This window comes from Pseudopodoces humilis, chromosome 16, assembly GCF_049639895.1.
Source record: "Pseudopodoces humilis isolate 2021_Gansu_Grassland_sample_001 chromosome 16, ASM4963989v1, whole genome shotgun sequence".
NCBI lineage: Eukaryota > Metazoa > Chordata > Aves > Passeriformes > Paridae > Pseudopodoces > Pseudopodoces humilis.
The window spans coordinates 2343561-2609136 of record NC_142215.1 but is presented as its reverse complement, the minus strand read 5'-3'; the positions used below and the strand labels follow the sequence as shown (position 1 = coordinate 2609136).

Below are 265576 nucleotides of genomic sequence, written 5' to 3'. Positions count from 1 at the left end.
TTGGAGCAATCTGGTCTGGTGGAAGGTGTCCCTGCCCACGGCAAGGGTGTTGCAATGAGATGATCTTTATGGTACCTTCCAGCCCAGGCTATTCTACCATTCTATGATCTTTGGGATTGAAGATTTGTTCTGTTGCAATTAATCCTTTGAATCCCATCTCACATGCAGAGTTTCCCTGTGAAATATCACCCAGCAGACGTGTGCTCCCCAGAGATGTTTCACTGCTCAGCCTCAACCTGGCAGCAACTGGATGGGAGCTCAGAAACGCATCCCCCAGGAAACAAGAGCTGCTGCCTGCTGCTGGAGGCATGTCCATCCAGGACATCCCACAACATGGTAAATCGTGCTGTCTTTCCCTCTCAATTCCAGCTGGATCTTTTTAGAAGTACTACCACAGTGGGAAACACTTTTCTAGCATCTTTGTGAGCTTTTCGTTGCTAGGGAAAGGGTGCACATGGACAGAACAGTGAGTGGTCTCACAATCAAACCCTCTGGCCTTGGGAATGCACGAAGAAGACACTTGGCCCCTGCAGAACAACCTCTGAGTAGAGGGATGGAGACACTGGCCATGGTGAAGAGGTGACTGTAACATACGGATGGTGACTGCAAAACCCCAGAAGGTTCCTTTTCGCCTCAATTTTCTACATGGCTTGATGTATATATCTAGGGTCAGCATGCAGGTAGGTGGCTGAGATATGTTTAGGACTCAGATGATGTACACACAAATAAAACCAGTTCTCCACTGGTTAGAGTTGGCTCTTGTGCCCAGTAATCCTCACCTTTTCCAGAGAACGACAAAAGCGTTCCTCTCCAGCCAGGGTGTGAGTATGTGATTCTGTGTCTCCCCTGACAACCCTGGCACTGGTTAATGGGAGATATCTTTTTACTTCTTGGAGACACTTTCAGCATCTTTGGCCAGGAAGCAAAGTGGAGATAAGATCTGATTTGTGTTCTGTTTCCTCCTCAGATTTGTCTTCACTACTCTTGGGAAGAATTTGTCTGACCTTGGTGTTTTAATTTTGCTTATCTTTTTTGATCCCTTCAGTGTCTTTGACCTGAAATGCCTGGTTACAGAATAACTAAACATTCAGGGTTGTGTTTTTTTTTTTTCCATGTACAAAAGCAGAGTTCAAATGCAGCAGGAAAGACAGATTTTTTTATTTTATTTTTGTGAAACAATGAGATAGTTGCTTTCATTCTGAAAAAATTTATATCAAAATAATCTTTGGTTAAAATTCACAAACACTGTGTCAAAGACATAATAGTGAATAACAGCCATAATGTGTTTGAAATGTGCTGTCATAGCAGAGCCAGGGATGAATTACGTGGGAGCAAGTGTACTGGAGGGTATTTAAGTCCACTTCAAAAACTCACTGCAAATTAAACTTTAATTAGTTTGTGCATAAGCCTGGCAAAATCTCAGCATGGAGTTACAGCATTCCCAGGAGCCTTAACTACAGCCAGAAGTGAGAATCCATCTCAGGGCTTAAGTCCTGGAGGAACAGCAGGTGAAACTCAACACACAGTGACATGTTCAGTGCCTGGATCTAATACCTGGAAATTAACGCTGAGCAGCAGCTGGATTCTGGGTTCAAACTCGCAACTTTTGAGCAATCCAGACACACACATACATCCCTGGCCTTTCTGAAGTGTTTGTGATAAATCCAGAGCTTCACCCAAGACCTCAGAGAACTAGTATTTGCTGTCACCACACAGGACATCTCCTTCCAGCCTTTCTTCCAGCAATTGCCCTCACTGCCTCTGGAAACTATGAATATTTTTCAGCATCTGAGATATTATGAGGTCAAATTTTTCACCATCTGAGATAAGGCCTGAAATTACACTCTGTGCTGAACAGTGCTCCTCTCGTTTGGGGCCTGACAGCCATGAGTGGCTGTAATCACTTAGTTATTGTGCAATGACGAATTGTTCCCTGTTTATGATAAGTCAGACTGTTTGCCTTCCCTTCTTTCCAATCTACCTTCCAACCACGCTGGGAGCTTTAATCTCTTCTCTAACATAAGCCATTGCTTCATCCTTGCTATCCTCTTGTTTATATTTTTATTTATTTTTACTATAACCTTTAATGTACACACTGAGATAAGGTGACCAGAGTTAAGTGTCCTGCCTGTGAATAAACCAAGTATTTTCACAGGACTCCCCAGGTAATAGAGAATTTTAAGTTTTTTGCATATTTGATTTTTACATACTGATTAGGAAATTACCTCAGTGTTTGGCAGCATATTCTCATTTTCTCAGGGTGCAGGAATGTAAGCACCCTTGTTAGGATTGCCTGACTTTTTTTTAACCTGTAATAGCAATTTTTCATTCTTCTTATTACCATCACAGGAGACAATGACATCTTCAGTGTCTTAGAGAAGAAAACCCTAATGGTGAGCAAACAGACATGAAAAAGGGAAGGAATATACACAGCACTGCATAGTACAATGTAATATTTCACTTTTTTTATTGATCCTTCCCTCATGTATCTGCCATAAAAATCTGCCACCCATTTTCCAAGTAATTTACATATTTTCACAGGCATATAGGATATTTACAGATTCTCACAGTCCTTGTTGCAGAAATTCCTAGTGTCAAAGATTGTAGGATAGACAGTGATTTAAATGTGCAGAGAATCTGTGTATGTGATTTACATTAAAAGCTACACAAATAAACCATCTTCCCATGGGGTGAAAGAATGTACTTAGCAGAATGATAAAATATTTTCATACTTACGTTATGGGAGGAGACAGTTCTTTAAGTGGTGATTCTGACCCCATCGTTTACAAGAAAACATTCCTTGAGTTACTGTCACTGTTAAAACGAAGCTGCCCATGGAGTGAGAAACTGAAATCTGTTTTTCAAATGCTGTCAGAACCAGATCAGTGGCTGTGGGGTCAACACCCCTTTCAGTCCCTGACATTTTCCACATTATCTTCACACCGAGGCAGCGCGGATAATTCCTCATCAGGGTTGAGGGGCCTTGGGTGACACCACTCATGAGCATGGACTCTCTGGGGCTGGAGCCTCAGGGCAGCACAGACCCTGAGGGCCACCCTGATGGCTTCCACCACCCCACACCAAGATCACAGAACTGTTAAGAGTTGGAAAGGACCTCTGGAGATCACCCAGTCCGAGCCCCTACCAAGGCAGGCTCATGTGGACCAAGTGACACAGGTGAACGTGTCCAAGTGGGTTTGGAAGGTCTCCAGAGAAGGAGACTCCACACCCTCTCTGGGCAGCTGTCCCAGTGCCCTGCCACCCTCAATATAAACAAGTTCTTCCTCACGTTGAGATAGAACTTGTATTTTAATTTATGGACACTGCTCCTCATCCTGTTGCTGAGCACCTCCCAAAAGACCCTTGCACTGCCATCTCAGGAGATATTTTTATGCATTAACAAGATCCCCTGTCAGTCTTCTTCAGGATAACTACAATATGAAGGTATTATGCTCTTAGAGAGTGTCCAAAGGAGGCCACGAGGACAGGGAAGGGTGTGGAAGGGAAGATGTTATGAGCTCTATGAGGGCGCTTGTTGGGTCCAGCCTGGAAGAGACTGGGAGACCTCATTGTGGTCTTCAAGATCCTCCCAAAGGACACCAGAGGGGCAGACACTGCTCTCTCCACTCTCGTGACCACTGACAGCACCCCAGGGAACGGCACAAAGATGAGTCAGGGGACATTTAGGTTGGATGTCAGGAAAAGGCTTTCAGAAGGTGGTCGGGCACTGGAAAGGCTCCCCAGGGAATGGTCACGGCCCCAAGGCTGCAGAGCTCAAGAAGCGTTCGTACAACGCTCTCAGGCACAGGGTGGGATTATTGGGGTGTCTTGCGCAGGGGTACGGGTTGGACCCGATGATTCTTGTGGGTTCCTTCCAGCTCAAGTTCGCCCAAAACCCTGATTTTATGACAATGGCGGCACCGCCTCAGTGCTGAGGGCAGCCCCTCCGCGGGGCGGGTCCCGCTGCGTCATCGCCGCGCGCGGCGGGAGCCCCGCGATGCGGGCCCGGGTGCTGCGCGCCTGGCGCCAGGGCGTGAGGGCGGCGGGGCCGCCATGGCGGGTCCTGTTCTTCGGCACCGACCGCTTCGCCGTGACCGCCCTGCGAGCCCTGCGGGCCGCCGGGTACCGCCCGGGCACGGGGGAGAGGAGTCCGAGGGGAGACGGGGCCCCCAGAGAGGGGCAGAGGGGAACACGGGAGACGGGGAGGGAGGGAGGGAGGAGCCTGAGGGTGGACGGGGACGTGAGGAGCGCGGAGCCTGAGGGGACACGGAAGGGGCTGGGGCGGGTGAGAGAGGGCTGGGCACCGAGTGATGGGAGATGAGGGCTCGTGATGAGGCTCAGAGGTTATTGAGGGATGGGGTGGAGTCGCGCGGGAGGAAGCGTGGGTTGGGCAGGGAGGATGGCAGAAAAGTGGGGGGAAGGAGCCTGGGCGTGTGACAGGGTCCAGGGTCACAGATTCTCTGGGGATTGGCACAGGGGCACAGCGAGGGGTGGAGGTGCCCCAGCCTTCACCTCAGTCTCCCTGCATGACGCCTTCAACACCTTGTTCCCCCTCAGGGAGCCCAGCGAGGACTCGCTCGTGTCCCGGCTGGAGGTGGTGACCCTGCCCTCCCGCCTGCCCGGGAACCTGCCCGTGAGGAGCTGTGCCAGGGAGCTCCAGCTGCCTGTGCACGAGTGGCCACACACGGGACCCGTGGGACAGTTTGATGTGGGTGTGGTGGCATCTTTCGGACGCCTTCTAAGCGAGGACCTCATTCTGCAGTTCCCATAGTAAGTGTGTGGACTGCTTCGTTAGCAAAGCTGCACTCTCGTTTTAAGGCAGCATCTGTGATTTGCAGTAGGTGAGGTCAGCTTCCCTGTGTTCATGTGCTTAGCCTGAGCCCTATTGCTGTCATTGTGAAGTTCAGTGTTCTTTGACACATGGGTGTAAATTTATGCAAATATTCAGCAGAATATGTTTGCCTTTATTCCTCATGTCTCTCTGTGTTCACTGAGAAACTGAAGTTTATATAGTGTGACTTTTCCTGCAAGTGCATATTTAAGCCAATAACACATGAGAAGATATGAGCTGATTGTAGTTTCACTGTTAATATATGTTACACTCCATTTGCATATGTTTCAGGTCCCATTCATATACTAACTTGTGAATATTTCATTCCAGTGGTGTGCTGAATGTCCATCCCAGCTGTCTCCCACGATGGCGTGGTCCTGCACCCATAGTCCACACAGTGCTTCACGGTGATAAGGTGACTGGGGTGACAATTATGGAAATAAGACCAAAAAGGTAGGTTTGGTGTGCTTTGCATATGACTCACTGTTACTGTTGCCTCTCAGGACTTTAAATAATCACTGCTGAAGTCATCATTTAACTCATTCTACATAACCACCACAATTTTTTTTTTTAGTGTATGTGATTAATTTTAAAGTTCGAAACACTTCAAAATGTTCATCTCACTATGGGAGATTTGCCACAGTTACAGTATTTTAATAAGTGTGTAATTTGCACTCCAGGGCTTTTCTTTAACTCTTAACATTATCTCAGGGAACAGACAGAGAGCAGTCACACAGCTTTATCAATAGCCTTGGTATGACAGGACAGAAAAGATCTGGTTTTCAGACTTCAGAGTCACCTGTAACATCCTGTAAGTGAACAGAAGACAAGAAATTGCCTGTCTAGACATGAAAGAGATTAAATGTTTTAGTTTCAGCCCAAACTCTGGCTTAAAAGGCTTGTGAAAATACATTATTTTAGTTACCTTTTTTTTCTTAGATGCTTGTCTAATAATAAATCCTGGGAAAGTGAAACAGATTTCCTCTGAGTATTTCAGGTTGTTTCTTCTGAGATCTCATGTTCTAAACTGTAAATGGTGTGTTCATATCAGTCTCAGCTTGCTGAGGAGAATCTTGCTGCCAAGAGAGATCTGGCATTCTCTTGTGTTGTCTTATGAACCATTTGATAATGTGAAATGACATCTGAAAAATAGTTTTAGAGGGGATAAAAAAGGGTAATTAGTAACTGAGCTAATGTACCGAATGCAAACTTTTGAACTGCTAATTAAGCTTCAGCTTCTCCAGTAAGGTTGTATGTTTTCTACCTTGCAGGTTTGATGTAGGTCCAATTATTAAGCAAGAAGAGATTGCTGTTCCTCCCCACTGTACAGCACAGGAGCTGGAAGGGATGTTGGCAAAGATGGGTGCAAACATGGTAAAGTCCTGCCAGCTGTGTAATTTCTGGCTGGTACTTTGCTTTTAACATGTACAAACAGAATTCTTACTAATCTTGTTCTGAGCTGGCTTCAAGTTTAGGAGGAGGATGATGTGAAACTTGGTGTTTGTGAGCATTTTGCCTTGCTGAGAGGAGAGCTCAGTGGTCTGTGATCAGGTGTCAGTATCAGTCCTGTGTTTTGCTGTTGTGTTTCTATTCAGTGAAGAACCCAAATCCTGTCTGTGGAGACAGTACAGGTTCTTTCATTTAAATGAATATCTGCTTTTTTATTTTAATAGTCAGCTTTTGTCCTGTTCTGGGATTAGTATCAGAGAAGAGATCATCCATAAAAAAATACTTGTGTTTTTTAATTGTGATTCAGTGTGAAGGATGTCTTTACTGTGTCTGTGTGTAGGATACACATTGTCTGAATATACTGAGCCAATTTTCTAAAAGCTTGCAGTTTCACTGCTGAAAAATTAAGTTTTACTTTGTTTATTATCTCTTGAACGTAGCTTGACTAATACTCTGTACAAAATTTAATTTTGCAGCTGTTAGCAGTTTTGAAGAAGTTACCTGAAAGTTTGAAAAATAAAAAAGAGCAGCCAAAAGAAGGAGTAACATTTGGTAGGTACACATGGTTCTTAATGCGACTTTGTCATTTCAGTTTTTTCCTTTATCAGCTGGAAAACTAAAATTTCCTGCCATGCTGGGTTGTATTTTTTTTAAATTCATTTCTCAATATGCTCTCTTCACTGCCTTCACTGGCTTAAAAAGTCACACAGGAGAAAAATGCTTCAGAATTCTTCAGACTTACTACATTAATGTTTTTTTTTCCAGTTCCTTGTACAATATCAAAATCACTATTGATGTCACAAAATCTGCGTTTGTTGTTCTTCATGGTTGTAATGCAGACAGGGTTACAGGTGTGCTTGTAAGCATGATACAGGTTTGCAGTGCATAAGGTAAATAAAGGGAACAATTGAGAATAAAAAATCATCCAAATTGAGGTATTTACAAAGCCTTTTCTCCAGTTCTTGTCTGAGATATCTTGGCTGGATGGCAACTATTGATCACTATTGGTCTGGAAAAACTGAGGTTAAAATAGAATAAAGTAGTATAGCTGTTTACTAAAACATGCAAAGCAAAGTAAGAAATCTTCTAATTTATCTTTTCTCTCTAGCTCCTAAAATCTCTATATCAAAGAGTTGTATAAAATGGGAAGAGCAAACAGCTGCACAAGTAATTCGACTGCATCGTGCAATAGGAAGTATGGTGAGACTGGATTTTTTGGAACCCTTTACTGTCCTATAGCATGGCTGAGTTTGGTGTAGATATTTTAATTAATCACTAAACATCAGTTTTAGTTATTTCAGCCTCTGTAAACCTTGCATGTGTTCTAAAATCCTGGTAGTTTATCATTAGAGGTAGAATTAATGTGCAGGAGAATTTTCATGGACTTGATTCCAAGTGTGAAATCAGCTCAAAAATTTTATTTTGTTTCCTTAGCTCTGAGATTTTCCCTGATGTATTTGAGAAAGTCTGGAATGCTAGAGTGACATTTCTGCATGGCAGTAAACAGTGCAAACAGCCACAGTGAAGAGCTGTTGTAGCTAATTGCTTAACTCATTTCTGCATAGGTTAGTGGTTTGAGTTGAGGAAGGGTAAGGAAAACTAAGTCTGATAAGGAAAATCTGTCTAGACATACAGCTAAATTTTCCCTTAATGTTATTATCACAGGTATTTTGCCTAAGGAAAAAATTGCCTGGAAATGTGAAAATATTCTCAATATATCATCTGTTTCTGTTTCCAGTTTCCTTTGCAGACACTCTGGAAGGGTACTACCGTTAAACTCTTGGATTTTGTGGAAGTGGACAATATCCCTGGTTTTCCTGGTATTTACTCTTAAATTATTAAATTTTTAAACCATTTTCTTTAGGAATCTGAGTGCCATGTGGGCCAAGGTGTATGACTGATCAGGCCTTAGTGAGTGTTCATGGATCAGATATGAAGTAGTGCCAGAGAATGACTGTTCTGATTGTTTGTGTTCATTTGGTTATAAAAAAAAACACAGAATAAAATAAAATGTTTTTCAGCAAAATAGTGACTCAAGATGGTTACCTTCCTTCAAAGGAACAGAAGTGGTTCAAACATTTTCTGTAGTTATTGGCATAAAAATGCAGGATGATCTTTCTTTGCTTTTAGATCAAATACTAAATGAATGTGGAGTTGTTCCTGGTTCAGTACTGTTCCATAAAATGTCCCAAACATTGATAGCTCGCTGCAAGGTAGGCTTTTTCCATTTGTTTTATATTCACTGCCCTAAAGATGAAGTTTTAGTATTTGTGTGGTGCATAACTTTTGTCTTAATTGTCCATTGTTAGTCTTTGTACTAGTTTAGATCAGTACCAGATGTTTTAATACCTTAAACTTTTAATTTCTATTAACTGGCTTTGCACATTTGCAAACAAGAATTTGACTTGTAGGCCTGATGACACTGAATAAAATGTATTCTGTAAGCCAGCCTATGGGAGCTAAAGATAGCTTTAAACATGGAAGAAGCTCACTGCTTTTTTTTGTTTGTTTTTATTTTTAGGAAGGCTGGGTTGGAATCAAAACAGTCGTTTTAAAGAAGAAGCTTACAGCAGTTGACTTCTACAATGGATATATGCACTCTTGGTTCCAGCAGAATCCAAGAACAGTTCATCAGGAATGCAGATTTCAAACACTCAAACTTAGCACGGCAAAAAAGACTCTGAAAGAGAGGGGAATATTGGCAAAGGATATAAAGCAATGAATGTATTTTTTAATGTCTGTAAGTTAATAGTAATATAAAATATTTCAAAGCCCACCTATAACATGAAACTTAATTAAGGGATTTCTTCCCACAGTGTTTGATCTTACTGTCATGCACATGTTTTCTTGGTGGGTTCCTGAAGATACTTCTTCTCTTTCCCCATTAAGGAAGAGAATCTCCATGAGCGCTGTAGATATTGAATAAATCCCTGTTTCCACTGTTGAGAAATAAATTTATTTTTATACAACATTTTCAGGGTTTTTTTGAGGACATTACTTTCATCTGGAAATACTAAAATCCAGTGAGCTTTTCTAATGCTCACTGAGCCTTAGACTGTCTAGTTTGATATTCTTGTGGATCCTAAAATTGTCTTTGTATCCCTACATTGAGGTGAATAACTTAGCTGAGAACATAAGAGAATCTTTTCCTGTCCATGATGATTTTCTTCCTTCCCCTTTCTGTTTTCCTATCCTGGGATATGTCCCGCTTAAAATTTTTGTGCCCTCCATCCAGAAAATACGTTCTACTATTTCACTTTCTGATGGAAGAGGTTTTTACCTGATGAGGAGTTGTTAATCTAATCCAAGATTTTCCTCAATCTGTCTTTGCTTAATGGCATATAGAAGGTATATATATGTATATATATTTATATTTTCTTTCATGTCAAGAACCCCAAGACTTGTGATTCTTACACTTTCTTGTCTTAAAAGAAGTAATGTTGCACTGAGCATAACAGCAGAGCAAAGAGTGGCTGTATCTTAGGAGCTTTTCTAATATTTGCTAACTTTTTCCTGCTTTTTCTGGGTTCTACTGAAGTAAAAGCAAAAAAATGTAGAAAAATGTGTCATACCACAAGGATTAAAATGTTTCTAAAGAAGCATCTGTTAAAGCAGCTGCTGCAGTATTTTTCTTCTATTGCCATTAGTCCATCAATTAACTGCCTCTGACAGGTTTTCCAAAACACACGGTCCTCCAAGAAATCCAAGCCTATGAATCAGAATCAAAAGCTGGGAACAACAGCAAGGTGGAAGGAAGTCAGGCTCCTGTGGAGAATTCCTGTTGTTCCTGACCACAGACTTGCTGCAGTTTGTGCTGCAGAAATTCTAAATCCGGCAAGTTTGCTTCCAAGAAAATGATGTATTTTTGTGTTTTGCTCCCTGCTACTTTTTGTAAGTGAAAGTTGTGGAGTCACTTTTTTTTTTCCTCTGTCCAGATTAGTCTGTAAACGTTAGTAACCACATTATGCCAGTAGAAGGGTGGGTGGGTCAGTGAGTTTTTTGTGTGTTTGTGAAGATGGTGGATGTTTTGGAGTGTTTTCTGGGGCTTGCTACCTCACTGTATGGCAAAACCCCACCACCACAATTTAGAGATAATTTTAAGCACTAATGATAAAGAGTTTTGAACTTAAGAGAAGTGTTTTACTTAACTGGAACTCAACAATTTCAATGCTTCAGGATCCAACTTTTCAGATGTTCCAGATCCCTAGGCACTGGAAAATTAGTGCTTGTTCATTATAACCTGAGCAAAATGAACAGCAAGGCATGACTCCCGCAGAAAGAATACAGTGTCAAAAGTTCAGGCAAGAGTCCCAGTTAAAAGCTTTTAAGATATCCAAACTGTTAAATCAGCAGCTTCTTCCTAGCAGTGACTTGAGGAAAATTCTTTTAACTCCTTTGTGTTTCTTTCATCCTCAGTTTTAGGTCATGCCCGGTGTGAAACCTATTGCTGGCAGACAATAATTATCTGGTTTTCACTAAAGCATAAAGCAACAGGAAAAGTTTCCCTGTGTTTTTGGGAAGTTCGAGGTGGTGTGTGCCCAGAATCCCTGTAGATGGAGCTCGCTGCATCCCTTTTGGGTGAAAACCAAGGACAGCTGGACAGAAGATGGTGAAAATCCGGTACAGAACACCTTCAGTTAGTTGTTTTATAGTGAATAATGTCTAAACCATATTGCAGCCAGGATCCCATGTACTTGTAACTCAATCTTTTGATCTGTGCAGGGTTTGCTTTAAGAATTATTTTGCTTTCTGTGTGAGAGGTTATAAAAGGTTAGACCGTTCTGTGTTGTTTAACTGTGTTGATGTCCTACTCTGAATATGCACAGCTTTACCCAAGTCATTTTATGGAGCAAAAGAAGGTAAGATTAATTTAATTTTTTATGAAAAAGGTCTTTGGCATGCTATTTTTGGCATGGTAGAGAAGTTTTAAATGGAGTTGGTGTTCCCCAGGCAGCTGTTAGCTAGAATGTCTCTTTGGAAACTTTGCTTTCACCTGGCTCTGCAGGGATTTAACTCAGTAAGTAATGAAAATCTGATTATTTTTGCAGAAGAGACAAAACAAAAATGGGGCATTCATTGATGAGGTGTGGAATAGCATGTCAGGGTTGACTCTGGAACACAGACAGTGATTTGATTCCCAGTACTGCTGATGAGGTTGAGTACAGCTACCCTGGCCACTAGAACAGAATCTTAGCAAAATAAAACAGCTGTCCTCCTCTTAGAGGAGAGAGGGAAAGCAGCAGGTATTCACAGACCCAACATCCACTATGGCTTGATTTAACGTCACTGGGACCAAATTACTGGCAGAACTGCAAAATATTTGGGCACCAGAAGGGCTCTGGTGTTGCATAGGCATGATTTCATCATGGATTTCAAATAGTAGAGGGAGTGATATTTCCTAGGATGCTGGTGACTCATTTAGATGCATCTGTTTCATGTTCCACAACCTTAAAACTCCCCCTGCTTCCTAGGAAACCTCTTTATTCCTGTTTTCTGAATACATTACAAATAAACAAAAAGAATAAGTGACTAATGGGAGAAGTACTTGAGCCTTTTTATAAAGTTTTTTGCAAAATTCCCCAATAATTTGCTGGTCAAGGCCAGACAAGAATGTCTCCTTTTGTTTATCCTATCTGCTAGCATCCTGATAGCTTCTGGGAAGCAGTAGTTTCCTTTAAAAACAGGAGGGATAGGTTACTGGATTTAAATGTGGATTGGAAACTAAGTGACCTTAATGGGAGATGCTTTGCCATTAGCCACAAACCTGCTGATGTTTAGGAGCCAGGTCTCCTTCTTCAGCCTGTTCCTCAAGGTTGGTGGTCCAAAGGCTAAGGGGCCAAGGGAGGAGCTGAGTCCCAGCCTTCCTGCATTCCTACAGCTGATGCTCTCGGATATGTGGGAGTGTGGGCTAGGTTTCAGGCTGCAGAAAGGACACTGCCATGCACTGACCATAAACACAAGCTGAAGGAATCAGAACTGACATTGAACTGTAGTGTAAAATTTGTGTGAGTAGCAGTTGTCAGGACCTTGCTGTAGCTTTGCTCCTATATAAACTTAATGTATTTGGGATAGTGACTCATCAGTAATGGTGAAGTGTTAGCACTGAGCAGTGGCTGTGTCAAGGTTGTTTTCTGTTGGTAGTGCTTAAAGACTCGTGTTTGAGACCTCTGTCTTGCTCTGTGTCCAACACAGTCTGCCAGCAGCCTCCTGGGAGAGCTCAGGGACTCGGTGAGTGCACAGATTAGTTTGTTCCTCTAAGTCAGCGCTAAGCTGCAGAGGGGGACAGTTTGGGGAAACTTGGACAGCTCCTGGTTGTTCCAGGCTGTAGGGCCGTGACCATTTCAGTGTTGTTAAATACACATCTCTCCCCAGAACGAAGAGCCCTGCACTCTGTTGTGTGTGACTGGCAAGCCCACATGCAGCGCAGGGATCATCAGATCCTGAGCCTGCTTTCATGCATTTCTTGGGTTAGTCTGTAGAAGTCATTTGTGTTACTTCACTCTCAAAGTGATGAAACTAAGTTTGGGATTTGGCTGTCTGTCTGCAGAAGAGGAGGGGAGCAGAGGGAAGAGACATTTCTCTGCACAAGCCAAGAGCTCTGTGGGAAGATCCAAGCTAATGCTCCCCACTGGCCGCCTTGGCTCCAGCTCCTGCCAAGCCCTTGCAGCAGACTAGACACAAAAGAAAACACACAAAGTCTAAATTCATTGGTATGAAAAGGATGTGCCAGAGTATTCCACAGCTCTTCCTTTTCTGCTTTTCTTTAATAACTGTCAATTTGCATAAAAAAGTGGATTACTAAGGGGTGTTTTTATGTGTTGAAGCATAATTCAGCCTGCCCTGTGTCAGACCTGAGAAACTGTTCTGAAGCTTGTTAAACACTGTTGAAAGATTCCCTATGCTCTTGACGGGCTGTAGGCATGGTAGCACAGGCATAGAACTGGTTTCATATCCATAGGATTAGATTGGGTAGGAGAGGGAAATTCATGCTGGAGCAAGTGTTTGAATTCCAGTTTGCATTCAATAGCACTGTCCACCTTTTTATGATCTTTCTTGGTGGTAATTTTGGTGTCAGAGACTTGCTGGCTTGTCTGCACCCCAAAAGTTCATTGGCAGTGTTTGCCTGTAAACATAAGATACCTCTGTGCTGTGAGGTCCTTGATTTCACTCTAGAAAGGGTGTGGGGTTGAAAGGACAATTTAATAGATCACTTGGAGAGGGATCACTGACCCCTTCTGTGGTCAGCTGTACCTCCAGCTAAGAGCAACTTCTTGTCAGCTCTTTACGCTTGCTGCTGCTGAGTGTGGACAGAATCCCATCTTCTCCCTATCTCCACCCAGCACTGCTCTACATTGCCTGGTTTCCTATCATCCTTAAAGCATGAATTCCCAGCCCTCCTTTCCCTCCATCTTGTGCCACCCCTTAAGTCATCCCTACCCAGACCTGCTGCTCTGATTCTCCCAGATCCATTGCTGACTCTACACATGTCAGCCTGGGGAGAGATTACCTGACTGCAGCATGCCGTGGCCAAACCCTGGAGCTGCAGGAGAGTCAGGCACTCACAAAACCCCTCGCCCATATCCAGGATCAGTCTCACACTGATAAAGTTGTGAGCTGTCTATGAACAGAAAGATGAAATCCTGCAGGTTATCCTTTGCTCAGCTCTGCGTGTGGTTTATTTACTTGGGCATTTCAAACACAAAAGTGACACACGTCGAAGTTACAAAATTACTTTTTTTATTAACCTACCCTATCGTAGAGCGTGGATTTTCTTGTTAAATAATGCAAGAAGCAAGAGAAAACTCTAGCTGTATCTACGTGGAATCTACAAATCCACATGGCTTCTCTGTGCTATTGAGCATATGAGTTCTTAGAAATGCAGCTGCCAGTAGTTTAGCTTGAATACAGTCATTCTAAAACAAGCTAGAAATAAATAAAATACTTACATTTCAAGTACAAAACCTTGCAGTTGAATTCAGTATGAGGAAATCAGTTTATTCCTTTTCATGTTACCAACTACTGTACAGGTACTTGGGCTGGCAAAGTCTGCAGATGCAGAACAGAAGAATGTTTTATGTACATGACTTTATTGAATCATGTGTTTAGTCTTCCCTTTAGGCTATCATGTGAAGCTGTTTAATGTCAGGCAGAAAGAAGAATTTTATGGATGCATTTAATAAGACACAAACTCACTACCTCTGCTGGCCACCTATTGTCACCTTATGTCTTTCCTTTCTGGTGGGGAAAAAAAAATGGCACCTTAATTATGTCTCATAAACAATGACACCTACCAGCTTTCAGTAACATTATTTAGCGGGTTGGTGTTACTTTCAAATGATATTTAATTGAGCATGAGTGACTTTACCAGTGCTCCTATACAGCTCTAGTAGGTGGGACGTTGACCTATCATCGGGATCTTGGCTTGGTTGTTTCGGCGGCTTGCTGGTGGCCTCCGGTATGCAGGGCTCTGCCCTGGCAGAACCAGAATGGTCTGCTGGCCTGAGTCCCTTGGAGTCTGCTGGCCCGAGTCCCTCAGAGACTGCTGGCCTGGGTCCCTCGGAGATTGCTGGCCTGGGTCCCTCGGAGACTGCTGGCCCAAGTTCCTCTGAGACTGGAAGATGCTTTGCTCTGTTGCGCTCCTCTCTGAACAGGTGAACGTCAACCCAACACCAACGTCGCTCTTCATGGTTCTGGACGTGCCATCAGATGTGCCATCAAAACATCTGCCCAGGGCGATTTCTTTGGCAATCCTTGGGTCTTGGTCAGTGACTGTGTAGATGCCATAGTTGTGTCCCAGTGGGTCAAGAGGTGCTAGCATTGTGTACTCGCTGGTGTCATTGTTGGTGGCCATGGGGAGGTGGTTCACCAGGTACTCGTGGAGCATGCTGTTTACGCTCACTCGACGGCAGTTGCCTTGCGGGACCACTTTGACGAGTGTGCGGTCCACACGGTCCTGGTCAAAGAGCATTCCACTGCACTTGAACTCCAGGCAGGCTGTCGACACGTCCCGCCTCTGGGGGTCACGGATGCTGCGCACATCCCTGATGCCATAGAGCTTGCCGATAGTGCGTGGGTGCGTCCCACCCATGTTACGAGATCTTACGTTCACTTCCTGAGGTCCATTTATTTTTACTTTAATGTAGCAGGCTCTAAATTCCATGGGCTTGGGCCACCATGCCAGGTAGTCATCGGTCCAGCTCATGAGGTCATCTTCACTGAAGGGAACAGTGTTATAGTCATATCGGTCTCCTTCTATCCTGTAAAACCTGAAGTGAGCGGCACTGTGTGGAGCTTCCTCACATTCACTGAGGTTTTCATAGGCATAAATAGGGCCATTGTTCTCTTCTGGGGAATTAGGGCTCGGCTTGGCCATGTTAATGCTAAATGCTGTTTTCTTGATGTTGGAGTCCTCGTGGTCTGTCCTCCTGTAGTTGAGCTTGTTGAGGTATGGCTGTGGGACCCCAATAGCAGCAGGGTTGAGTTTGGGAGCAGAGGGCACAGCTTCGAGCTCTTCACCCCCCATGCTTGCCAAGATATAAGCTCCGTAGGCTTCAGGGTTTTGTTCATCACAGAAGGCAGGCACACAGGCACCGTTGGGACCAGTGACTACGCTGTCAAAACGGCCCCATGCTCTGGGGTTGGAGGAGAACCCTGGTTCTGGCTCCATGTTTATAATAGAAATCACAACCCCTTGGATCTGCTCACTTTGCAAAAATCTCTCACTTCTGTAGGCTCGGACTTTGACGTAGCACCGTCTGCTCTCGGGGACATCCAGGTTAAAAAGACGCCTCTCTTTGATCTCCATGTTCCCAACCAAAAAGGTTCTCTCCTCCCTTTTGCGCCTTGTACTTTTCTCAATGTTGAAGTCCCCTTCTTCCTCCCATAAGCCTGTCTCTGGGTTCAGGGACCAAAGCTTCATCTCTTGCACATGCTCTGGCATCTTGACCTGAGCAGCATCCAAATGAACCTTCACCTTTTCTGCATTGAGGGACTCGGTGCCCTGTTCATCTGTGAAGTCCACTGAAAACATGCCGTATGTGCGGAGCGGAAATACATCTCCTTCCTCATCTACAAAGTTCAGGTCACTTTGTGTCACAGGGGCTGTGGAGATGTTTCTTGGGTCCAGAAATGTCACACTGGCTTTCACTTTGCCACTGTAAACCTCTCCATTTTTCCTATAAAATGCATTGGGAGGAATTTCTAATTCAGCAATTGGATCATCTTCCTCCATTTCCCCCAAAGAAATCATGTTAGTTTCGGTGGATTCCAGTGTAACAGGGGCTTTCTTTCTTAGTAGCTTGATCTCATGAAATACAGCACCTCCATTTTCCTTGAAGGGCAGAACCTTTGTTGTGTTCACAAACTTCTGCAGCCGGTCCACAAAAGTTAGAACCAGTCTCTCCATATCTGCTGGGACGTGGATGGAGAAGGTTCCCTTGTAGCCAGTCATACTCACTCTCTTGTTGCCCATGTAGATGTGGCCAAACCTCAGTGGCTCACCATTATCTGCTGCTGTGGCTCTGCCTCGAACCATTATTTTGGTCTCGGTGCATACTTTGCAACCGCATTCAACAATGACTTTAGTGGGGAGCGTGTAGCCATCGCAGGAGATATCCCTGGTTTCCATCTTGGATACCCCACAGCAGTAGGAGACATTGTCCTTACACCGAAGTCCCTTATCCAGCTTCCCCACACAGGTCTTTGCTGGGCACTTGCCCACATCATAATAGAAGGAGTTTGTTGCTTTTTGGAAGCAATCGTGAGGAAGTCGGATGAGGTGGCTTTGAGGTTGGGAGTCACAGGCTGCCTCTTTTGTTCCTGTTGAATAGGATTTCTTAATGAGCAGCATGAAATAATTGTACAGTCATTGCTATGTTGTCTGAAACCTCAGAGCTCCTAAACATTGCTCCTAAAAGCAGTGGGGTTTTTTCAGGATTTTGGTGAGCTGATTAACTCATTTCAGTGAAGCAAGTAGATCAGCTTTAGCTTTAGGACCCTGATTAAGAGCTGTTTGCAGGATCCTCTCTGCTCCTGCTTATCCACTATGGTTATCCTGCTCACCCTCAGCTAGATGCTCTGCTGCTGCTTGGTTTTTTGACTATGGCAAGACTAGAATATATCCCAAGACTTTAAAAACAGCCCTAAACAAGCAGAAATATTCCCCTGTCAGGCAGCAAGTACAGTGAAAAATCTGACAGCAGCAGGTTGAGGTTGATAGGCCACCTGCAATCCAGAGCTCTGGGTTGTAGGGAGCGTCTGGTTCATAACCAGCTCACTCAAGCTTATCTGCAAACAGATGAATGATATAAACCTCAAGTATTTTTCCTGTGACGTTTCTTTACCAGATGTACCACAGTTTCTGGTTCCTGCACACCAACACCTCCCCAGCTGCTTGGAGAACATCAGGCACATTTTCTCTTACCTATGACAGCCAGCTTGGCAACTTGAGACTTTGCCGACCCTCCAGCACTGCTGGCCTTGCAGAAATACTCTCCTGACTGTTCTCTCTTCAGGTTCTTTAGAATAAGGTTGTTTTTATATTTGTACAAGGAGGGATCCAGCACTGAGCCATTGTGGTACCTGCCAGGAACAGAGAGGGGACAGAGATTGACCATCTGTCTGGAGCACAGCAGTGGCTTAATCCTGCGTCCTACTATGTGGATTTTGCCAGATTTCCTGCCTCAGTTTCCCTGAGGTTTTAGTATGTCTAGGAGGCATCACCTAAAAATATTTCCCCTAGTCCTGGCAGTGATGTGTCTGCTGGACAGCTGGCAGGCAGGCAGAGCTGCCAGTTGTGTCTGATGAGGTTTTTAAACTCTCTTTGTGTGTTTTTCCAGTGAATCCCTCAGCAGATGACATTGCTGTGCCATCATGAGGAAGCCATCACTTGCAGCCATCAGTTCTCAGCACATTTAACTGTTTTATAGCTAAACCTCCCCATTTATGGAGATGGTAAGGAGATAAAACTGGCATCCATGGGACAGCTAAGATTTCTGGCAGATCAAATTCAAGCTCCTTACCAGAGGTAGCGGTCGGGAGCTGGGCTCCCTCGAGCGTCACAGCAGAGTGACACACTCTGTCCCACTCTCCTGGCTTTGTCCTCAGGGCTCCTGAAAACGTAGGGCTTTCCTGCAGGGGAAGGAAAAGGCCATCTCATTACTTTTCCTCTCATAAGACCACAAGTCTCATAAGTTTATTTGTGATGCCTGCATGAAGCTTCCTGCATTCCCTCTCTTTGGGGCTACCTGATCGATGCAGCTGCACTTGGATTGCCAGGTTTCTTCGGTTGCTCTCGGGCACGGTGACAGTTGCTGTTGCATATTTGGCTTTCTTTATTTTAAGGGTGTTTTTCCCATCAGGACAAATCCCCGGGATCCTAAACATGCCTCTGTTATCAGCCATTGTCAACAGCTTGAGTTTCTTGGCTTGCAGGTAGACCCGGGCATCAGCAGCAGGTGACCCATCCTCGAGAGACACCTTCCCATGCAGGGTGGCATCCTCACACATGCAGGTGTCACAGTCAGCGTTGACATGGCCCATGGGGCAGGTGATGTTGCAGGCTGGAGGAGAAGCAGATAGGTCAAAAACCAGCCCCAATTCCCCACAACACTCACAGCACGTTCTTGCATCTGCTTTTAATTTAGATGCAATAAGGCATATAGTGCATAAGGAGTAAATTGTATCCAAAACATTTTTCATGATTATCCACAGCTGTGCATTAGAAAGGCAGGGACAATGTCATTTTGAACCTGACAATTAGTAGAAATCAGCCACATGGATATAATTACAGCTAGGAACTGTTATTTACCTTCCCCAAAGGGCTGAATTTCAGGGAAATTTGAATCCAGATCAGCATGTGAGCTCTTAGCTCAACCCTGGCAAAACTACAAATTCAATGTCATAAACTTTCTAGGTTTCTGTTACTAGTGCATACCCAGAAGTTGTGATTTTGGTCTATCCCAAAAGCTGTCTGCCCTTATTCAATGGTATCCTGGCTTGGGCAAGATGTGAGGTAATTGCCAAGTGAGCATTACCTGATGGGTTTAAAATTTGTGCTCACAAATATGATTCTGTTCTCATTTAGCTGTGATTAATCCTAAACAATAATCTATCTTTTCCCAAGGCTCAGGTAATTCCTTTTACAATCACCAAGCATTCCTGTACAGGAGCTGTGTGATATTTCAAAGACAGAAATAAATGTAAGAAATCAGGGAAAACCTGAAACAACTTTTCTGCACAAAACATGCTTTCAGAATTTTTTCAGAATTATTTGGTTAAAAGGGGATTATAAGAATAACGTAATTAATTACAAGCCCCTTTAGCAGGGACTATGGCAATTTGATATTCCCAAATCATCTCTTTCCTGGAGGTTGCATGGACACAGCTGTCTGGAGTCACTGACTCCACCTTGAGAGCTGCTGTTATAACAAGATTAATGAGATTTTTTTTCTATATCCCCAGGCTATTGTGAATCCCTGTTATCTTTGTGTTTGGCTATAAACTCTCCCTGCTCTGCTCTTTGTATTCTCCATCCCTGCTCAGGAATCACCAAATCCTGTCAAAGAAGAGAAAGATGGTAAAATGACAGCAGAGTACAACACCTGAACAGTGGTGAGACAGCAACATCCTCCCCTACCCATAAGTGAGTTTATAGGAGCACCTGAGCAAACATGTCCAATGCAGAGCCGCCCTTCCTCAGTTGCTTCATTACAGTGCACGCCCCAGAGGCGCTCAGCTAGGCAGGATCTGGTACGCTTCTGCACCCCGGTTTGGCCACACTTTGCTGAGCACTCGCTCCATTTCGACCATGGAGACAAAAACCTTTTTGAATCTTGCACCAGTGGACCTTGAATAACATCAGTGGTGCGTTACTGAGAGGCACATTACACAGACAGCTGCCCAAAAACAGGCAGTTGGGTTTTAGCAGCTTCTATAGAGCTCAGACTATACATTTGGATATTACACACCACGTGGATTAAACAAACTCAAAGCATGCTTAGGGAGCTGGGAATTAAAGCATGAGAAGGTGTCTGAAGGCTTCTGACTTAATTCCCCATAGGTTCCCAAATTCAGGATGATTAAGATAAGCCCAAGGGGATCAAAGTGCAGGCAGCTCATGCTTCGTGTTGAATAACTTTGGCTTAAGGAAATCAAACACACATTCTGATTTAAATGTTGTTTGAGCGGCAACACTTGTCTGTTTCAGATGTCATTAAATAGTTTAAAAAAAAAGTAAAATGGTTAAATAGTTACAAAAAAGGGGTAAAATTGTTGGTATGATCATGTTGAATGTCTTTAACCAAATTTCAACATATGTTTTCTATAGGGGTAGCATGTGTCCTATTGTGAACACCGCTTTTACTGAGTGCAAACCAGAAGCTTGAGATGCTACCGAGCAGGGTGAGCATGTCAGGAGCCAGCTGATGGGTAAAACAGAGAAAATTTGCAAAACACATTGAGAGTTTAATATGAGGTTAGATTTTGAAAGGATTTTCTTTAACCAGGCTACTAGATGTTATTAATTTAAGCTACTTTAAATGGATGAGATTCACTCCAAGTCTGTGGTTTGGGCTTTTTTTGAAATGAGAGTGTTCTAATAATGTTTATGAGGATCCGCTAGTGACTAAAGTTTCTAAAAATGAAGTTTCTTGGAGATGTGTGCTATGTCATGTCCTGTACCTATTCTTCCACCCAATTTGTAATAGAGCAGGTTAATTTTTTTCCTAGAAAGGCAGAGAGACACAGGGCCGGATTGTTCAAATTGTGAATGGGTGGTTGAAAACAATCCTGGCTTATAAAAGCAGGTGGGTGGGAAAGTCCATTTTAATCAGAACACATATGAGAGCTTCATGTTTGGCTTGAAGTAAGTGCTTGGCTTAGATGGGCAAGGTTTTAATCTGTTGGCACGACATCTCTAGTTCAGCATCCCAAGTAGTGGGATCCATGGCTTACTAGTTAGCAATTTGAGGCTTGCAGGAAGAGGTGGGCTTGGGGATGTGGTCACATCCTGTGGATAAATTCCTATTTTTGCTTGCTCCAAGTAAAAATTTAATGTGCAACAGATTAAAGTGGGATCTCAGCAAGATCCTAAGCTTCTTTGGGATCAGCTGCTTTAATCTACAAGGCTGGTAATGATAGGAAATGAGCAGGAGAATCCTGTGGAGGAAAATGGCGTTATATAGCTCTGGGTAGCATTTTGACAGGAGGAAAAGCAGAAATTGGAGGATGAGGTAGAAGCTGAAGGGTCAAGCATTGGTGGGGACATGGGAAAGGACAGGACTGGCCCAGGGCACTGGCCAGCAGGAACGTACTGCGTCTGACGTAGGTGAAGGTTGGGTCTCCACGGCGAGAGCTGCTCCTCGTACCTGTGGGCAGAGGGATGATTCAGGCAGGGTTTGCCAGCCAGGGAACCAGCCCCAGCATCACTGCCTTGTGCTATCCACTTTGAGGGGAAAACTATTTTACTGTTAGTTTTCAAAAAAATACCTCTCAGCAAGTGGAGGGGACCTCTCAGTGTCTGTGGGTTTGGTGCTTTGATTCTTCCCAGTGGCTAAGAGAGCTGCTGGGAGCTCGGCAAAAGACTGGGAAAATCCCCAAGTCCTTTGGCATGGCCAGCCCTTTCAGTGCCTGCTGCAATTTAAATTGTGAACCCTGGACATTAAAGATGAGAGGTCAGGGCATCTCCCCAGGATTAATGAGCAGAGTGGGCTCTGCAGGTAATTAATCCCCCACAGGCTTTGATACTAAAGGAATGGTGTCACAAACTGCCCAGGGTGTGGGGACAGGCTGGGCGGGGTAAAGGCAGGTCAGAGCATGTGCTGGCCCACCCCTGGGCTCTTCTCACCCCCCCAGCCTGCGCGTGCCTCCCACAGGAGCTGGGGCTGTGGTCACACGTTGACCTTCCCTTTTCCAGGAGAGGAGCCAACAGTGTGTGTCAACGATAGCCAAAACCCTACAGGAGGTTGTGAATGATTAACATTTATTCCATTGCCTAAATCATAGAATGATTCTAACCCTAAATGTCCTCTTCTACTCAAATAATACTGATTAGTTGTAATTTGTTGGGAAAATTGTCCAGCAAGGAAAATCCACCCAAGGTGGGAATTAACTTACTCTCCAAGCTGAGCATTACCAGCGGGCTGAAGGTTCTCTGTCCTATCTGGACCCTGCTGAGGGCTGGTTTCAGAATCCTTTGTCCTAAGGGTCAAAAAGAATAAATTAGATTCAAGGAATTGTGCATCCTTAGGCTCAATATTACAGCTTTCCCATTGGACTGTGGCTGGTTAGAGCTCCTGTAGGATGCAGCACAGGAGATGCCAAGAGAAGGACATAATGGAGATGTCCCACAGCATCTCTGCAGCTCAGGTATGATACAAATTTTCTATTTCCCTTAGCACAGAAGAAAAACTTTTTTTGTACTTGTTGTTTCTAAGGGACAAGAACTGTTTTCTGAACTTGTTTCACCTGAGTGCTCGATAGGAGCTGATGGCCATGGCTGGTTCTTAGTGTGCTTGCTGGGACTGGTCCCATACAAACTGGGCAGCTGAGCCCCAGCACCAGCTCTCCCCTGTGGGTGCAGACTGGACACTATGGAGTCTCATGGGACAGCAGGCAGGGATAGTCCCAGCATGGTCCATGAGCTGGGGAGCTCACCACTGGTCAACCAGAGGCTCACTGTCTCACAGACTGGCTTTGCTCATCTGGCTGGATGGGAGCCAGTGCTTGTGTGGAAGTTGTCTGGCTGGGCAAACACTGCAGTGACCCAGACCAGCACCCAGCATCAGTGTCGGGCTGTGTCTGCTGGCTCAGCGGCTGCCGACAGACGTGCCTGCACTGGCATGGGCAGGGGACAGCACAGTGACTGGAATAGAGATGTTTAACCTTCACCTAAAACAGATGTGGCTCCCAAGAGGAGGAGGAGGAGGATCCAGCCTTTCATGGTGACCATCGTTGTCTCCAGAGGTGACCAGGGGCTTCCTGGAGTTTCCGCAGCTGTCCCACGCCTTCCCCAGTCCTGCAGAGACAAACCTGACCTTGTCGAAGCTCACCCAGGTCCTGCTTCTCTTCTTTGGGGAGCTTCTCCCAGGCTGAACCACTCCAAAACATGTCACAGGGCCACTTATATCCCCTGCTCACCCACCCCCAGCAGCTCTTCATTTACTCCCACAGTGAGGAGCAGCAGGGGCTCCACATCTGTGCTCACATCCCCCCTGCTTCTCACCGTCACATCTGAGCCCAAATCTATTCTGCAGAGCACTGCTTTGTAACAGCATCTCCTTAACATGCCTTGGAACAGCCTGAATACTTTTGCAGGGAGCTCTCACAGCCCACACAGGTCTGCAGACTCCCTGGCACCCAGCTCTGCTCCCCACAGGAGCAGGGACAGCCCCATGCCTCCATCCTTCTGCCTGCAAACTGGGCATAGTGTGAGGATAGCATCTTATCCCAGTACATCCCAGAGAGTGAGGAGAGGGAAGGCTCTTGAGCACCTCTGAAAGCAGAAAACCCCATTCACAAGCCAAGTCTTTACTGCAAATGTAGCAAGAAGCTCAGTATTTTCCTTTTCCCACAGGCACAGATGTGGGACTGAGGTTTTGTGTCAGTATTCACCAGCTCAGCCACTTCAGATTTTGTTTTCAGTGAGTCTCTTTGCCCTAGAGCCTCAAGCATTTGAGTATTTAATTTCTGAACGTACCTGTGGAGCTGGTGTTATCCCTAATGCCTACAGCTGGAATTCCAGGTGCTTTATTTTATGGACCCAAAATTAATGAACTGGGAGGAGGGGAGAATATTGCCCCAACCATTTGGTACCTCAGTTTACCCATAAAATGGGGCTGACAAAGAGCAGCCAGTGGTGAGAACACTGTTATTTGTAAGTGGTACTAACCATCCCCTCTGAGACTGGGGAATGTGGGACTAGGAAATACTTTGATTATGGCTCAACAAATCCCAGTCAAGCAAAAATAACAAGCAACACATGAGCGGTGTTTTGTGGGCTTATGGTGGGGTTGTGAACTCGCAGTCAGACAATAACCAGGAAAAAATTATTCCTGTTTCCCACTTGGTGACTATTTTTGGAGCTGACTGCAACTTGTTCAGCACTGGGTTTGGGATTGCGATATATCCCTCTGTACCCAGACACACGGTGCTAGAAAAGGGGGGTTCAAGCAGCCAGATCTTGGCAGCAGGGAAGGTTTGGAGCTGCTTGTGTCCCCTGTCTGGCATGAGGCTGGGGAAGCCACTGCAGGAGATGAAACAGTCCCACGTAAGCAAAGCCCCCCAAAACCCCGCTCCAGCTCTCCCAGTAACCCTTTCCCAAGCCCATTAGCTGGGATGAGGAAAGGAGGAGCGGGACGCAGGGAACTGCATCCCCATCGGCGTTTTTCAGCCTCTGTGCCGTTATCTGCCCGTTAATTAATTTCCACCTCACCTTCAGTCGCAGCCGCTCTTAATTACACCTCCTTAGCACAACAGAATTCTATAACCACTATCTACCACAGAGGGAAAAACAGCATGATTGGGTTTTTTTTTCTCTTACCTAAAAAGCCATAAAAACCCCACTTAAGGAGAGTCCCGTCTTCTCACCATGGAGCCGCCAACCGAGCTGAGATCCGCGGGCGAGACTAGGGCTTGTCAGCTGCGGGTTCAGGGATTTGCTGCCGGTTGGGAAGGAGAGAGAGCTGCAGCTTACCGAAACCTCCCCTGCGCCGAGCGGAGCCGGGCTGTGTGCGAGCCTCCCGCCGCCGAGGCGGCGAGGTCGCTTATATAGCCCGGCGTGTAGCTTAGGGGATGGCAGCGAGCCACCGGCCGCAAGCACAAACAGATCGGACGCGCGAGGAAACCGCAGCCTGAATAATCCCTTAATGAGATGATGGTAAACAGAAACCTGTGGCGATGCCATGGCGTGGCGGCTGCTGCTGCTGCTGCTGGGACAGGGCACGGTGTGGGTACCACGTCCTGGTGTGGGCACTGCATCCCAGCACAGCACCGTCACTGTTTGGGGTTTACCCGGGGTCTGGATCTGAAATAGACGCTGCTGAGTGTTGAAGGTGGAGATAGAGTGAACAGGCAGTGAGTTTTGGGGATGCTTTTTTGGCTTTACCTGGTCTGGGACAAATGTGGTGCCTACCCAGCAGTGCACGTGGATTTGCCCCATTTTGCAGATGTGGGGTATGGCTCAGCTGGGCACTGTTCCCTGCACTGCCTGCCCACCTTTGCCCCTGTGCTGGCTCTGGCAGGGGTCAAATGAGGATGCTCTGGGAATGTGAGGATGTGGGACAAAGCCAGTGGGATTGAACAACTGAGGTAGCACAGAGCTGCAGAGGCAGGACCTTGTAAATAAATGTGACTGCATCTCAAGCCATGGGGCGATCTAGCAATGACTCCTAACCAGAGTTGCCTGCTTGCCCCAGTCTGGCTTCAGCCTTACAGGCTTTTTCTCCCTTTGCAGCCACATTTTTCTCATGTAACTTGTGCAGCTGATCTGTGGACACAGGGTTCCTGGGTGTTTACAAAGCATGTGGCCTTGTGTGAGTGACTGCTACCCATGCATGCAGCCCTGGAGCCACTGGACTGTACAGATGGTTGCTGCAGGAATGTGGTGTGAGAGCACATGCTTTATGTGTCTGGAGCAACCCCCAAAAGAAAGGGATGGGTGTTGGGATAGCCAGTGGGGACCTGTGGTGTCCCAGACTGCCTTCAGGTAATCCTTGTCAGCCCTGCTGCTGGAGGGAGTGATGCAGGAGGAACACAGATCAAGATGTCACATAAAAATAATCAGCGGTGAGCTACACCGGCTCCTGTTTATGTTTACGAGGGAAAAGGAAAAAACACCTGAGATGTGCCAAAAAATGTCAGAATGTTTATCTGGTGGGCAAGGAGTGCCCAGTGAGCTGGAAGCTCCAGACGTCTGACATAAACATGGATATCATCTCTGTTTCCCCTCTGTGATGAAGATGAGATGTGGGAAAGGTGCTGAGGCAGAGAGCAAGGAATTCATCTTCCCACCATGGCTGACCCACACTAAGCACAGCACTGATTCCTTGGCAAGACATCTCCAGTCCCACCAGCTGCTTGCCCACGTCCTGGCATCAATTTCTATGGGTTGCACTACTTGGTAAAGAAACTGTTTTATTCCTTTTACTGTTCTGCAAAAGGAATAAAATGTTATTCCTTATGTTATGGAAATGGGATGACAGCTCTAACCCAGTGCGGGTGCAGGCATTTCTGCAGGGGATTTTGCAACCTCCTTAGTACGGCTGTTGTCTCTCTAGCATGTCTCCTTCAAGACAGGCTCTGGAGACATGTGTGTGGCTTCAGGAGCAGGTTTGGGACGTGTGAGTTCATGCAAACCCCAGTTCTCTAGAAAAGTTCATTTGCACAGTCTCTCTTGGCTTGACCATCCCTTGATGCAGCTCTGACATGTGGCTGACTTTGGAGGGAACATCATGAGAAGAGCCCCAGATGTTCCCAGTGCTGAGCACCACCAGCTCTGGGAGAGGCTTTCCATCTGCCTGGAGGTGAACGATGCCCCAGCCCATAGGGTGGAGAGGACAAGTCAGGGATTGCCCCATGACTGGGGTAGTCTGCAGGGCTGTAGTACCTGTGGCCAGTGACAAGGATGCATCCCAGACCAAACTGCTCCTTTCTGCCCATCACCTGTGGCTTCAGCTGCCTAAGGCTGCTGCTTCCCATCAGAAAGCAGCAGATCCACAGTCTCTTGGACTCATTGCCCTCCTGGATTAATGCTGGGGAGCCTACCCAAATCTCATGGTTTTTTTCCATGGTTTCATCACTGATGTGTAATTACAAAGCCATAAGGTATTTATGTGAATGCTGCCATGCTTAGTGCTCCCTCTGACCAGTGCTGAGGCTGGGGCAGTATCAGAGGAGTGTGACAGCAGATGGTGCCAGCAGCATCTCCCTCCCCACACATAATTTTTCTTGCATTCATCTAATAAATCCAGGGGAAAACTGGCTAGTAATGCTCATCCAGGTTCTTCATGTCTCCCACCATTTCAAGTACAGCATGGGCTGAGTGACCATCTCCAAAACCCAACTGCACCATGCCAGGAGGATAACAGGGTTGGAGGGGCTGCTCTCAGGCTGTGGGGTCTGTGAAATGCTCTGTGGGGCTCATAAATCCCCTTTTGGGCCAAGGCCCTGCCTAATTCCCTGCCTGCTGCCCTTGTCCTCCCTCCCTGCACCCTCTCCACTCCGCCAAATGGAGCTGACGGTTATTTTCCCCTGCTGCATGTTTCTGGGCTTGCTTCTGTTTACGGAGATGGGAGTTAAAATAACTGATTGATGACTTTGTTCCATCCCAAACACTTTGGGGAAGTTTGTGTGGTTTAGAAGGGAGAGTTGGGAGCTGGGATTTCATTAAGCACTTGGCTCCCAGCACTTCTCCAGCCATGCTCCAGGGGTGGCTAATGTTGTTTTTTAAATCCTGTTTTGCTATCCCAGGAGCCAGAGTGGCGATTTCCATGGTTTGTAGGAGAACTTGGAGATGTGGCAGGTCCCTGAGGTTCCCTTTGAGTTCTGAAACCAGCAAACCTTGTAGCCACTGCAATATTGTTTCACTTAAGCCCTCCTCCACCGCTTCATCAGCACAAAATCGCACTCCAGCTGCCTAAAATCTTTGGAAAAGAGCCAAAAAATTACTAGAGTTTGTTTTCATTGTGTGGATGAGGATTTACAGGCTGTGACTGGGAGTAAAGGAGTGAGTGGACCTTTTTCCCCTCTGGAAGGATTTGCTTGGGAGCTAAAACTTCTACAGGGGCTCAGTAGTGCTCAGCTCCATAAACATCATTTACGGAACAGATACAAAAGGCAGCACAACGTGGGGATACCAGGACAGCCAGGATCCAGGGAAAGACTGATTTTAGCTCTGGAGTTCAGGAAGCCTTTTTCTGCAGTGGTGAAAGAGCCAGGAGTGAGGAGACAGTGTCTGTGCTAGTTGCGGCGTCTGTTCCACAGGGTAGGCCCCCAAATGTTTGCTGGCACCAACACAACACAACTGACTCCTGACATGAAAAAGAGGGTGCCCTCTATTCCATGATTCAATCTGTAAAGGAAAAGGGCTTTTTCTAGTGCTTTTGCAGGGCGTGTTTGCTACTGGAGTGCCCAGGGACTGTCACCTTCCAACCTGCTTCATACATGTAGACCCACGTACCCTGGGGAGGGATTCACTGGGATATCCTGGATTGCAGAAGGGTCCCACTGGTATTTCCCTCTTAGGTGCCATGGTCATATATCTGCTGTCTCTCCTTCCCTGTCAGAGCTTGGAGGGGCAGAAACCATGACGCTGTGAGAGCACCAGAAGTGTCTCAATAACGAATCACTTTTTAATTATGTGTCTGAGCTCGGGAAATTAAGATAAGAATTCTGACTCATTTAGAAACTCTCTTCAAGATGGAGAAGGCCATTATTTTCAAGCCCTCCATGAATAATGCATATCCCAGCCTTTTCCTGGAGCATTAACTGCTCAGGGACACTTGCAGGGCAGCATCATGGTGTGGGGAACATCCTGCCCACAGATGTGGCAGGGCCTGAGCTATTGCACAACCTCTGATCAGTGATGTAAAAGCGGTCGCAGGATGGGAACAGGCGTGATGGGAATGTGGCCAGGTCCAAGCCAGGACAGCACCTCAATGGGGACATTTACACTGCAAAGGAAGGGCAGGAGCAGAGCTCCAGCCCACAGTCCAGTGGCTGTTTGCTTTAGCTCTGGACAGGGTTGGATGGACAAAGACCATCCTGTGTCAAAGTCCATGTTGATTTGGGTAATTAATCACTCCTGAAGAAATCCTTGATTTATTGCTCCTGTTTATGGGTATTGGCTTTGGGCTGGGTTGCACTCCAGGCTGTGCACCCGTGCTGGCACAGGGAGCAGCCTCCCACACATGGGACGGCAATCCCTGGTCTCATCTGTGCCTTTTCTTCCATATTCTTGCTATAAACCAAGTTGAAGTGGGTGGGTTTGCAGCAATTTACACCAGCAAAACATCAGCCAGTTTTTCCTAAAAAACAGCAAAATCCTGCCTGATCCATGAGTGTGCAGGGGAGGGCTTGGTTCTTCCAGTTTGTCTTTCTCCTGTTCCGCAGGAATTGCACTGGCAGCACATTGGAGAGGTGTAGTGTAAGTCAGACCAGAGGCAACAGTGATGGCAGTGAAAGTGAAGCTTTGAGTTAAAAAATGTTTTTTAGTGTTCAGACAAGCCTATATGTGGAATGGACAGAAAGGTGAAAGAGGAGGAGCTGTGAGGGTGATGGGCACTCCTTGTTGAACCATGTTGAATTCCATGTGGGAATTTCTGTCGGGTTAATTATTGCACTGAGCAATGTGGAGCTGTGCTTGAGCTGGGGTAATCAGGGTTGATCCACCCCCAGGTTTCAGCTCCGAAAGCATTTGCTAGCGTCCCCACTGGCAAAAGAGAGCATGGAAATGCTTTCCCTTCCTGGAGTGCCTGTGGTCATGGGGGCGACCGGAGATGTAAAATATCTCACGACCTCATGCACTATGCCAAGGACATGCTTGGAAAAGCCAATCTCTGCCGAGCTAATTCCAGCACTGCTGGGATTCCCCCTGGAATACGTGGCCAGATCAGCTTTCACTGGAGGATAAATGTGTGTTTGCTGGGAGCACACCAGAGGGTTTGGTGGGGCCAAGGGTTGCTGAAGAAAGGCCTGGCAGCTCCTGGTGTGAGCACCTTTTCCCATCCGAGACAAAAACTGCTGAGAGCAGATTGCAAAGGCAGCGTGGGAGATGAGCACTTCTGCAGAGAAACAGCAGGAGCAAATTGAATGCTGGCTCCCAGAAACACCTCCCTGGGAGGCCAACTCTGGATGGGGGAGATGTCAGCACTGATGCTCATCCTTAGGGATAGTCACTGCGTTCCTACATGCAGTCCCATAGCTTGGCTCAGAGCAGATTTCTTGTGGGAGGGTAAAAGCAGAGCTGGGGAGCAGAAATTATATCCCTCTGGCTCATTAAACTCAGCACTGATGATATCTAACCCCACCAAGACACTGATCCTTTCCTAAAAGCATAGAGAAGGATCCTGTGCCTGCATAAAGTTCACCCAGGAGTATCTTTAAGCTTTGAAAACTGCTTGGAGATATGAAGCTCGTGGGAAAGAGGTGTCAGGGGAGCTGTTCCCTGCTTTTTGCTCCTGCAAGCCCTGTGTAACTCTGCCAAGGGTCCCACAAGGATGTCAGCTTTCCCCACATCTCACTTCTCCCCGAGTGCTGTAAAGGAGAGCAGCCCTTGACTCTGGCCAATGTTTAGGAAGGAGCATCCAGAGGGAGCACTGAAATATGGCCTTGGGACACACAATCCTATGTGAGAGCTTGGAGGCAGGAGGATATTTGGAGCAACACGATGGACAGGTCCCAGAGGGAATAAAAAAAGCAGAGGATAAAAGAGGGCACAGAAGGCAGAGGCAAGGAGAGCAACTAAACCCTGTCCAAAAACAAGGGCAAAATTGTTCACTTCCATGGTTAGTCACAACGAAAACATTGGCATTTCATAATTTCTTCCAGCTTGAGAAAAATACCCCATTAGGGCAGTGAGAGCCCTGACTGGGCCAGTGCGTGCTGAAACTGAAGGGGACCCATGACCCCTCTGCTGACCCTGTGGGTTATTTTCTTCCTTTACTGGTGACTGGGGTGCCAGGTGAAAGTTCCCAAATAATTTCCTCCCCAAATAAATTCCAGCCTGGGCAGGAAAGCAAAGCTGCTGTGGGGAAGCTGAGCGGAGTGGAGCAGTGATGCACACACCACCAGATTTTATCACTTGGTGGTGGGCAGATGGGGCTCAGCACCAGATCCCACCATGTTTCTTGGGGTTTGACCTCAGGATCTGATCTGGGGTGATAAATTCCCTCCTCTTTCTTTTCCAGTTTAGAGATGAGGAGGGGATGTTGCTTTAGTTAACTTGTCCTGGTGAGAGACAGGGGAGAGACCCTGAGAGCTGCTGCTCTGCATGGGAAGATGTAAATCTGGGGAACCCCTCGTAATGATGCTCTGGACATCTGAGCTCAGCAGCATCAGGGGCACCAGCCTGGGGTATTAAAAGGTGGGAATTGTAGCAGGTTTAAGCATATTTTTCCCACTACCCCTGTTCGATGGTGTGATACCCCCTAGAGAGGGTTTTTATCAGTGAGGTTTTGATATACAAAGCTGAATCAGAAACAGAGCATTGTCTCGCCGAGAAATGGTCTAAAGGCACAGTTTACCAAGTAATTGAGCCCGGAAGGCAGGACAGATCCCTCCCTCTGCTTTAAACAGGGTTTTTAGGAGGGGGATGGGGTGATCCAGATTATCCCCAGGAGGGGCAGCAATTACCATCCCTCCTTGGCAGGTTCAGCAGAGCGGCCAGGGCCGGCTGAGCAGGCAGAATGGGGTGCTGGTTTATCCCCGGTGATCACTGAGCTTTGTGTCTCTGTCTTTTGCTGCAGAGATTTTTGAGAATTTTGGGTGATGCCCTGTTTCAGACCTGTTTGTAACTTACAGCACAGTGGCACCGTGCTAATTTTTATGATGCTGTTATTTAATGAAAAGGCTGAAAACTGGGAGCTTCCCAATCGCTTGACTTGTGAACTTTGGGTAAGAAGAGAAGCTGTTCCAGAGGTGAGCTCATTTCTAACCCCGGGAAATGACTTCATTGATGCTGGTATTTACTCACAAAAACATTGCATGTCAGATGTCCCTGACTAGACTTTCTGTTTCGAGTCCAGTATGAGACAAAAATTTCCTTGGATGAGCTGCTCCTAAGACAATTCAAGGTTTGGAGAAGGAGGAGAAGAATTGCAGGGGGGGTGGATGTGGGGAAAGAATCAGCATTAAAAACATTCTGAAATCACGAGGTTTTTCTGAATAAAGGGAAGTTTTTGGGCATCCAGTCTGGCTGAAGCACCTGCCTGGGGGGAGGGTGCAGATGATGAGTCCAGCAGAGAAATCACCTATCCTTACCTCCCACAATAACCAGCAGCTGGAGTTTCTCTCAAAAAGCAAAATACAAGTTTTTCTCTTTGGGAAGCCAAGCCCCCAGCAGTGATTTATCAGGACAAACAGCAGGAGGTTCTCTGCCCCATGTTTGCAATAGGTTAATGGAAATTATATCCCACACTGCTCTCCCTGGATGAGATCCCACTATATACAGGGTGTCCGATGGAAAAACACAGCACTTGCATTTTTACTCGAGGTCTGCTCGTGCACAAATTGTCACTGGGATTGTATTACCCAGTGTGGTTCCCAGCTTCTGTTTTCTCCAGCATCCTGGGATGATCCACATGGATTTGGAGAGATCAGTCCTATCTGGGGACACTGGGGGATGCTCTGTCCCCTCATGACCCAGCACTGGACTGCAGCTCTGGGGATGTACTGGGGCAGCATCCCAAGAGGAGGAGATTTCGGGAAGAGCCAAGCTGGGATGTATGGAAACAAGCCCTGCCTGCCAGCACTGTTTCCTAATCCTGGACACCAAAACCCTCTGATCGTTAAACCAGTGTTCAGAGATTCGGCTGAAGGCTGCCATGCAGACAACATCCAAACTGACCTTTGAGGAGATGAGCAAAAAAAAAAAAAAAAAGAGAGAGAAAACACAAGGGGGTTACTGTGTAAACGCCGGAGAAAACCAGTAATTTCAACAAGGGACCCCACCCTTAAAATAAGACTTATTGCTAATGCATGCCCAGGACATTTCTGTGTGATGGTATGCTAAAAAAATCCTCTCTGAAGAGGGACTAAAGGCTTTGTTGTGACATGAGCAAGGCTTACAGTTCCCAAGAAAAATCCTGTCCCTCTCTTGCATCATATGGCCAGGGATGGAGAGGACATTTCTAGACAAAAAGGCCATCAGCCAGGACAAAGGACAAACAGGGAATACATTCCTGACTTGCTATTTAATTGCTTTTGTGCAGGTGCAAAGGGCTAAATGAAAAGAAAAATAAGGATGAGTGTGTGGGGCTGAATTAATCTCAGCTTTAAGCAGGAACCTAATGTCAGGAGGAGGTGGGTGCTGGAACAAACAGGCTTCCACCCAACTTCTATGCAGATTTTGTGCTATTTTTCCCCCAAGGGCTAGGCTCATTCCTAAGGCACTGGTGGGTGATACCCCTGTCAGGTAAGGAGGTGATGGGGACAATCCCATCCTATGTGGCAGGATTGGCTGGTGCTCACTGGCAGTACCAGCTGAGTCTGCTTTCCTCTTTTCCCCTGTATGAAAAACACTTTGGATGCAGGACTTGCCCTCTGTGGCTCTGAGCAGGGAATTTCCATCCTGATCCCTTTTGGCAGCCCTATACAGAAGTGATGGAGAGTTTAGGGGATTCTAGAGCAAACATGGTCCACTACCTGCAGCATCTCCTGGGTGTCAGGAGCTGGTCACTCTGCCACACCATATGACTCAAACCCACAGAGGTTTAAGAGTCAAATTGGAAAAAGGAAAAATATCTGTTCTGCTTGTGCCCAGGAGGACTCCTGCCAGCATAGCAGCCTCAGAGATGGTGCAACCACCCTCAGAGCTCAGGCATTTCCTCCTGAAATAAGTGGGAGTAGTTTCGATAATGGAAAATCTATTCCAGAAAGGGAATCTCCTCCTCTTGGGGAACATTGCAGAGCCACCACTGCCAGCCTGGGATCTGCAGGGACCTGTATATCACATACTCTTTAATTTAATAACCTGGAAAATGTGAAGGTCTATCTGCATGTCATTAAAGTCCCAGTGAAGCCCCTGGAAGTGTGTTTGCCAGTGCTGGCCCCAGCACAGCTTGGGGCTGTCCCTCTTTCACCCCCACAGCTCCTTTGCTGGCCAGAAGAGCAGGATGCCCTCAGTTTCCCTCCCTGTCCTTGCATTGCACATCATATTTTTTAAGCTCTTGTGAGCTCTTTGTCCCTCCCAAGGTCCTTCCCTCTCACTATGTTATGCTGTAAGAAATACAGAAAGAACAAGATGGGAACTGATAGACTGCAGGAAAAAAAGCATATTCATTAAAATAGCAAAATGAACCACGGTTCCCCTTATTAATTCTCTCCTTACAGTATTTCCAGTCCAGGCATGTACCTGTGATGCACCCATGGACACATGTGGTCCAGGAGCATCTCCGAGGTGTGTGTGCGCGTGTCTGAGAGTCTCTCGGTTGTCTGAGCAACGGGACGTTCATCACTAACTCCCAGGATAATTAACTCATTTTCCTGTATTTATAGCACACCAGTACAGGGAGTGTTGGCACTTATCCCTGATGGAGCCACATTTGGCCACAACATTTTGAATTTTGGCAATTTCTTGCATTACGGTGGCTGCCTGAGCCAGGCTGCCCATGGGTGCCCGCCTCGGTGTGCCCCGCTCCTGGTTTGCCAGTGCAGGGGGTGTTTGCAGCAGCATTCCCGTCTCCAGATGCCTGCATATGCCTGTGCTAACAGCAGCGTCGCTCCTGGCTTGGCCGCTGGCAAGGGGAAATTTTACTGCTTCAAGGTTTGTTGCAGGGATCTGATGCAAGGAAACATTGGAGCATCCTGACTCAGCACCGCAGCGGTAGGGGACCCGTGGGAAAGACACACAGCATCTTCTCTCAGCATCAGGGCATGCGTATGCCAGGTATGTTCCCATCAGCTGCGATAAATCCTGACCTGGACACAGATTTCTTGTTTCTTCCAGACAAGCAATTTGGTACTTATTAGCTGTTTGTTCTCTTTGCTGTTTGTTTGTTGGGTTGGTCTTTGGGGAGGGAGGGGTGAAGGCAGTGAGGGGAAGGGGGCTCGGGGTGTGGGTGGTGGGGCTGGAGGAGGGCGCATTGCTGCAAGGTGTCGGCATCTCCATCCCGCAGTGCTGGGGAGACAGATTTGATCTCTGCTGCTTCTGTTATTTGTACAAATGTAAGGAATGTTTTATTTTGGAATCAGCAAACAGGAAGGTGCTTGAAACAGTAGGGGATATGCTGTACCTGCAGCTGGGGCTGTAAACAGCTCATGGCCACAGTATTTGCCCTTAAAAAGTGAGTTCTGCTCAGATAAAAGGGCAATGAAATCAAGTGTGGGGGACAACCACACTGCTCATCACTCCCCAGCCACCCCCAGCTTAGAGGGTGTTCTACCTTCCTCTCCTCCTCCTGCTTTGCCTCCAGAAGGGAAAGGGACAGAGGTGTAATGCTGGTGCTGCTTGGGTCCTGGGACGGGACATCCAGGCTCCTAAATGTCACTGTGATCCTCTCCCAGGAGCCACTGTCAGACTCTGAACAGTGTGGGATGCCTTTTCTCCCTGCCTGGTCACCCTCAGCTGCTCCTGCCCCTGACCCCAGATCTGGCATTGAAGATGGAGGTGGATCATTAAGGTTTAACACTGATGGGAAGGGCTGTGGGGTTTCTAAAAAGCTGAGCCCTGCTTATAAACCCCCCTTGAAAGGACGAGTCCTTGAACCAAGCACAGCTGTCCCAGCACAAGCTCAGCCAGCTCTGGTATGACCCATTCCCAGCAGGATGCTGGCAGACAGTGAGTGGTTCCGTGGTCCTAGCCACCACTCCTGCTTTCCCAGCTGCTCAGCCACCTTGCAAGCAGCTAAAAATATATGTCTGTGTGACCAGTCACTGTAGCAAGGGTGAGCCAGAGAGGGCAGCCAGGCTGGGTCATCGTGGTGGGGAGACACGGTGGCTTCACAAAATGGGTAACACAGGACGGGACAAGACAGGATGGGACAGACTGCTGCTGGTACCTCCAGTGCAGATCCCACCATCTCCCCACTTGTCCATTTGTTGAAGCTGCAGCACTCTACACAGCCCCTAAGAAGGGATTCACTTTGCTGCTTGCATTTCAGCAGGGGATGAGTGAGGAGCAGCTCCCTGCATCTCCCCACTGCCCCACCGTGCAGGAGGACACCAATGTCTCGGCCTCTGCATACCCCCAGTACTGGGTAGAGCCCCAGTTCACGCAAGCAGCGAAGGTCCGTGTGATCATCACAGCCGTCTTCTTCCTGCTAGCAGCGGGCAGCAACACGGCAGTGCTGGGCAGCCTGCTGAGGAAGAGGAGGAAATCCCACGTGCAGCCGCTGATCCTCAGCCTGGCGCTGGCTGACCTGCTAGTGACAGTGATGGTGATGCCCCTGGATGCGGCATGGAATGTGACAGTGCAGTGGTATGGAGGGGACATCTCCTGCAAGATCCTCAACTTTCTCAAGCTCTTTGCTATGTATGCAGCTGCCCTGGTACTGGTGGTCATCAGCCTGGACCGGCACGCAGCCATCCTCCATCCCTTCTCCCGTGCTCACCACCGCAATGGGATGCTGCTCCGTGCTGCCTGGGCTGGCAGTGTGCTCCTGGCTTTGCCCCAGGTAAAGTTCAGTGCCCTCCCCACAGTTTGCCTAAGCTGGGGTGGTTTTGGAGAAGGGCTTCTCCAGCCCAACATCTCCAACCAGTCCATCCCAATCCATGGACTCCACCAGAATAAGCCATAAGTTAGGTGCCCAGAGTCCATTTTCCAGTCCAATGGCAGCAGGGAGGCACTCTCCATGCACAGCCAGCAGCATCTCCAGGATGTGATGCTCTATTCCAAATCCTCTCTGAGTTATTCTTTGTTCCTCCATTTCAGCTTTTCCTCTTCCACCTGAACACAGTCCCAGGAAGGAATTTCACCCAGTGTGTTACTCATGGAAGCTTCCGAGCACACTGGGAGGAAACAGTCTACAACATGTTCACCTTCACCACTCTCTACATCACCCCTCTGAGCGTCATGATTATTTGCTACATCCGGATCCTTTGGGAGATCAGTAAGCAGCTAAAGGTCAATAAAGGTAAGTAGATCCCGGCCCTTTAATGTCCTCCATGACTGAATTTCTCTACCCTTGAATTGTTGTTGGGTCTGTAACAACATGTTTTGAAAGCTAAGAAGTTTTGCACAAACTTATTGACCCCAGTCATTGCTGTCTTCTGCTTCCTGTGGGACATGGACCATATTATGAGATGGTCTTCCCTCTCTGGCAGAAGTAGAGTCATGGATGGTTATGTTGTCTTGGTTTTCCCCTATCTTCAACTATCCTTTTGACTCTCCTTGGCAGGTTTGACAAGAAATCAAAATGACCACATCTCCAAGGCACGAATGAAGACTCTCAAGATGACCATAGTGATTGTTGCCACCTTCATCATCTGCTGGACCCCTTACTATCTCCTGGGCTTGTGGTACTGGTTCCAGCCAACCATGATCCAGAAGATGCCGGAGTATGTCAACCACAGCTTCTTCCTCTTTGGCTTGCTGCACACCTGCACTGACCCTATCATTTATGGGCTGTACACTCCTTCCTTTCGGGAGGACGTGCAGCTGTGTCTCAGGGGCATTGAAACAGCCATCACCAGGCAAAAGAGACACAAACCCATCTTGGCCTCAGAGAGGAACATCAAGGATGGTGCTGCAAATGGTGGGGTGGCATCAGGAGGCTCCAATGGCACAACTGTCAGCATGGTATGATGAAGAGATGTACCCACAAGGGGATGGCAGGTGCAGCTTTGGGACTGTTCTGTCCTGTAGGACCATTTTGGAGACTGTCATGATGAGGTTCCCTACTCAGCTTTGGTGGGTGAGGGTCTCTGGCCAGTAACTGAGGATGTGTCTCCTGCCTGTACTCAGGGTGAAAAATATCTGGGGGTATTTATGGTCATTCTGCTGTATTCTGGCAGTTCCATGACAGCTAGAAAGAAAAACATCCTTTTTGTACCTGGCACATGCTCCAGCCCTGATTCTGGGATCAAGCTTCTCCACACTTCCAACATCAACCCCTGGGAGGAGATTTACCATCTCTTCGGTGGTCCAGGATCATGTCTCTGAAGTGGCTGGTCTTCAAGTGTCCTTTGCACTCACACCCAGCTGTAGAGCTGCATGGATGGTGTCACCCTGAGCCTGCAAAGGTGTGATCACAGGCTTTTATTCTGTTTTCTTCACCCATTGTAGGAAAAGCCCCCTGGAAATTTCAGATCTCCTGGCTCAGAACCTGCCTGTTTCTCCCATGGCTGTGTGACAAGCCCGGGGAAAGGTCTACATATTTGGAGATTGACTAATGCAGGGGCATTCATGCCCATGGTGAGCAGGTAGGAAGTGCTGTGAGGATGGGGGGGCTCAGGTAAGACCAGTGCAAAGAACCACAGTGGGGGAGGTAGGTGAGGTTTCTTCTCTCTTTTGAAGAGAGCCAGAAGGGAAAACAGTCCCTGCTACTGTTTTTTGGTGTGAAGGGTACAGACAGACACATCATTACACAGCAGCTCTGTGGGATACAGGGCAAACCACGAAAGAGGGTATTTGGGGTAATGAGAACCAGACCTGACACTGCCCAGCCCCCCTAGACCTTTCTGTCCCCGTGTCCCAAAGCACAAGCTAGCAGGTTACAGGCCGCACGCTGGACACATTCGCTTTGCCCTAAGCAACACCAGCCCCTCGGTTCTGCCCCAGCAGAGCAGGTGCAGCCACACCACAGGTGTTGTCTGAGGTGTCCCAATGATGGAAGTGATGGGAAGCAGCTGGTAGGTGGAGGGGGCCATCAGCACCTTTAGTGCCAGATGGAGGCAAATGAGGGCTTCTGGAGGGATCAGCTGAGCTGTGGTGAGTAACATGAGTTGTTTGCTTTCTACCATTGTGCTAAAATTTGCTTGTGAAGGCAGAGGTTTCCTCTCTGGGTGTGGGTTGAAGAGATGAGTTTATTCAACTGTGCTGTCCTTTCCAGGTAATTAGAAATAGTGGATTATTTCTTTTTTTTCATTCTCTGATGTTTGTTACTAAATGTGGGGTTTGCTTTTGAAGAGAAATTTAGTTTTAAGCCAGGTGGGTTGTTGTTTTCTTACTTTAATTAAACCTTTGGACAGCTCAGGAGCTCTGGACTTGGCAGGAGGCAGTTCCTTAGCTATTTTTGTGGCTATTGCAGCTTTTGATGAGCATCTGGACTTTATCAGGATGAAAGAGCTTTGTTTTAAAAACAACTCTTTTCTTGCTGTGGTTGTGCGTGTAGGGAGCTGGGAGATGTCTTCCCCTCAAGAAAATAAATCTCATTTGGGCGCTGAGGGGGCTTTTTCTCAACCTGTTTCCAAGAGATGTTGGCTCCCCATCAGCCAGCAAGGATCTGCACTGGTCTCCCAGTACCCCAGCTAACAAATTATTGAAATTGGAGGGGTGGCAAGTGGTCCTTGCAGACTGGCTGAGGCTGGGCAATGAGGACGCAGGAAGCCACAATACTCAGGGTGATGCTAAGCTGCACACCCTGGGTATTCAGCCCTTGCCTTTCTGGTACTAATTATTATTTATGCTAAACATGTAGCCCAAGGAGAAAAAAAAAATCAATTAGAACTGCAGGAGCCTAGACCAACTGGTGGGGATTAGCATGAGGCATTTCCAAACTCCAATGAGATGCGTAATCGCAGTTTGGCTTTCCTGGGCTCGTTCTGCTCAATGTTAATTACCCAATGCTAACGGAGTGGGGGTTGGCTGATGCCAGGCTGGCAAAAAAGGGCTTCTTGTAAGGTGATGGGAATGGCTTGCAGTAGGGGAAGCTAATTTATTCATCAGGCACTGCTTTGGTCTTTTTGTTTATACTGCTGATGGGAGGCAGACCTTGAAGGTGTGTTGGTTTTCTGGCAAGCCTTGAATAAGCAGGAAAGTGTCTTTAATCTACTAAAAACTGTCTCCATCTACTTTTTGCTGAGTGGGAGAGAACAGATCCAACATTGCTCATGCACATGTCTCCTCTTGCCCAGCAACAGAAGAGCTTAGAGGTCTTCTCTGAGGAGCAAGAAACACTTTTTTCCTTGTGGGAAGGATTCACCACCTTTACACCCCATGGGTACAGTAAAAAGATAAAAGCAGGTTTAGCTTTAGGGGGACTCAGTGATCTTGCAATAATTTAGGTTGGAAAAGATTTCTATGAAGAGTAGGAAAATGGGGATTCTGGCAAGCAGATGTACCTTAGTCCTTAGGGGAAGCATGGCACATTCCTTGGGATTCTTGCAGGCACTCCAGTGCTGCTCCTTTTGCCCACCTCTTTCATGCCTTCCCTCCTGTTGCTGACGTTCGAAGTGAAATCTTGTGGAGCCTGGAGTGTGGGCAAGGTGCCCAAAGTGACAGCTTTCATGAGAGAAGGAAAATGTCACCGGAAGCGTGTGCTGCTGTGCCATGTGCCCACTGCATGCAGGAAGGGGGAGCAAGCAGGTGGGCAGCACCTCCTTGGGGAAACTGGGATCAGTCTGGGTTGTGCCAGAGGTGGACCGAAGTCTAGGCCTGGTTTGAATATTCCTACATTTCTGATTCTGCTTTTCTTATATTTGCTCACACTTTAGAGAGCACAAGATTTTTGCATCAGTTATTGGGAGCGTGAATCCCAAAGTCTTGCTTTGCACCCCCCACCCAGGGGTGGTCCTACTCTCTGTGGTGCTTCCCTTTTTCTCCCTACATTGTCTCAAACCCTTTGTCTCCATCAGCACCTGCCCTTCTCATCAGCTGGCTCCTCAGCTCTCCATATATAAATATCTATAAAATAGAGAAAAAATAGTTTTTATGTATATTATCTATTTCTGCTTGTTGGAGGAAAATTCTCCCACTTCCTCAAAACCTGCTCATTCCCACCAAGGAAACACCAGTTACCACACTGCTTGCAGTCTCAGCCAGGATCAGATTTGTCTGATTCAGTAACAATTCCTTAATATTCACCACAGCAATGTAATGAACATATTAATAAGAGCAGGTTGCTCTGTATTTTACAACTCCTCGACCTCACCCTGGGCTGCCTGCTTCAAACACAGCGGCCCTTTGTTCGGGAGGAAATTCTGATTCATTCCCTGTTAGTGTTTTTATAGCACTGTGCATGTTCAAAGAGCCACGCAAGTGGCTTAAGAGGCTAACACAAACCTTGGGTTAATTCATAATACTGTTAGTTACTCAGCACAATACCCGTATTAATCCAGCTGACTGCACCTCGCCACGTTGGGAAACACATGCTGAAATCAGCAGGGAGCTCAGAAAACAAGCGTGGGAGTAGGATATTAAGTATTCTGCCAGGCTGCTAGGTAGGATCTGAGCACCTTAAATGTATTTAAAATATTTTCCCATTGCTGTTGCCTCACTCCACAGCTGTGGAGCTGAAGCAAAAGGCTGTGCCCAGAATCCCTGCAGGCCTGAGCATGAGGGATGGGGCTACAAGCTCTCCAAGGGATACTCCAGACACATCCATCAGGACTCAGCCCCCACCTGCAACCACCTCCTTTTTTTTTTTTTTTTTTTGAGTCTATTCAAACTGATCAAAGCGGAAAAAGCTGATTTTTTTTTTTCCTTTGATACCTGCTGATTTCATTGCAGAGCTGGACTGTGCATGTCTGCCATGAGCCCCCACAATGCTTTCTCTCTCTGGGGACATAGCCTGGAACTATTATTACTACTTCTGCTTACTCTCAGAAATTTTCCTATGCAAAGAAACCCTAAGAAAAGAGCTTTAAATCCCTGCTGTGTTCTTTTCATCTGGCTCAGGAGCTCTCAGGTTTGTGCATTTCCCTGCAGGGCCAGCAGCCAGCCATCCCACAACTGCTGCCTCTTCCTTTTCCAAAGGGCCCCAAATAGCCCATCTGTTCCAAAAGATGGGGTATTTTTTCAGACAAACCAGGCTTTGAACAAAGCAGTACCCTTTAGACAGCATCAAGTACCTCCAGGTTTTTTGGCTGGCACATTACGTCTCCTAAACTTGTATATTTACATGGCACAACCTTTACTGTAACATGCTGAGAAAGACCAAGAATGGGCAAATATTCCCAGGACCCCCATGCACATCTAAATCCTCAAGTTTCTGCACTGAAATATCAAGGTGTAAGCTATAAAGTAGTTGAACCTGTTGCACAATAAATTATTTGTTTATGTATATTTTAATTGCAAATCTCTGCTACAATTAGCACAGACACTTCTTGAGCTGAGGTGCTGCAGTGTGCTTTGACAGTAAGCATTATTAACGGGCTGTAAAAGGCAATGGGGAATTGGATTATAATGTTCTTGTTTTGCAAGCTGTATGGTGAATAAATAAATTTGTTCTGGCAGCAAAATTAACTGGGATAAATGTGTCTAGCTCCAGTCACCAAGAAGAGGGTTGTTGTAAATGAACTTGTTCTCAGCCTTGAATTAAAAAACCTGATTACCAGGACATTATTTCTGGCAATTAGGTACCAGAACAACATCAGAAAGAGAAGAGATTTTCTTTGAAATATTTAATGAGTAAGATAGTAATCACAGACTCCTTTGCTGGAAATATGTGATGAGTTGGGTTTTTTGTGGTTAGGGTTCATTGTGCAATGAAAATCTGTGTTTATCAACTAAAGGCTGGACTGAGAGACTGAACTGTGGCACATATCTGACTTTTCCTTGCCTAGAATCTCTGGGTCTTCATGGTTATCCCATGCCCAGTCACTAATCAGGGGACAGTGCTTTGCTCCTTTTTCTGTTTCAGGCAGTTGTAGGTTGCTTTGTGACAACAGCAAACACAAACGACAGGAGGGAGAGGAGAGAGCATTGCCCTGTGTATGTTGCATTATTAACTTGCACATGGTATATTCTCTAACAAACCCCCAGTTTGGTAAGAACAATCCTTATTCAGTATTGATGCTGAAAACCCTGAGTTTGTCTAATCTGCACAGAAAGCTAGGATAAGATAGACCACGGCTGAGACCACAAGCCATGTAGATGTTTGTGCTGTTTTTGCCCAGGATAGAATGAATTTTCCTCATAGCAGTGTAGTAACTATGTTTTGGATTTGTAGTTAGTTGCCAACTGGGATTAAAACACAATAATGTTCTACAAAGGGGAAAAAACACACTAGAAACTGTTTGAGTTCTTCCATTTGGCAGTTGTTTTATTTCTTGTTGTTTTTTTTTCCTTACAATCATTATGCTCAAATATAAAAATTCCTGGCCAAAGTTAGTTTTAGAAGTTTAAAAGTAATTCCATCTGCACTGATACATGCCACAAACATCACTAGATTCAGTTTCTGAAAACATACTGATAAGACTCCCAACAGGTTGCTTTGCCTGATATTCAGAAAAACCCTCCTTTCCAACTTGTGCAAACATATTTCACCTTGACAGAAATTAAGTTACACCTGAGTGTTTCCATTAATCTTAAATAACCTTTTTTCCATGGACCCTTAACGATTGGCTCATGCTAAGCTGCACCACTGTGATCCTTTTCAGCTGTACTAGGCATCCTCATGAATCCTAGGAACACAGAAATAAGAATAAATGCAGAGATACAATGAGGATTAATATATTGGTGACACAACTGGAAAGCTCCAGGCACCTTTATTTCCAGAGCTCTGGAATAGATGCAGTGTGCTGCAGATCAGCTATTCTTAAGGCATGTGGTGAAATTAACAGTTTATCATCTTGGGTGGTTCATCTCTCTGAGTCAAACATTCTGTGCCAGTAGTAGATGAAGGTTGGCGAGTTGCTGGCCCCTATCACTATCAGCAAGAGCAGGTACAACATCATCATTACGGCAAAACGGTGGGTGTAGAACCAGGAAGATTCATTAGAAGGCCTGAAAAGGGAAAAAGGCATGAATTCTGCCAGAGATGCACAAATACCTTGGCAAAAAATATCTCAGGTTTCATTACTTTAAGCCAATCTAATGAGAACAGAACATTGTTCCACAATCCCTGTAACTAATGAAGCCTGATTTTCACCACATCCCTTTTCCTTAAGTCTCCATGCACAATCCTGTCTTTTCTCCCCATGTTCACACCTCTCCCTGTGGTCGAGCTGTAGCTGCCTGGCCTGTAGACATGTGTTGAATAGCTGAGTGAACACTGCCATGTAGGATAGATAAGGGCAGAGTTAAAACTGAGGTAGTTTTAAGAGATGCACTCACCAGACATCGACTCTTGGTTTCTTGCCACAAACAGATAATTAGACCTCTCAAAGACTCTAAGTGCTTACAGGTCTGGTAAAAAAGCAAATTTAGCTGAGCCTGGGAATGTCCAAGAGCAAGACAGAGGCAACATGATGGTGTAAGACTTATTTCCATAGGAAATGGGCTACAAACAAATTCTGGAAGTGCAGTATATCTTTCTTCTTTGTTTTTCAACAATGAGATACGTTTACCTGGCTGTTGTAGCAGCTCATCCCTCTAGACAGCTGAACTCTTACCTCCTATGCTGCTTCTGTGAATACACTAGCAAATATTTAACTCGTAAAAGCTGGTTGTTTGTAACAACAAAGTATTTCTGTGGTACGTCTCCCCCTTCACTGTTTTTCACTCTTGCTCTTTTTCTGTCTATTTCTTCTGAATCTGAATTGGGAAAGAAAAAAAAAAAGCAGAACTTCAAGTAACTGTAAAAAAAGTAAACAACCAACACCCCCATACACACCCCCCAGAAGAATGGGAACGAGATAACCAAAGATCTAGTCTTGGTATTCCCCTGAAGCCCTCAGCATCCAAGAATAGAGTGAGAAGTTTGCTTGAGGCTATACCACTCCTAGTCATCCTTGGTATGGATGACATTATGGCCTAGACCAGGGTGACGAGGAGGTAAGTCTCCCATCCAGTGCTCGAGGAGCCACTGATATTAAGAGGGAAAGAAAAACAACATGAAGGACAGATGTAACTACTACACAGTTATTACTGTAATAGACTCACCTTTCTTCTTCACCTGACACTTTACATCTGGGTGGTCAATGATCTCACAAACAGCCACACAGCTGAGGATAGAGCCCAGTGCACTTCGCTGCCAGCCAAGACCATGAGGGCTGTACAGCAGAGCCAGGCTCAGGTCACTGGTCAGATAGGTGCCTTCACCAAACAGGGATGTCTGAAACAGAGCAGAAGTCTACCCTAAAATCATGTACTGCAAACCTCAAACAACATACAAGTGTTCTTTCCTTTTAGACTGGCAGTTCTTCTCCTGAAGGTAAATTACGAAAGGCCTTTCTGACCCGTGTTGGGCCTGGTCCATGCACTGTTTTTGTCCTGGCACAACTTCCTTGGGGTGGGGTTGCTACCCTCTCACATCCCTCAAATTAGCTGCTTGGCAGAGCATTTTGTGTGGACAGATTCATGCTTTCCCGGATTTGGAGTTAGTTTGCCAGCATAAGTATCTTACATCAACATGACAGCACTGCTCTTAAAAGGCATTTCATCGATTTATTGAGACTGTCATCATTCAAGTAATCCAAACAAGGCAAGGCTTTGCTTCATTTAAATCCATGCTTTACTAGAAAAGAGGAAAGTACTTTTCAATTTGCCACACTGGCTAAAATTATTACTCCAGTAAGTCCATTGTACCCGGTAAACCATTACTCATCGAGAATGTGGGTAAAAAACATAGTCCAGGTTGACTGGAATGTCAAGCAGGTGCTGTGTCAAAGCTGCCTCACAGCTGACACAAAAAGCCCTTCCACTGAAATCAGAAGAGGTGTAAATCCTATGGGATGTCTCTAAACCAGACCATTTTAAGAAAGCTCCACTGGCAAGTAGCACCTGAAACTTTGCTGATCTAAACACAAGGCCAGGCAGAAAATCTCCACTATCCTCCTCCTCCGTAGACAGGCACTTCCCAGCTGCAGGCTGTCAGGCCAGGATTTTCAGAGGAATTACACATCCTTATAAAGAAGCAAAGGACAGTCACAATTTGTCATGCTGGTGAAAAGGGTTTCATGCCACTTCCAGTTTTTACCCTCAAGCTGCACTAGAAAAATCCAACATAGCCATCCACAAAGGCCTACACTGAAATGAAGACAGCAGTACAAGATCATCAGCACATATTTTTAAAAAAGTGTCTGCAGCTGCAAGTGAGCAAGGGAAGATGGTGTCAATGGCAGGAGCCTCACCCTATTCAAGTGGCAGTGCAGGCCATGGTGCAGGATGGAATGGAAGTTCTCCAGGCGGCTCCCATGGAAGGCGTAGATAAGGTCTCGTTCTCCCTTGGTCTCAGCAAATTTGATGTTCATTTGATCACAGTACACAATCTCAAAGAGGTAGTCAGGAGCAGGAACTGCAGCTCCAGACATCCCTGTGAGTTCCTGGATCTTCTCGTACTTAAAACCAGGAAGGAATATCAGTGTTGGTTTATATAGTTAGATTACTCACTGGAAATTCTGCTTCCTGTCCCTTCATACTGTTTAATGCATTCTGATTATGCTTTTCTGAGTTAGAATTCAACACTCTCACAATTCAGGAGTAAGTGCACAGTAAAAATCCTGCCAGTTTCTTGCTATAGACATTAAATCCTAAATCTTCTCTCCAGAAAAAAATCCAAACCTGAATTGTAACTATGAATTAATTTATGATGCAAGGACAATATCACAATTCTACTTTGGTTACTAAGACAATATATTCATCAGCTGATCCTGCAAGAGAAAAAATGATGGAAACAGAAGTTGTTTTCATCTTGCTGCTAATCTCTACAACTATTTTGATCCCTGTTATAGAAGTGCCTCAGTGGCACTAAACCTTTCCCTTTTTGGGGCAGAAGACAAGAATTGTCTTTCTCAGTGACAAGCAGGACCCAGCTCCAAGACATCCAGATTGGACTCTCTCAGACTAAACCATGTTATGTTAACTGCAGTAACCAACTACAATCACTGCCCATCATCAAGTACTGACAGTGGTAACTATTTCTTCCAACCAGTGTTCCTGAAAATTTTACTTAAAAACACCCCTCTCTATAAACAGAGAAGAATAGATTTATGTTCAACTGTCAAGCTCTCACAATAACCAACTTAATTCTGGCTGCAGGAAATATTCTCTGAAGTGCAAGCTTGCCTTAAAAAACAAATTCTAATTAAGATTTTCAGAATTCAGAACTTACCTCCTGTTTCTTATTACTTTGTATCATGAAGACCTTAGATGATAGAATCCAACTAAACAGGTCCCAGGTCCTTTTATCTGTATTTGGAACAGACTCCAGAAGCTCTTTTAGGCTTGGTAGAGCCTTGGTATCTGCAAGCTAACAACAGAGGCATTTAGCACAAGCTCCTTAGTGCCACTGCGATTAAACAGGGACCTCTAGTGAAAAGAAACCAATATTTCAACCCAACAAACTGAAAAACAGGTTCTGTTCTTAGATATAGACACTTGTATCCACTTTGTGGGGAAGTTTGTCAATTGCTCTGAATGCAAAGAGCAGGCAAGTTATAAACAGTGATACTTACCAACAGTATCTGGAGGGTTTGTACAGGAACAATCAGACACACTCCTGAGAAAAAACAAGCTGTCACAGGACACTATGTGCAGTGGCCCTGACATGGGGGTGTTCAGGCCATGTAACATGCAAATCCTTCAATATGAATTTGAATCGAACGTTGGCAAGCTCTCATAACACTTCACAAAACATCAGGAACATTAAGGCTGGAAAATATGTCTGAGATTATTGAGTCCAACCATTAATCTAACTTTGCCCAGCCCACCGCTAAACCATGACCCCAAGTACCACATCTACATGTTTTCTGAACACCTCCAGGGATAGTAATTCTACCACTTCCCTGGGCAGCCTATATTAATGCCTAACCACCCTTTCAGGGTAGAAATGTTCCAGAACACTCAATCTTGAGCAGCTTGAGGCCGTCTCTTCTCGTCCTGTCGGTTCACTACCTGTTATCTATCGCTTCTTACTTCACGTGCCCACACCGGATCTGGGCGTTTCCCAGTGTGGGTTTATCGGTCAGAATCCCAAATACTCTTTTAAACCTGGATTTCTTGACTGGATAAACCCTTCATCCTGCTTTATCCGTGACTCTGCGGCGCCGCTGCCCTCACCTCTGCGGGCAGCCCGTGCTCCCCATGGGCGCCGCGGGCAGTTCCCCCGGGCCGGCCCCGGGCACTCACCAGCCCCTCGAAGTCCTTGGTGTCGCCGCTGGCGTAGCGGCCCGGGAAGGGCCTCAGCGCTGAGTCGCGCTTGTAGCTCTGCAGCGCGGCGGCGAACAGGCTGCACCGCAGGTCGGCGGCCAGCGGGTCCCGCCGCGCCGCCTCCCTGGCGCCCGGGGCCGCCTCGCCGGGGCCGGGGCCCGGCGCTGACATGCCCGGCGAGGGCAGCCGAGCGCCGGCCGCTCCGACAAGGCGGCAGCGCCCGCCCCGCCGGCGTCGCCCCCTCCGCCGCCGGGCCGCGGCGTGGCCCCGCCGCCCCGCCCCGCAGCCGCCTCCGCCCGCCCCGCCCCGCGCTGGTGCTGTCGGGCCCTGAGGCGCCGGGAGCGGGGGCGGCCGGCGGTTGTACCCGTTATGTGGGGACGGGGAGGAGGGATGGAGGTCTGGGGGAATGACACCTTCGCCTCGGGTAGAGACCGGAGTCGGTTACAGAGGGCAGTGACATCTTCCCTTCAGGCAGAGACCAGGAGAGGGGTTCAGGTGGCAGCAGTGGCATCTTCCCCTTAGGCAGAGACCGGGAGAAGGTTCGTGAGGAATAGCGCCTTCCCCTCAGGCAGAGATCGGAAGAGGGGCACAAAAGGAAATGGCATCTTTGCCTCAGGTAATGACCTGATAAAGAGTATGAGGAGAGCATGGTGCTTTCCCCTCAGGATGAGACTGTGAGAGAGGTGCAGTGGGGAAATGGCACCATCCCCTCAGGTGTTGATCAAGAGAACAGTAGAGCGGGCCATGGCATCTTCCCCTCAGAGGGAGACCAGGAGAGGGGTATGGACAGGAATGGCACCTTGTCCTCAGGTAGAGATTGGGAAGAGGGGTACAGGGGGAAATGGAAGTTCCTTCAAAGGTAGAGACTGGGAGAGGGATATGGGGGAATGGTGCTTTCATTTCAATGGTGGAAACTGCGAGGCCTACAAGGTCCAACAGCATCTTCTCAGGTTGTGACCTGGAGGGGGTAAAGGGAACAATTGCATCTTCCTCTCAGAGACTGGAAGGGGTTATGGGTCATGGGAAAAATGTCACCTTCACCTCAGGTATAGACCCAGTCAGGCCCATGGGGCAGGGAGGACAAGGAGAGGGACACAGACAGTGTGCTGGGGTGTTAGTTGCACTGTGGCCATGTCAGATGGCTTGTGCCCCATCCTCTGCACAGCATCAGGAGGGTCCCAGGCCCCTGCCCTCAGCTGCTGGGGCATGGCAGATGCAAACTCCCATCTTGGGCATTGCACTTGTGTGAGACAGCAGATTAACCAGAAGGGTCATCCAAGGTCATGACCAAAGTTATCCAAGGAGATTGCTTTTTGTGTCAAATTTAGTTTTCTGTAGCTATAATTTTAACAGACTTACTGAAGTAAAAAATGTATAGATGTCATTGCTCCTCAACAATTCCTTTTATCATCCAAATGTATAGTCTTGAGGAAGAATCCAGGTTTGTTTGAGTCATCTCTGCAGGCTGGCATTGCAGGATCAAGGGAGAGGAATTTACTTTTTAGTTGAACCTCTTCATCAGGTTTCATTCCCTATGTTGCTTGAGATTGAGGCTCACTGTTCCTCCCTGGAATGCTGGTATGGTGTCAGTGCTGTGAAGCGTCTTTCCAGTCCCAAAGTGTCTTAGAAATCCCCATCATCAGGGTGGAAGCCTCCGCAACCCAAATGGTGTTGGTGTCCTGAGTAAAATTTTGGAAATGTATAGCAATATTGGATGTCTTTTAACATCTTTCTTGGTTTCTTCATTCAGGAGGGATATTGCACATATCCATGAAGTGACTGATACAAGCACTGCACAGATGCTCAGAAAAATGGTAAGGTCAGTTTTGAATACCTGTTACTGGGCTTTCGTCTCATAGCTGGATCTCCAGAGATAGCTGGAGCTGCAATTTGCAGCCTTCCTGAAAAGGAACACCAGCTGTATTACATCCTGTCTAAGGGCAAACTGGTATCAAAGCACAAAAAATGGGAACTTAACTCCAAAGTGCAGAATTCCTATTCTTACTCATCCACTTGAATGGCTTGAAGTTTTTAATAATTCTGATTACATTTAATAATGATGAGGTTTCCAAATTTTGGATAGAACCTGATAGATCATAGCCTAGTTTGCATTAAATTGTAAGATATTTCACAATGATACAGATAGTTGAATTGAGTTGTAGCTTTGTTTACTTGCTTTTTACTAGTTTATCCAAAAAAAGCATCTTTCCATAACAGCTGCATCAAAAAGGCTGTGATAGGAAACCTCTAGGACAGCAAATACTTGCTTGGGTCTGACGTATTTAATAGCAACATGGAAACAAAATTATTTTAAAAGTGCCTTTCATTTATGTTACCAGATTTAGTGTACAAAATTGTACAAAAAACCTGTACATGTTTTTATCTTTAAAACATTGCCCAGTCTGTGAGATCTGTGCTATTTTTCAACTCGCTTGCTCCAGAGGGTCTCCCACATTCCAGCAGCGTGGATGGGTGCCTTAAGAAGAGAACTAGCACCACACAAAGCCTTTTCTCAGGAGTTATGGAAATTACCTAGACTTGAAATGCAGCTGGAGTGATTCCTTTCCATATTTCTATATCCTTGAGAGGATGTATTTTACTTTATCTGATGTGGTGCCTTATTCTGCTGTAAATATCTGATATCTCTGACAGGCTGTTAGCGACATCATTCAGTGATCCAGCTCAGGACATGTTTATTATCTCCCATGATATTAAATTGTTCTGTGTGGTCCTTGAAAAATCAGTCCTTGGCTGTCTAATTGGCTGATTTCATTCACTAATAAATCATTAGATGTAATATTTCTTGGTGCCTGTTAAAGAAGATTAGAAAACGGTAGAGATGTCTCTTTCAATGTGTTTGGGTGGAATTTTACATTGTTATTTTGAGCTTTTGTACTGATATAATTCCAGTGCCCTCATTTAAGATACCAGTTACTGTGTTAGAGGAAAGAGAGGGAGTATTGCTCTTGATGTCTGTGGGACAGGTAATGACACTCCACGTAGCCAAAGGTGTTTCTCTTGCTCGGGAATTTCTGCATGTTGTATCTTTCACCTTACAACATGCCCAGGGCTGTGGTTTTGGGACAGAGCAGGACTGCCAGCTGGGGCCCTGCTGTTGGAAGTGGAGTGTCCTGGCATGTGATTAAGGAGTGGGAGTAGGCAGTAGTCCCTGAGGAGAAGCTGGAAGAGAAAGACAATGTGGTGAAAAGGGAATAGAGAGCTGGAGGGAAAAGGTTTTCCATGGAACCACATAGGTTCTGGGGATGCTGGGCTTCCCGAGGCACCACGTTTTATGTTACTCCAAGAGAGTCAAAATGCAGTGAAGGACCTTCTGTGGCCTTGCTATGGTTTAAAGAAATTAACCCAAAATAGATCTAAAACATCTGGCACTGTAATAGTTAATGGAGATTCTGAAAGCATTGATCCAAAACTGATGCCTACCTTTGGGATTCCAAATGGATGGTGCTTCCATTACGGCAAGCTCAGCTGCGTTCGGCAATGACAGATACTGATGAGATAACAAGTTTGCTGTATTGATGCTGCCTGAGAGTGCTGCCTGCTCTAACTCGTTTAACATTGGGCTAAACCCTGTTTTACAAAGCTGCCCCTAAGCCAGAGATGAAGTGCTGAAAGCTTTTGGGGCTGCTTTAGGGGAGGTGCCCCTTGGTGTGCTGGTGATGCTGAACATCAACCACTGTAGACTCAGGCCTGCAAAACTGGGGAGGATAAGCTTGGATAATGTCATCATTCCTTTGGAGGGCAAGCACAATTCCCCTCAGGGTTGGCTACAGTAGATAAAGTTTTCCAGCTTGTGCCTTGCAGAAACCCTGATCCCAAACAAAAGTTTCTACTCATCCCTCTCCTGACAGCTCCAAGAGGCACTGTGTTGGCAAGGCTCTGCAGTCAGGAGCAATGTGGAACAATTTCTGGTTTAGCTTTGGCATTGCTGTTTTTTAATTAAGTGCTGTGAGTGTGTGCTGTGGGCTGGAGGCTGAAATTCAAAAGCATCTTTCCAGTCCTCTGGAAAACAATCTGATGAGCAATGCTCAAGCAATGTGTTGTGCACCTCAGCATTTCTTAGTGACTACATCTCACATCCCAAGCCTTCTCCCATACCTTTGTACCCCTGCTTGGTGTGCTTTGATACCTACAGGCAGGCAAGACTGGCTGGGGCACTGGCAAGGAGATCTCCTTCGGTTTTTTGAGAAGGGCCCTTCAAATGTGTTTCTCTTTTCCACTTTATTTTCCTGGATAGAAAAGCTATCCTTAGTGATTTGCTGTGATTCAGTGCAGAGATGGCTTTGTAAAAGATACTGAAAGGGTCATTGCCAGTGCAGGAGTTTGAATAACATAGCTGTGTGGCTTCTTATGAAATTGAAGATCTGATTATTAAACATAGACTGTAATAAAAATAGTTTCTGGTGTTGGTGGATGCATTTCAGCAAAGAAATGTGGCTTAAATGTCATCATTTAATTCCAGTGTGTTTAAAATTGATCTCGTGGACCGGAAAAGAGGTTTTTTTTCCCCTTAACTAGGGTCTGTGAAGGAAATTAATACAGGGAAGGGAAAATAGAAATACAATACCACACTCAGTGAAACAAATGCTTATGACTGAGGGCTTCATTCCTTGCTAGCACCACTGGAACAGCCAGCTGTATAAGGTATGTTTTATTATGGAATTAACCTTGACCTAAGGTTCAAAGAGAAAGGTTAGTTTGAAATAAATCAGTAGTATGGTCAGGTCACTTCAAAGAGTCTGAAGCTGAGCTTGAAGATTGCATGCTGTTTATGTGTATCCAGTTGGAATAGAACATATGGTAAAGATAATAGGAGTAAACTATTTATCTCTTCCACCCGCCCCCACTTTGGATTTAACGCCTTTTTGTCCTTTGCACAGATATGCTGCAGGGGATTTTTTTTATCCTGGGATGTTTATTGAAAACAGAAATGTGGAATGAAACAATCTTTTTAAGTCAGCTGGGTAAAGCAGTTTTGCCTTTAACGTTTTTCCAATTGCTCAGACTAAAGTAAACCATTTTGGAAGTAGTCATGAATGTGGTGAATCATATTTCTTTGTCACTTGTCTCAGTGAATTCAGACAGTTTTAGGAAAATCAAAACAAAATGTGCTCAGTTCTGAATTACTGTTGTTCTGATCTAAAAGCAGGATCACATTTAATTGTTACATGTGAATAACATGGATTTAAGAGCTTCCCAAATACCAGATAATTCATGAGACATCCTAGTAAACTGGGTACAAGTATCCCAGCTAGCACAGGGAATGGGAACTGAAGGTTCCCACTGGTTATGCAATGTGTCCAAAGCCGCTTGTAAACTGTTGCAAAAATCAGATTTGTCCTCATGGCTGCTTTAGATCCCAACCCTTTTTGATGGGTAGGACCAGAATCCCACCTGGAAATTCCTGAATGACAGTCTGCAGCTTTATCCAGAAGACCAACCTGTATTCTTTTGCTCCATGTGCAATAAGGGAGTACCAGGGCTTGAAAGGCAGTGTATCCATCAGTCACTTGAGTCTAGGTTCAGCTTTGTGTAGGTCACTGTATAAGGGAAGTAAAAGAACTTTTCACTTCTTCCAAACACATTGGATGCAACCTGGTCTATTGGAAGGTGTTCCTGTCCATGTCAGTGGGGTGGAACAGGATGATATTTAAGGTTCCTTCCAACCCAAACCATTCTTGGATGGAATGAAAGACAAGGCAGATGCAGTGAGGGACAGGCTGTTGTCTTAGATGCAGAAGTTCTCCTTGATTGCAGCACTGAATTTCTGTAGTGTGAGCCCAACGCTGTAGTTTTGCAGTGCTTACAGGGTAGCAGTGGGAAGAGCAGTGCTGCTGGATGCTGGGAAGCAGAGGAGATCCTCTGCTGAAATTAAAACCAGCTGCTGAGCCAAGGCATGGTCACTCAGTAATATTTTGCTCCACAGATTGGTTTTTCCATAATGTGATACATGCTGTTTGCAGATCGTAGCACATTTCAAGATTTATGATTGCCTGACTTTTCCCATTAATAGGGAAATCTGATAATTGTCCATTTTAAAGTGATTGCTGAACAATAGGAAGGAGTATGCTTGTTGAAAGTAAACATAAAAGCGAGCTAGATCTATGTAAGGATGCTGAGCCTTTGATAGACTTTTCCCCTTACAGCAGTCTTTGATCTGCCACACCAGAAAATAAACTCAGTGGGAAACTGGATATGGGATATGGAGCAGTTCACCTCTAGGTCATGGACTCCAATCCAAGCCAGGTCAGGAGTGAAGCTCTGGGTCAGTTCTGGCAGGAGCTGGGGGTGGCAACACCCCTGATGTCTGCACTGCATCTGTGTCATGGCACTGGGGGTCTGTGGGTCTGCAGGGACACCCCTGCAGCAAAGGGGGACCTACTGCTTCTTCCCCACTTCCCAAGTAAGAGCTTTGAAGCTTCAACAAGGAGATAAATGACACGGGAATACCCAGGGCAGAGCAGGGACTGCATCAGGATTTGGCTCTCAGGAATGTTCTTGCTGGAGAAAGCTGAGTGTTCTGGCATGGGTTGTGTGCAGGTTGTGCCCAGTTTTCAACACCAATCTCTGTGTTCTCTATCTTCTCAAAAAATGCAACAGCTGTCCCTATTATTAACAGTTAATCTAAACAGAAGGGAAGTCTGCAAAGTGGTCATATCAGCCTTGTAGTAAGAGATCTGTTGGTGTGCAGCAGTTGTCCTGGAGGCAGCAACATCCCCTTGCAAATAAAGGGCTGTTACCTGAGAAAAATTTGAGCCTTTTATCTCTCTACCTTTGAAGGGCTAATTTCAAAGGAAGAGTCATGCAGCTTTATTTTGGAAGGAACTGGATGCAAATGACTCCATGTAGGAAGCACAGCACATATAACAGGTCACAAATAAACTGATACAGTGGAGTAGCATAGGGTTTTGTGGCTATGGAATGTGAATTTCTGGCTATGAACATTGATCTAAGCTGAAGGAGCATGGGTAAGTTTAAACACCAAAACTGAAATATCTCACTGTCTGGGAAGTCACTTGAGTTTCTTTCTGATGGTTCCAAAAAGAGCAGAAACAGGGATTTTATTCCACTTCAGCTGTGTCAGATGTGGGGAGCTGGTTCTGTTTTATCTTGTACAAGAGACAGCTGCCAAGATTTATCTTTGCAGGAAGGGAAGCAGAAGTGAAAAAGGTCTGGAATCTCATGTAGCTCTGGCCAGAATCATGTTATCTGAAATAACTGGTTATCTGAAATTTGGCCAAACCTCACTCCGCTCAAGAGTCTCGACACGAGACTAGAGCTGTAGGGATAAATAGCAAGACCCAGGCTGTCTGCAAGGGGGCTAGACCCTGAAGCTCTGGTCGAAATTCAGCACTGTGTGAACAGTATATAGGGAGCTGCCAGAGTGATCCAACTTCTGCTGAGCTCCAAAATACTCAGCCTGGGACACAAGTGAGGCTTGTCCTTAAGCTTCTGTAACTCTCATCTCTGTAGTGTTGGAGAGGATAAAGCAGCATTTAAAGGCAGATTTTGCCTGGAGAGGTCCAGCCTTCCCCTGTGTCTGAGCATCCCATCTGCTGCGTTGCTCTTTTTTGAGCCCAAGGATGCCTCTTCTCAGTGAAAAGAGCCAAGGAGGGGCTTGGTTTAAGCGGTGTGTGTTGTGTCTGCTTTAGCTCTCATCCCAGGGAGAGGCCCTGTGCTGGATTCCAGTTGCCGGCTGATGGCAGCAGCGGATCTGCAGAGAGGCATCTCTGCCTCCTCACCTGCCTCTGCCCTCCACTGCTCTGACCACATTACCCCAAACGTTGCAATTTTGGGTTATTCCCACTGCCCTGCTGCAAACCAGCCATTGCTTCTGATCAAGCAAGTCATACACAGGAGAGTGGTGTGGAAATAATTCTGCTGCTTCCATGGGGAAAAACTGCCAGAAACTTTCTTTGTCTGCACACCCACCTGCTGCTGTATCCCTTCACACACAGAACTGAATCATCTCCCAAAACTCAGGCACTGAGTTGTTCCTTTTCTAAAGACAGGACTGATATTTCCTTGGGAGCTAGGAGACAACAGGGCAATTCCCATTCCCTTGGAGGCACTGTGGGGTTTGCCTCACTGCTATCCTGCTTTTCCCTAGGATATGTCAGTGCATGGCGTTACACTGAAAGGGAAAGATTCCCCACTTGCCTTCTTAAACACAATGATTTTAGGGAAAGAAAGGGGACAATACAGTGTTGTTACACTGTTCTCTACCTCATACTCACACTGAAATATTTAAGGTCCCCCATGAATAATGCAGCCTCAGCCCCAAGCCTGTTTTGCACTTCACACTAAGCGGGCCCATAAAACACCGGGATTGCTCCTGGCATACATTATGCTGTATAGAACATCTCCTACTGAGCAGAGCTTTGTCTTCACTGCCACAAAGGCTGTTGGGATGTTTTCCACTGTCTCCAAGAGAGATAACAAGCACAAGATCTCTTGTTTTAAAATGTTGGTGGGAACAAGTGACCTGTGGTGTTTTACCTGCTGCTAACTAGCTGTGGTCCACATGGCATCTCCCGCTTATGCTGATCCCATGCAATTCCTTTTTAATCCAGTGGCTTATAGCAGGACAGCTATACAACACTAAATCTGTGGGAAAATATATTATATTTAGCTGTCAGGGAGGAGACAAACTGATACATTAGGCGTCAGGATTGCTCCATAACCCAAACCAGGAATTCTTTCTTTCTTGACTAGGAATTATGTACCTGAAATGCATCAAGGAGCAGGAGCAGCATGTTGTAATGGCCTGAGGTTCATAGCACACTCTGTCACATACAGCATCTCCCTTCCCAGGTCCTTGTAAACTTCAAGAGAGATTTTTATAGCATTTTAATGATGCTGTTATTGAGAACAGGACCCCTTTAGTGTCAGTTTTAGTCACTTCCAGCCATGCTGTGCAAAGGAAAACTGAAGCAAGAGGAACAAAAAATGTGTGCCCCCCCCTTCCAATGAAGATACCTTTGCACTCACCCTAAACTACAAAGGTGAGGCTCTTGATGAATTTTGGATTAAAAGGAGCATTATGTCTCCCTGGACATCTGGTTTGTCATCAATAATGACATTAGGATCTGTCACATAGGAATTGCCATCTGTGATCCGGTCAGAGGCCTTTCAAAGGGAAGGAAATGGGAGGATGGAAATCAAGGAATGCTTTGCTCCAGGGAAGAGTGACTTAGAAGCCCCAGAGGTGACCATGCCCTTCCCTCAGCTCAACAAATCACACCATTCCTCCATCAGTTCCAGGACAAAGGTATAAAAATCTTGGAAAGCATTTGCTGAAGGGAGGAGATGAAGCAGGAAAAGGTAGGATTGTATGCAAGGCAGTTTGAAACAAAAGAGGACCATAGAATTATAGAATGGTTTGGGCTAATTTTAATGATCACCTGGTTCTAACTCCCCTGCCATGGGCAGGGACACTTGCCTCTAGACCGGGTTGCTCAGATCTCCATCCAGCTTGGCCTTAAACACTTCCAGGGATGGGGCATTCACAACTTCCCTGGGCAGTCTATGCTGATGCCTTCCCACCCTCACAGGGTAAAATCTCTTTCTAATATCTAATCTAAGCCTACTCCTACTGAGTGCACAGGTTCATTGAGAGGTTTTCCAGCTGCTTTCTTATATTGTCTATACCATCTTCTAACTTGCTCCCAAACCAGTGCTGTTTGGAAAGGTGAACATCTCTGGAAACCCACCTGCAGGCGCAGTAATAACATGAAAACCCCCCAGGGATCCAGTGATGCTATTTTCTACAATTTTGTTGATATCTTTATTAGCCAGGTATGAACTTTGCCCATTGATACCTAAGATTAATCTGATCACCAGCCTATCAGCTGTTTATTTAGAGGTAAGTCCTTATCCTGTACTTTGGCTATCAATCTCCATTAGTTTCTCTATATGGGTGATTGAATAGTCCATTGGCTGTACTAATAAGCACCCATTAGTTGTCCCACAGAGCTTTAGCTTTATTAGAAACAACTCATGTCAGCCTAGGCCAGAAGAAAGGCTTTTAGCTGATTTGTTCTGATTGCATTACTTGGAAGGGTGGCTTTTGAGCACCTGGAGGGTTAGAGAGGTGCTGCATCCAACAGGGGTGCTTTTGTTGGAGAAATGCAGATGATACAGCTGTGAGCAAGATGAGGATTTGCTGCAAGGGCACACAAAATGCATTTAAATCTGCAGAAATGATTCTTTGGTTTGCCCTGTTTGGGTCAGTCTAGAAAGAATCTCCAAGAACTCAAAGTGAATGTTTCCAACACCTGTCTGGCTTTGGGCTATGGAATGCCAGTGGATCTCAAAACTGCCATTGGTGTTTCTCTTCCTTTTTCATTCATCCTCTTCATTCCTCACACCACCAGCCCAGAAATTTCCCTTTTTGCAGCATTTCAGGCTGCAGTAAGCTGGTTACAAGCAATTTGGCTTGCTGCTCTGCAGGAAAAAAAGTGTGGAAGGCAAGAGGAATTGCTGCAAATCGCTATTCAGCTGCTCTTCATCACACTGGCTCTGGCTTCCATCTACTCGACAGCCCCGCTAAAAGGATAATAATGCTTTAAAAATTAGAGTCAGCCGAACAACTACTTCATAAATTCATGGCCTTGCCCTGATCCTTTCCAGAAGTTTTTCTTTCAGATTGAGTCCACGTCAGACCTTGGATTCCTTCCCTTTGGAAATGCTGCTGCTTTTCTGCTTTGGGAGAGCTCTCTGGGTCACCCAGCTATGCAAAGGGGGTTACTAATTATCTCTCATTACCACAACAGAAACAAGCCTCATTTCAGGATAATCTTGTACTTTCTCCTTCAGAGAACACAGGATAATCTCTCAGTGATGTTGTCTCATTGTGGGATTTTGTCCTTGATAGATAAACTGGTCCTGAAAGCCTATTAAGAGATATTCTGCCTCCCCTTAAAACAGACAAACTCACAGAAGAGACATACTTCTGTGGAACATGGAAGAGACCTTTGGCTTTGCCTACCTGATGGGAAACAGCTCTGGTTTGCAGCAGCTGTTTCCATCTGTAGTGCTTCTGAAAGCAGTTGGAGATGTAAAATAGCCCTGGGTTTTATATGGCACTGATGGTCCCTCTCAGCTGCTCAAATCCACCTCAAGTTACCAGCAGAAACGACAGCAAATGGACTGGGGACTTGCTTGAGATGTGGTGGGAAGGAAGCACTGGTTGAATGGGTGGTACAGCGTCTTTTCAATCCATGACATGTCCTACCAGTAGCAAGGGATGAACTGTCTTGTTGGCTTTTCCACCTACTCCAAAGGTGTAGAGTGCTAGATAGGATAGGTCCTATCCATCTATCCTAATGCTGGATAGGAGAGGTCCCACCATTGCCACATGGAGGTGAGACTCAGCATTACTGAGTTCTGTTACTGTTCTGCTTCATAATTTGAAACTCAGCAGGAAGAGTACCTGACTGGCAGCTTCCAGGATTTTCAGCCTGGTCCCCTAAGGAAGACAACCTCTTTGTGTGTTCTCCCAAAATAACTCTGACCTCAGTGTCTCCCTTTATCTGTGTGAAGACAGAGACAAGATTGTCATCCATGAAGATATTAAAAGGCTCTGCAAACATTAAATCCTGTCAAATTTAGGGTCTTTATGTCATTGAGGAAGTTTAGACAATAAAAGAAAACCATATTCGTCAGTTTTGAGGGAAGTTTGAAAATGTCTTGTAAAAGGAAATTAGATTTCATAAAAAAATTTAATGAACTGTAAAAATAAAATCTCTTACTTTACATATCTGACAACTTCAGCAAAGTCAAGTTGCTTCTCAAGGGATGCTGATGGGAAGAGAGAACCTACCCAAGTCTGGACTTCATAAAAACAGAAAGAAAGTAGTTGATATTGTGTTAGATTTTTTTTGTTTTTTAAAATTTACTCAGAGCTGTTCAGCTGTGGAGGACTGAAGTTCCTGCTCTTTATCTATAGGCTTTGTTGTGCATAGGACCAGTGTCTCCTGTAGCTGTTTTTGTGACTGAATATAGTGACAGTGATTTATTCTCTTGGGTTCTTTTCTTCTTGGCATTTTTCTTGTGGCCTTCTCTGAGCTTTGAGAGTCAGGGAGCTGCTTCACCCATGAGCCAGGAAGCACATCTGCTTTTGAGATGTTCAAGTAGGGATCGCCACTTCTCCATTTTTGGGGGGAAAATGTATGAATGTATTTTTTTGAAAGTATGAATATATCTGATATGATAAGGACCATTCCCTTTCAGTGGTCTGTTTCCATGTTCTCCCAGTTCTACACTGCCCAACCCTTTCTAGTGCCCATCAATAATTTCTTCTGGTGCAAACAATAAATTTGACCGTGGAGATTAATTTTGGTGGAGCTGCAGCAGAGTCTAGGTCTGGCACATCTCCTCATAAAGAGAAGCTCTCTCCTCCTCTCTGCAGAAGCTGCTGGGGCTGTAATCTGTCTCCTGTGCCGCATCCTCGCCTGAGGACTGGCAAGCCTGAGCCCAGTCTTCAAAAATAAATCCATCACAGCAGCAGGGAGCGGATGAAGCCTCTGCAGATATAAAGGTCAAACGATAAAGGCCATGTTAAAATATGCTCATAGGAAATGGCAGCTTATAAGTACTCTGTGATCTAATTACTTATGTCAGGCAGATAAGCCTGGACAGCAATTATTTTTAACCTAAATCACGCAAACAACTACTGTAGGAGCTTTGCCAGTTCTCAGCATTTCTTTCAATTATTTTTGGGGCAAAATGTGGAGCTCTACAGGACAAACAGCTGTCTTAAAGGATTGGTTTTCAGTTTCCTGAAGGTGAGAAGCTGCTTTAGTTATCTATGGTTATCTTTTTTTTCCTGTTCTGAGAAAAGGAAACCTTACATCTTGTATGTAGTCCATGGGCAGCCCTGGTTTGCAGTGCACATGGAGCAGGTCTGGGGTTTATTTTCTTGCTGGCATGGCTGGATATGGGCAGAGGGGAAAGCTGTAGCTGAAGACAGCAGTTCATCATGTGGGAGGATGTCAGCTCCTGGGATCTGCTGGGCTGGTGAGATGCACAGTGATTTGGAGAGGGAAAGAGTTGATCCTTACCCTGCCACAGGTAATGGCTTTAGGGACTGAGCAAAGGATTGCACCTGAGGGAGGAGCCACACAAGAATACAACTCTTGGTCTCTGTGAAGAGTGGAGGTCCCAGCTTGTGACTCCATATTAACTCTATACAGAGATGCTGTGAATTAACCCTGAGCCCAGAGCAAGAGGACAGATTAGGAACCACATTGCTCTTTTGCAGGCAGCTGTCACAGCCTTCTGCTCCAGCCTGGCGCACAAAATCCAGGCCTGCTTGGTCCAGCATCATCTTCCAGCCTCTGCATGACTTAAAATTTCCCTTCATGGTTCTGGAAAAGCTTTTTAGCCAAAAACGTTTCTCTGTGCCTTACAGAGAGATTTTGGGAACATTTATCATCTTACATGATGCTTCAGTCTTGGCTCTTTGACCTGTTCCTGAGGGAGCTGCCCCTGTTCTCTCAAGGTCATTTGGATATCAGCAGAGACGTTCATCATCCTGGGGCCTCAAGGAAGGTATTGATCACCTATGATGGATTGGCACATGTGTTGTGCAGGAGGAATGATCAGTTAATGGATGAAAGATGTGCGAGCTTGTGCTTTCATCCAAGTCACTGCTTCTTTCTCCTCCTTGACACAAGGGTCCTCCTGCCCCAGTGGGAGATGCAGAGGAGAGAGAGAGAGAATTGCTACAATGGATGTTGGTGGCACCTTCTCCTGGGACACAATCTGGGTGTTCCTCCTCCAACTTGGCCTTACTGACCATCCCTGAGCAGTGGATTTGCAGCAGTGCTCCAGCCATAAATGGTCCATAGGGAACACAAGCATCTGAGGCACCAGTGTGTAGTGGGATCATTTTGGAGATCCATAGCTTTGGAGTGAGGAAGAGGAGATGCTGTGTGCCTCTCAGCCATGCTGCTCTCCCAGCCTGCAGGAATTACTGCAAATGGTGATTTATGACATCTTTGTAAACTAGTGTGGTATCGCATGTCCCCACTGAGAACTCTTCTGCACGAGGTGTTATTCCAAAGGGCTGTTTCTGATTGATTTTTTTCACCTCTGATTTTTTTCCTGTGTGAATGTTTTGGAAGAAAAGCGCATTATTCCAAATGTGATTAAGTCATTTGGAAGAGGATTATGGTGTTTTGGAATAACACCCTCTTATTCCAGAATGAGATCAGTCACACAGGGAGTTAATCGGAAACAGCTATTTTGCTCCTCTGGGAAGCCTCCTCCAGCATGACAAGTGGTCAGAGCTGCTCCTACCCCTGCTGCCCACTGGTGCTTTGGTCCTGGTGGGGTCTAAGGCCAGATGCTGCATTATGGCTCAATTGTTTAGAGATATAATTTAATTGCTTCTGGCCTTGAACCTGGGATTTCTGTAGTAGTGAAACCTGAGTCCTCTGTAGAAGTCACAACAAATATAGGCATTTAGTGGCTGAAGATCAAGATGATGTGTAAAGGAGGTGGTATCTTCAAGAGCTGTTTGCTTCCCCAAAGCCTCTGCATGTGTTAAAGTGTTTGACTGAGCTGCACCAGCTGCATTCACCCCTCTGCACTGCTCTTCCTGTCAGCTGTGGTGAGCTGCATCACTTGGCCATTGGCATGAAGACATTGGTGTGACCTGTGGTCTAGAGCAGCCTGGTGTAGTGGAAGATGTCCCTGCCCATTGCAGGTGGAACCAGCTGGTCTTTAGGTCCCTCCCAACCCAAACCATTCTAGGATTCTACGATGCTGTGATCACGCTGCATCCTCTACATGCACACATAGCTCTGCTGTTGCACTTCATGATGCAACAACCCAGAAACTTGTGGCTTCCATATGCCACAAATTATGTTTTTTTCATCCTCTGATATGTATTTATTATTGAAAATTAAAGGGTTTCCTAAATTTTTATTTCTGAGCTGGGCCAAACACAGCTTAGGCAGTAAGCAATGCATATTCATTTCCAGCTCATGAAGGAAAAATATAACATCTTTCCTTGTGTTTCTATAATTTCTTTTCTGTGCATATGCAAATTGCTGGTTTATTTGTGCAAGATTTATGCAACTAAATGATGGGGAATTATAGAGGCAATTCAGTGCTTAAAAAGAAGAGACACAATTGCTGCAATTTGCTTGTGCCATGCACTGATTCCTTCAGAAAATGCTTTTGCTCATTTATTTGCACCGAGCACCGATTTCTGCACCCCTAAGCAAGCTTGGGAAATGTTCTCTGGGCTCAATAGACTGCAAATGGTTTATATTTCTTTCTGCCTGTGCCATTGCCTCCCCATAATACTTTATAGCAATTAGTAACAATAATGAAATATAGCCGTGATTTCTCAGCACTGGAGAAACGCAGCCAGCGCTTGTGAATCAAGCACATTTTCTGGTCAAATTGGCCATTTAAACATGCTGCTCAGGAAGCTTTAAATCCACCTCGATGGATCACTCTGTGCTAAGCTCCATGGGGGGGCAAAAACACTGCTGGAAGCAGATTTTTTTTCCTTTCCAAAGCTGAACCTGCTCTGTGAGGTGATGTTCACAGGTTTGGGAGAACCTCTCTCACCCAGGCATGAACTGATGCATTGTGCTTGCTGCCAAGCAGCATCCTCACTGCTGCATGGAGACAAAGAGACTGGCAGCAAGAGATGAGGCAGCTCCAAAGTTTTTCTCCACATACCTCCTTGATGAGGCCAAATAGGAAAATCCTATGGGGCTGGGATCATAATATCATGGAATCACTTAGGTTGGAAAAGATCATTAAGATCATTGAGGCCAGTTGATCCTCCTTTTCTCCAGACTGAGCCCTCCACAGATCCCTCAGCTGGTCCTGGTGCTCCAGGCCCTTCCCCAGCTCTGTTCCCTTCTCTGGACAGGCTCCAGGCCCTCGCTGTCTGTCTTTGGTTGAGGGCCCCAAAACTGACCCCAGGATTGGAGGTCCCTCAGCAGTCAGTGCCCAGTACAGGGAGACAGTCACTGCCCTGGTCCTGCTGGCCACATTATAGCTGATATGGGCCAGGTACCATTGGCCTTCTTGCCCACTGGGCACACTCTGGCTCATGTTTGCTGTCTATCAGCACCCCCAGGTCCTTTCCCAACAAGCAACATTCCAACCACTCTTCCCAGGCCTGTCATGTCATGTGGAGTTGTTGTGACCCAAGTGCAGGACCCAGCACTTCACATAATGCCTTAGTTCCGATGCCTGGATGCAGGATGCAGACAGGACACAGGGATGAAGGTCCAGGGCTCCAGGAACTAACCTGGAGGTCCTGCAAAAGGACTTGTCGTTAAATGTCACAAGACAGCTGGTGCCCAGCACTTAGGAGAAAGGGAAGTGATTTAGTTTTGGTCATTATCAGAAAAACATGTGTGGAGGATGGGCAATGAGAAGAGCAGCCGTTTTCTATTAGGATAAGAGTAGGTCAGGTGTAGTTAAAACTGGGTAAATGGAGCAGGAAATGTGGCTGTATATTACTCACCCAAGATATATTGCACACATTAGCCTTGTTTGATCGGGTTATTCGGAGATTCGGTGCTCCAAGTGGCGTTTTAGGGTGGCCAAATCCAGGCTTTGTACTCTATTAAAATAAATATATTGCTCGTGTTTAATAAAGTCTCTGAGTTTCCATGTAACTGAAAGTCTGCAAGTGGTCTTTGCTGGGGTCTTAATGAGTCCCTGCCTGCAATAGGCTTTTGAAGGTGGAAGGTGTGATATTAACATTGTTTATGTAGCAAAATAATTTATGAATATTCATTCAGTGATGTTGCCAGCTTCCAATGTGTTTCTGCTCTTGGGAGCTCTAATGGTTTTTCTCTCCTGGCAGAGAGCTGCCTCATGGAAGCGCCAGAGGCTTTGCTGCAAGGGCTTGTGGGCTGCCCTGTGCTGTGGAAATACATCAGACTGGTGGACCAAGGATAGTCAGAGAACTGCAGAGCTGCTCTCAAATTTGGCTGTGAAAACTACCCTAGTTTTGCAGAAGGATTAGGAAAAGTTGTTTTTCCTCTGTTAAAAAACCCCATGCAATGCAGAAGGCTTTATTAGCACTGGATAAGACAAAATTTATTGAGTTGGGTGCTTGTTTTTTTTTGGTGTGTCTGAAGCTTTTGAGTCTTAATGAAGTGTGTTCTCTCAAAAGAAATTGAGAAGGAGGTGCTAAGGTGGACATTTATTATATGCTTAATTTATTTTTATTAGATGATATTCTAGGAAATAATACCTTTTATCTCAACTGTATCCTTTGCAGAATATTTGCATTTAACTTTGGTGGTCTTTGACCACCCTTGGTGCATGGACAGACTCTATCATGTCCCTATAGCTCCTCCCTAACCTTTTGGATAAATTTGATGGATAAATACATGCTCCTGGTGTGGCAGCATCCTGCTTTCCTTTCAAGGATGGAGGACTGAGGTCCAGGTCCCTCTGAGATGCCTGAGTCCACATGAGCAGGCTCCTCCTGTGGTTGGGTGATGTAGAAGGCAGAGCAAACCTCCCTGGGGGCAAACCCTGTTCTGCTGCTCCGCTCAGCTCTGCAAGGTCTGGAATTAGACATCCCAACAGGAGGGGGAATGAGTCCAAGCAGGGAACCTCAGCCAAGCACTGGACCTACCTGAGACTTCCCAAATCCTGGTCACCGGAGAGCAGCCTTTGCTGCAGCTAAAGATGATGCTGCACATACAAATCAAAAACCAAACCAAGTGTGGGGACACTTTCCCAGCTCTCTTTTCCCTGGCTGCCCCGGGGCGATGCTCAGTGCATCATTCACAGCCACCATCCCATCTGTGGACAGTAAATCCTGCGGCAGCAGTCAGGGCTGACCGTGTCTTCGTTCCCCCTTTGCCTCCGACAAAGCTGTATTGTTTTGGCGTGACCTGCTTTTAGGAGCCCCCTGAGGTCCAGCCGTATATCTGTCCTTGCCAGATCCTGCAGGGTGGCTGGGACCCCGGTGGGGTCAGCGAAAGGGTACGTCACGGCTGGACGGCAATTATCCTCTGGGCTGGGAAAAGCCAGGGCCGAGGCTGTGCCATGACCTGGGGTCTCTTAAAAAACCTTTGAAAGGTTCCAGGCTAGCGAAGGTTTGGTTGCTTTGCCTCAGTGCATCCTCTGCATCCTCCCCCAGGCATCCTCTGCTAAAAGATTCCACTTGTTCTGCTTAACGGTTACTTTATGAGGACATCACGTAGCAAACACATCCCACTTTGCCCTGCTCTGGCACCCCTGGGCTGGAGGGAATGTCCTTTGACCCTTTCTTATGAAATCCTGCAGGACCGAAGTGCTGTGCTTCAAATCATTAGTTCCTTAGTTTTCCATTCTCTAGCTCTGAGCACCATCTGCCTGGCAGAGCCACTAAATGGGGTTAAACCCAAAAGTAAAAGCAAATTGTGAGTGTGCCAACTACTCAGCTTGTGTTAAACAGGAGACAGAAGCAGAGTCTGGATAGATGAGCTAAAACCAGAACATTGGTATCCAGGACAGCTCAGAAGGGGAGGTGTCAATATCCCCCTGCCATGGACTGGAGACGAGGCAGCCGCTCTGGAGGGAAGCGCTGTGTGCCACCTCCCGATGCTCAGCATCACTTTATTTGTTTCATTTCCCCCAAGCAAAAGCAGCCCAGTTCCCTCTCTAAGCAAGCTCCATGAGTCAGTGGCAGAGCTGGCCAGCCCCTTCCCATGGCTCCATTAGTCCATCAATCCACTAAAATAAAAAAACTATGGGCAGAAGGTGTTAGTTTTGGGGGAAGGATACTGTCGCCCCGGGGAGATGGCAGTGTGTCCTGTATGCATTAATGAAACACTTTCTTTCCAGTTAGGACTTGAAGGATGCTCATTGAAAATCAGGCTGCCATGGAAACCAAAGGTGTTTAGTCTTTTGGGAATGCTGTTGGACAGAGGCAGGGAGAGGTGTGGGAGGGGGGAGAACAGTCTCTGAAGAAGAGGCGTTTTAGCAAAACCCTTAATCCACCATCAATCCGTGCTTGTCTGTTGCTTGCGGCTTCTAATTGTGGCAGGGAAGGGTTCGTCCCTGTACTGGATGCTCTTCCTGGCTCCGGGCTTGCCCTCGGTGTGTCCCTGGATGGATGGGGCGTGTGAACCCTCCCGCCTGCAGGGACGGGGATTTGCTGTGGCAGCGGCTCAGGGTGCGAGCAGGATCTGCAGCCGCGGAGCACCGAGCGCCCGAGCTGCTGTCGGCACCAGGTCCCGACAGGACACAGCAGGTCAGGGACCTTCGGCTGCTCAGGGACCCCGGTCCCCTGCCCCCTGCTCCCCCTCCCCTGCTCCTCGACATGAAACACAGGAAGGTGCAAGCATGGAGAAATAATGGAATTATTGCTCTGTCATGTACCATTTATTTTAATTAACGCAGAACGTCGGCGCTGTGACAGCAGTGTTAACGAAGGTTGGGAGATTACTGCGAAACAATGTCGTCTTCCTACACCTTGTCACTTCCCAGCTCTGTCCCCGGACCAAACCCCGTCTTCTTTCCCCTGTTCAATCCACTTTCCATCCTCCTCCTTGCTGGGAGCCCGTGGCCGCAGGCAGGAGCTGGGGGCTGCTCCCATTCCCCCTCGGCCCCACACAGCCCCTCGCCATCAGAAGTACCTATTAACGCATGTTTTAATTAGAATAATCAATGAGTTACGTTGGGAAAAGGACGGGAGCAGGTCCCTGTTGCACGCACAGAGCAGCTCTTCGTCGTGGTTCATACAGCACCCTGAACTAATGCTGCTGGAGGTTCAGTCATTAAGGCTAATTAATTGCAAATATACCCAGTGCTTTCTGTTGGGCACCTTTGGATTAGGGGCTGCTCAAAGCAGCGGGGGCAAACCCGCAATGGCTCACCCTGAGCTTGAAGGCAAAATGCAAAGAAATAGATTAAAAGAGCTAACAGCCACCCTTCTTCCCATCAAATATTCCTGAGATCAGCACGTTCCTGCAGAAAACCTCAGCGCACTGGAAAATCCTCAGCGCTGAAGGCCGGGGCTGTCAGTGCCGGCTGCCTGAGGATCGATTCACCCGTGATTTGGATTTCTCCTTTCGCAGCAGTTAATGCTCTGCCAGTGTTTTGCCACCATATCCCACTCGGTAATTACAGTGACTGCACGGATCAATTAGCGCCGCTTAAAGCCATTAGCAGCCCAGCCCCTTCGCCCAGAGCTCATCGCCAGCAGCCCCGTGTGTGGGGAAGCCGTGGAGGGACCCATTTGCACAGTACTGCAGTGGGTAAACCCTCGCTTCTTTTAAATTCAATTTTATTCTGGTTTTCCACTTTTTAACAATCTAGTGATGGCCTCAGCAGGAACGCTGGGACACGCTTTGTCTGGCTGAGAATATTTCATTTCTCTGGGATTTCCATGTTACCTTTTGGAATTGCCCAAAAGGTAACAATTCTGTTTTGTGATGTGGTTTGTTACCAGAAATGTGTCTTTGTTCAGTGCCAAATCCAAAGCCTCTGAAGGTCTGGGACTGTCTTGAAGCATCCATTTGCAAGGGAATGGCAAAAACCTTTCCCAATGCCTCGTCCAGGGGAATGAGGGAAACGGGGTGAGAAGCAGAGGAGGGATGAAAGCAAACACATTTTCATATCTGAGAAGGGGAAGACAGATATTCTCTCTGTGCCTCAGTTTCTCTGTTAGAAATGCAAACTCTGCCTCTACAGCCCACATCACCTGCAGACTCAGCACCCCATAATCTTGGTTAAATGATTTATCAACTGCAGGAAAACCAGCAGCCAGCCAGCATCAGTGGGATGGCTCAGTTAAAGGATGGAGATGAGGCTCCAGGCTCTTCACAAACTCATCCTACAATATATTAGTGAGCACAAACACCTCAAACACCAGGTTTCCATTTTCCACTCATTTTTTTCTTATACCAGAAATGAAAAACACCCAAAATTTTCAAAAAAATAGCTTTCCTACTAAGGTCTCTTCTAAAAACACAGGTTAAAAAAAGTCCTACCAGAAGCCATGGCTGTTAACCAAATCTTGTAACATTAACACTTCCCATGAAGAGACTTTTTCTCTCTTTTCCTTCTTTTGATGAAAGGCTTTTACTGGGTTTAATGCTGACATGTCCCATCCTGTGTGGCCTGGCTGTCCCTGGGCAGAGCTGCTGTCCCCAGCAGGGAGGATTTCTCTGCATTTAAAAAATACAATAGTATAAAAAATATAATAATATTAAAAAAATAGCTCCAAGGTGCTTTAATTTTTTTTCTGATTTCTCATAATTTTATTATATAACAAAAAAAAAATAAAGTGGATGTAAACCCCATGTTTTCAACAGGACTGAGGGACCGTGTGTTCTGGAGACCCCATTGGGAATATGCTGGTCCATGAGGCAGCTTGGTGGTCCCTGGGAGAAGCTGGGGGGGTGCTGATTTCCCAGCCCCAAATCATAAATCATGCATATAAAAAGTCACTCAGGGCACTCTAGCCCAGCATGAGGCAACTGTAAATATTTTTGATCTAAGGGATTATTTTCTCTTTGGGCAGTGTCTTACTCTGTGTATGACATCTCATTCCTAGATCGATGTTTTATAGGCACGTGGGCCCTTGTATCTGCTCATGGTTAGTCGATAATGCCAAAACATATGGGCTGTCGTGTACTTTTCCATGTATTCCTGTTACATAGGCTCCAAAAATAACTTGAGGGTTAAAAAATAAATAAATCTCGAGGATGGTATTGTTCGTGCTAGATAAAATCCTGTGAACAAAGCAATTGGCATCATTTCACTTGCAAATTGAGCAGCGAAGCAAAATACCATTTATGAAACTGTAATTTATTCTTGGAAAATCAAGCACTTACAATGTCGGCTTGTCGCAGGTTAAGTTACAGAATAGGGAAAAAATAGATTAATGATGAACGTGACAACATTTCAGGGGAAATCATCACAGTGAAAGCCTTTGAAAAGCCTGTTTGCTCCCTGCACAAATGGGATTTTTATTTTTTTTTCTCCCAAGAATATTAAACCAGGGATTGCTTTGGGTCTCAGTGGTGCCGGGTGCAGCCGAGCAGGCAGTGGCAAGGTCTGAGGAGGTCCTTGCACCCCCTTTACCCCCATCCTGCTGGATCCTGTGCTGGGGAGCCCTCACTGCTTTTGGAAGACAAAAAGCAAAGTCTGGCTCATTATTTTTTTCCTTGCCTGCAATTAGTCCAACCCTTAAAGATCCTGTTTCTTCAGATGTTCTTATTATAGTCACAGAATCACAGACTAGTTTGGGTTGGAAGGGACCTCAAAGACCATCCAGTTCAAACCCCCTGCTGTGGGCAGGGACACCTTCCACTAGACCAGGCTGCTCCAACCTGGCCTTGAGGACTTCCAGAGTTGGGATGTTCTTATGTTTTGGTTCTGTACAACTAACACCAGTCAACGTGAACAAGCAGCTCTCCAGTGGGGACATCACCAGTGCCACCAGTGGGGCATCAAACCCCATGATCAATTCCTCCATATGATCTACAGATGTTCCTTGACAAAGGTCTCCCAAGGTCTCTCCTTTGCCCTGGCTTTTATTCCTTGTCCTTCTTAACCCTTTTTCTTCTGGCCAGGAGACCATTCTCCACTGACAGACACCCCTTGAGAGCTGGCAGACACCATGGAGTTGTTGCAATGGGGATGGGAAGAAAATGAATATATTCTGCACAAGAAGAGGACAGAGTTCATCAGAGTAAGTCCATAGGGGATGAGGAGGCATAGCCTTGTCTCCTGACATGTGGGAGTTTCTGGAGCAGTTGGAGACATGAATTGCAGCTGCACTCTGGATCTGCATCTTATATCTTTATTTAGGGAAATATCAGTAAATAGTCCTAATCCCCACAATTTCTGCACCAGCATCTTTAAGGTCTCACTGTTAAGTCACAATCACTGCAATGACAAGGTATTTGGGGCAGGAATGAGTATTTCCTGATTCTGGTCGAGGCATTGCTCGTCCCCCTCAGCGCTCGCTGAAGGTGACGGTAAAACGGAGTTCACAACCCGAGGAGCGATTGCCGGCTGTAATAGTGTGTCACGTATTAAGGGAGCATGTTTGAAACCACGTTATATTATTAAAATTCATGGGAGTGATTTATAGGGGTTTTTAAAAACAGCAGCTTGCCAATATAAATTGGCTTAGGAAAGTCAACTGTAATCCACCCAGGTCCAAATAATGACATTTCCTCCAATACATCCAAAAAGCTGAAAAGCAGAAAATAATATCCAGGCTCCAGAGATAAGGCGAGCACCCAAGGGAAAAAGGACTCTGAAATATTCATGCAGCCGTAGATTGGATGGTGGAAATGGCCATTCCCAACGGCTGCGTTTAGGGACTGATGAATTTAGTTACTGTACCTTTATATTTATCGCTCAATAAACAAGACAAGCTCCTTTACGAGGCAGAGCAAGACTAATTTAGCTATTTTAGCACTAAGGAAATGGCTTTCTGGGCAAGGCGAGGGGTTAGTAATTTTGTATGAAATTAGGAGACTTTTAATTTAGCCAAGGCAGCGAGCACTGGTGGGGTCTGAAGGTGCTGGGAATAACAGGGCTGGAGATGAGATCTGAGGATTAAATCCCCCCTGGAACTGTGGGATTAGGGTGCTCACCCTGGGTTTTGGGGGACCCCACACTGAGAGAGAGCAGAGCCTTTCCAAACCACCTGCACCTGCTGATGAAGATGTTCCAGCTCTTGATTTTTAAGATGGTTTTTGGAGGCTTTAGGCCATTGCTGTAAAGGTTTTACAGCAGTCGTGCTGGAATCAAGCGTGGCTCTGTAAAAGTGTCAGCAAATGAAGCGGTGATGCCCGAGTGGTATTAACGCCAAAATGACCTTTCCAATAGTTAGGACTTTATGGGATATTATAAATTCTCCCTGTCTCGGCAGGGTTATAACTAGGACATTAGCAGTAACATCTTCTCCAGTGAAATCTGAGGCAGGAATGAGGTGTTTGGAGCTGGAAACACCCAACTGAATTTTTCTTAGTGTTTCTGTAGCTGAGGAGTTGATTTGAGATGTTTCCAGCAGAAGTTTGAATGCACATGGTCAAAAGGAGATTGCTTCTATTAAAGACAAGTTTTGAGCACTCAAGTAGGGTTTTTTTGAGGGCTCTTAATATTTCCAACAGCCCAAAATCAAAGTGATTTAAACGTATTGCTTGGGGTTTTTTATTTCCTTAGTTTCTAAGACTTCAGATTAATATTGTCAGACCTTTTTTTTATTGCCATGAAGGCAGGGAAAGTCCTTTTTAATGAAAGCCACAAGCTCTATACAATACCTTGGCTCTGCAGCTGCTATCTGCAGTACCAGATTTCACTGAACTTACATGAAAATCCCCCAAGTGAGCCCACTCTGATCTTTTTTTCACCTCTTGCATTGCCACTGGGAAATAAAATCAGTTTTTATGCTGGTATTTATTATGAAGTATATATTTGGACAATCCATGCTGCAATTTAGCAGTTCCAAGAGCTTCGGGGAATTGTTTGAAGTGACTTTTCACTCACCTGCTTATTGAAACCCCTTTAGAATGTGATGCTGGGCTCGATCTCGCTCATTTATTCCCCACAGCCTCTACTTTGCCTGTCTTTTGGCACTGAGGGCTGCAACAGCAGCAGCACATGGGACAGTGGCAGGGGGGTGGCCCATGGTTCACAGCGCATTTTGGGGCAAGGATACACCTTCGAATCCCAGAATGGTTTGGATTGGAAGGGACCTTAACAATCATTCTCTTCCCACCCCCTGCCATGGGCAGGGACACCTTCCACTATCCCAGAATGCTCCAAGCCCCATCCAGGCTGGCCTTGGACACTTCAGGGATGGGGAAGCAGGAAAAGCAGCTGCAGCAATAGCTGAGCAAGAGCCAAGACTTCACCCAGCTCCCAAAGAGCCCCCACGCTCCAGCAGGGCTCTGCTGATGGCTTGGCTGGAGTTTCATGAGCAAAGCATCAAAATAAAAACCCCTCAGCCCTTAAATGCTGAATTTTGGAAGCCGCTCTTTGAGAGGAGCCAGATTCATCGCCATCCATTTGAAGTGGTGATGCCCAAGTTGCCCTGAACAATCCCCACAAACACAGCCCTGTATGTGAAAAGAAAAGCCCCACACTGGCTCATTTATTCTAGTTTTATTTTTCTTGTACAAGTAGCCACAGGCTAAAATCTAAACAGAGCAAACTACAAAAACCTGGGTTTTATTTTATTATTATTTTTTTAATACAGAGCTAACAATCGTGGGATCAGTGGGATTTCAATATCAAGACAATTCAAAGTAAGAAAGGTAGAAAATAAACAGTAGAAAAGTGCTTTGCAATTTGGGTTTTTAGTATTACTCCTAACAGTTGATTCCCAAAAAGAACTGGGACAAAGGTTTCGCATTGGTTTTATTACGACTTTCTTAGAAACATAAAGATATTGCAAGTTTGAATTATGGAAATAGGATCAAAGTACAAATCCCTCTTTGCTTTGTAAGTCAGACCCTGATCCAAAGCCCCATGAAATCAGGCTTGTCCCCGACTCTCTGGGCTTCACACCGGCCCCGTCCCCTCTTCCCACATGATGCCAAAGCCCAGGCTCTGCCCTCGGAGTAAACCTGGAGCCATTTCCCTGATTCCCAGTGTACCAGGGGGTTTCAGTGAAATGGCCCTGTGCCAGCAGTGCTTTCAGCTGGGGGTGCTGGTGCTTCACTCATCCTCATCTCCCCACCTGCAGCTTCAGCCCAGGCACCTTCCTTTTCCTTTCCCTTTTTTTAATTTGGCGGGTGAGGGGAATAAATGAGCCGGCATCAAGTTGCTCGATGGGATCTGTAACCTGCCTGCTCCGGCATGCACAGGGAGGGATAGATTTCCTCACACTGTTTGCACAGATGAAGCGAGGAGCTCCCCCCATTTGTTTTCATAAGCTTTTAATTTCCTTTTTTTTAACCAATTTTCCCAGACCTAAGTGGTGTCAGAGGGGGCTCAGACACTGCACTGAGCCCCCCCTGAAATGCCATGGGATGGTTATCCCAGAGGAACACCCCCACAGGCAGCAAAACTCCTCCCTTCACTATCCAGAGGCAACAGCACTTCGGAGCTTCTCTCCTCTTTTATTGCCAACTTAAAACCTACAGTCCCTTGGTATAATTTTGGATGGAAGCTTTAAAATTCCCAAACTGGTCCAGCACTTAAATATATCAGCACCTTTACAAAACAAGGAAGAAGAAAGATAATGGTTGACAAATAAATACCTGAATCCAACAGTGTGTAAATACCCTGTCACAGTACAAAACTATTCCCTGTTCAACTAAAGATAATGTGGATACTATCCCTGAGGAAGCAGCCATCTCTGGTTAATTTGAGATCTCCAAGAGTAGGTTGTGCCCATTATGGGTTACCAAAAATTAAAAAAAAAAAAAAAAAAAAAAAAATAAAAAAAAAAAAATCAGCTTTTGGATATTTATTCCTTCCTATAATTTCATCTCGCCACTGCCAGAAAATAAGAGGGTTTTTGGGATCAGCTGAGAAAAGGCAACGGGTTGAATTAGTGTAATTATTTGAAAAATACTATAGGATGAGATTCCTACCCCAAACATGGGCAGTTTCCAGCGGTTTGCACTGGATCCAACACCAGCCCATCATCCAGTGGTTTTATCTCTGGGTAGAACTCATTCCTCCCATCAGGAAAATGTGGGGGGAAAAAAGGGAGTAAGAAATCCGGCAAGCTGTTTCTTAAATGTTTTGGTGTGTAAAGGAGTGTGAAGGGAGTGCTGTCCTTGGCTGGCAGGCGGGCGCTAACGGTGAAAGGCCTGGGAACCACCCTGGGACTGTCTGGCTGCCTCAGCCTCTGGTCTGGGGCCATCAAATGATGCCTCAACCCCTTTCCTGTGGCACAGCCCACATCTGCAACACATGGAGACCTGCTGTCCCATATCCACCCAAATACAACATGTCATCCAAGGACAACTTGTCTACTTGAGTACAATTGTGCCCCAAACACAGAATAAAATTCCATCAGTTTATTTCAAAACCAGGGCAGCAGTTTGGATGAATGTACAGACTGTCCCACAGGCTGAAACCAAACACAAGCTCTTTTTAAATTCTTTTTTCCTTCTCATTTCACAGATTAAGGGCCAGATACATGCTAGGTGATGTTTTCCCAAGTTTTGGGTTGGGACAGCTTTGCCTCCAGCCCCGTTCAAGCACTGCAGTACAGCGAGTGCTGCTGTTATGTGTTGCTTTTCCTGCAACAGAGTGGGTTTTTTTGCCCAGTTTGGTGGACTTAGATAATTTAGGGAAGACCATGGATCCTCGTGGATCTCCAGACTTCAGCCTCATCCCTTCAGGGACTGAGCTGTCACAACCATCTGTGTTAGGTCCCAATGGTACAAATTAACAAGAGCAGAAAAGAAACCCCAAAAAAACAGGAAAAGCTAAACATCTAAAAAATAGTCTTTAAAGATTTACATCCATCTTCAACCATCTCAAACCAACACAGAATCTGCATTGGTTTGAGCCACCATGATTCTGCATAATTAAAAAACAACAAAAGAAAAAACTCTACTTGGACATACTATTGTATTTCAACTAGTCAAATGGCACAGCATTTCCCTTTAATAAAAGGAAGTAGTGACAAATATTTGTTACTATTACAATATCACAATAATATGATATTAAATTAATAGCATGTTCACAGCTCCAAGAAGTCTGAGCTGAACACTACTCTAGGTTCTGTGTTCACTTTGGCAACGGTACTTATTCAATGTGAACGGCGGCGTTACACACACAAAAAAACAATAAAAATAAAAACTAGGCTTGAGTGGGAGTGGGATGGCAGGAGAGGATCATGTTTTTGATATGAGGTTATAACTTGAGCTGTTTGGTGTCTTCTCCTCCCTCCTGCCTTCCCCTAACCCCAGCATCCTCTGGCTCCTGCGATGGGGTGGGCTGTGCTATTGGTCTCACACTGTGGTGTCCCCCCACAGTCCCTTCCCAGGCTGTCTCCAGGTCCAGGATCACAGGTGTGAGCAGGGATCGTCTGACAACCCACTTATCCTCTTTGGTGGGGTAGGGAAAGGCTGTTTGGGGGTGTTAATGCCAAAATTTAACTCTTGGAATATTTTCTGTTCTGCATCATGTCTATAGGAGGAGGAATTTTAATGGAAGAGGGCTAGGAACACTGAGTCTCTACAGCTTCTTGCTCTTGAGGTTGGTGCCACTGCATCTGCTTGGGCCAAGTTGAATGAGGTGACATGGAAGGACAGAGTCCTGCTCCCAGGTAACCCTGCCCAACACCAGGACTCAGCTCAGGGAAGAGGCATTTGCTCAGCCTCCTGTATATTGTACTATTTACACAGCCATTGGTTGCATCCCATTGCCAGCTGGACAGGTGATGGGGGTGTTTTTGACACAAGGGACTCTCCCACTGGTACCATTTAAAAAAATACAATTAATACTTTTTTTAAACTCATTTCCTTTCCTGATTCCTTTCACTGTCCTTCCAAATACAGCAACATTTGATTTACAACCACATACACAAAGAGATCAAACCTCCACATTTGCCTGGATTTAACCACCTCACACAGCAGGGAAAGGGCTCCCCACTGGCACCAGCTGGCACCTGGTGTCCCTGTCCCCTGTGTGTGCCCCCATCTCGCCCATGGACAATGCCAGTCACACACTGACTCACAAGGCTGCACCACGCCAGGACAACCCAACCTCCACAGTGTCAGGTTGGTGGTTGATCTCTGGAGGGGGCAAACCCTCTCTTTGGTGTCAGCAGCTCCTCTGCCCACCCTAGGCACAGGGAAGGGGCAGTTCTGGCAGCCCCCAGCTCCTCCTTGCCTTGTCCCCCCCAGGGAACTGAGCCCTCTTTGGCTCCACTCATCCTTTGGACGTTCTCCTGTGGCTGGAAAGGCTCTGGAGGAGCTGGGGGCAGCTCAGTAGTGTCTCAAGGGGCTCTGGAAGTGCTCTATTGGGGTTTCCCCAAGGGTGCTCCTGATAGCAGGGTGGGATTTGGGACAAGCCAGTGATGTCCAGGTTCCCACCTCCCAAGGGTGTTTTGCTGCTCATGCCAGCACACGCCATAGATCATCCTGCTGGAAATCGGCCTTGGGGAGCAGCACACTCACAGGGCAGAAGGGTGCCCTGGCCTGAGCACTGGCATCTGAGCACCCCAACCCTTCAAACCCAGGATGGACCAGTGCCCAAATCAGCCCTGGAAAGGCAGTGGTGCCAGGGAGCCACAGGGCACTGCTTGTCTGTGACAGCCCCAACAATTTAAAGTAAAAAACCACAACACGAATCTCCGCCACACAAAATCACACCGGAGCCCCCAAAAGTAAAGCTCATAACACCAGTGAAGCACCGTGCTTCATGTGGGGCTGGGTGGGAGAGGCAGGAATTGGGGGAGAGGGGAGGACACACACACACTCACACACACACTCACACACACACACACACACACACACACTCACACACGAGTTTCTCTCACGCTTGAGGTAGAACATTGCTTTCAAAGGTTTGGAAGTGCTTTACATGGGAACGACGACAAGGAAGCCACCGAGGTGGCAGGTACAGAGCGTGACTGCTGAGGTAGGACCATGCTTGTACTGACCAAGTGCTATGCTACTTGTTTGTTTGAACGTGAAGGAAGACGCAGGTATTTCTGCTTCCCAGAAGACATTCATTCCGGTTGAGGTAGGTTCTGAGTTCACTCGGGTTGTCTGTCCAAGTCTTTCAGTAGCCCTCAGGCATCCTTTGACACACACACACATTTTTTTTTTCGTTTTTTTTCATATTGTTTAGAGTCAATCAGCAAAAAAAGTATCCTGAGAAATAGCGAAAGTGTACAAAATCATCAAATCCATGGAGAGACAGCCTTCCTGGGCCTCGATTTTTGGAGTCAAGTTAGAAGGATTTTTCCAAATCCAGTCTTCTGGAAATAAAAAGAGATCCAAAAAGTAGTCCTAAAGCTGCTGATCAGGAAAAAGTCTGGGATGCCAAGAGAAGGGGGCTTCACCATATCCCCAGTCTGTCAGAGACTGGAGAGTTTGCCAAACTCTGCCAAGGAGTCTGTTACATAGCAGCTGTGGGGAAAATCCATCGTGACCAGTCTCCAGAGAGCCGTCATCAGAAGAAACAGTATTGAGAGGCTCTAGAGAGGTCAGAAAGATAAACTTCACAGAGTTTCCAAAAGGCTGTATACATACATATATATATATATATATATATATATTTATATATATATATAAAAATAAAGCAAAACAAAAAAATAACAATCAGACCATAGAAATCTTCAATTGACCTGAGATTGACAACTCGTAAAGACATCACCAGCTGCGGGTTTGGTTTCTGGTAACTCCTACAAGAGGCTTTGAGTCTTGGCAGTTTTATCCTTCATTGGCAGGACCGTGGTCGGGAGCCGGAGCAGCAGGACTGCTGCCATGGGGGTTTTCTGGGAGGGGGTCTGGCTGCTCCTCAATGATGCTGAACTCATCCAGAGGGAGTGTGGAGATCTGGGTTTCATCGTGGGGGGCCGACAGGCTGTGAGCCGACTGGAGAGAGAATGGGACAATGCAGTGACAGTGACAGCTCCCCATGCACAGCCAGATGTGCTCCCATTCTGCTGGACTTACCATTATTCCCTTCTCCTGCTGCTCCTGGGATGGGGATGCTGGGAATAACCTCTCCAGCTCGTTCATATCCAGCTGCTTTCCATTCAAGTCCCGGTCATCCCTGTCCCTGCGAGTGGCCCCGTTCAGGACAAGGCCTGTGGCACTCCGCTGGCTCCGGGGAATCTGAGGGGTTGACAGCTGCTCCTGCACATTTTTGCACATCAGCAGTCTGAAAAATAAAGAGATGAAGCCTGAGAGTGAGAGAGGTGGTTCATCCTCCTTCCCCCAAGCTACCATCTGCCTTATCCCTGTACTACATTGCTTCATCCTTTAATCCATCCTATAAAGTCGAACATTGCACTGGGAATGTGAGACTCAGGTGGGCACATCCACAGTACGAGGGACCATGACCCCTTGTGAGCAGTGGCATGAGCATCCTTACCTTCCTCGGTACCCAAACATAAGGAACAGGATGCAGAATATGATGCACGTGACACCAATGTGGATCCCGATGATGATGCCAGTCGTGGAGGTTTTATTGTTCTGCTCGTCCTTCATGCAGTCACAGGGAGGATTCAACACTGCCAGGGAAAGGAGGAGAGGTCAGTGGTACCACTCTTCTATTGCTCCTCCAGCTTTTGGGGAGCCCAGAGCCAAAGTCAGAGCCTTGGGCAGTGCTGGGAGCTGTGTATGGGAAGAAGAGAACCACATGGGACGCAGGGGTTCACTGTCTGCCTATGTACCTCCCTTGCTCCCAGCACTCCAGCAAGCACAGGACTAGAATATCTGTAGTGAGCCAGCCCTATTATCTGGCTACTGTCATTAGATACAATTAATGAAAAAAACCCCCTCTGATGTTAATTTTTGCAATACCCCATGTAAAGTGGGAGCTAAGAGGCAGCCACCACATCAGAGCAGGCTGAAACGTGATGGAGTAGACAGATGCCAGTGAGATTAGTATTTACTCCAGCACAGACAGAAGAGTAATAACTATCTCTTGAAGGTATTCCCACTGGAGGCTTAAAAGGCTTCCAAGAGCAGCAGGATGTTTTTTACACATAGATGAATATGAAAGGTGTGATCAGTTAAGAGATTCCCTCTAGAGGTTTCTCCTTTGCTGCCACTTAATACAGGGCTCACGCTCTGCAGCCATTTCCCTTTCCAAAGCCACACATCCTCTCCCTTTTCACCAGTGAAGGTCAAAATATCCAGGAGAGCTGCAGGAGAACAGAGATGCTCAGTACACTACGTCTCATCTGAGGATGGCAGCTGGTACCTTATGCATGGGGGGTTGTTCATGTTCATAGCCTCACTTCTGTCTCAAGCTTAGGGGGCAAACCTGGCATGTGCAAAACATTTGGTTTGTCTTCTCCCCATTGGTAAAAAAGCCATCCAGGTGCTCCCAGCCCTGCAGAGTTTTGCCTCAGCATTATTTGTGATGCTGAAAATAAATGAGTGGCTGAAGATGAGATGAGAGTAATGGGGCACACAGGATGTGTTTGGCTTCACCACCTTCCTGCAGAGCTGTTTCCCAAGTCAGCACCAAGACCCAGGTGCCACCTCACCTGTCCTCTCCACAGTTTCCCTCAGGGACACAAAGCGGACAGTGGAGTTTCCATCCCCGTGCTGGTTGTAGGCGAGGAGCTTGACTTCGTACACCACCGACGCGTCTGCCCCAGGGGACACAAGAGGGACAGTTCAGGTGTAACTATGAGCCTCATCTCCCCACTGATGTTTATTTGGGAAAAGAACATCTTAGTAAACATACACAAGGTACTGCAAACAAGTACCTGTTGCTGGGAATGCACCCACAAAACCTGGGTGAGAGATGCAGCATTTAGGGGTTGGGCTACACATTGGAGCTCTATCCTGCTAATCACAACTGGGGGTGAGGGGACATGGATCAAGGTGTCACCATACTCACCCAGGTGGGTAATGTTGTAGGCTGTGACGTTGCTGGCCAGGAGCACTGGACCTGTGTACTGGGAGAGGTGGACTTTGCGGTAATACAGCTTGAAGCCTTCGTGCTGGCCCAGTTTGATGGAAGGCTCCCACGTTGCCTGCACGGTGGTGCTGTTAATGACTTTAATAAAGAGGGATGGCATGGCTGGGACTGAAACAGAGAGAGAAAGACAGTGTGTTGCATGTACTTCTGCAGTCTGCATGATGAGAAATGCCCCAGCAGCCTTTCCCTGCAGTCACTGCACCAAGGAATGTGCCAAATGAGACTGAGAAAAATCTGAGCAGACCAGAATCTGGTTTAACAGCTTTGAACTTCTTCAGGAAGCTGCAGGAGTTTGCAAGGGTTCCCTCTGCTCAGATCAGCAAGCCGAAGCTACTTTCAGCTGCAATATGATGCTCAGTCTGGCCGGGTCAGGGTAGGAATGCAGCAACTTTGTCAATGTGTTCTCAAATTCCAATTCTTTGCCCTCACCCTGAGGCACAGACCTTTCAGTGTGATTAATCCCCCTGGGAGGAAGGAACCAGAAGGGATGGAGCTGGAGACATCCATCTTAGAAGTGTGCTAGGTACCAGTACTAGCTTGCAGGGGGCTTGCTCTCCTCATCAGCTTTAGGAGGGAGGTTTGTGACTGTGCTGGGGACTCAGGAGAGAACCAGAGCATCTTCATCGACAGCCCTAAACAGCTGAACAGCCCAAGATCTCTGCACAGCCCTGGCTGGCATGTTTTGGGAGGCAGGCACTTACCTGGCCTGAGGGGTACACAGGGGATTAGCTGGGGAGATGTCCCTGCTGCTGACTCAAAGTTCATCAGGAAGAACATGCTCCAGTCAATGCCCCAAAACCCTGCCCTTATTCTCGGGGTGTGCTGCAGAGGGGGTCAGACCATTCCCTCTCCAGGTCCCTGAAAAGCTGCCTGGCTCCATCCTGCCCCAGTGGTCTGGCTTGAGAGGCAAAGACCTGCAAGTTAAAGCCAATTTTTTGGCGATACCTGGGTTTTCCAAAGCTGACTGCCCCAAGCCCAGCCTCATGCCCTGGAAAGCACTGGGGCACACAGCCCATGTTTCTGCCTCCCTCCCTTTCTCCTACACTGACCACACCAATACCAGATCTGTCTCAGCAGGACATTTCACTGATGATTTTTTTCTCATTTCCACAAAACACCCCCAGGCTAAACTCTTCCATCAGTTCCCCAACCTTTGGAACCATCCAGAAGGTGCAAATCATGAGGCGCTGCAGACTCTTGCCCTGCCCAGGGCTCTGCTCCAGCACCAGTACCAGGAGGGAGAAGAGTTTTTGGGCACCAGGCACCAAGTTCAGCTCACCCCACAGCAAAATCACCCAGCAGAACAGCTCTACTTCTCCAGCAGCCTCCAGGCTTTAAGAGAGAGCCATTTTTCCAATCCCACATGATTACAAGCTCAGCAGTTCCCACATATAAGGCTTGCTGGGCTTGCACTGGACCAAAGCTGCTTTCTGGTTTGTTTCTCCCCAAATGGTCTCTAAGGATGAGCAGTGCAAACCTGGCCTTTGGCAGAGAGTTCAGCACAACCATTAGTGAGCGATGGGGAAAAGCAGATGAAACGTGGCCATGTCAGTCTAAGACTGATGAGAGCTAAAAAGGGCATTTCCTCAATTTAACAGTAAAACTGCACAGCACAACCATTTGCCTTTTCCTGGGTATTGAGAGCTCAAGCTTTCCCACAAGGAGATTTAGAGGAAGGGAGGATGGATGCCTCCCCAGCTGAGCAGGAGGGTCTGGGCAATCCTGTCTCTTCCCAAAGTGATGCCCTCCTTCAGGCTGCATGGGCTTTGCTTGATGTCCTCTGAATAAGCCCATGGAGACGAACAAGTCCCTGCTGACTGCCATATGTCTCCACGTGGATTCAGGAGGAAAGACCCAGTGTTCTGGGTCACATTAATGAGTTCTCATCTTGCCCAAGAAAAAAAACGGGCTGAAGTATTCCTCTTTGACAGGATTTATTCTGGTGTGGATTTCATCGCTGGGAAGGCTGAACTTAACAGTTCCTGGGTGCAAAACACAGAGTAAATTCTATTTATATCAGAATGTGCCATTCTTCCCAAGGCTGTGTATTTCTGCAATCCAATTAAATACTTTTTCTTATTCTCCCAATTCCCTCCAGGGCAAAATCCCCACTCTGAGAAGTTGGACCCTTGCTTAAAGCATCACTTTTCCAGCCACAGGTGAAAACACCACAGAGAGGGAAATTACCACATTATCCCATGACAAAGAAACACTGATGTGGGCCATCCTGATTGTGAAGAGTTGGCTTTATTTTATGGTTGCAGAGCCTTACATTTAATAAAAACCACAAGAATATCTCTCCTTCAAAATATGGAATATACGGTATTTATTCAAACTTTGAGTGTGTATATATATATATATATATATATATGTATAGTACCGATTATAGGTATATGCACTTGCAGAATGCATGTGCTGTTTATAATGTGATTACACAAATAAGTGTATACAATGGAATATATCTGTCTGTGTGTAAATATATATATATACACACACCAGCAGATAGGTGCTTCACAGAAGTATATATTAGACATAATATGGAGCTAATATAAGTGAGGCATCTCCCTCATGCTAAGGGCTGGGATACTTGTTTTCCTCTTCTGTGCTGTTTGGAATTTTCCCCAGGTCATTTCAACTTTCTTCTTGAAGGCGTCTTTAGCCGAAGATGACTAAAGGAACAGTCTTCATCCTAGAGGAATGTCAAAAAGTCCTGGAGAAAACCCTAAAAAGCATTAAAAGACAAGAACAAGGAGTGTGTACTGCTTAATGAAGCAGAGAGCGTTTGAGATTTAAAATACCACGGCATTTGTGAAATGGTGTAAAGGAGAATGACAGGGAGGAGGCAGGAGGGCCTTCCCAGAGAGTGAGGTTTATGGAGGAGGACAAGGTTCACTCAAGTACCTTTTCTACAGAGTCTTCCCTTCTACTTTCCATCCAAAATCAGCACAAAGGAAGGAGCACCTTGTCTCTAGAAAGCGTCAGAGGCTTCAGCCAAGTGCACGTATTGCCAAGCGTATTGCCGGCCCTGAGAAGCTGATGGCCCCGAGCCAAAAGCAAGCCTGCTCCTCTGTTTTCTGAGGAGTATTTCATATTCCTGCTCCAAACAATACCAACATAACATGGTCACTCCAACCAGCTGGCAACATCTCTGCTGCCCTGGTTCCACTCAGCTGTCCCTGGCTGCTGGATATGGCACCTTGGAAAACCCATCCTTTTCTGAGGCTGTTACCACAGATCCAGAGGCTCCCCGAGCTCAGGGGGGATGCAGCTCTCCTGTGCATGTTGGGAGGGCACAGGGTGAAACAGCTTGGCCATGAGAAGAGGTAGATCTGCAGTGAAACCTGAATTTGGTGACAAAAGCCACCGGGCCCAGCTCTCTCCTCTATGAGCAGAAGGCAACAGGCACCCGAGTGAAGCAAAGCAAACAAATGAAGCCAGAACTGAGGCTTTTAAATATCTTTTTACCTTCCTACAAGGCAAACACAGGCTGGGGTTGAGTGATCTGAACCATGCCAGCTTGTCCATCCAGGACAGGGAGCTAATTCCTGAAGCTTCATTACACAGGACAAGCTTTTTTTAAAAGCTAGCAGGACAGAGATACCTTAAAACTTCAGAGAGCCAGGAAATTTATGATCCCATTACCAGATTCTTAACTATTCCTGTCATCATTGAAGGTAATAATGACAAAAAGTCCTCTCTCACTTGACCTGGTCTTCTGCAGAGTCACCAAGCTCTATAGAGCATGGCTGGCTTGTAGCTCCTGGGGCTGAACCCAGAGCATCGGGTCAAGGAGTTTCAAGCTTTGCCTTAGCCCATCCTTCTGCCTCTAAATTGGAAGAAAAAACAAACTCCAAGGGTGACTGATTCCCTGCAGAGTACCAAGGAAAATAAACTTGCAGAGCAACAACCCAGCAGGTGAGGATTTACTGGTGTTTTTGCTTAAATTCTGTAATAAATATCTGCAAGGGCTGAGAACAGAATGAGAACTGGATCCCCCACCTGGAAGTCAGCACACTTCCATTCGATCCTAAATAACATCCTCACACCCAAGGCCCTCTCAGCTGGAAATTCATAATTACTGAATGTTCATGAGAATGATTCCTAAGAAATTAGTCTCCATATCTGAGACAACCGAGGTTTCAGAAATAGATGAGTCTCTAGGAAAACATTCTTCCAGTTCTGACTGACATATCAGTGGGGCTGTGGTTTCCACCTGGTACTTGTGTGCAAGGGTCCTGTATTAAAACACCCACTATCTTACTGGGGAAGCTAACTGGTGGCCAAGTCAGGGAAAAAAAGCCTTAGAGATCACCCTAACTTCCCACTAAAATAGAAAGCTGCTCCAGGGCAGGGATTTGTAGGTCAGGACAGCTCAGCCCTAGTGTGATTTGTCCTGGACAGAGCAGAAAATAATAAAATCTTTAAAAGTCAGGCACTTATCAAGTAAGAGCTGTGAGTACCAGAGCTGCTGGAAGATGATGAGATGCTGCTTGAGCAGGAAGTCTGCATTTAGCAAGGAGTTTAGGAACAGCCCAGAGCAGCTGCAATGCATGAGGCCAGGCAAGTTTGCACTCACCCCCTGCTACAACATCAGCTGGGAGAGGCGATGATGCTGTGTTTAATCAGTCAACCCCCCTGCAACGATACAAGTGAGTTTTTTTACACAATATCCCAGAGCAGGAGGAGCAGCAGGAACAAGGAGCAGCAGCACCACAGGCTACAGTGCTGCAGCACTGCGGGGCAGTGTCGGGGTGAATGGCGCGGCTGCTACGCACAGCGGGCGTCAGCATCTGAGGGTTCCTGTGCAAAGTGTTCCTTACCTTCCCCCAGCGTGCTCACCACCGTGACTTCTGAGGCCTTGCTGGCACCCCGGGAGGTGTAAGCCTTTATATAAAAGCTGTAGCTGGTTGAGGGCTCCAGATCAGTCACTAGCTGCTGGAAGGTGCTCTTGCTAACAGCCTCCTGGTACTCCATCTCTACGGGATCTGAAATGCAAAGGGACAGAGAACTGAGCGATTCTTCTTTGCAAGAGGTAAAGAGAATAAATAGATGTTGCAAGCAGTAATTTTGGTCCCTGGGGTGGATATGTACCTGCTCACACACATTTCTGCATACATTTCAAGGCTGTTGAAATTGGTAATGTAGGGACAGGGCTCTGAGCAACCTGGTCTAGTGGAAGATGTTCCTGCCTGTGGCAGGGGTTAGAACTGGATGATCCTTAAGGCCTCTTCCAACCCAAACTGTTCTGTGATTCTCTGATTCTGTCATTTCTGCATGCTTTGCCAGAGAGCTACATGGGCAGCAAGATTTGACTATGTGGCTTTATCCACCCCACCCTAAATATACCTATAATGGTATATTCAGTATTTGCAGGTATTTACAACCTCATCTCTGCACCTTCAGAAACTGGGAGGTGACAGAAAACACTGATGGCAGCATGGACCACTACAGTGCAGGCCTGGTTTTACCTAGTGGGCCGTGTTGCTAAATTACAGGAAGGCTGAGGGGGCTCTGGGCAGTGGGTGTAGCACCATACCTGCAGCTTTCCGGATGTGCAGCACGTAGCCGATGATCTCCTTGGTGTTCTGCAGGGGCTTTTCCCAGGACACCTGGATGGTGGTTGCAGAGACAGTCTCTGCCCTCACGCCCTGAGGAGGGCTGGGCAGCCCATCAGCCCACAGCACGGTGAGGCGGGCGCTGGCCTGCGTAGAGCCCGCGCTGTTCTCAGCCAGGCACTGGTAGATGGCTTCATCCGCCTGGTTGATCCCATAGATGGAGAGAGTGCTGTGTGGGGACATGAGAGGGACAAGCATCACACTGACTGCCATGGTCCCTGTGCTGGCTCCCACGGCAGGGCGTCCCACGGCCTCTGTTTCCACAGAAAGCTTTTCAGGAAGCTGTGGGCTTTTGGAGAAGGAAAAGTCCAGAAGGTGGATGCGTCATTCCCTGGAATCCGTGACTGGGTTGATTTTACCTGTCTCAACCTGCAGATTCTGTGGTTCAAGTACAGCCAGATGTGGACACAAAGTGGGACAGGGACCAGCAGGATCTAAATGTGTGGATTCAGAAGATCCCAGCCACACCATAGAGCCAGCTCTGTGGCAAGTGCATCCACACACTCGAAACAGCTTTAACTGGCTTAGCTCCAGTACATACCAGTGAGACCCATCCAGGCACCGCACATGGTTGCTAAGCCAAGTCTAATCAAACACAGCCAGAAAGCCCTCTGGTGATGCTCTAATTGCATTATAGCACATTAGAGCTGTCTTAGGGTAACACTGGGATTAGCTGATTTATCCAGCAGGGTTATAACCTCAGCTCCCACTTCTGCACTTCCAGAAACACCATCACTATGAGCCAAAAGCCAAAGCTCATGAGCAAGTCACAGGTTTTGTCTGCAGAACCTCTGAGTGGAGTTCTGATGCTAGTGCATCAAAGCTTGTTGCCTTCCAAGGAAACAACCAGAACAGTTCTTCCAGCCTGCTCTTGGGGGCTTCCATATCAGGTTTAGATGCTGTTTTCACCATCCTAGAAAGGACAAGCACTGGCTACCCTGGAAAACCATCCCTAAAGCAGGAGAAATCCAGCCATGTACCAGCCTCCCAAATGAGCATATTCCTGAGCATGGTGCCCATCTCTGCACTGGGATAACCTGAGTCCTTGTACATGTGGCCACATGAACTGGAGGCCCTTTCTGCACTGCAGGACCCTCCAGCAATGGCTGTGGACAACTGGAGCAAGTTCAGGGCTAGCTCAAAGGCTGCACCACCCAATATCTTTAAAACAACACCAGCGAATACTGACTCAGAAATAACTGTGTGCCACATTAGCTCTGTCTTGCTATTTGAATGTGCAAAACAGCTTTTCTTTCTTAATAACATCTGCTTACAAACAGGGACCCATCAATGAAACTCCACTCAAAGTCAAGCCAGGAACAACATGATTCAATGTGAATCCATCAGACACAAGGCCTCCTAAATAAATAAATTAATTCATAAATACTAAGTGTATTTCCCTTCTCAGGCAATGACTTCTAAGGTGGTCACTGTCACCACTGGGTACAGCTCTGAGCTGGAGCTGGAAAGGCAGATTTGACACTGGAGATGTTTTCTACCCAACTCTGATGCAGCAGGTCAGGTTATGGTAAAATCTGCCTACAATGCCTTTGGTCCTGGGAGGGTGTTCTCACACACAGGACATCCTTGGGAAAACTTCAGAAGCTCACATGAGCTTTTTCTTACTTTTCTGTGAGAAATGACACAAACCTAACTAAATTCACATCCACTGCTTGCTTCTAAGGAGAAATCACTTCCTTCTCCTGCAGTAAATTCTAGGTGAATCTGGAACTTGACTGCACATTGAGTAAATCCCAAGCATCCCTGCTGATGCAGGGGGCGCTTCAAGGCTTTTTGGGAATCACAATCAAAGCTGCCTTTTATGTAAATGAAAAATTGAACATAGGAAGTAGAAATGAAAAATAACCTGCCACTGCCTGCCTGTGTGTCAGAACAAATGCTTCTTCTAATTGCAGCAAAATATTGGCCTTCCTGTATTAAAATTTATTATTGCTGTTGATTTAACATTCCTATTTCTGCCTTGCAAATTATCGGGGGCCATGGTGAGTGAGCAAATGTTTAACAGTCATCTATTTATGTCCTGTGCCTTTGTTTCCTTGGAAACATTGTAAATGGAATATCAAATGTGATGGTTTCAGCTGATATGGTGATTTTCAAGAATCAGCCCTAAGCTCCTCTCATAGCCACGGGCTCAATGTATCTGATTAAATGGAAGGAGAAAGGCAGAGCTGGGAGAGGGCGTGGGGAGGAAGGACCCAATGTGTGGCTCAGCTGTGTCAACAAGGGCTGACTCCTGCGAGGACAGATGGCAGAAGGCAGGATTACGCCATCCGAGAGCTGCACTCCCAGCCCTGCACAAAGCAGATGTGTGGAAGGAGCAGCAGCACTTCCTTCTGTCCTGTCAATGCAGGGATTATTTCCATGTGGCTGCTGTGCATCTGGGCACCCAGAGCAGCCAGGCTGGGCTGGCACATGGGTCAAGAGCAGCCTTAAGCTTCCCAAGCACAAAGCAGATCTGGAGCAAGGAGTATTTAGGCTCTGCCACCTCCAGGTGCATTTACTTGCTTTGCTTAAAGAAAAGATGTGGAGGAAAGAGGAGGGGAGCTAGGCTGAAAAACAGTGCAAGGAGCCTGATGGCAGTGCTGCGATTCTGGAGCCAAAGACTTCTCTCTCCTGGGAGGATTTGGGAGTGAGCAAAGCTCCTCATGTTGAACACAGATGATGTGCAGGATGCCAGTGGTCCTGGAAGGATGGCACTTGGCCACTGGAGCTGAGTGGAGTCTCTGACACGCACAGTCAAGTCAAAAGAAACAGAGTATTTTCTACAAAGTTGACATGGAACATAGCTGTAAAGTTGCTTCAAGCTTCAGAAAGTTAATTTTCATTGAGATTTCCGTGGCTGTGTTTGGATGTGCTGTGCAATAAGAGCCTTGGCCATCCGTTACCTGGAGCCAATGTTACCTAGAATGATATACAGGCAATGGGACATTAGAACAGCTGGATTTTTGGCTATGAGAACATGGAGAAGCTGGTGAACAGAATGCCCAGCATCTAAACACCAGCTCCATGAGAATCACTTCCCAGCATGTGGAGGATGTGCTGCAGCAGGGCCAGTGTTCAGTCCCAGGTTTTGCTGCTTTTTGTCTTTTTTTTTTTTTTTTTTTTAAAGAAAGCTCAAACAAAAGGAAAATCGGTAGTTGCCGTGTGAGAAGGCACAGAGCATCTCTGTGCATCAACCATCTGAAATATGCAGTGTCCTTTTATTTCTTCCCGTCAACACGAAAAAAATCTGTCACTTTGGGACATCTGCTGCTGGAAAACTTTCCCCCGAGTGCCAGACTGGCAGCGCCGCAAGCACGTCAGACGAGGCGAGATGCCAGAAGGCTTTCTGCTGGTCACCAGAGCCGCTCGGCGAGCCGAGGGCTCCTTCACATCTCCACACAATGCCCTGACAGGCATTGATGGAAGTGGGGAGAGGAGCCGCTGCAGATTCACACCCGGCTGAGCTGAAACGAGAGGCCTCGGCTGCTCCAAAGCCGCAGTATTCCCAAGCTGTCTTCCCAGTTCATAGGCAATCAGGATGACTGATCTGGCTCGGGTCAGGGGTCCAGGCCGGTGACCGGAGATCGGCTTTCCAAAGGCTCCTCTGAAAAAGTCTGCAAACTGAAGGAAGCCTCTTCATCGATTCAGCAGCACAAAGAAGAGGGGCCCATCTGGGAGGGCATCAGCCTGCGCGCGCACAGGCGCACAAAGGAGGGAGTGTGATGAAATGAATGCAGAGAGCAGGCTGTGGCTAGCAGGGACGGCATTCTGAGTGCCAGCAGATACAGAAAGCCACCAGTGCCACATTCAGAGGCCCCATCCCTGCTCTGGCTCTGTTTGTCGTGGCCTGTGTTGTGCTGTGCGGCACTGAATGATCTGTTCCTGGGCTGCTGGCCTGTGCTGTGCTGGGAAGGAGCCTTTGTTCCCCAGCTTTTCAGAAATGCCCTGTATTCTGAAGGTTGTCTCATACAGGCTGAAATTAAGGTGCAAAGCTTGAGAAGTGACACTCAGCAACCAAGAAGGACACTGCATATCATTCCCAGCCCTCTATATGCATATTCTTACACATCCAGAAATGAAATATCATACAGAGTGTCCTGGGTGAAATTGGGTTGGGTTATGCAGAAGGACTGGTTTCTATTTTGCAGGTACTGCAGCCCACTGGCCAGGACCCCAGCCTAATCTTAAGATTTCAGACTAATCCAAGAGTAGCTTCTGAAAGGATGTTGCTGGTCCCAGCCACTCAGTCTGTTTTTATGAGCCACAGAGCATAATCACAGACTTAACTGAATCCTGTCCCAGAAAGCAGAGGACCATGGGGAAGCACAAAACATCTCAAGAAAAGTACTGGCAGAGCCTGTATTGGTAGGACTGCAAATGCAGACACCTGGGAGAGCTCTCTGCTGCTAAATGGAAAGTCCCCCAAACCTTTTCCCAAGCAAGCAGCACAGATACTGGAGAAGAAAAAGACCCAGCCTAATTTAGGGGAGACTAATTTTTGTCTGCACCACCATGGGCTCAGTCCTGCCTCAAAGCCTCCTGTGTAAGGACCATTCTCTGCTGATGGATTTTGCTGTGTGCAACAGTTGGAAAGAACACTTAAAAGTCCTGACTTGATGCACTTCAAGAGCAGCTCAGTGGAGCAGCACACAGAGAAATTACACAGGCAACTTGGTAGCAAAATAATTGCAGCCACATGAAAAGGAGAGACTGATGCTTGTTGCTGTTGGCTGATCCAGGGCTGCTGCAGGTCCTTTTTGTGGGATATGGCTGTGTGATCCCAGCACAGGATCCCTGCTTGATGCAGGGATCATGCTGATTCCCCACTGCTTAGAGGGCTTTGTGCACTCGTGCAGAGATCCTCCTTGCAAAGGCCATTTCCATGTGTCTTCCAAAGTCAAATCCATAAATTATGCTTAAATCAGGAGCAGCGGGTTCACATCCCCATCCCCCACGTACTTATTTGTCATGCTTCTGGGAACTGAAATATGATTTGCAATAGAGCACCCTTCCCTCAGTCACAACTGTCTTCAAACACACGGCATAAGGAACTGCAGGCTTGCCTGTCCTCCTTTATGTGGTCCAAAACCGTACAAATTGAAGTGTTTGTGGGGAGTGTGCACCATGAAGGGATGTATAAACCCATCTGCACCTTTCCACACTCAGCTAATGCAGGGTTTACAGAAAAAAGCCACCTTGTGAATGACAGGCTCTGGTTTCCCTGGGTTTGGTACCAGAAGGGCTGGCTGGGATGTTTGTACTTGAAGGCCCCTCTCTGTTTCTGGACTGGGATTTAACAGCATAAGAAGTGCAGGAAGAGAAAAGTTGTTCTGATGTTTATTTATGAAGGAATATTTCCCCTGATGAGCCTTGAACATCAATGGCCCTGGAAGTGAGACATTTCCAGAGCACTAAACCAAGTGCAGGAAGAATTTGCAAAGGTCACCAAGCAGAGCGAATGCCACCTGAGCCCAAATTCTAACAAAGACTTTTTCTGGTGGAACAAATGAAGTCCCTTAATTACAATTTGTAAATATAATCTTTCTGGAAAATCAATATTTAGAGAACCTGCCTTCTCTAAAGATGTTGGCCTTTGTTCCTTGCTATTCTGGCAATATAAACCCCATAGTGTGATACACTTCCAGGCTGAAAATTACTGCCCTGAACCTGACTGGGTCAAAGGAAGAATAGCAATAAACCCTTCACAGTGGTAATTTGGGGACTATTTCATGCTTCTTTGTAAATTTTTAAGTTATAACCTAGAAACATAATTTTACACAAGCCCAATTTGGCCAGTAACCACACCTTCCTCCTGCAGCAGTACTCCACTTCTGGAATGGACTGGTGATGCTGGGTGCTAGAAATTCCCCTTATACCTCTCAGGCATTTGGATCATGATTGATCAGAATCACTCCAGGAGCAACATGGGCATCTCTGTCAGCATAGAGGGGCAGACTCTGCCAATGCTGGACGTAGGGATGGCTCCACCAAAGGCCTAAAGGCTCCATCAGCTTCTCCCTGGGACAGCTTGGCTCAGCACAGCACCACCCTGACAGCAGTCAGCTCCATCCCCAGCCCAGGGGCTGCATGGCAAGGCAGCCCCATCATCAGCTCCTTCAGTCATTTTTATTCACAGCTTTTAATGGAAAACCCCACAATTCCCTATGCCTGAGCCTTCATGCATTTTTCATTAACAATTATCCGCTATCCCAGAACTGCTTTTGATTTTTTGCTAATCATCGATTGGCTATTTTGTTCCCACACAGCTGGCATTTTCAAAACATAACAACCACCTCTGGAGAGGGCACAACAGAAGGCTGATCTTTAATGCTAATGTGCCCAGAAACCGCCAACACATCAGGTGATGGGAATTCACATCTGAGGGACCACAAGGGATGAGGTATTTATTGGATGCAGCCTGTGAGGCTGATTTTACTGTGCTGAAAGCTGGAAGTTGCTTAGCAAGTGAATGTCTGATATTGTACACATCCAATCTCCAGTCAATCCAGTCCTGAAGCTGCATTCCAGCAATGAAGGGTTTCTGGAGTCCCCTCACCCTGTGGGGTTTGCTCTCCTTGGATTTGCAGTTACTGCATATGAGAGACAGTGTGGGTGAGGCAGATGCAAAAGGACCCTTCACAACTTTGGGAAGCAACAGATCCATTGGCTTTGGGTTTGTGCTGCTGCCCACAGGGCCTCAAGCTTGCAGGAGCAGAGCAGCATCTCAAACACACCATCTTCTGCAGGTCTGCACCTTGCTTTTGGCCGTGTTAATTTACAAAAATTGCTCCCAATGACACATTTGGCAATCAATAGCACATGATATGTTTTGGGATGATTTACTCCTTTTTTTTCCTAAAAATCCCTTAGGGGGCATTCAGACCTCTATGACAGTATTAAGCAGAGTTTTAATCCAAATGGATTTTCTAGGAAACCATGTAGTAGTTTAGTAGCTTCATTACTAGTAGATTCGAGATCCATCCTTACAGACAAATATTTTCCAAGCGCAATAGACTGATAAATCCAAGACATAACCACAAACTGATTCTGCCTGGAACCACTTAGTCATGCCCATGAGAGTAAAACAAAGGGCAAACTTGAAAAAGCCCAGGAAGAAATGATCCGTTGATGTGTCTCCTCACCATGGAGCTCCCAGCTCTGCTGCACCAGTGAGGGCATTTTCTAGACTGACAGCTTTGGAAACCACCAGGCATGGCCACTTGCCTGGAGATGGAGGTTGGAGTCGACCAAGACTAGTGTGAAAGAAGACAAAAGTTCAACACTGTCGAGTACCATGGCCTGAGGGCTCAGCTTTACAATCACGTTACTATAGCTTGAGAAGATGCCACGTGTCAGCTGAGCCCCAGGAAGGGCTGAGCTCCCTCAGCCTCTGCCAGATGCTGTAATCTGATCATTCAGCTTGCTCTGGAAAAGACTGATGCTAAATTGCATTAAATGGTTCCCATAAGAAAGTGATTACAGAGATGTTCACCAAGTTGCAGTTCATGTGCATGGGTAGCACAGCTCCAGGCACAGGAGACACGACCATGACCAAAGACCTGACTCCTGCTCTCCTCAAGTGAAGACGAATGATTTCACAGGGACAATGTCTGATTTCAGAGACATCTGGGTGAGACACAGAGCTGGATTCAGTGTCAGTATTGACATGGATTTAATGACCTTCACCACTTTTGACTTCACTTCCTCACCAATAAAAAAGGATGCACTAATCTCCCTCTTAGCCCTTCTGCTCTGTTCACACAATAAAGGGCAGACATGCCGCAGAAAGCCATGCCATGAACTAGAACACCACATGCCTGAACTGAGTGTCATCTGTATGTGCACATACAAAGTATTCTGAAGCTCTAAAAACTTCCAGTTTGGAGAAAACCTCCTCTGATTGAGATGATTTTATTACCACTCACACTTTATCCTTCTCGCATCACACATCCTTCCATCACTCATGTAACCAAGATTTAAAACCCCTCAAATGAGAAAACAAAAAGCCACATTATACAGACACTCAGAAAAATAAATTCTTGTCCCCTGAGGAACAAGCCATGGTGCCTGCACAGCATTTCCCCCAGCTGTCTAAACTGAAGGTCCAGACCCTCCAGTGAGGCTGGGTAGTTGCTTTCCTGAGACACATTTGTTAATACAGAGAGCAGCTCTATGACACCACAGAGTACAAACCTCTACCAATACATCAGGTTTACAACACAGGTGCTATTATTTTGTAGTGTATTTTTTCATGCTATTTCCATAGAAACTACATTGTCAACTGGTAATTTTCACACTAAGTGCATCATTTCCTCAATACAAACATCCCCATCCCCTCACAGGAAAATACAGTTATTTAGTACTCGGAGAACACACACTTCCCTGGTGAGATAAAAGGTTAAAGTTTAGTGAAAGTCAGGCTCCACACAAATATTATTTCTAATGTATTTGCATTTGCACACCCAGACAGGTCAATGTCCAGGTGTTAAAGCACAGTTTCTCCACTGAGGAGTCAATGTGGTCCCTGTCAGCTCCAAGAACAACATTTAGCCCTTGCAGATGATGATCAGGAGAAAAGAGAAACTGTTCCTGGGTTCCTGCATCAACAGTCAAAATCTGATACTGATGTCCCAGCACAAAAAATCATGGAGCACCAAACTGTAAGACTACAAGGTGCAGCCAGCAGGACTGGAGCAGTGTTTTAGTTTATCAAAGCCCAAGTTGAAAGCACAGATCAGCTTCAGAACACTGCCACCTTCCCACTAGCTCTTTGTTATGCAGAAAGCAATCCAACATCTCTCCCACTCCCATTTCCACAGCAGTGCCAGAGCTCAGTGCACCAGCACCTACCTGTTGTTATTCTTCAGCTTGATGTGGTCGCTGGTCTCCAGGATCTGCCCATTCCTCAGCCATGTGATCTGGGGAGGGGGCTCCCCTTGGGCCACGCACGTGAAGATGGCAGTAGTCCCCACGGGTCTGGAAATGGACTGGGGATGCTGCACAAACTCTGCTGGGGCTGAGAGGAGGAAGGAGAACAAGGGTGAGATAAGTCATGATGATCCTACTTTATCCTGGTACAAAAAAAAACACCTTATCAATGAGCCTTGTCTGCCTGGGAATGTGGGATACTTGGCCAACCCACAGCACAGGCAGCAGATAACTCTGTTTTGGATGGTGTGTCTGTAAACAATGCAAAGCTTTTGGCTGCCCATTCTGGCAGTCATGGCTTCACAGGAGGCCAGTGAAAGCCAGATCAGAAGTGATGGAATGCCAAGATGAATCCTGCAGGGTTCAGGCAAACAGGACCAAGGTTTAAGTCCCTTCACTTCTCCCTGGTCTCCCATGGAAAGCAATCCCAGTGCTGCAGCTGGGGAGCTGTGCTGTTTCCTCAATGTCAGAGCTTGAGCAACACCCTGGCTGTGTCCAAAGGATCTGAATGGCATTAGCAACTGCTTGAAATGGAAAGAAATGTGTAGGTATCATACAGCAATCTGACAGGGTATTCTCTCCCCAGTAAATATCAGATTTGCTGCCAATTTTTCCTGTCAGCAGAAGATTAGGGAACCTTTTTTTTACCCCAGATCTTCAGTCTGGGACTTCTGGGGTCCTGCGAAGCCTTGCAGAAGACTACACCATGCCTGTAACCGCTGCTCACCTTGTCACCAAATGTTTTCACCTTTGGCAGTAACATTTTTAAACAGAAAGTGATCTCTTCCTTCCAGCAGCTCAAATTAGATTTAAAATCATTTATCAGAATAAACCAGCGTATCAGTCTACAGAAAGCAGGGCCTGACAGACACTGCCAAATAGGTGAGATTATTCAAGCAGTTCTGCTTCAAAGGGCGAAGTGATAAATATACTGCAGGCTGCTACTGAAACCTAAAATCAGGTGGAACCAGCAGCAGACACAATGAAGACAAACAGATAAGACGCACAGACCCATAATAAATTTACTGACTAACATCACATAACGGATGGCTGACATTAAATTTTTTTGACAAAAGAAAGATTATCCAGGGAGACACATTCAGAGCCACTCACTGGCATTTTCCAAGCATGGGGTTGGTGGCTGTGCCACAAGCAGAGATGCAGGGATTGAAAAAGAGAGCAAACTGGTCCAGCAAAATATACTGAGGAGTGGCCAGGCTGTAGGTGGGATATAAGACTTGAGACTTATGGTTCTGGCCAAAACACCCCTTCAGGTTTCCTGCAGCATTTGGGGGGGATAAAAGTCTTTCCCAGCTGTGTGCCACTAAGGGAAGAGTATGGCTACTGCTGTAACATGGCAAAACTGCAAAGGCAGGTGCTTGTGTGAGAGTAAAAGTCCAGTTGTGCAGATTCTAAGTCCTCCAAGCAGGAAGACAGAGGAATTCATCACAGAGCCCATCCCCCTTGAAGGAGCCTCCTTCTTCATTTTTAATAATCAGAGGGAAGTGAAGCATGGCAGGTCTGACTTACGTTACTGGTACAGGGTATCCTCCAGCAGAGTTTATTGTCAGGCCAGCGCTGTCAGCGCTTGGCTGCACTAATGAACCTGATCCCAGCAACCCAATGGACACAGACTTCCAGAACCTCCTGCTAAACCTCCCCATGTGCCAATCAACCTCTTGCCCTTTTACTTCCCTTCTGTGTTTTTGCTCTAGACTTACAGATTAAGACAAAATTCAGGATGGGTTCAATAAAAGTTGGAAGCAAAGACAAACAGGGGAAAAACCCCTCATCCCTGCCATGAATGGCCCCTTTGTGGTGTACAGTGAGTGCATTAGAGACTTGATTTTCCTCAGCCTCCCGCCCCTCGCCCCTCACTTTGTGCTGGCCCAGTTTTGCAGGAGCAATTATTTTGCAAGTGGCTGTGCACCTCCCTGCTTTCATCTGGGCTCCCGAGCTGCACCCGCAGCACTCGCAGGTGCAAACCCACAATGCCAAGGAAGGGCACAGCCACCTTCCAGCTCCTCACTACAGCTTCATTAAAGATCCTCTTGGCTCTTTGCCTCTGCCTCCCCCTCGCTTCATCAAATCTCAAACCCATCGTTTGTTCCAGCAGAAACAAAGTTGAAATATGGAAAGAAGCATCCGGCATAACCCTTCTGGAACCACCAGCTCTCCTTATCCTCCCTTATTAGCCCGTGTCAAGAGGGAGTAATTGGAGCAGTGTCGCGTGTGACTCGGGGTAACGAATGTGCAGCTGCGGCCTCTGGCTCGGCGCCAGTGACACTGCTTGGTGCCATGGCCCCACGGGTTCCTCGGGTCCCTGCTCCTCTCTGCCATCCCTCCTCTTTGCTGCCTTGCTAAACACAACTCAGCCCCTGCTTAACTTGCTTAAACTCTCTGGGGAGCATGTTCCCACCTCTGCTGTGCCGAGCTGTCCCCTGTTCCATGGCATTCCTCACTGCAAGACATAGACTGCCCTTCCACTGCTACTGCTCCTCCTGGCTTTCCCCAGACATTGTTCTGTCCTGTTGAGGTCTCAATAGTGTGAAATTGTAGTGCCAAAATGGCCCAGGTTGAAACAGAAACCCATGGAATCAGAGGACATGGTCTGGGAACAGATGGAGTTTAAAGGACATGGACTGAGTGGCTGTCCCTCTGCTACCTGCACCAGGATGCACCCAGCCTGTGTTCATAACCAGTGCCCCAAGGAAGGCGCCCTCAGGCAACTGCTGGTGCGTGGTCTCAGGGCTAATGGCTCCTTTCCTGGGCAGAAAAATATCTCCTCTCCCAGGTCCTCTCCCCTGCCCTTCCAAATGATTTAGACCCAAGAGTTTGCCTGGGTTAGTGGGGAAGAAGCAGAAGCAAACCCAGCCCACAGCCAGCTTTGCCTTCTGCCAAGCCCTGCCTGCTGCCAGCCCTTCATCCTCATCATCACTGATAATTAACAGAGCATCCTGTCAGGGCCCATCCCACTCTGCATGGAGATGCAGTGGCCTGAACACTTCTGCCCTTTCCACACTACATGCCAAAAGGCCATTGCAGGCAGCCAGAGGAAGCATTTCTCAGCCCTCCGTTATGATTTAATAAAGATATCTGTAATAAAGATCACCGTTAGGAGTAGAGGATTCAAACGTGACAGGAAGAGTGGGCAAGATCCAGCCCTGCCTTGTGAAGTATGAAGAAACCAGAGCATTGATTATTCAGGACTTAATGGGAGGGAGGGGATCATGCAGTTTTAATGAATATTTAAAGGCATGACATTGGTATCAAAAAGCAATAACACTTAATACCACCCCCAGAATTGTTAATTAAGTGATTCAATAGCTTTTACTGCGCTCAGCAAACTGTAATAGCGTGGAGATGTACTCCAATAGTATCTTCTAATGGGAGACCCCAGTGGGCTCCATCTCTTTCAGGACTTGTCAGCAGGGACGAGCAACCAGTGTGTCCCCCAAGATATCAGGGAGCTTTGCTGTCCTCACCATGAGATTGTGGTGTGGTGCTTATGGCTGCACTTGATGGCTCACAGAAGGTCCCAAGGATCACTGAGAAGATCCTAAGGTTAAGGGAGCACTGACAGCCAATGCTCTGGTGCCAGACCAATCTGTGCCTCTTGCATCTCACTATGAAGTGTCATCAATTCTCAGGTGGACAGAGTGGCAGGGTCGGGGAGGGAGGCTGGGGTGAAGAGAAGGAAGAATAACATGGAAGCAACAAAACCTCATAAATTAGGCTACTGGCACTCACAATAAGGGTATAAAGGAGAAGTCAGATCAACAGGGAAGTCACTCAAGCACAGCAGATGGTGACAGGAGATTTAAGACAACTGCTGCTCACTTGGCTTCTCTCTGTTCACTATAGAGGATATTCAGATGTTTACCTGGGTAACTTACAGTATCACTGATTGGACTGCAAGGGCCAAAGATGGAAACTGTGCCATGTCCCCTGGAAAATAGGCAAAGAACACTCAAGGGGGTTGTCATGGAGCCTGTCTTTCAGCCTTCATTAAATTCTTGTCCCATCAAGGTGCAGGCTGGAGTTCTACAGCAGCAGGGTCATGTCCCCATGTCACCCACAAGTGTGGTCCTGGAAGAATGCTCCATAGGGATCAGACACCCCAGATCACTTCAGCATCCTGACAGACAAGATTTGAGTGCCCACCTGTCCCTGCATGGTGGCTTTTCTTGAGAAAGAAAATGTGGAGAACTGCTCCATGGGGAACACTGGCTCACAGAGCACGTATTGAAGCTTGTTTGTAGAATGAATGCAGGGCTAAACTCAAGGACAAACCAAGTACCACAGAGCCAAGCCTAAACCACAGCAACTGCAATACATCTGCTGCTGAATTGCAGCCCACAGCCAAGGCTTGTGATGCCAGCGAGCAAGAACGATGGAAGAAACATCAGGAAGCGCCGCGGTGGCCGGATCTGCTGGACCAAGGAGCGCTGCCCAGTCCTGCCAACAGAAAGCAAGACGAACAAGGCAGGCATTGTCAGCAGAGCCTTCAAACCCATGTCCTTAAGATGGGCCCTCATTTATGAGATAGGATCTCATTTTTCTGCATAGCTTTCAGGAGGAAATGAAGCGTGGAGTGGAGAACACTGGTGACCATCTGGCCATTCACAGCCCATCAGTTTGTTATGACACCAAACACATAATAAAGCACAAAAGATTGCACAGGAGGTAGAGGGAAAGTGCTTTGATATATTTTTTCCCTTGCCACCGAAGCCTACTCTTCCCTCGCCTCACACACACGCACACCCTTGGTTTCAGTTGGCGCCGCATTCGGCCCTTCGACAACTCCCCCCGTGAGACTTTCATTCGAAGCCCAGCACAAAGCAATATTCAAATGGCTGTGCTGGGATCTGAAGGGAAAATGGAAACTTTCTTGTGTGAGAACCTTACAAAAGAGATCAAAGGAGCCTAAATGGCCAAGGGAGGGTAGGGAGGGAAGGAGTGGGGGATTGACGCCTTCTCCTCTGGAGGGAGGAGGAATTCCCAGGAAGATAATAAGATGGTGTTAGATTATCTGAAGAAAAACCTGCAGTGGAAAGGACATTACTGCTGGAGGAAGAGCAGAGCCCTGTGTTAGGACACCTCTGCCCATGCAGCTGCTGGATGGGACAAGGACCACCACTGTCAGCAGGGAGGACATGATCTCAGTTCCAGCCTCCCACTAGCTCCTTGCCTTACAACAGGAAATATCAGCCTTTCTCCTCCAGTTTCCCACCTATAAAACATCCCTCCTACAAAAGACTGGGGCAAGTTAATTTGTGTTAAGGCACTTCAAGGGCCCCTGCATAAAGGCAGCAAGTACCTGGCCTGGTGTGCTTTGAGGATGCCGCATTGTCCTAGCCCTGTGCTAACTTCCTCTCCAACCAGGCTTTTGATGGCCCGCTCTTTGCTTTTCTTCTCTTTACAGATGTAATTTGCATCACTGACATCTTGACAAAGATAAAACCCACAGTCTCCCATGTCAGTCATTATTGCTGTTTTCTTCCCAGGCAAACCTGAACAGCAATCATTTGTACCTCTCAGCTGGAAAATTCAGGCAAAATGAGATGCAGAGGCAGGAAAAACTGCTTCCAGAGGGAGGGTGAACAAACCTGGGATGAGCTCAGCTGCCTGGCCAGGGTCTGCCATTACCCTGCTTGGGGAACATTTCCCTAAAAAACAGGAAGCACTTTAAGGAAGGGCAACACAGGTTGGGGTCCTGGACACTGCAGGTCCTGTCTAAGGGCTACTCCAAGGACACACTGGCCACACTTCTCCACACCACTGCCAGCTTCTCTGCTGATGCTGGATGCAGGAGCATCCTCTTTCCAAAGAAAGACTGGGCTCCAATGGCACTGTGAGTGACATTTTGGGGACAAATTTTTATCTTGGCTTGCCAGGAGAAAATACACAGTAATTCTACGGCAGCTGAACTTCAGCACTAGACCAGTTGCTCAAGAGCTGATGTTCAAATCTCCAAAAAGACTAAAAACTGCTATCTGTAGCAATGAGAGGTTGTGCTACCTTTCAGCCTCTCACTCAGTTGCTAACAGGAGCAGTCAACCATATTCGGTAGTTGTATTTTTGAAACTTCACGGATTTTCCAAGTAATTTGTTTTGGGTCTACCTCCCTGCCTCCTGGACATCAGCATGGCATTTGGGCTTAGGAGACCACCATGTGCAGTGCTGTCCTGCAGCAGCTCTGAAGGGTTTGAATCTGTACAGAGAGGTTGCTCTTAATGCTGGGGTTGATGTTTCTTAATCAGGGGATTCATAGCTGTGCCAGCTGGGAGGTCCCCTCATTGCACTGCTCACCCAGAAATCCAAAAGCAAGAGAAACAGTGAGTTTTCACCTTGTCTCATGCCTGATCAGCACCTCAGGAGGCACAGGCAGCCCTTTCTGCACCCTTTCTACATTGCTCCTCCAAGGCTGGTGGGATCACTGCCAGCGACTCCTGCGATCTGTTGGGTGACATCAGGGCTGGAGCAGGGTGAGCATCAGGGCTGGAGCAAGGCACTTTCCCCATCAGCAGCAGAAAGGTTCAATTAGCAGCTCCGGCAGGAGGTGTGTAATTTTAGATTCAGGATATCATCAGTCAATAGTTAATGAGTGAACTGATGAGAGCGGGATGCTTTAAGTGGACTAGCTTGAAGAGGAGGTGAGTGCCTGTAATCAGGGGCGGATTGCTGCCATTCAGAGCACACTGCCAGCTGGGTTTGCCTTCTCAAATGCTTGCCCGGCTCCCCTCACCATGGAGACTGGTCATATGGAGCACGTGGAAAGGACTTGTGTGCTTTCCCTAGTGCTGATCTCTACTTTGGGCTGAACTGCCCTTTACAAGTAGCATTTCAGGACAGTTGCTGCAGGAACAGGAGTAACCTGTATCCCATGGGCACAGCCCCCAAAAGATGCTTCAACTAGGTCCTAGAAACTGGCTCAGACATAGTGTCAACTGCTACATGAAACAGTCTCACAGACTTTTTGGAAATGGTTTTAGACTTATTGGTGCCATTTCAGTTGGAAAGCAATACTCTGTGAGTGGTATCCACTGCTGCATATCACTGCAGGAGTCATACCTATCATTCAGAGATGTCCAGTATGAGAACAGTGACCATGTCCCTGTATCACTGAGGACCACGAGACAATGAATTTGGCTGATTAATTCAGGCTTTCTGCTGAGATACACAAGTATGATAACAAGTAACAACCAGTGTCTGCTAAGACAAGGAATGCCTGTGATGGAGTGAGAAATCACTGTAGCCCATACAGCTGATGCCTCAGTTGAACCATACCTGGTTGTGACTCACCTGTGTGGGACACAGACAAACACCCACCTGGGAAACCACACGTCTAGAAAAGAAGTGCTTTGTCTGGTATCACCAGAGAAGTGAAGTCAGCATTTGTCCAACCCAAGCCTTCAGGGTCCCAGGGGCTCACCTTGCACGACGAGGCTGCCCTGTGCAGTGCGGCGCACCCGCGTGCCAGGTTTGTTGGCGGCGCACACGTAGATGCCAGAATGCTGCACTGTGAGGTCTGAGATCATGAGGTTTCCTGTGCCCAGCACCTGGATCCCCTCCACGCCAATTGGGCGGCCGTCTGAAAGAAGGAGAGAAAGACAAGAGTCACATGCTGGAGCTCTGGGTGAGGTTCTCCAGGGCACAGCCCTCAGTGAGGTCCAGTATAAGTACTTTCGGAGTGGTGCCACATTCTGCTACTGCCATTTGCCAAGTAAAGTCCATGGGATTTAGCTGATGCTCTTATCAGAACTGCCTTCTGCAGAAACCAGATCCTTGTTTACATGTTTGCCCAAAATCACTCTTTGTTGCTGCTTAAAAACCCAAAATACCACCACAGGAAAAATGTAAGTTTTCAACCATGTGTTCAGATTAAGATGAAGCACCCAGAACACAGTTCAACAGACTGGTTAAACCAAGCTGAATCATCTCAGCTTCTCTGAGCCATTGCCTGGGTTCTTGCATTAGAATGAGCAGGGATCCAATCAGCTCAATAGTCTATTTCCAACAGAGAGGCTTCAGGAAGAAGACCAGCCAACCTACTGCAGTGCTTCCCTGATGCACTTTCCCAGCCACCAGCAATTTATGACCTGCATATTACCTGAGGCAGAAGTTACACCACTTTACCTGATAACCACTGATGGATTTTTGTGGCTTCTGAAAATAAGAGAACCCTGTATTTTTGATTCCTTAGCCCTTGAACACACACTAGCTCAGGGTTGAGGCACTGGTTTCTGAGCTGGTGGGTAGATCTCATTTACTCTGGCTTGGAAAGGCAACTGAAAAGGGCTGCTCGCACCCTGAGTGCTGGATATGAGGCATGTGAAATAGTTCAGTATCAGGGAATTCACTTTTTTCCTGTTTTCTCTGGAAAATTCCCAGCCAGCTCTAATTACAATGTGTTTCATTAGTATCAGGCTATTGCTTTCTATTGTTTCATTGATTTTTTTTTAATACACTGTCTGACAAAGGCAGCTCTAAATCAGGCCTAACACATGTCAGGGTGTCTGAGGAGAGGGGCAAAGCAGGGGAGAAGTTTTACTGGAGGAGCAGTTAAAGGGAGCACACTTTCATCAGACATGGATCAGGAATTCAGTTCTCTCAAGTTTGCTCATGGAGGAGTTTAAAGAACCTACAGGACCCAGAGAAGCAAGAACCAGCCCTAGTGATGTACCCAACTGACCTTCCCACGAGACTTCCGTACTCATGTGCTCCACTACAGTAGAAGAGCTTGGTCTTGTGCTCCAAAGTCTGTGCCATAATCTTGCCATGAGCTTCACACTCCAACACAGACAGCATACAGGGCTAGCTAAAAGTTACCCTGCAATCACATGCTTTAGATTTAATATTATGCTTTGCATAATAAAAAATATTAGAAAATCTGGGTCATTCATAACCAACAGGTCCTGGAACAGATTGGGAAAACTCCTGCTCCTCCATGGACTGCAGATGGATCTCTGCTTACCTGTGGAACTCCATGGGCTGCAGAGGCACAGCTGCCCCACCATGGGCTGCACCCCAGCCTGCAGGGGAATCTCTGCTCTGGCACCAGGAGCAGATCCTGCCCCTCCTTCTGTACTGATCTTCGGGTCTGCCGGGTTGTTCCTCTCACATTCTCACTCCTCTCTCCAGCTGCAATTTGCTCTTGTGCAATAACTTTTTTCCCTTAAATTTGTTAACCCAGAGGTGCCACCACCACTGCTGATGGGCTTGGATTTGGGGCAGTGGTGGGCCCATCTTGAAACCAGCTGGAATTGGCTCCACTGGATAGGAGGAAGCTCCCAGCAACTCCTCACTAAACCCACCCCTGTAGCTCCCACACTATCAAAATCTTGTCATGCGAACGCAATACAACCAGAGGAGTGAGGGATTCCATTTCAGATTCCAGGCAGCATCCAGCTAGGAAACATCAGCAAAGCATGGACTGAGAGCTACAAAAGCACTTCCCAAACCCATCTCCTGCCATGCTCTGCATATATTGTTTTTCAGGAAATTTTGAAGCTTAAAGGTTTCATTGCTTCATTAGACAGGAAATGCCAGACCTCTTCATTATTTGCATTGCAAAGAAAAATGCTCAGGTCTTTTAGAGAGAGAAAAACAATGTCATTAAAGGATCACACTGCTGGCCAAGCCGCCACAGTAAATGGCTGAGTCATAAAAAGGACAGTAAAACATGACCTGTCCCACATTTAATGAGCAATAACAAGGAATCATTCCTTCCAAACAGCATTTGAACTGAAGTGTAAAGAGGTCTGAATTAAATCCAAATTGAACTTGATTTCATCTTTTAAATTAGACCTTTTGGAAGTCTGTATTTACAATAGGCATAAAAATCAAATCTCCCTCTTGAGGGAGGGATGGGGCTGGTGAAAGATGCAAAATGGTCATATCCGGATCCTTCATCACATCACTTGAGAAATACCTTGAGAAATACCACAGAAATGTGACTTGAATGTCAGCAGTTTTACTGTATTATTTATAACATGCTCCATCATTTAAGCATGCAAAGACTCAGCCTGCAGCAGGTGCTGCCCTCCCAGATACCAGCATCAATATGCCCTCAATTATCTCTCCAACTCCAGCTATTAGAAGTCTGTTGGTCTGTGGAAACATCACCTGTCCGCTCATCTTTCTTTTCCCTGGAGAACAAAGCTCTTCAAGCTCGGAAGCCTCGGTGGATCTGCCATTTGGGTCAGTGTGGCCACCTCCAACAGCCAGCAAATATTACTGTGCCTGATCATCTCAGACACCTCTCACTCAATCCCTCCCTTTCCAAAAGCACTGAAAAGGGCTTCTACAGAAACATCTCTACTTTCCTGGTCTGCTCCATCCTTCTCACTCTACTGTGCCTCACTCAGCCTGAGCCGTCCTGCAGTCAGCTAGAAGGTCTTCAGCTAATATCTAGTCCAACTTAGCAACACTGACAACACATATAAATAATACAGAGTGTTTACACAAGAAATTCCTTGCATCCTGAAAGCTCAGCACTTTGCAGAACTGCTGTGCTGAGGGACTGATGTTTCACACCTGCTTTGCAAAGGCTGCTATTTATTTTAACCCTGTTTTCTTTACACGGAGACCTGAAGAATGGTTTGGATCAGGCAATCCAAACCCTGTAAATCCACCTTCCTGGCATCACCTGCCACCACAAAGTCATCTCTTCATGAAGGAGATCTGAAAGTCTGCAAAACCAACACTTGCTCAGTTCCAAAAGCTGTCAGGACCCAGGCAGGCTTGAAACCACTGCTCATTTACCATGACCTTCCACTTCTTTTAAAGAAGTCAAAATAAGAAAATTTGAGGGCTGAAAAAAAGCCAGCCTGGAGGGAAATACCTGACAGATTCTCTCTTTCGATTCCTCAGTTGATGAGGACAAAAGGGGGAGGTTCAGCTCTTGTTTCAGATAATTAATAAAGGAGACCGTTCTCCAAATGGGAGATGCTCCCAACAGATGATCTGTCCATAGACAAGTAGAGACTTCACAGAACCATAGAATGGTTTGGGTTGGAAGGGACCATAAAGATCATCTCATTCCAATCCCCCTTCCATGGGCAGAGAATTCTATTATCCCAGGGTGCTCCAAGCCCTGTCCAACCTGGCCTTGGACACTTCTGGAGATGGGGAAGCCACAGCTTCTCTGGGAAGCCTGTGCCAGGGCCTCCCCACCCTCACAGGGAACAATTTCTTCCTAATATTCCATCTAAATCTACCCTCTTTCAGCTTAAAGCCATTCTCACCTTGTCCTATCACTGCACACCCTTGCAAAAAGTCCCCCTCCAGCTTTCTTTTAGGTACTTCCAGGCTCCCCAGGGGGGTGAAGTCTGGATGAAAGACGCCTGCAGTTTGGGAGCCACATTATTTATTTTTCCAAGGTGTATGTGATGCTTTCTGGAGCCCATTCTCCGCCTGCTAATCGAGTGATTGGCACACTAGCACCAATTACAGAGCCCCCTTAAAACGTGCCAGGCGATATGAATATGCAACAACACGAACGCCTTTCTTTTGTAAGTAGCAAGTAGAAAGAAAGTAACAACTTTCTAATGTTGATCATTTAGGTCTTTTGTGAATTCTTTGTATTGTGTCATAGTAGCCTTCCACTTTTTAGACACATGGGTCTCTTGCTCCTGCGGACACTGGGCACTGTGGATTAGCATATTTAGAGTACATTGCAACAGTTGACTATTCAGTATGTGAAGTGGTGAAATTTACTCTATTATTTCTAAACACTTACAGGAACGGTGCTCCTGTCAACCAGTCAGCAATCTATTGCAAGCTTCTGTGTCCAATAAGTTACCAATTAATTGGCTCCTACAATTGTTGTATAGTTTACTTCTTGAATGGCTCCCTCTTTAGTAATTTCCTTCCCATTGTGCAGCTCTTTCTGACAACTTCTGTATAACGCTATCAGATAATCACTGTCCTTTCTTTCTCGCCTCACTTTTCTGTATCTCTCTAAATAGTTTATTATTCTGCTTTGGTACCTTTTATGGAGGCCAGCTCAGTGGCCTGTCAGTTAAAGGGTAAGGATACATTAAAATCGTCGTTCATTCAAAAGGCTTTGCAGTAAGTGCCCAGGATATTCATTTGTGCACACATACAGGTCCAAGCCTGAAGTGCGTAGCTCTGAAAGGAAAATCCCTATCTTCCCTGAACAAACCCTTAATGATTTTACATCTCTCTCAGAGCCTGCTCTCTAATGAATGTTGACATTTCATGCATGGGGAGACACAGGAATTCTGTTTGTGGTCAGGCGCTACAACATATTCCCAAAGAAATTAAATTCAAAATTGATTGTGTGACACTCAAAAACTGGCCCAGAATTTGAATGATTTCCTTCAAGTAAAATATAGCTGCCTTTCCCACTGAAAACCATCCAGGTTTTAGCAAAGCCAAAGCAAGAAGCGCAAATGGTGTTTATGGCTTGCTTTTCCCTGTACCAGAAAGCTGTGAAAGCAAAATTGTTCTTTTGCTCCTTTTTGACAGAAGAAATGCCACAATGTCAAAACTGTGAGCAAAGGGGCTCAGAGAGAGTTTCCAAAAAGGCAATGTTCCCTGTGCAAAGCCCCAGAAAAACAAGCAATGCCACAGCTCTTCCTTACTTCTACAAGGCAATAAAGATGCTCACACAGAATTGACTTCTTTTGCTTAAATAAAGCCATTCCCATTGCTAAATCAGCAGCATCTCTCTAAGACTTTGTGGCTATGGATTTTTTTATTTCTGCAAATGGATTAAAAGTGATTTTTTTTCTAAGCTGAGTTACCTGTAGGAGGAACTTCAGGACGAAGACTTTCACATGGAAGAAGTCAGAGATGACAGATACTCTGAGGACCTCCCTGTCCAGCACAAACCCCTCTCCTTCCTTGTGATCACACAGACAAGGAGAGATGAAAGCACTTCTGAAATGGCTACAAAGAGATGACAAAACCTCCAAATCATCCGAAAGCCCATGCAGTGCATCGTTGTCAGGATCACTGTCATCTTAAACAAGACCTTGTGATGCTTTGGACAGGAAACATTCCTGCTGAAGGGGAGGGAAAATAACAGGATCTGTTTCCCATTCAGTAGCTCTGATTCTGCTGCTGTGCTGCAAAGCAGAGTGGAGAGGATATTTATTTTTGGTGGAAGGCAATGCTGAGCTCAGACCATCCAGACAAACATCACACAGTGCTATTACATCTTCATTATTGCACTGTGCTATAGAGACAAGTGTTTTCAAGAAGGTAATAAACACTTATAATTAAGGCAATTATAAAGTAGTTTATTATAGTTGAGTACTAACATAGAGCTGCCTTGTGTCCAAGAGAACCAAACCAGTGATACAGAGTATCTGGGGAATTTTTAAAACAGCATCAATCTGATGGTTATGGCTCTGGAGGCAAAAATACCAGTTAGTGGCATACAAAGGCTGATTTTACAAGCCACTAGAGGATGCAAGGAGGGAAAACATAGCAAAAATGTTCAACTGATATTGGATGCAAGTCCTCATTCCCTGGGCAGGCAGCTCTGGAGTGGGAAGTCACCCTGCCCATGAGCTGACCCTGACCCTTGGAGAGCCATGGGGGTGGAGTCCCACATCCAGCACAGCAGCATGAGACAGAATTATCCTTGTTTGTGCTTCAGAGCCACCTTGGAGACACCAGGAGATGAGCATCCCAAAAATGATGTGACCTCAAGGACCACAAGATCTCAGGAAATCCTAACTGAACCTAACCCCACTGTGCACACAGGCAGAGTTCCAAGCTCTGGGAGATAGAACAAAATCCATCAGCTCTTCACTCAGCACAGGTTTCTGAAGGGCAATGGAAGTGCTGCTCTGAGCAAAACAGCTTCTAAGCTATCATCACAAAGTTAGAACCTAAAATAATCCTTAGAGAAACAAGGCCCTTTGCTCTTCCTCACTTGCATGATGCCATCAGACACTGTCTCTGGTTTCCATGCTGATTTAAAAACATATCACGGGCCCCAGCAGCAAACATTTGTTTTTTCAGGGCTTCAGACACACTACCTTAAACACTCTCTCCCCCTTAAAATTGTTTTAAAACTCCCTGAACAGGCAGCAAATTTCTTTCAAGTCTGTTTTTATGTGAAAGATGTGTTTGTGTATGATTTTGCTTCTCTAGGCCAACAGTGGTGATGTTTTTGATGCAGCAGAAGAAGATGCTGTCACTTGAGAAAAGATAAAATTATCACCTTTCATGAAACATCTACAGGTTTAACCAACCCACTTCTCTAACAGCTGAAAACAGAATCTTGGCAGAGAGAAAAAACAAAGTCTAGGCATGAGGATAAAAAGCACTTCAAGCCTACAATTACCTTCTGTGGGAAGGGAGAGGGTGAATCAGTTGTTGTATAAAACAGTCAGTGGCACCTACCTATTTCCTAAATGATGGCTATGGAGAGGAGGAGGAGGAGGAAATCCCAGTGACCCCTAGGGCTTACCAAGGCGGCTCCAGGAGACGATGGGCCGGGGGTTGCCGGTGGCGATGCACTCCAGCACCGCTGTCTGGTGCACGGTCAGCGTCAGGTTCTCCGGGCCCACGAGAATCATGGGGTCCTTGTACACCGTGGAGTGGGAGCCTGCAATGACAGAACCATGGTCAGAAGCCTTCTGATTCCCTCTTGTTTAAAGGGAACATTGAGGATTTCAGGCATCCTCTATAAACACATCTCCTCTAAGTACGTATCCTCTTCCATCGGGAACTAGTGACAGCAGAAGGAATAATGAGTTCAAACTGGAAGAGGGGAAATTTAGGTTAGGTGCTTGGAAGAGATCAAGGAAGACCCCTGTTAGGGTGGTGAGGCCCTGGCACAGGTTGCCCAGAGAAGTTGTGGATTCCATCCCTGGAAGTGTGTAAGACCAGGCTGGACAGGACTCAGAGCAACCTGCTGTAGTGGAATGCCACTGTCCATGACAGGGGGTGGAATGAGATGATCTTTAAGGGTTCTTCCAGCCCAAACCATTCCAGGTTTCTAAATTAAGTGGCTGGTGTAACCCTCAATAAATCTGAGATGTACATGAAACAAAAGGAGCACAGCGTTTGTGTGACAGTAACACTGAACATGTTTTAAGCATGCATTGATTATTCCTGGGGAAAACCCCTGAACCAATGATCCAGCCACAAACAGCCCTGTTAACATTTGGATATCAGCAGCATAAAGAGGGAACTGCACTGTGAACTGCAAAAAGAAGATTTGCATGGTATATAAGGAAAACACAACATGCAAAACAGCAAGAATGCAAATAAATGAAGTAGTTGTTTTATCTTTCATCATTTCAGGCCATAAAGTAATCCATAGAGACCACAATGCCTAACTCTGTCTCTGTGAGCATCCTCTCTTGCTGCTGGTGACACTTACTCAAAAAGACCTGTCCTGGGGCAAGGAGTGATGGAGGTAACAGTCCCTGACTCCTGCTGAGGAGCTTTCTGAGAGGAAACTCCTCTGATGACTGCACCCCACATTTTCCTACCATTTTCCTTCAGGGAGAGGATGTATCCCATTGCACTGATAAACCTGTGACACATTTGCTGCTCATGATACAATTACTAACTAATCCTTTATTTGCACTATAGTAGCACCAAGTGGCAGCAACTAAGAATAAAACCCATCATGCAAGATGGATGTACAGACCCATAATAGAACAAAATCCTAGCACAAGGACCCTGGACACCAGACAGGCACAAGAAAGGCAAAAGAAAACACATTTCACTAGACAGAACAATAGCATGGGACAAAAATATCATCCTGTGTTATGTATACCACAGCTGAACCCACATCTCCTGAGTCCCTAAAAAGTGCCTTATCCCTGGGCTGAATGTCCCTGCAGCCTTTAGTCCCATTTGGAAGCAGGAGAAGAGGAAACCCAAGAGATATTCTTATTTCTCCATCAGTAAGCAGGAACACCGAAAATCTCTGCATTAGTCTTTCTCCCCGTCTCTGATGAGAGCTGGGTTATACTCCAGAAATGCTGAGGTCAAAGCAGTGTTTAAGGAATTCCATCAACCTTACAGCTGCTGGCAAAAAAAGCTCTGTACACCTGCAAAGAGAAATACTTGGGCTGGTCTTCTGCCCCTGAGCAGGAGTGGGGCACAGGGAGGGCTGGGGAGCACAGCCCTGGCTGGGCTTTGCCACAGGGACCAACCCACACTGACTCCTGTACATGGACTTTCCAATGCTCAAAAGGTTCATTACAGAGATGTGATCCACCAAAACCTATCCACAGGGGCTTTTCTCCAAGAAAAACAATTTCTTTCTGCACTTTTGAGTGTTACCCTTCCACAGCAGCTCAGGGGCTAGAATCAGGGCATAGCAGGGGGATTCCACAGTGGTCCAAGGGCAAGCACAGATCAGAGCAGCTCGTTTGTTAATTGCTCCTACGAGGGCTAAGCAGGGAGCGATAAAGTGACTCCGAGCTTGTGTGTAAATGGGCAAAATCCAAGAAAAATCACCGTGTCAGTGTGACTTAAGAGCTGACTTTCTCACTAAATGCATTTCACTGCAAGCCATAAAATGCAGATTTTTTGATGAGAGCCAGAATGCACAATAAATTCATATGACCGGCTGTTTAACCCCAAGAGATCTGAAAAACAATACCTTCTCCTCAGTACCTCGGAGTGCCTTTAAAACCATGTAGATTTATTGTTCAGAATCACAATACTAAATGTTCATGCTTCGAATAATACGGTATTATCAGCGTATTATATAGCGATTTCAATATTTCAAAACACTGAGAAATGAAATGAATTGTCCAAGGTCACCCAAGAATATCAGCGAAAGGGAGCCAAGCTCAAAGCAGAATTTATGAAACACACTAGTTTGACAATAAAATATTTTAAAATCACATTCTTTGATTTCTACTCTGAGTCCTAAGTAGACATTCAGGTTTTTGAGTGTGGATTCAGCTCCCTCAGTTTGGGCAAATGCTGTCCAACTCTGGAAGTGGCATTTCCACCACTGCTTACCTTCTCCTGCAAAGGCCATGGAACGGCCCCATAGCTTTGCTGCTGAGCCCACCACCCACAGCCGTGACAGCTCCAGGGTCAGCAAGGGACTGGGACACAGCAGTCAGATGCCAGCGTCACACAGAGACCAACCATGTCCCAACATTAAGGAGGAGGTTTCCTTCTTCAACCAGACCAGCCCTTTGATGCAGGGTCAGGAAGGAAGGAGTGATGAAATGAGGGACTTGTGGCAGGTGAGTGCTGCTGGAGCTCAGCAGGGTTCAGGGCAGTGCAGGGATTTATTCTGTAAGGGGAAAAGGCTCTAATGATGCCTGTGGTCCCCAGGGACCCTGCCAGCAGCAGTCACAGTGAGGATGGGGAGATCCCCAGCACTGCCAGCAGTGACAGGCACTCCAGCAGGGACAGGAGCATCGCCTGCCAGATCTTGATCAAAAGGATAGCAGCAGAGAGAGCTGCAGCTCGCACTGGAAAGGTGTCAGTGCAGAGAGGCAGGCAGCCCCCTCGGGAGCAGCTCTGCTGAGCAGGCACTTGAAAATAATCAATCAGCAGGACTGGAAGACATCTCTGTGCTGCTCACTGCCAGCAGCCACGGAGAGGAGGGAGAGCACTGCAAGCAGGCTCCCTCACCTGCCACAGGCAGCCACCCTCCTCCTCCTCCTCTCCTGCTGGGCTGCGCCAGTGCCCTGCTGGGCACAGGGCTCCAGAGCCCGTTCTCACCCTCTCCCTCCTCCCTCCCCAGCCAGGGCTTGGATTGGAAACCTCAGGGAGGCAGACCTGGTGCTTCTCTGTTGGTGAAGCAATGGCTGAAGCTGCTGTCCTGCAGGGAAAAGTGGGAGCCCTCCTGCTATCATGAAGAGCAGAGAGACCTTTCCCTTCACTGTGATACAAGAGGGAGGCGATACAAAAGATTTGCAAGAACTCTGCTTACCCCATCGTGCCTAATGCCATGTGCACTCACAGTAGATACTCCCAGTATTTACTGACACAACATCCACACCAGCAAAGCAATGCCCTGTGCACCTCTGTGACTTACTACAGCCTCTGCTACCGTGCCAAAGCCCAGGGTTCACATGCTAACACATACCTGCTGTCCTGATCTAACAGATATTTGTATGTTCTTAGCAAACACCACAGAGCATAAACCTTTTCCACAGAGGTTTAACCCAGTGCAATGAGTTTTCTATGCAAATGTCCAGTTACAGCAGTGCAGGCACTGAAGTATGGTCCACACCCTTCATCAGACACACATGGTGCCCGTATTCACCATCCAACTGCTTTAAGGAGGAGAAAAAACCACAAATGTTTCACAGACAGGAAACCTGGAAAATATCCATCTGCAATGAGGGATGGTCAGATGAGAAAAACTGGAGCTTTCTGCCCTGCAAGAAATAATAGCTCAGGCCAGTAAACTGACACAAAGAACTTCACCACATAGATAATTTACTGTTCTTTTCTTCTCTCCATGTGGCTACTGTTTGCATAGATCAAGCTAACAGATAAGTAACAGGCACCCAAAGCTGGTCTTTCAGAACCAGTTAACCTGCTTTCATTCCCCATCAGAGTTGATATACACAGTATCACTCTTCCCTCGGTTTCACCCTATTTCACACGTGCTGCTTCTTTACAGTCAGCAGAGGCTAATCTGACACTTGGTACAGGTGTTAAGTCTCTGCTCCAGAGCCACTGGCCAGGCAGTGATTTGGAGGGTGATGGGAAGCTGGAAGATGTCTGTATGCTGGAAACTCTCTAGCTCCTGGGTAGCAGCAATTACATGTATATGATGGGCAGGAGGATCGCAGCTCAGGGTTAAGACCTTTGGCTGCGTGTAAGAAAGAACTCAGAAATACCCACTCAACCATCCCTGAGCAGACTTCCCTTGCCTGTTGTCTCCAAAAATGCAATCTCCATTTCCACAGGGAATCTGGGATGTCCCGCACCAGAGGGATTTTAACAAATAACAATCCAGAATAAGGGAGGTGTTATGGCTGGACAGAGTAATGCCTCTCAGTGTGTTAGCCTGAAGCTCTCTTAAACTGTCCTGGTCCAGAACAGCAGTGGGAGGAAGGCAGGAAGGCAGCCAGGACAGTGTAGCTGGCACTAACCTGACACGGTGAGTCGGGCCTCCCGGCTGAACTTCACGTTAGCAATATTGGTGGCAACGCAGTGAAATATCCCACTGTCCTCTGCCCTTAGTCCCGTTATCTGGAGAACCCCCTTGGGAAGCAGTGTGTACCTGTGGGAGGAGAAAACAGAATTAAAAGCTTGCAAAGCAGGACACGATGTGACAGCAGGCTGCACACCCACCCAGGCGAGGCAGGCTGGCTCCCTGCATCTCAGTGCAGAGGTGCCAATACCACCAAGATGTCAACAGCCCTTCAGGCTGAGCCCACACCTGCTGCTGCTGCACCAGTTTTTACTTTTTTTGGAGACTTGAGCTTCTGGTCGTCTTTTACAGGGCGGTAAAAGAAAATAATTTATCTCCTGATGTATCCTTGAGAAATGATTTTTGTTGGAAGGCTACAAAATAGATGCTTTCTATTTAACCTGTGGAAAAGCTCTGGCAGTGCATTTGCATGTGAAGACAGCTGACATTGGAATTATCATGACATGGGAATTATCACTTATCAGCTGAAGCACAATGACCACGGACAGGCATCAGAAACCCGTGCTCCACACTCCCCATTCCAGGTCCAAGACTCAAATCCATATGACCTTAAAACCTCAGATGCATGAAAATATATGTTTAAAATAAATATTGAGCAGGCAAATGTAAACACCAATAAATATTTTGTATCTTTAAAACACAGGCACATTTAAATCATGCGTGCATGCACACATATATGTACACATACATTACAGGTTGCTTGGCAACCACTTGTTTAAATTGGCTGGTAGTAAGTCATTACACTGTGATGAGTTAATAATCCATTTCCGTCCGGAAGATGAAGAGTATCTTTCTCCATATCAGCATATGGTTAAGTGCCTATAACCTGCTCCCTGCGCCGGGTTCCAAACGTGCGGCTCTGTGTCGGTGGCAGCATGACAGCAATCAGTTTTACACGGCCCGAAGTTGATTGCAATCTCTCTGGGACTTTAAAATGCCCATTGTTTTGGATGAATTATACTACAAGAAGCCTTCATTTTTGTTAACAATCTGCCCACAGCATTAGAAGATTCAATTCCAAAGCTATTATTCTGCCTTCAAAGCCTCCAAGTGCAAGACTCGGCATACAAATTTATATACACTTTATACACAGAAATGCACCAAGCGTGATTAATGCAGAAATTCAATTCAGTTAGAGAAGCAACTCTCATCACCCAGGCTCTGGTGTCAGAGATTAATCTACTGAGCTGACAATAAAAAACTTCCCCAGTAACTTTACTTCTACAAAAAGCCAAATCTCTTCAAAATCAGGACATGAATGTAGGGAAACTGTTCCTAGGCCATATCCTTCAGGGCTTGGGCAAACTCCCTTCCCCAGAGGAGAAGCAGCAGGAACAAGCACAGCTTGGACCTTTCTGGGTTGGAGAAAAGTCTTGGCTTCTCACTCTTGAAGCTCCTCACTCTTGGAGCTCCTCAGCCCTGGGGTTCCCCAGTCTTGGAGAAAAGAAGTCCTGGTCACATTTAAATCTCTGCTACATTTCTGACCATCTCCACAATTGTGTCCCTGGGCTCAAATGGAAAGGATCAATGACACATGAAGGACTCCAGAGGAACTTCACCTGTCCTGCAGCATCTCACTGGGATGCCACAAAGGCATCCAGCACAGTTCTCCACCCCTTACTTCTGCTGATGCCACCTCGGATCAGTGGCTCTTCTCTACCATGTCCCCAGTTCAGCACCTGTATGAGTAAGAAGCCTTCAGGGGAGATCAACTTGAACAAATCAACGCTGCGCTGGGCTAAAAAAAGCTCAGCTGAAAAATGCAAGGAAAAACAAAACCTGACAGTTGCAGTTTTCTACAGCAGATTTGAGCCTCTTGGGTCCTTCTACTGTAAGTTCACTGCCACTCTGAGAAGGTCAGGCATTGTTCCAGCCCTCATGTTTTCTCCTGCCTCCAAAGAACCCAACCACAGAACTGACATTTTTAAGAATAAGGGCTTTCAGGAAAATATTTACAGCTTCCTGGTTTCGCCTATTCCCAAGGCAGGGACGTCAATCCATGCTCGAGGTGTGCTGTGAGCGATTGTCTCCCAGCGCTGGTTGTGCAGCTCCTGAGCTGCAGCTGGGGCTGCCAGCACCAGGCACGCGTTTCCTGCCACCTGTCCCACGCCGCGCGAGGATCAAACCGTGATGAGGGATGTTTCCGACACAAAGGGAGCAGCCTGTCAAACACAGGAAGCGGCGACGTGCCGCTCCAGGTCTCGGCTGGAAAGGGAGGCAGCTGGAGTTTCTCTTTAGGAGGTTGTTTGGGAAATGGCAGCTCAGGGTGCTGTGGGAAGCTCTCTGCAGAGCTCCCCAGTCATGACACATGAGGGAGTCCACCTGGGAATAGCAGCCACAGGGAAATTCAGCACTTGCAAGAGTCCAGGACCCATATGCAAGCTCCTAAATCATGGACCTGTCTCAGAAAGAGTTACACAAAATGGAGCCACGGAGGGATGAAGGATGCCAAAGCTTCCCAGCTCTTTGAGGCTTGCTGGGCAGGTCTCCATGCTGGAAAATAAACCTGGAGCAGGGTTGATCAGAGACAGTCAGTGCAAGCTCTTCAACATCAGCTAATAGCTTTATCTACCTCTCCTGGGAAATGCCAGTAGTCCCACAAAGTGTTTGGTCAAAAGAAGAACCAAGCCAGAAAAGCCACAACACACTAAACAAAAGAGTCTTCCATGGTGGAAACACTGGCCAAGACCCTTAGCCCAGGTTAACTGTGTCCAAGCACAACTGTGAAAGCAACAGAAAGTCTGGCCATCTTTTCCCACCTGGAGAAAGGTCGGAAGCACAAGACTTGGACATGTCCTACCTTTCATTGTCTGTGTTGACTGGCATGCTGTTCTTATGCCATAGGATGACTGGCTCAGGCAATCCATGGATCTGGCACTGGAATCTCGCTACACCACCTTCCTCCACCACTGCATTCTGAGGGTGGATGTGGAAGTCAGACATTGCTGGAAGACAAAAAGAAAGACAAAATTATTCGCATGTGAAGAAAGATCCAACAACCGGAAGATGTCAGCAGCTTCACATGACCTAGAAACATGGCCTCATTGCCCACAGAATGCAAATAGGACTGTAACGTAATGTAAGAGCAGAAGGCCAGCTTGCAGCCTAAACTTCTGCATGGAAAAACAAGACTAGTGGGAAGTTCTTGGTATCCCACCCGCTTTTGCACATTGAACTGATTGGCTCAACCAGAACAGAAGACTTTGCTCCAAGTCCCTCATGGTCCTCAGCAAGGTCTGCCAGGGCAGCAAGAAACACAGACACTGCACTGGCACTTAGCAGAGGTCATTCCCAATAGCTTGAGCAGTCTTTGGATCCTAGTCCACATCAAAAGAGCTGGATTCTTTCTGTTGCCATCAATGTCTTACCTGTTGTAAATATCCTTCTGATATGTACAGCTTGACTCCTAAACTCATGTTATTTAAATACCTAGAGCAGAAGAATGCCAAAATACCCTAGTGAAACATACAGCCCTTGACTTCCACCTCTGTTTGCAGGTGCTCCTGCTCATTGCATACTCTGCCTTCCAGCACTGCAGCAGGAACAGCCACATACCCAGGTTGGGCAGCAAAAAGATTCAGCCAAAAGAAAGAACAGCTGCCAAGAGCTCAGCAAAGCGAGGCTTTTGGGGCTGGGACCACCCAACAGCAAATGATGAACCCCAGCATGCCCACGCAGGGTGAATACAGACCAGCCTGTTCCAGCAAGCCACAGCTGTAACCACCATGCGGAAACACTGGCACGCTGCTAGAGCTACATAAATAATACCGTAATTATTACTATTAATTAATTGGAAGGTGCTGCCTGTTGACTCTGCAATAAACATATTCAAAGCTAATAAACATCCCAGTGGTTATTGAGCTCATGATTCATTTAAAGTGCTGCATCCACAGGAAGGTCTCTCACATTACCATACAAAACAAACTCCAAGAGAACCCCCTGCTCCGCTGCCCCAGCCCGATGACATCCCTCTCCCCAGCAAGAAAACCTCATCCCCTTTTACATGCATCAAGTGCAATGACTGTGGGTCTGCTAAGGAACAAGCTGCCTATGTGTCAGGGCAGCTTAATCATTCATCTGCAAACTGCAGTTGGGCTCAGGCAGATGGGAGATGGCCATTAGCAATCATACATTAAATATGTGTTGCATTAACCTGCGCTGCTCCCGCAGCCACCGCTCTCAACCCGCTGATGGGAGATTTGTTAAGCTGATGGAGTAGCACGGAGCAAAGCCCCAGCCCCACACAGTTGTAGGGTTGGGAAGGTTTTGTAGGTATGAGGGTGGGATGGGTAGCTAGCCCCACGTCAGGAGCTGGACCAGAGAGTGGATGCACAATGTTCCAGCCAGATGGGGACACACCAGCACAAGGTGAAAGATCACAGAAAATTGTATTTCTCTTTCACAAGATAAAAGCCAATGCAATTATCCTCTCTGGTATAGGATGGAGCCCAATGGTGCAATGGCAATTTACCCAATTCATATAGATTTAGCCTTGAAATGAGACTAATCATGGCCCAGAGCATTCAGACATGGAAAGCAGCCCAAAGGCTGCTAGGAAGTCTCCCACACCAGGTGATGCCCCTTCCAAGGGCAAGGGATGCTTCAAAAGATGGGGGATCCATGGGTGCCTGTAGCAGGAGAGCTAGATCCCCTGGGGATCCACGGGAGCCTGCAGATCATTTCAAGGCTGGAGACCCAGACCAGGGTGAGTGTTTTTGCAAAGCCAAAGCTTATGGACCCTCACCGAGAAAGGAATCCAAGAATTACTGAGAATTACACAAAGCTCTCTAAGAAATTTTTTTTTTTAAAGCAGGGATTCAGATGCCTACAGGAAAATTCCTTTCAAATGTACAGATGCTCAGCACTGAGGTTTTTTGGTGGCTGACAAGGCTGATAAAAGAGGGAGGTGTGAATGAGAACAGCCCCGGCACAGACTCTGCTCTGCTGGCTACAGAATTCATCGCCATTCCTTTATTTCAATAATATCACCTCTTATAGGTAAAACTGCAGCAATAACCTCTACTCTTAAAGACACCAGTATTAATATTTATCATGAATAAAACATGGAAAGTTATAAATAATTCAGTTATGAGGATGTTAAGTAAAATATTACTCTTCAACGACACTATAATGTGGCTTTGAAGCACAGTTTTATGTTAAATGCCTAGGAAACACTATGACCCTTGCCAAGACCAGCTGGTTTGCAGAAGATGCATTAAAAATTCATGCACTGAGCTACAAAATGCTATTTTTAAAACAGGTTTACAAGTTTATTTACAGTTGCAGAGACAAAAGACTTTAGGAGCATCTCCTGTAAAACAGCAACAAAACTTCAATGTGAGTGATTACTGGGTTTTCAGCCTGGGAATAAATCACCAGGGAAAAGGAGAGGAGAGGGACAGGAGCCCAACTGCTTCACAGGGCATTGCATGGAGGGGATAAATCTCTGCTGACCCATGTGAGGTTTTCATATACGTCCCAACTGACTGTAACAAACTGATGCAGCAGAGTGCTTGCTCCTGTTTGTCACTTGTCTTCCCATGGCAAGCAGCAGGACCCTGTTACCAGCCGGGTGCTTTTGTTCCAGCTGCCAAGGAGAAGAGCTGCACGTCAGCCCGGGTGGGGTTGGCCAGCAGCCAGGGAGCTGTAGCTCATTTCTATGCTAATGGCCATAATAATTTTAAAAATAAATACATGCAATCACAATATTCACCCGCGAGCTCCTAAGAGGGGAGGCACTCACTAATCCAACTGCCAGCGGTCTCTGCCATCCAGCAATGCAGCGTCCATGTGCCAATGGAGGGACTGGTGCTGCCCCAGGCCTTTTTTACCACCATCAGGAGGGGTGAGTGCCACCCTGTTCCCATTAAACTTCCCTCTGCCATCTCATTGTGTCATCAAGCCATAAAAATAACATAAATCACATGCACACTCATTGCTCCACATTAACGCTCCAAGCTGTGATGTTTCAGTGCTTCTGTTATCATCTCATCTGGATTTTGGCTGTGGTGCACAAGGCAGGGCAAGACAAAATTAGGGATCACAGGAGACAGGGAATGGTCCTGGCAACCCTTTGACACTGCAGGCATGGAAGAGCCTCCTCCAAAAGATGTTGGCTAAAGCTAGATTCAGATTGAATGTTGACTGTCTACAGGCACATGGACACATGGAGCAGAGGAGTTTCTCTCCTTCTCTCCCTTCCCTGTGTTACATAACCAAGGACCTCAGCTAGGATGATGCTGGATCACAGGCAAGACACTTCCATAAAGAAACCCTGATGCTTGGGATTGCCCACCACTTAACCCCCACTGGGATGCAGTCCCTGAAGGCATGTCCTATGGACACAGGTGAGCAGCAACTCTTATCCTCATCCATATTCATGAAGGATTCATTCTGGGGTCTCCACTAATCAAATCACAAACACTTTCTCCATCCCAACAGGCCTGGTGGAAAGGCCAATGGAATAAAAATGAAAATAGCTATCGAGTGAAATTTTCTCTACTCCATAAAAAACTAAATTGAAACCATTAGTGGCCAATCCTTTTTGCTCAGTGCAGCATTAGTGCTAAGCCAGAGATTGACCTAGATTTGATACAGAAAAAGAAAATGCTAACTTGGTATGTCAAAGCAAATCCCAGGCCTTTAAAGTCATTAAAACACTAACATTTTACAGGCACAAGGAGAGGAGGAAGACTTGAAAGGTTCAGTGCCAAACATGGTGTTAGGACAGCATTTGGGAAGGCCAGCTAGTTCGGCAATCAAATTGCCTCTTGATTTCCAATTACTTACAGGGAAACAGAGACCCAAGCTGGCTCTGACACAAGACGATGCTGGGGAGGAGTGAGCATCCACACCACTATGGATGCCATGCAGTCCAAAAATAGCAGCCCACAAGTGAAGATCCTTCCCTCCACATTTCTGCCACCAACCTGTTAAATTCAGACCTTTTCCAATGGAGGCATGTGGTTAAAATGCCTCACAGCTAACACTGAGGAACAAGAGTTTTACGGGGATGTCCTCCAGTACCTGGACTTACAGATGCTCCTAGCAAGGAGGGAGGACTTCATTACCTCAGTTACAACTGAGGAAGGTGAAATCTGGGAGGCAAATTATTTGTCCAGTGCAGAGAACAAGCCATGGGCAAGCTGATCCCTTCCAAGACTGGCTCTATTCCAATGACAGTGAGCTGCTGATTTTTATACTGAATTTCTCTACTTACTAATAAAATTGAATTCCTCTCCAGGTCAGCAGAAGCCAGGGTTGTTTTTAAAACACAATGAACACCATGCCAATTAATGCCAAATCTGAACCACTCTCAAATCAGGCTGAGAGCTCCAGCAGAACCAACTTTCAATATCTGCGAGATTCACGCAGCACCCAACTCCTTTTCCTGAAAGGCACCAGTGCCAAGGCAAGCAGAGGGATTAAATTCTCATTTCCCTCTTGGCTTATGAGGCATTCACCACTAAGTCAGCAACCTGCCAGGGAAGATTCTCAAAGCAGTCAGTCAGTCAGTCAGTCTGCAGAAGTCAAAGGCTCTGCAGAAGTCAAAGGCTCTGCAGACTCAGGTCCCTTACTTGTCCTCTCCACACTCTGGAAATGGAGAGTTTGCCAATGAGAAGGAGCTGGCACAAAAGACGGGGGGTGTGTGGACATCACAAATCCCATCCTCTCTTCCCCCGCCTTCAAACAGCAATGCCTGCCCAAGCCTTTAAGAAAAAGACACCGCATCTTCTTTCTATATGTTTTTTTTTTAAAGATGCATTTTTATAAAGCTAAAAAACAAGGCCATGGCAGGCCAGCCCGGTGGCTACTCCAGCTGCAGAGCAGCCTCTGTGCCTGTGAGCTGGCCCTGCGTGTCTAATGATGCTATTGTGCGAGGTTGTTGCTGAACTGCCATGAGCCCAATTTTGAATGCAAGTTGCTTTGTGCATAGTGAAGCGTGAACAACAGCGCCGCCCATTTATCTATTTAATTCTCCAGGAGTAGCAGGAGCGGGGCCCTTCGCTCACATCTAAAGGGAAGAAAAATCGCCTTTCTCTCAGCTTTGGAAAGGGAGGGAAATATTAAAGAGCAGCCGTGCCTCTCCCATCACTGAGGAAAATCCTCTCTACTCCTGTCCACTAATCATAGCGGGGAAAATCCCAAATCTCTATTGTCCATGCTGAGCCTCAGATCTCAAAAGAATATGGGCTGCAAGACTCAGGAGAGTTCGAAGCAAGGAGGACATGTTAGAGGAACATAGTTCATTTAAGAGGAACCAAAATATCTGGTGAGATAAAAGGAGGAGGATGACCCACCTCGGTCTATGCAGAGGTACAGGGAAATGGTCAGTCCTGAACACATTTTATTTGGAATATCTGCAAACAAATGCTTATTCCTCTTTTGCTTTGGCTGATGTTATCTTCCCCTGGAGCTAACAGGATGGCCCAGAGCATGCATGGAGGATGGTCCAGACTGCTCTCTCTGCATTTTGCATCCTCATGTCTCTTGTTTTCAACCACAATCAAAGCTGACTGGAAGAATTTAAAATAGGCTGAGAAGACAGCAAATCATACAGATTTTTCTGGTTGAGGAACAAAGTCTCCACTGGGACTGCTTTTTTTTTCTCCTGTCCCAGGCTCCTGGGACAGGGATGAAAGGGAGACAACAGAGATAATGCCTCACAGTGGGACACAGCAGCTGCCCATGGGAGGGAATATGCAACAGATATTTCACAAGAGGAGTAGGGGGAAAATCTACTACCTCATGACTCAAGGCAACCTGGAGGCAAATTTTTGTCTGGTCTGGGACTGCGCCTTCTCAACTTTTTGCATAACACATGAAATGACTGTGAGCCAAATCCAGCTGAGGTCACCTCCCCGCTGCATCGCAATGAACAGCCCTGATGGACGCTACTGACCCATGATTTATTGGTCAGTTGGGTTTGCTGCTTTCAGAAGCAGAAAAAAGCACAGAGCCCTGTAGGGGCTGCTTCCGCATAGGAATGATAAATATCCCATGAAAGTAATGAACACATCTTCACTGCATGCAGAGCAGGGGTCAGAGGGAACATCCTCAGGAGCCCCTGGTTGCTCTACCTGCCCTGCAAGAGTGAAGGACAGGCTGTGAGGAGGATGATGGGGTCTTTCTGAAAAGGTCCCTGTAGGATGGCACCTGGAAACCCTTTGAATGCCTGTACTGCAGCTCCACTGCTCTTCCTGAGGCTTGACTGAATGTGCTGCTCATCTCTAGGACACCCAGCCTCTCCTGCACAATCACACGGGTCTCCAAACCCATATTCCAGTCTTAGAGAACATTTAGTATACTCACAGTATTTATTATAGCTCACTTATTGGAAAATTAACTATACCACCATCAGTTGTTGGTGTAGGAGTACTCCCCTGTGAGCAGGAAAGATTTTTGACTGGATAAATGCAGTCACTACACCATGTATGGAAATGAACAGGGGCCCTATGGCCCAAGGACTGTTTTATACTACAGTATCTCAAAATTTCTATAAAATTCACATAATACTGCACCTCTGAAGCGAGACTGTCCCCACAGTGTTCCAGTACAGCATGCGAGGGAGCATCCCCAATATTCAACAGCCCACCACCCCTGTTTGTCTTAACTTAAGGGAGCAGAGAGCACCAGGGGAGCTGCCAATGCCTGAGGAAACCCTTGAGAGCACCACCTGGTCTTTGCCTGCTCTCCCTTGTGTGTAGCAGCATTGCCCAAATGCTGCCTGCTGAGACCCAAGACCTACTAAAAGGTGGATGCAGCCAGAAATCATCCCAGCCCGGAAGCAAGAGCAGGGAGTCTCTGTGCATTGGCACAAACACCCTCTGAAGTGCAGCAAGCAACCAGGGCTGTTTGAGCACCCTCACACCTTTCCTATGAAGTTACTGGTTTTTTCAGGGACAGGTACAAAGTGTCACCCATGGTCACAAGAAAAATGCAACATCATCCCTCCCTTGAGTACTAATAGCACACTCTACCCATGAGGCAATGCTGCTCCATATAAAACACTTTGAAAGATGCACCTTGGCAATCCCATGGAACAAATTTCTCACTTTCCTCCATGCTCAGAGCACATGGCAACATCCCATCATGTTACCTGCTACGCCAAGCAGCACAGCAGACAGCCCAGGGTGGTTATTCATCTTCCAGCACCCTCTTGTTTTGCAGGGGGATGGACTAATAAACAGCCCCTTTAGTGCTCTCAAATTGGTTTCAGGGAGAGAAGAAGTTTCTGGTGAAGAGGGAGGCATTGCTGGGAGAGACCTTTATCAGGAAGCTCTACTGCAGTAATTTTTCAATATGAAATTGCTCTCCGGCTCATGACAGCATTTACTGTATCCTGAGGCGACCATTTGTGAAGTCAAACCTGTGGTCCTGCTGCCCTGCTGCTGGAGGGAAGGGCGAGTATTAAATGTCATAAACAACTCTTAATTTGCCTGGGCGGACTGCACATGGGGCTGATGATTCTGCAGCACAGGAAGGGGTTATCTGTCAACTGCACAGGGCTCCAGCACCAAGGGTGATGTCGGCCACCCAACACTGGTTGCTGTGACACCTGCCCAGAGGTACAACTCAGCACAGAGGGTTTTTGTGGGGTGACTTCTCAAGAAACCCTAGCATCACACGAGTCTCCCCCACCCCAAAGCAGGGCTCCCCTCTAGCATCACAAGAAGATGTCCTCTCCTGTTGCATTCACAGCAGTGGCTTCTTCAGGACTTCCCTCTGAAGCACATATTCACTCTTTGCATAACAGCAATGATTTATCCCACTCAAGTGCCCCTGCAGACCCCTGAAGTAATGAGAAAATGAAGGGCAAGCTGTCCACAAGCCTCTGGGAAAGGTTGGCTCAGCAAAGGCAGAGCAAAGCGTGCAGTACGCTGCCAGCAGGCAGGTCTCTCCTGCCAGATTCCCATCCAGAGCTCCTCGTGTTTTTCCTATTCCGACACACACAATTAAGACAAATTACATAGTTACCATTTTGATTTGTTGCACAATACTGATGTTTTCCATCCCTCTCCCAAATATTGATGGAGATAGTAAAACAGGAAGCTCCCACCACAGCTGGTTTTGGCCCTGGACCACTTTGTTTGCAGCCAACTCTTTCCAGTATCGAGCGCGGATGGACGAGCAATCCTGCTTTTCATTAGCTCGGAGAGGCAGCGATCCAAACAAGCACGAGGTGTTATCCTCAGCAGCCCTCACAACACCTCTGGGTAGAAACATCCCTGCTCAGACCTCCCTGAGTAAAGTCAGCAGCTTCCCTGCTTTTTGTGCTCGCCAACAAGCGCACACTTTGTTTCGGCATCTCTGGAGGCACTGGTGGAATCTGTAAAGGTGAAGGCAAGGAAGCTCTTCATCACGACTGCCCACGGAAATGCCATCAGCCTTGCTTTCAGACAGGGAGCTGTCCTGATTTACAGGCTAATGAATTTTAAATGAGATGCACTTTTTAATTTTTTGTTGTCAGCCCCCATTTTTCTGCCAGCAATCATTCCAGTAATAGCTTTAAATTTTCAGCATCTGTTTTTACCAACTCTCTTGTAATTAGTTTACTAATGTATTTCACTGCGCCTTTGTTATTTTCAGAGAATTACTTCATTCCCAGCTATCAGAGATAGTGCACTTCAGTCTATAAGGAGTTTGGCCTTTGTTCCCCCATGGTTATTCACATGGGGGAAGATGGCTCAGTGAATGACAAGCCTTTCTATCACTACACATTCTCCATTTAATGTCTTTATACTGGCTCATTAATTACCACAGAAAACTCCTTTCCAAATGGAACCTGTGATTTATAGAAGACTTGGGCAAGGTGCCATCTTTATCGGGCCAACAGCAAACAGCACCAGTGCTGGCAACCCACTCGTCATTTCCCCTCCTGCTGCAGCAGGGTCAGCCCTGCCGAGGTGGGAGCTTTGCCTGGGCAAGCGAGCTCACGGAGTGCTCAGTGCTGCTGAGCCATGGGCATCAGCTCCTGCTCGGCTGAGATGGCCAAGACCATGGAAAATTGAGCTACAGCTCATTCTGCCTGCTGCACAAATTGAGATATCCCCTTGGGCAGCTGCTGGGAAGTGCCTGGAAGAGGTGAAACTGCCTCTAAGATGATCTCTTTCCCTAATCTGACGGTGTAAGTGGTGGCAGTGCATATAGCAAAGTATCTCATAGGTCTTGGCAAACACTCAAGCACAGCATGGAGACTCTGGCTTTCATGATGGAGTGAGCAGTCAGAGGTGATGGGCTCTGTGGCACCCAGAGGCACCTCTCTGCCATGTCCCACCACAGCAGGCTTGGGTCCCAGCTCTAAAGCATTACAGACTTGCAAACTTCCCAGCACACGGGGTCCAGGCAGGGGGAAGAGCTGCCCAAAGACACAAGGCAAAGACTCCCTGTGGACCCAAGGCAGCCAGAGCAGGGGGGAAAGGCGGCTGTGGAAGTACCCCAAACAACGGTCTCTCTGTCTGACGGAAATTAACTTTAAATCCTTCAGAACAGTATGTCTTTCACCACGTCCATACTCCGCCAAGCATGATAAACTACTCTCCTTCTTTATTAAGGAATGAAACAGAAGTGGGAATGGTGCACATGATAACTAAAGAAGTTATTTAAAGAGAAAAATAATCACAAAAGGCTGGATTCCCACAGAGGAGCTGCCTCACATCACAGCAAGGGAAATACTCAGCATCCCCTGTGCACAGGGAGAGGAGAGACCACAGGCTCACAGCACTGAGCCAGAGCAAGAGGGGCACAGGGTTAGCATTGCAAAGAGCTCCTCTAAAGCTCCTTTCTGTTCATTTTAACTCTGAGTTTCACTCAAACACACGTGATTTTTCTAAATGCTGAAAGCTGTTCTACTCCCATCCCTTGGTATTGAGCACAGATATTGTGCTTCAACACTGCCCAGTCCAAATTGGAGGGGATAATGTCAAAGATGTAGAAGGGACTGAACTGGTGTGATCCTGAGAAAAACCAGGTTCCTCCCAGGTGTGCTTTTCCTCCTAGCAGCAGCTAAGCCGTTAGCTGTCATCTCATCCCTGTGGCTGAGTTACTACATAAATTCCTGTTCGCTCCTTGGCAATAGCAACAGCTTCCTATTTTGCTGGCAGCAATCCAGGGGAAATTCAAGCTGAATTACAGCCATTCTTCAGAAAATAGGCCAAATCCACGAAAGCAGGACACATGACCGCAGACGTAGAGCTCGTCCTTTTTTCTATTTATTTTGCGGCGAGAAGCCCCGTTGGCTGAAAATAGCTTATCTCTGGAAGTCCCCCTTTCCATTCACGGCTGCCGCTCCTGGCTGCCAGCCAAACCATTACCACCTCAAAGAGAAAGTTCATAGCTCCGGCCTACCAGCCCCACAGTACAGGACGTGCGGTTTGATGTTTTCACCGATTTCTCTCTGGGAGCTCAGAGGAGATGGGGATTGTATTTCTGTGCACGAGCCAGCAAGTGTTAACTCCTTTCCTGCGCCTCTGCTGGGATGGGTGCACTTGGGGCTGTACCCCAGCACTGCCTGTCAAAGTAGACACAGTAGTGTGTATACATGTGCACATATGTGGACATAGGAATAAATTGTTTCCTGTGAGGGTGGGGACACCCTGGCCCTGGAGAAGCTGTGGATGCCCCATCCCTGGAAGTGTTCAAGGCCAGGTTGGACAGGGCTTGAAGCAATCTGGTGTGGTGGAAGGTGTCCCTGCACATGGCAGGGGATTGGAAGTAGATGATCTTTTAGGTCCCTTCCAACCCAAGCCAGTCTAGGATTCATTGATTTTATGATGCAGTATGGGGATGGTAACACAGATCACACTCTGTGAGCCAGAGTCCCTCCAGACACCTACTCCTACGACAAGGTGACAGCTTCCATTTCATGCCAGGTCGATGTGAAGAAGCCACTATATCCCAAAGCACCTCTGCCCCCACAGTGAACCCTTTCTCCTCCCTGTGTACCCCACAGCATCCTAAATACTGGATCAGTCCAGTCCTAAATACTAAAGACTGGAGGACACATCACCATCCTGGCAGACAAACACAAGTAAGGATACAAGAGAATGATTAAAGGTAAGAAGGATGTAGAAGATGGTGACACAGAGGAAGGAAGTGATAGCAGAGTTACAAACCACCAATCTCACCATCTTTATTTTCCTCGCTATCATCAGACCATCACTGAACCCAAGGAGCAGTGATGCATTCCAGAAAACACAGGTCTCCAGGGAGGACTGGTTTCTTGTTGATAAGAAGCAGGGAGGCTTATCTCCTAAACCCACTGTGACATCTCACCCTGGGTCCAGTTTATCAAATTAAACTCATTACCTTTGAGGACTCATTGAAAAGAGGTGGCAGGACAAAAGTTGTGGGTCAAGGAGGCAATGCTGCCATCACCCTGCAGTGCCACTCCTGGATCAGCGCATCCTTTCTGGCACGTGCCGAGCAGCGATGGCTGGTGGGACAACACCCCCTGGGAAATCAGCACCAGCACTAAACCATCCCAGAGCATCATGTCAAGGAAGCAAAGTGACAGAAAGTGGGGACACACTGATTTCCTGTGAGGTCATCACAGGGCTCTCTGGTTTATTGTACCTACAGCCACACCGTGCAGGGCTGTGCTTGCTGGGAGACATTCCTGATCAAAGATAGTTTACAATTTCAATGTAAGAAGATGGTTTACTGTTTCAATACAGTAGAAAAACAATCTGACCGTGCCCACGGGAGAGCCACGATTGTGATTTGCTATCACCCAACCTCTGTACTGAGTCACAACCACATACAGAACTTTGCATATGCATCTCTTGCTGCCACAGAGAAATAACCAAGTCCTTTCTGTGAGGAATTTTTAAAATGAGCAGTCAAGCGAAACTAAATTTCAGCTTTGAGCACTTTGCTAAGACATTCAGATATATACTTCAGATGCATCTAATTTTTTTTGCTTTTTTATCCTTGATTAAACAAACACAAGCCACCTCAGGTGGTGCCTCTCCTCTTTTTGCAAGGACCTTTGGTACTATTTATGAGCACAGGATACCACAAGAAGCCCTGGGTAACAGGAGGAGAGGACAGTGAGGCTCAGGGGCTCAGGAAGCCTTTGAAGAGCATTCCCACAGGATGCTCCTGGATGGGATAACTACCAGCTCCAAGGGCTACAAGGAGGAGCTTTATCGATTTGCTGGGAGAAGAGATTGGAAGAGCCTGTATTATTTCCTACTGTAAAATTTGCAAATATTTTATCCCAATGTTCCTGCTTCAGTGTTTGTGCACCCTGAAACTCACTTGGGCAAGATCACGGAGGGGAAGACCACCAGACTCCCTGAACGGTGATTCCCTGACTAGGAGTCACAGATTCTCCTGTGACTACCAGCACCTAAACCCTCTGGAAATGCACCAAGTCCCTACACCCTCCATCTATCTCCAGCCATCCTACCAAATAATCCCTGGCAACAAAATTCAGTGCCATGGACAGAAGATGTGGGGAGGTACTGAAAAGAAACTCAGCACGCGGTGCCAAGCCTGGAGAAGAGGTCAACATTGACACTGCAGATCCTGCCAAAGGAGGAAGAGTTAGAAGACATGCTGGATACTCAGGCAGCCACACAATTCAAATTTAAATACCAGCATTTGCCTTCAAAGACTGTCAGTGATGGCACAACCAGTCAGACCTGCAATTGCCTGGGATTCCTCTGTCCCTGTTCCTGCTCATGCACTTGCTGTTCTCATTTGCTTCATAGACTCATTCCCCATCCAGGTGCCAAGGTTAACATCATTTAGCCACCTAAGCTCTCTGTCAGCATGAAATTTCATTTTAATTAAAGCTTAAGTTTGAGATGCACACATGAATGTGGAAAGCTGCGTGGGCTGAAGTGATGATAAATGCCAAGGAACAGCAGCACTGCAAAAGTGATGTGGGTTTTAGGGAGCAGGCAGAGGTCAAATGCTGCACCTGAAAGGAGGGATTGCAGAGGGCATTTGTAGTGACTCTGAGCTCTGAACTTGAGCTTTGTCCCTGTGTTTGCAGCACACTGGGGAAATCAGAGCCAAAGCCCTGTAAGCCTGATCTTCAGGGGGCCTTTGCAGGGATGCTTAGTGTGTCCTGTACCAAACTGGAGGTATCAGTCCTCTCCCTCCTGAAATGTACATCTTCGTCAGAAAAAACTTGCAGCCCAAAACAGGTGCCTCTCCAGTATTAACAAAAGAGATGAAAACTCTGTAACAAACAGGTGATTGTAGCACAGACTGTTAAGAGACCTGAAAAACTGCTGTAACACCTGAAATATTCAGGAAGGCGATTAAATCTTATCTTAACAAAACCTCATGGCATATAATGGCCCCCCAGGAGACCCCCTGTAATACCCTAATAACTTGTTTATGTGACCCAAATGTCCAAGAGGATTCCATGAGGGTGTGCATGCACATGGGACTGTGCATCCCATATGCATATTCAGGCAGAGAATAAAAGACAGGAGAAGCAAATCCTTAAGATACTTGCATGGCACAAGGCAGAAGCATCCACATGGAAAAAATTGTCAGCAACTTCACAGCCCTCCCCACCATGAAGCAAAATAAATAAATAAAGAGAGCTGCAGGAATTAGCTGTGAGGGTGACAGCACTGAAGGAAATGAAAGCAGAAAGGAGGGTAAGAAAAAAACATCCAGCCCGGCTCGCTTTTGTGTTCTCGCACAATGGGGCACGTCAGCTCCGCAGCCTCCGCAAGCCATCACCCGCCATCTGGCACCGGGCTGGGCCGCTAATGGGAGGCCCCGGAGCCCCAGCTGACTCCCAGAGCCACAGGGGAAATCAAGCTGATGATCTCCCCACATTAAGCCATCTAAATTAATGCAGATGCGTGGCCCGCTCGCGAGAAATTCGGCTGGTGAGTGGCGGCGAGGGGAGCGGTGCGAGGCAGCTGCAGCGTGCCACGAACCCGGGAGCGGCGGCCCAGCAGTGACTTCAGCAGGGCCGGGGTGCTGCGAGCCACCCTTGCTCATTTGCAAGACAAATTGTTGGCGAGGGTTTCTGGAAGCGCTGCCCTTTTCATCCAGTGCTGGCAGCTCGGCTGCGAGATGCACAACCCCGGCCAGATGCAAATTCTGTAGCAGCAGGGACAGCCCAGATTAACTAACTCAGACCATGCTCGCAGAACCAGCCTCATTAACTAATGTCCCTGTAATGCCCTAATGGAGCAGACTGGCTGGGAAATTAGAACATGAGGTCCAGGCAAAGCAGGGGATGGAGGTGTCGATGTGAGCGCTCTGGGCCAAGTTCAGCAGCAGTGCCTCTCTCTAGGAGCAACCCCGATGGTTTTGGCAGGGTGGACCTCAAAGGACTCAGGTCCCAAAGGAACATTTGCAGCCAAAAAAGTCTGAATTCCCTAAGCACTATGGTACTGGACAAGGATGCAGAACCTGGCACTGAATCACAAGGGGAAAGTCAGCACTGACTCAAGAGAGGGCTGGCTGAGCACCTTGTCAAGGATGTGAGTTCAGCTCCAGCCTCTTCTCTTGCCAGCTGTTGCATGAGGATCAAGAGAACAAACCACCGGGGGTTAAAGATGCACAGTACTCTCAAAGGCATGGAAATGTGTGCTGGAGAGGGCATCTTCAGTACAGGGGGACCCATAATCCCTCCTCGTCCCCTGCACCTAACGTGACTGCCTCCACGCCTCCAAAAGCTCCCAGGTGTTACCCTGGGGACATCTGGATGCTGATCCATGTCTGACGCAGGTCAGAGCTCTCTGAAAAGACTCAGCTCTGGCTGGAGCAATGCACACAAAGATCTGCCCCTTTCATCTGGGTGCAAACAGAAAAGTCAACCTTCAGGAAAGGATTTTGTTTCTGCCCTCCATCACTAGCTTCATGGAACTGATGGAAACCCAGTTCCTGTAAGCAGCAGTGGCACTTATCATCAGTGCCAAAAAACCACCACATACTTCCCCAGAGTGAGTCCAACCAGCAGAGACTTCCTGGGAATTGCTGCGACAAACCTCAGACCAAGCAAAACCCAAACCTTTTAACAACTGAGGCACATTTCAGCCTCCTCAGGTCCAGCTGCTGTTGAACAGCCCAGGGAACCTCTGGGGGTGGCAGTGATGCCTTGCAACAAGCAGGTATTTGGGGATCCATCACTGTCACTGACAGCTCAGATCCTGCTTACAGCACCAAGGGTAAACCCAGACTCTTTCTAATGACTTTGGATCCATAACCTATTCCCACAGATGGAAAATTTTATTCCCAAATGCACTGAGACCCACATGGCAGCAGCTTGAGTGATTACAGTCTCTGCTATCATTTGCAGGGAGGCAGAAAAACCCCCCATTTTACCTAAAGGGGAGGGTAGCATATGGTAAGCGTAGGTTACACTCGGCCCCAGGAGCAAAGCTGCAGCCCTTACACAGCTCACACTACCTCTGATGCACATTCCAGGTCTGTAATATCCCACCAGAAGAGAAGCAGAATTTTTGCTGGGGTAGGAGAAGGGGAGAAAACCTCACCATGCAAGATTTGCTTCCAAATTCAAGCTAGTTGAAATAATCTGTTGGTAAACACAAAGCACCATTGGGGTAACAGCTAAATGGAGACTTATATTAAACAAGCATCTTCAGATGAAAATATCACTCATCTAAAAGGCAACACTATTCATTCATGCTCAATAAAACACAAAATGGTTACAGATAGAGCTGATGGAAAATGAGAGATAGAAATGGAAGTAAAGGTAAAGCTGCCAGGCAGGAAACAGCACAAGAAGAAGGAAAAAAAAAAGAAATATCACTATGAAGAGGCTGATTTAGCATTCTGCTCTAGGAGAAATTTCAAAAGCAGGTTTTAATATCTGATAAAACTTCACTGCTGGTTGCCATGCTGCCTGACAGAAGCACAGAAGGGGACTAATAGCCCTGGCATGCGACATGATAAAACATTTTAAGCCGCATAGCTTCACTTGGACTTGCCACTTTTAAGGCCGTTTTACAGTTCACTGCTATCCCTCAGTGTCCTACCAACACCCCCTGAGGATGCACAAGCTCTACTCTACCCACTAGGTAGGTAGCTTCCCCCAAGGATGAGTTTTTCCAGCCTGCAGATTATCACAGGTGAATAGTACCATTTGGCAGCATTGCTGCAAGGAACTGCAAGGGCTGAGTGCAGGGCACCCAGGCTGGGGACTCTGGTCTTCCCACCAGACATCTGGCTCCTATGGGGCTCTCATCCCACTGAAACAGGATCCCTTCAAAGTCCTACATCATCCCAACCCTTCATCTGCCCAGCTGGATGCTGCTGAGTTGGCATTAACAAGTGACATGGGGGGCTTGGTTTGAAATATACCTCTGCTTTATAGATGATTTCCCAATCTAATAAAGAGACAAAGCATTATCTGTCTTTCCTTCTGTTATTTCCCAAGGAACAGCAAGAGTGGAAACATCTTTCTGCCTCACCAATAAAACTTTTATAACCCACTTCCCCGGTGGCTTCTGAGCAAAGGCCCTTTTCCCAATGAGAAGCCTGGGAAAAATAGGGAGAGGCGTGATCTGTATTCAAAGCCCATCCTAGCTCAGGTGGTGGCATGAAACACTGGAGTCACGCCTGGATGCAGGCAGTAAAAATACTCCTTTTCCCAAGCTGCCCAGGGATTGTTCTTGCCAGGTAATCCATGCAGAGGTTTACTGGACACAGCACAGGAAAAGTACCACTACCAAAACTTAAAAGCTACCTGCCCATTTGAGAAAAAAAAAAGAAAAAAACACAGTCAGCTGAAAAATAAGGCAACTAAAAAAACAAAGGCAACCAAGATGGGGTGTGTTGCTGGGTCTGAGTCCTATTTTGTTTAGTTTGTTGTTGCTGTTGTTTGGTTGGTTTTTTTTGCAATGAGCTGGTACCAGCTTTATTTACTGGCAGCTATCCTGCCTTTCTCAGTTTGATTTTACAGTAGGAGAGGAGTGGAAAACTGGGTGAATCTGGGCACAGACTGAGCAGGTTTACCTGCACATCCCTCTCACTTGTAACTCTGCACTTTCAGGACTGCCAAACTGCTACAGGTGTATGGCCAAAACAGATGAGACTACATGCTGGAGATACGTTAAGACAATTTTTAAAACAGGATTTTACAGCACACAAGATTATCAGCACACAAATACATCAACAGGTAGCAGTATTTCCACACTGTATTTGCAGCTGGAAGGAGGAAGAACCAGCAGAAAACAGGCTGTCTGCAAGCAATAGTATTTCTTGTGGTCTTCCCTGTGATGCTGCCCAACACAGAATAATACTTTATAAACAATCACAGAATCACAGAATCACAGAATGGTTTGGGTTAGAAGGGACCTTAAAGGCCAACTCATTCCACCCCCTGCTATGGGCAGGGACACCTTCCACTATCCCAGGCTCCAAGCCCTGTCCAATTCAGTCCTGAACACTCCCAGGGATGGGGCAGCCACAGCTTCTCCGAGCAGCCTCTGCCAGGGTTTCACAGGGAAGAATTTAATCTCAAAATCTAATGTAACTCTGAGCTCCTTCATCTTAAAATCCCTCCCTACATGGGAGACAAGCTCATCAGAATCTGTGAGAAGGGGCACAAACCCACTGACTCACATCACAGCTCCAGGACTGCTCCAACTGAGAAAGGACAGGATTGGCCAAGGCAGGTGAAGCCCTAATTAGAAGGATGGACAAGGAGGACATGGAAAGGGAAAAAGTATCCAGAACAATATGTTTAACTATCCTGGAGAAGTCTTCCTCAATGATCTGCTACTGCCTCCATCCACACACTGGTTATCTTTTCAGATTGTTTCTAAATTCAGGAAACTTTTCCTGGCCACAAGCACAGGGTCAGGAGGGGGAAGAAAGGAGAAAACAAACTACTAAGGAGTGGAACAGGAAACTTTTTTTTTTTTTTTTAAATGACATAAATCAAGCCAGGGAAAAGACTTCATGCCCCAGAAGGCCAGGTTACTCACACATTCAATCATAAACTCCAGGAAGGAGAGGTCTTTCCTTACTTTCTGCAAAATCCTTTTTTTTTTTTTTGGTCAGGAGCTGCTCTGCTAATAGTCTCAGGGAAAGCTGAGCACTCCAGCAGGATTTGTCCCAGCTCCCAAAGCTCATCCTTTTGGCTCCACATCTCTTCTCTGGAGACACCGTAACCATTTCCCTACACTTCTTTAGCCCAGCCAATGATAGTAACTTCTCATTAAAGCAGCATCTTGTTTAGAAGAGCCCACACCTCCTCCCTCTACATTAAAACAGCAACCTGACCTCAATAAAGCATAAAACAATTAACTTACTAATTAGTCAACAAATAACTATTTCACCCAAGTAGATACCAAGTTGTTAGGAAATCTATTAGCATTTCCACTGTAATTTCATGCTTTGCTGATGATGAATCAAACAAGGTTGAAAGGGACCTATTCATGTCCAGAGCACAATGCCCAGTGGCTGTAAGATAGTTAGTGGAAAATTTCCTCAGAAGAGCCAAATACCAGGACCAGAACCACTATCTGGACAATGTCACCGACACCACAGCAGCACCAAAACCTGGCAGGGACAGTGTGAGGGGCCAAAGGCAAGAGCAGAGGCTGAGAAGCTCTGCCTGCACTTGTCAATCAGTGTGTAGGACAAGTTCATACGTTCAAATGCATTGGGCCAAAAAAACCCAACATTTTGCTTAAAATGATTCCTTTAAATTCCCCCAGCCAGCTCCACCGTGGACAACACAAATCTTAATAAAAACCCCTAGTTTTTAGACACATCTCCATGTTTCTTTGTGCTGCAGTCAACAAGCAAGGCCATCAAAGCCTGTCCTCCTGCAAATGTGAGCAAATGTTAATATAAGTGTCTGTTCTGGGCCCAAGGATAAAAATTTGGGTCTCCCAGACAACATCCACTTCCTTCTTTCTATGCCATCCTCTTCCCATGTCAGGGAATGCTCCTTGGTTGCATTCTGAGAAAGTAACAGGGGAGATCTGAGGGTTGTCTAGTCCTGACCAGCTTCATGCCTGCCCTGGGTGTGCAGGCTGGATGAGACCCCATCATGGGAAGGGACAAGGACACAGCCAGCTCTGAAGTTAAGTCTACACTGTCTTGGATGAGCACACACGTGCCCAAGGATGTTCAGACAGTGAGGCTAACACCTAAGGGGCAAAGCACACAAGCTGCTGTTTAGTAAGATGTACCAGAACTTAGGTCTGTGGTCTCATTCCTACCTCTGGATGAAAACCACCTAGAAAATGGGTGTGAAATTTGGATCTTGCACAGTGAATCACCAGGTGTCCTGGACTGTCAGCAGTCACAGTCTGCCTGCGAGGGGTACATCCAGCCCACACCCTGACTTCACAGCTGCTCCCTGGGGAAGGCAAGGAGACTGTAGACAAGCTGTACTGTCCATACTGAAGCACAGGGATAATCAAAGCCCATGGCATGGGCCAATGCTTGGATCAGTGAAATATTCTGCATCCATACACAGTTCTCCCCATTCAGGCAAGGAGCTGCTGTTTGGTTGCATTTAACCAACACTTTATTCACCCAAAAGACAGCATCACCTTGTGGTTCCCACAGAGCTTCTCAGAGACCTTGCACACAACACACGCTGGTCAACACATCCACCTGCCTGCAAAGAGCCCCGTTCCACCCACACAACCTATACCCATGAAACACAGCCCCTGCCTTCCTCTTAATCCAACATACACCATTGCTGGAAAAGATTTGCATGTTAGAACAATTAGATGTGAAACATTACACGCCTTATCTCAATGATATTACATAATTGGATTTGTGGCATACACAGATAATGGAAGCCAGAGCTTCCAGCAGCCAGAAATATAAATCATACGCTGGGTTTTCTGCAGTTAAAGTTAGGAATATTTTAAGAGGCCACAGCAAATACATTGTTTATATTAAGAAATTGAATCATGTTATTAGGTCCCCTCTTCATCTAGTAAAATCTTTAAAAAGCTCATAAACTCGTTACTTTATTAGTTCAGACTTATTATATGTATTTGAAGCAATACTCAGAGGTATTGTTAAGCTACTGCAGGCAAGGGTTATAGGTCTTATGTATTTTCCTTTTGGTAATACCAGATGTGTTGGAGGCAGCGGCTGTGCTGAGGGTTTGCTGGGAATCTCAAAGCTCAGAGCAAGCCCAAGCAAACTTTCATGTGTGTGTTACTGTTCACTGGAGACCACTGGCACATTTAGTGCACAGACAGCTCTGCTTTTCCCATGGATAAATTTTCACCTGCCTGCCCACCCCTCCAACCCATCCTCTCTCAGGAGAAGAGGCCACCTGAGGGCTGCCAGTGGAAACGCAGCTGTAATCCTGCTCCAGAGGTAAGGATGCCTGGACTTCTTGCACTAATTAACCCAAACAAGCTCCTGCTCTGCATAACCCATGTAGAGTGTGCAGAACCCTGCTCTGCATCACCAAAGCACCCAAACACGCTGTGCAGAACTCCAGCGTGACATGTGTATCAGGGAATCATTTACTGCTGCTCTCACAGCAATTCATCTCCACCATCCTGTTGGATCCAGATTTATGCAAATAGCTTAATGCGTTAATTTACATATTTGATGAATATGCATTGTCGCACCCATAGAAATGACAGCAAACATCCTAATTACCAGCACACAAGCCTGATCAGGCTACAGGATGGAAGAAGCTTGAGAGCTGTGCCATGTTTCTGCTGGCTCTGGCTGCTCCCAGCTGCTCCAGAGGCTGCTACCCCTCATCCTATCAGCCCCCGATGTGCCCTGTGCATCAGGGCCCTCAGGTTCTGCAGAGGCAGGTCAAAGACCATTTGACTCCAGAAGCCTCCCAGTATTGCCAACACATGTGCTTTGATCTCCAGCCTTCCAGTGGCCAGACTTGTGGGGACTGGCAGGAGAACCTTGGCTTATTGGAATAAACAAACCCACCCCTGGTGGCTGAGAGAAAAGCCTTGAGATGGAACCTCCAAGTATTCTCAAAAAATCTGTAGCACAAATTCACAGAACACTGAAATGAGGGTAATTTTCTTATCCTTTAGCAATCTTGTCATTTTTAACCCACTCTGCTGATTTTTTGGGGTTGGATCTGACTCAGGAAAGCTGAAGGCTATCCAAAGTGGGATGTATGAGCACAAGGACATGGAGCCTTATGACCAGCCTCCAACATGAGCAAGCCAAAAATCACATTCCAGAGTCTCCAAGAGATGTTCAGGACCCCACTAAATCATTCTATCCACAGTGCTCCAAGGGGGCTATACTTTGAACAGCACACAGGCAGGGCTTCACACCATTTTCCCAGCACCATGAAAGATCTGCCCAGCCTGAAACCTGCACACTAAATTTGGCAGGCTATGGGATAAAAGGCTCTCCCCACACTGTCTCCTCCATCCCTCTGCTTTCCCTGGGCTCCCTCCTCCCAGAGCAGCTGTGCACCAGGTGAGCTGGCCAGCAGGAAGCCTGGGCAAGGGGCTCACTGCCCTCCTGACCCCACAGCTCCTCTCCCCCCTCCCCGGTGCCTGGCTGCCTTTGAAGCTTGGCTAATGACAAAATGACATCCTGCTCCTTCCACCTCCCCCCACCCACTAACGGGGCCCCCTCGCCTGACCTTAAGGTGTGACGGCTCCTCAGGTTCAAAGCAGGGAGAGGATGCTCAGAGCTGAGCCCCAGGGGAGGTTGAGGGGGCATGAAGGGGTTGTGGTGAGGAGCCCCACATCACCCCACACTTCAGCTCTCCCCTCTGACCTCTCCTCGCTGCTGGCTGAGAGGAACACGACCATTTTGCAGCCCCAGGGGCGACAGATCTAATGGACATGTCAAACCACCACGTTTCTCCTTCCAATGCAGCCCAGAAAGGCTCCAGATGGTTGACTTTTCTCTGGCTGCTTTTGGCCAGCTGAAACATCAGCAAATTCAATCACTACACTGAAAGATTCTACCTGTAAATCAAGCCTTTTCCAGGTGATCAGCCACCACAGCTCCCTGTGCCACCCGAGCCTAAATTCTTTATAAGGTCTAATTATTGATGCAGACAGGCACTGATCACTCCTCAGCAGCGTTTCAAAGAAGGATCAGATGAGAAGCAGCTCTCTATTTGATATGTCATTAAATCAGGTTTCCCTTACCTGCTGCTCAGCTGAAACACTGGCAAAGAAAGAAACAATTTCTTATAGTGTTTCCTACCACCTCTTTAAAAAAACCCTCAACAAACCACTAAACTTGAACAAAGCCCTCCAAAGCTTTCCAAGCAGACAGGGAAAATATTTTATTCTCTCCCTCTGCAGTTTAATATCAGCAATCAGTTACCACTGGCTCAGATTTATTTAACAGGATGTACAGCATGAACAAGCAACCCTCTACTATTAGAAGCTGGGGATGCAAAAACTCCATCACTGGCGGCTGCAGCCATCGTAAAGGCCATTAAGGGAGCTACTCTGCCTAAATGCACATAATCAGCAAATTTATGGCCTGTTTCTTCTGCTCAGAGAGGAGCTGGTAGAGGCTACAAAGATGTGTGATGCTGACAGCTTACAGGCAGGGCTGGTGTGCAAGCTCAGAAATACTCTCTGCCTCAAAAGTGCAACAGTTTGGTGCACAAATGTGCCCCATGCATCTCACAGCAGCTTCATCACACATGTGCACATGTGCCCCCTCCACTTTAATTGACTCCCCCAAGGGCTTTGGGATGGGTTTTATAGTGCATAACTAATACTGATAAGCAGGCGTGATAAGGTAGTGTTATTACCCAACTAATGGGTCACTTCATCCACAAATACTTTCTAATTTAATTGAAAACAGGAACATGAGCTGCAAACAGTCAAACCTCAGGTATCATCTGCACCAGTGTTCCTGAAAAATTTTTTTGCTCTCCCCTTCCCACCTTCAGTAGCTGATGGACCACAGCAGATGTCACAAAATCATGTTTTGTGGCTACAGATTCACAGTTGAAGATCTCTGGATTCAATTCAGCCACTCAGCAAGGAAGTGCAGCTCCCAGGAACTTCAAAGAGAATTGCATCCATCACTTTCAGCAGGGCTGAACTGGCCTTTGCTTATACCTACCTCCCTAGGTCTGCCCTGGAAAGGAAATTCCTGGAATAACTTTTATGTGCTTAACCCTTTGGAAATGGTAGGCATTAATAAAGCCCCTCCTCAGCATCCGCTTGCCTGGCAGAGGTTGGAGGCCATCCACGCCTGATCAGCAGCGATGTTTGCAGGTCATTAGCAGAAAAACGTAACTCTGAAATTTCCATTGTGCTGGAAAAGAGTGTATTTCCAGTCTCTCCCGAGGACATTCCCGAAGAGCACAGCTACCATTATGCAAATTGCTTTAACGAGAGCCTGGCCTCCTCTAATAACACCTACGGGACCAGACAGAAATATCAGATTAACTTCTCAGTTACTGGGGTACTGAGGAAAAACATAGTGATTTCAAATTCAGAGAATAAAGTCTTTTCTCCATTTTCAGCTGGTCTAGTACAACCTCTCCTTCTCGGGGTATTTTTCCCTATTCTCATCGATACTGAACCATGGGATGTTACCACACTGCAATGCTCTAGCTTGGCTCACACTTGGAATCAGACCAACGTGTAAGGCTGGAACTGAGAATTATTAAGTATTAGTGATTACATCTCCCCCTTGTGCCTGCAAATGCTGCGAGAGGCTACAAACCCACATTCTGCCACTGTTTAACACAGAAGTTTTCTTTAACTGGGAGAGACAGACCTCAGAGCAAAACTGAAACCAGTCCAGCAGCAGAGGGCAAGGGCTTGACATGGTCGGAGCACCAGATCATTGCTTCTCCCATGGGTGGGCACACAAGTGAGCTCACACCATGAGTGCACACCTCATTTGTCAGAAAACACGGGGGTTTGCTAAACTTTGCAAATCAAATGCTTCCCAGACTGTCTGTATGTGCATTTCCCTTCATTAGCACTAAGATCAACAATTTAGCAGGAGGCAGCTAGGGGATAGCAAGACCAATCCAAACAGTTTTACTTAAATTCCATCTAAATGAACCCAGTTTTCTGGCCTTTTAGCAATGGAGGGATAATGTATGCCTATTAAAGAGCATGTCAAAGCCCTAGTCACACAGTCTGGGCATTCAGTTAAAGCGAAGGTCACAGATCTGTGCCCTGGGGGCAGAGGAGAAAGGCTCAGAGGAAGAGGAGTGGCCATCTGGTCCCTCGCTTATGCAGAGGTCACTGCTTTCTGTCACCCCCTCTGTGGCCTCTGACTTCTAGGACTCAAAGAGAAGGAAAAAAAAAAAAAGCCAGGCATGATGAAAGTGGGGCCCTGATGTGCTGAGACAACTCGCTAAAAGAGCTCTAACTAAAAACAGCCACATGCTCTGCATGGTTAAAGGGACAGCTCGTCCCTTCCCAGCGCACACTGCATTGCAAAGACCTGCACGGGTGCATTTTTCCACACGTGGAAAATAGCTGGGATAAAATACTGAGCACGGTAAAAGCCTACCAAACCTCCAGCAGCCCTAACGGGGAAGCCATGAGCCTTTTGTAATACACAAATACAGCAGCAGAATGATTGGGAGGGGAAGAGAGGGGAAAACCAAAAGTACAGCCTGTTTGCAAAGCTCTCTGAAGTGCCAGATACTTGCACATGCCTGAAAATCAGATTGATGCTATTCATGCCCGGCGTGCTCGTTTCCTGCTTGGCAATGGCATGTGCACTGAATCGAATCCACTAATTGTTCTGTCTGCACCATGATTTGCAAACGAGATCGCTTAGGAGCCAAAAGAAAATAAATGAGGTGTTTATTAGAAGGAAGGCTGATTTCATATTCTTCATAAAAGCAAAACAGCTCAGATGCTCAGTGCCATCTCCAACCCGCCTTTCTGGTTGAGATGTGACTTTGAGCTGCTAAAGCTTTTATTCCTCTGGAGATACTTGTTCAGCATTCAAAGCAGAAAAGCATTATAGCAACTCTGCCATCTATTTTCAGAGTAAACAGGTTTCTTATTCATTAATTACATGGGTCTTCAGATAACACACCGAATTTCCCATTACCTGGACTCTGTGCAGTTTGTTCCCTGCATGCCAGCACACTGCAGACTTTTTATCAAGCAATTCTGCTTTATTTTAATCTGTGATTTATCTGAGGGCCCAGCATCGTTGCCTGAAGGGTATTGTTTAAGTAACAATACTGATGTACACATTCCCACATCAAATGTCAAGGGAGAAGTGGGCTGCTCCAGAGGATGCATGGGCTCAAAGGAAATCATTAAAAGCCACTGGCCTGCAGAAACTAAATTGTATTTGAAAAGAAAAACTAACAACAGACAGGAAGCTACTGGCGACCAGGCACGGCTTAGGAAAGTGGTTCTGAGGGGGAATAGCTTGGTTTCCCCTTACAAACTCTCATCATGGCCCAGATTTCTTTTTTAGGCAGTGACAGACGCAAATTTAAATTCCAGTTCATACACACAGCCGCGGTGCATGGATCAGTGTCGTTTGGATTTAATTCTTGTTTCTCCCTAAAGTGCAGCGGCATCACACCACGTCCCTTTGAGGCAACAGCAAACCTGCCACTGCCTGTGGATGGAGCTGGGATTTCACCAGCCTTGCTCGCTCCCCGCCAGCTTTGAAGCCACTGGAAATTAGTGCAGCCCCATCAAAAGCAACAACTCCAATTAAAAGCTGTTGAGAGCCTTCTCCACTTTATATCCCAAACGTGCTCCTGTTAAAGCACACCCTCAAGCAAGCACAGATCAATCTAGGGAACGCCACAGTTTTGTGACAACAGGAAAAAGAGATGCTTCATATTTGCTGACTCTGTCTATATTTGTTCAGGAAAGAAGAAATATTTATTTCTAGGATGGAAGAAATATTTATTTCTAGGATGTGATCTGCACTGCCATGCACTTGGAAGCTACTTTCAAATTAAGGAAAGGGCTCAGTGCTATATAAAAGAGAATCAGTGCAATGCAGGGAGAAAGCAAACCATTTGTTTGGACAGAATAATTTTAAAAAGAGCTAATAAAGCAAGACTTCATTATCTCATTCCAGCTGCTCAACAAACGTGAACAGATGCTTCTAACACACCAAGGATGGAGGCAGCTTCCAAAGGTGATGTGCAAAGAGCCCTCAATCCAGCAGAGCAGCAAAGCACCCACACAATTTACAGCTGAGAGTAATGCCACCAAGTGTTGACTTTATGGCTCTGATCCCAGAAAAGTTAACACTCCTGGAGACTCCAAGGAGATGGGTACTACAGCCCCTGAAAAGCCCCAGGGTGCTGGCAGGAGCCCACACAGATGCTACTCTCCGCAGACACATCATCTCAAAGAGTTTCCAGCTCTGCATGTACCTACCTGTTCCTTGAGGGAACAGCACATTTTAGTGAAGCATTTGGGGCAAGACTTTGAGCCCCACAACATCTCTTTTCCTCCAAGAAGCCAAACACTTTAGCAGATCTTCAGGAGCACATGGCACAAAGCTGTCAGCACCAAGCTCTGCAGCACTTCCCAAGATAAAGGAGCTACACAGGTGCTATTTCCTTAGGAAACCAATACAGAGCAGAGGGAGAAAGGGAGGATACCCTCCTTATTTGGCACCTCCAGACTTCACTAGGAGGCAAAACCACAGCTACTTTAAATGCATTGTTTTGTTCAAAAATCAGACCATTTTACTTTGCAGCTCCAGAAGTCCACATTTCTGACTCATCAATACGATGTCACCTCCAGCAATTAGGAGCTCACTCACAATTGACACACATCAGCACAGCTGACACTGCCTGATCTGGGCCCAACTCAGGAAACATCCCACCTAAGAATAGCCAACTAACAGGCTCAGCCTGGATTTACAGGTTCTTCAGCCCACAGCACCATGTTGTCCAAGATAAGCTGCAAGATCTCACAGATCATCTCCCAGAACAATACAAAATACCCTCATCTTCAGGGAAAAAAACATTTCCAGTGTACTTCCCACTAAGTAAAGGACAGAGGAATTAGATGCTAATTCATCTGCAAATATAATTAAACTCTGCAACACTAAGACTTCACTGTTAGTTTAGTTGCAGGTCCATGTCATATGTGCAACAAATCATAAGCAGACCTATTAATTTACAATTTTATGTATAATATATTCAGAACATAGCATAAAATGGCAGGAATATAGGCAGTTCCATCTAAAACTCTGCAGTTGGTAAATTAAATCTATTTGCAGGAAAGTAAATTGAAAAACATACTGAACTTATTACTGTGTCTAGTTTAATATCTACAAATGGGTTGGATTTCTCCAGGTGAATATTAGCCATATGCACTGAAAGAAATTTGGCTGTTTCCATCTCTCTGCTCACAATATTGCTCTCATCCTGGAGGGGCTAATCAACCCTGACTGGCACTGGGGCTTGGGGTAAATGATGTGGCACATAAAAGTTTCAAAATCTGACCATCCTGCAAACATTCATAGGAAAAAAATATTGTATTTTCAAAACACATCAGTGCCTTCTAGTGACCCTGCAAGATGTCAGGGGTACAACTGGAAAAACCAAGGTGTTTTGGTCTTTCACAGAAGCATTTAGATGTTTTCATACACTGGGGACCATCAAACATGCACTCAGGAAGGTCACGAATGTCCCGCAGGCTATTACAGCTGAGGCCTTAGGACACAATGCAGGGTTGTGCAGAAATCTGAGGAGGAAGAAAATACTTATGTAAAATCTTTTTCCCACCTAAGACAGTCTCTAGTGGTAGGATCCCTTCACTCCCAAGCCAGCAAACCCAAAGACAGTTGGACCAAATGTCTAACCAAGACACCCAGCCTAAGCTGTGCAAGCATTTCTTAACTCTAGAAAGAAAATCCAGACCAATACGTGAGAATGTGCATGAATTTCATTTTCAGAAGAAAAACATTCCCTTTCTCCACCCCCACCACACTGCCCCTGCCTAACGGGCTTTATTTAAACTGGACTCACCGACAGCTCTCCCCCCATCCCCCTTAATACTTTCAATCCATAATGCCTGAAAGGCTCTTTCCCTGGACCTTGCACGGTTTATAGGGTTAATTGAATGCACACTGATCTACTAAGTGTCCATAAGAAGAAGCACCATTCTTTAAGATGTCATTTCTCCCCCTGGCCCCCTCGGTCCCCCGGACAATGCTGTGGGGCTGTGCCCGGCCAGGCTTGGCCCCAGTGAGGTATTGTTCCCCTGCCGGGGGGGCCTTTGGAAAACAAAGCAAAACAAAAGAATCCCTCACATGCCTAAAAAAGGAGACTTCATGCCAGAGCTAACCTTTGAAGATTTATTCTCTGCTGCCCTTGTGACCCAATTCAACCTCCATTACTCAGGAATTCCCCAGACGAGCCCCGAAAGGCAGGGATGGAATTTCGGACTTTCTAACTCATTTGTTTGTGCAGGACAGGGTGGTCTGGCAACCCTGGCCAGACAGGGAACTCGTGTGTTGGGAGAGGCTTTATATAAATATACATCTGTATTTATAGGTACTTTAGGTATTATATGTAATTATCATGACGATTCCCTCTCCCTCTGCTTAAAATTGCAAATCCTCACCTTGCACAATGTGACTGGATTGTAATAGGCTTTTGTGTGGTTGCTTCCTTCAAGCCTTAGAATTCACCGCCTACTTTTGGGGCTGGAAACTGGAGGGGAAAAAATAAAAAGAAAGGAAAAAAAAAAAGAGGCTCATCTACATTATAAAACTGAAGCATGTTTCTCTTGAGAATATCTCTAGTGGGGTGAAAACTTGGGAAATGCTCTTTTGGAACATCTGCTCCAAAACACCTCTTGCAACAAAGCCTTGGGAGGGCTGTGGGGTGAGTGTGATCCACAATGTGCTGGGCTGGGCAGATAATGCAGGGCCAAGGCAAATGCTCACAGAGATGTGTCTGTGCCTGGCAGAAAGTCAGAGAAACCCTAAAGGAAAGATATAAGAACTATAAAGTCAAGACAGACCCACCCTAGGAGCATTATCTCTGCATCACTCTTCTGTCTGCAGATGGCTTTCCCAATAGCACTGGGGGGTTGGGGGAAGCAATCCAATTTAACACTAAAAACTTGGAGGAAATAGCTTGGGAAGGAGTCATAAAAATGTCACATATGCCTAGTCTCATTAGTCCAGCAAGGGATGTATCCCCCCCAGCGCGCCGAACACAACCCCAGACGGAGAGTGTGATTATCCCAGGTCCAATTCAACCCTCTCAGTTTGAGCCCTGCTCTGCTGGGTGGTCACAGTCCATGGAAGCAAGGCTTTCATAACCACTGATGTCTGGGGCTGGAGCTGCACCCTCTTTTCAGGGTCCACTTTCTCTCCCTGCACAGTAAGATGTGTGAGCTTTTTGGCCTGTATTTTGCTCAGGGCTCACTAATCAGCCATGGTTACCCTTGGACCCTTTCTCCAGGATGGCAAGGGGGATTTTGCATGCCTCAGGTGCTGGGAACAATGAAGTCTCGAACTCTGGAGGAGGGGGGAAATTCTCTCCTCATGGCTAGTGGTAGGTGACAAAACCTGGCTGGATGGAAAATAACCACCTGGCTCTCCTGTTGCACATCACCCGTGTTCTGCAAAAACAGCTATAAGCTGCCTGCAGAATTCCTCAGCTTCAAAAGAGCTCAAGCCAAGGCATCTCTGCCTCAAGCCAACATCTCCCAAGGTGGAGGGGGACCTCTCCTGGGAATGCTCCCTACTCCAGTCCCACTGCATTGTGCTTGTCAGAGGGAAAATAACACTGTTATTTTTTCTGAATATACTGCTGAACACTTCACAGACTGAGAACCCAACAGAGGCTTATCTACAGGAGATCTCAGAGACATTTGTCTTGATGAGACAAGGTGCTCCACACTCCCACAGCACAAAATACTGTTCCAAAAGACATGATCCTGCCTACCCACCAGGGCAGCAAGGCAGGAGCAGAGAGCTCTCACAGGCCATCAAGCCACAACATGAAAATATTCTGGGCCAAATGGAGTTTATACCCCAGCACAGATGTAGCTCTTCGGAGAACAGGGAGTTGTCTGCTTGCAGCACCATCCAACCTCAACAGCTGGCAAAACCCTGCTCTTCACTTACAGCACCAGAAAGATTTCACCAGCTCATGACACTCACAAACACAAAGTGTTAAATCACTGAAGCTGCTTAAGTGCAATAATTAATGATCTTACTGGCATTTATGTGTTAAAAAGCATCGAATTAGAATGGGACCTTTTGATGTTGGCTTTGAATGAGCACGAATGACTCCAGCAGAGCAGGTCTGAATTCCTCCTCAGGCAGGGCACGCAGCCCCATCAAGAGACTGCAGGCTTTCACACTCTACATCAGCTCTGCAGCACAGCTCTGGACTGTCTCAGCAGCATCCCACCCCTCCTATTCCTTCCTGTCCCCTCTGAAAAATGACAGTGATACCATTCACCTGCTCTGCTGGCCCTGCATGAATTCCCTTGCAAATCTTGGCGTAGTCCTTTGTAGATGGAGGGCTGTTCTCGGCTGGAGCTGTGCTGATGCAGGCCAGCTGGAGCTCTGTTCCATTAAGGGGTAGGTGTTGCTGGGGTCTATGCTCAATACCTAGGAAACAGGCTTGGGAAATGAGGTTATGCACACAGCGTGGTGCTGCACGTGAACTAGTAAAAAGAGCTTTACTTCTGCCTAGTTGCTGCAGCCCTGAGTGACTGCCTGATTACTCCATCTATATACAGTAAGGCTACACTGTAAATATGTCAGCGTGGTGTCAAACAGACCTCAGAAGTGCTAAGTACAAGGTGAGACTCTGGAATGTAAAAACAATCCCCCTTTTTTGCTGGTATCTGCTAAGTACATTGGCTAAATGTCTAAACTGTTATAGACAAGAGCTTCAAAGTGACTGTCACTCAGCACAGCACATCTCAGGTGGATGCAACACAGCCCCACACTGGCCAGGGAAAAGTCATCTGCAAAATTCACTATACCATTATCCCAATCATTTACAAAATCACAGCAGACACACCAGAAAGCCTCCTGGATTTATTCTAAAACCTCTCTCCATAGGAAAGACTGCAGAGGCCCTTGAATCCCATGGAGCCAAACCACCCAATCTAAAAAGCCCTGTAGACCTAAAATGCAGAGACATTTCCCAAACAAACACAAAGTAGGCTGAAACACCCTCACTAAGCAAAACTCCATTAAACTCCTGACCCTCCTCATTAAGATAAATGAGGTCTGGCTGTCACTTTAACTTGCCACCCTTTCACTTAAAGCTGAGAAGGAAGCAGATGCTTAATTAGCATCCCTCATGGGTGTTCACAGGTCTCAGTGTAAGGAGGAAGCAATCTGCTACTTCTTCCAAATCCTGGGTGACATTCTCCATGCACCAACAGCAACGCACGCTGCTGAAGTCCCTGGAGGAACAAAATTCCAGGTGTGAAACTCAGGCTTTGCTAGAAGCCCATCTCTCACCTCCCTGTCCCAAGGCAGCCCGAGCCAAACACCTACAGCTAAAAGGTCCATGTGGTCTCTCTAGCTGTGGGTAAAATTAAAGATTTGCTGCTTCTTAGCCAAGATAACTCATCCACTCCAGTTACAGACCCAAGAATGGAGTATTGTAAAGACAAAACCTCCATACAGTAATAGATGTGCAGTAAAAATAACCCAAACAAATAAATAAGCAAAAACCCCCACCAAACCCCCAAAATCTGTTTTCAAAACTTTTTAAATACCAAGGGTTTAAACCACTCATTTGAGGACCAGCAGCTACAAGGTGACTCTGACACAAACCACAGAGCTCAAACAACAAATGATGTATATACAACAAGTGGAAAGCTTCAGACTCTTTTCAATCCTACAAAGACAACTTGAATTTAACACACTCATGAGTTTCCCTGGGAACCTGCATCTTCCAGTACTACTCACCCAAATCTCAGGAAGGAATTACTACAAGGAGCACTAAGAAGAAATAAGAAATCCCCAAGGCGCCAAGACTGTCTAAATAAATCACCTTTTGAGGAGCAATTCAGCCATTCTTGTTCCCACCTGACAAGACACTCAGTGACTTCACTCTCCAGTGAAAACATAGCAAGTCTCCAAGTCAGAAAGAGCAACAGATTAGACCCCTTAGGAAAAAGATAAAATGGACTATTGGCTATTAAAGAGCCCTTGATTTGAGGAGGACGGGATTGCAGTTCAATTTTATCAGCTGCTCAATAGGTACATTTAGTGAAACATATTTCTCAACTCAGAGAAGAATTAAACTGTGAGAAAACAAAGCACTTTGATATAAAAACACATGACTGGATCAAAGTAGGATGAAGACCACTTTGACCTCTGCAACACCATGGAAATTTGCAGCCAAATCCATTAGAAGTCTACAAATACCCTGGATTAAAATCCCAAAAAGTCACCTTTAAGCACCACCCCCCCACCCCCCCCTTTATTTTCCATTAAAAACTCCTGGTTGTGTAAATTGGATTCAAATGAATGTATTTACATTTGCAGTAGGAACCTGAAGTCAGGCTGTCAAAATGTCACTCTGTCACTCATGTTTTCATCGCACCCCGTCACAACACCGAGATGTTTCGCTCACCGCCTCGACAGCCTCCTTGGACACAAGGGAATGAGTGGCAGGGAGGAAGGACGGCTGCTGGGAGGGTGTCTCGGAAGGATGCTCTAGTGGAAAAGTGTTATTTGCCTGTGAATTCTGGCACGCCGGGCTCTTATTGTTGTTGGCTTTCAGCCAAGCACTGCCAGGACACAAAAAGTCAATTTATGTTGGGATTTTCAGTGACTCACTACTGCTCGTTCCTCATTTTTTTGGGGCAGCTTATTATGGAAGCTGGCACTGGTTAAAAGAATACCTACTTTTCACGTAAGTATTCATCCTAATTAACAGCATGACAGGATAGAGAGTAAATTACAGCAGGACAGGATTGTCTTCACTGTGAAAAATAGTGTGTTATTAATCTGGGACAATCTATTGTATGTCAAGGATTACATGATTCCTCTCATCTTCATTAAAAAAAAAAAAAAAAAAGCCCCTGGGGAAAAAAACAATTCTCTAAAATCAAACAGTTTAGAGCCATAAAATCCCACTCTTCTTCATGAAGTTTCTGAAGGCAGTAAAAATCTCCAGAATGAAAATAAATCCCAGGTAGGACCAAGATTTACTACTTGAGGCTCAGCATTCAAGGGAAAGCATCACTAAGTTATGACTTTCTGTTCTGTAACAGGATGCTCATGGTACCCTGGACATGAGGATATTTGCATCAGTCCCTATCCAAGAACAGGGCAATGATGAAGAATCTAACCCCATTTCTTCTGGTTTGTGCTCCCAGAAGAGTTCTTTCCAGGTTCTCTCCAGATCTTTTGGGTAGCAGCTCCCAAACATTTTGGAACCAACTTCAGAAAGCAAGTCAGAGATGCACATGGGGTGTGAGACCAGCATTGAAGAGAAGACACTCACACAACCTAAGGGCAGAATCTCACCTCTTTTTTGGCTACTACTTGACAGACATTCCTGCAGGAAGAAATATCCAGTTGCTTCCTCTCAGGACCTTGGTTTCACTTTTCTTCAGGAAAAATACCACCTGTGCCAGAATTGCTTCAATAGGGGAAGGTTTTTCAGCTTCTGCCTAGTTGCTTACCATGCCAGAGCAGTCTACTAGCCTTCCTGGGCCCTATGCTGGGAAGAAAAGCTGGAAAACAGGATGTTTACAGTATCCAAATCCAGGACACAACACAAATTATCTCTTAGGAATCACCTCTTAAGCCCAGGTTCTGGTTTTTAAACATAGCTGCTCCCGGTCAAGAGATGGAAGCACAACCCATGTACCAGAATATCCCATGTTTAACTAATAATTATTAAAAAATAAAAAATACTTATTTTTAATACCCCTATGTTGCTCTTTTATCTGAACCAGCTGTTTTGGATCCTGTCAGAATCAGGAGCTTGCATTAACCAGAGCTGATGTACTAACCCATCAATTCTGCACTCCTCTGAGATGTTGCATTCAAGCTCATTATCCAAAGCCTAAATTGCCAGGAATTAGATACCTTCACTCTGCATATCAGCAGGAAAAGGGGGAAGAAAAAAAAAAAATCAAATACAATTTACAAGCCTACAATCTAATTAGAAGAAAAACTTCCAGTCCTGAAGCGTTTGTCAGTTTTTCATCCTGCAAAATGCATACTAATCCCCTCTCCCTGCCTACTGCCTGGGATTGCCATTACTCCGCTTCCACAACATGCCAGGAATGATCAGCATTAGGCCTTCCTAATGTGTCTCTGAAACAATAGCAATTACAGAGTCGTCCATTCATATCTAAAGGCTTACAGACTACAACTTCCCTCAGGAGGCTAAAGACATTTCATCGAAGCAATTATATTTATGTAGCATTAAAGTACTTTCTTTAAAGCCACAGGCAGTCACCTTTTTGCATTCGAAGCAGAGCGGTAACGAGGAGCCCTCTCACCCCATCCAAACTCCTCCAAGCATATTTTTTGCCTGTTTAAAGATTGCTAACACACACACACACACACACACCTTGGGGGTTTTGCTGCCTTATTTTTAATGTTATTACACTCCTTTCCCCAAGGGATCTGACATGCAGATTGGAGCCTATTTACATGACAAGGGACCAGAATGGAAGAAGCTCATCAGTTTATTCAGCTTTCCCAGCTCTCATCATGTCATCAAGGGCCTTCTGATGTCTGGCAATGCCGTGAAGCCCCAACTTCCAGGATTTCACAGTTCTGTCAACCTTAGCTCTCGTTATGCTAAAAGCGAGATGTTTTCAAGCTTCTTCTTTTCTCATGAATCACAAATGCTGGGAACATTTTTTAAGTGCATCAGCTAAAAGTCAATAGGCGACCTAAAGGAAATAATAATTTCTTATTTTTTAATACCAAGAACCCAGAGCAAGTGTTATGATTTTGAGAGTGAAGAGACAGCTCAGGATTTTAACACTGAAAGCTGTCAATCCAGAACATCATTTATTTTCCACTCTTCCACCTCACTTCTCCTACAGGAAGCAAAGCAGCTCCCTAGAAATATTCCACCTATGAATTTCACAGCATGCCTCACAAAATCAAAACGCAAAGCCATGGCGTGACGTCTCAAATCTCTGCCATTCAACAGCTGATCATATTTTCCCTTTGAGCCGCACCAGCTGCACTCCACCGGCACGCCTGGCTCGTGCGGGGCTGCCCGCGGCAAGTTTGGCATCCCGGCTTGAAAAGACATTTCCTTCCAAGCAAAGGCTGTGCCTAGCTCTGGTACGCAGAGGGGGATTTTTTTAATGCTTGAAACACTAATAAGAGGAAGGGATTCCTCGTGTTTGGCCAACATTTCCTTGGATCTGGGCTCTCCACCTTCCTTCCTGAGCTCTTTGTGTTGGAGGGCAAAAGCCGTCATGACTCCACACACGGGTGCTGCCCAGCTCGTGACCTCAGAAGGATCTCCCTGCAGCTCTCCTGTGCTTTTGGGGTAGGGAAACCACCAGCCTGAATCTTGAAGCTGGCAGAGCACCTTGCAGGCCTGAAACCTCACTCCATCCCCCCTGTTTCCCTGGGTCCTGCTGCAGATGCCACAGGCGGGACCGGCTCCTGGCTGCTTTGCCACACCGCAGCCAAGCGTTGTCCTGGCCTAAGGATGAACTTGTTGCCATGGCAGGAGTCGAGGCATGCATTGCGCTGCCGGCATGGCGGCGAGCGGCAGCTCGGAGCGCCGGCTGCTCCGCCACAACGGCTTTTTGTTGTTCCTTTCTCACAGTGTGCCCGTCCTCCCTCCGTGCTGGAGCAGCCTGGCAAAACCCAGCTGACCGTAAAGCACAGTAGCACTGTGGCTGTGGGCCCAACACTGCTTTTCTCTGCTGCAAACTCTGCCTCTTCCCTGCCTGCTGCAGGGCACAGCATGGGAATGCTGATCCCATGGCACAGGCGAGCGTCCCACTGCAAAGACAGGACATAAAGGGAAGTTTTGAGGCACGAACTCTGTCAGATAGAGAAGATTTTAAAGGAGGGGAAATAGCATCACTCCAAAAGGAGGCTGTCCCCAGCTAATGCATTTCTTCACTGTTCCTGGAATGTTAGCACAGGACAGGCTTAGCTTGGCTGCCTTTTAAAACTCCCTTACAGCTTTGATTAGCCTTGCTAAAACTAAGGGCATCTTTCTTTCACACACTAATTAAGGACAGGCTCAGAAGAGGCTGGTATCCCTCATTGCTGCAGATTTTAACAAGAAGAAATACAAAGGTAGACTTAAAATTAAAAGCAATGCTCCTTCCTGAGCAGTGGTTTCAGTGCCTTGGAGATTACAAGCCAGCCCCGCTCTGCGTGTCAGCAAGCCTTTCCAAAATAATGAGCTTGCTTCCGTCCCAAGCAGCTCCTGTTGCACTGGAGAAATGAGCAGAAAGGTATTATGGGCTCACACTCACCAGATGGATGTCCTGCTTTGTTCTCCGCTTACTGAAAACCTTACACATACAGTTTGGATTATCTTCATTGTAATTCTAATCACCACCTCTCTGTTAGGGAAGGAGGGAGAAAGGGAGGGATCCTTGCCTCTGTCAGGAGAGCTAATTAAAAGTTGTGAGTCATCCAGACTTCTCCCCACGTTGGAAATGCTTTTGGAAGATCAGGTAATCTCTCATTCTTGGAAGAACCTAGCTAGTAAAAGAAAAATAAAGCAGGCTCCCCTTGGGCAGGGAGCTGTAGGAGAACAAATCCATTTTCCCCACGGGATGCAGCAGTGTGAATCATCGAGGTGCTTCAAACACATGCAAACCACTGTCTAAAGCAGAAAGGCTCGTACACGTTCCCCAGCACAGCAACACAAACACCTCCTGTGCACCTACACCATGCTGGCTTTTAAAACTCCTTCTCTAAGAGGCTTTTACATATGAATATATTTGGTGCAGGGACTTCTGTTTTCCCACAAAAGAACTTCTGACCCCTCTGTCTGGTTCCTGGATGGCTGGGCACAAGCTCAAAGGTCTCAGAAAAGTCAGAGCCAGGAGGCTCATGAAAATCGACAGCTGGCAGTGGCGTGAGGTCCACGCAGTGCCCCAGCTCCTCAGCCCCTATTAGGAACAGAGCAATCAGCACCAAGCAGCCGCCCGGAGGCACCCGGCCTCCCCGGCCCCACTGTGGTGGGAAGGAGCTGCCTGGGCTGGTAACAAGCTCTGACAGCTTCAAGTGGGGTGAGGGCCCCCACACCAGCTTGGTAAGGACAGTGTGCAGGCCATGGGCCCCCAAACCCAGTGGGGATGGGGAGATCTGGGGAGGACCAATGCCACCATCCCTAATTCCTAGAGATAAACAGGTACCTGAGATCAGTAGCAAGAGCCAGGCTTCCCAAGGCACCCACCAGCACACTGATTTAGCCAGTCAAGTCTGGGTCCTTTAAGTGGAGTACCCAGACTCTGTATTTAGGATTTTGACCAGTCCCTGTCATTTAGAGGTGGTGGGTGCCTGCAGAGCTTGAGCCCTTGTGAAGGTCTACAGCATCCATGGATGTCCCAAGGGACATTTTCTCTTTGGTCACGAAAAAAAGCTTTAAAAAAGGATTATTTCTGCTGTCATCTTTCCAATGGCCAGTCCAGCATGTAAACACTTTTTTTTCTCTTTCCCCTCCCTTTTCTTCGAGAGACAGTTCAAGCTGACCCCCTTGGGGCCCTGTCTTCTTCTCCTGAGCATTAGGATCACTAATGAAAGATGCAGTCAGGACTTTCCCTCCCGCCCCTTTACATGTTGCCGTGGGAAACTATGGTGAGCTGGACACGGATGCTGCTCTGATGAAATGAAGTGCCTTGGCAAGCGTCCTCACCTCGGACAGAGCTGCCTTGCTGGGGCCCAAAGGGATGTGACTGCACTGCTTGGCCATACAGGGCAATGTCATCACAAGAGCCCAGGACAAGAGCAAACCTCTTGACTGAGGCAGAATGTCCCAATGCCCTCTGGGGAAGATTCTGAACTACAGGGAAAAATTCATTTGTAGGCAAACACCACCAAATAACAAGGGAAAATAAGATGGACTGCTGCTTCCACCCAATCATTTTGTAGATTAGCTTGGTACCATAAATCTGTTTGGATTCAAATTCATTTAGGCTTTGCCTCATGGGAACCCCAGAGGCCCTGGAGAACCTCTTGGCAAAAGAATGCTCTAGCTGATGTTCCTACCTTTCTACCCAAGGCCCATGCAACCAAAAATAGACACAATTTTACCAAAGCCATCTGCAAACTAATTTTAACTGGCACAGACTGGGTACCTAGACATTTGCAACCAGCCCATCTGAAATACACATTAGCCCTGACTTTTTGTTGTATGTGAAGGCTTAGGAAGACTTGAATCACACTTTTTCAATGCTTAGTAAAGCCATTAATCCAGCTTGTGTAGTCTTGGTTTTACTTGTCCTCCTTCCTGAATCCATGACACTCTCCTTGATGAAAGTTCACTGTGTCCTTTCTCTTTCTGACACCTCCAAATCAGCGTTCCTCTGAGTCTCAGCAAACAGAGAAAACACACACTCAGCAAACATACACTGCACTCCAAAGCCACCAGGCAACCTGGTTCCAAGATGAGCAAGGCAATTGAAGAAACACAAGCTCCTGCTCCTCGCCAAAAACATCTCAGGGATCAGCCATGACTTGATCTGGCAGGTTTGCTGTCCCTGCCCCTCCCGGGCACAGCAGGCAGGAAAACTCTTGGTCTTTCCTTGATGAATAAGTACAGAAGAATCGATCAAATGCAGTGGAGTACAATGCTACAGCTGAAGTATGCACACACTGAACTTTTCTGCTACTGCCACTCATTTACACACCAGCAGCCTAAAACTATCTCTTTTGTACACCCAAATTGATCCTCACTCTTAATTAGTGCTCTCAGTTGCAGCAAAATTTCACTTGTTTCTTCTAAATGTGGCCTGATCCATTGTCCCTCTCCCTTGACCTGTGAAAATTAGTCATTGAGCTCAGTGACAGTGGTAAGTGCAAAATGCAGCATCAAAGGGACATAATGGGGCCTCTTAGGACTGACAAAAAAACACCATTAATCAAGGCATGCTCAAGAGGTGCCAGTTTACTGAGGCATGTGAGTGGCGCAACAGTGCGGCCCTTCCTCGGAAGGCGGGATGCAGAGGGATGTGTGGGTGCAGGAGAACCCCAACTGCCCCAAGAACTGCAGTCTGCCCCAGACACCCAAGCACTGCTGCTTCATGGGCAGACAGTCTCTGTTCTGTACGTCCCAGTCCCAAGCATTGTACACCTGCTTTCCAACAGAGATTATGGAGATGCACTTTTCCAGGCTGCTCCTTAGCTTGGAGAGCAGGAATGGAGTTCATCTTTAAAATGCTCTTTAAACTCTGTTTAAAGCGCACACCAGATCAGGAGGGAGATGTCAGCATCTGCTTTTCAAGAGCTAACACGAGAGTCTGCAGATTCACAGAGGTAAACATGACACTATCCATCCAGCAGCACCTTGCACTGACCCTCTTCTGTGATCTCAGAACCAAGCTAAGGGGGAAGACATAAACTGCACAAACAGACCAGAGAGGTGTGGTGCTGGGGAATTATCCCAGGGATCAGGACCCAAGACACCTATGGACAAATCAGCACAGGTACAAAGATAGGGCAGCCCTGCAGTCAGTGAACCAGCAGCAGGGCAGCTGAAAGGGTAAGGGACCAATTTTAGCTGGTCTGAGAGAGAGTTTTAACATCAGAAAACCAAAGCAAGCAGGTAAATACCTTCAAAATTCCAACCTCAGTAGCCAACAGTGTGTTTAAACCCTCTCCTTCAAATCCATGTCATTAAACAGAATAACTTGGACTCAGCAAATCCAAATGACTCTCACTTTCAAGGTCGTGCATTCAGAAGCCCACAATGGAGAACAATGAGGTGGGGAAAAAGCCGAGGATCTTGACGCTGCATTCAGGAGGCCATCTGGTCTGGCCAGCACAGCCAGCGCTGGGAACGGGCAGCATCGTGGGCTGAGATTTAATCTGAGCCACTTATTGGGTGACCTCAGGCGAATCGTTTGACCTCCTTTTGCCTCAGTCAACCCAACTGTAAAATTGGGTTTAAAGCAAGAACCTCTCTGAAAACCATATGCTGTGCCTAGGAGGAGTGGGAGCAGACTCCCCTCCCAGCAACAGGGCTGCCATGGTGGGTAGAGCCAAAACCAGAGCAGAAGAGGAGGTGCGTAACGCTCAGATCCAGCATCGCTTGATGTCAGGAAGCTCTGGCTGATGTCTCTCCCAGGTCCCATCCTGCCCAGCCCTGGGAAAGCAGCTTTGGCACCTGTGCAGGGACTCACCCATAAGAAGGGATTTGTGAGGTCTGACCTCACTCATATCACTACTGTACCCAAAGGTCCCAAACTTTCAAAGCAAGGTCCTCAAATCCTAATCTCAATGGCTACTCACTAGATCAAGAGCATTGATTGCTCTGGTCAAATGCCCCCCAGAATTGATTCCTACTCACAGTCTTGCCAATGAACAGTAGCAGAAAAGCAGCTCCTCTTTCACCTGGGCCCCAGCACTGTGTACTCCTTGGAGAGAAGCACAGATGAAACACCGTGGCCAGCTAACCTGGGTCCCTGACAAACACAAAACAGCAGCTTGCCCCCACCCCCAAGGTGTTCACAGGAATGTGCAAATCATGCCACTGACCGTGAACACATCCTGGCTTCAGACAAGGGAAACTGAGGCACAGCAGGTGCATGGCTGTCACTGGCCACACCATAGCCAGCTGGGAACATGGTAAGGAAAAATAAGCGTGAAAGCCATATAGGCAGAGACCTACCTTTCTGCCTAAAATAATACAGGAGAGTTGCCCAATACTTTGAGGAGAGGCTGGAGCAGAGCAGCAGGCAGAGGGATGAGCAGGGTACAAGCACACAGGGCTGGGCACTGTGCAGTCCCCACAGTGACTGCCCATGCAGGTATCACAGAGCTTCTCCCCCTGTTAAAAAAGCAGCAGAGAACTGCCTTATACTGCAGGTGCAGGCTGCAGAGATGTCAGAACTTCCTCAGCTGTGCTCCAAGAGTTAATTGAGACAAATAACTCAACAGTGCTGCCATTAATGAAATTCTTCTGATATATTTCCCCTGAGCTTTCTATAAATGACTAAGTGACATTACTGCCTGCAGTGCAAACCCCCTATATGAGAGATAACGCTGCCGGAGCTAAGGTTGGCGAATCCACGTTAGAAGCCTTGGAAAGAAGTGCAAGATGATATTTAAATAACTATCACACTGCTAAGAAATGAGCAGCCAAAAGAAATATGGTCTTATAATATGCTCAAGTCTCAGGATGAATCCTGGCTGTTACATGCAGACGCTGAAATGCAGTGGGTGGTAAGTGACAAATTCTTTTAATCCTGCAAATCTACTGAAATTCCCAGTCAAATCTCTCCAATTTTCCCCGGTGACTCCTGTATTTGTACATTTGTTTTGCAGCACACACAGGGCCAACTACTGCAACAGTACAGATGTGAGAGGCAGTGTCACGTGAACCAGCATGTCCTAGGGGCAGCCAAAAGAGCGGATGGAAAGAAATAACCCACTCACCCATCATATCCATCTCCTGGAAACCTCTCACAGTGTTTCTGCTTTACTTAATTTCTTTTGCATTCCTTTTTTTCCTTTAGTAATTCCTCATGGGTGTTTTTCCCCTCTGAGACCAACTGCTGCGAGCCCAGAATTTGCTCTGGGCTTGCCATAAGCACTCAAAGCACAGACAATACAGAAACATCACTGGCATCAGGGCTGAGCCTTTCTGCTAAGCATTGGAGAAGAAACGGCAATAAATATGAGCAGAGCCACATCATGGGGCAAAAAATCTCATTTATGGATGAAGGAAACTTGGCATGTAACACCAAGAGTTAAACTGCAATAAAATTCAAATGACCATTAGCAAAAAAGTTCCTGGGAGTAAAAGAAGATGTCTCCAGAGCTGTAACTGACACCAGGGCAGACCTTTACCTTCAGCACATTCTGCACCAGTAAAACAAGGAGTCACAAAAGTATCCCACCTCCAACTGCAAAAACAAGTTAACTTGTCCTAAGCACAGGCCATAGGTAGGATTCTGCTGACAACACCAATATTATACAAGCACAAGAGAAACCAACAGCAAACCCACGTGTTGAAGGTCTGCCTTGACGTTTTGAGCTGAGACTCTCAATCTGCATCCGAACAGTGGCATTGCCCAGGAAATACCTTGGTGACAACTTTGGTGCCACCTTATTTAAGCCTTAATTTAAAATGCTAACTTCATAATGAGTGGAACAAAACTGTGTAAAAACATTTCCCACTCTAATCCTGGTTTGATCCCCCCCAGTATGGCCTTCTTTTGTAATTACATCCCTTTGTGATCTCACTCTAATGCCTTGTATTGTGACCCATAAAATAATCAGCCCCCTTTGTCTCTCCCTAATCCTTTTAGACTTCCTTCTTGTCTCTACACTCTTATAAATGCTGCCATTATTTGGGCTCAGCAGCTCTTCCCACCACCCCAGAGCCTGGAAAGGGGGCTGCAGGTTAAACCCTGAATATATTCTGTGCAGAGGAGCTGAAACTATGGGAAGATCTTTGCTGCTTTAAAATCCCTATGATTCCCCATCCCTTCCCCTAGCCACACAGCTCGGCAGGGAAACCAACCTGCAAGTTTGCACCAGCCCTCCCCACTTCTCTGTCTTGCTGATGACCTGAAGAACCTTTGGCCTCGAGGTCACAGTGGCCAATGTGTTTGTGGGGACAGCATGCTTGTCCCCAGGCTGGGCAAGGGGAGTTGCTGCTGCTGTCTGCAGGGATCAATGCAGAGAGGAGTCACAACATCTGCCTTGCCCAGGCTATCAATCCTGCCCTCCTGCTGGCAGGGTAAGTGCCATGGACAGCCACACACAGTGGGATGGAGGAGTAGAATTTGGGATAGGATGCAGAAGGAAAGGGGGTCAGGAAGAAGAGAAGGGCACAGGGATGTGTGCTGCTATGCTTAACTACAAACCAGTCCACCCTGCAGCAAGACATAGTGAAGAAAATGTCTTTACAAGCTCAGATCTGTCCAGAGTTATTATCAGGTCCTGCAGTACTTCAAATACTGGGCAGGTCCAATTCACCAAACTTCAAGAAATCACTTTGGCTCTAAATTGCACCATTGACTTAATTCCCCTCTTTCCCTTTTTTATTTTTTTTTCTTCTAAAGCATCAGATCAAACAGGGAAAATTGCTACTCTCAGGCTGGATACGTGCAGAGCCCGATTCGATACCCAGTTTGATGGTGATTTCCAATTAGTGGTAACTGCTTGTTATTGAGTGATATAATCAATGGGTCTTACTCCACTGGCTGGGCTGTGATTTATGATGATGTGGGGCCAGGTCCATCAAATTACAGCATTGGCAAAAAAGGCTGGAAATGCCACGAGATGACATGATCAGAGCAAATGAGGCCAAGTTAAGCAAAGGGTGGTGATGAGAAGAAAGGTGGCTGCATTCTGGAGAGGCCACCCACCTGAGGAGTGGACTGTGGATGTTACAATTGCTCAGAAGGTATCTTCAGCCACAGAGAGCCAAAGCATGTTCAGCTTCTGGCTGCACAGGAGAACTCCAGCTCCTCAGAGACCTGTGAAAACACGGCCAAGCAGTGCCTCCAGAGAACACTGACTATGAAACTGATTTTAATTAAGACAGCTCGGAGTCATGCAAAACTATGAAACTGTCACTGGGAGACAGAAAAGATCTGTATTCAATAACCTGTTGAGATTAAAAAAACATGTTGCATTCCACAACCTTTTAAACTAACACACCAGGGTTTGAACAGACAGAAACAGCAACTGAAAGAATTCCAGCCGGGGTGTTAGGCAGAGGATAGAAATGCTGAGGGCCTCCCCACTCAGCTCAGTCACACATAGGCTTTTTGCACACTTGTGCTTGTTCAAAAGCAAGTTTCACTTCAAAAATATTACCAATGTTTTTACTGCCTGACCAGCCAGTCCACAAACCAGCCAAGGTCTGCCTCCTTCCGCTGAGTATCTTGGATTAATAATGGCAAAATATAGAAATACCCCAGGTTTAATTAAATAAATTTAATGAGTTAATTTTTAGGAGGAAGGGTTTAAGGTGCACCCGCTTGGTGAGGAAACTGCCAGCACCTTGAGCCCATCAGGGCCGCACGCGCAGCGGCTGAGAGCAGCATATTCTTCCAGTTAAATTTTACTCAATGCCAAGTGTTGAAGTAAATTTGAAATATAAAAATATGATATCCAGCCCACATTTCCTGAATGCAAATATGTACATTCCTCTGAGCCAAGAAGATTATATTCCAAGCAATAATACAAAGCCAGGGTCTGTAACAGTGATACGAGACTAACAGCCTGCCTTTGAAGACAGCGAAAAGTGCAACAGAGCTCTCGAGGGGCTCCGCTCTGTCAGATCTCTTTTATTCCTCAGTAGCATGGCCTTGATCAACTTTCAAGATTTTTGTTTGTGAAAGGTTTTTATTTCTCCTTTGCTTTTGTGTTCAGATGTCAGGCTCAGAGGGAAGAAGAGATCAGCACTGGGATGAGGTTTTACCCACCGGCAGTATTTACTCAGCTCCGCAAAGGTCTGCTTAGCACTTGGGTTTTTTCCCTTCCAGGCAGCCAGCACCCATTCCTTCAATGCAAAGGTCCCTAAAATGGGGATAATTACCCTTCTCCTTTGACTTGCTGACTGGGACTTGGAGCAAGGAAAATCACTATCTCTTGTGTGTAACCACCCTGAGACTTGGGGGCTCAGGGTACAACTGTGATTCATTCTCAGGAGATTTCGTCTTTGATTAAGCAGAGTCCTAAGTGCAAGTGTGTGTTCCTGCGGCTCAGGCACAGCGGGGGAGCTTGCCCTGAGCAGCAGGTTACATTTGCCCACAACATCATGTTCTATTCCCATTATCTGCAGACACCTGTGGCATCAAGGCTGGGAGGGCCCCGTGTTTATGCTGGTTTCACCCAGACCTCTTCTCAGGGCTGGCAACAAACCAAGCCTGAAGCCAGAATAGAGCCCAGAGCATTTTCAACACGATCCTTTTTTCATTTTGATTCATGTGAAACTACGGCTACAAAAGGAAATGCTATTCAGGGGACATACAGCACATCACATACATATTGATGCAGAAGCCAAGATAACAGTGTTTATTGACAATCCACAATCTCCAAGGTAATTCCTCTGGCTCTCATGTCTCCACTTTACAGGTCCAAGAAGTTTGGCATTGTGCTCGTGCATGAGTCGGCTTCCAGCTCATAAATGCCAGAGCCATTCACCAAAAGTGCTCCAAGGTTTAGCACCACAAGACTGACAAGTTTGAGATCCAGCTGCTAATCTGGCACAGCCCCAAAGCCCTTGGCTCCTGGACAATGTCACTTCTTACACTCCTGAAAAGCTAGGTTTGCAGATGGCCACTTCATGCACTCGGGAATTGTTATACACGAGGGCTGGAGTGTTCCCTTGGTGGGCTGCCAGCCGGCCCTGGCACTGCGGGGAGCAGGCGGCAGCGTTCCAAAAGGCCCCCCCAGTTTGGGAAATGCAGACAAGACCTCAGCCCCAGACCCTGCCTTAGACTTTTCCTGCTTTGTATCAAAAAACCACCAAAAAAATATTTGCAATTGCAACCGAACCATTCGTTAGTGGCTTGCACAGAAAGAAGAGCAGTAACCATCTCCCAGACAAGCTGGAGAACCCTTCAGCAAAACTTAACAAACCAGTGCTATGTCAGGTCTCGCAGCCATACCACATACCCATTCTCACACTCACATAGAAATTACATCCAGCAGCAACTTCTGGTTGAATGCAAAAAGGATCAGTGGCTGCACTCACAGAGCTCCCAGACAGTCTGTGGGAAAAGCAGGCCACCAACACAACAGGGACAGAAGCCACCATGCACCCCCCAGCTCTGCCATCAGTCCTGGGACAAAGACCAACCTGCAACCAGAGGTGACAAGGGAGAACCAGGAGATCCAACAGAACCAACCGCTCTGGCCAGGGCAAAGCAGCAGGCTAATGTCAGGGAGTGTGCAGAGCTGGAGTCACAGCCTGCCCTGGAATTCTTCCTCCCCCACCTTTAAATTTCATTCCCTCACTGGCATTTTCATCTCTCTCCTCCTCCAGGCTCCCCCATCAGACAATCTGTCTGGTGTTGTTAGCCTTGCCCCCAAAGGCACTGCCACGTCGGGTAGTAAATAAGACCTTGCTGCCTCTACACTGCCAGCATTAAATAACAAAATGAAAGATACCATGACCTTCAGGAGGTCTCTGCCTATGGTTTGGGAAGTGCTGCCTGCCAAGCAGAGCCCAGCTGTGCTGCACAGCAAAGGGGTGTCCAAACTCACTGCAGGAGATGCACAAACCACAGACTACTTCACCACATGATTTTAATGTAACTTACACCTCCAACACAGATAATTTGCTGTTAGAAAGCAGTTTTTAGTTTTCTACCCAAGAAAGCTGATGAGCTCTCCTTTCACAATTGGGCAGCTACACAGATTAGATGCCAGCCAGATTTCAACACCAGCTCCAGGGTTTTTCTCTCTTCCCTCTCTTTAATCCCCCCTCCATGAAAACCCAGCACCCACCACGCTGCCCTCCTGCTTCCCAACAAAGCCAGTGCCGTTTGTAGGATTGGCCTGTGAGGAGGGGGTGGGACAGTGCCTGTACTTACTCGCTGCCTGAATCTTTGCCTTCCGGCTCACCACCAGCCCGTAGTGGTTCTGTGCCATGCAGTCGTACTCGCCTTCATCCGAGGACCCATCTCCCCGGACCCTCTGGAAGCGGGAGACGTAGAGAGACCCGTTGGCCAACATAAAGGCATTCTCACTGTCCACGATCATCACGCCATTCTTCCGCCACGTGATGGTGATGGGCTGGATGCCCTCCACCTGGCAGTAGAGGATCAAGGGTTGCTCCTGCACAGCGATGTCATCACTGGGCTCCACAACGAATGCCAGCTCGGAGGAACGACCAAAATCTAAATCGAAGAGAGTAGGGCAGAGTCAGCACCATGTCCAGGAGCAGCAGCAAGAGTCAACTGCTGCGACAGGAAACGGGATGATGGAAATATTTTTGAAGTGCTACAAAGTAGCAAAGTGTTTCAGAGATTCCCAAAACCCATGGAGACGCTTTTCCTCCCAAGACTTGACTCTCTGAACTTCGGGGTGCAATTTCTTAAAGCACAACCACAGGCAAAGTCCTTGAAGGCTGCCTTTGGAGGCTCCAGTGAAGGGGACATGCAGGCACACCCCTTCAGCACCTTGCCAAACCCTAGCTCCACTCCATGCTCCCCTGAAGATTGCCTCTTCACCTCCCTCCCATTGCAGGCGTGCAGCATTAGACAATTAAAACTTGCACAAGCATAGGGTGTCAGCCATTCCCAGCCCAGGAGCAGAAGTGCACACCAGTGCTGGAAAGCCATTCCTCTCCCCACATAACCAGGCAGAGGGGCTGTGCCATGCCCCAGGCCCGTTTGTAGCACAGCCGGCGGGGGTGAAGGGGAGATGAGCAGCTCCCGATTCAGACCATATTGCCACCGGCATCTTCCCGACACTTCTCCCGCTTGGCAGAGCAGGAGGCTGTTTGCCTCTCGCACGCAACACCGTGCCCTTCTGTCACTTTGGTCTCTCTCATGCTGTAACAGGCAAAGCATGGTGCTATTCAGCCCTTAATGAAGAGCGAGTTAAGCACCAAAATACAAATGCACGATGTTCCGGCTCAGCCACACAAAAGGTTTCTTGCAAAGCAATTACGCTAAATGATGTCCACGAGAGATAAATTATTGCAGAATTTGTACCAACAATAGGCAAACCCTCACTTCCCATCACACAGATACGTCCTAATTTACTTTTTTTGCTAACAGAATGCTGTGTATTTGGCATGTTATGCTTCACTTGGTCACAGCACACCTTTTGAGGGTAAAATTTGCCCTACGGTCATGATCAGACACTACAGAAGATGACAGAAATAGAACTATTGCTTAAAGACTGGCCAAAATATATGCAGACATGAAAGACAAAAAGAGACCAAGAAACAGGAATTACATAGATATTTGAAGGCTGTAAATGCAGGGATGGAGGTGAAGTGGGTTTTTTTAAAGAAGAGAAGTAGTGAAGAAATTCCATCAGAATAAGAAAACTACAGTTTCATCCAAATACAGAGAAAGCCTTTCTAACTTGTGCATTGGCCCTTCAAGGGATGGTTTCCCAACCTGTGATACAGCTTCTTTCCTCTTTCACAGGCTCAGCTCCTGATGCTTACAGATGCTTACAGAACTGGGATGCACGCAAGCAATATCTCTTGGCAAACATTAGTCACAGCACAAGCTTTGTAATGCCTGTCCCTCATACAGACCCCACCAAGGACAGGATCCCCCCACATCAGGCTCAAAAGCAGGGTGGAGGGCAGACTGTTAATGCATGGTAAGAATAACAGAGATGAGAAGAGGCAATTACACTAAAGAAAGAGAAGAAAAAAAAGTCTGTCTTTTCTGCTCTGCAAACCCAGTGAGATTTTTTTCTTTCTTTCTGTAAATCCCCACTGATTTCTACAGCAACTTAAATTGGATTACGGGGGATAAACATTGAGTGCAACCTGAGCCGAGGCAGATGGACAGAGCAGACAAAGCAGTGGTACTGCAGGGCCAGGCCAAAGGTACTGCCAACAAGGTATGAGTGTGTGCAAGGAATGGACAAACCCCACTTAGTGACAGGCACCTAAAACATACACTTTATTAACCCATTAAGTCTTAAAATGTCAGGCTAGCTGCAGCCATCTCAATGATCTATCGCTCACTGTGACTCCTTTTTTATGAGATAGCCCTGGGGTCCTCTCAGCAAGTCAGACTGCAGCCAGCACAAAACCATCAATTACTTTTTTTTGGTGAAAATTAAGGAATTAGATGAATGCTCTGCATTTTTCTGCAAAGTGGCCAGAGTCTCAACACCATGCTGGGGCCCCATTCCCTGTGTGGGTGCTCTGGTGAGTTAGGTAGGATAAGGACCCTCGCATCCTAATACCAAGCCAAGAGGGACTTCTGACTCCAGAAAGATTGCAGATTTCAGGATTTAGCCTAATGCGCAATCAGAAAAATCTGTAATTAAATAAATGCCCCATCTTCCCCCAGCACCCCTGTACTCTTAGATAAAACAGCTTATTATTATATGTACAATAAAAGGAAGAATCAACATAATTACATGCCCTTCCTACAATTGCTGTCATTATAACAACCATCATTAAGGCCTGTGATTGGAGATAATCATGTTTGCCTCCATAAACATTCGGTCTGCATGCTCACTCCAGGCTGCTTAAACTGCAGGAGTGATGATGCTGGTAATTAGGACTGGGGTCCTCAGACACAGGACAGGGGTGGGGACGGACACTGGTCCTGGCATCTCCTTGGGCTGCACTCAAGAGCAGGACTGTGCCTTGAGGTGTGACACTGTGCAACTGGTTTGTAACCTGTAGACACCTTGCAGTGTCCAGAAGCGTCCAAATTCCAACTCAACTCAGGTTTTTCTCATGGGATGCTTATTAGACCTTGAAGAAATCCTGCTGCCTCCTTCCTGGAGTTTCAGGGTGACCAACTAACCACAGACATGGTGAGAAGCTAGTTCACCCCACCTGGGGATCTGGGAGAAGCCAAGCTCTGTCTCTCACCTGTCTCAAAGGCAGACTCTGAACCCAGGTCCCTCTTTTCCCGGGATGCTCAGGATGAGAGACAAAGGGACAGACACTCCCAGAGGAATCTCCATGGTGGGACAAGAAGGTTCCTGGTGTTTGCTCTAGAGGTCAGCTCAGAGGAGCCAGAGGGAGAGCACAGACAGGATAAGGAGGCAACAGTGGGAGAGAGGGACCCATTCCATCAGCATAAAGAACTGACTGCAGTTAGCAGTGAGGCACGGAAATGATGCTGCCAGGTTGGCAGTAAACGACACTCAAAAGGCACACGGAAATAGTAAAAGTGCAATTAATTGAGAGATAGCAAGGAAACTGCTGAGGCCGTGCACATTCACTCAAGGAGTCTGAAAGCCCCATCCCTCTCCAACAGCTGGCTGTGTATCCAAACCCCGCTAATCTCACACAACATCCCAGGTACCTCCCAAAACGGACTGCGAGGCAGCATGGCTCACAGCCACTCCCTGCTCAAGGCAGGCAGGAACTGTACAACTCTGCTCGTGGCAGCTCGAGTTTGCAGTTGGAGCCAGGGTGTCAGGCAGGCAGCTGAACAGCCCGCTTGTCTCGATGCCGGCAGCGTGCGAGGGAAAACTGCCTTGTTTTCTGCAAAGGGATGGAGGGAGGAAGCGTGATTAGCTCTGACATAAAGGCCACAAGAAAATTACTGGAATCCTCATTCTACAAGTCTCCTTTTGTGAAACATTTACCATCTCCCTAAGCAATATAATATGTGACTATATGTGCAAATATTTAACAAAAACTACTTCCCCTATTGATCAAGCAGACAGGCATACTCAGAGAAACCAATTAGCACTTGTGCTTTTGAACCAAGAGATTTATTTAGCACTGAGAGAAAGAACTTCGAATTAATGGGAAGCTTAAAAGACACTTTGAAGTACATTTAAAAGAAAAATAAGTTTAATTATTTTTTACTTGACACTGTGATTCACATTCAGGGCCTCAAAAGAACTTGCTTACACCCCTGTATTGTTCTTTTCCATTTGGGAAACACGATTTTGGCTTTCCCTCCTGTGCTTCAGTGACTAATCTCACCGCTCTAATTAGCGGTGACATCCATCGCCAAGGACCTCAGTCACATCCTGGCTCATCCTCCTGGACCCCGTCCAGACCTGCAGCCAGCAGGGCCATCTCTGCCCTGGGAGCACACAGTCCCGACAGATGAAGCCTGTATTATTACTCCTGTTCTAGACAGGGAACATTAATCACAGAGGGATTAAATAAGCTGCCAACAGCCCGCTCTGAGCTTGTGACAAGGCGAGATATTGTGGGAGCAGTTGGGTCCACCCCACTTTTCCTGGTGCAGCATCATTGGGAGCACTGCTGGGGAGACCGAGGTAGCACCAGCCCCTTCCTCATCACACCAACAGCACAACATCCACCTGCAAATTGCCTCACATCAGCACAAATTTGCCCCTTTCTGATTTACTGTGTTCATTCCCAGCATAACACAGCCTGAATCAGCAGCATAATCACCACCAAGGATAACCACTCCAGTCCTGCCCCAATAAAGCCAAAAGACGATGGACAAGCTCAGAGGATTTTAGAGTGGGATTTTATAGGTATCAGGACAAAAAACCTGGATGCAGGTTGGGCCATGTACATGAAAAATATCTCCTGTTTTTCCAGTGGTGGGTTGTTTTTCATTCAAATCCTTCTGCAAATGGGAGGATATGGAAGGAAGAGATATATGGACCTGAAAGATGTTCTCCAACAGATTATAACAAGCTTCAGGCTGATGAAATTGGCAGCCTAAAAATCCAGCTGGTGCCCTCTTAAATCTCCTTGAGCCTGACCCAGACCCTAAGGAGAAAAGCATTGCACTGCAGTAAAGTGCAAATTGGCTCTTTAGGGCATCTAGAAAATTTACATTTAAAGAAGAGAAGAATAGGCTGTAACAGGCCCCACATCTTGCTGGCAGTAAAGTTTACTAGCTCAGAATTTTTTATTCCCTTTCCTTTTGGACAGGAGGTTATATAAAGCGATTTTTCCATCAGGGAGCATAAACCACATCCACTCATTAAGCAATTGCAGGTCTCTGACAGAGGTAACACAACCTCTCAGCCACCTGACAGAGAGACCTAAAACACCCAGCATCGCTGCCCTCACTGGGGACACAGATTTTAGCTGAGGAAGGCAAAGAGCCTGAAGAGCCAAAGAAGTTGCCCCAAATAATTTTCAGATGTTTGAGACTGAGCAAATCCCAGGAGGTTCCCTCTTGAACACTGTGGAAGTGTTGTGGAAGCTGGAAGCATTCACAGCACAAACAGCCTTTCTAGGACAAGCTCTGAATCCTTGTGGGTTCCCCCATCTCTAAAGAAGGCAGAATAAAACCTGTTGGTATAGCTGGAAAGGGCAAAGACCTTTCCTGAGCTAATTACCCACAGTAGCTCCATCCACAGTGAGGCATCCCGAGAGCATGGCAGCAAGCCGAGCGTTGGATGCACTGTTATTTGCATTCCCCACGTATTTCACAGCCCTGACCAGATCACAGCCTCACTGCAGAGGGCATCAGCGACACAAACACAGAGCAGGAAACAATCACGCACAAGCAGAGAGCAAAGGCACAGCCAGGATGGGAAATGCTGTGCCAGAGCCGGGGTTCCCCAGGCTTCAGCTCACAAGATGCTCTAACAGAGGAGAACAGCCAGTTCAGTCAGGGACCCTGCAGGAAAGCATCAGGGACGTGGCTGTCCCCACAGCTGGGCCCTTGCACAGACCCAGCAGGAAATGGACTGGCCACTCAGTGAGTGATAGTGCCCGTGGATCAGAGATGGTGGCTGGCATGATGGCACAAGGCTGCCAAAAGAGCCACGGGCACCTTGGCATCACAATGCCAAACCCCACCAGCCAGCACAGCCTTGCCATCAAGCCCTTGAATTTCAGCTTGAGTTCTGGCATGCAGGGACGGCATGAAAGGAAAGGGGAGATCTTTCTGCAGGAGAAGTTAGTGTGCATGTGATAAACTTTGAAACTCTTAATTGTATCCAGGGGATTCAAAGCAAACTCAGCGGTCTCTCCTCCCCGCCACCCGCTTTGCCTTATCACGTCCCCACGCTGAAATTCAGGATGGAGGAAAACATCTCCTTGTTCTTCTGAAGGAGCCAAGCACTGCACGGATCCCTGCTCGCTCCAAAAGCAGCGCCTTGAAACGCGAGCTCTTCTCTCTCTTTTCACGTACTCTCAGGTTTCAGCAGCAACGACCCTTTTGCAAAAGCACCTTCACAGCTCAGCAGAACCATTCACCGCGACCCGCATCCCCTGACTTGCCATCAGCTTCATCAACACAATCTCATGTGCAAGAACAACAAAAAAAAACAGGCAGCAAATCCTTGATTCTGCTCTGAAACTCTGGTTTTAAATTACCAGCACGGAGCAGGTCTGGGTTGTTAAGTGACTGGGCTGCTCTCGAGTGGAGGGTGCGATACAACAGTGACATCTGATATAATAGCAAGGCCAGATCAGGGTGCTCTGTGCTTTCCTCATGCACTCGCCTATTTGCCTCTCTCGTCTCTTAAACTGCAATTATTGACATGTTTGCCTCCTTAACCATCAGTTTTATATGCTTGCCAATGACTCCTGAACATGTGTAAACAATTATTTTTATTTTCTTGCAAAACCAAAATGTTGGATATTCTTTTGGATAAGCAGACTCGGGTAGATTTTCATGAGCCCTGCTACATAATTTATTAGTTTCTAAACTCTGTAAAACTAAAAGCTCCACTAAAGTTCAAATAAGTTTGTGATTTCAATGTAATTTTGAATGGACTGTTCCTGTTTCTGACTAATGTTACTTGATTGATTGATTGAAGTGGGAATTCTTCATCTGCAGAGGGAGATTCTTGCATTGTTTTGTTAGTTAAATAAAAGGACAGTATCATGGGCCAGAAGCCTAGGAGTGCAAAGTACAAAATACTGGGGTTGGGGGGGGGAAGGACAGAGAAAAAAGTATCATCTGTCCCAGATCTGCTGCAGGCCGCAAAATAAAGTGCATGGTCTGCTCATCCCATGGCTTTGGAGCAGAGTCTAAGGGTCTGTGAAGCAAGGGGCTGGCATTGCATGGGGTCACTGCTTGGCACTTCACAAGCTGTGCCGTAGGACCCTTGAGATACAAGAAAATCATAAATAAAAAAGTTCAGGCAGACAGAAAGAGGGGGAGAGACTTTCTGGTTTGCACAAATAAAATGACAGCAGTTTTGCAGCTCTCTGCCAGGCAGTGCTGCTGCTGAGCTGCTCCATGCTGGCCCGTGCCAGGCTGACAACACATGGGCCAAAACTGGGATTGGACAGGACGGAGAAGAGTGGGGAACCAGGCTGTAATCCTGGATCTGGGACTCTCAGCCCAGATCCTCTCCCCCAGAACCCTCTGCCAGCTACTAAGTGATCATAGGAACTTGGTCTGTGCCAGTGACTGACAGGTCACAAGAAGAGGTGCAATTACACTAGCCGAGTATTTCTAACTCCCTTTGCAAGGGTTGGCAGGGCAGATCAGAAGGGGAGCAACCTGTCTGTTGCCCCCTCTCTCATATTGCTTTATACACTTCCAAAGTTTACTTATGGCACCACAATGGCCTCAGCAGGGACCTGAGCGCCACGGGCACGGGTGGCTGCACACTCACATCCTGCGCACAGGTCCCAAAGGTGGTGCACACTGATACGGCTGTGAGACGCCTGCCCCATTTCATGGGCTGCCTGCTGCCTCCATGCGGGAAAACCACGTCCTGAGATTCTCCTGTTGAGCCCCCGAGAGAGACGAAGCCCAAATGTGGGCTTGAATTTCATACTGAGTCTCTGAGCGTTACTGGGGAAATGATACCTGATACTCTCTATGTATATTAAGAAAAAAGACAGGGTATTACACTAATTTAGTAGAAAGCAATCCTTTTTTTGCGTCTGAAAAAAGACAACAAAGCCATACAGAGCAGAAATTAGTGAAAGCTTATAGCTTCAATAATTTAGAAGTTAAGCCTACTTAAACATAAATGACGATGTTTAATTCCAAGGCTGTTACTGAGCAGACCCGGGGAGCCTCTCGTATCCTATGCCTGCCTTTGAATGCCGGGCTCAGCAATAACAGACAAAAGCTGTCCACCACCCAGAACAAAGAGCTCCAGGAAATTAAAAAAAAAAAAAAAAAAGAAAATACTGCCTCACTGCTGAGCCCACTCCCGCACGCTGACCAGCAGCTCCCAGTGCCAGGTTCACAGCCGCCAGACCAGCATTTTGGGGAGTTTGAAAACCACAGGGCTGGGAGTGGAGCATCGTGTCCCGCACAGCGCGGCTCTGTTCCGGCACAGCATCCGTCCCCACGGCGGGGCTGCTCCGGCGCTGATTGACACCGACGCGGGAGGGTTTATTAAACTCAGCAGAGCGCACAAACACGCTACCTCGCTGTTAACCACGTCTAGAGCGCAGAAATCCACCGAAGGGGGGAAAGAACCGTCAGAACCAAAAAACTTAGAAAGTGTAGCCAAACACTCCTCAGCGGGGCCAGCAAAACACACCCCAAAGTCAGGAGCCACTGACCCGCCTAAGCGCAGCATAAACAAACACACAGGGCAATTTGGACAGCAGCAGGCGATAACCTAGACACAAACTCAAGTTGCTAAAGTTCTGCTTTCAAGTATTCACTTCTTTTCCTTTCCTCCATCAAAAACCAAAACAAACCAAACAAAAAGAATCCCACTCTTTTTGTACCATCTTCATTGTGCTACTCAGGAATCTTAATAACAAGACTTGCTTCATTACATCCACTTCACAGATCACTTCTATTTTCCGATAGTTACGCTGGTTTCTCCTCCTCGCGCGGTTGCTACAAACCACGTGGTGAGATTTATGATACAACTAACCCACAGCCTTGCTTCCTAAACAGCCTAGCAGCTAATCTTTGATAAATCTAACACACACTTTTCTCCCTCTGACCACGCCGGGATGCTCACAGGGCTTTTAAAAAATAATTCATAGAATAAGCACAGAATGGTTTGGGTTGCAAGAGACTTTAAAGACCATTTCGTCCCAAGCCCGCCGCCCCCGACATGGGCAGGGACACCTTCCACTAGGCTCAGGTTGTTCAGTTCCTACTTTTCCTTATCTAGAAGATTTTTAAGAGAGACTAGAACAGGATGCACACGGGTACTTTGCTGCAGAACAGCATCTTTCTCAGATTACACCCATGCTTAAGTAGCATCACCAGCAGAAGAAAAACACTGCCATTTATCAGCAGGACATGTGCACAGTAGGTCCAGGGAAAGCTCTCTTTGATGTTTTGTAGTCCGGCCCTAATCCGGTGGACTGCGTTACCAATGTGGACAGAGCTGGAGTTACAGGAGAGCACAATATACTTGTAGGTCTGAAGTTACTCGCCCTCATCCCGCAACTTGTCTCCCAACATCTCTTTTCTGTCACTATCGCCTTTGCTGAGGAACGCGACGCGTCCATCGGGCGCTGCCTCCCGCTCCCTCTGCGGTGACGATCCCGGAGGCTCTTACAATCCGGGCACGGGTGGATGGCCAGCCACGCCACTGCCCCGGCAGCCACCACACCCCTCCCCAGAGCCAGCGGTGGGGGCTCGGGCTCAAACACCACCTTAGAGAGCCCCTAGAGCTCCCTCCCTAGAGCAGCCCGTACAAGGGGTTTCCAACTGGAAGCACAGCTCCTGGGGAGCACTTCGGGATCCCTGCGGATGAAGGAAGGCGCTGGATGGGCTGGTGCGGGACTCCGCAGCCCCAAGCCACGACCCTTGTTCGCTCTCCCGGAGGAACGCGCCCCGTTCCCGCGGAGGGATGCTGACATGTGGGGGGAATGCTGACCTGCGGGGGATGCTGACCCGAGGACCCCCACACCGCACCGGCGTACACGAGCGGAGCTGCTCGGCCCCGTTCAGCCCCCGCGGCGGCCCGGAGCCAAGGGGAAAGGCTGAGCGCGGGGCTGGAGTGACCGCGGACGAGCAAGTGGAACCGGGACTGGGACCGGCGACGGGGATGGAGAGGGACAAGGGGACGACCAATGCCCTGGCCACCTCGGGGGTGATGAGGGGACGCGAAGTGCTGGAAGGACGGACGGACGGAGCGGCCACGGGGAGCGGCGCCGGTGCCGGGCGCGGCGGCGGCAGGTCCGTGTCCGCGCCCCCGCCCGCTCCCCCAGCCCAGCCTGGCTCTTACCTCCGCGGCAGACAAGCAGCAGCAGCCCCAGCAGGCAGGCGGGCAGCGCGGAGCCCGGCGGAGCCATGGCATCCCGGGCGGGCGGGCTCGCCTCCCTGCGCCCCACGGGGAGGGAGCAGCCCGCCGGCAGAGAGGGAGGGAGGGGAGAAGGGAGGGCGGCCAGGCGAGAACCACCCCCAGCTGCGGGGCGGGCGGGAGAGGGGAAAGAAAAGGAAAGGGAAAAAAAGGGGAAAAGCGGCTCTCAGCGGTGCTGCCCTCGGCGCGAACACGCCGCCGCGCCGGGCGGGCGGGGGGCGGCGCTGAGGGAGCGGGGCCGCCGGCGGGCGGGGGGCGGGCAGCGCCTTGCGCCATCTTGCGCATTCGCCGGGGCGCCGGCAGCGCCGGCAGGGCTGAGGGACGGGCCCGTGAGGGGCCACTCCGTGCCCGGGACCCGCGGGGAGTGTGCGGGGACCCTCAGGGGTGTGCCTTCACCGGAGCCCCCTCACGGCGCTCCCGTCACAAAGCACGTCTCAAAACCCACTCACGGGTCGAGCCTCAGATCTCCCCTCATGTGTCTCGCTCACCAGAGCCCCATCGTGTTTGTCCCCTCACAGGAGCCCTCTCTTCAGAGCCCCCTCACGGGGCTCCCTTCACACAGCTGCTCTCACCGGTGCCACCTCACGGGGCTCCCCCACACCAAAGCCCTGTCACCGGTGTCCCCTCACAGGTCTCCCCTTACCGGAGCTGCTTCAGGAATTTCCCGTCACAGGTCTCGCCTCGTGTGTCTCCCTCACCAGAGTCCCCTCAAGGGTCGCCCCTCACGGGATGCCTGTCACCGGAGCCCCCTGACGGATCTCCCCTCACCACTTTCACTTCCCAGGGCTCCCTTCACGGAGCTCCAGGGATTACAGGGATACATCAGGGGGCTTCCCCTCTTCCCCTCACCTGTCTCCCCTCACTGGGGCAACCTCCCAGGAACGCAGAAGAGCTTGGCTTGTCCCACCTCTGTGCTTCTGATTTTAACGCTATCCTAAGTGACTTACCCGAGTCAGTAATGGTCAGTTGGACCAGTCTGCTCACCCTGGATGAGGCCTCAGTGAGGAAGGACCCACTAAGAGATGAGTCTGCTCTGAAATTCTGCCACAGCAGGATTTGTCTACTCTCCTGGCATGAACTAAGGATAACGTGTCCTTACATGGCTCTCAGCCCCTGTGCCCAGCCAGTATTTTGTGCCTTCCAACTGATCCTACCCTATCCCTTGGCCCATGTCCTCCACGAGCATAACTCATATCATCACTGTCAGCAGCAAAATCCATCTCTGCAAGGACAGCTCAGTGTTTTGTGGTGTTTGCTTGGCAAGAAAAAAAAAAAACCAAAAAAACTAAAATTAAATAAAAGTCGATCCTAACCATTTTCTTTCTTCAGACTAAAACCAGATTTTGTGGACTGGGTTACTAAACCCTGTAACCATTCCTAGAAATCTGATGTAAAAACCCTTTGTGAAGAGGAGCAGTGTGAGGCTCCCCTAGATGGTGCACCCTGAGTGTGTCGAAGTCGGCTAATGAGGAAAGAAGACGTCACTACATCTGCTCCACATTAAAGCTTCCTTCGTTTAGCAGAGGGTTGAGCTGTACGAGGCTGCTTTCAGCTGGGGAAGAATTTGCTCTGGCTCCGCCAGCCTCTCGGTAACATCTGAATTTCTGTGCTGTCCTTGACCTTTTGGCACCAGCCGTGCTCTTGCTCCGACTCCCTGGCTCCTGCCATGGGGCCCCATCAGCGTTTCTGTAACGCTTGAAGCCATCATGGACTTGTGGTCGCTGTCACTGAGGATAGCTTGTGGGAATTAATAATTCCAAGAGAAATTGAGCACTATGGGCTTTACAGGGCTGATTTCCTTGTGAACCACAGATTTTGTGTGCTTTTGCTGCCAAGTGTCCTGGCAGGACCCAGGGGCTGGGGGAGGTAGGTACATGTTTAGGGTATTACCAAATTCATCCTCACATCTCACGAATGACACTGGTGAGAGCGCTGGTGGCACATTCAAAAATCATCCACTGCTGCCTAACAATAGGACTTACATGAAAAATCATGAGATCTTTCAGGGAATAGGCAGGTTTGGGGCTTTTGGAGCTACCTAAGAACAGGAATTCAGAGCACTAATGTTTTTCTACGCTCTGTAAGCATGAGGGCTTAGAAAAGTTGCTTTGTACTGGAGGCAGGAATTTGCTTATCACACTGCGAGCAGAAATCGGAGACTTTGGAAAAGCAGCAGGGTTACAGGAGTGACGGTGTCCAGACCAAACTGAGGCTCCAAACCCTTTCCTGCAGAGCAGTCGATGAGTCCATTCCTCTGTTGCTGCTGAGGGGCACAGGATCTGTCTGTGTGCCCTCCCTCACCACAAGGTGATCCTACAGGAGAGCTGCCCTCCGAGGGCATCACTCACCCCTCACTCCTTGCACAGCAAATTTCCATCAGCTCCAATCTTGCTCCTGATTTACGCCAATTAACTGCAAACTGAGGTCCCCAAGACACCATTAGTAGCTTCAGTGGATGAAGGGGGAGATTAACTTGTCTGAATTCACTCCATTTATTATTCTATGTGTAATTGTGGTTACCCTGCCTGTTAACAGTCTGAGAGCTTTTCCCTTATGTACGTACATGCAGGGTTTTAGCATCTGCTTCACGGTCAGTGAGCAATGGGGAGGGAGATCCAAAATTGTGGCCCCCACCTTGAGGCACTGAGCCCAGAGCAGTGGTGGGACCACCCTGGGACCTGCTTCTGGAAGTTGTTTTCCCCAGCAGAAACTGTTTTCTCTGTGTCTGTTGAGAATCTGTGACACAGCCCTGGCCACCTCACTGCATCACACATTGTCTCGTGCTGTGCTGTGTTCCAGAGAGCTGAAGCTGGGCCATGCACTGCACTGGCAATTGTAACTCCCTGAATTACCTGAGACCAGGAGAAACCCAAGCCCACTGTAGTGGTATTTCCAGCTGCATCCTTACACAGCGTGTTGGGGTGACAAAGGCTGGGAAGAGAAATGCAACCAGATGCTTTGCTCTTCTCGCCTGTAACTGTCATGTCCATCCATCTCTGTCATCCATTCCATCTCACCGTGTCTCCTCTCAGCAGCCTCCAATCAGCACCCTATGCTGTAAACTGGGAGCTGGAAGAGTGATTTACAGTCACCCATCACCCTCTCCAAGGTCCTTCCTTGCCCATTTGTGGGGTTACCTGTCATTAGGAGAAAGACTCATCAGAGTTACACAGTCTGAGAGAGTTCCCTTTAAGCACTATCAGAGAACACTGTGCTAAGTGCAGATTTATTACCTCTGTAATGCAGATAAAATGAGATTTTATGGCCCTGTAGTCGTGGCAGCATAAGTAATAATGGAAACTATGTAGTGAAGTAGGGAATGCATCCCAGGAAGAAGGGAGATGCATGGGAGGTTAATAGTGTGTCCTTGGGCACTGGCAGGTATCCTCTCACCAATCCTGCCAGACACAAGCCACTGAGGGCTCGGCCCAGTGTGCCACCCAAGAGAACTCTCACCACACATCTGCTAAATTCCTCTGCTTATTTTTCCCATAAATAAGTTCCCCAGAAATATGAAGCATGAAACTGGACAAATATTTTTTCTTATAGGAATCAGTTTAAAACTGAGAAAGCAGCAAGCATCCAGAAATGCCTAATGAATCCAAACTCTGCTCATGTCTGAAATTCCAGAAGAATCCCTGAGGAACCAGGTACCCACTATCATCTCACAATCCCAACCTTCACAGTGATGAGCTCTGGTACTGAACTGGTGTGAGCATGAACCCTGCATTCTGCCAGCGAGGTACAGCCTCACACAGCTGGAACAGACTGAATTATGAGACAAATTCCACTCTTTTTTGAAAACATTTTAATAATAACCCATTATTTAATGTATATAAGGACAGTGTCTTCTTACACTTTAACACTAAAGAGTATTTGTGGAGTAAGAACAGTCTCTGAAGAAAGAAAGTTATAATAAAGTACAGCATGGAACCAAGCACGGACACAATCTTCAAACAAGATCAAATTCTGGTTACACATCTTTATGCACTGTGCAGAAAATGAAATTTAACTTGAAAATACAAGCAAGAGAATACAGTAACAGAAGTAGATGGCAGATTTCTGCTGGCTAAACATTTCTTTTCTAACAAAAGCATTGATTAGAAAAGACACAATGATTCCTTCAAAACACCTATTACTAATGAGATCAAAACCATATACAGTGTTCTAATAAAATGGTTGTTTTCTTACACAGCAATATTTCATGGGCTGATTGTTAGCTAGTAATATAAAAAAATTCTCGAACTCTAAATTAGAAGTTATCTCATTTGAGCTATTTAAACCAGAACTTTTCTGCCTGTTAAGTAAGAAATCAAGTCAACAAAAAGCTAATAGAGATTTTTATCTGAGTTGCATGTTTCATGTAACAAGACATGAAAAGAAATAAAAGGATGAGAATTGTGACTCTCACAGCAGCATGGGGAATATACAGTTGTGTAGCCAAACAGTAACATTAATACTAGAAAATTATGCCAGTGAAACAAGCCTGACATTTTAACAATGTAAAACAATATACACCAGCAAAAAAGCTGAACAGCAATAATCTTTAGTGTTACTGAAAGGAAGAAAATGGAGAAAGTAGCCTGGTGTGCAGGAACAGATATTAAGCATGATGGGTAATTAAAGGTATCAACAGATTGTCTGCCTGTGAGAAATCTGCAAGAAAGCTACTTATTTCATGATAAAAAAATATATGCACTGGTTGTTTCAGCTTTACACATCAAATGTGTATCATGTGTCTTCTTCAATTCACTTTCAGCTGAGACTGAAAGATCCCTGCACATTCAGGGCAGGGGGGAACCTGGGGCACAGCTGACTTGGACAAGGACACCCAGCACTCTGTGTGGATGTGTGTTCGTCCAGGGACAGCTTTGGTGCTGCTGCTCCATGCTGACCTCTTGGCTCCAAGGAAATTGTCTGGATTTCTGCAACTGAGGTCTGGCCTACCAGCCCATGGCCACCATAGTTCTTGAACAGCCAAACACTGCCAGCTTCACACCCTGGTAGAGTTTGGGGAAGTGTAACGAGATCAGAACAAGCCTCAGCCTAAGGTGACAAAAGTGTTTTGGGGATGCATAAACAAAATTGTTTGTGGTATGCTGCATTTCCCCAAAGCTCTCTGAGCCTGTAACTATTGTGGTGGTTTGGTGGTCGGCCTGAAGTGATCCAGGGGAATGGTGCCCCACTGTGCCTGCTTGTGTGGGCTGCAGTGACAGGCAGGGACAGCTTTCAGGCAGCTGTAGGATTGTTGAAGGATGTACAGGCAAAGCAGGGGTGCGTGTACAAGGGAGTGCCCCCAAAACTGTGGCATACTCCTACATCAGCCTCTGTCCTCCTCCATCCCCCTGGATTAAAAGTGGCAATGGCAATGTGGCTTGTGCAGGGCCTGTTCTGTCACTAAGGAAGAGCAAGGACTCTTCATGGAACTAAGTGGGACCTGAGGGCCACCTGTACAATGTCCCCCCAGTCTCCACAGCAAGTGTCCAGCCTTGCCCCCTGGAGGGTTTGTACCTCTGCGACTGCATCCGCTCCCAGGGAACTGTGAAGTGCCCTTATTGCCTGCAATAACACTTCACTGCTTTATCTGTAACCCTGCTAAGTCATGAGTTTCAGAGTCTTGTGGCAGTGGGTTCTGGAGGTTATTTACACACTTCCTCTGCCCAGTTGTTTCCTTGCCTTTCTAGCTCCTCGCTCCAGTAGCACACACACATAAACTCCTGCCTTCACCTGCTCACTGGCACTGATTTCCAGTCTCTGTCCCACAGCATTCCAGACTCATTGCTATTCAGAACATGGAACAGCATTTCTGAGCCTCCTCAAGACACCAAACAGCAGCTGGAGAAACAGTAATCACAATGACTGGAAATACAGCTGGTTATCAGATCAGTGTGTTACACTGGGAGGAGATGCTGCCAGCTGGAGAGAGGTGGAAGCTCCAATATCCTTCCCATCAGGGTACATGGAGGCTTGGAGGTTCTCATCTGCTGAAGAGCTGGAGGTAAAAGGGTTGCAGGGTGCTGGTGAAGTAAGGTTCTCCATGCTGCAAGCAGTGGTACCTCCACCCAGTCGTCACCAGGAAAAACAAAATCTGAAGTCTTTTACAGGATCTCAAGTTGGCACACAGTTTCTCCATATACCCCGGGGAGAATTTCAGTAAGAAAAGAGGAAGGTGGGCATCTTTTCCCTCACTTTTTAAACAAATGGTGAGATGTCTGAATCCTCCAGGAAGGCAGAATATTTACCAAACATCCATGAACAGAATTACTGGTTCTTGTTAACTCCGAGCAGCTCATCCAATCTTGTAGCATTTGCAGTCAAACCCTGCAAACCTGGAGTAGGACAGAGACAAGGTAAAAAAAGTAGAGAAAAGTACACCCCCAGCAGGGCCAGGCTGAGAGACATGTCAGCAATAAGCAAACAGCATCAGCAGGAAGAGTCACTGGATGATTTTCAAGCCAGACTGACTGGTATGAGACCGAAGATTTCATTTTAATTTTAAAGCTCTGGTGGTGCTCTGCTCTTAAAATAAAAAAAAAAAAATCCACCAAAAGCACTTTGGCCAGGACTATCAGAAGTGACTGGAAAATTTCACTTGTTTATCCAAGGCTTTCAGCAAGTCCACTGCTTACAGAAGGCTGAATGCTGCTCTCTGTGAATCAAAACCATCTGAGATGTCTCCACACGGGTACCCAAAAAAAGAGAAAAGAAATACATGCCCCCAGTATCACAGGTGTCTTTTGCAATTGCTGGTTCTTCTTTCTGTTTGTTAGTATAAGCTTGTTGAGGAAAGATGGATCAACATCCTGCCAGCTAAAGCAGTCTCCTTTGGCAGCTGCTGCAAAACACAGTCCTACAGAGAGACACAACCCAACTCTCTAGCTGTAGGGAAGGTGTCAAGAAACAAAGCAAGAGAGACATCAGATCTGCAGCACTATGTGTTAAAGAAGAGTCAACAACCAGTGCAGACATATTCTTTAGAAAAAGGCAGTATAAGAATAAGTTAAAACCTATAATGGACTATAACAAATGAGTAGATCTACTGCTTTTTTTTTTTCTCCAACAGACATGAGGTAGTTGTGTTGTTAGGGAGGAAAAAAACATAAAGAAAGAGAAAAGTAGTAAAAATGCTACTCTATACCACACACTATTCCACTTTATAAAATTAAATAATATAAAGATGTTCCAAGGAAATAAAAATACATGTTGTACATTAAAAGGACAGATGTGTACCTAAAATATTAGGTACAAGAACCTACATAAAACAAAGCCCAGGCTGGTGAAAAGACCCAGACGCTGCAGAAGGTTCTATATAGTACAAGTTGTTAGAGGCACTCGTAGAGTGTGTAATAAAAGGCCACTACTTCAGCCTGCTAGTAGTAGTTACTGCAGTAGCACACACAGGGAGCCTGGTAATCCTTCTAACCACGGGAGGGCAGACAAGGCTGGTGCTTGCAGCTCACTGCCTTTGTCTCAGGGGCTTCCATCCCCTCCTGGAACTCCGCAGCCAGAATTCATCCCAACGCTGCCAGGCAGCCAGTAGTGCCTGGGCACCCCTGGGCAGAGGCAGCTGAGAAGGATCCCTCGGTGCACTCTGCCACTTCCCAGCCTTAAAGGACGTCTTGCCAGTCACCTCGAGGGCTACAGTGAAGTGACAGCCCCAGCCTAGCGCAGAAGGCTCTGTTCCATCGTGGTTCCGTGTCAGACGTAGGCAGACGGCTCAGTCCTGCTCCCACCAACACCCAGTTCTTCATCGGCTTCAGAGGGAGGAAGATGAGCCCTTACCAACCCACCTGGCTTCCCAAAGGCCTCTGCAGAGGTGACAGGTCCGAGCCCTGCTCTGGTGAGATGCTGCACCTGCCCAGCTGCTGCTGGGCTCCGCCAGCCGAGGGCAGGCAGCAGCTCACAGGGACAGGCTCTCCTCATGCTTCAGCTCTGCTGTGATCAAAATCAGATCAGCTCATTCTTTGTGATTGTGGACATGTGCCATGTTCTCAGATGCTGAGGATGGACTGGTTAAACCAGAGTTACTACAGAGCAGGGCCTCCTCAGGCGCTGTGGAAAGCAACTGGCGCTTGACTGGCTGCACATCACCCCTGCCTTCCTGGATGGAGTCTGAATCTCCACTCTCCACCGAATCCAGGCTTTCTCCATGCCTGTGGAAGCCATTGGTGAGCCCACGGATGCAAACAGCCTCTGGTTTGTCAGTCTTTGTGTCGGTACAGAGCAGCTCAGCCTGGGCCTGAGCCTCCAAATTGTCTGTGCAGGCCACCAACACTTGGCCAGCGTCCTGCTGGGAATTAGGAGAGATGGGAAGAGTGAGCTCTGCCAAGGGGGGCTCTTCAGGCTCCTGATCCTCAATTTCTGTCTCTTCACTCTCCAGGGTGTGCAGCTGAGAGTTGTAGTCTCTATCAGAGGCTGAAAAATCAGAATGGACGATGACCTCTGCTTCCACTTGGTGGAGACTGGCTGGCAGGTGGCTTTTTTTTGCTTCATTCTGTTATCAAACAGGGGAGAAATTAAAAAAAAAAAAAGGTAAAGTAAGTGAAATTCAGATAATTGAGGTTATGACCAAACCAAGCCCTAAAATATATTAATTTTTAATCCCACTGAGTGCAATGGGATGTACATATGCCTCTATTAAGCATTATCTTGATATGTTTCTCAGGGCTTAGGTCTCAAGAAGCAACTCAAATCACCTCAGGATCATGATTTCTATTTTACGTTTGAGAAATCAAGTCCCAAGGAAGCAAAGTGATTTGCTCACAACTTCTTGGCAGGCTGGAGCAACCATTCCTCCAAGCCTCTGTCAAAGACCACAATTTTCAAACCTCACCAGTCTGTTTCCATATTAAGGGCCAGATTTTTAGAGGCTGAGTGGGCAGCACTGTAGGAAACTGGTTTCTGAGATGGATAAAGGGGCTGCCTTCACTTTCTTCATTTAGTTTCAGCTACATATCACAAAGTATGTGTTTGTTAAAGCCCTACTCACAGCCTCCAAAAATCTGTGTAAATTCAAACACTTTAATTCAAAAAGAAAACAGTAAGTTCTGCTCCACTGTGCTTAAGTGGAGTTCAGGCTACAGATCTCCACAAATCTGGCTGACAAGCAGGTCATTTTGTGAGATTATCACTCAATAATTTACCAGACAAATTATTGTAGAAGCTCACAAAGAGCTCTCTAGGCAGTCAATGCTCAGATTCTGGGCTGAGTGTGATGTAGCAGCAAGAAGACAATTCAGAGTATGGAAGTGATATCCCACGTGTAATTTGCGCTTTCTGTTGAAGCCAACTTTGAGCATAATTTACATATTTTAACACTTTTCTCTTTTGTTGACAAACTCTGATGGGTAAGCTGTGCTGTAAATGCTGCCCTGTAATTGGGCTGTAAAACATTGTCTTCACTCTATCCACAATGTTAATTACATCCTGTGTATAATTGATTTTCACACCACTGTCTAGGAAGGAAACATAGGTAGGTTACTTAGAAGTATTTGCTGGGGAGCGGGTGGAAATGAACTTTTAAAAAGAATAACCAAAGAAATCTTCTGGTACAGAGTCAGCCTAAGCAGGTGTCAGCTTGCTTTGCTAAGACAGTGACACAGATGTACACTCTCCCAAACACAGGAGTGCATATTTACTCCACTGATGCAATATCAGAAATAGGATTTCCTCCCAGAATACAAGTGCAGTGAAAATTGCTCTGCCCTATCTGGAGAAGGGACTTTAAATCAACCCTTGATCTTTGACTCCTTTTACTGCAAAAAATGCAATCCCTCTGTCAGGCAAGCATGCTGTAGATCTTAATGACTGTGCTGAGCACTGCAGCTCCTAACTCACTCAGGCTGATTGCTGCAGAGCCACAGCAAAGACTCCAATCAGACTGCTGGTGCCTGGCACCAGCTCCTCAGGAACCAGAACTGCCACAACCCTGCTGACAACTGAGCTTCTGACCCCACCTGGCCGTCACCGAGCCCACAAAAAGGGGCTGCAAAAAGAAGAGAGGGAGATGGAGAACATCAATGGAAAATCTACATGAGAACAAACAAGTGAGCAAAGCACCAAAGACACCCACCATCACAGCATCGTAAACCAGGGCTTGTAAGAGAAGCTTCTGCCCTGTGCTGGAGGGGAGTTTCAGTGACCCATTGACAGCAGAGAGAGGCTCTTTGGTGATGGTGTCCCCATATCTGGTGATGCTGTTCGTCCAGGCCTGGTTGGCTGATTTATTCCATGAAGGCTGCAGGAGAAAAGTGGCAGGAGAAAAGATGCAGTTATCACAGACATGGATTTTTTTATCCTCTTACACCTGAAATGAGAAGCAGCTTGAAAAAAGAAAGTGCAAGCTGGGAAAATACCATAAATGTAGGGAACGTTTCTGATAGCATCAAAAGAAAAATGCTCAGCAATGTACTTACACAGTCCCTGCCTTAGAACTGGCTTTATTGCTGTTACTTGGGCTGATGCAGAGCACAGGGATAAAAGATGCCAGATGGTTCACAACTGGTTGCATAAGGGGCTTTCCACTGATTCTGAAATCGTCAGGCCAGCAGGTAAATCGGCACAGACATCATTTAGAGGTCCACTGGAATCAACTCCCTGCAAAGCTGCAACAGCCCAGAGCAGAACTAGCCTTCTGAAAAATACCACAGAGCTGGGAAGGGACAGGGAAATCTGGAGCTGAGTGACCACAGTCTTTGCTTTGGCACAAGAGATGCTCCAGAGCACAGAGAAGGACGCTCACCCATGGACAGTGTCATGTGTGCTCCAGTAAGAGCTGGACATTCTGCTAAACCGCTCACTTTGCAGTACAGATAAGAGTTCCTGCTCCAAGCTAGGACTTGGGAAAACATTCTGCCATTCCTCATCAACACAGAGGCACAAAATTGGGACCTGAATTTTTATTTATTTATTTATTTATTTTTACAACAGACCACCAAGCAACTCTTTGCTCAGCTTTAAATCCCCTGGGCAACCAGTGTTACCTTGTTTGTAGATCTAATTAAATTATATGGGCTGAACGCAATTTGTTCTGGGTTCTTTCAGCTTCCCCTTACAATAAACTGATGAATGCACACCTCTGTGTATGGGAAATATGTGTCTTTAAGAGCTGAAGTTATTTAACAGCTCAGACTATTAGTTCACAGGCAGAAAAGTATTTTCTTTCCAGGTTTTGATTTTATTGGGCTGTCCTGCATTTACCTGAGCTGAGCCTTGCTAGTACTCACATACCTATACATGTACACACACAACTCAGATTTAAGGACCACACAGGCCCATTATCTCTGGCCTTGTTCCACAGATGCTGCACGTTGTGTGGCTACAAGACAGGCTGATGCAGAGAAGAAGAGGAGAAAATCCTGACCTGATGACAGCGAGTGCACACGTGCGCACAAAATACTGGTGGCGTGAGCATGATGGCTGTGTAGGGTGAAAACGCCCTGCACATCCATTCAAGCCCACTGACCCTCTATTGCTCACTGCCAGCAGGAGAAGCCCAGGTTCCTTCTCTGCATATGTGGCTGCTCCTTAGACAAATCTATTCCAACAACCGCCAACGTAGCGTGAGTTCAGCCAAGACAGCGAGGAGATTTCTGACATCAGCCTGACCTTGGGTGAGTCATTTGACCTCCTTGTGCCTCGGTCCATCTGGCTGAAAATTAGGTAGAAATACACGACCAGATGTTCTATATGAGCCAGGCATTCCTAAGTCAGCTATTTAGCAAGAAGCAAATGCTACCTCATGCTGCCAGGGCTGGCAGAAGGACACTGAAGCGCTCATATATGCACTGAAGGGCGGCCAGAGCTGCTCCCAAGCCCTCTGCCCACCCTCACTCAGGCACCCAAATGGCTCAACACCTTGTGGGAGGAAGAGCCACGTTACATCCCAGCACCACCCCCAAGTCACAGAAGCTTTGCTGCCGCCCCAGGAGAAAATTTTTCGCAAACAAATAGTGAAAGGCCTCATTGATATGCCAGCACCCTGCAGAACAGTGATGTCCGAGCTCAGCGCTGTGGCTATCAAACATTTGATAATTTAGATGTAGATGCTTGAGGCAGTGTCTTTTCCATTTCTCTCTCTGCAATCCTCAACAATATATTCTGAGCCAAAAGCCTTCCCTAATTGCTCTGTTTCTAAGTGGACAATCATTAAACTACGCTTTAATAGCGAGAAATCAACCAAGCGATCACAGAGAGCTCACAATAAGGAATATCTCCACATGCGAGTGCTCAAGGAGCGTGTTCAATTTGCTTCTGCTGCCATCTGAAAGGCTTTCTGCAGCTACATCCCTGACTGATGGCTTCTGTGCCTCTTCCAAGGAACATACGTTACTGAGCAAATAGTGCCTGGAAATTTCAGCACTGAACCTACACAAATCTGCACACATGCACCAAATGTGTGTCCTGTTAGAGATGCCTGCATGCATATTTGCCATCAGAGAGATCTGAGCATCATATGCAGACACACACACAGAGCAAACTCGAAAACCTTCTAGCAGGCATCTTGTGAATACCAAAAAACATGGAAAGAAACAGGCAGCTCTACTGCAATCCCCCATGGACCATCTGTTAGCGGAAATGTCAATCTGCCATGTTTACATAGGTTTTGATGACTCTGGGAACAGCCTGTTCAGCTCTGGCTGAAATTGGCTGCAACGAAGAACAAACTTGTTTTGTACCAGTTTGCAACTTTCAACAAACAGAAAAAACCATCAGCCACACAACATGGCCTGTGTCCCACATGTTGTTCGAGCACATTATGTTTGAGAGGGGAAAAAAAAAGTGAAAGACAAATCCCTCTTGGGGCTTAGTCTCTAAGGTTGGGCAGCAGCAATTAACTCTAGGACGGTTTTCATCACAGAGTTGAAGAAATCTTGTGTGCCTGAAAGCTTCACTGCTTTTTTAAGCAGCATTTTTCTGGTGTAATAAATGATACTATTTCTTTTTACTCAAGGGGAGCTAGTGGGTGGCTGAAGGAAGGAAATATTCTCTTGGTCTCTTTTACAACACAGTAATGAAGGCAAGGAGCAAGGAGTGTCAGTCTAATACTAATATAAAGAGGGAAAAATCTCTTTGTCAGTTCACTGCAAACACAAGAATGAAAACTAATAAAAACATCTTCCAATAAAAGCCATTTCCATTACAGCTAAATCCTTATCAAAGCAAACAAGCCTTTTCATTTTAGCCTTTTTATAGTAACTCCAATTGGTAAAAATGTGCCTAGATCGTGTTACCTTCTCAGTGACAAGTCATGATTTCATGCAAATATATGAGCTGCAAATGAACACATAGCAAAAGTTCAACTTGAAACCTTCCCTGTTTTTTCAGGATGGTTATTTAAAGTATCTTGAAGTCCTGTGCAAAACAAGGTTGGGGATGTTTCAGATGTGCCCAGCTTTTGAGAGTGGTGCAGCAGAAAGGATTCGTTGCTGAACAGCAGCAGGTGGGAGTGGGAAAGCTCTGTGTCACGCAAACACAGTGACATCCCTGCCCACAGCTGGGATACAACACAACACAGACCTCTCCCCAGCAGATAAAGGAGTCTCTGCTCGCTGTCACCAGGAGCACAGCCCTCGTCTGAAGCTTCTCAGAAATCACTGGGACTTCTTTTCCACGCAGAAAAATTTCAACACGAAAATGACAAACAACCCGGGTAGATCCAAGTTCCCTGATGTGTTACAGCTTCTGCTCTCCGAGTCACAGGGATGCTTTGTGGGAAATGCAGTCCTGTGGGAAGGAGGCCCACAGGGAAGGAGAAGAGCAGCAAGCAAGGAAGGCTCCAGCTCACAAGAACAACAACAGCAAACATTTCCAAACCGAAATGCTTGGGTTTGGCTTCATTCAATGAAGAACTGAAGTCTTCCATGGAAAGCAGATGCTTTTTAACATTTTCCCCCACCCTTTAAATTGCTTGGCCCACAAGCAGCAGTGACAGAGATGTCTGGAGCAGAGCCATTTTATCATCCTCAGTCCATCTGTCAGAGGAGACAGAGCTGCATCACCACAGCCTGTGCACGACTGTGTCATTTACAACAGGACTATAGAGGGCATCAGTCCAGGGGGTGCTTGCAAGGGAAGAGAGTAAGAGAGGAAAACCACTTGTCAGTGTATTTAGAAATTCTTGTGTGTGACCACTGGAAACACACAAAGGAAGGAAAATGAACCACTGAATGGCCAATTGTACTCCTGCCTAATGGACCTGTGAGCAACCAGAGGGGTCCTGTGCCGATGCCTTGGCTGTCCTGCAGGCAGGGACAGGAGGGGTCCAGGAAGTTCCTCTGGGACTGTCCCACCTTCCACTTGCACCACTCTGTACCTCCAGCACGATGTGTAACAGCTGTGTAACATTCAAGACAGAATCACAGCCCTAAATTTGAAGGAGCTGATGGTCTTGACCTAAAAATGACCAAGGGAACACCTCACAACCCTTGCCCACAATTCTTTGCAGGAATCAGTTCCAATCTCAGAATTTTTAAAGACCTCCTGCCCTCAGTCTGCTCTCCAGTCCCCACACCTGTAAAATGACATTCACTCATTTCTAACTGCATATGGCATAGGGACAGTCCCTTCTTTCTGTCTATCTAACATGGAGCATCCAATCTCCACTGGAACCTCAGGCTGCCACAAGAATAAAAACAATAAAGAATAATCCATGGAATGGTAAGTAATGAGTCAGCACGGGAACAGCCTGCAGGCACAAAGCAGCCAATGAAAGTGCCAACCAGCCAACACAAACCAGGTTTCAGGAGTGTAACCTGAGGGCAGAGGGACAAACAGGCAACTGGAAGTCACAGCTACACAAACCTGCCCTGCAGTGCCAGCCACCTCAGCCATGGGTCTGCCCTGCCAACATCCCCAGCTCTGTGGTGACATGATATGCTGCTAAACAAAAGGGATCCTTGAGGCATTTCTCACTCCCTCTCTTCAGTGAATAGGACTGCAAGTCATAGCATCCAACCTAGAACGCCCTGGGGAGCTTCCCTTTGCCAGGCTGGACAGGAATTTCCTTCCACAATGATTTGCTCTTTCCTGTGGCTCTCTTCCATTCCTTGCCATGGATTTTCACAGCCCCAACTTCACACAGCATGAGAGAGAAAAGAGAAGGCAACAAAGGCAGCTGGTCACTGCAGGGTGCAAAGCTCCCACAACATTCTGTTCCAGGCAGGGTCCCTGGGGGTTTCCAGCTTCAATGGATGCTGGGGAAAGCTATTTGCAGCACACAGGACACCCACAGCCTCTCCACAGCCTCGACTAGTGGCATTTTGTGTACAGGCAGGGAGATGAACACACTCACAACTGCTCCTGACTTGGTTTACATCAGCTGTGGGCACCATTCCTGAGACCTGCTAAACTCTCTGACTGCCCAGCCAGGTAACATCACCATCATTCTTGGCCACTGCAGCATAAAGGTGTTTCTTGGCCATATTCTTTTCACACTTGATTATACACGTCGGAGTACAGAAAGGAAGCAGTGGTGCTCAGGTGGCACTTCCAGCAGGAACGGGGCAGTGCAGGGAGCAGGGTCTCCTGCGTGGGATCACATCTCCCTCCAGTGCCCGCTCCCAGCAACAGCAGCCTGTTGCTCCCGGCCACCACTCCATCTCCTTCACCTCCAGGTCACCCTCCTGGTCGGCACGGGTGAGAACGCTGCTCTCTGGGTGGCTGCTTCCCAGTTACCCTTGCTTCCCTAGCCACATCCATCAAAAAAAACCCAGACCAATCCTCAGTGAATTTATCTCTCAGTAGCCGTTCCCCATCCAATAATGGAAACTCTACAGCCAGAACTGTCCATCTCCCCCAAAGCTCTGGTCTGTGACTGTAATTCTGCTGCTGGGCACTGCCCACTCTGAGGGTCACAAACTCTCAGGCTGAGCCCCACGTGGCCAGGCCTTGGCACTGCCGTCTCCCAGCCCTGCTCTGCACATACTCAAATCTTGGTGTAAGCCCTTGCAGGCAAGACTGCTGCTCTGGAAGAGAAATCTGGATATGCTGCCCCCAGAAAGGCCTCACAAAGAAGAAAACTTCCCCCCACCATGACCTGTTCTCAGGGGTAAGTCCCCATCACAAAAACATTTGTTCCTTATTTAACTGAGAGAGCTGTAGGAAATTCCTCACACTCTTCGGCTTGGGTCCAGACAGGCAGCCACATTCCACCAAAATCCATAGATGTGGCTTGGCTGCAAACAAACAGCCTCTCCTTCAGCTCATAGGGCTACTAAAGCCAGCAGAAGACTTTGTGTTTCCAAAAGATCACACCTGCACTGCCTCTAGCATGGACAGGGCTCATGGTCAGCCAGGTACCTGAACTCACCTTCCCTCCAGTGACACACAAGTGCATCGTTGATGCAAACGTGAAATCTCACACACTCACAATGCATTTGTTTTACTGAACTTCCTAATTACTTTACATGCTCTCCCAGGGCTACAAAGAGAGACATAAACAGATTAACTAAATTAGGCCAATTAAAGGTTCCCTAATGGAATGAAATGTTTCATGCAAGCTTGAAAGAGGAAATGGGCAGGGAGGAATGAAAGACAATGCAGTGTCAGGCAAACCAAGTAGGGCAGGAAAAGACTACTTCAAAAAATAAGATTTCACAAAAACCCTACAATTTCACCTCTTGTTTATCTTCAAGAGTATTTCAGTGAACACACTATTTATGGAGACAGCTCCTTTTAGTCCAAGCAAAAGAGAATCCTGGAAGGCCACGTGTCTGCTCTAGACATCACACTTCCTCCCACCATCCACATGCCACAGCAACACGAATACCACAGCTTTCTGCAGCACCAAGTTTGGCAGCAGCTTCTCAGATTGAGGGGTCACTGTCCCAGGAGATGAAAAGTGGTAGATGCACAGGGATCCCAAATTAGATCCAGCAGCCAAGGCTGAGCCAGTCAAGTTTTAGAGAGAAGGGAAATGTGTGACTGCCTAACACCAGCCTGCAGCGAAGACTTCTGGCACTGCAGAGCCAGGACAGGATCCCACCCTGGCTTCCCAGCAGCCACACACCAAACAAAGGCTCTTGCCAGGGGTGGGAGCCCAGTCACCACGTGCATGAGCCCTTACCTTCCTCTTCTCATGGAAGATGTCCTCAGGGAGGCTCGTGTGGATGAGGCTGTGCACTTCTGCCAGCTCTGTGATGTCCCCCAGGGGCACAGGTGCATCCTCCGGGAGTGGGGACATGAGGGACTCAAGCTCATGTGAGTCCAGGGTGGCACTGGGAGAGGCCACCCCTTGCCTGCTCCGGTGGTAGTACGTGTGGTTGCCAGCAGCCTGGGAATCCAGGCCTGGCAGGGCCTCCCTGAGGGAAAACAAGCAAGAGTTGACATCTCAGCTGGTCCTTGTGCAAGTGACTAGCCCCAAGCCCTGCCCCGCCACTCCTGGGGATATTCTTTATCATCACATCCCACTGTAACACCTTTCACTGCAGATATATCTCTGCACCACTTTGGTTATTGCCAAAGCTCAGACAAATCCCGCTGAGGGATGCAAAGCTACCCCTCTGCCAGCAAACCCCAAGGGCAGGAGATACCACTGGTCCCAGCATAAGCAGGTGCTCACCCACCCTGGCCCACGGGGAGTTGTGTCACCCCTGTCGCCACTGCTTTACAGGACAGGAAAGTTTAGTGGCCACACTAGGACGAGACTTCAGAAGCTGTTTGTTCCCAGCCCCAAGACCTGCTGTGAGCTCACAGCTCTTCTGAACAACTCAGCTGTTTTCTGCTCATGGTCTTTCCAAACGTTTGTGGCTGGATCCAGACCCCTGGGATAGCAGAGGGCTTTGGGCTGTATCCAATCCTCCTTAAACCAGCCTGTCACTCACTGGGAAGTCTTTCATCGTTTTCCCAGATGGAAGTTAACAAATCATTTCCAAACATCCTTAGAGCTGTCCAACCTCAGAAGCAAAATACTACCCACACTAACAGACACAGGTAATAAATTGGTTCTTTCATTTTCTTGGGACTTTTACTTTCTCTGAAAAAAGCCTCTACTAGTCTAAGAATGCAAATTGAAGAGAAACTACTGAAAAAATAAATCAGTGAAAAGATTATATTAAATATACTCTTTATCCATGGATCCACAGATCCAAGCTGTGCATTAACTGTCCCCTACACCACATCCCAAGCAGCCCAACTGAACAGGGGATGCAGCTCACAGTGTTTTTGTCTCCTTCCACAGCAGCCTCCTTTACCTGAGGTGCCACCCACCTGTGCTTGCTGTTGCGGAAGCTGGCACACATGCAGAAGAGAATGCAGAGCAGCCCCAGGCACACCCCCACGATGATCCCTGTCACAGAGTGGATATCCAGGACATCTAGGAGGGGAAGGAACAACAACCACATCATTTCAGCTGCTAGCAGGAAGAGGGTACAGAATGTTTCATGTTCAGAGAAGGCCCAGCTGTATTAAACCAAACAGGTTTAAAAGACCCTTCTAACCCAACTGTGGTTCTGATTCTTTACACATAAAACAATAAAATTTCTTGCCAGTGACAATTTAGAGCAAACAGGTGTCTATGCATGTTCATTAATGTCATGCTACAGCAAGATGCAGGTTGCACGTGCCCTTCCAGAGGAACCAGGATGGGGAAGAGATGAGGATGGATTCTGGAGCTGCACATCTGAGGGCTCTGCTGTGATCCTGCAGAAAATCCTGTCTTGCATCCTACACAGCAACACCAGGCAATTGCTTGGCAAACAGAAATGTCACTGCTGACAAATCAGTCTCCAGCAATGCAATTCCCTTCCTGCCCTGAGGTAAGGAGGAATTCATACCAGACAGCTTCTCCCGGAGGGTGTGCACATCCTTAACGTTGGAATAGGGACCGGATCCCACCACTGTCTTTGCTCCCATCTTGAAGAAGTATCTAGTATCACTTTCCAGGCCATGCACTTCAGTGCTGAAGATGTTTCCTGACCAAAGGCAAAACAAAAGAGATTTAAAATGTTCTGTTTTACGAGCATTCAGAGGCTATAGCAAAGCAGCTATGGAATTGCTGGACCATCAGAAGTGAGGGATTTTGTGGTATTTTTGTGCATTCCACACACCTCTTCAGTAATAATGAATTTCCTGCTTACAGATCTGACAATACAGACTGCTCATGATGTTTCTGGCACACATTTTTCTAGGAATTACTGGCTGCCAGGCTGTATCTGTGGGGTATTTCCTGGATGATAATGGCTATTTTAGCCCCAGTCGTGTATGATTTCATGTCTCTCAGTAGCCATGTCCCTGGACTCTCTGCTATGACCAGGTCCAGCAGATGCTTCCAGAAAACTGCCAGGATGACCTCTTGAACATTTGTCTGTGTGCAAAGTGAGGCAGAAATCAGGGCAGCACGATGGAGCAACCAGGGCTCCAGAGACAGGGAAGGAGGCAGGAGGACTGTGGGGTATTACAGTACCTGGAGGAGGCTCACCTTCTCGTGTCAGCAAGGTCCACATGTCATCTGGCTGTGTGTTGTTGGCATTGTACAGGATGAGATACTCCACAATGATGCCATTGGGCTCCACAGGTGGGCACCAGTGCACCTGGACAGCGTAGGGGTTGAGAGGGTGCAGCCGCAGGTCAGACGGAGGAGTGGAAGGGCCTGGCAGAGACAAATAAAGACCTGGCCTGAGCAGCAGGAAGAGGAGCAGAGCATTCACCCCCAGAGGGCCTCCCAGCATGTACTCAAGGTTGTCAGAGCTTTGAGGGGTCACATTAGGAGGGATGACTCAAGGAAAGCCAGGAGAAATGAGGATTTGGGTCCCATAAACACTCACGGTCGGGCAGGGTGAAGCGCTCCACCACGCTGCTGAAGGGCCCGTCGATGCCAACACCGTTGGACTGCACAGCAAACTCATACCTGGTATAGGGCTTCAGCCCACTAATGAGAATGTCTTCATCTGAGCTGGAAAGAGAGGACACAGCACGAGGCTGTGAACACCTGAGGGTTCTCCCACGTCACACTGACCACATTGATGCCTTACCAGGAGCACTCTAAGAGATTACCCTAACTCTCTTTCCACCTAAAGCCCCATCCCCTGCAGCCATGTAAATGCAAGAACACTCAGTTCCCAGGGCAGAACAAAAACAGTTCCCAGTCTCCAGGACCATTTCTGATACACTTGCAGGGAAAAGCAGAAAACAGTCTGGTTAGAGGCTAAATATGGGCACTAGTATTCAGATGTAAAATACAGCCCCAAATTGTTAGAACTGCTTAAACTTTAGCAATTTATAGACCAAACTTATGAGGACCATTTCACAAATCCTGACTGAACAACCCATAACTGCACCCAGCCATGTTGTTAACAAGTGTGTAAGGTCCAACCACAGCAAAAAAGATGCAGAGACCAGTACATGATTCCCTGGTATTGAAGTCAAGACAAGTCCCACTGCCACATCTCAGCAGTTCTGAACATTATCTGTGACCACAGCAGGTATTCCCAGCATATGAAACACCCAGGATTTTGCTGAATTCTGGAAATTCCATGCAACTTCCTCCTGCCCCGTGTTCATTCCTGACATGAACAACACATGGCAGATGAACCCTCTTTACCTGGTGTAGTACGTCACAAGAGAGGCGTTTTTCAGGCCCCAGGGGCTGAAGCGCACGGTGTAGTTGACAATTTTGACTGTTGTGAAGTCAGGTTTCTTCCAGCGGAGCCAGATGGAAGTTGAGCTGTTGGACTCTGCATAGACTTGGACTGGAGGCAGTGGAGGCCCCTTCTGCACAGGGGGATCTACAGTGCAGCACAAAAAGAGATGTGGAGGTGTACATGACAGTAATGCCACTCACACCCAGGAGAAGAACAAACCCAATGAAAAGGGGAATATTTTGCTCCTTTCTCTCCTTTCAATGCGTTTCGCAATGACTGTCAAAAGGAGTTCCCTTATGTCATGACCTTCCCTATTTTGGTATTGTCCTTTTTGAAGTTCATTCTCTCTAATCCCTCCACCTTTCCTCTGAAGCCAAGTAGAAGAGACACAACAACTGAAGGGCATTTCTCACCTACTGCTGCTGCAGGTGCCTTTTCTGTTTTGCCCTTCCAAACTGCCGCGTACCCATCTTCGTGTTTATTGAATGCCACCAGCTTCACCTCATACAGTTTCCCAGGAGCTGGAAAAATCAATCAGGGTTTGCCTTGAGTTTGCTATTTTTATTTATATTATATTTATATTAATATATTTATATTAATATATTTATATTAATATGCTATTTGCTATTTATATTTGCTATTTTTGTCACCAATCCCCCCTAGTCAGACACATTTTCTTTGATCGTGCCAGCTTTTCTCACCGTCCAAGAAAGTAGCTTGAACATAATAAATACATTTTTGTTACCTTATACCTAAGTAAATATCACCTAATGCCTAAATTACAGCAGGGAGTCCCCCTTCCACTTACAGGCTTCCCACACACAAACACTGTCTCACAGCTGGTGTATGTTACCAGCACAGCTGCTCTTTGCTTCTCCCCTCACTTTGACAGAAATTATCAGCAGGAAATGGACTTGCCCCAGCAACCTTCAAGGGTTGATCAGTGTCCTGGCCTTTTCCACATCTACTCAGGATCTCCAGATCTTCCTCCCTTACAAACTTCTTAAAAAACCTACAGATGCTGACTCCTCTCTCCACATGGAAGTGACTGCACTGCACTATTTCTGAGGAATGAGAACATTCTCTCCTCCCCCAAAATGCACCTCCTGTTTCTAAAGTCCTTTCTGATTTATTCACTGCTGTGAGAATCTTCCTTCCAGCAAATCCTCAAACACCCTGTTAAGTCACTGGCAGCCTTTGTTGCATGGTGTCCATTTTGCCTCCACAGTAGAGCTTCCCAATTTGCAATTAGAAAAGCAACAATGCACAGAAAACCCACAGCAAAAACCTGAGGGTCCTCATTGCATGTTCTCATCAGAGAGCCTCACACATTGGGGAATCTCAAACTGAGCTGCAGGACAGGACGCTCTGTCTCCAAGCAGTGCTTTGGTCTAAAATCCACTTCCCTCCTTCCTCCAGCCTTTCATCAGCTTCTTCATTTTTAATGGAGATGTTTAATCAAAGAAACAGCTTGGGAGATATAAAGTTCTCAAAGAAGACATTCCCTGCAGCAGCCAGCCCCTTCAGGAGCTCAGCCAGAGCAGTCCACTCTGCCTTTTGTTGCCTTGGCTGCAGCACATTGATGAAGTTCGTTAATTTGGGACATGCCTCTTCATTCCCTGCCCTCACAGATCACTGCTCTCTTTGCCAGACAACGTAAGCAGAATGAAACCCTTTTTATTGATGCCAATTTTATTATTACTGCCCTGATTACACTCCCAGAGGCTGATGGTACCAATTACCAAAGGCTTTCTCTGCTCCACAACACACGCTCACGCTCAGAATATAAAAACACTTCAGCCACATTTTTCTTCCCCAAAGAATCTCAAAAGCAGAGTTTTGTCTGCCTTCAAGACAGCCTGATCTGCATTTTCACACTCTCCAGCCACATTAAAATGTTTCAAACCCACACAAGTGGGAAAAGGCCAAAGGGAACTCAACCCCCAAAGGGCTGGAACCATGGGCTCAGTGGAACAAAGAACCCCCAGCCCATCTCTTGTCAGCATCACACTCTCCTGCCTGAGCCTTGGGCTGGGCTTAACTGGGACATGAGCAGTGGACAGTGCCATCCAAAATTTTGAGGAACAGCTCACAGGTGTAATGCAGCTGGGGCAGCTCACAGAGAGAACAGAGTGAAGGAAAGGACAAGTCCTCAATCTCCATCCCTGGGCAGGATCAATACAGCAGCTGGTTACATGTGACACCAGGGGAGCTTGACTGCAAGATCAAGCACCTCACATCCTGAAAATAGGGGTATTTTGGATTTCTCAGTCAGAGGATTTGCTTCAAATTTTATACAAAGGCCCAGATGTTCAAGCTCTTAGAAGAGGCAGACATAAAACTCTATCAAGCTGTCAAGAAGCTGGTAGGCAGCATGAAAACAGATGTATTTCACTGCATTCCATAATACATTAAATATAAACAGAATAATCTAGTCCAGATAATTTCAAATCACTAATCTGGATGGCTGCATAATATATCCAATATGCTAAATATGTTGCTTCACTCAGCGTTTCAAGGTGTTCATACTGGCTAGGTGCCAGAAGCCATACTTTCCTTTAAGTGGGAAAACACCCTGATTTCCAGAGAGTTACTTCTAGAGGAATACAATCTTCCTTCATGGGAATGTGGAAGGTAGGATCAGATCCCTGCCACTTATTTTTCATACAAATTATGGCCCTGGTAGTGGCACCTCAGTACAGAGAGTAAGTGCTAGAACATCAATGGAAGTCACTAAAAATTTCTCAGGGAAAACCCCTCCTGGTGATTCAGGAAAGCTTCCTTCTGATTTTGTGGACTCATGAAATTGCTGGATTTCCTGTGTGCCCTTGACCTCTCTCACAGGACTGCAGCACACACCTCTCAGATAAGACACAAGGTACCATTAGTGACACCATTCTAAGGAGACACGGCTTGCTCCAGAGATTAGCACAAGATGGGAGAAGTCTTCTGTTTCAAGCCACAGCTCAAACCAAGGCAAGGGGCAGAGCACTGGCTTCAGTGACACTACGGAGCTGTGGAGCCAAGGGACATGTAGTGACCACTCTGGACCTTGTCTGCACTGACATGGAACACACCACATCTGAGCTCAGCCTGGTATGCCCATGCCCAACCTGGGATTTCCTGACACCACTTCAAACACCAGAACAGGCTTCCTAGAGAGATGGTCGATGCCCCAAGCTTGTTAGTGTTAAAAAGACATTTTGGACAGAATTTGCTTTCATTTTCGGTCAACACTGAGGTACCCAGGCTGTTGGATTCAATGACTCTTGAAGATAATCCCAAGAGACAGTGTTGGGTATTTGTTTTTATAGAGGGATCTTAGGAGAGGTTTCCAGTGCTGTGCTTTCCAGGCAGACATCCCTGATCTGGGAAACCCTCCCAGCTAATTCCCCATCAGCCCAGATACCATTAGGGCTGCCAGCCCTTCCTGAGACCACTACCTGCTCTGCCTAGAAGCTGCAGGCCTAAGTACTGCACAGAGCAGTTCTGCACTTAAAACTAAACCCTTCTAAATCCCAACCACTCCTCCTTGTTCCATGTACAGACCCCCTCCCTTCCTCAGCACAGCCTGACCCTTCCTTTACAGTACACGTGCAGGAGCACATCATTCATCAGCACAGGGGGAGCAGAGGGAACATCCTGGGCTGGGAGAAACCCGAGCCTGAGCTCCTGACACAGCGATAGCCAAGGCACAGCCGCCAAATCATACGGAAACCATTAGGGCTTGACGGATGCCCAAATTCAAGGAAGTAATTACAGAAGAACAAGCAGCCTTCTCAGCATCAATGTGCCAGAGCATTTGGAACCAATTCAGCCCACTCCCAGCCCCTGCACCAACTGATTTGCCAGTGGTTGGAGCAACACGTGATGATGTTCACATGTGGTTTCCTCTGTGCAATAATTACAGACCTAAATTTTTCAGAGAAACTCATCACTGTTAACACTCTCAGTGGCAAGATGGCTGTGACAGAGCTGGGAACCCCACTTAGAGGTGGCACAAACAGTCCTCCCAGGTGCTGCAGCCTGACCTTTATGCTGTACATAATATATATGCTCCAAGTGTAAGATGAACCAACATAACAGACACGTGCCTTACAGTCTCCACTCACTGGGCAGTAACAGGATGAAGCATGAAGTGGGGGATGGAAGAACTCTAGGAAGCAGAAAGCCTCTTTCAAGGATGTCATTACTCTCTTCTCCATCCTGTATCAATGGCTAAATCAGTTAATTAATACAATCAGATGTTAGGAACGCAACCCCTTGTCGGAAATGCCAAGCACATTGAGCCAGGCAGGCAGGTCTCACTGCTGCTGAGATCTTGTCCAGTCATGGACACTCACTCTTCCATCCCTTTTCCCTTAGTGGGAGATGGAGGAGAATACTGGGCTAAAATTAGTATGCTATGAATTATGCCATCTCTGCATTTTAATATAGAGAGAAGGGAAGGAATCAGGGGAGGAGATATCATTGTCCTGACTGGAGATTTCAATCACAGCACTCTTTATAGTGACTCAATAAAAACACTAATTAATTAAGAACCACTTATTAACATACACTAAGTATACTGGTAACTTGGTCAAAATCCCTGCTAAATTTGCATTAGAAATTTCTGTGCTTTAAACTCTACTCAATACAAGCCTCAAGAGCGCCACTCCAGAAAGGATTTTGGATGATCTTAAAACACCTCAGATATCCTGGCCCTATGTATCTCCAGTCATGCAAACAACTGAGATGCTTCTTGGGAGCATCCTGGGATGCTACAAAGTGCAAGAGACAGGCCCTGGTTTCCACACCAAGCGCTAGGAAGATGCAGCCAGCTAACCTAGTCGAGTCAGCTCGTACTGCTTCACTTTCTTCTTTAGTTTTATGGGTCCTACATCCCAGCTCTCATCTTCAGCACCATCCAAAGGGCTCTCATCACTGGACTCCTCTGGGCCCACCTCTCTGTAGTAGAGCTTGTAGCCAGATATCTGGGCATGGTTTGCTGGGGGCTGCCACGTTATCAGGAGAGACTCCATCTTCGCTCGGACTTTTAATTCTGTTGGGGCAAATGGAACTGGAAGAAGAAGAAGACAAGAGAAAAAGATTGAGCCATATGTCTCCATTTCCCTGGTCTACTGAATCCTCCTGGTCCCTCAGTAGTGAGGGAAGAGTGTGAGGAAAAGGCTGATCTGAGTGGGGTGTCTCCACTCCCTGACAGTGGGACATTCACACTCTACCACTGGCTTTCCCAGCTGGGTGATACAGAAACAACGATGTCACAAAACCACTGTGGGAGTTCCTCAGTGTATTCTGAGATATCACCATCTTTAACCACTGCTGCATTCTGGCATGGGCTTGGCTCTGTTTGGCAGAATTGTTTATTCACTTCTGAATGTCATAACATTGGGATCTGGAGTTCTGTTTGTTTTCTGTATTTTAAGAACTTTAACAGCTGCACACGGAGGGAGCAAAGCCTCACTGCCCAGGCAAGCAGTGAGATGTACAGGGGCTGCTGAGCAGCAAGGTAAAGGTGAGAACTTCGGTCTGCCCAAAACCAATGGCTGTAATTCCCATAGGAAAGCAAGTATCTCTGAAAATGCCTTAAGTTCCCCTCACCCTGTCCTAAACCCCAGGCATTCCCCAGCCTCCTACCATGTGTCTGGTTGTCTCTGTCAGGAGTCCGATGCTGGGTCCACTCGGAAGGGGCCCCATATCCCACACTGGTGCTGGCTGCGATCCGAACTTTGTACACCTTGTTGGGATGGAGCGAGTACAGGGTGATCTGGGTCTCATTTCCACCCACTTCGATGGAGGTGACCTGATCTGCTGGAACCAAGGGGACACCACTGAACACCACCAGGGATTTCCCAGCCAAAGGGAAGTACAGCTGAGCAGCCACAAACCTCATTCCCCCATCTTGGTCTGCACACCCTGGGCTGGCTTGGATTTGCCCAGACCAGTCTTATGCCACCAGAAAGAAACTGTAAGGCTGGGCAGAGCTGATATTCTGACTGACAACTCCCTTCATCACATTCCAAACTGCAGGTTGCCTTTAGCACCACAGAGCTTGCCCAGAGGGAGCTGTCAGAAACCTTGCTCTGATGATGTGATGGTGGAACATGAGCACAGCTAATGGGAGTTGATGGCATGTTCCAGTGCTTCTCACTGCTGTATTTAAACCCTCACCTTAACGTGAACCAGAACTGTCCAGCAGCCCCGCTTTCCGCAAAATTCACACCCTCATCCACACCAGACAGAGGTTTTACTGCTCCCTCTTCAGCCCACCCAAGTTCATAAGGGAGGTAACAGGAATTTTAAACTGAGAATAGTCTGGGATTTTCACTGTATCAGCTAACTGGTTTTGCTGAAGATTCATGTGGCCTGTTCAGAGTACACACAGGTCTTGATTTCAGCTTCCCTTGGTGTTAACTCAGCCAGGAGCACTGTCTCTGCTACGTAATAGCGTATTGCTGAGTGTGATCCCTGGATTGCAAGTGTTTCCAAGGTTTTATGATGCCACTGAGCCATGTGCAGGCTCAAGGCAAAAGAACCAGAGCCAGGAGTCACAGCACAGACTACTAATCCTGTTCAAATACATGGGAACATGTCCAGCACCTCATCACACTCGCCATCCCTCTCTCAGGAAGAATCATGACCCTGGGAAGTGAGGAGCTGCAGAGCTTTGACAGTTTTAAGACCAAATACCCAGAAGGATTTGCAAAGCAAGCACACATAGAATTGGAACAGCCCCATCCAGCAGAGGTAAATGTTACTATCCCTGCTGAACCCTGCTCAGCCTGTCTGACAACATAAACAAAATTGGATAAAAGCTGGCAATAGAGCAACACAACCTGGCCAGGGTGTTTGGGGTTCTTTCCCACAAGGATCACTTTGATTAGACTCCATTTTAAGGAAACTGAAAGCATTTACCCCTCTTCCCCAAGCAGCATAAAGTTCTTCCCCCAAAACACAGTGCAGATGGCAGTGAAGGGCTGCTCATGCAGACATTCTTGGGACAGCACAAACATGGGTCAGGCCATTCTCTAGGGGACACAGTGCCTCCATGATCACAGGAAAAGGCAACTCGAGGTCGTGTGAAGTAGCACTGCCATAACCACCAGACAGAGCCAGGCTATGAAAGGGTTCTCCTCCGTTGGGTAAAAGGGATCCCTGTTTTCAGCTTTGCACCACCTCCCTTTCACATCACAGCCTGTTAACACCACTAGAGCAGACAACACAAACCCCAAATAGAGTTTTCCTCACCTTCCTTGAGGGTGCAGTAGTCGATCTTGTACTTGGTTATCTTGCCGTTACTCAGCTCAGGAGGAGGAGGCAGCCAGGTCACACGGATGTCACCAGGAGTCATGCTCGACAGGGACAGCTGAGGGGCTGCACTGGGAACTGGGTTAACAACCAAGAGAAGTCAGCAAAGACCAGGGCAAGACCTCAACACATCAACAGCTCTCTGAGCTGGTTGGAGGCCACTACCTTAGGTCTGCCACAGCCACTGGTGACTTGGTATCTGTCCTGGAGGAACCAACACCCCACAGCCCTTCAGGGGTGTCTGGGGAGGGGAGATGCTGGACTGCTCCACTTCCAAGCTGACCAGAGCCTGCTGGCCCCAACCACACTGCTCCCAGGGACCTGTGTCCAGGGCAAACTGAGCAGGGTGGCACACACCAGCTCTCAGCTTGTGCTGTACTGTGGAGCACGAAGGAGACACAAAAGCAAAGGGCTCACAGATCCAAACTGCAGCCTGGGAATCCTCATTCCCTTGAGAACCACAGCTCTGGGCTGCAGGCAGCTTTCATGCTTTCAACTCAGCCTTTCAGGCTTCAGACACACACATGGGACCATGCAGGTCACCCTGTCACGAGCATTAAAAGCACATAATGCACATGAGGTCTGCCAAAACCATCTCTGCTTGCCTCTGTCCTGCAGCTTGTTGAAAGCTGTGCATGGCCTCCCATTGGGCAGCTGTGCTTCTGGCACTCTGCCCTTACTGCTCACAAAATTCTGTGTGATAAATGGTAAAATCAGCACAAACTACTGGCTCTTAAGGGGTCTGACCTCAAGGCTGCTCCACCCCTACAAAATGCAATAGATGTTTCTTCTGAGTTGAAATCCAGTCTGGCCCAGAGTAAAGCTTAGAGCAGTATCACATGGGTTAGGTGAAAGCCCTTAGGAGTTGACAGCAATTCCCAAAGGATTCTCATGGGCCCCACAATCAGCCAGGTTATTTTCATACGCTTCATCACCCAAGCTGATGATGAGACCAGAGTGCAGGTTTAGGTTTCTAGGAGCTGCTACTCTCTGTAGTACATTCAGTGCTCACCATGAACCAGGCCAAGAACATTTCCTAGGAACCAATACCCATCTAATTCAACGCACCATCCTCCAGGGTCTGGACTATGATGGAAGAGGACGTCCGGCTGGCTCCCAGCTGGGAATATGCAACCACGTAGAAGACATAGTTGGTGTTTGGTTCCAGATCCTTGACTTGCAGCTCAGTTGTGTCGTTATTGACAGCAAACTGGTATTCCACATTATCTGTTCCTAGAGCCAAGGAAACACTGATCAGCAGGTCAGTGAACTGCCAAGACACTCTGAAAAATTACTTAATTCACAAAGCCCACAGACTAAATCCACTTTAAAAATCACTATATCTTCTCCAATTTCCCCAGCACCTGCACAGCCTCATCTCTTACATGAGTTTTTTGGGCAGAAACTCCAATGCCTCAATGTTAATGTCTCCATTTTGACTCAAACTTCTTAATCCGTGCTGAAGCAGCTGCAGTTACCAATTTAATTTTCAGAAGCACTCTGGTAACAGTTCAGCAGGAGCATTGTTTGGGAAGCTAGACCCCAAGAAAGCCAGTGCCTCACTTCAGATTCTGGGTGTGGATAATTTAGTGATTCCCCCTGTACACAATGCAGCTGGTTAATATCACTGCTAATAATCACACTCTTTGCATACAAAATCAAATCAATCAGTGCCTGGTCCCATAGAATCCAGACAATTCTTCTATGTGGACACACTACTGCCAGTCAGAAGTTAGAATATGCTGGCTAATCCACAGGCACTGTCACGGGCTGATACTGATTCCAGGAGAAAATTCCTTTACCTGCTAAGAAAAGGGAATTGCCTCACACTTATCATTAGCTGGGGAAGAAGGTCAAGCTGTGCCCTGTACCTTTGACACAGCTGTGCTGCTCAGGGTGGTAACACCTACCCACAGCGCGCTGGTAGTGCAAGGAGAAGCCGATGATCTGCTCACTGTTGTGCTCCGGCCGCTCCCAGGACACGAGGACGGTGGTGCTGGAGAGGGACACGGCCGAGACCTTCTTGGGAGCGCTGGGCAAACCCTCCCGCACGATCACCGAGAGCTTGGCGGTGGCACAGGCCATGCCCAGGCTGTTCTCAGCCACACACTGGTAGTAGCCAGCATCCTCCAGGCCAATCTGGTTGATGACGAGGCTGCCGCTGCTCTGCACCTTCACGCGCCCGTTGGAGAGGATGGGCTCCCCGTTCTTCAGCCAGTGGATGGTGGGGGCTGGCTCTCCCTCTGCCTTGCACACAAACCTGGCCGTGCTGGCTCGGGTGCGGGAGATGGTTTCAGGAGTCTGGGAGATGCTGGGAGTAGCTGGGAGGAGAAAGGAAAAATTAATGCAGAAAGGAGGAGGAAAAGATAGCAAAGCAAATCCCTTCTCCTCCCCACTCTGTGCTATGTTTTATTCAGTAGCAGCTTTGCTTACAATATGGGATTTTCCAGGCAGACTCTAGAGGCTTAATTTAGACTCTGTCCAAAAGGAAAAATAAATTCTGTATCAATCATCTGCTGTGTTCCCTGATCCTAGGCTGTTCTCCCTGCTGGCTTCTAGAATACTGAAAGTTAACTGCTGATAGAGATTTCCAAGGGGGAACCTTTATAAGGCATAAAACGGTTCAGTAAATACCAGGAACTAAACCCCAAATTAAAGAGGTGACACTCCCACTGAGAGCTATCCCAATCAGGCCTCCTGGCTCTAACCTGGCTCCCATTTTAGCCAGGATGGGCCACAAACCCTTGGGGATTTCCTGGACATTGATCCATGCAATCCACAGCAAGCTGGTCAGCATTTTTACCTGAGAATGTGCCTGCTCTCTACTCACCAAGGATGCGGAGCTCAGCTGCAGCAGTAACAAATTGCCGGGTTTGGGGTTTGTTGGCTCGGCACACGTACACCCCGGAGTGATGGGGCTGGCTGGAAGGAATGAGGAGGTTTGTCCTGCCCAGCACAATGACATCTGTGGAAATGGACTTTCCATCTGCAGGAAGAAACGTGCACAAATGTGGGAGGGAGCCCCAGGCTGCCCTTTATGAGGGCTTATAAACAATGCCAGGATTGCAGCTGGGGAGTGGAGAGACCCCTCAAATCCCAAACTCCAGCCCAGAATAAGATTTCTGCTGGGACACTCCTCAGTGCTTGACAGCCAGCTCAAGCCAACACTGGCTCAAGGTTTAGTTTAGCCTGTAATAATCCAAAAAAGTTCTGGTTTGGATCGAAACAGTTTCTGATGCCTAGGGTGTGCCTGCAATGAAAGCCTTAGGAACAACACATTCAAGGAAAAGCTGTGCTAACACACAGTTTGGAAAAGCTGCTGGATCTTCCTGCTGACCCCCATCATGAGCACAGACATTAATGCAATGTCAGCAAGACTGTTGAATCACTGATAACTCAGGGGTTCCCCCTCTGCATCCTGGATGTGAACTCAAATTGACTGAGTTTCCTGATCCACTCCTTGTTCACAGCTTGGCTGTGAGGTGCTCTAGTGTTTATGTCAGAGCCATGAGCTGCCTTCTCCCCATTCTCCAGACTGGGTGCTCAGCACTGCTGAGTTGGGAAGGAGGAAAGGGCAGCTCTGTATCACTGGCCAGAAGCCAAGATGTCCTTCTACAACTTCAAGTAGCCCTGGGCTCCTCAGCATCACAGACAGCAGAGGCTGGTGCTGGGCACTGCATCTTCTCAGCATCACTCTGAGGTGAGAAACTCAGGGATATGGCATACTACCTCTTAGTGAGTGTTGGAGACAAAGCCAAGAGCTGGGGACAAGTTGAGGAAAGGCTTGGATGGGAGGTCTGGGACAACTCTGCAGACTGGGAGAAGCAGCCAATTTGTGCAGTACCTGTGCATCACCAGACCCTGTCCCTCTCCACTTGCAGAATCACCTCTCCAACACTGCCTGCCTTTACCTCTCCAGTTTCAGCTGAGACTGGAGCTCACACAGAACAAACTCCCCACCTCCACTGTGAACAGCTGCACTGACTTAGCACCTTCAGCAGGGAATGTGGCTGAGAGCAGATCCTCTGCCCCCTCCCTGCACTTTGGGGGTCTTCAGAAGGCCTCACAGTTCAGTGGCTGCACACTCAGAGCAGACAATCTGCACACCCTGTTTGCACTGAAGTGGTTGGTTGGAAAACTGGCTCCAGATGGTAGCAATTAGCTGACACCACCAAGGCTGGCAAGAGCCAAACTGGCAACCTGGAGGTAGATCCTCGGTGTTCCCTACATGACTGATGGTCCAGTAACCCAGACTGTTCCTTAATGAGGGCTTGGAAATAAACTTGTGTAACTCAGAATGACTTGCACTGTTACTTCATCCTTTTAATCTGAAGAGTCCACACAAAGGAGACTGGGACTAAGCAAACACCTGAAAATAAAGCATGGAAAGAGCTGGTTCACCAATCATTCCCCCTCCACTCTTGTCTTCCTTCCTTACAAAAAACTTTCATAATGATAATTAACTCTAATATTATCTATTTTACCATGGGCATCAGCAGCTCTCAGTAAAGCAGTAAGTGATCTAGCACAGGAATGATGAGTATTTGTAATTGTAAAGTGCATGGATAAACTAGAAACATTTCTGCCATAACATTTAAGCCTTGCTCATTTGATTTCCAAAGTGGTATCCTCTGAGGGTTTTTCGCTGCTTTTTTGTGGGGAAGAGGAAATATTTTTATATGCTAAAATCACTGCCTGTGGACAAATCTGGGCTGAAAACCAACCACAATAAATGGCTACAGGGGAGAGTATTAAATTGTGACCCGAATTTCTGAAACTGACTGAGAGCCTTTTCTGGGGGAGAATCAACCTCTGAGCTGAGAATGTCTTCAGTCAGAGCCTCTGAAACACATCTGATGGATGTGAATCTCAGTGAAGTGACACTGGCATCCAACTTGTGACTTTGCCTATCAGCCCTGGGTAACATCTGCCAGCCCAGTTCATTCATACACCTCTGACGAGACCTAAGCAGGTCCTCAATCCTTCCATTCAACAAAAACCTCCCAGTAACAGTCCCAGTCACTCCAAGGATTAACAGATCTTATCAAGTTTTATAATCCTGCAAGATAATACAAGATATTTCTCCAGTGCAATGGCAGATTCCACAGAATCCCCAGTAACCTTGGAGTCCGGGGAGGAGTGGCACCTGACCCCATCTCATGACCTTTACTGCTCCAGTTCACACAAGGAAGACTAATACAGATCAAAAGACATCCAGACACAGGTCAAACAACTCTAAATTGAACTGTGTGCTTTGTAACCTTCAAGATTTAATTAATAATTCCACTTCAGCAAGGACACTCCACACTGCGACACCAGCTGTGTCATTAGGCATCGATGTTACAAGCACCCTTCCTGTCCCAGATTTTTCCACTCTTAATAGATTTTTAGAATGTGGTATCCACAGGTTCCTATGGACAACAGAGATTTAGTCCTGTCCTTCATACTCACCTTGTCTTATCCAGGAGACAAAGGGGGTGGGATCAGCAGCTGCCATACACTCCATCACCACGCTCTCCCCAGCCACCACTGTGGTGTTCTCCGGAGCTGCAATGATGGTGACATCTCCTCCTGCTGGCTGGGAACCTAATGCCAAAAATTAAAAAAAAACCTGTCCTTCCAAGATGCAAAGTTCCCAGAAAAAGAAAACACGTAGAGCCCTGGCTCCCTTGCTGTGCTTCCCTGGGCAGTCTCATGGTATGGAAATGGGCCCAGCTGGGGGAGAAAAGCAGGTCTCGCTTTTATACAACTACAGAAATTTTACTAAAGAAACACAATCCGCCCAACAAAATTTACTCTAATTACATGGGTCCTAATAACAGGATTTTCACATGGAAAACAAGTAGAATTTCAACCCAGAACCTTCATGAACTGTTGCTACATTGATGTTCATTCATTAGATGAAACAAGACATCACTATCCTCAAACACAGCAACACCAACACTCACCCTCCACCAAGGCTTTGGAGCAGCTCAGAAAGAATCCAGTCACTTGGCTAAAGAAGTTCTAATAGCCAGATGCTGGACTGTAAAGTGGAACACAGAGAGGTCACGGCTGTGTCCTGGCCTTCACCTGACAGCACAAAGACTGATCAGTCATCCCACATTTGGAGGAGACAGTGCTGTGTAGCTTGTACGTGCACAGACCAGAGCCAACACTTAAATCAAGCAAGGTTTACAGGAAGGTCTCCAGGCTGCATTGCACAATGCCTTGAGAATGGGATGGGGATATTCTGCTTGAAATTAACCTTCTGCCTGTGTCTGCCCACTGCTGAGCAGAGGTTAAGGGAAGGTTAAGGAAATGCCTTTGCAGCGGCCAGATTTCTGTTGTCAGATGAAAACAACCAAAGCACTCTTGAGCGGACCAGACTGTTCATGACCCTCACCAGTTCCTCCAGCTCTCTTAAACACCTCTAACTCTGGGGGACACTTTTGTTGTTGTCCTCATGAAGGGAGAAATAACTGTAGAGGAGTCATGTAGTACTAGTAACACTTAAGCCTGTAAGGAAAGCTTTTGGCAGCAGGTCTCAAACAAATAAAAGCAGGACCTTTCTGAACACAGTGTATCAAGATGCTGCAGAGTTCAAATCCCAAGAGATTCAGACAAGCTCACAAAGGACACATTTACCGGGACTGTTAAATACGGTCTCATTACAGTCCCCAGCCCAAAATGTTCCTGACTGGGCCCCTGGTTGTCAGATGCTGAGGGAGATGTCCAAGGAAGGCACCATGTCCTCCCGGCCCAGTTTCTTCACATTCTGTCCTCTAGCACCTGCTCTGGCCACATCTGGAGACCCTCACTGGCCATTCATGCGGCATCCAAACAACTCAGTCATATCTGAATTCCTTGGGGATATAAACCAGAGGAGCTTCAGCTTCACAGGCAGAGCTGCCTGCATGGCAGAGGCCACACAGGGCTGCACTGAATGTGCTGTGCTCAGCCCAGCCCCAGGCTCAGTGCCAGTCAATCTAAGCAGGGCAGTCTTTGCCAAAGCATTGGTTCCACACTGAAATGTTCTCGCAGTCCATACGTGCGTGAAAGGGATTTCCATCTCTAGTATTTTGAGCACAGTCAAAAGGAGCCAGCAGAAACCCTGAGGCACCAAGGGAAACCGGGAGTGAGCAGGAGCCGGTGCTTGTCCAGCAGATGGAAGCAGAGACCGAGGAGCGCCCACAGTGCCTGACCTGGGGCAGTGGCCGGACCACGCTGACCTGCAATCCCAGCCCTGGGCAAACACCAGCAAGAGGAGCTGCCCTGGGGCAGGGAAGAGCCAGGCCAGCTGTCCTCCTTCCAGTGGCACAAGTACCCTACACAGAGGGGCTGGCGTGGACAGGCAAACCCAGACTGAGCTGGCCAGGGCTTTGCTCTGTCACATCCTCTGCTGCTCCCATCGTCCACATCCAAAGACACCTTCAGCCTCACAGCCAGCACACCTGGCTGCAGCAGGAAAACTGGGGGGACAGCGCAGGGAAAGAAAGAAAACTCAGGAGATATGAGATAGGAGTTTTGAGAACTCAGAATCAGACAATCAGATCAAAATCTTGGTCACTCTGAACTACTGAGACAGAAAGTGGGCTTAATGCAAAAACCATCACAAGAGTTTCCACCCCAGGCAAGTAAGCTCAAGGATCAGAGAAACTCAAGGCTCTCTGCAATAGCAGCTTTCTTTTAACTCCAGCTCTAGTTCAACAAAGCACTAAATCCACAAGTAATCATTAGTCCTGCTCAAGAACTGAGCAGGGAATCAACAGGGACTCCAGTGAGACCCAGCTTGATGGGTGAGGCTGCCCTGCACATTGTTAACGCGAGGTCTTGACCTAACACAGCACAGAGGGATGAGGCAACATCAGAGAAAGAACAAGGAGAAGGAGCTTTCCAGCCAGGATTTGGAAGGAAACATATAAAAAAGCATCAGAAACAAAGGCAAAGGGTTACAGCAGCCATTGCAGGGAAGGCCACAGAGCTGAAGACTGCAGAACCCAATGAGTTGTGATGAGTGAGCTGGGGAAAGTGGGGCAAAGGAGCCAGGTGAGGAGCTGCTCTGTGCTGAGCAGGGCTGGATGTGGTCACACATCTTCACACAGCCCAGGCTCAGGCCCAGCTCACCCTGCACAGGGCTCAGCAAGCCAAATCTGCCCACCCTGGACACCAATCACTGCCTGCAGGGCCACGGCAGTTTCTGATGAAAACAAGCAGGGCAGCAGCCAACACCACACATCCAGGGAGCAAGAATATCCATGGTAGGACTTCCAGCCTACCCTGGGAGTGAGCTTCTTTACCCAACACCACCGGCTGCCACGTATCTGCTGGGCAGGACATGGCTGAGACACGTCTGTGTGCAAAAAGCTGTCTTTTTCTGCACTGCTGGGGGAAAAAATAAATCTAGAGTGAAAAAATAACACCAGCCAGATGGTAATATATTCCCTGCCAGATTTCCAAGCAGCTTTCTCTACCAAGCTTAGAGCAGAGAAAGAGAGAAAGCTGCTCAAACCTGACTTAAACACTCATCTGTTCCATCAGGTGCAGTGCCCCAGGTACTGACTGGCAAAGGCACTTTACAGGTTATAGAAGCTTCACCTGAAGGCACTTTCCTGTATCATTTGATCCCTGAAAGCTGCCTGGTAATGCTGTCAGGCACTAGGAGAGGGGTTTTACCTTTGTTTCAGCCTTGAAAAACTATTGGGAAAATTTATTAGTCCAGACCCCATATCTGATTACTGAAAATCATATTACAAACATAAACAGTTCTGCTTGCTTTCCCAGTGCATTCCTGGGTGTGTGCATGGATGAATGCCCCTTACACTTCTTGCACACACAAACACATTTCTCTCCAGCTTTGTATTCCATTGTGGGTATCTCAGAGCAAGTCCACAGGTTAAGTTTCTCTTCAAACTGAGCCCCTTTGGGGCACATTTTTCCCTTGCCACCTCTCTAGGCTGGTTGGACACAATGGATCGCAAGTTCAGCCCTACAAACTGTGTTTCATTGAGGAGCTCCCAAGAACAGTACTCAGCTAACCAGGGAAACTTCCACACAGGGAATTCCAACACATATCAAAGAGTAAAACCTACATGAGGCTTTTTGTCTCCACTGCCATTAAGACAATTTCAGGTCAAGAGGGAATATTGTCAGAACCAAAGGGAAAAAAGAGCTGCAGTTTCCAAGACATCTTTCACTGCCTGAACAAAACAGGTCACAGAATGCACCTGCGCTGTGCTGGCTGCTCTGGGCCATTAAAAGCTTTCACAGAGCTGCTATTTAAAACTTGGGCTTTGAGATTTCTCTCCCTCTGCCAGCTTTGTTTTGTCTCTCCAAGCAGCAGAGCTGCTCCAGGCAAAAGCTTTGCACAGCCCAAGGCACAACCCATGCATTCACATCAAAACTCTCCATCACTGAGGCCTTTGTGGACTTTCTGCCCTTCTGAATCAGATGGATCTATTTTACCCTCTTTTACTGGAAAAAACACCTATAGGGTGCCAGGAATGGCTCTGGGATCACTGGGGGTAGTACACAGAACTGAGGGGAATTCTCAGGGCACTGGAAAGGTTTGTGAAGGCAGCTCTCTTCCTGTGCAGTTCGTTAACCCCTGCACAGGGAGACAACAAAGGTGCTACCATAGACCCAGAGCCCAGACTTACTGATCAGCCGCAGAAATATTGCAAAATATTGCCTGCAGTTTACTGTTTCCAAATGATTCACTACAGAGGACTTCTCAGTTTATGTGTTTTTCTACTTCCTTGTCATGAGACAGGGGAGTCATGCCAAACCTGGGTGCTCCACTTTGTTCTACCACTGCTCCCACAGGCATCCCTGAGTGCCTGGAGCTGGGTTCAGGGCAGGCACAGAGGAAATACAACAAGCTTTTATAATGATGTGTGTCATAAATTCAAAAGGAGGTGGGGAAGGAGCACAGGGAACCTGTGAGTGAGTGGCCAGACGTACCTCAGCACACTCCCGAGGCTGCCCAATCTCTGCAAATCCAATTGTGTCATTTCACAGCAAAGGTGAACTCTGAGAAGAGATGTCAAGAGAGGCACCAAGGGGAGCTGCTTGGGACAAAGCTCAAAATGTTTATTTGAGCTTATGGCTTGAGTTACAACATCCATCAGTGATTTCCAGCTCCAAGAGTTCATAACTTGGCTCTGCCTCTAATGCATCCATAATTCAAGAGCGATCCTCTCCCGCCTCTCTGCTCTTGTTAGTGCAGAGTATCAGCAAAGAATTCAGGCACTGCAACAGGAGGAAAATGCTTTTTGTTCAGCCAATTTGTGATGGTCGTTTGCAGTGACAAGAGGATGACTTCTTGGATGGGAACTAACACCTCTCTCCTGATTCCATGAAGACCCTACCTTGGCAAAAGTGCTGGAAGGTTAAATATGACTTGCATGGCGACACATTCAGCTCTCAGCTGTCAGCAGGTCAAGATCTGGAGATCTCTGACAATCAAGCAATAATCTTCTGTTCTGAGAACTTTCTCACCCTCTCTGGAGGAGGAGCATGAAACCTTATTCATCCCTTCGAGCCTCCTCCGGGAATAGATCCTAGCACTGAGCAGCTGTTCATTAGAGAAAGTCAATGCTGTCACTGCTGTTATTCTGCAGACAATAAAGGAGCAAATTACCCATTGCAAAGCACACACCTTCAAAAATGCGGGTGCTGTGTTTGCAGAGCATGTCCTACTCCCACTCCCCAGCCCTCTGCCTTTTCTTGGATAACTCACAGACGTCCTGGACTGTTAGGGAAGAAACTGACAGCAACTGTGGAGGAGAAAAACATCCTCCAGACCTGCCTTTCTTCTCCTTTTATACTGCCCTGGAAATTTATCTGTAATTTATTTCTACTTCAGGACAGGCAAACTAGCATGTAAAATCTCTAGGCAAAACTCTTGCCCAGTTGTATCCAAACACTATGGAACATTTGCTCTGGTGGCAATATAAACAATGTCAGATCTCACACCTGAGCATGTTTAGCAATAGGCATCTCTTCTTTTCTAACTGTTCTCACCTGAAAATGGCAAGACACAGCTTTGTAAATAGGAAAGCAAAAAGGACTGGCACAAGGGACCTTTCATAAGTGACTTGAAAGGTGAGTGGTGCCAGTTTAACACCCTAAATTAGGTGTTCCCAAGTTTCCTAAGTCAAAAGCTGCCTCCTCTATCCCCAAATGCAAGCATGTATCCTTCCTGAAACTTACAATTTACTTTTTGGGGTTTTTCTCCCACCTCTGCTATATTAGTGCCCCTGGCGGTTTGGATCCAAGTTCTGTTTTCCTATCATTGAAGGATGGGATGATTTTTGCTTACAAGATTATGGAACTCGATTCCCCAACTTAAGTGCTCTCAGAACTCCTCCTCTGCAGCCTTTGGTTCCCAAGCCTTGCAGGATCTTTTAGGTGTGTGCCTCAGCAGAAACCACAGCATGGACAGTGCTTTGCTACTGGGACTGCAGAGCTTGTCCCAGCACAACGTGTCAGCATCAGTGCTCATAGAAATGTTCCTTTCCTTTCCCTTCCCAGGCACCTTGGAATATCTGTGTGAGCACACAAGTCATCCCAGAAGGGAGGTTAAAAATGGTCTTGGCTTCCGTTGCTCAGTGTATTGGAGTAACAGGTTATTTCTGCCCAATAATACAGATGAGCTCAATAAATCAGTTTTGTATTGTCTTTTTACCTCATGTCTTCCAAACGTTTTGTAAGCAGTTATGCATTTGTCAATGCAAACATTGAAAAGCTGAACAGGGAAGAATTTATCTCCACGTTTTGGAACGGGGAGTCTCTCTTCATCCTTACTAAGATGGTGCTGCAGCAGAGCAGTGACATATCCTGTCATCTTTAAAGCAGCACACAAAGAAACATGTGTAAGTGATTAAAACACAGAAGTTCAATCACTTTTTTGTGCTATTAAAAGACCTCCACACACAGCACTTGGATCTCAAACTACGATCCCAAAATCCCCCACAAAGAAGTCAGCAAACAGATCCTAAAATATAAGGTTCAGCCTACACTTCACAAAACCTGCTCCTGCTGTTTGCATATACATGAAAAACAGAATTTAACAGATAAAATACATTTCTCTGATTAAAAAAAAAAAGATGCAGAGAGATTAATTAGTTTGGATGAGGAGTGTCCATTTACTACCTGGATGCACTCCCCAGACCACCACCTGCCACAGCTTCTGGGGTCTCTCCACAGAGTGTGGCAGGAAAAGCTGCTCTAGGAACAGCTTCTCATTTGGCTTGAGAAACAGCCTGTCCAACATTTTCCCCAGTTCCACGTCTGTGTCTGGAAACCCTGGGAGCACATGGATCCCAGTCCAGACAGGCAAAGGGGCCATCAGGCAGTCCTCTTTCATTCCTCTCAACTTCTTTATACAGCTGACAGATTTCAGCTCAGAAATTAAATCCTTTAATGTACTAGCTCAGCCACAAGCTGACACCCTGAACTCTCTGTAACCAGAAGCTCAGAAAGAGTGGCAGGTTTCCAGGAATTGCCTTGAATTTTTAGGGGGGGCTCTTCCCTGACTCCCCAAACCCTCGATCCTTCAGGCTATGGGGTTTTGTACGTCCAGGGTACATTTAGCTCTGCTGCAAAGCAGTCAGGAGTGCGCTTTGCCCACCACTCCAGCTCCTGTAAAGCTGTCAACATTGGCTCTCTGTTTGCGTACACGCATTTGGAACTGCTCCTCATCACGCCAAAAGGGACGGGAGCCAGCCAGACTGCACGACGCATTCCTGCTCGCTTCCCCAGAGCGCTTGGAAGCGCCTCCATTTGCACCGCTCCGAGCCGGAGCCAGGCAAAATAAACAGGAGGGGCTGTGCCGGCAGCTGCGGCCAGGCCGCCCCACTGCACACAGCTCCGAGAACTGCGGCTCTTCTGGCTTCTGACACAGGCCAAAGGGCTGGACACCTCAGGCCTTCAGGCACCTCAATCCTCAGAAGCCTAAAGACACATCACAGAGAGTTTCTGGGAGGCAAAAGCAGCAGCCCATGGAACTGGAATGTGGCAGAGGCAATAGGAAACCCCAGCTCAGGGCACAGTGGATAGCTGAGACTTAACAGAAGGACTGTGTTGGAGCAGCATTGATAGTGTCATCATTTTAGATAGTAACTACCAATTAATAAGCTTGTCTTGACACATTTTTACAGACTTCTGTGCAAACAAATTCCCTATAAGAAAGTCACTCAGTGTGAGGAGGTCACACAGAGGGAGGTGAGCCTCTAGATCAGGTGAGAAGCCAACAAGGAAAAGTGAAGAAAGAAGCAGAGGTACCTCAGTGTCTCTGTGTGGAGAACAGCAGAGCAGCCTCCCTGCTCTAACCCTAAAATCCAGACAGCTCATGTTGCTCAAGCTGAGCCCTTAAAGCACTGCAAGCTCCAGCCATTTCCATGCAGCTGCCAAAACCAGGGACTAGAAAAACAAGGCCTGCAAGAGGCTGTTTTGTAAAGTCATCACTGCTACAGGAACCTCCACAATACAGCAGGAATGTCCCACACCTGACAGCCAGTCAGGATCATGTCCCAGCTTCCCTGCTGGACCAGGCTCTGGTCCAGTGGTTTGAGACAGTCTCCCATGGTCTCTGTCACTAACTCACTGTGCTGCTCTGGGCACATCTCTCAGTGTCTCTGGGACTCCATCTGCTCATGGTACCTAATACAGCTATTCACAGAAGTGAAGGTGCAAAAGTAATAGCCAGAGAACATCAGAAGACCCTTAACAAAAGCCACAGTATCCATGATTTAAATATCACCCCCCAAATCAGTAAACATGAAATGGTCCTGGGGACATGAGCTTGCCAGCCTCTGGGATTCAGTGGGAACATCCTCATGCCTTTTTAACCATCATGACACCAGCTCTCTTTGTCATTATCCTAGGGCACAGCACCACCTTCCAGGATGATACATGAGGAACCTCCAAGAAATAAAGAAGCCGTAAGGCTTTTCTTTTTTTCACCTCTTGCAGAGAAATGACACAGACACGGTCAACAGAAGACCATTCTGGCTCACAAGTCACCCTGAAACTCCTTACTCACCTTGCCTAGTGACTGGAGACACTTCAGTCACTTCCTCCTTGTGCTCTGAGGCTGATGTTTCCCAGGGGCTGACACCTATTTCATCAGATCTATTTGGAATTCAGATTTATTTGTAACATCACATCCATCTGCAATTCAGGCACATCCAGCGACAGCAGAGAGGGACGAGGCTGGAGGCCCTGGACTGTGCAGGAGGGCACAACCAACTTCCTTTGTGACCATGGCTCCTGCTCTGCCCCATTCCCTCTGCCAGAGCAGCCATCCACTGTCCCAAGCAGCTTTGAAAGAGGAACATTTTGGGAAGGGATCTTGCAGTGGGGTCTCCCTGATGCCAGGTACACAGAATGCTTCCCACAAGCGATGCTGCAAACACACAACACGCTGGGAGCCCACAGTAACACAGTCTGGCAGCAAACTGAGACTGCCAACTTGGAAGGGAGAACGAAAAGCAGATGGATGCATCTGCATCCACTCAGGACAATGCAAATCTGTTTTTCTAGGAAAAGTCCGGAAGAAAACCTGGCTTTCCATGGGGAAAGATCATCACTGATACCCACAGATTCTGTCAAAGCCCTTTGGCTGGACACTTGCTGGGTGCCACAGGGAACCCTGATCTAAGGCTGTGCATTAAGACAGTGTTTAATAACACCACCTTATCACATTGTTCCTCCCTCTTCCTGCTCCTCATTCTTGTCCACAATCCACTTGGCATTGCTGTTGGGCAAGAACATCTCCGATACTGAAGGCAAACTCACAGCTGTGTTCTGAGTGATTCCTGGCATCCAAGATATCCAAGTAAGGGCATGGAGCAGCCCGGCTCTGCTCCTGACACAGCCTCTACTGTGATCCAGGCCCACTCCTCCCATTCCTGTTTCTCAGCACCCCTGTAGGTACTGGCGGGTCTTGGAGACAGGGACATGTCTGTCCCATGTCAAAAGCAATGGGATTAGACACCACCATGAGCTGTGCTATGCCTCCAGACACTTCCAACATCCTCACTCCAGCTGCTGGATGCTGTCAGTGCTGGAGGGCACCGCCAGCCTTCAACCTCAGAGAGCTGCTGAGGCACAGCTGCAATACCAATGATTAATAATTAACTGGTGTCATCAGGAGCCCAACCACATCAGCCTTCCTGTCCTGCAGCCCACTGCAAGCTGCTGACCTAATTATGGTCTCTATTCCTAGCTCCCTTCCAGCCTCCTCATGCAGGCACAGCCTGTCCCACACCCTCCAGGACAGGCTAGGTGTGACCCCTGTAGTGCAGATGTGCTGATGCACCACAGGATTGCACCACCACCAAGGGACTCTCAAGAGAACTGAATGGAGCCTACTGCTTAAACCCGGCATTGGTCTAAGCCTCACCAAACACCAATTGTTATTTCAGGAAGCCTCAAAAGTGCAGCAGACCTGGATTAGTAAGAGGTGCATGTGGAGAACACCAGAGGACCAGAAACCATGCCTGAATCCTTGCCTTCAGGAGCTGGAGTAACACATGAGCCCAGCCACATGTGATAGCTCTGAACATCATGCACAGCTAGCACTGCATGTGGATTAGACCAGTTCCCCCTTAGGACCTGGAAACAGTTCACCTATTCCCAGCTGTACATCCCTTGCTCTGCTCTATTATCCTTGACACCTCTGTTGCCACTCACTTCAGTGCCATCCCCAGGCTTAGCTGTTGTGCTTAATGGGAGGTGAGGGCTCTGCATTTTGTATCAAACCCTCTGTCACTGTGGGCTGCTGGAGCTGTCAGGAGCGTGGCATATCACAGCCCCACAGAACTTCACAGACAGCTGAGCTGGAACTCCCCTTGGCCCAGAGCAGGCTGCTGACACTGGAGCTATGAGCAGCTTTCCCTCGGCGATGTGAGGAGTGTGATGCATCCTGGCCCTGTAGGAACCCCAGCCAAGCAGTGCTGTGTGGTTGGATGGGTGCCTGACACATGTCTGCACCAGCCTTTCACAAGTTTCCCCCAATATCTATGGGCTCAATCCTGTTCCACACATGCTTGAAACCCACCAGCAGAGAAAGGCTCAGTAAAGTGAGAGAGAGTTAAAAGTTTACAGCTTTTAGGCAGAAGGTCACTTCTGGCTTTAAAATCTATTTATTAAGCAAGAAATGTTGGGTACCTCCTCCCTGATCTTGCCATCCTCTGAATTCACACTTGCCATGACTTGCTTAGCACCTTCTGCCACAGGCAGGAGCAACAACAGCATTTTACAGAATCCATCAGATACATTATGCAAACAGCTTCAGATACCTGCTCCCAGGAAACCAGAGTTGCAAAACACTCGTAAACAGAGTCCTCATGGCTGAGCTTTTAGGATGTCAAGTAGAGAGCAGTTCCTTGCTTAACTGCTAGTGAAGTGAGAGACAAGAAGGCAAAGAAAAATGGGATGCTAAATTGAGAGAGGGAAAAGTGACAGTTCCGTGTCTAGGACAGGAGGCACAGGGAACAGGAACACGGCAACTGCAGGCTGGAACTGGAATGTCTCCTTCTCCAGAGGTGATACATCACTTGCTGGTTATGCCAACAACCCACTCTAAAAATGCAACTGTGTTATCCCACCCCACATTTTCTCTCCCTACACATTCCTACAACTAATGCTCCCAGAAGTGTGCCATGCCCAAACACAACTGTGGATAGCTCTGCCCCCATGACCACACAGGGCCCTGCTGTCCCTGCAATGGGTTCATGCTGGAGGGAGACCACCACAATCCAGGTGGGACCACACCTCCACTCTGGTTAATGCTGCCTTTCACTGTCGACAGCAGCACACACAGGATCAATGCCCAGCTGTGGTCAGGGAGGTCATCCCAGAGCAGCACTGACCCAAACAAAGTTCCCTGTCCCCTGGCTGCCCAGTACCTGTGTTGGAAGCCGTGAGGGGAGCAGAGCACGTGGCCAGGGCTCAGGCTGAGTGCCAAGCCAGCATCCAGCACGTCATTCGCACATGCAGGGACTGAAAATCCACTTGTGGTAACAGCACGTCTGTTTCCGCGAGGTGGTGGCCAACTGCGAGTGTTGCTCACTTCATCACCACCTTCCCCTCCATCCCTAAAGCTCATCCCAGTCAAAAGCTGTATTTTCCTACAGCACTTTGGAGCAGGAAACACCCCTGTCCCAGACTCTGCACTGGTACCTGAAAGGCACTGCAGCACAAGCACCAAAAGAACAAAAAACCTGAAGGTTCTTCAGCTGCCTCCAAGCTCTGTCCCTGTTATCACATTCATACAAATATTTGGCTGAAAAATCCATTTCCTGGGACACTGCTGCAGCAAGCTGCTACAACTGTCAGCGTAAATGATGTTCTGCCAACGGCAATCTCACAGTGTCATCTCTAATAACACGGCACTAAATCCCAGCTCGAGGGGGATGTGCTCAGCTGCTGGGAGACTCCTCCGTGGCTCGCTCAGCCCAGACCTCCATCCACCACCCTGCTCTGTTCTCCAATTCCTGCATCATTGCAGCACAGGGAGATTCTGATTCCTGCCAGCCTGGTTTGAGGCAAATGTTTTCCCCACACGTGTCACAGCAGTCATGGCCACCCCACATGCACAGACCAGGAACAGGGTCCAGAAAGCACGAGGAGGGGAAATCCCACACCCACACAGATACATGTCCACACCTCTCTCTGTATGTGCCCCTAGATGCCCTCCAGCACCAAATACCCATAATCACTTTCCAGACTGACCCACCCCTTCCAAAAGGGCAACTCCAAGGCTATTTATTACATTATCCCTATTTACAGAAATTTAAACATTGAAGAATTGATTCTCTGCAGCCCAACAAGAGAGAGGGGGAGAGAAACCAGGAGTCCTGGCTCCCAGGACCATGCTTTGGCAATCCTTCTGCAATAGCCAATAAATATGAAAAAACACAAACACTGAGATCTACACAAAGGAGCTCTGGGGTCAGGATCTCAAACTTGTTTCTCCAGCTCCAGTGGGAGAAAACTATTCTGTTCTAAAATTGCCAAGATTTTTAACTTTCTTTAGGTCACTTGGGGCACACCACACTGCTTACACATACTCAAAGGGATTAAAAAATAAGTAGGAATGACAATTTTTTCAAAATTCCCAATGCTTTGCAACTAAAACTGATAGGATGAATTGCAGGGAAGTGAAATTTGGGTTAGCTGTGGAAAAGAAAGATCCCAGCATTCATTCAGTGGGGAAGATGCAATGAAACTAGGGGAAGCCATACTCCTTGGGACATTTAAAAACAGAATAGATCAAATCTTGGTAGAAGTTTACTGTTCTTGCAGCAGCACAGCTTCTGTTATTTGTGCTACATTGTGCCAGGTGTGGGGCAAACACACAGCAAGAGGGAGTCCCTATTCCCGTGAAAACACACAAAGAGCAGGAGTGTGCATGACAGGGAGGGGGAAAGTGAAGTGACAGGCAAAGTGACCTGCTGAGAGCACACGTCACACTCCCCAAGCCCTTCTGCTACTCTTCTTTGAGAGCTGCTTTATGAAGCGTGGCAACACTTCCATGTGTATGTCATGAACCTGGGAACATGACCAGGACACACAAGGAATTAGTTCTTTATTTACAAGTTCGGAGTAGGGCTCTAGAGCCTGCTTCCAGAAAAAGGAGCTACAAGAAACAAGACATAGCTGACCCCAAGGAAAGGCAGCCTGCACAGCTGGAGCCTGGGAAAGCATCCCACAGCCAGTTCCTAATGCCCTTTTTGGCAGAGGGAGCCACAGTGTTCATCCATCACCTGTGCAGGTGAGGGGTGAAGGGACAGAGCTGCCAGATGTTTGGCACTCCATCCTCTGGAGAGCAGTGGAGATCCAAGGGGAAAATCCAAGCTATCCCTGTTTCAGCAGCAGGCTCTGTTTCAGGGCTGCGTGACTGTATCCCGCTGTCCAGTCTGCTCTCTTCCCTTCCAGCTCCAAACACCACCTCCCCAGGGAAGGTCTGGAAATTTGCACCATGAAGTCTGCACAGCCGAAACATCTGCAGCCGCGCCGCTCCCCGCCCTGTGACAGCCAGCATGTGCTCAGCCATGGACACACAGCACAACCCAAACTCCCCCCAGGACAGGGAAGGCACACTGCCCAGGGAAACGACACTTTTGGGGTTTTTAGGCTGTGCAGATATGACAGAAAGGGGTCATGTTAATTGCTGTTATTACTGGGAAAAGGCCTTTAATAAGGGAGATGGAACAATTCCCAGCATCGTATAAGGAACAGGGAGGGAGGGGAGAGGAACAGGACAACTGGGCAGAAGAGCTATAGGGAAACAGATTCTTTTGCTATGCACAGCCCATTCAAATCCAGCCCTGTCTGGAAGGCAGAGGCATGAACACAAAAAGTTCCCAGGCCTGATCATTGGAAGCACTTGCATTATTCACCAGCAAGACCCCAAAATCTGCCAGGAGCACAGCCTCCAGCATCATGACACAGCACTGCCAGTGCTGCCAGTGGGACAGTGGGTAAGGAGACACGGGGTCCCACTGCACAAACCTTTTCCAGGGCCCCTGGCAGTGCAGTGGAACTTAAAGGCTGGACTGTCACCTTATCTTGGCACAAAAGAGTCCCTAGCCAGGAGCAGGAAAGGAAGAAGCGGTTTAGTTGCTCCTGTCTGCAGACACACAAGACTTTGGTCCCTGAAATTTCCAAATAAACAACACTAAATAGCTGGATTTCAGTCTATTGTTCTTTTGTTGTCTGTTTTTCAGTTTGTTTTGGGTTTTTTTCCTACAATTCTTTGTTTTGGTTTAGTTTGGTTTTATTTTTCACAATTAGGAAAGGATTTCTGCCTGACCAGTTCACTCCAACTATTATCAGCTGCTTCTGAATAGGGAGGAAAAGACTCCTAAAGCCAGTCCAGGCACCCAAAAACGTGCTCTGATGGTGAAGTGCTGAAACAAAAAAGGATCAATACCATGCCAGTCACTCGTAGAAGAGTTTACAGCCTGCACAGGTCACTGCAGTTTCCCATCTGTCTCGGAGATATTTCTCCCCAATTATAAAAAGCCCCAGAGATTTAACAGGCATGTTTTTCATCACTATCAGCTCAATCTGGTGAAAAACTCAACCTCACATATTTGTTTTAGCAGCCAGCGGGTGGTGTGGTGCTGCAGAAGAGAGATTTGGGTGAGAACTCCAGGCAGAAATCTGCTCGGGCCGGCTGGTGCTCCAGAAGGAACGCTTCCCATTTAACCTCTTCCACTGCCTCCATTTGCAAAGCAGATTAAACATTGCAGAGCTACAAGATGCAATTATGCAGAATGAGTTATGATGCCAAGGACATGAAATTCACCTTTGCAGCTTGATCGATATTAGTTATCAATAGCACACCAGAGCCAACACAGGAGGTGTCTCTGGAGTGTGGAACTGCCCATAGGAAGTGCTCCCCTTGGCTCTGGGCTTCATTAAACACACAGAGGATCTGGCAGGGGCTGGCAATTAGATACAGAGCATTCAACTGCTCACGAATTCTCTGCAGATTCCACCCAGATTACCTCCACGACACAATCCATTGATCAGAGGTGTGTTCTCAGGCTCCACAGTTAATTACACTCCCTGCTGATGGATGAACAGCAAAGCCATCGCTGGGAAAACACACTGGGAACAGAATGCCAAGCAACACAATCCTAAACAAAGACCAAAGGGGCTGGGAAGGATTTCAGAGCTTTCAAGGTTAAATCTGACTACAAGATACACCGGGGTCAGCACAAACAGGAGACAGACGTGGCAGGGGACACTGTCCCAAGAGAAGGGACTCAGCCAGACTCCCAGCCCTGGTGAGTTTGTCCACTTGCAGGACAAGGATGATATAAAGCTGGGGAGGCAGCCAGGTGTGCTGGGAAGGATGCTGAAGCCTGGAGACCTCCACTGCACTCAGCTATGTCCTCATGTCCAGACTTGCCTGCTGCACTCTTGGCTTCCAAAGGAAAATGCACTCAGAGGCTGAGGCCCAGATCAGGAGGTGAAGGACAGCTCACACCCAAAGCCTTGCTCCAAAGGCCTGCATCACCAGGAGAAATAACAACTGGGACTGTTCCCAAATACCACACAAAGATCTCTGTAGCTCAGCAGAGCACCAGCAATATGGACACATGAGTTGGATGTCACTATGCTCAGCCTCCTCTGGACTGTGCTGGGCAACCTGGGTAGGCACAGTCCTGTCAGCTACTCCAGCCTCCAATTATTTCTCTTGCTTGCTTGGGAAGCATGGATTTGTCTGTCCATGCCAGTCCTTACTTCTCTTGCCATCCAAGGCTACTGCAGAGAACATCACCAAAAGTGCTGCCTTCCCCAAGGAGCAAATGGGCTGCCTCATCCCTTCTAATCACCCAGACCACAAAGGAATCCTCCCAACACAGTCTCCTTATCCCATCACAGCAAAGAGAAACCTTTAATGAAATGCCTTCTCTGCAAGTTTTAACCAAAGCTGGCCATGTGCAGAGTCACAACAGGAGGATAGATGGTCACTGGTATTTGAGCCCAGCTCCCCCACCGCACACAATGGTTACCTGGCAGACCTGTGGCCAGCCCAAGAGGCTGCTGGCAGCACCTCACCTTTCACCACGCTGAGGGTGGCATCGTTGCTGTAGCGCTTTCGGGCGGCGTTGGTTGCCACGCAGTGGTAAATCCCGGCATCGCTCTCCTGCACATCCACAATTTGGAGGACACCATTGGGAAGAGTTATAAACCTGAGTAACCAAAAGGAAGAGTGTGAGACAGGCTATGCCTTACCCCAGATATTCATCACCCCAAAGCCCTTTTATCCCTTCCTTTTCTCTGGAAAATCTCTCATGTGCAGGTCCTGGTAATGACAGCAGAATGGGGTCAGGGAATCTCTGAGTAACCCAACCCGTGGTTCTCAAAAAGCAGCAGGTACAGAACTATCTATCATCTTGGAATCTTCCAAATGGAAAAGCTGCTTTTGGGAGCCCAGACTGACAGGACTTTGCTGACACAAACCAACTGGACAGTACAAACCAACTCCATATACTCACACTTCTGCATACACATTTATGCTCAAGCTTGAGCACATGCTACAGCCATTTTCAGCACTTGCTTTTTACAAAGCTTTCATTGCCAGACAAAAAACACACTGCAAAGAAGTCTGAACACCATCATTTTCTTGCTGCACCTAAAGTACATGAAAAGGGACCAACTGATACACAGCTGTACCTCCATGGGCCAAAACAGCCACAACACAGCCACCTGGACCTGCACCATTTCTGGGTTGTAGTGATTCCTTTCCTTCTTCCACAAGTTTCTGGCTTTCACAAGGTGACAAACTCACAGGGCATTCAGTATCACCTGATTTGCCCATGGGATGCTACTGAGAAACACTTCCATGGAGTGAAATGGCTCCACTGCTCACGACATGAACACAATCCTTGCTGTATTACACTGAACAAAGCAGATGATTAGCAATTAGCATAAAAGTAGGAGCGGGCTGTCAGCATCTCCATTTTCTGCCTGGATTCCTAGATGGCAGCCTCTTTATTCTTGAATGCAAGGCGCAAAGCCTACGTGATCCTTTTTAATTATATATGAGATCCATTTTTAATTGCAAGTCTCTATAAACAGAGCTGCCGAGGTTTGACAGGCAGCTCTGGGTTATCAGTCTTCATTATGAAAAGGACACATTCAAAGGCAATTGCTAAGGGGAGGGATAGCAGCTATTCCAGAGGAACAGCACAAAGACAAGTTATACCCATGAACACCAGTCCTGCCATCCACAAAGATCACAGTAAGTCAAACTCTGGTTCTCCAGGTGCTGAGACAACTGGAGTGTCACGAGTGAGGATTACGGAGTTAGGAAGACCTTAAGAGGTCTTCTCTTGCCTCTCAGCCTGCATTCAAGCCATGGTGACCAACAGCATGTCTGCTCCTGCAGATGTTTACCCTAAATCTGCGCTCATGGAAACACCTCCCTTGCCCTAAGCAGTCTGTTTCAGAGACAAATACCTGTGCTGTGAGTCTTACAACTGATCCTGGACCTCAGGTACTGCAGTTGACGTCATCGTGTCTTGTCCTCTTCACAGCTGATGAAGACAGAAGAGCTGCTGGAGCTCCTCCAGTGACCATTCTGTCTCCACTGGAATAATCCTACAGCCTGATTCATGGACACAGACTGGCTGAAGCTTCCCACGTACACAAATGCAATGCCTTACATCCCTAAAGCCACGTTCCTGCTAGTTATAAAGATATCTTGCTCAGGATCAAGCTCTGAAAGACCTCAGAGGAGGTGATACCCAAAAGCCTTCATCAGGATGCTTCATCAGGACTCAGAAGAAAGATGACAAATATTTGCATCCTCTCAGCTCCATGGAGGGAAAGCCTCCCACTGCGATAATATTTATTTTTGTCATGCATCTGCTATTTGAGTCTGTAATTAATATCAAAATATTTCAAACACTAGGGAAGGCATCTCCCAGCCACAAAAAGACGCTTCAGTGATGTATCACAGATTCACTGAGGCTGGGACAGACCTCCAGTCTGTGGTCTTTCCTCTCGAGAGCAGGGTCACTAAACCAGGGCATTCAGGACCCACCTTCTCTCGAGGGCACAGAACAAGGCACTGTGTCTCTAAAGAGAGCAGGAGGTGTAAACAAGGGGGTTGAATGGGGAGACTTCATCAAAAGAGCTCAAGACAACTTCAGCACCAGTGGTAGAGATCTACTCAGTGCAGTACATCCTGTTGGGAAAACATGGCAGCGGTGAGGATCTCTCTGCTGGGGAAGCAAGGAGGAAAGAAAAGCAGGATTTATCTATCCACCATTTCTCCCAGCTGCTCACAAAGCCTCCAGCTCTTCACGGTCCCAGCAGCCCTGAACTAGAAGCCTTCAGGCAGCCTGCAAGGACATTTGCTCCATCCCCAGGCTCCCTGCAAGGAAATTTTCCTGATGATTCAGAGCAGACAGTTGTCAGAGCTTTTCTTCTGCACAAAGGGCAAATCTTTTTGTCTGCTCACCTTCACCAAGGATTAAGCAGGAAACAAAAACTAAAGGACAGACAGACAAAGGCCCTGGAAGCCGCAGAAACGCTGGAACCTTGGCAGTCCCGGGAGTTTTGCTGTTGATAGCTGCAGGGTCAGGATCTCAGAGAAGCTTGTCTCGACGGGATGGTGAAAGGATTACACTGAAGGACAGCACACTCAGGGCAGGGCCAACTACCACAGCCTCAAAGGCAGCAACAACAGGGCACACCCACGGTGCTCTTCCCCTCCCTGACAGCACTGAGGGGCTCAGGGCTGCTCACCAGGGCAGTGAACAAGAACTGAAATCAAGTGCCACTGCCTTATGTTCAAACCCTGCAACCCTACAGCTCAGAGAATATCCTGGCATGAACAATCCTACTCCCTTTCTTACCTTATCCCCAGTAAATTGCCAGCACACCCTCCCTTCAGCCTTTTAAAGGTGCCTAGGACAGCCCAAAGCACCGGTCCTGAGCACAGTGAGGAATCTGCAGCTCTGTTGCAGGCTCAGTTTGGAAGCCCTTTTGCTCACAGCTCCGGAGTCCTGCACATGGACATGAGCCACATCAAGGTACTCCTGACACAGCACAGAAATAAACTCTACACACAAATAAAACCCCCACTTAGCCAAAATGCAGAAAAATATACTGTGATTGCAGAGCACGTGGTCTGTAGGTTATGGATTTGCTGTGCAGACCTTCAAAGACCTCCAGTTCCCAGCAAGTGCTCATCTTGGCTCTATAGAAAATAAACAGCGATTTGGAGCCTGATGTGAAACCCAGCCAGCACCTAAACCTGAGATTACGCCAAGAGATGTTGCACACACCCCAAAACAACTGCAATCTAGAGAAATCCTGTGAGCCACCTTTCAGCAGCTGCTGCAGATTTAAGACTGTGTTTATTCAATGTACTTCAGAGCCACAACTGCAAAATAATCTGTGGCTTACTCACATATGGAATTTAGATTTTTGTGCTGAAGAGGTACAGGAAAGGTATTCCAAAAACACCAATCAGCACTTTGGCACCCTTTAGGTTGTTTAAGTACTTTTTTAAGCTCAGCTTTCAGTACCTTTGAGGTGGCACCATGCTAGAACCTGATTCCAGGGGCAAAGGGTGTAAAGAGTGCCCCAAGGTAAGAACAACAAAGAAAAGTGGAGGGGGAAGAGCAAAAAAGAGGGGAAAAGAGTAGGGGGGAAAGGAAGAAAAGAGAGGGGAAAAGGAAAAGCACGAAAAGGGAAAAGCAATGTGAGTTTATCATTCTCTCTCTCTTATATCACAAACCCTTCCAGCCCTGCTATTCTGGAATATGAAATCATCACCCTGACACCTGCCCAGCCAAAGGGCTGCATTTTCACAGGCTCATCCAAAGTGTGCACAGGAGGGAGCCCACAGTAACCAGGGCAGCCTGAGATCCCATCCTTAGGCACGATGCAGGGAGGATAAGAGAGAGCTCTGGTTGGCAGCCAACATTTCCTGGAATTCACTTAATTCCTTCGAAAGCCGGTTATATTAAATCCAACAACAACTAGACAACAACAAAAAAAGCAAATCCTTCTGAAAAAGCATATTAGCTAGAACATGATTTAAAAAGCAAGATCTGCAGACAGATTATGGCTGGCTTTTACAAGGAAAACAATTTTCAGGCTGCCCATGATGAAAGCAATCTCTGAGCAAGTAATTTCACAATATCCATCGAGCTGTCTCATTAAAAAGCCATTGTATCTATGACACACTTCTCCCTGCAATCCCTTCTTTTTTGGGGTTTTTTTCCTTCCTTTTTTATTAATTTTCTTCTCATTACAAAGCAACAGCCTCCTATAAACCTTTAGATGCCACACTCCAGACTCAAGGATATAAGTGGGTATTCTTATAGAAACAGTCACTGCTACAAAAGTATTTCTAAACTTTCCCCCCCCAACACTCCCCTCTTTTTTGCCTCTTCTGTCACTTGGATTAACTTGCCCATGAGGGAAACAGCTCCTTCTGAAGAACAGAAAAGGAGTTTTTAAGAACTAAAGGACAATTCACTCACTGATCCCCTGCAGAAGTGATGTCTACAGACCAACAGACAGCCAGCTAAGGGTTTTTCTCCTCCTCTGCAACTGACTTTCATTAGGGAAAAAGCATCATGCTGCAGGACTCTCCTCTTTTCTCCAGAAAAAGAAAATTGAGCATCTTTTACTAGATGATGGGAGTAAGACAAAGAGAAAGGCCCCCCATTAAAACCACAACCAAAATCAAAGAAAATCCACATCATGGAGTTCAGCTGGGTATGCCCAGGTCAATACTCCTCACCCCATGCCCCAATCCCCCAAAGAATTCCATGTCATTTCACACAAGAGGACAAGGCAAAGCAGCCCATGCCTTGCCATGCCCTGTCCCAGGCACACACAGGTGTTTGTAGGGTGCATGTTCTATGCTGTAATAACTTGTTGCTTTTCCTTTGTGGTTTGAATATTTGGGGGAAAGTTCATTTTATTTAGGTGTTTATGATCCTCAGCCCCTTGAATAGCTCTTCTTATATCACTTTGTTATCAGGTCCAGACCTGGTCTATGACCTCTCTTGTCATTCTACCATTTTACAGAATTATTTCCACATCCTACATGGTCAAGTTTTGATTTGCTCTTTTTCAATTTGACCCAAGAAAGCAATCAGGGAGTCACCTGGGTTCTGCTGGAACAGCTTCATGGTCCTTCTCCCAGGTGATGACAGGGGAGGGCAGCCCCTCGATCCGGCACTCAAACCGGGCCATGCCATTTTCTTCCACTGTCTGCGACTCTGGCTGCTGGAAAAAGCGTGATAATGCTGGGGAAAGAAGAAGGGAAGGGAAGTTAATAACTCAGTGTTTCTGCTGAGAAATGCAAACCTGTTATGATGTATGAGCTAAGAGAAGGGCTCTTCTCTCCTGAAGATATCCTGAAATGTAATTCCTCCCTTTCCTGTGCTCCTACAGACCCTCAACAACCCTAAAAACAGTAACTGAAAGGTTTCAATGTGTAAATTCACTTCTTGCTTCATTTTCTCCCTTAAGGCAACAGTATGAAAGAAAGACAGGCAATTTGGCAGTTTCAGCAGTTACCTTCCTAAATTGCTTCCTTGTCTGTTCACTTGCTCCATTTGGGAAGGACACAGAATGAGAAACAGAGGGGAAATGCCACAACCCCAGAGATGAGGGCTTCCCCCTTGCCTTGTAGCATTCCTGCAGCCACAGGAAATTAAAACAAAGCAAGAGGAAGAACAAGCCAGATGTCAAATTAAACAAAACAACTGCCCACAGGCTGGCAGTGCTAGAGACTAGAGGCAAAGCCCATAAAGGTTTTGATCCTCTCTCTCCTACCTGCAAAAACCAACTTCATCCTATTTAAGCAGATCGGAGGCAGCCAAAGGGATCCAGCCATCCTACTAAGAGGAGGATGGATTTCATACAAGCCAGGACACTTGTTTGCTCTCTAAGGCTCACCTCTCTATGTCTTTCCATAGTAAAGAGGCTGAACTGCTTTGGAGACAAAGCACTAAGGTTTGGAATTGCTCTTGGACCACAATCCACAGCTGCCTCATCTTCCAACCCTTCCATGCACACAGCAAAACCCTGCAGCAGAAATCCTCCCCCAGGGCTGTCAGCATCTGTCCTACCAACAGCATAACCTGAAGGCATCTCATTCACAGGTGGAGTTTTGAATATTCATGCAGGCTTCTGGATGGGGACAGAAAGCCTGTATTTTTCTCCACCAGAAGAGCTGGCTTCTGTTTTATCCATCCCTGTTAAACTGTCTTTGCTGTGAAACCCACCCTGCCGGACAAATCCATCCAACAATGCTCTAACACAAGTGCCAGAAACCCCAAATGTGGAACAATAAACATAAATTTCAGCCAAAACACACACTTGAATGCTGGGCTGAGCACAGCACTGTGCTCAGAAGGACCCCAAGTGACCTCCTGGCCCTCCAACACAATTATGTGCTTGTCCCACCACAGCTTTCCAAGAGCATCCATCATTGCTTTGGATTTTGTAGGACTCCAAACTTGAAGTTTTTCTTTGCATCTCTCACACACAGAAACATCCATGCACACACATCCATGCCTTATTGCAGTGTGAGCTTGAGAAAGTATGTACAGTTTGGAAAATGAAATGCTTTTGCATGACCCATTTTAACCTCGGCATATTCTCAGCTGTCATTAGTGTTTTTCTTTAATTTAAATAGTTATCACATGTTTCAAGCAACTCATTGCTCTCCGCAGCAGCTACAGACCAAATTCTCCCACCAGCTGTCCGCCACGTTTAGGTTTTCAATTCAGTACAAATGGAATGAAAAATGTTTTCCTGGAAAAATTTGAAAAATAGATTAATATGTAAGGCCTTAATTCAGCCAACTGCTTTAGTATTCTCAAATATACGCTGCAGACCACTTTACCACCGAGTAATTTCTACAAATTACAAAACCTTTTAAGCTCATGTGAATAAAACTTGCTGAATCCAAGAGTTTAAAAGAAAATCCATCAAATGCCAGTGCATGTTCAGGATGGCACCATCAAAACAGCCTTCTCCTGACCACAAATACCCTTCATCCTCTTTCACATTATTCTTTTCTCATCCTACAGGTGTCCATCAGAATATTTTGGCAGGCTCTGGAGGGTCATGTACCCAGGAAGATCGTTATAGGAGGCATTCTAAAAAATGAAGTATGTTAGCATTTCTGTTTCCTCCACTTCACGCAGGGTCACCTGCAGGCAAGGGAGGAGAGGGCTGGAGAGCAGGTCCTGCCACTTGGACACGCTGCAGGGATGTGAGTGCAGGTCACAGCGAGTGCAGGACAGGCTCCAACACACTGCTCACCCTGGGGCCACAGGATCCTTGGAGGGGCTGTTCTCCTCCCACAAACACGTTCTGGGCTGAAGTGCTGCAAAATGAGAGGTTTTCCCACAGGGAGGCAGCGAAAGGAGATGCTTGAGGGGAAAAGGCAAACAAAGACAACACGTACTCAACATTATTTTCAAGTCCTCAGCTAAGGTTTAGTTTGCAAAGCCATCCTGAGCCACAAAACACCTCCCAGCCCTGTTGCACTGATTATCCTGAACACCTTAATAGGCCACTCAGTAAAAATTACCCACTGCAGGTGAGAAGGTGAAGAGCATTACAGCAAATTGCCCTCAGCGATAGCTGAAGCAGCGGGCTCTGCACCTCCAGGAGTGGGGCAGGCAGCTCCTTCCCCGCTGACATGTTAAACCCAGCTGGAGCCAAGCCGTGTGTGCCAAGGCTTTCAGCCTCAGCCCAGGGGTGACTGCAGCATGGTGAAACACAGCACCCTCCCCCTCTCCCAGCAGCATGATCCGTGCAGGAGGCTGTGGGCTTGGAAAGGCTGCCAGCCAGCAACACTACACCCCAGGCAGAAAATGCAGTCTATGCAAGGAATTCAGCCTTCTGAAAGGGGCTCGCTGCTCTCTCCCACAGCGCTTTGCCCCCAGACTCTCCGTGTGCTCGTCCTCCTTGTACCTTCTACAATTATTAGGAGATATTTCCAAGGTGGGGGCAACACCAGCCCCCACCGAGATCACATACACCACCCGGCCACCCCCCTCTGAACAGGCTGGGGGTGGAAGGGGAGCACGCAAAGAAAGTCGTGGGAGCAATTTGCCACGGCCCCCCCGGCACAGCACAGGCACAGCCAGCACAGCGCTCGTCTGCAGGGCCATATGGCAGCACACGATTGCTCCTGCTCTCCACAGGAGCCAGCTCCCCACCTACCCAAAACAGCATCTAAAACCACATCTAAAGTCACGGATGGTCCACAGCCTGTGAATTCATCTGCAGGAAGTTTTTCTGCCCAGCATGGCCCTGTCTAGAATCCCTGGCCTTCACTCACCTATGCCCCTAATTCACAAAATAAATAGGATAAAATATATAAAATAAATCCTTAAAGTATGAACAAATCCTAGTCTGCTGTTCCTCAAATCCTAGACACATAGGGCACCCTGTCCGTGTGGAGAGAGGATGAGGAGAGATCCTGTTGTTGATTCCTGCTGTGGCCTGTCGCTCCAGGTGCAGGAACACTCCAAACCTGTCCCGTGCTCCCACCAGCAGCCACACGACACTGGCCCATTCCCTCCAGGCACAGCAAACGTCTTCAGCTGACAGTCACAATTACTGTAATTTTCTACAACCTCCCTTGCACAAAATGTTTAAACTAAATTAAAAGCTTTAACAAATCTTCATCACTGTAGTTATTAACAGGTAGAAAACTACACCTTCCCACAACTACAATAACGCCCCTGGTACTTCCATGTGGGAGCACGTGGGGCTCAGGAAAACCTGCAAACCCAATTTATCAGTCTGAGCAGCTCCTTGTTTAACAGGCACCCTCACACAGGAGCCCTCACAGCCTTGCTCCTCCCCATTTGCCATGGGCACCGCTGCCATGAGGTGTGGATGGGTTCTTTGGTGGAACACAGGGTGCCAGGGAACACTGGGCAATGAGCCATATGCTTATCCAGCAAAATGCCAACAAGCTGAACTTTTGGACCACGGTGGAAGGATGGAAGTCATCACACTGTCAGCCTTTACACACCATTCAACCCCCACCACTCTAGCCTGACTGCTCCAAAAGGCTTCCTCCAGCCTCTGAGCTCACTGCTGCCTGGAGCATCCCCTCCCTCCACTGGGGAGCTGGCAGCCCCTACACAGAGGTGCCAGAGCTGCTCTTGGGGCTGGCAGGGGGAGAAGTGAATTCCCACAAGCCTGAAACACAGCAGATGACACCAACAGCACCAAACCAGTCCTGAGCAAGGCATGTGCTGTGAATACCCAGTGCTCCTACATGTTACTGCAAGACTCAGCGGCACAGAGAGCCCCACAGGCCTGCATGGGAACCCCATCCCAGAGAAGTAAAGGACCTGCAGGTCAGAAGGACAAGCTCACAGCAGGAATAACACAACCCACCTGCTGAACAGGTTTTCTTCTACTGCCCCCATCCTGATTAGCAGTCCCCAAGGAAAGCACAAAGAATAAGTCCATCCACTCCATCCAGCTTTGGACAGACCATGTTCAGTGGCAGGGGAAAAAATGAAAAAAACCTTTACAATCCTCACTTGCTCAGCTGAATGCTAATGGAGCAAGTGCTTTTGCTCAAACCTCGGAACAAATCGAAGTGAGAGATGCATTTCATTAATCAATTCTCTTGCTGCTCCCTGCTCAGCAAAGGATATGTTATGTCAGGTGCATGTGTGTGCCATGGAAGCAGCATTTTCCCTGTGCAGATGGTAATAAAAGGAGACATATGACTACACACAAGGAAAGAGTTCACCTGAAATTTCCCATTTCTGGGAGAAACACAGAAGGGAATGAAGGGAGGCATCATCCATGTACGTTCCTCTGGAAAAATTCAGGAGGAGGGAAGGGCAATTTAAGTCAGCCTCCCCATTTTGAGATGTCTCCACTGTTCTAACTTGTAAGACACCAAACAATAAACCCAGGACCATAAAAGAGACACAGCCTATAACCACAGGGGAAGACACACGCTTCAACATAAGTCACCCCTAAAAGAGAATAAATATATCCTAATTCAGGCTGTCTGGGACTGAGGCAGGAGCAGCTAAATAAATCCAGCTGGCTAATGACAGCTTTTCTACTCCAGGACTTCCACCTCCTCCCAAACAATACCTGTGTGCAGGATCCCTGACTGCATGCTGAACATTTTCTGAGCAGAAAAGGAGGACGTGTTGCAAAGATTTTTCCCCTCATCTGGCAAAACTTCACCAGCAGTTCTGGTTTCTACAGCACAGTGCTCACAGACTGAAACACTCACTTGCCCAGACCTGGATGGCCTTGTCTGGGCTACCAGAGCCTAAAAACATCCCAGTGTAAATAAAGGGGGTGTCAGGACATTCTCTCTGCACCTTCACCCCCTCCACAACTCCCATGGTGTGCTGTGCAGCTGTTTTCAGCAACATTTACACAAGTCACTGTACTAGAGAGAAGTGTTACTGTATTTGTGTTATTTTCGAGCCTCACCTATTTGGCAGGTCAAGGAATCATTTATTTGCACTCACTTAAAATAGCCCCAGGAGCCAAGCCTGAATACAAAGGAATTTTCTTCTTGAACTTTGTGCAGAGATTCAGCAGTTCAGATCTTGGAGTGTCCTTCTCGATCCAAACAAAAACTGCCCTGAAGATCCCTTTCTTTCATCTCTTCCTGACAAAGAGATATTCACTTCACAAGCTGCCACAGCCAGATGCCCCCACAGCCACCTCTCCAAGCACACGGTGCTGCACTCAGGGCTCTGAACTTCTCTGCAAAAACAAGCACTATCTTTTGGAGAGAGGAGGGTCCTGGTTTTAATCCATAGCTGCTGGCACTTACTTGGGAGAGTTACACAGGATGTTGACAATGGGATAACCCAGGAAGACACCACTGCTTATTTGTGGACTATCCCAAATCCCACCTATACATCATTATTATCATTTATTTTACAGACACTTTATCTCAAGCTCCTGGGGAAGCAGATTTCTGTATAAATACCAGGAGGGGAAGGAAAGAAAATCAATAAAACCCCAAAAACACTTACTTGAAAATCTGACTGCAGCTGTTTGACTGGTGACAGTCCCTAGGGAGGTGTGAGACACGCAGGAATAATTACCCTCAGCACCAGCCCTCTCGGGATATTTACTGTCCTTTGCCCCAGCCTGGGATGAGATGAAGAGTGATCCATTTGGAAGCACATGGAGATGCTCCTGCTCCACTAATGGAAACCCATTCTTCTTCCATGTGATATTGATCACTTGCTCAACAGGAGTCAGGTTACAGTCCAAAATCACCACTTGGTTTGGCTCCAGTATCACCTTTGCAGGACCAGCACTACAGCTCAGCTCCAGAGAATCCCCTTCCAACAGCCTCCCTGCAAAGACAAGACAGTGTTGCAGTGGGGGTTACTTTCCTTGATTTAATCACATCCCAGTTCTACACAGAAAAGGAACCATGGCTGGAGGTACCAGGTGAAGTTCAGCCCTGCTGGGTGACCAGAACAGCCCATGACTCCTGTGCACTGCATTCTCCATGCCCCATCCTTCTGGCTGTACAATCTGTACCATTTCTGCCATTCTCAATGGGCCCAGCAGCCACCCCTGTTGTCCACACTTGTTTCCATGCTGGATTCAAGCAGAAAGCAGCTGGAAGAAGGTGAAGAGGTGGTAACAGTAAGAGCAAGCAAGCACAGAAGATGCAGCAAGGACCCCAACCTCCCTTGGCTGCCCCTTCTCACTCACACATCAGAGCCTCCTTTGAGGCTGATCAACCCCCACAAGACAATTAAGTGCAAGGAAAAGTATCCAAGCCCAGTGTGGCACTCCAATGCCAATGACCACAACCTAGTTAGAGCAGCTCCCTCTCTTACTGGCAGTAAGAGCTCAAGTCCAGCTGGGAAAGCAGCAACTCCCACTGATGTTCATGTTCTGGGAAACACATTTCAAAGGAAAGACAATCAAAGAATGGTTAAAACATGTCTCTGAGCATTCCATCCCATATAGGTAAATTCAGAGCAAGAATGGATGGATGCATTTTCCCTGCTAGAAAAGGATATTCCAATTGTTAGCAGACAGTACCCAGCACATGCCCTTAGGCAACCTTCCTGCTGCAGCCGGAGGCCAGAGCAGTGACCAGCAACAAGCTCAGCTGAACAGATCTTAGTCTGGCCCACTTCCAAACCCATGTACTCGAGGGGGCTCCACCTCTGAAACAATGCTCAGCATTTCCTAAAAGAATATTGCCATTAATAAAATGCATTTGCCGTTAGAGTTCTCCAGAGACACTAAGTCAATGTTAGCTGGCAGCGCTGCTTCCACACACCAGCAATTTCAATCTCTGCTGTGCTCAAACCATCACCATCCACTTTTTTTATGGCTCTGCTCCAAATTATTTTGTCACTGCTCCAATCAGAAATGTTTCCTGCCTCTATAACAAGTTTATCAACACTGGATATGAACCACATGGCTCCCTGCCCGTCTCCTATCGCAGAAGGCTACAGATTAATTTTATAGGAATTCAAACACCCTATTAAACCTGCTACTACCTACTGCTGATAAAAGGGCTGCACTTTAAAAGAGTGTGTGTTAAGCATGCAATTAGGGTCAATGACACGCAAAATTACATATGCAGAGAGATGGAATTATTTCAAGGCGTGTGTTGGAAACTGCAGGTGGCCCTGAAAGGAAGGGCCTAACCCTGTCCCCACACGTGGCCAATTCAGTGCCCATGGGGACGGGAACTTGTCAGGTTTGTCATCACTGCTGGGTTGTACAACAACCACTGAGAACTTGGTGTTGGGCCAGCTGTGTCCCTTCATTGATGAGGAGGCTACACAAGAACCCAGCCTGTTGATTGCCATTGTTATGGGACAGAACAGACCCTCTTCTGTCACCTTCACTAGGACATCCAGGGGGCAATCTCCCAGTCCTCAAAGACAAATTCCAGGAGGATACAGAGATGCTCATGTCACACACACGTCCAAGCACTGTACTCCATGACAAAGGACCAGGCACTGCCAACACAGAGCCACCTGCAAGTCCCTGGATTTAGGGTTTTCCCGCATGGATGCTTCCACCATGTTGATATCTCACACTCTGCAGGGAGAAAGCACAGCCAGAAGCAGCAGACATCCCTGAGCTTCCAGTGTGTACACACCACAATGGAACTGTGGCCCTGGCAGGTCCAGGTCAGGCAAATGTCACCAAGTGCCCTCCTGTAGGGCAATTCTGCCCACTCATGTCTCCTAGGGCAGATTGGTCCTTTGAGGATCACAGCAAGCTACAGAGCTCAGTGGCTCCCCAGGAGGACAGAAGCAGGTGAACACAAAGCTGAAAGGCTGCCCCAGATGTACTGGAAAGACACTGCCTCTGGAAGCCTTTCATGCAAGACAGCTGGTACCAAAAAACTGTATGAAGTAGTGAGAAATTTAGCACACCAAACACCTGTATAGGTGACATGGACAAGCACAGGAGAGGGTTAACAGCTGAAGAAAACTCAGCTGAGCTCAGGACAGGAGGCACACTCAGATGCTGTCATGAGAACCCCCATCCCTGTGAGAATCCTCATCCATGGAGAAGCAGTGACACAGACTCTGAAGGGATGTCCCTGTAGCAGCTGCTGCCAGCAGCATGTCACCGAGGCTCAGGCAGCCTGTGTGTACACACCACTTCTCTGGAGGCAGGGCTGCTACGGCAAAGGCTGAGGCATGTGATGCAGAGCTTATTCCAAAAGACTTGAAACTGTTGGGTAAAGTCTTTGTTCTTTGCCTTTCTTTACATTCGTCATCTTTAGAAGCTCCTGTTCATCACTTGGGGAAACAGCCTGTGTATCCATCCTGTTTTCTAGTTTCTTCAGACAGCAATTAGAATGGCATTTTGCTGAAAATACTCCTCTTCCAAAGGTGAAGTGTGAGGGGACAGCCAGGAATAGAGAATGGATCTGCAGTGCAGCTTCCCACAGTCAGAAGCAATTATCAGCCCCTCAAAATTCAATTCCTTAAAAAGTCAACTCAACCTGCTTTTAGCAGAATAAGAACAGAACATATTTTCCATCACAGAAGTAGTATTTGCTTTTCAAAAAGATGTGATGTTTCTATATCCCTAAATCCCCCAGCTCTTTTTCCCAAAGTCAAAACCTACCTGGATCCAAGCTTCTACTTGGTTGGTCAAACATGTATGACCACCCCTGCTTGTTTGTTATTTAACACAGCCTGCTGGAAAGGACTCTCAGCTGGACAAATGAAGTTCCTACCCAACACCAGACTGCTTTGACCTGGCCCAAATCATCCAGCATCCCTCCTTCCTGCCCTTTTGGCCCCAAAATATTTCAAGTTTTTGGTGACAAGCTATTTGCACATACAGAGGTTGACCAGCAGGGTCCAGAGTACAGTGCAGACCTGGCATTGCAAAAAGCCCCAGTGTGACTTTTGTCCCAAGATGTTAAAAAAACTGCATAAACAGTCCCTGATTAAGGAAAAATACCTTCCAGGCTCTGGATGACGTAGGAGGAGGTCTGGTTCAAAACACCACACTAAATTAGCAAGCCTGACAATGAGATAAAAGCCCCTTCAAGGGAAGGGATCAGAAGAGAGTAAAATTAGTCCAAGAGAGATCAAAGACAAATGAAATCAGGAATGTTAAGTGCTTACAGAAGCTGCTGACTATTTCCAACCTCCATTCTTCATCCTGTAGTGACAGAAATGGATAGGACTCTGGTTATGTCAGAGCCACATGCTCATGCAGCCTCCTGCTCACCTCCACCCTCTTACCTGCCAGAGGTGATCTGTAATGAATGTAGTCAAGGTGGGCTCCCAAGACAGGAGCCAGAAGGGCTTTTCACACATCAGTCCTAGGCAGGTGTTCCAGCTACAGACCTGTGCTTTGGAGCCAAACAGCTTTTTATTTTTGACTCCTCCTGAAAGTAGTTTCAGCTGCTGAGCTATGCCAAAGTGGGCAGTAACAGCTTTCAGATCATAAATGTATGTGCAAGTACACACTCACATGTAGATACACATGACATACTTGTGCATTCACATACACAGAGTTCTGAGGGAATGCAGATGTATTCAAACGCAGAGCATGCCCTGGAATGGAGGGTCTTTGATGTAGCAAGTTAAAAGCATTTTGTTCCCATGAAAATTATATTTTCTGACCCAGGCTCTGCAGGGTTTTTTCACTCTCCCCTGTGTTGCTAACCCCTAGGCTATATTGTGCATAAAAACAGCCCAGGAGAAAATGTTCTTTTTCTCCCATCTATTTCCTCACTTCCATCAGCCATCCATCCACCTCTGGCATCCAGGCCCAGTGAAGTAAATTAAAAAGTCCCCTGTTGAGTGGCATAAAAAAACAGGGTGTTTCAAATGAACAAAGGTCGTCAAATCTTCAAGGCACAAAGCTGTCCTCTGCCCTCCACAGGAGCACAGCCCCTGCCAGCCTGAGTTCAGATCCAAGACAGGCATCCGAAAATCCACATTAAATCAGCCAACAGCCCTTCCCCAGTCGCACACCTCAGCGTCCAGCCAAACCCCACTCCTATGATCTCCTCTCCCCAACATCAAAGGGAGGCAGAATAGCCCAACATACCACTGAGTAAAGGGGAAAAAGAACAGATTCTGTTGGGTTTTAATTTCAAATCTCTAACTAAGCAGGTGAAATGTGAGCGAGCAACACAGCAAAGTCTGACAGATTCCTGACAATGCAATTACTGGGGCAGAGGTGAGACCCTCACAGCAGTGTTTTTACATCCAGGACATGCAATACTCCAAGCCTGCAGAGCTGGGAGCTTCCACTCCACAACTAAGAACAGCACAAACCCCCACTTGTATCCTTGCACACAGGGCTATTTCCCATCATTTCCCTGAGGTTTAATCACTTAAATCAAGGTGGAAAAACCTAGACAAGGGAGATGCTTGTTCTGGTGAAATTTTGGCTATCAGAAGTAAACATGTCCTTGAGCTCTGCTACACAGCAGGAGCAAATAAAAGGTTACTGTTCAACAGGAGACAAATGGCTTTGTGCGGAGGAGAACGAGTCGTGGTTTAGTAATTACTGTGAAAACAAAACATTCAGGCATAAACCAAAAAAGGATTCAGTGCACTGGCATATCTGTGTTTCTTTCCTAGTACAGCTGAAATCACCTGATCTACAACCCCTGAGTAAGGCCCTTAAGACTGACAGCACATCTCCATGAATTCTATCTTCTCTTCAAAAACCTCATTCAGCTGGGGAAAGCCAAAGACATTTAGGCACACACAAAGATCCCAAGGCACAACCACTCCTACAAACCCCAGCCCACTCAACAATTCCAAGGCTCAGACCTTCATTTCAAGGCAAGGGAGGCTCATCTTGAGCATAGCTGAGTGAGGCCCCGGGAGCAGCTCAAGGACACCCAGCCCAAAGCAGCCAAACCACTGACAGCCTCCAGTGCCTTCCTGTAAAACCCCTCCAACACTCCCAGCCCAAAACAAAGAGAGCTGAGCCAAGCCAGACAGGACCCATTACAGCACAGGCCTTGGGAGATTAATACTTCACAGGGAGCAAAGTACAAGGGTTTCTAATCTGACACACTTCCAGAGCTGACATCACTTCTAGTTCTTGGCAGCCAGAGATTTTCCTGGGGAGCCGCTGTTGTGCTGCAGGTCCCACAGCCTGGAGCCTGGCCAGCACATTTCCTATTCCACACACATCTGGCACCTTGAAACTGGCTTGTGCACCTTGCAGAGATCCAGCCAAAGAAAACCTTCCCAGGAGCGAGAAAGTGGCTCAGACGAGGAGAGCAGAGTGCTCGGTCATCGTGTGTGTTCTGTGGGATATCAGGCGGTAAGAGGAAAGGGCTCCTCTCTCCCCTCCACATCCCACAGGAGGTGGCAGGAATTCAAGCTGCATTTGAGCCTCTGCACTGTCGCCTGCCTTAATTTATGTATTTATTTTGGATGTTGAACTCGTGGAACTCAACAGCACAATTAATCTTATTTAATTGGGAGCGAACAGCACTTAAGAAATGTGAAGTTACTCCTTCCAAAGGGTTTTCCTACCTCTCAGCAAGCCAACTACTGTGCCATTGTTCTGCTTAATGTAACCTTCTGCCGATGCTCTTCAGAGGCTCTTAGAGCTGTAGAAAATCTTTACGTTCCCATTGTCTAATTCAAAGAGTGACTATACTTCAGTGTGTCCCCATTAAAGCAACACAAAGCTCTCTTTCTTCTTGGAAACTTTATGCATTGACAATTACAAGTCAATAGCTTGGTCTCAGTCTGTTTTTAGGGCAATTGCACTTGGCAAGTGGTGACCCAGAAAGAAATCTGGACGAAGGTCTGCATGCTGGGTGCTCAGCAACACCAGCACTGAAAGCAGAACTGGAGGAGCTCTGGGCTTGGAGCACCCCACTCCCATGATCTCTACAGAATGAGAGGCTGAAAGAGGAGCTGGACACCTAAATCCCCTTGTGCATCACTTGTTCAGCCTCCCCACAGCACAATAAAACAGAAAACATTCTTCCACTAAACCTTAAGGAGGCCTGTGAGACAGAAGGGTCAAGATCCCTACATTCCCTACTTAGTTACCAGATGTTACTGGAACTTTCCACCTTGTAACAGCAACAGGAATAAGAAAGTTACACCTTCAACATCCATTAAGCCTCTCTGGAACAGAAGGCTCCTAAAACTAATCTCCAGAGCTGCTGAAAAGACCATTTTATTAACACTTGATATCCAGGCACAGCAGAGCAGTTCCAGCACCGAGCAGTGCTCACCAGTGGGAAGCCAACCTTATCCTAATTCTGCATATAAGCAACCTGGATAGTTTATTTAATAATGCAGCATCTCCCACTGTTGCAAGAGAATATTTATCCAGCTGGCAGCAAGGGACTCTCAGATCATCCCCTGTCACTAAGCTGATCCCAGCCTTTCATGAGCAGCTGGGTGCCAGCCCAGCACTGCAGGCAGCAAAAGGCGGCATGTGGAGAGTGTCACATTGTCCCCACGTCAAGGGGCTGGGTACAAGGCCATGCCAAGAGCAATCCCCTCACACCCTGCACAGATCCAGCTGCAGCCGTGGTGTACAGTGTCCTGGTCACTCCTCATGCTGGGCCTGGGGGCACATTGGTGCTCCTTGAGTCCTGGCACACATCCGGAGCCAGGATGAGCACTGGCAGGAAAAGTTGGAGCATGCAACTCTCCCCAAAGAACAATGCTGGGCATGAGTCTCTGGCCTTTGTCCTGTCCAAATCCCCAGTTCAAAAACAAAAGAGGAGAAGGGATGGCATGAAAAAAACATCTAAAATGCATGCAACACTGCATCACTGTTTATGGGCCATACCTGGGAAGGATGGTATCATCTAAAGCTGTAATTACAGTGAATAGATGTGCTGGTTTGGGCTGGGACTTAATTAATTTTCTTCACACTGGGAATTGAATACCTTTGTGTAGAAATGTAACATACACCAAGGAAAACACCAAGGGAGTAGAACAGTTGAAAAGGAAGTATTTTTGAAGATATGCTGAAGTCAACTGAAGCTGTTCATTTCACCCACCCAAGACCATGAAAGCCACCAACCCACACAGCCCTGGAAACTCCAACCTAGTAAAATACCAACTGATTTCTAGAAAGGACTAAGTGCTCTCCTGCTTCCACACAGAAGCATCATATTTGCCCAAATATGTGTGTCTACAGATGATGTGTAACAGATAGGAACAAACACCACACCATCTCTCTAGCTCAAGCTCCTTCTCATTGAGATGTGTATTATTCTGATGTGTCCCCTGCAACAAATGGTCCAGAAAGATGAAACAAATCAATAGCAGTAAAAATTTATTCATTGTGTTGAATTGCCAATGGCAATTATAACAGTAAACTGCTTGATTTTCACGAAGGTTATGCTTTTGTATTTCCCCCCTTTGATCCCAGAAAGGTTTCTGATGGCAGAGGAAGCCTAGAATTTCAAAATCCAGATTTGCTAAACTCAGCCTTTTTCTCCCTAAGGTGTCTCACAATTGGAACAGGGAGATGTGTCCCCATGCAGAGCAATATAAATGTGAACCTCCCTTGCACTGAAGGATGTTCAAAGTGCCAAAGTGACTTAAACACTAAAATCCCTGAAAGCCTCTCCACAATCCCCACACTGCCTGATCCAGGGAGGACTGAGCTGTTCCCCTCCCTTTCCCAGCCACTCCACGCCCAGCACACAGAGCACCAAACCTCAGGCTTTGCTCTACCAACATATCCAAGGCAATGTCCATCTCATGGCCCTCATCCTTCCCTTCTTAAAAAGCCAATGAGGAACAGCTGAGATGATCCCTGCAGAAGCTGCTGCGAGCATGGGATACATGGGGAACTCAGCACAGAGCCCTGGGTTTGCATTCAGAGATTTACAGTGTGGAGGCACATTAAAATTACAAGCTTCAACAAGCGCACTGGAACAATAACACATCAGAGTCCTGTAATTGGGCCCTGAAATACACTTAGTGAAAAATACAGACCAGCTGCAATGCTGGAAATGCTCCTAATGCAATCCAAGGTAATTATTGGTAACAGACCATCAAACAAGTGCATTAATATGCTCTGATCAGAGAGAGAATCAGATGGGACAGTCTGGCACAGCAGCTTGTACCTGCAAATTATGTAAATGATTTGAAAGAGCAAAGCCCCCAAAGCCCTAGAAACACTAACTCTAATGAAAGTTATTAAATGCTATTTTTGTTATCTGCTGGTGTTAACATCAGAAGGCCCATTTGCTGCAGTGACTGTAATTGTACTGCCGAGGGTCTGGACTGAATAAGCTTGAGTTTTGCAGACTAAAACGACTGCCTTAGATTTGCATGATCTCACAGACTAAAACGACTGCCTTAGATTTGCATGATCTCACCGACACCCGTTTAAACACATAATGACTTCCTGCATTTTTCACTGATGTTGGAAAGGAAACCCAGTTATTTTGCTTTTGTGAGATGCACAGGTTCCTGATTTTACTTCATCATACATATACTTTATCTGAAAAGGACTCAGAAGATCTTTAACTTCAGAAGAGTCTGAAAGAAGTCTTCCTGTTACAACATTACCTATTTTTACACTTCAACTGTTTCAGCTCAGCATACTTTTAGGATATACTTTCATCTTTTCATATATGAGAAAGGTAAAAGTATGCAGTATGATACAAGCTTCAGTATCATCCCTCTTGAGAATAGTCACTTAACCAGAAACTAATATTGCCAAATAAATACACAAAAATCCTTCACCTGTGTGCTACAGTTTAAGAGTATTTTGTAGCTCTTTCCCCTGGGTTAACAGCTTTGCATAGTCCAAAGATGCAAATATAAATACGTTAAATTGAAAAATGTTCAGTTCCGACAGTGAATATTTTATCAGTCAAGTTCTCACCACCCTACCATATTTAAAAAAAAAAAACCAAAACAAAAAATACCCAATGCTAAACCTTGGGAAAAGTCTAAGAGGAATGAAACAGTGTCCCCACTCCAAGTCTTAATCCAGCAGCCAAACTTCCCAGATAATACATCCTGTCCTCCCTGCCAAACAATTCTTTAGCCTTTGTAACTCAAAATTTTACACACAAAATGTAGTGTAAAGCTGTGGAGCAAGCAGAGAGTGCCCATTCTTCTTTTCCCTCATTTTAAAGACCTCCAGAAACTTGGGCTATACTTTATAATTTCAAAATAAACACACCACCTGTAATCTTATTTTCTTTTTTTTTCACACTGCAAAACAGGCACACTTCTAGCTTTAATGGTGCACTTGAAGACTCATCCACCTCCAGTGAGAGCCAAAGGCACCTCCAGTGAATTTCATGGCTTGGTTCACTGTCCACCTTGCTTTTCAGCATGTCAGGGGTGTTGCATGTCACCAAGGACAGCAAGAGTGCTTGGCAGCAAAGGAAAGATCAAGAGTGTGTTACAGGAAAAGGACACAAGCCCTTTGACTCTGCCCCTGCTTGGGTGTACAAGGCTCGTGCTTGGAGTGCCAGCTTGGCCCCAGAGCCCCACCTCACCCACCCTGGCTCTCTGCAAAGGAGGCAGGAGTGGCAGCAGCTGCTGTAATTTATTAGTTGTGTTTGTTCACGCTCACCAACCCTCCCTAGGACGCACCGCTCCGATTGCAGCCAGACGGAAACGGCGAGTGTGACTGGAGGCAGCGGGAAAAACACTTCTCCATCACGTGTGCTTTCCCCTTCACAGGTTCCACTTCCAGTTGTCTTGCCTGTCATTAGAAGGAACTTACAACCTGCTGCTGAATGATGTACTGTAATCAATACAAACAGCCACAAGATCCCCTGGAAAAATGTGGGAGCACTGCTCAGCAGTGATATTTATGAGCACAGAATCCCACAGACCAGAGCAGTCCCAACTCTCCTGAGTATTTCCACTGTTTACACTGAGATCAGGAAATTAAAATGATATTTTACGCTTAATGATTTGAACAAGACCTGTGAAGTCCTTCTCTCGGTCCCATTTACAACACAAACGCCAATGACAGAGCAGCAGATGGTCAGAAACACTCCCCTAGAATATTCAGGCGATTCAACTTGAATCTGTGCCCAAATCATTTAACTTTAATGGATTCTTTCATTAACAACCAAAGAAAGGGAATATGGTTGCCAGGACATTAAAATCACTTTTTCAATTATACTGTTATAAAATCGAACAAATTAGCTGTAATTCTTAGCTGAAGCTTAAATGGAAGCACGACTTTAAGAAAGAAATTAAAATTGATTTGGATTAGTGGGCATCAAGGGCTTTTTAAAAATTAACAAGATTCTTATGACTTCATAGCATGGATGGATTAGCTAGAGGTTTCGCTGCCCTATGCTTGCTACCTGCCAAAGCATGGCAGCTGGCTTCACAGCATTCGTTACAGAGGGGTTTAATTAGACTGAGGGGAGAGAACGCAAGGATTGAAGCTGGAAACAAAGTTCTAGGGAAGCTGGGTGCTGTCTGAATCCACCTTTTGGACTCAGCCCAGTAGGGTCTTGGCAAAACTCAGGGAAATCATAACCTCTAAGCTTTAGCAGGGCAAGGTCTACAGGCTGTAGTGGTTAGCTCAGGGTGGTCTTGCAAAACTGCACTGGATGCTTCACAAACACCAAAAGAAAATCAACCCCAAGATGTCTGCTGTAAAGAACACATAACTTTAATGCAAGCTGCAAAAAAAAGAAAAAAGAAAAAAAAAGAAAGATCCAACATACCACAAAAACCCAAAGCAGGTAAGGATTAACAATGGGAGCAGTGGAAAGAGCAATCCATAAAGGAAACAGGAACTGTAACACTGGGCACCAGGATGCAAGCTACCTACAACACAGAGCAACGGGGTCACACTAGGAAGAAAAACGTCCTTTAAATTGTATAATAGGAACTTAATGAAAGAGACCTTCACTGAACACAACTTGCATTGATCCTAAAGACCAGAACCCTAAGATGTACTTTTAGAGAGCCATCCCCCTGCCAGGGAAGGGAGTGATTTGGAACTGCTGCCCAGAAAAAAAGAGACTGAAACCAAGCTGGAGACTTTTATACCTGTACTGGACAAAACCTTTTAAAATTTATCTATTAAAAAAAAAAAAAAAAAGCTCTAGTGGGAACAATCCTGTTTTGACCCCTGCGAGCCGGACGGGATGTTCCAGCACTCAGGCTCCACCCCAAACAGCTCCAGGATGATGCACTGCCGAGAGCACCTGCCAGCTGGCACAACTGGCCTCTCTGAAAGGTAAATGCAGCAGAACATTTCAAAACCTGTCTCATGAAATCTTGCAATACAAAGCACTTCAGATGACTCCCCTTTACAAGTCAGCATTTCATATTTAGTTATTTCTGCTCTTTATTGCAACACAGTGGGTGGCAATTTGCATCAGTAAAAGCTGGCTAGAAAAGTTAATCTTCCTTTGGACAATCCTGAATATTACTGCTTTGCCATAATCCTGCTGGTTTGTCACCCTGTATCTGGCTTTCAGATATGTCACAGAGTAATGTTCTCCAATAAATCAAGAAGAGCTTCACCCTTTGAACCAAGCTTTGAATTGTAATCGCTGTGGGTCTCCATATGCTTGTTAGCAGGTCTTACGTTTAAGAAAACAGAAGAACACATTTTAATCCAGAACCTTTCAAGATCCATGTGTCTTTTCCTTTAATGATTTAAAATCAGGGCACCCTCTGGCTTTTGGTTAGAACTAATGGCAAGATTTGGCCTAGTAGGGTGGCAACTATGCACACATAACACACACAACCGAGACCTTTATCTCATCTAAGGTAGGGATCTGAAAAGCCTGGAGTTGGTAAGAAAGGAGACCCCCGGATGAGACAGTCACTGATAGTGATCTCTTTGCAAAGCAGAGAGAGCAAAGGCAAAGCAGAATGGGCTTCTACAAACCAATGTTTTAGGCTGAAGGTGACTTTTGCACCACTGCAATGGAACAGGAGGAGGCACATCCAATCCAGGTGCTTCTGTTGAGCAGCAGCAAATTCCAGGGTAAGGAATGGTGATTTCCAGCCAAGAGTATAGGAACTTCCTGACACAAACTGCTTGATCCAATCAAGCAGCACAGACAGCAACCGTACCTGTGAAACCTGGCCTCCAGGCTCACACACAGGAGCAGGTAGAGGAACTTCTCACCACACTGTAGGCACCAGCACCTCTGTCCAACTGTGAGTTAGAAGTACCTACAGGGACTTCTGAATACCCATTTTGACTTGTCTACAAGTAGAAGCTTATTAACATCACAATTATTAGTGACAATTATACAACTATTATATATGTTAATATATGTCAACAGAATAAGAATATTAATATATTCTCTACAGGGTATTTCACAGAATTAATGAGATATCATAATGAGCCTAACCTCTCTGACATCTTGCTAATACTTATTTCTAAGCAAGCTACTAAATTCAGTGTGCATCTGCTCCAGCATTGAATTGGCTTGCAACTCAACTTGATACCCGTAGGTGAAAAGGACGTGAATTCTGATGAAGGGAGGTTTCTGCCTTGCTGGGGGCAGTGACAGAAGAGGCAGATGTACATTTACTCCTGTTGCCTTTATTATCAATCTGGTTCCTCTACTAGAGGCAGCACTGAGCAGCCAAGGCTTAAACCACCCCAGCTCCTGCTGCAGTGAATGGCAGTGAGTCCCTGAGAGCTCTTTGCCACTGACACATCAATTCAACCACATCACAGGGCTGTCTCTATCTCCAGTCCTAACTCCTCCCCAAGACCTTCAAATTCAACTCCAGCGAGGCTGCTGCTCACAACATTGTTTTCCTAGTGGTCTTAGCCACGGAAAGGGAAGGAAGCACTCTCCCATGCACTAGGGAAGAAACCACAGTGCAGTCCCACAGCCAGTGAAATGTGTCCTCGGCATCCTCAGAGCCAGAGACAACCAGGGGCACACAAGGCATTTCTTGAGTTCATTCACATTCTGTCTCCTGTACAAGCTGAGATTCAGGAACAAGAGGTACCTCATTTCAGCACCAGATCCTAAAAGCCCTAATTCTCTGGTAGCAAATTCAGCAGCAAAATTCCCACAGAGAGGAGGATTTAGCCCTCGAGAAGCCCAAAACAAAAGCAGCATCTGTGACTCACCCATGAGACCCACAGCAACAACAGTGTAAAAATTACATTCACATGGACTTGATGCTACTCATGGAAAACAACTCTGGAGCCTTTCTGCTGGCAGACCCCATCTCTGAACACTCTTCTTTCCCTCTTTTGTTCTTTATAGGATATTTGCATGGAAACAAGAGCCCTGTTTCTCAGCTGCTCATGTCATCCTGCTGTCTGCCCTTCCTTAACAGAAGACAGGCTTTTCAGAGAGGCTGTTTTCAGGCAAATAGCCTGGAATGACAGAAGAACAGAGCACATGAGCACCTCCCAGAGCCAGAGTGCCAGTACCAAGCCAGGGATATTCCCTGTGCACAGACAGTCTCTCACTCTTTCAGTGATGGAAGCTGCTGGATACACGGGAAGAGTTCACTGGCAGACTTTCAGATCATCTTCCATGGAAAACAAGTCTCTTACTTCAAGACCATGCTGAGAAGGTCCAGTTATATGGAATGCAACACCAATTACCAGCCAGGAAAAGCCCTGCTAGCCCGAGGTACCCCAAACTCAGCACTGAATTGTGGCTCCATCAATATGAGACTCAGACTCCTTCAAAAAAACCAACCCAACAGTTATGGCAGGTTCAGATTCTGCTCTTGCCCCTGAATCTTCCTGTAATTTTTGCTCTTTTATAAGCATATTACTGTTGTTCCAGTGGGGTTGTCTGTGTGGAAAGTCTAACCAAAGCAGGGGAAGCCGACAGCGACCTGCTCCGTGTATCCAACTCAGAGTGTGAGCCAGACAGCGCTGTCAAAGGGCAAAGAATACACTCTGGAAACAAAACCTCTTTGTTCCTCTAATTTTGTTCCAGTTAAGTCAGTTCAGCTGTTCCATATAACCAGTCAAAAACATTCAGCATTTCCCAAAGTATTTTAAGACTTCAAAGTTGTAGGTTTTATTTTGACAGTTTTAAAGCGCATAGCTTTTTTTTTCTTTACAGATTTTTTTTTGCATTAAAAACAAGGCTGTTTAATAAATTAAGCTTTACAACAACCACTGCCGCTCTGCTTTTATCATGGCTTCAATTAAAATATTGTTTCTTGAAGACAGCTAACGGCTTCTGAGAAAAAAAATGAGGGTGTTTCACTGAGATTGTTTTCAATAGACTCAATTTGTTAAAACTTGTGATTAAAACCAAACTCCAAGTAGGGCAGGCTTAAAACCAGGGGGGTTTAAAGCTGTCTAAGTTGCTGATATGAACTCGAAACTTCACGGCCTTAAATGAGCATACCTAAAAAGTAAATTTTTCAATACCTAACAATGGAATATTTAGGAAAAAGTGACCTATCCAACAGTCACTGATGAGGAAAATGTAGAAAAAACACTGTTTAGAGCAGTGTCTGGCAGCTCAGCAGAGACAGGAGTTCACCAGGAGCAGGCTGTTCCAGAACAAAACCTTTCTACATAACCCAGGCAACAGATCTGACCTTTTCATCTACAAAAAACAGTTCAGCCCCCTGAACTCATTACTGGGGGAGATCTGCCCCTCAAACCCATTTTTATTTTTTTTTTTCCACAGTCTCAGGGCCAAACCTGTTCTGACACCGATTGCCTCCTGTCAGGAAAGTGCTGGAACAGCTCAGGGACAAGACCTGTACTGAAACCAAACCTGTCTGAACTCTCCCCGTGTAACCTGAGCTCCACACAGCCGCGCTGACATTGTCACCACACTGAACGGGAGCCAGGCAAGCAAACCAACGACTCGAAGGACTCGTGTCTTCAAAAGCAAACAAAAGAGGGTTATAAAAACTAATTAGCTGTTTGTGCTCGCTGCTGCTCCTCTCTGCAAAGCTGTAACCACAGCGAGTACATCTCTGAGGGCTTCTCAACAGCGGCTCTGGAATGGCCCGGGCTGGGCCAGCTTCACGGTGCCAGCAGCAAAGGCCCTAATCCCACAGTTTTGAGGTCAAAGCTCCACTCGCACAGTTCACAGTACAGCCCACAACCAGCTGTGTCAGCACAACTGAGAAAGCAGGATCAAGCAGCCGTGGGGACGAAGCTTTTAAGCCTGTGATGCTGCCAAATGCTTCGTATCACAGCCCTGCCTATTTGCATTTCTGCCTTGGGCCCCATCTGTAGCTTCCCATCCATGTAAAAGCTGTCCCCAGGGAGAAGAAAGGCTACTGTCCATTTGTTCAACACATCTCAAGTGCATCCAGCTTCAAATGAAATAGGTCCTTAAACTCTTTTCCACGCAGTTCTAACTCTCTTGTTGTCTGAGGGCAGGGAAGACCAGAAATGGGAGTAGCTGGTCCAGTGGCTTTGATCAGTCAGCACCAGGCACCAGTGCAGCTCCCAGCCTTCCATGCCAACACCACATCCTCACCATCAGAAACACACACACACACTTAATTCTCTCCTCAACTTCCTCTTCAGATAAAGGATCCTACAAAGTAGGTCTCCAAATGTAGTATCAGTTAAATCACTTTGTAATAACACACAGGAATATCTTTAAAATATGGTTACATCCTGTTCTAGAAGTCTTAATGAGCCATATTTTTAGTCCAGGAATAACCTGAAAACCAGCAGAGACACACTGCAGCACTAAAACTATGTCACTGTAAAGCTATTTCATTATAAGCCACGGCTCTCTTTGCACAGATAATTTCTTCCAAGAGCCCAACTAAGCTGTTACAAGGTTTTCCAGCAGGCACACATGTGAAGCAACCAGAAATAAGCCTAATATACCAGGCAGAAGTTGAGAACCAGGAGAAAGAAAAGAATAAACAGAGGAGATGGGTCCCTTTCAACACACGTGTCTCAGCAGAGGTCACTGCAATGACTGGGAGCTGGAGGAGGGCCAGGACACCATGCATGCATCTGTCAGGGATCCCACCCAGGCTCCAGGCAGGCATCCTCACACACACGGGAACTGCAAGGCTGGAGAAAGCAGGAGCTCCAGCTCAGACCACCCAGCCTCTCGTGCCTTGCACTCGCTACCTGCAGTGACAAAGTGACTGACACAGCCACAGCTGGCAGAGCTGCACGAGGGAGCACAGACCATCCTCCAACAGCCATTTGCATCCTCATCAACATCCCCAGGTGACAGACTTGTGGAACACAGAGGCAAGGCCAGGCATCTGGCACCCCAACTTGCTCAAGCTTCACGCGAGAAGCAAAGAGTAGATGAGGTACAGACAGGATCCAGACGTGACGGTGGCAGGACATTTCTGCTCATGCTCAGAGGTTTGAAGAATTCAGCAGCACCCACAGCAGCTCACTCCCAAAGCCCCTGGCCTGAACACTGCACTGCCTGGGAGTCCTGCAGGGCTTGTGACCTCAGAAGGAGCTGAGGAGAGGCATGGACACAGCCCCCATCATCCACTGGGGAGAATGATCACTCTCCCACTCCCTCTAAAGTGAAAACAAATCACAAAGACACCCCAAGCAAATGCTGGTGGACTGACACCCTGTCTAACTCAGAGGGGCAATGTGAAACTCCAGTGGCTCTTAGGCTCTAGAGAGAAACTCTGAATTGCTTTCCTGGAAGCTGCACCTTCCCCGATCCTTGAAGAAAGCCGGGGTAAGGGAATACCCATACACTCCTTATCTCCTTAACATGAGGAAAAGAAGAATCTAAAATGGGCTTCTCTTCTGAACCAGCTCCAAAGCTATCTCAGAAAAGCCATGTTATCTCCCAGCAGCCCAAACCACTCCTATTTGTTACAGGATAATAAAGCCATTACTACTGAGAAATCACATTATTACACTGTTTCTTTTACATGGCTATAATTTAACAGTTCCTCACTGTTTGCTTTAGAAAATCTATTCTTGAAAGGTCTATAAAATTATGAACTCTTGCTCCAGTTTGAAAACATAGGCACAAGCAGGGATTTCTGTTTCCTAACAAATCACATACCCCTACTAGTAAATACCAGCTTATAAGAAACATCTTTTGTTTATTGAAAGTAAATAGCATGTGGACATTTTAAACAAAAAGAAGGTGGGAGGCAGAGGGGGGACAGACAGATTATGTTTTTCACTTTCATTTTGCCTTGTGTCTAAACAAACAGTCCCTAACAGCTTTGTTTTCCAAACCAACTTTCTCCCAGCTGCTATCTGGAACTACAGAAAGGGAAAACAATACTCAAGATGTACAAGGATTACTTGACTTTACACACTCATTTTACTCAGCAGTCAATGGTCTGGCTACACAAGCCACAGGGAGAGTTGCTAGGAATAAGCAGTAGGCTTGGAGAGACTGGTTGGCTTCACATCAGTACTGGGAGGGTTCACTCAGACCCTCATGCCATGCCAGAGGGAATCAGCATTTTGCCAAGCTTTTGTGACAGGTCCCAGTTTTGCCACAGGAACTGATCCACTGCCTTCCACCAAGCCACAACCACACAGAAACTTGGAAGATGACTCTAACAACAGCTTAGAGAAGAGGTCAGACAAAACAGCTCTTACAGACCATCAGGGACAGCTACCTGAAAACAAACTATCACCCTGATCTTTTTAGCCATGGTTTGTACTGTTTCCATAAAGTACAGGAAGCACACAGATACCCACCCAAGAAGGCACAACAAATTATACCAGGATGAAGCACACTCTAATGGTTTCTGAATTTTTCATCATCTTCAAGATCAAAGATATTAATAATCAAAGATCTTTCTCATCCCTCTGCCTTCAACTGATGATCAAGGCACCAAATATTCCCACACTCCTTTTTCCTGCCTTCTTGCTACACAGTTTAGTGTTACTTAGACCATGTCTATCTCACAAGTTCCTTGCCCACAAGAGATGCAGCAACACTTCACTAAAGTTGCAGGGTGGGAATAGCTAGAGTTAATATTTTGATCAATTTCACTCAAACAGCAGAAGATTCCTTACATCCAGGCATAAATAGAGACACATGACTTGAAGAGAGTCTCAGAAATGATGTGCAAATACCTGGCTCTATCACAGCTCTCACAGATCACTGAAACCTGCTATATTTAACCCACCACTTTTTTAATTGCCCATCATGCCACAACCAAACAGCCCCTCCACAGATGATGGTCCAGCCCCTTCTAAGCTGGACCTTCACGAACATTACCCAAAAAAGGCATTTGAAGGGCCTCAGATGGAGTCCAGAACTTCTCACTTATACCTCATTCACCCCATCCAGGTCTTACAGGACAGCACCTGTTCAACTGGGAATATGAGAAGCAAACCCTCTGCATGAGCCCTTTCACAAGGCCTGTTTCTCCCACGGCTGTGTAGCTGCCACAATAGCAAAGTCCCCCTGACAGCACATGGATTTTACTGCTACTCACAGTGCAAATGAGATAATTAGGTCAGAAATCTTCAAAGCCCTGCCACTGCTGTGGGTAATGAGATTCTGCAGTTCACCTGAAAATAAAAATGGAAGGAGAAGGATAGGTAAAGCTCCTTCCCTACCAACAGCCTGAAGTCAAGCTGTGAAGCCATCCAGGAAACAGCTTTAGTCCAGCTTCCATCAAGAAGAGGTCCTTCCTAGCAGCTGAGAAATCAATGCATGAATACAACCCTTAAAATAGAAGAGCATTCATACGGGAAAACCAGGGGCACAACAGATTTGCCAATAAAACACAAGGTACAAGCAGCCAAACTGCCACATTTTAATCAGTGACAGCCCTCTTATCTTGCTGTGTGCTGGCTTTCTCCTTTCAGAAAGAGACCAGATCACATCTCTGTTCTTACCTGAAATACTGTCTTCAAAAAAAAGGGGCAGAGAACCCTTCTACAGGGGTGTCACTTCGCTGACAACCCAAGACACAAACACTCCTAAGACTGAGGTGAAAGCTTTCACAACAAACAAAATCACCTGGCATGTATTTAGAACTATTTATTGTACAATTCTGTCTTCTGAAGCTAAACAAAGAGCCTCTCTTGTTTGCTCTTGATAGGCTGAGGTTCAAGTCTGGAGTGTGTCTTCAGGGCAGGGTGTAAAGCCATAATGCAGAGCAGCTACAGAATGTCAATAAACAGCTCTGGTTTCAATCCTACCAGGAGCACAAGGAAATACACATACAGACCCTCTTCCTACTCCTAGTGTTTTCCAGCTCTCTCCAAACAGCCAGCCTGTCCTGTAGAGTCCCTGCAGAAAGGCCTAGATGTGCAACTTGTCACTCAGACAGGACAAGAACCAACCCAAGCATCGAAAGTAAGTCGTCTACTCTCAAGAAGAGAAGTCAGGCTCGTCAAATTCCTGCCAACTCTACTGCATTTCCCAGGTAATTGCACAAACCATGAATTAATAAGAAATAATGAGCCAGCACACAGGGGAAGAGAAGACAATTCAGAACAGCAACAAAGAGAACTAATGGAAAAGTGCATTTTAATAGCTCAGTGCAGACGACTGTCACTGCAAGCCCGCATCACCCCAAGAGAGGCGCCACTTCCCTGGGAAGACACAAGGACACACAAGCCACCCACACAGCGCAGGAACACAAGGCAAAGGTGAGGGGGATTTAGGGCAGGAGTTAATTTTGCAGAGAAGAGACACTGTGGGCAGTCCTGACAAAGCACCAGCCTGTCCAGGGACAGCCGTGTCACCACCCACCACATGTCCTTCGGGAAGTCACAAAACCCATCTGGGCTTCACTGCCTGGCTTCAGCTGCAGAGTCTGACAGCAGCTCCCTCCATGGGCGTGGACCATCCCTGCTTTATCTAGACCTGCTCTGCTTCTTTCTGTTATCACTTATCCACAGGTATGTTATCAATGCAGCCAGCCAGACTTGCTGGCACAATAGCAGATAAAAGAGGAGGCTTGACAGAGAAAATAATAAAATGGGAGATGATAAACTGTTAAGTCAAAGGGGTGCTCAGAGCTAGACATGCATGATCTTACCAAGGACGTGTCCACCTTGGGACTTTAATCCTCCTGGTTTAATTTCTTACCTAGTCCTGTTTGAAAAGACAGTATCTGGTTGTGATCTGGAAACTCAGTTACCATCCAAAGACCAAAGTGATCTCTTACAGCTCTCAGGGATCGTGCTAGGAAAAACACAATATGGCAATATAACAGCCATATCTGTGGCTACAGGAATGCACATGAAGGTGGAGGAAATCAAGGAGCAGTACAAACTTTTGAACATGGTTAGAACAGAGGGTCAGAATGGGTGCAAATCTGCCCTCCCATTTCCAAACTTAAACTTACATCTATCGTAACAACAGGAGGAAAACATATTTCACAACCTATTTCAAAAATGCCTCACACATACTAGGCTGTTTAACTTTCCAGCATCTACAGTGCATTTACCCACTGCCAGCGCAAGTTTCTCTTCAGAGCACATAAATCTTTCCGTTTTCCAAAGCTGCAGCCAGCTGAAACCTGACAGTTTGAGGACAAAGCAGTAAAAGGCCCGGGTGTGCTTCCAAATGGTGAAGGACACGCTTTCGACACACAGTATCCGAGCAGCAGAATCCTTTTGAGGACTGTCACACCACTTTGGGGCCCTCCTGGATCAATGGGGATCCAGGCTCGGACGTGATGCTTCTCCCTGGCCGTCTCTGGGCTTCTGCTTATCTCACCAAAACACATCTGAAAACAACACCTGGATTTACATTGAGATTTCAACAAAAACACTCCAGATCACCCTCTTTTCTCAACAGTGAGGAGAGTTTTGCCTCTGTGCATTCAACTGCTAGATGAGCACTATAGATGGTGGCTGCTCTGGACCAAGGAATCCAACTTCATTTATTACTAAAACCAGACTTATTTCCATTAATCTAGACTAATTACTGCTGCTCCTCCTTTAATGAGGTCTGTTGTGCCTCAGCTCATAACACCAGCACATGAGAAACCCTCATCTTCATAACCAAGCCATTTTGGGCCACTTTGAACAGCTCCTTCTCTACTGTTAGGAACAAATTGTGAGAATGATATTTCTTTTAGAGAGCCAGTTTTATTTCAGGGAATGCTGTGTGATCATTCTCATGTTCAGGTCAACAACAGCCTCGCAAAATCTCCTTTATCCAACTTTTACTACTGTTGAGCAGAGATTAACTTAATTGAGTCCAACCCATATTAGCCAAGGATTATTCGTCAGTCATCAGCCTATAATCACTTGCATTTTCCAGCAGAAACATTTACATTTCTCAGAACACTTGCAGAATAATCCAAGTCACCTTTTTAATGAAATCTATATAAAAAAACACATCCACATTGTTGTTCCCCCCCTTCCAAAACACACAATTAGTACAGCTTAGAAAATGCTATAAAAATCAGTTCTGTCAAATTTGCAGTCCAACAAATTTTCTTCTGGTGAGAAGAAAATACTCCCTATGAGGGCAGCATTTTTTTAAACCTCACAAACTTTCAAATACACAAAAAAAGTATTCAGGAATTTTCATTTACAGGCCTGCACATACCACATACCAAATACCAACTTAACCTTTCTGTTTAAAGTCTAAATGGAAGTTACACAGATGTGCCCCATCCTGATGCTTCCTCTGGTTTCCCGCATGTGAGCATCCTGCTGCAACCCCCCCCAAATCTGCCTCAGCAGCAGCTTGGCTGCTCTGCAAAGAGACACTTTTGGAGCTGAAAGTTTCTTTACTTTTCCCTTGGCTGGCTCTGATCCCATCACATCTGGAAAGCCACATCCAGCTTTCAGACTGGTTGTCTGAGCTGAATGGCAGCTCTGCACTGAGCTGGGAGGAACTGGTGCCCTGGGGATCTGCACAGTCCAGATCCAAGAAGTCAGGCTTTGAACTGAAGCAGTAAAAGATTTCCCCAGCTGAGCAAACACCTGACTGCTGAGAAAAGCAGGGCTTACTTACTACTGTTACTGTAGAAGGCTGAGATTATGGATGGAAAACAGGTGAAAGACTTTAGGACCTGCATGTACTCGGCTCAGTAAAGAGCAGGCTATCAGGAAATTCGGTGAGGGTACGCATCCTCACAGGGAGGCTCTTCATACCAGTACCTGTCTTCACACACCCCTACAAACCCCAGCTGGGTGAACTCAAACTGAAGGTGCACATCGCTGAGCAAGGACGTCAAACCAGCCTCCCGAGGGGCTGTGATGGACAAGCACCCACAGCAAATGTTTAAGTTAGAAGTGGGTGTTGCTTTTTAAGAGATGTTCTTTTTCAAGCACAACCATTCAACCTGGAACAAGAAACATCTCAGCTTCCCACAGTACACAAAAAGGCAGCACAATATACTGCTTGCCTTAAACATATTGAACTATCCCAAGTGCCTTCACTGGTGTAAAAAACAAAGAATGATCTGACAGCTCAGCCTCATGCCCAGATGCTGAAGTGCTGCTGAAGCCTTTCACCCCTCACTTAACTCCTCCGCTGCTAAACAGCAAATCCTGGCAGCAGCCACAAGCATGAAGTAAATGGGAAGCTCTTCTCTGCCAGCAGCTGGGAGAAACTTCCATCTCTCCCCACTTTGCATGTAAAGAAAACTCTACAATAGTACTTGTGGTAATGCTGCTCGCCAGATTTTCCACTGACAGACTCTTGAGGAAAGCCTCCAGATAGGAAGTCTGCTCCTAAGGACCCTCTTCAAGTGGATGACTTTTGACTTCGGGAACGTATGGTTCATCTTCTTGAGGAACAGTTCCTTTTGTTTTCAGTCCAGAGAAACAGAGTACAAAGGAAAAGAAAGAGAAGTTGCATTTACTGTGACCTAGGGAACATAGAGCTAAATAAATTTGATCAATATTTTGATTTCTCTGACAAAAGCTGCAATCAGCACTGACACAAACAACTGGTTAGCAAGCTGGGGGGGCAGGAGGGGTGAATCAAACCAGAGTTTCAAGATACTTATCTTTCCATCACAACAATTGCCACCAATGACAGTAATTTGCATGGCTAATAGGCAGTATTATGTTTACAAAACCATTCTTGGGAGGGAAAATCTAAACAATTTTTGCCAACCCAGCAAAGGAGCTGGTGTTGGATCAGATCCTGGGATTGTTTTTCTCCTTTTATCTTATCTGAGGGTATTTTGCCAAGATGCCTTGCAAAGGAGAAACACCAAGTGCCTTCAGAAGTGCCTTCAGGAGCCACACAGACCTGTGGAGAATATGCTCACCCTCCTGTCACAGCCTGAATTCTCCAACAGCAGGGCTGTCCTAGCCTCTCTGACAAGGGGAAATACCTATCAAGCAGAAGAACAATAGAGCCAAGCCAGCAGACCCAGCTCCTCCACTCCACACCACACTCTGTACCCCTCTGCTGAAGATACCTCCAATGAGCCCCTTATCTCCCACCCAGGGGCAGGTCCCATCCCCAAACCACATACTGACCTCCCAACATCAGCCTGAACACCTGCTAATACTCTGCCCTCCCCAGTCCTTGGTTTGGTTTTTCTTTCCATGAAAAGCTCCCTGTCCTTTCGTTACGAGCTTTTTCAAGGCTTTGCCATAGACAGACAGACAGGTAGGTGGGTGGGACTGCCAGGGCACAGAAATGGGCTCAAACTGGCTCAATCTCTCTGGGCATGTGTAATTAAGAGGACCATGCTCATCATTCCTTTAAAGCAGCACAGATAACCCCAGAAAGGTAAGGGCACATTTTCACTAGATCATCAGCAAAAAAAGAGACAATGATTTCCAAGAGAACATAAAAGCCTTCTCACACGCACAGAAAAAAATCATCAGTGAACTCTTGACTAGTTTTAGTATCAGGGAAAATTCCACTTTTGTCTGGAAAATACATGCACCCATTCTGCAGCTGTATCCAACAGCCAGCCAAGAGCCACAGAGAGGGCAGTCCTGCCTGAAGTGCAAAACCTGAGGTAAGTCTGGAACCTGCAACCACCGATAATGCTTCTGAAAAAAGATTTATCAAAGCCCTGAGTACATGAACAGTCAGATTTTGCCAAAATTTTCAGTGTATTGACAGGGCATGGGAAATCCTTTTCATTAAATAATGACCTTTTGGTCACACCAATTAACTTTATCATCTATTGACAGTCAATTTAGAAGCAATCAAGGATGCACATTTCCCAGCACACAGTAAAACAGACGAAGGACTTTATCACATCTCTGCTGCCAGCCTGGCTTCTGAATCCAAGGTTTGCTCCACCAAGTTCTGCCATCCCAGCACCATTTTAACTATTTAATTTCCCAAAGTCTTACATTTAACAAGGCGCTAAGCCATCCCAACTCCAACGGGAACATGGTTCAAAGACCCGAGCAGGAACTGAGACCAGGGAAGTTCGTCAGAACAAGGGAAAGAGCCACAGCAGATTGAGCACAAATGCAATATTTCACATGCTAGATTTTAATTCTCCCACCCATCTGGGCTGAGAGCAAACCTTGGGGATGCTCACATTTCATTAACACACCTTTAATATTAACAACCTGTCCTCAAGAACTCCATGAAAGACCTGTAAAAAAAATTAAAACATAAAAAAACAAGATAGAATAAACCAGGTTATTCCATAGCTCAGCTGAATTTCATATAGCAATAAAAGGCAATTGTGTTTAAAATGCTGATAAAGATTTTTAAATAATTTGAGAACATCTGATACGAAAGTTTCCCTGGAACACAGTAATTGCTTATCATAACCACCACAAAGCATGTTTATTACCCACGGAGATAAGACACGGCAGCGGCTGGACTTCTCAGATAAAGCAAGCCCATATCACAACAGCAGGATCACATGGATTAGGAGCAGGAGAGGATCTGACTCAGAGACACCAAGGGGCATCAGTGACATGAACAAAAACACGTCCAAGGGAGAAGCTCCATGACCTACACACTCACAAAGTGTCCTGACACCTGCAAACAGGACAGTGTTACATAGACTCTGACACCTGGTTTGGCTCTCCCATGGAATTTCCCTCTCAGCAGCTGCAACTCCAGCAGATTTTTACCTTCCTACAAGGAAACACTGACCAGCTCTTCCTCTCCCTTGAAGTCTCCATCACTCTTCAGAATTAGGAAATTTAACAGTGTTTCAAAGATGATTTCGGCATACTATACTAGTAATAGTCAAACAAATTAGAAGCTCTTCAGACTTCCCCCCATGTCTGGTGGAGGGTCTGGCAGCTCTAGGAGGGCTTGTGAAAACACAGCTCAATGCTGCTTTCTGTGAAGGTGGTAGATTCAGTGTTAGCAACTGTGGATCCTCTCACCAACAAGCTGTTAAGTCAGAAAAGCACAAGTAGTATTTGGAGGTCTTACTCAAGGGATTTAATAATTTAAATGATTAAATAAATTAATAATTACTCCCACTTACTCAAGGGATTTAATAAATGCAATAATGGTACTTAGAGTGATGCTGTTCTTCATGTCTACAGTGTGTAACAGCATCCTCTGCCCATTGGGAACAACTGGGGAAACTGAGGCAGAGACAGCAAGTGACCAACACAAAGACAATGAAAAGGGCCAAAGTCACAGCAGCTCCAAATGCTGTGTTTGGAAGTGCTTTCCCAAAAAGAGAGGAAAGCAAAACAGACACCAAGTCCCATAACACAAATGCTGGTGTAATAATAAGTCATGTTTTACAGCAGAAAAGACCTCAAAAATAATCAAGTGGATACAAAGACTTGAGATCACGATTTCCTGCAGCTTTTATGCCTTGTAAGTGGATTGCCCAGTCCTACCTAAACAAGGTTCATGATCTGCTCCAAGCTCTTCCTGCCATTGAGGCACTTCAGGTTCTTCCACAGCTGGGTTTTCCAGTGCCTCTCCTTCAGTCCATGCAGAAACTGCATCTAACTCCTCTACTTGGTCACTTATTTTCAAAAACTCTGAATTCTCCATGTCCAAACTCATTATGACTGATCAGCAGGTCCAGAAATTGTTGAGAAAAAGAAAAGGGAGAGGAACAGACAACTGGATGGGATAATTACACCTCTTCAACTTCAAAAACCAGCTAAAAATACTGTAAGCAAGTGGATCCAGTTCTTCTCCAGAAAGTAACAAAATTGCACCAGAGTTGATTTTGGCCCAAAGTACACTTGGCAAATACTGATAACAAGGATTTACCATATCCCCTCTAGTATTACAGCTGACTATAAAACAAACATTTGCTTCCTACTGATAACAAAATGACTATGATCACTCAGGGTTTGTAAAGGTTAGGGTTCCTGTCACCCAAGGCAGACTTGTAATTCCTAGTGTTCACGCAAAAAATACCCTGCATATAACACTGGCCTCAGTTTTCCCTCAGGTACCCACTCACCTCACGCAGAGATAAAATTTAGGATGGATTCCAGCAACAAATTACAATCAGATTAAATATTAATTCCCAACTTAATTATATAACCATGACTAGGCTTAATGGCCTTGAAGCCATTTAACCAGGAGAGGAGCGTGTAAATTGTGCAAGCAGCGTCTCTTATGCTGCAAATGCCCAGACTGGTCCACAAGCACCTAGATTTTTTCCCCTGGGAGAACAGCCAGCCTTTGGAAAAGCAGCTCCAAGGGAGGTAAGAATTCAAATCATCTGGCAAGCAATATGGTATCAGGAGTCACAAACCCATGGGACAACACAGCACTCTGCCCTCAGGATAGCTGTGCACTAGAGTGAGAAAGATCATGTATGTGCTGAATACTTATTGATGGATTTCATCCTCACCTTTGAAAGAGAGGAGCATCTCCACGTTTGGCTAAAGATGGGCCATGAGGATGCCAGATGAAGTAACTGGCCCAGGATCACAGTGGGCACACAGGAGAGATGCCCTGTATGCACAGCCCACCCCAACACTTCACAAACTGAGTGCCCCCACTGCAGAGACACCTGTGCTGTCCCACAGAAGCTGTCTCCATCTCCAAACCAGGCTGCATGCAGGGAAAATCATCCCACTTCATCCCCAGGGAAAGGCAGACTGCCAAATATTTTCCAATTCTTACTTGCGCCATTCTGAAGTGTCTCATGTACCACCAGCAGTCACCCACCCCCATGGGGCCCCCACAGCAGATCAAACCTGCTACAGCTGCCAGGAGAAAGTCTGCTGCAAAAGGGGGGATATGCCCAAAAATGAGCCCATTCTACTTCACTTTGGACTTGGAGGCACAAAAAAAACCCAAAAACCCAAACATAAAAAAAGGAAAAAGCTAGGGAAAACAGGAGAGACAAAACCAGAACCAAGTCTGAGCAGTTTCTCCTTCAGCTTCACGCACTAGAAGAGAAACAGAAATGCCAGCAAAAGAACTCCCGTGCCTGGCTTGGAGACTGCCACTGTCACAACAGCCGCAGCACAACGGCAGCGAGAACGCTGCCCCTGGAAACGGGATACAGGTGAAGCCTCGCCAGCACTGTGTGCACGATGTTTTGCAGTGTCAATGCCCCCCGTTTCTCGAGGCCTGTAGGAAACAGTCCTTCCCTGCAGCGCCCATCCCGGTGACACCGCAATCCCGCGGTCACAGGGCCGGTGGATCCGCAGGCAGGTGACATCCTGCGAAGCGCAGGCGGCCGCAGCAGCAGGGACACGAACAATGGCAACGCCGACTTCCCCGGCACGGGCTCGCACGGCAGGCAGCGGCTGCGGGGTCACGCCGCCAAGGCGGACGCGACAGGAAGGATAAAACAAATCACAACTCAAGTGAGGTGATGTCGAAAAAGGAAATCTGTTCTGTAGCAGGAGAACTCAACCACAAAACCAAACTATACAAACCCAGATGGATTTCAGCTGATCCCTCGGATGGAAAGCTCAGCGCACTTCCCACCAACACATCCCCTGTAGAGAGTCCCAAGGAAAGGAACCAGCACAGCCCCCTTGTTGAAGTCAACTGAAAAGGGGTTGTTTAGTGCTTGTTTTTTTTTCCCTTAAACCCCTTTCCTGTTACTGCAGGGAAAACAGGCTCAAAGTCAGACAGCAGAAAACACTGGATCCCATCCCCAGCAAGTGCACACACTGGCACTGCTTCCATCAAGTCCGGAGGGGGGAAGGTTTTACACTCTACTTCTCTCCTAGGTACTTCATACCCGGCGAGGCTTGAACTTTGGATCAAAACACATGAGGCTTTGGGATCAAACACAGACTTTCCCAAAACCATTTCAATCCTCTGCCAAATTAATTTCAGATTGAAACAAGTCCATGTTTTTCTTTTCAGAATCAAACCCACCTGTTGGAAAGCACATCCACACATACCCAGCAGCACGTCCAAGGACTGTGCAGATGCACTCACTGCCTCCCTATACAAGATGTGGCCCATTGTTAGAAAACAAACAGCAACAATTTTCACTAGTTGTCTAATTGCTTGCAAGAAACACCGAGAACCCACAACTGCAAATTCTTGCAAACCATCTAAAGTTTTCTTGTTAAAGTGGTTTTGGAAAAAGTAACATCCACTCCACCACTCCCATTTTTTCTGGTTTGCTTTTTTTTCTTTTCTTTTTAAATGATTGTTCTCCATTACAAGCCTTGGAATCCACTTGGCTGTTTGCTCAAACACACAGGAGACACAGCTCCCACTCAGTCCAGCTACTCACACGGCTGCTGGTGGGGTCACAGCCTGCCATCCATCTAGGAAAACCCACACTCACTGGTGACAATAGGCCATTTACATGGACTGTTACTCACTTCCACAACAGCCACCATAAAGCTGCACCTATGTTGAATCATAACCTACCCTTAACAGGAGCTCACAAGGTTCCGAGGAAAAAGAAAATAGAAACAACCCTGCAGCCGTCCACATGCTGTTATTATGCTCTGCTGAACCTGAATGCATCACAAAAGGAATAAAAATGTATAATGTCATACGGATGGCTCCTGCACCACAATACGCTGTTTAGGGGGATTTTAAACGAGAGCAAGTCCCTGGCACACACATTTTTTGGTGCGGATCTGCCAGCCTGTACCTTTCCAAACCCTTCTCAGGGATGAGAACAAAACCTTTTGCAGGCTGTGTGCACACACAGAGAAGGAACCCCACACCCCAACAGTTCAGCCGACCCTCAATGCAAACTTTGATGGCAACCATAGAAAGCCACCAACAAGCCCGACGGCCGTGTACGTGTGCCCTCGCACGGCGCCGTTTGTGTAACCATTGCAAAACACGAGCGCGAGGAGCATGGCTATTCCTGGGTCACTTCCTTGACCAACGGGACATCTGCCTACCCGTGTGTCCCATGCCAGCAGGAGCAGAGCAAAGGAAGCGAGGATCCCTTCACAGCCTTGCTGGACACCTGGGTCTGCTCTCAGCCACCCTGTGCCGGACAAGCACTTCACTCCCCACCACCCTGGCACAGGCACTGGCCCTCTGGAGGAAACTTGCCTCTGTCCAGGCAGAGGCCGTGGAATGCTGCTGCTGCTGCAGGTCTGCTGTCCCCCCCAGCCCATACACTAACGGGAGTTCCTGTGGCAAGTGTCACCCCAGTATCACCCCCTAAATGATGACCCGAAAGGAAGCACCATCTAGCCATGGGCCATGAGCACAGCTATCGTCCGACCTGGAGGAAAGTAGGGGATGAGGAGAGGGGGGGAATGGCCACGGAGGGACGGGACGGCCACTAAGAGAAGAAAGGACAACTGGAGTAAATGGCCACTAAAGAGGAAGGAGGACTGGTACAGCGGGTGACCGGCCAGGGAGCGCATCCCCGCGGAGACGCCCACTACCCATGTGAGGGCAGGTGGCACCTCGACCGCCCGCGGGCTGGCGAGCACCGACCCCTTCCCACCCTCCTCTCCCTCCTCACCCACCTTGCACGGTCAAGACAGCGAGGGCGGAGAAGCAGAGACAAAGCAGCAGGTCCTCCAGCGCCATGTAAGCCCCGCCGGGCGCCGGGAGCAGGGGCCGCCGCGGCCACATCTACGAGGGGAGCGCGCTCTCCCGCCGCCCCACCGCCATCTTGTGCGAGCGCCCCGGCCCCAGCCCCAGCCCCGCGCTGCCCGCCGGGCCCCGCTGCCGGGGGCGGCCCTGGGCTGCCGCTGCTCCGCCTTTGTCAGCGGCCCGGCCGCCCCTCCGAGGGGCTCCTCCCGCCGCCCGGCAGCGCCCGCACCAACAGGTTGCTGCGAGCCCGCGGCGGGGGGAGCGGTCGCGCTCCCTCGGGGCGGGGGACGGCAGGTGCGGGGCTCCTCCGCCCGCCGGCGACTCCACAAGCCACAAACATTTATAACATTTTATGTAGTTTTTTTTTATTTTTTTTTCTTCAATCTCTTTAGTATTTTTTTTCCGGTTTTGCCACGGGTGAGCGTGGAGGGTACCGAGCCGCCTCCAGCTGCCGCGCTCCCCTCACGGTGCTGCCCGGGGACGCCTCAGCCGGCCCCGGGAGTGGCCCCGCTCCCTGAGGGGGTGGACGGCAGGTGCGGGACTTCTCCGTCCGCCAGCGGCTCCACAAGGCACAGACATTTGTAACATTTTATGTGGCTTTTTAAATTAAACTTCCACCCCCCACTTTTTTGGGGTTTTTTTTTGCCGGTTTGCCAGGGGTGAGCGCGGGGGGCATCGCGCTGCTCCCGCCGCCGAGCTCCCCT

The 265576-nt window shown here is 47.0% G+C and overlaps 6 protein-coding genes across 11 annotated transcripts; 2 read left to right on the top strand and 4 right to left on the bottom strand.

Moving 5' to 3' along the window:
• Window positions 1-3990: 3990 nt before the first annotated feature.
• MTFMT (mitochondrial methionyl-tRNA formyltransferase) lies at window positions 3991-10286 on the top strand. The gene is made up of 9 exons (XM_005521635.2): window positions 3991-4122; window positions 4558-4770; window positions 5162-5284; window positions 6103-6205; window positions 6757-6832; window positions 7389-7480; window positions 8019-8100; window positions 8411-8493; window positions 8802-10286. Exons 1-9 carry the CDS (start codon window positions 3998-4000, stop codon window positions 9000-9002), a joined length of 1098 nt encoding a protein of 365 aa, XP_005521692.2. The 5' UTR covers window positions 3991-3997; the 3' UTR covers window positions 9003-10286.
• A 3710-nt stretch (window positions 10287-13996) lies between these two features.
• On the bottom strand, window positions 13997-25034 carry CILP (cartilage intermediate layer protein). 3 transcript variants are annotated; one of them, XM_014251348.2, is made up of 9 exons: window positions 24819-25033; window positions 23168-23294; window positions 22394-22477; window positions 21592-21645; window positions 19941-20126; window positions 18526-18840; window positions 18301-18409; window positions 17703-17860; window positions 13997-17098 (listed from the first exon to the last, which is right to left on the bottom strand). In XM_014251348.2, exons 2-9 carry the CDS (start codon window positions 23226-23228, stop codon window positions 14664-14666), a joined length of 3402 nt encoding a protein of 1133 aa, XP_014106823.1. In that variant the 5' UTR covers window positions 23229-23294; window positions 24819-25033; the 3' UTR covers window positions 13997-14663. The 3 variants fall into 3 exon arrangements, with proteins under 3 accessions (XP_014106823.1, XP_014106822.1, XP_014106824.1); XM_014251347.2 differs by having other exon boundaries at window positions 24866-25033; XM_014251349.2 differs by lacking the exon at window positions 19941-20126 and having other exon boundaries at window positions 24866-25034.
• An 11065-nt stretch (window positions 25035-36099) lies between these two features.
• LOC102105427 (gonadotropin-releasing hormone II receptor-like) lies at window positions 36100-38273 on the top strand. The gene is made up of 3 exons (XM_005521789.2): window positions 36100-36606; window positions 36864-37065; window positions 37330-38273. The coding sequence occupies exons 1-3, from the start codon at window positions 36100-36102 to the stop codon at window positions 37734-37736; spliced, it is 1116 nt and encodes a 371-aa protein (XP_005521846.2). The 3' UTR covers window positions 37737-38273.
• Window positions 38274-43107: 4834 nt separating this feature from the next.
• On the bottom strand, window positions 43108-48293 carry PARP16 (poly(ADP-ribose) polymerase family member 16). 2 transcript variants are annotated; one of them, XR_001331402.2, is made up of 7 exons: window positions 48102-48293; window positions 47086-47223; window positions 46106-46312; window positions 44916-45087; window positions 44426-44567; window positions 43578-43817; window positions 43108-43495 (listed from the first exon to the last, which is right to left on the bottom strand). XR_001331402.2 is itself a non-coding variant. In XM_005521636.2 (6 exons), exons 1-6 carry the CDS (start codon window positions 48291-48293, stop codon window positions 43673-43675), a joined length of 996 nt encoding a protein of 331 aa, XP_005521693.1. In that variant the 3' UTR covers window positions 43108-43672. The 2 variants fall into 2 exon arrangements, 1 of the variants encoding a protein (XP_005521693.1); XM_005521636.2 differs by having other exon boundaries at window positions 43108-43817.
• Window positions 48294-78490: 30197 nt separating this feature from the next.
• IGDCC3 (immunoglobulin superfamily DCC subclass member 3) lies at window positions 78491-174339 on the bottom strand. The gene is made up of 14 exons (XM_005521637.3): window positions 174171-174339; window positions 163988-164293; window positions 117205-117349; window positions 114343-114473; window positions 109719-109856; window positions 102702-102860; window positions 95189-95354; window positions 86257-86504; window positions 85541-85705; window positions 80640-80828; window positions 80281-80385; window positions 79158-79296; window positions 78737-78944; window positions 78491-78655 (listed from the first exon to the last, which is right to left on the bottom strand). The coding sequence occupies exons 1-14, from the start codon at window positions 174235-174237 to the stop codon at window positions 78491-78493; spliced, it is 2331 nt and encodes a 776-aa protein (XP_005521694.1). The 5' UTR covers window positions 174238-174339.
• A 3736-nt stretch (window positions 174340-178075) lies between these two features.
• On the bottom strand, window positions 178076-264961 carry IGDCC4 (immunoglobulin superfamily DCC subclass member 4). Of its 3 annotated transcripts, XM_014250992.2 has the most exons (20): window positions 264803-264961; window positions 234670-234999; window positions 228774-228915; window positions 223697-223830; window positions 207584-207718; window positions 204963-205118; window positions 204043-204453; window positions 203201-203365; window positions 202073-202210; window positions 200462-200632; window positions 199650-199883; window positions 195238-195345; window positions 194785-194968; window positions 194009-194136; window positions 193663-193833; window positions 193019-193156; window positions 192453-192558; window positions 191311-191545; window positions 184318-184482; window positions 178076-182739 (listed from the first exon to the last, which is right to left on the bottom strand). In XM_014250992.2, exons 1-20 carry the CDS (start codon window positions 264909-264911, stop codon window positions 182203-182205), a joined length of 3897 nt encoding a protein of 1298 aa, XP_014106467.2. In that variant the 5' UTR covers window positions 264912-264961; the 3' UTR covers window positions 178076-182202. The 3 variants fall into 3 exon arrangements, with proteins under 3 accessions (XP_014106467.2, XP_087919412.1, XP_087919413.1); XM_088063286.1 differs by lacking the exon at window positions 184318-184482; XM_088063287.1 differs by lacking the exon at window positions 264803-264961 and having other exon boundaries at window positions 228774-228895; window positions 234742-234858.
• Between the last annotated feature and the right edge of the window lie 615 nt (window positions 264962-265576).

Bases quoted from the DNA above. Each gene is read 5' to 3' on its own strand.
- MTFMT (XM_005521635.2), top strand. From the start codon at position 3,998: ATGCGGGCCCGGGTGCTGCGCGCCTGGCGCCAGGGCGTGAGGGCGGCG. The intron at 5,285-6,102 runs GTAGGTTTGGTG...TCTACCTTGCAG, and splicing joins ATGGAAATAAGACCAAAAAG to GTTTGATGTAGGTCCAATTA. The intron at 8,101-8,410 runs GTATTTACTCTT...CTTTGCTTTTAG, and splicing joins CAATATCCCTGGTTTTCCTG to ATCAAATACTAAATGAATGT.
- CILP (XM_014251347.2), bottom strand. The intron at 22,478-23,167 runs GTGAAGGTTAAA...TTTGACCCTTAG, and splicing joins GGGAGCCACATCTGTTTTAG to GACAAAGGATTCTGAAACCA. The intron at 18,410-18,525 runs GTAGCCCCAAAG...CTTCCCCTGCAG, and splicing joins AGTGCAGCTGCATCGATCAG to GAAAGCCCTACGTTTTCAGG.
- LOC102105427 (XM_005521789.2), top strand. From the start codon at position 36,100: ATGAGTGAGGAGCAGCTCCCTGCATCTCCCCACTGCCCCACCGTGCAG. The intron at 36,607-36,863 runs GTAAAGTTCAGT...CCTCCATTTCAG, and splicing joins TGCTCCTGGCTTTGCCCCAG to CTTTTCCTCTTCCACCTGAA. The intron at 37,066-37,329 runs GTAAGTAGATCC...TCTCCTTGGCAG, and splicing joins GCAGCTAAAGGTCAATAAAG to GTTTGACAAGAAATCAAAAT.
- PARP16 (XM_005521636.2), bottom strand. From the start codon at position 48,293: ATGTCAGCGCCGGGCCCCGGCCCCGGCGAGGCGGCCCCGGGCGCCAGG. The intron at 47,224-48,101 runs GTGAGTGCCCGG...CTCTGTTGTTAG, and splicing joins CCAAGGACTTCGAGGGGCTG to CTTGCAGATACCAAGGCTCT. The intron at 45,088-46,105 runs GTGAGGCTCCTG...GCTCTGTTTCAG, and splicing joins TGCACTGCCACTTGAATAGG to ACATCCCTGTTTGGTGAAGG.
- IGDCC3 (XM_005521637.3), bottom strand. From the start codon at position 174,237: ATGGCTCCGCCGGGCTCCGCGCTGCCCGCCTGCCTGCTGGGGCTGCTG. The intron at 86,505-95,188 runs GTAGGTGCTGGT...GTCCCCACACAG, and splicing joins AAGCTGAAGAATAACAACAG to CACTCTCTCCATCTATGGGA. The intron at 80,386-80,639 runs GTGAGTATGGTG...CCCCTGGGGCAG, and splicing joins CTACAACATTACCCACCTGG to ACGCGTCGGTGGTGTACGAA.
- IGDCC4 (XM_014250992.2), bottom strand. From the start codon at position 264,911: ATGTGGCCGCGGCGGCCCCTGCTCCCGGCGCCCGGCGGGGCTTACATG. The intron at 194,969-195,237 runs GTGAGAAATGCC...GCTGCACTGTAG, and splicing joins GGCACCTGCAGCAGCAGTAG to ATCCCCCTGTGCAGAAGGGG. The intron at 193,157-193,662 runs GTGAGCCTCCTC...GCCTTTGGTCAG, and splicing joins GACCTTGCTGACACGAGAAG to GAAACATCTTCAGCACTGAA.